This window comes from Nomascus leucogenys, chromosome 2, assembly GCF_006542625.1.
Source record: "Nomascus leucogenys isolate Asia chromosome 2, Asia_NLE_v1, whole genome shotgun sequence".
Taxonomy (NCBI): domain Eukaryota; kingdom Metazoa; phylum Chordata; class Mammalia; order Primates; family Hylobatidae; genus Nomascus; species Nomascus leucogenys.
The window spans coordinates 44,263,065-44,516,086 of NC_044382.1; the positions used below are offsets into that span (position 1 = coordinate 44,263,065).

The 253,022-nt window shown below is 42.4% G+C and overlaps 4 protein-coding genes and 1 pseudogene across 12 annotated transcripts; 3 read left to right on the forward strand and 2 right to left on the reverse strand.

The window, feature by feature from the left end:
- Positions 1-7,658: 7,658 nt before the first annotated feature.
- LOC100600594 lies at positions 7,659-8,155 on the reverse strand (annotated as a pseudogene).
- Positions 8,156-21,076: 12,921 nt separating this feature from the next.
- CDKN2AIPNL (CDKN2A interacting protein N-terminal like) lies at positions 21,077-33,677 on the forward strand. Of its 2 annotated transcripts, XR_004033609.1 has the most exons (4): positions 21,086-21,361; positions 22,978-23,077; positions 29,726-29,931; positions 33,640-33,677. XR_004033609.1 is itself a non-coding variant. In XM_003266387.2 (3 exons), exons 1-3 carry the CDS (start codon positions 21,123-21,125, stop codon positions 29,735-29,737), a joined length of 351 nt encoding a protein of 116 aa, XP_003266435.1. In that variant the 5' UTR covers positions 21,077-21,122; the 3' UTR covers positions 29,738-30,545. The 2 variants fall into 2 exon arrangements, 1 of the variants encoding a protein (XP_003266435.1); XM_003266387.2 differs by lacking the exon at positions 33,640-33,677 and having other exon boundaries at positions 21,077-21,361; positions 29,726-30,545.
- A 7,697-nt stretch (positions 33,678-41,374) lies between these two features.
- On the reverse strand, positions 41,375-61,471 carry UBE2B (ubiquitin conjugating enzyme E2 B). Its single transcript, XM_003266384.3, has 6 exons — positions 61,005-61,471; positions 58,181-58,261; positions 56,216-56,241; positions 52,103-52,192; positions 44,515-44,603; positions 41,375-42,683 (listed from the first exon to the last, which is right to left on the reverse strand). The coding sequence occupies exons 1-6, from the start codon at positions 61,046-61,048 to the stop codon at positions 42,555-42,557; spliced, it is 459 nt and encodes a 152-aa protein (XP_003266432.1). The 5' UTR covers positions 61,049-61,471; the 3' UTR covers positions 41,375-42,554.
- Positions 61,472-61,581: 110 nt separating this feature from the next.
- CDKL3 (cyclin dependent kinase like 3) lies at positions 61,582-145,386 on the forward strand. Of its 8 annotated transcripts, none has more exons than XM_012504773.1 (13): positions 61,582-61,631; positions 68,651-68,845; positions 84,575-84,753; positions 113,984-114,096; positions 116,391-116,530; positions 123,695-123,783; positions 127,565-127,718; positions 127,826-128,154; positions 129,599-129,692; positions 131,734-131,896; positions 133,589-133,686; positions 136,518-136,612; positions 137,557-137,843. In XM_012504773.1, the coding sequence occupies exons 4-12, from the start codon at positions 114,012-114,014 to the stop codon at positions 136,569-136,571; spliced, it is 1,206 nt and encodes a 401-aa protein (XP_012360227.1). In that variant the 5' UTR covers positions 61,582-61,631; positions 68,651-68,845; positions 84,575-84,753; positions 113,984-114,011; the 3' UTR covers positions 136,572-136,612; positions 137,557-137,843. The 8 variants fall into 8 exon arrangements, with proteins under 8 accessions (XP_012360227.1, XP_030684935.1, XP_030684947.1 ...); XM_003266383.4 differs by lacking the exons at positions 61,582-61,631; positions 136,518-136,612 and adding exons at positions 65,384-65,628; positions 66,056-66,241 and having other exon boundaries at positions 137,557-137,845; XM_030829074.1 differs by lacking the exons at positions 61,582-61,631; positions 137,557-137,843 and adding an exon at positions 66,077-66,241 and having other exon boundaries at positions 136,518-136,571.
- Positions 145,387-207,407: 62,021 nt separating this feature from the next.
- On the forward strand, positions 207,408-235,503 carry PPP2CA (protein phosphatase 2 catalytic subunit alpha). Its single transcript, XM_030829115.1, has 7 exons — positions 207,408-207,728; positions 226,092-226,301; positions 230,210-230,383; positions 231,156-231,245; positions 231,732-231,893; positions 233,025-233,143; positions 234,382-235,503. The coding sequence occupies exons 1-7, from the start codon at positions 207,627-207,629 to the stop codon at positions 234,452-234,454; spliced, it is 930 nt and encodes a 309-aa protein (XP_030684975.1). The 5' UTR covers positions 207,408-207,626; the 3' UTR covers positions 234,455-235,503.
- Positions 235,504-253,022: the final 17,519 nt, after the last annotated feature.

Below are 253,022 nucleotides of genomic sequence, written 5' to 3' on the forward strand. Positions count from 1 at the left end.
AATAGCAAAAAATATTAGTCATTGATTGCTTATGTCTCTGATTTATTTCCATTCTGCTGACTTTTCTCTTTCTCTTTATCTTCTTTCTTTCTTTTTTTTTCTGAGACAGTCTCGCTCTGTTGCCCAGGCTGGGGTGCAGTGGTGTGATCTCAGCTGACTGCAACCTCCTCCTCCTGGGTTCAAGCAATTCTCCTGCTTCAGCCTCCTGAGTGGCTGGATTACAGGCATGTGCCACCACACCTGGCTAATTTTTTTTGTATTTTTAGTAAAGAGGAGGTTTCACCATGTTGTCCAGACTGGTCCTGAACTCCTGACCTCAAGTGATCTGCCCCCCTCAGCCTTCCAAAGTACTGGGATTACAGGTGTGTGCCACCATGCCTGGCCCCAAGGCTTAACTCTTGATTGGATAATATGATAGAGTTGCCAGATAAAATATATTTAAGATGTTTTCGCACTAAAAAGTTATTTATTATTTTTCTGAAATTCAAATTTTACTCGTCCTCTTGTATTTTTGTATTCTATTTGTTTGCTAAATCTGGAACCCTAAAAAGTGGACTCTGTTTTCTCTAACCACACAAGCTAGGACTGTGACCAAAGAGAGATACTGAAACCAGAAAGTTCTTCTGCAATTGATATTCACAACTAACTGACTAAACATTCTGGTCGAGGATGAGCGGTGATGTGGTATCTAGTATAGATGTGTATGGTGTGATGCCAACCAGCCCCTGGCCAGTCTCTGTGAGCCTAGAAGCATACATACTTAAGGGAGTGCAGGTCTCGCCCTGCGACCTGCAGCAGCGCACCCCACCTCCCCCACCTCTTTCCCCTCCCTCTGGTCCTCCTTTCTCCATCTGTCCCTTAGGGCTTAGGAGCTGAGCCCAAGGCTTCTGTAGGTTATCACCATCGCTGGGCTGCATTCTTTCTCCTGAGAGGGGGAAGGGCAGGATGAGAAATGACCTCAATTTAGCTAAATTCAGGAGTGAGATGACATCCATGTCACTATCTTTTGCTTTTTATGGAAAAAACTATCTCTTTAGGCAAATTTCTTACATAGTTGCTTAATCTTGTCTACAATGTGCTTTATTTAAGAGTTTCACTCTCAGAGGAGGATTTTGTTCTTCAATTGTGGAGTGATCTCTATCACCAGTGACTAAAGGTAGGAATGGGATAATTTTCTCCCTTTTATGCTTAGGAAGCTATCCTTTGGTGTTAATAGAATTAAGACTAAGGAAACAGATGAGTCCTCCTGAAAGCTAAAATCGTCTCTGGAATATATAAATATGTAATTTGGAAATACATAAATTTATACAGTAAAAGAGAAACAGCTAAAATCTGGATATGTACAAATACAGAAGAATACACATATAAAGCATTTTTATTGTTTTGACATTAATTATTCCTTTTTTTGAGCAGATATTGGAGCACAGAAAGCCATACCCCAAAATATGATGCTTCGGCATGCTGAGTGCTTTGAAAATTGAAAGGCCTCAGAAATAATCCTCATTGCCAGGGTCTTCCTCTGACCTCCCCCTACCTCCCTTTCTCTCTGATCCTGTCTCTCCCAAAGCACAGAATGGAGCTGTTCTCTGAAGTTCCCTTATCTACCTAGAAACTGGACCCCCAAAGAGGAACACAATTTGCCTTTGATCCCTTCGCTGAAATTTCATTAACCAGAGAAAATTAAAACTTCTATCACAAAGGAAGAGACTGAACATTAAACACCATAGCTACAGCCCAGACAAACTTCTTCCCAAACCATCGTTTGTTCTCCCACCCGTTAAATTGCCAGAGAATCATTCACAAGATAAAGTCTGCCCTCTGGGTCCATTCATTCCCCACTAAAAATCTTTTACTCGTACACCCTCATGTCTCCTTCCTCCATGAAGAAGGGTCTATAAACCTCTAGGCCTTATTGGGTTATGGGGTAATCATTCTCATGCAGTTCCCCTGTGCTCTGCATGTTAAATAAATTTGTATGCCTTTTTCTCCTACCTGCCTTTTGTCATTTTCAGTGAACCTTCAGAAGGTAAAGGCGGAAGCTTTCCTTCTTTGCCCCTACAGTGTCAACAACAGCCAGCCAGGCAAAGGGTTTCAGAAACCCAAGTGGGATTAAGGTGATTAGCCACATGGCTCTATTCTACAAACTAGTGATCAGAATAACAAGAGTTTGCTTATTAGGAGGCCGAGGTGGGAGAATTGCTTGAGTTCAGGAGTTTTGAGACCAGTCTAGGCAACACAGTGAGACCCTGTCTCTATTTAATAAAAATAAAATAAAATAAAAATATTTAAGTTTGCTTAAACATTTTCAAAGCTTTCTAAAAACAAATGGCTGTATCATATATATATTTAATTATAAAATAATCATGTAAAATATTTAATCATGTTCAATCATGCATGTATTGTAGACCTGTGAGATGGCCATTCTTTTGAATTCTCCCAATGACTTAGGAGCTCAGTTCAATCCCAGAAAGTTTTTGTATCTTTCAGACAGCTCTAATTGTTTAAAGGTCTTCCATTTAAAGATGAAATCTAGCTTTATATAGCTCTCACTCTTTGGCCCTATGCTTGCCTTGAAAATTAAGGAAGAACAAGCCATCTTCTACAAAACAGCCTTCAAAGGTCTGAAGACATTACAGGGCTGCTGGAACTGCATCCTTTGCTCCTCCAGTAACCTGGTCTGCAGTTCTCCATCTTCCTGTGAGCACTTTAGTTCACCGATGCTAGGCTTAAAATAAGATACTCACACTGAAATTCTCCTGGTATGGCCTGAGGCTAGCAAAATAGTGAAGGACTGACTTTCTGTGATCTGAAAGCTGAACATCCATCCAGTAAAGTAAAAGCAGCTAGTAGAGTACTGTTTTAAGAATACCAGTTTTCTGGCAGAGGAAAGACTTGTCTGATTCAACAGAAACAAATAAGCTTATATTTACAAAAGGTTAAAAGATTCACGCATTTTGATATAGAAATGCCATTTTATATGAACACAGGTAATGGATTAACAGACAACCTTTGCAGGACAGAAGCTAACCAACCTGACTTTAATCATCACTACCTTTGCAGTCAGGAGCTGGGTAACTTCCTGCAGTAAAAAGCCTTAGGGGAATGCAATTTCCATTGCTTTGTGATGTTAATTTAAGGCAATTATCGTAAGTAGACTCCCAAAAAGTTTTGCATATTATTTGTCCTTGTGAAAGCCCAGTGCTGTTGGAGAGTCGGGATGCTGGAGAAGCCCTAGGAAAGGAATAGTCAGAATTTATGTTTTGTTTTGTTTTTGTTTTTGTTGAGACAGAGTCTCACTCTGTTGCCCAGGCTGGAATGCAGTGGCATGATCTCTGCTCACTGCAGCTCCCCGCCCCCAAGGTTAAAGTGATTCTCCCACCTTAGCCTCCTAAGTAGCTGGGATTATAGGCACGCACCACCACGTCTGGCTAATTTTTGTATTTTTAGTAGAGAGGGGGTTTACCATGTTGGCCAGGTTGGTCTCGAACCCCTGACCTCAAGTGATCTACCTGCCTTGGTCTTCCAAAGTGCTGGGATTACAGGCGTGAGCCACCGCACCCAACCTAGAATTTACTTTTTTTTTTTTTTTTTTTTAGAGACAAGTCTTGCCACATTGCCTAGGCTGGCCTTGGACTTCTGGGCTCAAGGGGTCCTCCCAAGTAGCTGGGATTACAGGTGTGCACCACCACACCTGACTTAGATACTTCTGTAAGAGCTGAAGATCTCAAAGTTTGAAAACTTCTAGAGTTTTCCAACTTTCCTATGAAAGGCTGGAAACCCTGCTCCAAGAGCACTCTCTACTTAGATTTTTTTTTTTTTGAGACAGTCTTGCTCTGTCACCCAGGCTGAAGTGCAATGGCACAATCTCGGCTCACTGCAACCTCCGCCTCCCAGGTTCAAGCGATTCTCCTGCCTCAGCCTCCCAAGTAGCTGGGATTACAGGCACCTGCCACCACGCCTGGCTAATTTTGTATTTTTAATAGAGATGGGGTTTCAACACGTTGGCTAGGCTAGTCTCGAACTCCTGACCTCAGGCGATCCACCCACCTTGGCCTCTCAAAGTCCTAGGAATACAGGCGTGAGCCACCGCCTCCGGCCTCCATTTAGTATTTTCACGGCACCTGCATTTTCAGTTTTTCCTGGGCAGGAAGGGCAAGAATAAAACTGCTTCTCCAGTTCATTTGGCTGTATTAGAACAGTTTTGTTGTGTATGGAGGGAAAAAAATGGGCATTCTTTTCTCCTTGACACTTTCGGGACCACTATGCATTTAAGTTATGTGCTGAGCTTGACTGTGGTGGGAAGAAAGGTGACCCTGGGGTCCACGGCTCAGTGGTCCCATAACCCACTAGGAGGTCTCCTTGAGCCATTTCTGGGGGTGGGAGAGGATTCACCTGTTGGATTGTCCGCCCACCCCCTGCGTTGCATGGATCAAAATGGGAACAGAACAGCTGAAAGTGCTGGAGGATAAATAAGGACCAGCTGGAAGGCTGGGCGCGGTGGCTCACGCCTGTAATCTCAGCACTTTGGGAGGCCCAGGCAGGTGTATTGCCTGAGATCAGGAGTTCAAGACAAGCCTGGCCAACATGGTGAAACCCCATCTCTATTAAAAATACAAAAAGATTAGCTGGCCATGGTGGCATGTGCCTGTAATCCCAGCTACTCAGGAGGCTGAGGCAGGGGAATTGCTTGAACCAGGGAGGTGAAGGTTGCAGTGAGCCGAGATCACGCCACTGCACTCCAGCCTGGGCAACAGAGCGAAAATCCATCTCAAAAAAAAAGGGACCAGCTGTTTTTCCAGCCCCGCGTTTCAGTGCCAGGGCCTCTGGGCCAGGCACTTCTATTGAACGTCAGCCACAGAGTTGGGGGGCTGCACAAAGAGGAAAGAGGCTGCTCAAAAGAGTCTGGAAATTCAAGAATGTGAGAGTAATGATTGCTGTAGCTGTTCACCAGCTTTAAAGAGTAAGCCTGCAAGTGGTAGGTATGGAAACTTAGGTATAAACCTGGATTTGGCAAAACATAGTAAAAACTTTAAAAGTGTGCATGAGGGCTGGGCACGGTGGCTCACACCTGTGATCCCCAAACTTGGGGAGGCTAAGGCAGAAGAATTGCTTGAACCCAGGAATTCAAGAGCAGCCTGAGCAACACGACAAAACCCTGTCTCTATGAAAAATTTAAATAAAATTAGCTGGGCGTGGTGGCGCACCTGTAGTCCCAGCTACCCAGGAGGCTGAGGTAGGAGGATTGCTTGAGTCCAGGAGGTCAAAGCTGCTGTGAACTTCCACCAAAGGCTGTGTGTCCCCAGATTAAAAAAAAAAAAAAAAAAAAGCCAAGTGCAGTGGCTCACACCTGTAATCCCAGCACTTTGGGAGGCTGAGGTGGGTGGATCAAGAGGTCAGGGGTTCGAGACCAGCCTGGCCAACATAGCAAAACCCTGACTATACTAAAAAAAATACAAAAATATTATCCGGGCGTGGTGGCAGGCACCTGTAGTCTCAGCTACTCTGGAGGCTGAGGCAGAATTGCTTGAACATGGGAGGCAGAGGCTGCCATGAGCTGAGATCATACCACTGCACTCCAGCCTGGGCAACAGAGGAAAAAAAAAAAAAAAGGAAAAACCCTAGATGTCCGTAGAAGTTCAGTTTTCAGAGGTGAAGGGGGAAAACTTCCCCCTTCACCCTCTGAAGATTCACTGAAAATGAACTGACAAAACGCGCAGATTAAGAGGAGAAAAAGGCATACAAATTTATTGATGGGAGGGGGAAATTGGGGATCACAAAGTGATTACCCAAATAATCCTATGGTGCCCAGATGCCCCCAGATGCTTATATAACTTTATTCACAGAGGAGGCGAAATGTAGGTCATTCTTTTGAGGGGCAATAAATGATTATTAGGGAGAATGAATGGACCTTGGAGAACAGAAATTAAGCTGTAAATGATCCTCTTTGCAGTTGAGTGAGCCTTAGAAACAGACATGATCTTGTGAAAAGGTCAGTCCAGGTAGGGTTATATTCCTCAATCTTCTTTTTTGCAGTAGATAATGAGATACATGGGAGGTGATGGAAAACAGTTGTTTTCTTTGGTGGATCCAGTTTTATTTTGTTTTGTATTTTTTTTTTTTTTGAGACAGAGTCTCCACTCTGCAAACTCCGCCTCCCGAGTTTGAGCGATTCTCGTGCCTCAGCCTTCCAAGTAGCTGAGATTACAGGTGCTCACCATCATGCCTGGCTAATTTTTGTATTTTTTGTTTGTTTGTTTGTTTTTGAGACGGAGTCTCGCTCTGTCGCCCAGGCTGGAGTGCAGTGGCTCACTCCGCTCACTGCAAGCTCCACCTCCCGGGTTCACACCATTCTCCTGCCTCAGCCTCCCGAGTAGCTGGGACTACAGGCACCTGCCACCATGCCTGGCTAATTTTTTTTTTTTTTTTTTGTATTTTTAGTAGAGACAGGGTTTCACTGTGTTAGCCAGGATGGTCTCGATCTCCTGCCCTCATGATCCACCCGCCTCAGCCTCCCAAAGTGCTGGCATTACAGGCGTGAGCCACCGCGCTCTGCCTAATTTTTGTATTTTTAATAGAGACGGGATTTCACCATGTTGGCCAGGCTGGTCTCCATCTCCTGACCTCAGGTGATCCGCCTGCCTTGGCCTCCCAAAGTGCTGGGATTACAGGCGTGAGCCACTGCACCCAGCCCACAAATTTATATAAGTTTTACATGACACAGTAGTCTTCAGAAATGAGGACTCAAAAAGCAGGTAAAATTGTGTATTTTTATGCTTAAGATTTTTTGTTTTGTTTTGTATTTTTGAGATGGAGTCTCTCTTAGTTGCCCAGGCTGGAGTACAGTGGTGCCATCTAAGCTCACTGCAACCTCCACCTCCCTGGTTCAAGTGATTTTCCTCCTTCAGCCTCCTAAGTAGCTGGGACTACAGGTGTGCACCACCTCCCCCAGCTAATTTTTTTTTGTGTATTTTTAGTAGAGATGGGGTTTGGCCATTTTGGCCAGGCTGGTCTTGAACTCCTGGCCTCAGATAATCTGCCTGCCTTGTATGCTTAGGTTTGTCGAAACAAGGACAGTTGTGGAGTAATGTGATTGGAGGACAAAAGGGTTATGCTCAGCAGGGCACAGTGGCTCATGCCTGTAATCCCAGCAATTTTGGAGGCTGAGGTAGGAGGATCACTTGAGCCCAGGAGTTCCAGACCAGCCTGGGCAACATAGCAAGACGCCATCTCTACAAAAAGTAAAAAATTAGCTAGGCGTGGTGGCACGGCCTGTAGTCCCAGCTACTGGGAGACTTAGGTGGGAGGATTGCTTGAGCCTGGGAGATGGAGGCTGCAGTGAGCTGTGATTGCCATTACACTTCAGTCTGGGTGACAGAGCGAGACCCTATTTAAACAAAAAAAAGGTATGATCTAATGATAATAAACTCAGTGAAACCTAGTAAGGCCTGTTTGTTTAGATTCTTTTTCTCTTCAGGAATAAGGATGTTCCTGTCTTCTGGCTACAGGAAGAGTACCTCTTGATTGAGGGCCTTATGACCTGCTTCAGGGGAGAAGGTCAGAGAGTAACTCTCTAGGTTTTTGTTTTTTTCTTTAAGTTTTCTTAATTTTTTTTTTTTTTGGCTGTAAGTTTATTCAATGCAAAATAACCCTCTCCAATTTTACTGAGGTGGCTGACCACATCCACCGTCAAATCGGCCTCTAAACTGGAATTCGGTTGCTGACCCAGCCCCAGCCTCGGCTTTCTTGTCGGCACCAGGGGGCACAACACTCCGTCTGTGGGTATCTTTGTCGGCTTCCCCTCTTGTGAGTCTTGCAGGTCACTTACCCTCCAGACCTTTAGGCTGAAGCTTGCCAGTCTCTGGATGGCTGTAGCATAGGGTGGCAGGCACAATTTCCAGGAGCAGATGAAGGTAATCATGGAGATACTGGATACCCTCATTGGTAAGGTACCAGTAGTAATGTCTCCAGGCAAACTGTTCCTTCACGTGCCTCGGGACTTGGGAGACTGCATGGCCTTCGTGACATGAAGGTTGGGCACATTCTTGTCTGCCAGCTCCGGGTGCTTAGGCATGTAGACCTCCTTCTTGGCCACCATGACTCCCTCCTTAAAAAGGAGTTCATAAATGGCAATCTGGTTCTTCTTAGCCATCAACATCTTTGCAGCTGTAGGCAGCTCGGGCCAGCTGGAAAGTCCTTCCTAGGTTGTATGACCTGTTTCGGGGGGGAAGGGAGAGGAGAAGGGATGGTGAGAGTGACCTTCCTGTTGCCGCTTTCTCAAATGCCAAGGTGCCATGTTTTAGGGTAGCATGTTCTGACTCCATCAATACCAAAATATAATAATAATTCTTATAATAATAAAGAAAAAAATAGACCAATCTAATTCATAAATATTTAAAAATCACAAATAAAATTATAGCAAACAAAATCCAAAAACACACTGAAAGCATAATATACTATGTCCAAATGGAGTTTAATCTAGGAATAGAAATAAGGTTTGAGATAAGAAAATCTACTAATGTAAGTCATTATATTAATAATTCTACATAGGAAACATGGTTATCTATAAATACTGAAAATGCAAAATTAAATATTTGTTCTATTTCTTTCTTTTTCTTTTCTTTTTTTTTTTTTTGAGATAGGGTCTTGCTCTGTCACCCAGGCTGGAGTGCAGTAATGTAATTATAGGTCTCTGCAGCATGAATTCCTGGGTTCAGGTGATGCTCCTGCCTTAGCCACCCAAGTAGCTAAGGCTACAGGTGTACATCACCACTCATGGCTAGAATATCTATAATTAGCTTAGGGTTTCTAGCTCCATAATAAAAATAATTAGTGGGGAATATTCTGTAAGGTAATCTTAGAAGGAGGAAGAAGAGGGAAAAGAGGAGGAAGAATAAGAATAAGGAGGAGGAGGAGAAAAGAGAAGGAGGGAGAAACAGGAGGAGGAAGAAGAAGAGGAGAAAGAGGAAGGAGAAGAAAAAAAGAAGAAGAGGAGCAGGAGGAGGAGGAGAAAAGAAGAAGAAAAGAAAAGAAGAGGCCGGGCGCAGTGGCTCACTCCTGTAATCCCAGCACTTTGGGAGGCCGAGGAGGGCAGATCACGAGGTCAGGAGATCGAGACCATCCTGGCTAACACGGTGAAACCCCGTCTCTACTAAAAATACAAAAAATTAGCCAGGAGTGGTGGCGGGCGCCCTACTCGGGAGGCTGAGGCAGGAGAATGGTGTGAACCCGGGAGGCGGAGCTTGCAGTGAACCGAGATCACACCACTGCACTCCAGCCTGGGTGACAGAGCGGTACTCTGTCTCAAAAAAAAAAGAAAAGAAGAAAAAAGGTGGTCTCGGTGGCTCATGCCTGTAATCCTAGCACTTTGGGAGGCTGAGCACTTTGGGAGGATTGCTTAAGCACAGGAGTTGGAGACTAGCATGGGCAACATAGTGAGACCTTGCCTCTATGATATGGTTTCTCTGTGTCCCCACCCAAATCTCAACTTGAATTGTATCTCCCAGAATTCCCATGTGTTGTGGGAGGGACCCAGGAGAAGGTAATTGAATCACGGGGGCCGGTCTTTCCCATGCTATTCTTGTGATAGTGAATAAGTCTCACGAGATCTGATGGGCTTATCAGGGGTTCCTGCTTTTGCTTCTTCCTTATTTTTCTCTTGACACCACCACGTAAGTAGTGCCTTTCGCCGCCATGATTCTGAGGCCTCCCCAGTCGTGTGGAACTGTAAGTCCAATTAAACCTCTTTTTCTTCCCAGTCTCAGGTATGTCTTTATCAGCAGTGTGAAAATGGACTAATACACTCTACAAAAAAATTTTTGTTTTTTTTTTGAGACAGAGTCTCACTCTGTCACTAGGCTGGAGTGTGGTGGCACAATCTCGACTCACTGCAAACTCCACCTCCTGGGTTCAAGAGATTCTCCTGCTCAGCCTCCCGAGTAGCTGGGACTACAGGCTCACACCACCACGCCTAGCTAATTTTTGTATTTTTAATAGAGACGTGGTTTCACCTTGGCCAGGATGGTCTCAATCTCTTGACCTTGTGATTTGCCCACCTTGGCCTCCCAAAGTGCTGGGATTACAGCTGTGAGCCACCACGCCCAGCCAAAATTTTTAAAAATCAGCTGGACATGGTGGTGTGCACCAGCTACTTGGGAGGCTGAGGTGGGAGGATCACTTAAGTCTAGCAGGTTGAGGTTGCAGTGAGCCTTGAATGTGCCATTGCACTCCAGCCTGGGCAACAGAGTGAGACTCAGTCTCAAAAGAAAAAAAAAATGGAAAAGAAAATGTGGAGGCTAATTTCCCTACTTGTGAATGTGTACTGGACTTAGTGACTCACTTTCAATGAATACAGTAAGTAAAAAATGATGGCATGTGACCTATGACCCCAAGTCACAAAAGATAGCATGGCTTCTTCCTTGCTTTTTCTTGGTTCACTTACTCTGAAGGAAGACCCCTTGCCATGTGAGGGCACTCAAGCAGTCTTGTGGAGAGAGCCATGTAGTCATGAACTGAGATCTGCTGCAAACAGCCATGTAAATGAGCCATCTCGGAGGTAGATCCTCCAGCGCCAGACAAACCTTCACATAACTGAAACACCGGAAAACAAATTAAGACAGTCTTGAATTCCTGATTCACAGAAACTGTGAGATAATGTTTATATTTTAAGTCACTACATTTTGGAGCAATTTGCTATACAGTCATATGACTAATACAGAAGGCAAAATAAAGACATTTTCAGGTAGACAACAGGTGAATGAACTTGGCCCCAGCAGACTTGTACTATAGAATTTTTTTTTTTTCTTGAGACAGGATCTTGCTTAGCCTCCTGAGTAGCTGGGACCACAGACACATGCCATGACACCTGGCTACTTTTTGTTTGTTTGTTTTTGAGATGGAGTCTTGCTCTGCGGCCCAAGCTGGAGTGCAGTGGCGATCTCAGCTCACTGAAACCTCTACCCACTGGGTTCAAGCGATTCTCGTGCTTCAGCCTCCCAAGTAGCTGGGATTACAGGCACAGGCCACCAAAATTAGCCCAGCTAATTTTTGTATTATTATTATCATTATTTGAGACAGAGTTTCCCTCTGCTGCCTAGGCTGGAGTGCAGTGGTGCAATCTCGGCTCACTACAGCCTCCGCCTCCTGGGTTCAAGCAATTCTCCTGCCTCAGCCTCCCGAGTAGCTGGGATTACAGGCATGCACAACCACACCTGGCTAATTTTTTGTATTTTTAGTAGAAACAGGGTTTCACCATGTTGGCCAGGCTGGTCTTGAACTCCGGACCTCAGGTGATCTGCCCACCTCACCCTCCCAAAGTGCTGGAATTACAGGCATGAGCCACCATTTTTGTATTTTTAGTAGAGATAGGGTTTCACCATTTTGGCCAGGCTGGTCTCCAACTCCTGACCTCAGGGGATCTGCCCACTTTGGCCTCCCAAAGTGCTGGGATTACAGGCATGAGCCACCATGCCCAGCCTTAATTAATTTTTTTTATAGGGACAGAGTCTCACCATGTTGCCTAGGTTGGTCTTGAACTCCTTGGCTCAAGCAATTCTTGCACCTTGTCCTCCTCAAGTGCTGGAATTACAGGCATGAGCCATCTTGCCCGGCCTAAGGATTTCTAATGTAAAATTTTCAGGTAGAAGGAAAATGAAACCAGATGGAGGGTAAGAGTTAGCTAAGGAATGGATAACAAATAAAGTGGTAAATATATGTAAGATCTAATGTTTCATTGGATTTAAAAATATACCACAACAATAAGAAGGCCTAAACAAATGGAGAGATACACCATGTTCATGGATTGGGGGATTCGATATAATGATGTTAATTCTCCCCGAGTTGATCTATGGACTAAATATAATCCCAATTAAAATACCAGCATTTATTTCTAGAAATTGATGCTAAAATTTATATCAAAAAGCAAAAGCTAAAACACCCAAAACAGTTTTGTAAAAGAAGAACACATTTGGAGAACTCATACAACCTGATTTTAAGACTTACCATAAATCTATAGAAGGGTTGGCAAACTGGCCCACAGGTTAGCCTGCAGCCTGTTTTTGCAGGGCTTAAAAGCTAAAACTGCTTTTTCCAGTTTTAAATGGTTGAAAAAGGAAACAATAAAAATGTATGTAGCAGGAATTATATGTAGCCCACCCTTTACATTTGCAAACTCATAAGCTATAGTAATCAACACAGTATGGGTTGGGTGTGGTGGCTCATGCCTGAAATCCCAGCACTTTGGGAGGTTGAGGTAGGTAAATCACTTGAGGTCAGAAGTTCGAGACCAGCCTGACCAACATAGAGAAACCCCATCTCTACCAAAAAAAAAGAAAAAAAAATTAGCCAGGTGTGGTTGTGCATGTCTATAATCCCAGCTACTTGAGGCAGGAGAATTGCTTGAATTTGGGAGGCAGAGGTTGCAGTGAGCCAAGATCGTGCCACTGCACTCCAACTTGGGTGACAGAGTAAGACTCTGTCTCAAAAACAAAAACAGGCTGGGCGCAGTGGCTCATGCCTGTAATCCTAGCACTTTGGGAGGCCAAGGCAGGTGGATCACTTGAGGTCGGGAGTTCAAGACCAGCCTGACCAAAATGGTGAAACCATGTTTCTACTAAAAATACAAAATTAGCCGGGCATGGTGGCGCATGCCTGTAATCCCAGCTACTCGGGAGGCTGAGGCAGGAGAATTGCTTGAACCCGGGAGGTGGAGGTTGCAGTGAGCCGAGATCGCGCCATTGCACTCCAACCTGGGCAAGAAGAGTGAAACTCCGCCTCAAAAACAACAACAACAAATGCCACAATATGATATTAGCAAAAGGATGGACACATAGATCAGTGGAACAGAATACAGAGTCCAGAAATAGACTCACACATATATATGGTTAATTGATTTTTGACAAAGTTACCAAGGCAATTGAGTGAAAGAATAGTCTTTTCAACAAACTCTGCTGGAGCAATTAGATACTTACATGAAAGAAAAAGAAAAAGAAAAAAGAATCTCAACCTATGTGGAGAGACAATTCTCCATGGGCCTTTCATATATTCACACTATTTTTTTTTTGAGATGGAGTCTTGCTCTGTCGCCCTGGCTGGAGTGCAGTGGTATGATCTCAGCTCACTGCAATCTCTGCCTCCCAGGTTCAAGCGATTCTCCTGCCTCAGCCTCCGGAGTAGCTGTGATTCCTGGTGTCTGCCACCATGCCTGGCTAATTTTTGTATTTTTAGTAGAGACGGGGTTTCGCCATGTTGGCCAGGCTGGTCTCAAACTCCTGACCTCAGGTGATCTGCCCTCCTCGGCCTCCCCATGTGCTTGGATTACAGGTGTGAGTCACCATGCCGGGCCTTTTTTGTTTTGTTTTTGAGACAGGTTCTCGCTTTGTCACCCTGGCTGAAGTGCAGTGGCACAATCATGGCTCACCACAGCCTCAACCTCCCAGTCTCAAGCAATCCTCCCACCTCAGGTTCCTGAGTAGCTGGGACTATAGGCATGTAACACTACACCTGGCTAATTTTTTATTTTTTGTAGAGACAGGGTCTCACTATGTTGCCCAAGCTGGTCTTGAACTACTGGACTCAAGCAATCATCTCACTTCGGCTTCCCAAAATGCTGAGATTGGCCGGGCACTGTGGCTCATGCCTTTAATCCCAGCACTTTGGGAGACCGAGGTGGGTGGAACACCTGATGTCAGGAGTTCGAGACCAGCCTGGCCAACATAGCAAAACCCCGATTAGCCAGGTGTGTTGGCATGCACCTGTAATCCCAGCTACTTGGGAGGCTGAGGCAGGAGAATCACTTGAACCCGAGAGGTGGAGGTTGCCGTGAGCCAAGATTGCGCCATTGTATTCCAGCCTGGGTGACAAGAGCAAAACTCCATCTCAAAAAACAAAACAAACAAAAAAAACAAAGTGCTGAGATTACAGGTGTGAGCCACTGTGCCCAGCCTATTTGCACATCTTAAGCGTTAGACCAGATCCAGAATCTACAATGAACTCAAACATATTTACAAGAAAAAAACAAACAACCCCATCAAAAAGTGGGCAAAGGACATGAACAGCCACTTCTCAAAAGAAGACATTTATGCAGCCAAAAAACACATGAAGAAATGCTCATCATCACTGGCCATCAGAGAAATGCAAATCAAAACCACAGTGAGATACCATCTCACACCACTTAGAATGGCCATCATTACAAAATCAGGAAACAACAGGTGCTGGAGAGGATGTGGAGAAATAGGAACACTTTTACACTGTTGGTGGGGCTGTAAACTAGTTCAACCATTGTGGAAGTCAGTGTGGCAATTCCTCAGGGATCTAGAACTAGAAATACCATTTGACCCAGCCATCCCATTACTGGGTATATACCCAAAGGACTATAAATCATGCTGCTATAAAGACACATGCACACGTATGTTTATTGCGGCACTATTCACAATAGCAAAGAGTTGGAACCAACCCAAATGTCCAACAATGATAGACTGGATTAAGAAAATGTGGCACATATACACCATGGAATACTATGCAGCCATAAAAAAGGATGAGTTCATATCCTTTGTAGGGACATGGATGAAACTGGAAAACATCATTCTCAGTAAACTATCGCAAGGACAAAAAACCAAACACCGCATGTTCTCACTCATAGGTGGGAATTGAACAATGAGAACTCATGGACACAGGAAGGGGAACATCACACTCCGGGGACTGTTGTGGGGTTGGGGGAGGGGGGAGGGACAGCATTAGGAGATATACCTAATGCTAAATGACGAGTTAATGGGTGCAGGAAATCAACATGGCACATGGATACATATGTAACAAACCTGCACATTGTGCACATGTACCCTAAAACCTAAAGTATAATAAAAAAAAATAAAATAAAAAGAGTTAGACAAAGGCCAACACGTTGGCTCATGCCTGTAATCCCAACACCTTGGGAGGCTGAGGCAGGAGGATTGCCTGAGGTCAGAAGTTTGAGAGCAGCCTGGGCAAAACAGTGAGACCCTGTGCCTATGTTTTAAAGATACTAAAAAAAAAAAAAAAGTTATATCTTTTTAAGGATGTTTGTCCTTGAAACAGCCTGGAGATAGTGTCTATCTCCAGAGCAAAGGGCGGTTTATTTACTGTCCAGATAAAAGTAATTGCTCTGGAGAAAAGGTTGGGCAAATATGCTTGTAGTTCTTCTTTATTAATTATTGATGTTCTTTCAATTTAGAGTTCCTCAGCTGTGATACAAACCCCCTTTGTATGCCTCATCTAACTAGGCCCCTTGGCATAGCCCCTGTGGGACTTGGGGCACAAGGGGAACCAGGGCAAACATGAAGCTCATGTTGCTTGTTGTGCTGTAATAAAGATCTTTCTCTTTGTCTCTGGATCTGTGTCTTTTGCCAGTATCCTTTGAAATTGTTGTACAGATACTTGTTAGGTTGAAAGTAGGAGTAAAATCTTACATCCTTTAGTGTTCTTTTTTAATCACAGCTCACTGTAGCCTTGAACTCCTGGGCTCAAGCAATCCTCTTGCCTCAGCCTCCTGAATAGCTGGGACTACCGGCAAGTGCCATTACTCCCAGCTAATTATTGCAGTTTTTGTAGAGATGGGGTTTCGCCATGGTGGCCAGGCTGGTCATGAACTCCTGGGCTCAAGCAATCCTCCTGCCTTGGCCCCTCAAAGTGCTGTGATTACAGGCATGAGCTATGCGCCTGGCACCTTTATTGTTTTGCTTTGAACCTAAAACTGCTCTAAAAAAAAAAAGTCTATTAAATAGCAACAACAACACCTCAAAGCAAATATGGGAAAGGTTCATGTTGTTGGAGCAGGTAATGTGGTGTCTGTTACATTATTCTCCATAATTTTCCATGTTTGAAATATATATATATTTTTTCTTTTCTTTTCTTTTCTTTTGAGATGGAGTCTTGCTCTGTCGCCCAGACTGGAGTGCAGTGGCGTGATCTCGGCTCACTGCAAGCTCTGCCTCCCGGGTTCACGCCATTCTCCTGCATCAGCCTCCAGACTAGCTGGGACTACAGGCACCCGCCACCACACCCGGCTAATTTTTTGTATTTTTAATAGAAACGGGGTTTCACCATATTAGCCAGGATGGTCTCGATCTCCAGACCTCGTGATCCGCCCTCATTGGTCTCCCAAAGTGCTGAGATTACAGGCGTGAGCCACCGCGCCTGGCCTGAAATATTTCATAAGCAAAACATTAACTCTAACAAAGGGAAAAAAGAAAGGGGAAAAAAAGGGGCAAGCGATCTGAATAGACATGTCCCCCAAAAGATATACACACGGCTAATAAGCACAAGAAAGATGCTCAGGATCATTACTTATTATGAAAATGCAAATCAAAACAACAATGAGGTATCACTTTGTCCCCTCTAGGATGGCTATAATTTAAAAATTTAAAAAGGGAAAATACTAAGTGTTGGCAAGAATGTGGGGAAGTTGGAACCCTCACCCATTATCAGTAGCACTGTGGAGAGTAGTTCAGACACTGTGGAAAACAGTTTGTCCAAAAAGTTAAACACAGCTGGGCACGGTGGCTCACACCTATAATCCCAGCACTTTGGGAGGCTGAGGTGGGCAGATCACCCGAGATCAGGAATTCAAGACCAGTCTGGCTAACACGGTGAAACCCCCGTCTCTACTAAAAATACAAAAATTAGCCAGGCGTGGTGGCAAGTCCCTGTAGTCCCAGCTACTTGGGATGCTGAGGCAGGGGAATCGCTTGAACCTGGGAGGCGGAGGTTGCAATGAGCTGAGATCACGCCACTGCACTACAGCCTGGGCAACAGAGTGAGAATCTGTCTCAAAAAAAAAAAAGTCTGAATCATGAAAAAAAGTTAGAAACAATAAACTGGTCAATAATTGGACTTGCCACATTGTTCTGTGAAGTGTTAATTATTAACTTATTTTTTTTTTTTTTTGAGACAAGGTCTTGCTCTGTCTCCCAGGCTGAAATGCAGTGTTGCTATTATAGCTCACTGCAGCTTTGAACTCCTGGGCTCAAGCGATCATCCTGTTTCAGCCTCCCAAGCAGCTGGAACTATAGGTGTCTACCACCATGCCCAGCTAATTTTGTAATTGTTTGTAGAGATGAGGGTCTCACTGTGTGTGGCCATTAACAATTTTTTTTTTTTTTTGAGACAGTCTTGCTCTGTTGCCCAGGCTACAGTGCAATCGTGCAATATCAGCTCACTGGAACCTCTGCCTCTCAGGTTCAAGCGTTTCTTCTGCCTCAGCCTCCTGAGTAGCTGGGATTACAGGTATGTGCCACCACACCTGGCTAATTTTGTATTTTTAGTAGAGACGGGGTTTCGCTATGTTGCCCAGGCTGGTCTCAAACTCCTGACCTCAGGTGATCTGCCTGCCTCAGCCTCCCAAAGTGCTGGGATTACAGGTGTGAGCCACCATGTCTGGCCTGTGAGCCACTGTGCCTGGCCAATATTTTATACTGCTTAACATTTTGAAAGTATAATGTTAACAACATCACATTGTTTTTAAAAAAAGAATACCTGGCCAGGTGTAGTGGCTCATGCCTGTAATCCTAGCACCTTGGGAGGCTGAGGCAAGAGGACCACTTGAGCCCGGGAGTTTGAGACCAGCCTGGATAACATAGCAAGATTCCATCTCTATGAAAAACTTAAAAATTAGCCGGGCATTGTGGCACACACCTGTAGTCCCAGCTACTCATGGAGGCTGAGGTGGGAGGATTTCTTGAACCTGGGAGGTCAAGGCTGCAGTGAGCCATGATGTGGCACTGCACTCCAGCCTGTATGGCAGAGCAAGATTCTGTATTAAAAAAAAAAAAAAAAATACCTATTTGTGCACTTTTGGGTTTACAATTGTATGCATGTCTGAATATGTTTGTCTGTATGTTATGTATATGCATATGCTCCATAATTGTCACAGATATGCTAAATAAGGTAGTTGCTGCATGACCTTTAGCTTTTCACACCCCATAGGCAGGATTGGCTGTGTAACTGCAGCTGCTGTTTGCAGAGCCTGGGTTCCTATTTCTGAGCTAACCTCTGTACTATACAATCAGGTGACCAAGACTTTCTGAGCTAACCTCTGTACTATACAATCAGGTGACCAAGACTTTAGCTCAGAGAACCCTCAACAACTTTGAGTTTTTCTTTTTTTGAGACGGAGTCTCACTCTGTCACCCAGGCTGGAGTGCATTGGCGCGATCTCGGCTCACTGCCACCTCTGCCTCCTTGGGTTCACGCCATTCTCCTGCCTCAGCCTGCCAAGCAGCTGGGATTATAGGCGCCCACCAACACGCCTGGTTATTTTTTGTATTTTTAGTAGAGACGGGGTTTTACCGTGTTAGCCAGGATGGTCTCGATCTCCTGACCTCGTGATCTGCCCGCCTCAGCCTCCCAAAGTGCTGGGATTACAGGCCTGAGCCACCACTCCCAGTCTAACTTTGAGTTTTTCTAAGTTTGGTCAGCGGCAGGTGGAAGCAGAATTACCTGGGGCCTTGATTCTGAACATCCAATGGTGAGCCTGGGGGAGTCTGTCATTTTAATGAGCCTCTCAGGACGTGTGATCTGCACTCACTTTTGGGACTTTTAGGTCTGTGCACCAATTCCTGATTGCTGGGAGTAGCTGACTCTGTCTTTGGTCTCACAGGCCTGTTGACACTTTGCTTGCCCACATGAGCATGAACATCATGCCTCCCTGTTGCTAACCATTATGCCATATCACTGAGCTTGGTGCTGGGTCTTCAGGCTCATTCTAGGCGGGCTGCCCCGCATTTCCATGCTTTGTTGAGTCTCTGATTTCTGGGAACCCTGATGTCCCAAAAGAAGCTGCAGAAGCAGCAGACAGGACGTAATCAGCTCTCCCCGCAGGCCACACTCACAATACAGGACCTGCACTGGAGTCCTAGATCGTGGATTCTAGGCTCACCTCTGTATCCCAAACTCACATTTGATTGGGGGCAATGGGGAAGCCTATTAGGTCAATAATCTCTCAAAGCTGGTGAAGGCTCAAGTGACTCCTTGTGCGAAGGGAAAACTTTCCTTTGCTCTCTGAAGGTTCTCGAAAATCAATTGACAAAAGGCAGATTAAGAGAAGAAAAGGCAGCCAGGCGCTGTGGCTCATGCCTATAATCCCATCACTTTGGGTAGGCCAAGGAGGGCGGACCACCTGAGATCAGGGGTTCGTAGACCAGCCTGGTCAACTGGTGAAACCCCGTTTCTACTAAAGATACAAAATTAGCTGGGCATGATGTCAGGTGCCTGTAATCCCAGCTACTGAGGAGGCTGAGGCAGGAGAATCGCTTGAACCTGGGAGGCAGAGGTTGCGGTGAGCAGAGATCACACCATTGCACTCCAGCCTGGGCAAAAAGAGTGAAATTTGCTCTCAAAAAAAAAAAGAGGAGAAAAGACATACAAGTTTATTAATGTGCATAGTTAATCACAGAGTGATTACCCCATCATCCAGAGTGTGGATATTTCAGATGGGTAGTAAATGATTTTTAGGGTAATTCAGTGGGCTTGAACATGCAATGGCCTGGGACAAAGTCTGTTGGGCCTGCAGAGGAGACAAGGGTTTGTGACAAAAGTCTGTCCTGGTGTGTTGACCATACTTCAGTCTTTCCTCCTGCAAAACGAGTTCAGTTAATGAAAACTCAGGGAGGGAACCAGAGGTAATTGTTTCCTTTGGCGTTCTGGACTAAATTTAGGCAGATAAGGGAACAACTTCATCTTGTGCTTTGGGAGGAACAAAGAATTGACAGACAGGAGCGTGTGTTGGTGGGGGAGGTCACAGAGACCTTGAGGCTTCTTCATCAGTTCAGCATGTCAAAATACATTTTGGGGTATTGGTTTCTGAGCCCCAACACCCAGTTACTGTAGTTGAATGCTTCCAGGGATGGCAAATTCACCACTTAAAAGGAAGCTCTTTTTTCTCTCAGGTGTCTGCTACCTGAGCCTCGAACAGACAGCAGAGTCATGCCAGCTAAATAAAAACTTTCAGGCCCAGCCAGTCATGATGGCTCACACCTGTAATCCCAGCATTTTGGGAGGCTGAGGGAGACGGATCACTTGAGCTCAGGAGTTAGAGACCAGCCTGGGCAACATGGCGAAACCCTGTCTCTATTTAAAACCAAGTCCAAACTTGCTGATTTCTCTGGACACATTCTTTCTGGCTCTTTCCAGCATCTTTTGTAAACACAGGTGTCACTGTTCTGGTTAAAATCCTTCAGCGGCTCCCCATCCTTGGATCCAGCCAGGATCCCTGTCTGGCCTACTAGCCTTGCTGACCTCTGCAACTTCATCTTCTCCATTCTCTACCTGCCCTGCCCCGCCCCCCAACCCCTCCTACCCCCTATCTTGCAATTCTCTTACCGGGCCATGCTCTCTCTCGCTTTGACCGACTCCCCTTTACTCAGAAAACTGCTCATTCTTCACTTCTCCAGGATCACTTCCCTGACCCCAAGACTAGATTGGGTCCCTTGCTTATTCATGGTTGTAGCACGCTGGGCTTCTCTTTACTAATACTTGTCAACGTTGAAATTCTCCATTTACTTGAGCAATTATGTCACTAATGTCCGCTCCTCCACTCCATGGTTAAAGTTCAGGCGAGCAGGGCTCCGAGTGTGCTCTCATTGCCTCTCCAGCACCTAGCAATGTGCCTGGCAAGTATTCACGGCATGGATAGATTACTCGCTCCAGGAAGGCGGGCCCCAACCTTCGTGGCTGTGGAGACCCCTGGAAGTCGACCGTGACCCGGGGCCCCGATGTCGCTCAGCATGAGGCGGTGCCCGGGAAACTCTCAGGGCAAGGACACAGCGTAGCTGTGGCTGGCATCCAGCTGCCAACTGGAAGAGGGCGCTCCGACTCTGTGTTTAGGCACCTCAGTTTTCTCACCGGTTCCCCGCAGGGTCGACCGCAAAGGGCCCTTGTAGCCCTGGGTAGACCCAGGGCAGGCGCCACGGGCTGCGGCGGTCTGAGGAGCCAGGAGTCGCTCTGTGCCCCCTCAGGCCGCCGCTCCGGGCGAGGGCGCTCCAGGTTGGTCTTCTGGAGCAGTCGTGCGCTGACCGGGCCCCTCTGGCCGGCAGGCGGTGGCGCGGTGCGCGTCGGGAAGGCGGCGGGCTATCCGGTCTTCTGCTGCGGCGGGCACCATGGTCGGTGGCGAGGCGGCTGCCGCAGTGGAGGAGCTGGTTTCGGGGGTGCGGCAGGCGGCCGACTTCGCGGAGCAGTTCCGCTCCTACTCGGAGAGCGAGAAGCAATGGAAGGCCCGCATGGAATTCATCCTGCGCCACCTGCCCGACTACCGCGACCCGCCAGACGGCGGTGGCCGCCTGGACCAGCTGCTCTCCCTCTCCATGGTCTGGGCCAACCATCTCTTCCTAGGCTGCAGGTGCGGACCCCTGCCGGCCGGCTGATCCTGTCCCCTATCTTCCGACCCTCAAGCCCTCTCCCAGGGCTCACCCCTGACCCGAACCTCTGCCCCAGACTGAACCCGCGCCCAACCTCCATCCGCATTGGTCGGCCCGAAGACTGATTCCCACCCTGGAGGCCTCTTGGAAAGATCCTTATCTTTGAGCCTCAGTTTTCTCTTCTGGTAAAAGGGTGGTTATGATGACTGTAATAATTAAAGGGTGAAGAGCTAAATACATGGCAGGTACAAAAGTTGCTATTTTTATTTGTATTACTACTATTATTAGCTCAAACCATCACCTTTGCAGTATGCATTCGAAGTCCGTTAGCCCCTGTCACCTACATGGCAAACGTGCAGAGACAGAAACGGAGATCCCCATTTTACAGATGAAAAAGCTTAGAGAGAGAAGTGATATACCTGGGGCCATGCAGCTTCTGGCAGGATTGATGGATTTTAACCACTGATGAGAGGATGTAATCTGTATCCTATGGCTTTTTCTCTTCACTCCACAGCCCACGGGGTCCTAAGTAGGAACCAGCTTCACCTCTCTGCTTTCCCTCTTATGAAAATGGCCGATGGCTTTTTATGAAGGTCTCAAAGCCCACTTCATCCTGGCTGCAGCATCAAAAGAACAAAGGCCCGCTTTTGAAGTGCCTGATAAGGCATTCCCTTCACCCCTCCATGAGGAAGGTGGCAAATCATGAGACTCCCTATTAGAGCCTCGATTTTCCTGAAATTGTGTTAAGAAAATAGGGTGACTTGGTTTGATCTTGGTTTCTATACCTATTATGGCTGCCTGACTGGTCGTTTGGCCCCTCCAGGCCTAAGCCACTTGGTTTTGCTTCACATATTGGGGTTTATTAGAACAGTACGTAGGGAAGCAATGCCAGAGGCAGCCATCCCTTTTCCCTGCCTTCTAGGTGCTCTTGGGAAATCCTGGTTTTCCATGGTTAGGCAAATGTCAGAGAATTGGGGAAATAAATAATGTTTTTGTTGGACTAACATTCCATGTATTTAAAAAATAAAAATATTTTGGTCCTCATCCTGTATCTGAGGATATCTATTGCTGGATGTACAGTGCCTCTGTTCTTCTAAATCTTGAAACATCTGCTGTACTGGTATTTCTGAAGTCCACTTCTGTATCTACAAGCAAGAAGTGTTCACAGGGCCAGGCATGGTGTCTCACGCCAGTAATCCTAGCACTTTGGGAGGAGGATCACTTGAGGTCAGGAGTTCGAGACCAGCCTGGCCAACATAGTGAAACCCTGTCTCTGCTAAAAATACAAAAATTAGCCAGGCATGGTGGCACATGCCTGTAATTAATCCCAGCTACTCGGGAGGCTGAGGCAGAAGAATTGCTTGAACCCAGGAGGTGGAGGTTGCAGTGAGCCGCGATCACACCACTGCACTCCAACCCGGGGGGGACAGAGCAAGACTCCATCTCAAAATCTTGTGCTGAACATGTATAGGTTTGCCCTGCAGTATCAGGTCAGTTCTCTGAGAGCTGATTTTATGGTTGAGCAACCTGCAGTTTCTTATTAATCTACAGTAACAATTCTTCCAAGGTTTTTACCTTACTACTTTTTGTTGTGCAGTTACAATAAAGACCTTTTAGACAAGGTGATGGAAATGGCCGATGGGATTGAAGTGGAAGACCTGCCACAATTTACTACCAGAAGTGAATTAATGAAAAAGGTAAATAGGATTTCCAAGTGCATGTGATGAAATGGTGTAGAGTTAACAGTCCCTGCCTTGATGACACTATATTAGAGTATATTGTTTTTGAATGCTCTTGTTTACTGCCCCAAAGACCTATACCCTTTCATTTTTATTTCCCCATAATTGGTATAAGCCTTTTCATAAGTAGTTGACAACTCGTTGTGGTAAGTTATGCATTGTTGATGAGGTAACACATAAGCTTAACCTCTTCCAGTTGTTTAGGAACATTGTTTTGAGATTTTTGCTTGATGTTTAAAAAAATGTTGGCTAGAATACTTAAGTTTCCTACTTGTTAAAAAATCTTGGTAAGAGAGTAACTAACTCATCCTTACCCCGGGTGTGAGTGCCGGGTGTGAGTGCCGACCTGACTTGTTTGGCTTCTCTGATTTGCTGATAAGAACGTGCCTGGAGCAATGTCGATACCATAGCTGTTCTCTATCCTGTGGGGTCTGATCTCAGGCGACGGGCTTTTACAGTGAGTCTTGCCTAGAGTCTTGAATCTGGACGCTGGAGCTGGGGCTACAGAGTGTGGCAGAAAGAACCTCAGAATATGGAGCTGAGCATCCCAGCTATTAATACTTTTCAGAATCACCCCCAAAACATGCTTGTTTCACATTTGTCTGCTCAGGCAGCAGAATTAATTGCTCGCTTATCTTCCAAAGTTCCTTTGGCACTTTATTCAGGCCTCTTTTAAAGCAGTTGTGACCTTAGAGATGGTGTCTAAAGTTTTATTTAGTCTTTACAACTCCCAAACCTAGTATACTTACACCCCAGAGAAGGTACTCCAAAAATACTTACAAAATCGACTGAAACAGTAGAGTAAAAAGTTGCTGGCCCCTTTTTAGGTCTGCCCTTAGAAACATAGGTAAGCCCATTCCTCCACATTTAGGTCTTGTCTTGGAAGTGGGGCACATATAGAGGTCCTCTTCCATATGGGTGTCAAGGAACTAATCAAATCCTCAGTTGCTCATAAAGTATTTCAGTCCCAAATAGTACACCCCACTTGATTTTCAGGATGGTTTGTTTTTCTTAAAAAAGTATTCTTTTAGTTTTAATCTGAACCTGGGGAAAAGCTTCAGGTTGGTTTTCAAGATGCTATTGTGTTTTTAAAATCAGCTGTTACCTCAACACAGTACTACTGACAAAAAATAAATAAGTAAAATCAGCTGGTTTTTTTTTTTTTTCTTTTTTTTGAGAGGGAGTCTCCCTCTGTCACCCAAGCTGGAGTGCAGTGGCGCGATCTTGGCTCACTGCAAGCTCCACCTCCCAGGTTCATGCCATTCTCCTGCCTCAGCCTCCTGAGTAGCTGGGACTACAGGCACCCGCCACCACGCCCAGCTAATTTTTTTTTTATTTTTTATTTTTAGTAGAGACGGGGTTTCACCGTGTTAGCCAGGATGGTCTCGATCTCCTGACCTCGTGATCTGCCCGCCTCGGCCTCCCAAAGTGCTGGGATTACAGGTGTGAGCCACTGCACCTGGCCTAAAATCAGCTGTTAAAAAGGGGCTAGCTACTGTTTTTAGCCAGGGAGCAATGTGAATTGGGAGTGTGTGGCTTTTTGGATCTTCTCATGTAATACTTAAAAAAATACTGGGCAGTCTTTGGGTGTTCTATAGTGAGATTCTTGGGGCCCAGCCAGGGAGGAGCTAGATAGTTTCTGGCTGCTGGAGTATACCTTATGGGGCAGGGGCAGGGGCAGAGGTAGGCAGGGAATGAGGTGAGCCTTTATTTTTAATTTATTTTTTAGATAGAGTCTCACTTCGTCACCCAGGCTGGAGTGCAGTGGCATGATCTCAGCTCACTGCAACCTCTGCCTCCCAGGCTCAAGTGATTCTAGCACCTCAGCCTCCCCAGTAGCTGGGATTACAGCTGGGTGCCACCACACCCAGCTAATTTTTGTATTTTTAGTAGAGACAGGGTTTTGCCATGTTGTCCGGGCTGGTCTTGAACTCCTGGCCTCAAGTGATCTGCCCAGCTTCCCAAAGTGTTAGGATTACAGGCGTGAGCCACTGCACCTGGTCGAGCCTTTATTTTTTAACTGCTTGTGGTAGATTCTTCCCTTTTTGTTTTTAAGAGGTTTTCTGATTTTCCTTTTCTTTTTTTTTTTTTTTTTTTTTTGAGACAGAGTTTTGCTCTTGTTGCCCAGGCTGGAGTGCAATGGTTCAGCTCACTGCAACCTCTGCCTCGCGAGTTTAAGCGGTGCCTTGCCTCAGCCTCCCAAGAAGCTGGGATTACAGGCGCCTGCCACCACGCCCGGCTATTTTTTGTATTTTTAGTAGAGATGAGGTTTCACCATGTTAGCCAAGCTGTTCTCGAACTCCTGACCTCAGGTGATCCACCCACCTCAGCTTCCCAAAGTGCTGGGATTACACGTTAGCCACTGTGCCCGGCAAGGTTTTCTGATTTTTTATATCAGTTCTCCATTATACTTCTCTGTCTTGTATGTTTTCTGAAAGGTATCTGAACTCTTTCCAGTCACGTTGGGTATTAGAGATCAGAACACCTAACGACATTAGGCTGCAGACCCCAGTAGGAGACTAAGGAGGTTTGGCACGTTCCAAACATTATCTATAGACCAGTGTGAAGTGTGTGTGTGTGTGTGTATTAGGAAGGGTCTTTCTGAAACATCCTAAAGAGGTCTTATACCTAAAAAATGTACAGAGCCCCTGCCCTGGGATGTTCATTCTTGACACTGTCATTGCACAGCATGAGTCTACAGAGAAGAGTCCTCAGGCATGAAATTATCATCTTGAAACCAGTGCCGCCATCTTACTGATCATTAGCAGTTAGCTATGTGGAAGAAGCCTATACAGAGGCCATACTTCCATAGCATTTTTGAATTGTGTGTTGCAACTTCCTTCAAATAAAACTTATGTTTTTCTAAGTAGCCAGGTTTAACTTTAGTCTGTTGATGCCACTGTAAGTGAAATTCAGCTGATCCTGAAAAGTGAGATACTTAGAGGGTGCATAGAGTTTTGCCAGTTTTGTTTTGAGACAGGGGTCTCTCTCTGTGGCTCAGGCTGGAGTGCAGTGGCTTGCTCACAGCTACCCGCACTTGCCAGGCTCAAGTGATCCTTGCACCTCAGCCTCCCCAGTAGCTGGGACTACAGGTGTGTACCACCATACTTGGCTAATTTTTGTAGAGTCTGGGTTTCGCCGTGTTCCCCAGGCTGGTCTCAAATGATCCACCCGCCTCAGCCTCCCAAAGTGCTGGTGTGAGTCACTGTGCCTGGTGAGTCTTTAAGACTCTTCTAGATAAGCCCATTCTGAGAATGAGTCATCTGATGTATGTACCATGACAAATTTGTGTGGTATTGAAGGCTGTCCCCTCTCCATTGAATGCCACTGGAAAGAGAGCCATGAGGACTTTGCAGCAGTTTTGTCCTTTGCCTGCAGTTTTTGCACACATGATAGAGGATGCTGAAAAACATTAGGCAACATTGCCAGCCCATAGGCAAAATACTCCTGATGTCCAGCCATACACCTGAAAACGTCTGTTGTTGTTCTGCCCAGAATTGATACTTTAGCTAAAAAATTAGAGTTTAGTTGGCTTTTAAAGCTAGCTACCAAGTGGAAATAAATTGCCTGGCATTGTTGGTATCTCAAGACAGACAGTGATGATGATTTGGAGACATAAGCTCTTTAAGATTTTAAAAATACTTTATGGCTGTTCTGCAGCTTTGAGGCAAGTAGATCTCTGCAATCTGTCCAGCTCTTTTTTTAAGTCTGAGAAAAGAAATGAGCATTGGTTTCTGACAGGTGGAGTTTGTTGGACAGTTGCAGTATATGATTTTTTTTCTTTTGAAAGGGGATTCAAACACACATACATCGAGTAAACAATCTTGATTATCTAACTGCCATCCTAGGTTCCTGCTGGCAGCCTTTGTGGTTGCTCACCTTACCAATTAATGAGCGATAATTAACAAAGAGCAGCAGCTGACTCAGGAAAGGTGTCATTGCTATGACTGTCAGAATTAATATTTCCAAGGTAATGTCTTAAGGAGAAAGGAGTGATTGACTAGGAAGCTATCATCATTGACTCAAAGAAAGAAGCTATCAACCTAATTACGTGGTCCATTTTTTTCTGAGAACATTTTTATCCCAAGAGGGAAAATGGCAGTATGAAAAATGACTATGAAGCCCGGGTGTGGTGGCTCATGCCTGTAATCCTAACACTTTGGAAGGCTGAGGCAAGCAGGTCACGAGGTCAGGAGTTCGAGACCAGCTGACCAACATGGTGAAACCCCGTCTCTACCAAAAATACAAAAATTAGCTGGGTGTGGTGGTGCGTGTCTGTAATCCCAGCTACTCAAGAGGCTGAGGCAGGAGAATCACTTGAACCTGGGAGGCGGAGGTTGCAGTGAGCCGAGATCGTGTCACTGCACTCCAGCCGGGGCGACAGAGCGAGACTCTGTCTCAAAAAATAATAATAATAATAAAAAAGAAAAGCGACTATGAAATTTGAAAGGCCAGGTGCAGTGGCTCATGCCTATAATCCAAGCACTTTCGGAGGCTGAGGTGGGCGGATCATTTGAGGTTGAGAGTTTGAGACCAGCCTGGCCAACATGGCAAAATCCCGTCAACTAAAAATACAGAAATTAGCTGGGCGTGGTAGTACATGCTTGTAATCCCAGTTACTCTCGAGGCTGAGGCAAGAGAATTGCTTGAGCCTGGAAGGCGGAGGTTGCAGTGAGCTGAGATTGCAGCACTGTACTCTAGCCTGGGCGACAGAGTGAGACTGTTTCAAAAAATAGAAAGAAAAAGAAATTTGAAAGAAAAGTTAGAAAAACAAGTATGCCTGCTTTTGTGCATTGTGTCATCTTGGCAAGCTCTGAGGTACTAGAGCTGCCGCTCCCTTCGTGGAAGCAGCCATGATTCTAAGATGGTGCAAATGTTGGTGAGTATTAAAAAAAAAAAAAAAAAAATCAGCTTGGCCCAGTGGCTCTGCCTGTAATCCCAGCACTTTGGGAAGCCGAGGTGGGAGAATTGCTTGAGCCCAGGAGTTCCAGACCAGCCTGGGCAGCATAGTGAGACTTTCATTGCAACAAAAAATATAAAAACTACCTGGGCATGGTTGCGCATGCCTGTGGTCCCAGCTACTCGAGAGGCTGAGGTGGGAGGATCACTTGAGCCTGGGAGGTTGAGGCTGCAGTCAGCCATGATCGTACCACCGCACTCCAGCTTGGGTGACGGAGTCTCACCCTGTCTCAAAAGTTAAAAAAAAATCAGCCTGTCAGATTAGTTAAATCAGAGGTCTTGTTGTACCTCAAGATAAATGCTCATTGGAGCTACTTGTCTTTTACTCTTTATCCACTAGAAATAGAAGCCAGAAAAGGTGTGTCTGATCCCACAGACCAGCCTTGTCTGGAGCTCATGAGTCAGTAGTGGATCATCTGCAAACACCTGTGGAAAAGACGGTATACAAAGCAGCCCAAACCGGCGGCAGCTGTATGTTTCCATAGCCTTGGTCTGTCCTGTCATTTGAGAGATGGCTTAGGGGATTTTCTTCTCTTTGGACTTAAGATGGTTTCTTTAGGTAATACCGCATTCTCCTAAATGGTGAAAGTCTTCTTATAATTTGCTTTTGCTGAGGAATTTTGTTTTTTCATCTCAAAAAGACTGACTGGGGCCGAGCGCAGTGGCTCACGCCTCTAATCCCAGCACTTTGGGAGGTTGAGGTGGGTGGATCATGAGGTCATGAGTTCAAGACCAGCCTGGCCAAAATGGTGAAACCCAATCTCTACTAAAAACTGCAAAAATTAGCCGGGCACAGTGGCAGGCACCTGTAATCCCAGCTACTCGGGAAGCTGAGGCAGGAGAATTGCTTGAACCCAGGCGGCAGAGGTTGGCAGTGAGCCAAGATGTTGCCACTGCACTCCAGCCTGGGTGACAGAGTGAGACTCTGTCTCAAAAAAAAAAAAAAGCCTTGACTGGCCTAACTAGGAAATAGGTCATACCTTGAAATCTCTGATTACTAAAAAGACTGTCAGATTGATTCACTTGCACTGCTAAATGTTAAGGAAATTCATTCAAATACAAGGTGACAGCCAAAGTGATTTTTTCACACCCTGCTTAAAAGTTGTCTAAAGCCAAGTTTAAATTTACCAAAGGTGCTAGAGAGTACCCAGAAAGAATAGCTCTGCTTCATTTCACCACTATTTGAAGACAAGCTTTTACAGTTTCTAATAGTGTGAAATCCAGAAATATATAACCTTCACATCTAAATATCCTGACTCAATGTGAAATGTTGTGAATTACTACCTGAACTGACTGCTTTTAATTTAGAACAATAAGTGTTTGTGTGACTCTGCTTTTAGAACCTTTCACTGCAAAGCATGCCAGAAAAAGTTGTATTTTAAGCATTTCCATTATCACTTTAAATTGTGAACATTTATAGATTACAAGTGACAAGACAGGAAAATCAAGTTCTGGCTTCCAAATGGATGGTGTGGTCAATGTTTTGCTGAATTTTCTGTATGTTGTAAAATATTAATAATTTCTGAGTATACTTACTGTCTGGATAGTACATAAATATTACATCACTGCTATATTTTAATTTATGAAGATGAATTTGATTCACTGGACTACATGGTTATGTAACCTTTTCTTTTCTTTTTTTCCCAGCATCAAAGCTAAGCCAGAAGATTTATCACATTTTCATCATCAGCTACAGGATTAGAAAGGAGGCTGGGATGAATGTGACATAGACCACAGCAGCTCTCTTAAGACTCCTGGTATTACCAACATAAAGAGGCAGGTGGAATGAGAAGGACTCTGTCTAGATTGGCTTTTTTAACATTCTCATTTTTCCAGGAGTTATCACTGTAAAGGTATGCATGGATATTTATGTATTTATAAATCATGCACTCTAAGATGAGTTCATCAACATTGTAAAAGCCCTCTTTTCTGTTTTCAGTTTTGTTTTGTTTTTTTTCTTACCGCCAAGGTCTCACTCTGTCACCCAGGTGGGAGCACAAAGGTGCAGTATTGGCTTATTGCAGCCTCGAACTCCTGGGGTCATATTTTCAGGGTTTTTTGTTTTGTTTTTTTGAGACAGAGTCCTGCTCTGTTGCCCAGGCAGGAGTGCAGTGGTGTGATATATTTTCAGTTTTTAAACGTCAGAATTTTTGTTTAAAATGCCTTTTTGGGCTGGGCACAGTGGCTCATGCCTGTAATAATCCCAGCACTTTGGGAGGCCGAGGTGAGCAGATCACCTGAGGTTACGAGTTTGAGACCAGCCTGGCCAACACGATGAAACCCCGTCTCTACTAAAAATACAAAAAAAATTAGCTGGGCGTGGTGGCGGACATCTGTAATCCCAGCTACTCAGGAGGCTGAAGCAGAAGAACTGCTTGAACCTGGGAGGTGGAGGTTGCAGTGAGCCAAGATCGCACCACTGCACTCCATCCTGGGCGACAAAAGTGAAACACTGTCTCAAAAAAAATAAAAATAATAAAATAAAATGCCTTTTTGTTGTTGATGTAATAATGGCAGGTAATTAATTTTATAGCTTAGATTTTTCAACAATGTACCTTTAAGTGCGATTCTCTTTTATGGCCTTTTTCTTCCCCCACCAAGGCAAATCAGATCCTTTAATTCCTATTTCCACCTGAAATTTATACCGTACTTATGCCATACCAAACTACCACACATACTCATCCTTTTTTAAGAAATAAGAATCAAATCATAGACTTGAAGTACCCACCAGCTCATGGGAAGAGGCGGCCTACCAAAAAGCATCTGGCCTTAGTTTAAAACGCATTGACAAAGGATTCCCGGGCTTTGTCCGGTGAGCCAGTTAATTTGTAAATTCTGTGTCTCCCAGACTGCTTTTCTGGAGGAAGCCTGAGGCTTGAGTCTTCTAGACTTGAGGAACCACCTTGCACATAGCCTCTTAAGAAATACTTGCTGCAGTCCTGCTTCGCTCTGAAATTTTGGTCTTAATGTTCCTCAACTAAGTGTCTGTTCTGTACCCCATCTCTGCTTCTCTTTCTTGTTTAGTCCGCGCCATTAAGGAAATAGGTCTAGGCATAAATACTGGGAGAGGGGCTTCATTTGGGAGGCAGTAGTGTAAGTTTATCACAGGAGGGGTCACTCAACAGTGGTAGGCACTGTGCTTGGTACTAGTGATAGTGGTAAATAAGACATTGGACCCTGCAGGCCGGGCGTAGTGGCTCATGCCTGTAATCCCAGCACTTTGGGAGTCCAAGGTGGTCAGATCACAAGGTCAGGAGTTTGAGACCAGCCCAGCCAACATGGTGAAACTCCATCTCTACTAAAAATACAAAAATTAGCTGGGTGTGGTGGCGTGTGCCTGTAATCCCAGCTATCCAGGAGGCTGGGGCAGGAGACTCGCTGGAACCCAGGAGACAGAGGCTGCAGTGAGCCGAGATTGCACCACTGTACTCCAGCCTGGGCTATAGAGCAAGACTCTGTCTTTTTTTTTTTTTTTTTTTAAAAAAAGAGGCCGGGCGTGGTGGCTCATGCCTGTAATCCCAGCACTTTGGGAGGCCGAGGCAGGCAGATCACCTGATGTCGGGAGTTTGAGACCAGCCTGACCAACATGGAGAAACCCCGTCTCTACTAAAAATACAAAATTAGCTGGGTGTGGTGGCACATGCCTGTAATCCCAGCTACCAGCGGGGCTGAGGCAGGAGAATGGCTTGAACCTGGGAGGCGGAGGTTGCGGTGAGCCGAGATCACTCCCTTGCACTCCAGCCTGGGCAACAAAAGTGAAACTCCATCTCAAAAAAAAAAAGAAAACGCATTTTCCTACAGTCTGAGTAAGAAGCTATGAAAAAAAGAGAAGAAAATGCATTTCCATAGGTTTTTCATCATGAATTCCATTTCTTTATATGATATGAAGCCCTTATAAAATAATAATAGCCTTTCAGGAATACATCCGCCGCATAAAGCAAGTTTAAATTGTGGAATGATTTCCCTTCAATTGCTTTTATTTACTTTTGTTTTTTCAGAGCCAGGGTCTCTCACTCTGTCACCCAGGTTGGAGTGCAGTGGTGCAATCATAGCTCACTGCAGCCTCAAACTCCTGGTCTCAAGTGATCCTGCCTCAGCCTCCCAAAGTGCTAAGAATACAGGCAGGAGCTACTAAACCCGGCCTCCTTTAGTTTGTTTTTGAAGACTTCTCTAGTTAATCAAGTTTTGTTTCAATTTTCTTATAGGTTTTCTCTCATTATTTCCTCACTTAAACTGCTTTTCTCGTCTTTTACAATTTCTGTGGCTATCTCACATATAAAATTAACCAGTATTTTAGAATTTCATCCTTAATTTCTGGAATAGAAAGTGGCAAAGAAATCTAAATGTTTGCATTTCAGCAATACTTATGGTATAGGTAAAATGGCCCACTTGCGGTATAGATAAAATGGCCCACTGTCAGCCTTGAAACAGTACCTCGTATCAAATAGTTCACATACAGAGTCTTGCTGAAGACTTGGGGTGAAGATAGAGTGAGATGATAGGAAGGGACAAGTAATAAATAGGAGGAGAATTTTTTTTTTTTTTTTTAAGACAGAGTCTCTCTCTGTCACCCGGGCTGAAGTACAGTGGCGCTATTTCGGCTCACTGCAACCTCTGCCTCCCAGGTTCAAGCAATTCTCCTGCCTCAGCCTCCTGAGTAGCTGGGACTACAGGCATGCGCCACTACGCCCAGTTAATTTTTGTATTTTTAGTAGAGACAGGGTTTCACCATTTTGGTTGGCCATTATGGTCTCGATATCTTGACCTTGTGATCCGCCCGCCTTGGCCTCCCAAAGTGCTGGGATTACAGGCGTGAGCCACCATGCCTGGCCTGGAGAACTTTTTTTTTTTTTTTTAATCCAAACTACACCTAGAAAACTGCTTTCTGAAACATTCCTTAGTCTGTGGCTCACCTGATAATCCTCACTCAACCTTATCAGGAGCTAAGGATTCTGTCTGAACTCAGGATCCATTTGGATCAGTGGCCTACCTATGGGCAATGAGAGGAATCATGTTAACTGTCACCGTCCATCCTCTGATGCTTTGTAGTCTGTAGTAAAATACGTACTGTGCCCTATAAAAAATGAGAATTGTGTTACCCTAAATGTCAGATAATTTGGTGTTTCCCAGCTCTCCAGCTCTAAAGAATCTCTGCTGGGTATCCCTTTATGTCTGGAAGGAGACTGTCAGCTTCTGGTATCTGAGACCTGTGTGCCCTATAACATGTAGTTATGGCTATCATTCTTAACTAGTTTAGGGATAACTTTCTGTAGGAATAAGAGTAAACACAGATCTTCAGAGGCAAGAATTTTAGAACTTATTGAAGACTTTTGGTCATATTGGAAACTTCATTCAACAAAGAGTGCACCCTTAAAAATCTCTACTGTCATTAGGTATGTGTATCTGCGTGTGTGTGTGTGTATGTATATACATACATACATACATACATACATACATACATACATATATATATGTAATGAAAAGCAAGCCAGGTAAGATTGTTTCTTCCCCAAAGTTCACTCTGCCTGTTCTTTTTTTTCTTTTTTTTTTTTTTAATTTAGAGACAAGATCTTGGTATGTTGCCCAGGCTAGAGTACAGTGGCTGTTCACAGGTGCAGTCACAGTACACTACAGCCTTGACCTTCTGGCCTCAAACCATCTTACCACCTCAGCCTCCGGAGTGGCTGGGATTACAGATGCATGCTGCGCACAGCTCACTCTGCCGTTTCTAAAGTTAGGACTCCTGGGGCTAGGTGATGGTGGTGTTGGCTACCCTTCTTATTTTGGTTTGGAAGGTTTTCACAATGACTGCAGTAGGGTCAGAGTCCTCTGCATGTGGTCCTATCAGTGATGGATGTGGGTCTGAAGCCCTGCTCATCAACACACACTGGACCAAATGAGGAGGTGGGGTAAAAAGACTATCATCTGAACGGATTTCTTGGAAATCAAAGAACAGAAAATAAAAATTGAGGCTGGGTGCAAGGGCTCCATGCCTGTAATCCCAGCACTTTGGGAGGTGGGAAGATCGCTTGCCAGGAGTTCAAGACCAGCCTAGGTAACATAGTAAGACCCCATCTCTACAAAACAATTTAAAAAAATAGGCATGGTGGTGCACACCTGTATGTAGTTCCAGCTACTTGGGAGGCTGAGGTGGGAGGATTGCTTGAGGCCAGAAGGTTGAGGTTGCAGTGAGCCATGACAGAGCCGCTGTACTTCCAGCCTGGCCACTGAGTGAGACCTTGTCTCCAAAAAGAAAGATGGGGAGAGGAAAAAAAATTGAGTGACATCGACACTATTTAGCCCCTACTCTTACCTACACTAGAGCGAGAGCTTTTTTCCTTGATGTTGTGTCAAACAGGGATGCCTCTTTAGAATATAAACCAGTGGTCCTAACCCAAGTCCTTTCTTTCCCAGCCTCATAATGAACCAGTGAACCCAAAGTATCCTTGAATGTGGCCCCCTCCAGCCTCATTTGCCTTGGAGAATGCTGCTGTTAGGGGTCTGAGGCAGGTCTTGGTCCTCACCTAATATGACAGAGAGGCAATGAACAGTAAAGAGGTCAACCCTGAGCTGTGTGGGCCTAGTGACTAAAGTTCTTGCTTTGCTATGAAAGTTGGCACCAAAATCTCATCCTTCTAGGGCTGCATTTGCCATTCCCTCTGACACTCTCATAGTAAGAATGTTGAATTGTCCCTAGTAGATGTGAGCTAGTAGATATTCCTTTAAATTGAGTGTTACTTTACTTCAGTGTAGGCATTTGCAAAGTGGGGGTGATTCTTACTTCAAACTTTATTGGAGGATTCAGTGGAAAAATGAATGTCTATGAGTACCTGGCACTTAGTAGGCTCTCACTGCTTCATTCCTGCCCTAGTTTCCCTCTAAGCCCAAGGAGGGAAGATAGGAAAGCTTTTCAACTAACTGAGATTTACACAAAACAGGTGCCCACAATCATCCCACGCAACCAGGCTCCATCCCTGCAAAAGTGCTGCAGAAGTGGACCTTTTCGGTTTAATTTGTGGTGCAGAGCCCAACATGCAATCTGGCACCCATTAGATGCTAGATAAATGGGGTTGACTGATGAGTGGTGGCAGGCACTGAACAATGCAGCACCAACCAAAATGTCAGGCTGTTCTGTAGGGGGAAGTAGCAAAATCTCCAGGCGAAAGGGTTACCAGGTGGCAAACCTTGGCCAGAGCTCATGTCACCACTGCACCCTGCCCCCATGCAACCGCACCTCAATACTAGGTGCCTTGTCACCCCTGTACCGCTGGATCTAGGCGGCCTGGAGCTTGTGCAGCCTGTGGGTGTGCGCCTTTCATTGTGGGCATGGCCTTTGCTCCAGCACTTGCTATGTGGCAGGAGGCTTATCCTGGAGTTGTTTTGTTCTGGTTTTTTGGATGGGAGTTTTGCTGTTGGTGCCCAGGCTGGAGTTCAGTGGTGCGATCTTGGCTCACTGCAACCTCTGCTTCCTGGTTTCAAGTGATTCCCCTGCCTCAGCCTCCTGATTAGCTGGAATTACAGGCAGGTGCCACCACGCCCAGCTAATTTTTTGTGTTTTTAGTAGAGATGGGGTTTCATCGTGTTGGCCAGGCTGGTCTCAAACTCCTGACCTCAGGTAATCCACCAGCCTCATCCTCCCAAAGTGCAGGGATTATAGGCGTGAGCCACCATGCGCTGTCCTGCAGTTTTGTCCTACAAAGTGACTAGATTCTTTATCACTCTGGCTGTGAATTTTGGGCCCCAGCTCACTACAGAACCCAATTCCCCTTAAACCAGCTGTTTTCAACATCTCAGGTGGTAAGACCGTGACTCAGATTCCTGCTTTTTGTATTCACCAAATTATCTTTTATGATGATTTTCTACTTTTTCAACAAAGAACTGCTATGTAAGCCAGGAGTGGTGGCCCATGCCTGTAATCCTAGCTACTCAGGAGGCTGAGGCACGAGGATTGCTTGAGCCCAGCAATTTGAGTCCAGCCTGGTCAACATACGAGACCTTGTCTCTAAAAAATAAATAAATAAAATTAGCTGAGGTGTCACGTGCCTGTAGTCCCAACTACTCAGGAGGCTGAAGTTGGAACTGCTTGAGCCCAAGGGTTCCAGGCTGTAGTGAGCTGTGATCATGTGACTGCATTCCAGACTGGGCAATAAAGTGAGACCCATTTAAAATGTGCCCAGAAGCTCAAAGCTTGGACCCCAGAGGTCCCCTGTTATTCTGTGGGACTCCTGCTCACAGCCTATGCATGCATGGCCAGAAGCTGTCTGGAAACCAGTTCTCAATCTTTGGCTTTAATAAAATTTCTGTCTTTAGTACTTGTATTGTTATTCTTACAGCCTAATCCCTGACTTGGTTTTGAGAGGAAGCCATGGTGATTGTAGTCTCAAGCTGCCTGTGCAAAAGAAGACCCAGCCCCAGTCAAAGGAAAAAAAAAAAAAAAGAACTGTGTAAGCACTAAGACAGGAACTTTTTCCTACAGATTAGTTTATCAAACTCGCCACCTCCAAGTCTTGGTATTGCCTTGGCTGGCTTGCAGAAGGTTCCTTGTCTTTATTCTAAAGGCAACTTTCCAGCTGATGTTCCAGGGAGTTTCCACCTCAAACCACAACCTTATGGCCCATGCAGGAATACTATGACCAAAGATCTCTGCTACACAGCAAGGTTACCAGTTTAGCTTTTCTTTGCAGTGCTACTTCTTACCTGTAGCTGAAACTAGTAACACGGGCTGAAGTCTCTGGATTTCACCCTGATCTCTGCCCAGTATGGCCTTTTTCTATAGGAGGGGAAAATATCCCTCAGATTTAAAATGAGGTTAACATCTAAGCAACTTCCTGTTGTTTTCTTTGTACTAACATCAACACAAAAACATAAAATTTCCAATTCAGTCTTATGCAATGACTTTATACAGGGGCCAGCCAAAGAACTTCAAACCTTTCTGTTTGATATTCTCTTGTTCAGGAGTGCTGCTAGTCCAGCACTCCTGTACTGGTGGGTTATGCCATTGGCAAAAGATCTTGTTTGTAAAGGTGGAAAGGAAGAGGGCAATATATCCCTTGGGCTTCAGAAATAAAGCAGCATAACCAACCCTTTGCTCTTTTTTTGAGATGGCATCTTGCTCTGTCACCCAGGCTAGAGTGCAGTGGCGCAATCTCAGCTCACTGCAACCTCCGCCTCCAGAGTTCAAGCAATTCTCCCCTCAGCCTCCTGAGTAGCTGGAATTACAGGCATCCTCCACCACGCCTGGCTAATTTTTTATTTTAGTAGGGACGGGGTTTCGCCATGTTGGCCAGGCTGGTCTCCAACTCCTGACCTCAGGTGATCCACCCGCCTCAGCCTCCCAAAGTGCTGGGATTACAGGCGTGAGCCAATGCACCCAGCCCCCTTTGCTCTTAACGGGATCTGCCTCAAGTGCTTTTATGTTTGCATTTTGGCAGTCTTAAAGACACAGTAGAGGACAACTCCTGCATTTCAGAAGAATGACTAAATTGTTCAGGTTGATGGAACCTCAGGGGATCTTTTCAGAGACAGGCTTCGATTCCCTTTACAGGAGTTCCCAGCCCAGTGGCACTTTATGAATCTGTCTTCCAAGTCAGACTTCAGAGGAGCCAACCTCCCCTAAAAGACTACAGAAGTATCATACTTGTAACCAAGACTGTTACTATTATATAAAGACTTTCTCTAATTGGCTAAAAGGTTACTTTGCTTTCTCTAGGCAGAGCCCACTCTATTATATATTAGAGTCTTCCTAAATATATTAATCCAGAAGTCACTGATGAACAAAACAACATGTGGCCAAGCTTTAGCATTTACTTCCTGAGAGTCATTTCATATGCAAGTTTCTCACACAAGTCTGAATCTTCCATATGCCAAAGAGAACTCTGGAGCCCAAGTTCTTCCAGAGTTCTTGATTTCAGCCATCAAGGAACTAATGTTGAGCTGTGGAGCAGTCAGATAACCAACAAGGTTTGTAATGGGCACAGCTCATTCATCTTTCTGGCACAACTAAAAATTCCTAGGCCATCCTGTGACACATGAAGCCCTGAAAGCTCAAGATATTTCTGACAAAATTATTTTTAAAAAAAGCTGTAGTGATGGTGAGAATTCATTGAAGGAAGAATGGCACACATTTAATTGTGTCTTCTTTGCTCAAATGATAAAGAAAAAGTCCTTTCAATAGTAAAATTTAGTTTCTTTTTTTTTTTTTTTGATACGGAGTCTCGCTCTGTCGCCCAGGCTGGAGTGCAGTGGTGCAATCTTGGCTCACTGCAAGCTCTGCCTCCCGGGTTCACGCCATTCTCCTGCCTCAGCCTCTCCTAGTAGCTGGGACTACAGGCACCCGCCACCACACCCGGCTAATTTTTTTTGTATTTTTAGTAGAGACAGGGTTTCACCATGGTCTCGATCTCCTGACCTCGTGATCCGCCCACCTCGGCCTCCCAAAGTGCTGGGATTACAAGCGTGAGCCACCGCACCCGGCATAAAATTTAGTTTCTAATATCTTTGCTGTCATATACCAGAATGACTGATGATAAATAATCTTTCCCCCATCTGGTAACAGTTCATTCCCCCCTAACTAGATGGGAACTAAAGTAATAGAGCTACCATCTTGGCATAAGGCCTCTGTCCTATAGATAATTTCATTTACTGTGAACAGCTTTCCAACTATTCACTTTTCTATTTAAATACATGATTCTCACATAACTCAGATTCCACTTGGACTCTACACTGTTGAATGCAATGGAAAAGAACTGTCATAAACACCATCAAGACTCCAAAATTTGATCCCTGCCTCTTAAAACCTGGGAGAATTGAAATATGAAACACCTTAGACATAACTCTGAAGTGTACTATGATCCTCAGGGTCCTCAAAGAATACTAAATGAATAAACTAAGTAGGCAGTTAACTTTGTTTAATGAGCATTAAACAGACTGTTACTAATACCACACCTTTAATAACTTCTCCGCTATCTTCCACCTACGTGAGTGTGAATTTAGAGCTGTGGAGCAGTCAGATAACCAACAAGGTTTGTAATGGGCACAGCTCATTCATCTTTTTGGCTCAACTAAAAATTCCTAGGCCATTCTGTGAACACAAGCACGGAAAGTTATTCATATTAATGAAACTTGGAGGAGAGAAATCCTACAGACTCAAGGATATTTCCAGGAAGGGGAAAAATGTGGCTTATTGATAAGTCAGTCCTTTATATAGAAACCAGAAAATGTTCCTAAAGTCAGTGGAAAACGCAGTCAAGAAAACCTTTTCAGCTGAGTGCAGTGGCTCATGCCTGTAATCCCAGTGCTTTGGGAGGCCCAGACAGGATGATCAGTTGAGCCCAGGACTTTGAGACTAGCCTGGCCAACATAGTGAGACATTGTCTCTACAAAAGTAAAAAAATTAGCTGGGCATGGTGGCATGCACCTGTAGTCTCAGCTACTCAGGAGGTTGAGGTGGTAGGACCGCTTAAGCCTGGGAGGTTGAGACTGCAGTGAGCCGCCTGGAGCCACTGGACTCCAGCCTGGGAAACAGAGCAAGACCTTGTCTCGGAAAAAAAAAAAAAAAAAAAAAAGGAAACTTTTTCACTGGAGTAGACACAAGTCTGTATAAAACTAAGTCAGTTAAAGTATTTCCACAAATTTGGATGAATATTGAAGTTCTGCAGAATTTCTAAAACCAATCTCAACCTCTTAAAAGATAGCACATTTCTGGATAAGACCACATAGGGTTCAAATCCCAGTTCTGTGACTTACTGGCTGGTTGATCTTGAGCAAGTCACTTCATCTATCCGTGGCTAGTTTCATCATCATCATTTTTTTTTTGACCCGGAGCCTCGCTCTGTTGCCTAGGCTGGAGTGCAGTGGTGAGGTCTCGGCTCACTGCAACCTCTGCCTCCCTGGTTCAAGTGATTCTCCTGCCTCAGCCTCCCGAGTAGCTGGGATTACAGGCACATGCCACCATGCCCGGCTAATTTTTGTATTATTAGTAGAGATGGGGTTTCACCATGTTGGCCAGGCTGGTCTTGAACTGCTGAACTCAGGTGATCCGTCCGCCTCAGCCTGCCAAAGTGCTGGGATTACAGGCGTGAGCCACCGTATTTGTGAATTTGAAATGAAATAATGTATGTTAAAAGTCCTTAGAATAGTGCCTTTCACAGATTATTCTGTGCTAGGTGTGTTGTTACAGGGAATTGCATCACACATGCATTTAAACTTTTTAACATGAATCCATCAATGTAACTTTGTACCAACATAAATATTTTAGTTCTAGCTTCTTGCCCTACCATACATTTAATGAAACTGACCTAGAGTTTAAAGTAAACATTTTTTGTACGACTCAACCTTGTAAATCGAAGGTTTATATCTGGTACTTAACCAAAGAAATAGGAATCTGTTCCAAGGCTGCAGAAAAAAGTGAGGAGTTATGTATAGATTGAACCTTCTTAAGGATTTTCTCGAAAAGGAATGTGGATGCTATGAGTTTTATGCATATGTTGAATTTTGGAGTTAGAACTCACTGACCTCCCTGTAAAGTAACATGTAACTTCTTTATAATTATCTACCAATACTTGAAATGTTCCTGTTTTAAACTGGGAAAGGCAAAAACAGGTCAAGGATAAAAATGGATGTTGAAGTAGTAACCAAATAGCATTTAATGAAATAAGAGGGCAGACCCTCACAGCTACTGTATATTTAATCTAGGAGTTACTGGAGTGAATGTCTATAGTTTGTTTTGGAGCTAAACTATAAAAGCACCACACAATTAAAGCATCTTTTTGGGAGCCACGATTCCAGTGAGTGAATTCCCATTTGTATCAAAGTTCTCTAAGGTCATACACTTACCTCAGAATTTGCCAAGTAATAGCTTTTATTTTTAAAGACAGGGTATTGCTCTGCCACCCAGGCTGGAGTGCAATGGCATAATCACAGCTCACTGCAGCCTCAACCTCCTAGGCAGAAACTATTCTGCCACCTCAGCCTCCTAAGTAGCTGGGACTACAGGCAAGCACCACTATGCCCAACTAACTTTTTAAATTTATAGCAGAGAAAAGTCTTATTATGTTGCCCTGGCTGGTCTCGAAGTCCTGGCCTCAAGTGATCCTCCCACCTTTGTCTCCCAAAGTGCTGGGACTACAGGTGGGAGCCACCTGGCCCAGCCTATAAGCATTTATCCAATCAATGTTAAACGTTGCACAATGAATAGAAGCTGTAGATACTGCCATACTGTAACCCAATCTTATGGATATGACAAGAAACTCTTGGGGTTACTGAAATAGCTGTTTTAACTACTAGAGAGACTACACAGGTGGTTCAACAGAATTTACTTGTATATTTTCCATTTTCTATACTATATGAAGGCATAGGATAGTTTTGTATTAGCTTTCTACAATACTGTGTTTTAAATTTATCCAGTAAACTAAGATGCAGTACAACTTTTATACAACTCAGGAGATTAAAAAAAAAAATCTCCACAAGAAGAAGCAACTCAGCAGGCCCTGGCATTAAAACATTTCCCAGAATAAACAGATATGCATTGCATTAAAGGTAATTTTCAACTATTTAAGTTACACCAAGATTTCCCTCCAATATGTGCCTTTCTCAAACCAATGCAACTAATTCATTGCTAATACTGGGGCATGAATTTTTGGCAAATGTTTATGGTTTTACTTTCTTCATTAATCAAAAAATTTTTAAAGTGCTACCAAGCAGCAAAACAAGTCGCATCAGTTCTCTGCTCGTGGCAGAAGTGCCAACTGTGAAATCGCGAAACGTACAGTTTTAACAGTAAGTAATGCATGAAGAAACTGTAACAAATGGCCTAAATACAGAGTTGGATAGAATCAAACCAGTTATGTCTAGAATTACTCAATTGAAACTAATAGAGGTACATTCAAAATAAAGTTGGAGATTAAAATCGCTATTTAGAATCAAATTTGAAGACTTCCTTGATAAAATATAAGAATGTTCTTTTGAAACTGTAAATGAAACTATCAATAGATGGAGAGCTAGAGACTTATTAACCCCTCCTACACACATAAGGAAATAAGTGACAAAGTCTCTTGCACTGAAGTTATGTATTTTAACAGCTTTACATGTAATATTCATATATAAAAAACTTTAAGTGCTTTTCTCCAATTTAAAAATCTAAAGAATTCAAAAATAAGGCATTCAATATTTGAAAAAAGTACAGATTTACAAAATGTGTATATTCTGTCATGAAAACTCCACACCAACATTATACACTTGGAAAAAAATACAAACAGGATATATTACAAATTTATGCAGCAATAACTTAGTTCACACCATGCAATAAAAAGTACATTAATCAAGATACACAAGCTTTTGTAGGTTCTAAACTGAAGGACTTTTTTCTTTTTTTCTGCAGAATCCTTAAAACCTGTGGCACTTAAAATTTGTTAGCCTTTCTATTGAGAGGTAAATTATACACAACAATGATGAAAAAGATTAACAGACCAGTTGTCTATTATGAATCATTCCAGCTTTGTTCAACAATGGCCGAAACTCTTTTCTCGTATTCTCGTTTGTTTTCCTGATAAAGCTGTGCTGCCTGGCTATTGGCTGGACTGTTAGGATTCGGTTCATCCAGCAGAGACTAGGAGGAAAGAAAAGAAAAAACAGATTTGCATAGTTATTCTTTATACTAACAGGGGTCAGATATGGAATATATTACAGAAAAGTTATAGAAAACAACAAATTACTTCAGAGATTAACATGTCATATAATTTTGGGTCTAAATACTTTTAGAAATGATTTGATAAATACTACGGAGTTTCCTGCTGCTAAAGAACTTAAGCTTCTGAAATAAAGTTCTCAATTGTCTTAAGACCTGTAATTTCAGCTGGGTACAGTGGCTTGCACCTGTAATCCTAACACTTTGGGAGGCCGAGGCAGGAAGATCCCTTGAGCCCACCAGTTCAAGACCAGCCTGGGCAACATAGGGAGACCCTGTTTCTATTAAAAAAGAAAAAGAGGTCGGGTGTGGTGGCTCATGCCTGTAGTCCCAGCACTGTGGGAGGCCGAGGCAGGCAGATCACCTGAGGTAGGGAGTTCGAGACCAGCCTGACCAACATGGAGAAAACCCCGTAATTTCTAAAAATACAAAATTAGCTGGGTGTGGCGGTGCATGCCTGTAATCCCAGCTACTCGGAAGGCTGAGGCAGGAGAATTGCTTGAACCCGGGAGGCAGAGGTTGCGGTGAGCTGAGATCGCGCCACTGCACTTCAGCAAGGGCAACAAGGGTGAAATTCCATCTCAAAAAAAAAAAAAAAAGAAAAGAAAAAGAAGAAAAACCTATAATTTCAAAGAAATCAGAAAAGAAAAGAATATTCTTAAGCATATTGAGACATTCTCATTAAACCAAGGAAATGAACAGCTTAATTTGGTTAAGATATAATATCAATAATTCTCTCAGTAACCAACATTTTCCAAGGTTAAACTCTATTACTGCAGTTACTTTGCAAATGTCTGACAGTAAATTTGGGAGATAAGTCTTGTTTCCTTTAATCAACAAAACATATACATTCAGCAGGAAGAGAATGAGATAGGAAGGTTGAAAAACGACGCTTGTAAGATGACCAGAACTGGCCTGGTGCAGTAGATCTCGCCTGTAATCCCAACACTTTGGGAGGCTGAGGCGGGCGGATCATGAGGTCAGATCGAGACCATCCTGGCTAACACTGTGAAACCCCATCTCTACTAAAAATACAAAAACTTAGCCAGACGTGGTAGCATGTGCCTGTAGTCCTAGCTACTCAGGAGGCTGAGGCAGAAGAATCACTTGAACCCGGGAGGCAGAGGTTGCAGTGAGCCAAGATTGTGCCACTGCACTCCAGCCTGGGCAACAGAGCAAGACTCTGTCTCAAACCAAACAAACAAACAAACAAAAAACCAGAATTAAAGATGTGTGAGAGAAAAAACTTTAAAAAGAACATCACAAACCAACATATTATTTCTGCTCCTCTCAAATCCACAAAACCGAAACACCCCTCACTCCACCCCTCCTAAATTTTCATTCAAAGATCTATTCTGAAATATTCTGCCAGACTGCTTTGACAAATGGTTACATTATTTTTCCTTTCTTTTTTTAAAATAGAATTTCTTGGAAGGGGTAACATACTCAATGCTTATCTGCACTTGGCAGTTCCTTTAGGTTCCTATGGTTTTTCCAAGCCATTTTTTCTTTTCCACAACCCTTGGCTATGCTTCATGGACACAAATTAGATGTGACCTGTGAGAACATGTAACTTACACAATCAGGAAAGGGACTGCAGACTGGATCCCAAGTAGGCACTACTGAAAGAGAAAAGTTAGCTGAAAAGCATGGATTCTTGTCCAAGCTCTGCCATTGGTTACCTGTGTGCTAAGGAGCTGACTATATCCTACAGAATACTGACAAATTATAATACATCCTAACACACACTTACCTGAATTGATGTTAAGATAGAAGATACATCGTATGTTGGACTCCATCGATTCTGAAGGATATCTAAACATATGCTACCATCAGCATACACTGCAAAGACAATACTAAAATTAGTTACACATTCACTCTGCCATATCTAACAGTTAAGAGAAATCTTTACCACAAACAGAATGCTTGGCTTAGAAGTTTTAAATATTAGGTAATACTAAATTCTTCTGTATCACAGGATAACCTGTCTTAAAACTAAGGTCTCTTATTTTGCACCTGCTATGTTTTGAATGTTCCCTCCAAATCTCATGCTGAAATGTAATTGCTGGAGGCTGGGCACGGTGGCTCACGCCGGTCCTGAACACTTTGGGAGGCCGAGGCAGGCGGGATTGCTTGAGGTCAGGAGTCTGAGACCAGTCGGGCCAACATGGTGAAACCCCATCTCTACTAAAAATATAAAAATTAGCCGAGCCTGGTGGCACATGCCTGTAATCCCAGCTACTTGGGTGGCTGAGGCAGGAGAATCGCTTGAACCCAGGAGGCAGAGGTTGCAGTGAGCTGAGATCACACCACTGCACTCCAGGCTGGATGACAGGGTAAGACTCTGTCTCAAAAAAATAAAAATAAAAAAATTAAATTAAAAAAAATTGCCATTGTAACACTGTTGAGAAGTGGGACCTTTAAGAAGTGCTTAGGTCATGAGTGCTTAGGGCAGGAGTGTACTGCAGATAAAAGGATGAGTTTGGCACCATTTCTTATGTCTTGTGTGCTCACTTGTCATTCTGCCTTCCACCATGGGATGTCACAGCACCAAGGACCTTGCTTAGGTGCCGGCGCCATGCTCTTGGACTTCCCAGTCTCCAGAACCATGAGCCAAACAAACTACTACTATTTACAAATTTACAAATTATCAGTCCCTGCTATTCTGTTGTAGCAGAAAATGAACTAAGACAGCACGTTATGATTAGGAGGCTTTGAGTTAAATTTCTTCAACACACATCATTTAGCAATCTGTTTAAATTCTGTATTTCTAAATATTCTTAAAGCTTTTAAAAAACTGCTTATTTTTGACATAGCAATTACACTCCTAGAAATTAAGGAAATAAATGTGGACATGCACAAGGATTTACTTACAGGATGTTCACTATACTACTACTTATAAGAGTAGAAGGCCAGGCGCAGTGGCTCACGCCTGTAATCCCAGCACTTTGGGAGGCCGAGGCGGGCGGATCACGAGGTCGTGAGTTCGAGACCAGCCTGGCCAGCATGGTGAAACCCCATCTCTACTAAAAATACAAAAATTAGCCAGGCATGGTGGTGCACGTGTGTAGTCCCAGCTACTCAGGAGGCTGAGGCAGGAGAATTGCTTGAACCCAGGCGGCGGAGGTTGCAGTGAGCTCAGATCGCACCACTGCACTCCAGCCTGGGCGACAGAGCGAGACTCTATCTCAAAAAAAAAAAAAAAAAAAAGTGAAAAACTAAAACTACCTTGTGGTCCATAAAAGAGGCAACTGGCTAAACGATTGATACATTCATATAAACAATAGCAACACAATCACCAGAAATGATACATATCTACTGTTTATAGAGTAAGACATCCACAGACTATTATCTTAAAAATAAGTTTTTAATTATTTACAATTCCCTATTTTGATTAAAAAGTTTTATATAAATTCATTTAAAGTATATGTAATCAAAAAAATTTGTAAGACCGAATGTCAAAATGTAAGTAGTGGATATTTGTAAATAGTAGGGTTATGGATGATCTTATTTTCTTTTTTTTTTTTTTTGAGACAGATTTTCACTCCTGTTGCCCAAGATGGAGTGCAATGGTGCAATCTCAACTCACTGTAAGCTCCACCTCCCAGGTTCAAGGGATTCTCCTACCTCAGCCTCCCATGTAGCTGGGATTACAGGTGCCCACCACTACGCCCAGCTAATTTTTGCATTTTTAGTAGAGATGGGGTTTTGCCATGTTGGCCAGGCTGGTCTCGAACTCCTGACCTCAGGTGATCCACCTGCCTCGGCCTCCCAAAGTGCTGGGATTACAGGCATGAGCCACTGTGCCCGGCCTTTTTTTTTTTTTTTTTTTGAGATGGATTCTCGGTCTGTTGTCCAGGCTCGAGTGCAGTGGTGAGAACTTGGCTCACTGCAACCTCTACCTCCTGGGTTCAAGCAATTCTCCTGCCTCAGCCTCCTCAGTAGCTGGGATCACAGGCATGTACAACCACGACCCAGCTAATTTCTGTATTTTTAGTAGAGATGGGGTTTTACCATGTTGGCCAGGTTAGTCTCGAATTCCTGACCTCAGGTGATCTGCCCACCTCAGTCTCCCAAAGTGCTGGGATTACAGGCATGAGCCACCGCGCCCCCAGCGGATGATCCTCTTTTCTTTTCTTTTTTTTTTTTTTTTTGAGATGGAGTCTCGCTCTGTCACCCAGGCTGGAGTGCAGTGGTGTGATCTCGGCTCACTGCAACCTCCGCCTCCTGGGTTCAAGCAATTCTCCTGCCTCAGCTTCCCAAGTAGCTGGGATTACAGGCACACGTCACCATGCCTGGATAATTTTTTATATTTTTAGTAGAGACGGCGTTTCACTATGCTGGCCAGGCTGGCCTTGAACTCCTGACCTCGTGATCCGCCTGCCTCAGCCTCCCAAAGTGCTGGGACTACAGGCGTGAGCCACCGTGCCTGGCCTATCTTCTTTATCCTTCCTTGTGTTTATGATTTATTTGTGCAATAAGTATACATATTCCTTTCATTAAAAAAAAAAATCAAGTGACTAACAGGTATCAAAAGTCCTGAACATCTGGGAGGGTTCTTCCCTTTTTAGACTGATTCTGTGAAAATACAAGCAATGAACGTTAAGTATTTGCCCAAATTGTGAGACTATCTGTAGAAAAAATTTCTAGAAGTGAACTGCTATGTAAAACAAAGGGTAAGTGTATTTAAATGTTACAGATACCACTTCATGGAGCAAACCATAACAGGGAGTGGGGAGCAAATCACACTTAAACACTGTGATTCTTCCAGACTCTATCCTACGCCCTTTTCCTTCTTACCCTTTACACACACACTGGGCAATCCTATTGACTCCTGTGGCCTCAGTTACCATCCATGTGCTCAGTACTCCCAATCATTGGCCTTAGCCTAGATCTATCTCTCAGCTTCAAAGCCAACTTACTGTCCATCCCACAGAAACATCAAACTTAGCTGCCCAAAGCAAAAATTAGTAACTCTGTAAAACCCATAAAAGTGTAAAACAATTTTAAAGTTCTGAGTAACTATTTCTGAGAATCCAAAAGTAAATCAGAACTCAAACATCTTATCAACTGATGAACAAAATACAGAATATCCATACAATGGAATATTATTCAACAATAAAAAATGAATCACAGATACTATCATATCACAACATAGATGAGCCTCGAAAACTTTATGCTGCGTGACAGAAGTCAGTCACAAAGGACCACATATTATAAGATTCCATTGATATGAAATGTCCAGAATAGTCAAATCTAGAGGGAAAACAGATTAGGGGTTACCTAGGACTGAAGCGGGGAGGGTTAGGACAAACAGAGTTGACTGCTAAGATAACAGTTATAGGGCTTTTTGTTGTTTTTAAAGTGGTCATGGTGATGGCTGTGATTATGCTAAAAACCATTTGAGCTGTACAGTTTAAGTGGGTGAACAGCTTGGTGTGTAAATTATATTTCAATACATGTTTTTAACAAAATAAACCAGAAAGTTGAATTATAAAAAAGTACTCATAGCAGAAAAAAAGGGAAACCATGCTATAAATATGAAGAGATGTGAAAACCAAATACAATGTGTTTTCTTAAAAATTTGCTTAAGTTGATAACTCTATATTTATATCCCTTATTCATTTTACAGTCTTTCCCACCTTGATTTAAAGACCCCCTTATCATAATTGGTTTGGTTTGACTCAATAACAAGTCTAAGCAATGTAAAGCTACAGTGGAATAAATGGTAAATGACTTGGGAACTTCCCCAAAAAGAGAAACAGAAAATAAAATTAAACCTGTCTTGGACAAAAAAAAAAAGCAAAAAAGGCAGCTAGAAGGGAAAAGCAACTTCACAGCAATGAAGCGCCAAAGGTAGTATCTATTACTGGAAAGTCACCTTGATTCCAGACACAAACAAAACACATCTCTCCTCTGGGTAGGGAGCTCTATAATGTATTCTGCAGTACTAGAGACATGACCAAGAGGACCTCTGAAAATGTTCTTCCTGAAAGTGAGTTGGCTGATGGGGAACACCACATTTAAATGAGCAAAGGCTGTAAGACTGAAGAGGAGCTTCAAGAATTTGGAGAAGTCTTTCACATGGTAATTTATAATCCAGAAATATAAATGTAATAGATGTAAACAGCAAGATGTCAAGGAAGACCAAATTTATTACAAAGGAATTAGCCATCGTTTAGTGAAGAATAGTAACAAACTACTCTACCAAGTGAAAATGAGAACAATTCCACTGAAGGAAAAAAATGGAAAATGACATTAAAAGCTTTAAAAACACACAAGCCTCTGACCCAGTAATCCCCACGTTTAAAAAACTTAGTCTAGTTGTTATGCAGCAATTAAAAAAACAAACAAAAAACTCAGTCAAAATAATAATTAGTATCTGAAAAGATTTATTTTGAGGCCAGGCACGGTGGCTCACACCTGTAATCCCAACACTTGGGAGGCCAAGGCGGGCGGATCATCTGAGGTCAGGAGTTCAAGACCAGCCTGGCCAACATGGTGAAACCCCGTCTCTACTAAAAATGTAAAAATTAGCTGGGTATGCAGCTACTTGGGAGGCTGAGGCAAGAGAATCACTTGAACCCGGCAGGCAGAGGTTGCAGTGAGCCGAGATCATGCCACTGCACTCCAGCCTGGCCAATAGAGCAAGACTATGTCTCAAAAAAAAAAAAAAAAAAATTAGCTGGGTATGGTGGCACACATCTGCAGTCCCAGCTACTCAGTAGGCTGAGGCAAGAGAATCACTTGAACCCGGGAGGTAATGGTTGCAATAAGTCGAGATCACATGACTATACTCCAGCCTGTGTGACACAGTGAGTCTTTTTCTCAACAACAACAACAAAATTTTTAAGATTTTTAAGAATGTTCAAAGTGCTATTTAAAATTGTAAACAATTGAAAACTATCAACACTTGGACACTGGTTAAAAATATGATAAAATCTATGTAACAGAACATTTTGCCATTAAAAATGATGTATCAGAATACTTATTTATTTTTTTGAGATGGAGTCTTGCTCTGTCGCCAGGCTGGAGTGCAGTGGCGCGATCTCGGCTCACTGAAACCTCTGCCTTCTGGGTTCAAGCAATTCTCCTGCCTCAGCCTCCCGAGTAGCTGGGACTACAGGCACGCGCCACCATGCCCAGCTAATTTTTGTATTTTTGGTAGAGATGAGGTTTCAGCATGTTGGCCAGGATGGTCTTGATCTCTTGACCTCATGATCCACCTGCCTTGGCCTCCCAAAGTGCTGGGATTACAGGCGTGAGCCACTGTGCTCAGCCCAGAATATTTAATAAGGAAAATGTTCACAGTATATTAAAAAAACAAAAACCAACCAACCAACCAAAAAAAAAAAAAACCACCTCATTTTATATATAACATCCCAATTTTCATTTTTTTTTGAGACAGGGTCTTGCTTTGTTACCCAGGGTGGAGTGCAGTAGCGCAATCATGGCTCGCTACAGCCTCAACCTCCCACGCTCCAGCAATTCTCCCACCTCGGCCTCCCTAGTAGCTGGGAATACAGGTACGCACCACTGTGCCCAGCTAATTTTTGTATTTTTTGTAGAGACAGGGTTTCACCATGTTGCCTAAGCTGGTCTTGAACTCCTGGGCTCAAGCAATCCACTCGCCTCAGCCTTCCAAAGTGCTGGAATTAATAGGCATGAACCACTGTGTGTGGTCACTGACTCCAACTTTGTATATGCAAAATTGTACTTTTGAGATAGGATCTTGCTCTGTTGCCCAGGCTAGAGTGCAGTGGCACAGTCATGGCTCACTGCAGCCTTGAGCTCCTGGGCTCAAGTGATCCTCTCACCTCAGCCTCCCTAAGTAGCTGAGACTACAGGTGTGCGCCACCATGCCCTGATATTTTTTTTGTTTTTTATAGGGATGGGACCTCGCTATGTTGCCCAGGCTGGTCTCTGACTCCTGATCTCAAGCAACCTTCCCACCTTGGCCTCCCAAAGTGCTGGGATTACAGGTATGAACCACCACGCCTGGCCAAAATTGTATTTTTGAAAAGCTTAATTTTAGCCAACAGATTTTTCTTGTTATTTTTCACAATTCCACAAATAAATAGATAATACTTTTGTCTATTTATTTTAGTAGAGACAAGATCTTACTATGTTACCTAGGCTGGCCTCAAGCCACCCTCCTGCCTTAGCCTCTGGAGTAGCTGCGACTACAGGCGTGCACCACTGTGACTGGCTTACATATTACCTTTGTTTTTTTGGAGACAGAGTCTTGGTTTGTCACCCAGGCTGAAGTGCAGTGTTGTGATCTCAGGTCATTGCAACCTCCGTCTCCCAGGTTCAAGTGATTCTCCTGTCTCAGCCTCCTGAGTAGCTGAGATTACAGGTGCCCACCACCATGCCTGGCTAATTTTTGTATTTTCAGTAGTGATGGGGTTTCACCATGTGGGCCGGGCTGGTCTCAAACTCCTGACCTCAGGTGATCCGCCCACCTTGGCCTCCCAAAGTGCTGAGATTACAGGTATGAGCCACCATGCCCGACCACGTATTACTTTTAATTCAGGAGTTATTAAAACAACTTGACCTCAAATTTGGAAGCTTCGTAAGAGTCTAGCTACAGAAACATAGCTAAAGGCTGGAAAAGGTGGCCCATTCCTGTAATCACAGTGCTTTGGGAGGTCGAAGTGGGAGGACTGCTTGAGGCTAGGAGTTCAAGGACCAGCCTGGGCAACACACAGAAACTTTGTGTCTACAAAAACGAAAAAGAAAACAAAAAAATTAGCTGGGCATGGTGGTCCACGCCTGTCGTCCCAGCTACTTAGGAGTCTGAGGCAGGATTACTTGAACCCAGGAGTTTGAGGTAACAGTGAACTGTGATTGTACCACTGCACTCCACCAGGGGTGACAGAGTATAACCTTGTCTCTGAAGAAATAAGAAACAAACCAAAAATCCACAACAAACCCAGCACTTTGGGAGGCCAAGGTGGGCAGATCACAAGGTCAGGAGATCGAGACCATCCTGGCTAACATGGTGAAACCCCTTCTCTACTAAAAATACAAAAAATAAGCTGGGCATGGTGGTGGACGCCTGTAGTCCCAGCTACTCGGGAGGCTGAGGCAGGAGAATGGCTTGAACTCGGGAGGCAGAGCTTGCAGCAAACTGAGATCACGCCACTGCACTCCAGCCTGGGCGACAGAGCCAGACTCTGTCTCAAAAAAAAACAACAACAAAATACATGGCTCACATGGACATGGAAGCAACACCTACAAGTGAGCGCTAACAGTAAAAAGTAAGGTGAAAGAGCTAAAAGGAGGGAAACAACTCTTTTCCCCACTATCATCTGCAAAATCTATAAAATGCTACTTACCATTTGGATGAAACATTTTGGATAAAAACCTAACAGTTGGTGGTTTATTTGGATATTCTTCAGAAAATTCTATTACTAGTTTAAAAGTACCTAGAGAGAAAACAAAATAATTATAGTAAAGACAAGCACGACTTTTTAATTTCTTCATCAATTCTCAACTGCATACTGGTTTTCGTACAACCACATAAAAGTTAGTATGTCAACTTTGGTTCGGCACACAAAACATACTAAATATACTCTATTTATGTTAGAATGATAACACGCAGCATTGGCAAGCGGTTGGGGAACAAGCACATTCATGTTGCTATTGGTGGGAGTGTTAACTGTCATATTTTTGGAAGGCAACTAGGCCCTAGCTACCAAGATTTAAAATGCATATTTGAAGAACTACAAATAGTTTATTATAGCTTAGAATGAGGGTTGGTCAAAGGATTTTGAGAGGGGCTGACTACCACATGGCAAAGGACCCTCCCAGGAGGTGGAGGTTGCAGTGAGCCCAGATCATGGCACTATGCTCTGGCATGGGTGACAAAGCAAGACTCTGTCTCAAAAAAAAAAAAAAAAAAAAAATTTAACTCAGAAAATCTTCATTAAAAATAACCGTAGCCAGGTGCGGTGGCTCACGCCTGTAATCCCCGCACTTTGGGAGGCTAAGGTGGGCGGATCACCTGAGGTCAGTTGAGACTAGCCTGGCCAACATGGTGAAACCCCGCCTCTACTAAAAGTACAAAAATGAGCTGGGTATGGGGGTGCCTGTAATCGCAGCTACTCAGGAGGGTGAGGCAAGAGAATCGCTTGAACCTGGGAGGCGGAGGTTGCAGTGAGCAGAGATCGCGCCACTGCACTCCAGTCTGGGTGACAAAAGCGAGACTCTGTCTCCAAAAAAAAAAAAAAAAAAAAAAAAGGTAGGTTAAACTGCAAACCCATTACACAGAATATAAATTAAAATTATATTTCTCCCCAAGTTGGTGGTAAGTGTAAGCATTGTTTTACATATTTGCAACTGTCTCTTTAATGATTGGCTTAATGGAAGACAGCTGGATTCTCTTACCTGCTTCTGCACTCCATCTATTACAATATCCTGTTTAGTTTAAGTACATGAAGAAAATCTGGCCTCACACAAATATGTACTTGAAAAGAGGAGTACTTTCTTTCTTTCTTCCTTTTTTTTTTTTTTTTTTTTTTTGAGACAGAGTCTCACTGTCGCCCAGGCTGGAGTGCAATGGCACCATCTCGGCTCACTGCAACCTCGGTCTCCTGGGTTCAAGCAATTCTCCTGACTCAGCCTCTGGGATAGCTGAGATTACATGCACGCGCCATCCCACCTGGCTCATATTTGTATTTTTAGTACAGACAAGGTTTCACCATGTTGGCCACGCTGGTCTTGAACTCCTGACCTCAGGTGATCTGCCCACCTTGGCCTCCCAAAGTGCTGGGATTACAGGCATGAGCCACTGCGCCCAGCAAAAAAAGTAGTATTTTAATAGCTTTTTCAGGTAACTGCAGCTATTCTATTTTGATATTACACCAAAGAAGAAATGGTAGTTCTTTTAAAGGTTTGCTGCAATATAGAATCTGAAATTATTAGTCAACTTTTTGTACTCAGTTACATTAAAATTTGTTCACATACATGTTTTACCTATTCATGGTTTTGTATTATTACTCATGGGACACCTGCAAAATATTGGGTGACTCGAGTTTACAGATCTTCCAAATGTTGCCATATTCCATTATATACTATCAAAAAAATCCCAACAGGTAACACTACCCACTAATCTCATCAAAAAGTAAGTATCGGGAAGCTGTTATTTTATCAACAGCAACAAATATCTTCAGTTGCTATCCTTAACCTAACAACCCACTTAGATCCCCCCACTTTTTTTTTTTTTTGAGATGGAGTCTTGCTCTGTTGTCCAGGCTAGGGTGCAATGGTGCGATCTCAGCGCACTGCAACCTCTGCCTCCCAGGTTCAAGCAATTCTCCTGCCTCAGTCTCCCGAGTAGCTGGGATTACAGGTGCCCGCCACCACACCGAGCTTATTACATCACTTCTGAGAATATGTCTGCCATATATTCAAACCTGAATAACCACAACTTGTCTGTATTTTCAAGTAAAAATGTTCCATGAAAAAAAGTCATTCAAATTGCAACTCAAACAACTGTAGAAGTATTTTTCTTCCAGACAACTATCATACTATGACATGCAGAAGTGCTTTGTTCATACATCCTACTTCATATCATACAGAATATCAAAAAGACAGACACTCAGCTGGGCATGGCTCATGCCTGTAATCCCAGCACTTCGGGTGGCCAAGGCGGACAGATCACCTGAGGTCAGGAGTTTAAGGCCCCAGACTGGCCAACATGGTGAAACCCCATCTCTACTAAAAATACAAAAATTAGCCGGGCATGGTAGTGCACGTCTGTAATCCCAGCTACTTGGAAGGCACGAGAATCACTTGAACTTGGGAGTCAGAGGCTTCAGTGAGCCAAGATTGCGCCTCTGCACTCCAGCCTGGGTGAGAGAGCGCGACAAAAAAACAAAAAAACACATAGATACTCAAGGGTCCAGAGCTTCCTAATACTAATAAAAATGTCTTTAAATGAATAAATTAAGAAAAATTGGTAATTTTTTTAAAGACAGGGTCTTACTCTGTTACCCAGGCTAGAGTGCAGTGGCTCCATCAGGGCTCACTGCAGCCTTGACTCTCGGACTCAGGTAATCCTCCCAAGTAGCTGGGACTAAAGGCATGTACCACCATGCCTGGCTAATTTTTTGTAGAGAAGGGCTACCCCAGGCTGGTCTCAAACTCCTGGGCTCAAGTGATCCATGATCCACATGCCTAAGCCTCCCAAAGTGCTGGCTATACAGGTGTGAGCCACTGTCCCTGGCCAACTGGCATCTTTTAAAATGCAAAGAATATAATCACTATTAGTATGGTTTGGTGCCACTGTCTAATGCCTTGATTTGTTCTAAGATATGAAACTGCTTAGGTGTAGTTATAGCCACCACTGGTTTTGTACCATCAATGCAAAGGTCAACAGTCTTAGTATGATGAGATTTGATCGTATAGGTCCCCCGAGAGGGTCTCCAAGACCCCAAGGGGTTTATGGATCACACACTTGAGAACCCTTGATGTAGAGAAAAAAGGTGAAGTCCTTAAGTACCTCCTTCAACTTCTTACCCCGACCTACAGATAATCACTGATAACAGTTTGATATGTAACCCTTTAACATAGACACACATGTATTATGTATTTACTAAAAATGTGATGCTACAACAAACATTATCCTGCAGTTTTTCTGTCCTCTTAAGACAGTATGTCCAAATCTACCTTATTCTTTAACAGGTACATATTCCAGAATCCAGATACATCATAATTTGCTTAACCATTTCTCCTACTGGACATTCAGGTTACATCCTTACAAACAGTGCTGCAGTCAGTATTCTCGGATAAATATTTTTGATGGATTAATTCTGAAGTTATTTTGTTAATGATAACAAAGATGTTTAACAATTTCTTAAAATCCAACACTACAATTAGGAAAAGTCTAAGTTCCTGGTTAAAATCAATTTGATAAGTTCAATTATAAATTCGTTATTAGAACTAGTTTCCCATTTTCCTAGCCCCTGATGAAAATCCCCAACTTGAGATGCCCAAGATTATGCAAAATGTTAACTACTTATGGGTGTTAAATGCTAGTAGTACTTGAAACTACTGGCAGCTATGTATGTTTATGAAAAATTTCAGCTCAATACCCTGTCAAATATCAAAGATAACAAAGTAAAAAAGCATGATATACTCTTCTGGTGTTCACCTCAGAGATATCTTTAAGGCCACCTAAATTTAAACTATTCTCAACATAAACACTGCCATCCAGGCTTACAGTTCTACGGGAAAATATTAAAGTAATCTTTAATATTGGTTACCAATGGAGGTGACCAAGCTGCTGTGGGAAGAAGTCCCTTATAAAGTATAAATTTTCCATAGCTTTACTTTTAACTTGGCCTATTAACCATAGAAAATGGCTTCAAGTAGATAGGTCGGTGTTACAATTTTCTACTAAAAAGTAACCTCGTAACACTATAGAAAACACGATGAGTATGACTTACCATCTTCAAAAGGTGTCCCTTCTGGTCTGAAAACAAGAAGATTTCTGATTAAAGAAGTTTCTCATTCTGCTTTTTCTTGATTTTCAAGAATGGAAAGGATAAACTCCAACCGAAAAAGAGGAACTCATTCTGATGATTTGTGAAGTTTTAAGATATAGTAACACTTTAGCCCTGGATTTTCGTAGACCCAGGCATAAAGTATTAACTTTCATTCTAAGCTTTCTTTTTAGGGTGGTTTTACCAAACCAAACAAAAAAACTTGCCCATAATTTTAGCACAAAAAAACTTTCATTAATACTCACCAGTCATTTTGTACATATGTATATTCTTTTTTTTTTTTTGATACCGAGTTTTGCTCGTCCCCCAGGCTGGAGTGCAATGGCATGATCTCGGCTTACTGCAACCTCCTTCTCCTGGATTCAAGCGATTCTCCTGCCTCAACCTCCCGAGTAGGTGGGATTATAGACGCCTGGCTAATTTTTGTATTTTTAGTAGAGACAGGGTTTCACCATATTGGCCAGGCTGGTTTCAAACTCCTGACCTCAGGTGATCCACTCATCACAGCCTCCCAAAGTGCTGGGATTACAGGCGTGAGCCACTGCACCTGGCCCATATGTATATTCTTCAGAGGAAAAGTCATCTTTTCATTTTACAGCAATAAGATGTAAAGTAATACTCTAAGTTATGAGGCTAAACCCAAGTGTCCTGCTTTCCAATGGAGCCATAACTCTTGTTCAAATAGGCTAAGCATAGTTGTCACCAAAAAGCCAGATTTGTTTGCTCAGATCCTTGCCTCCACATCCCAATTTCATCTTTCCTAAGCAGCAGCATAAAGTTTAATTATTACTTGCAAGGCATATTCAGGATCTCAAAGCAGCAGGATAATATCCTGAAGGTGCCATGTATTCAACTCAGATTCAGAAGTACTTTATGAGGATGAACTTCACTCATTTTCCACTAGTTTTTAAATGTAGACTCTTGTAGCTGATTCTGTAGTGTTAGAATTCTGTTTATCAAAATATTCCTTTTACTTTTTAATGCAAAACTCTAGTTTCAAAGGAATGAAAGAAAAAATAGATCAAGTCTAGAAAAACCAAAGAAAAAGCATAAGGAAATTTTAAATTAAAAAGCATGTATGCAATATATATAGTAGGTAAAATTTACGACTGCTTCTCAAATGGCTGCATTCTGTTATTTCACACTGGACTGTGAATAATTTTCGCTTAAATTCTTGCCACAGTGGAAGTTCTTAATATTTTTGGTTCCAAACCTTTTAAGAGCTCCAATAGAATGACAGCATTTGCATGACATGTTTTATACAAAGTAACTTATTGTTTCTCCTTTATTATTCTATTCCATTTAGTTTTGAATAGTATTTTAAAAGTAAAACCCCAAGTGATATAAAACCATATGTAATAACATCAAAGAGCAAATAAACTTTGTATAACTGCTGAAACTTTTTCCTTTTTTTTTTTTTTTTTTGATACAGGCTCTTGGCTCTGCTGGCTGCTCATGTTGGAGTGCAGTGGCACAATCATGCCACACTGCAGCCTCAAACTTCTGGGCTCAAGTGATCCTCCTGCCTCAGCCTTCCAAGTAGCTGGGACCACATGTATGCACCACCATGCCCCGATAGTTTTATACTTTTTGTAGAGGCAAGGTCTCACTATGTTGCCCAGACTGGGCCAAAACTCTTTTTTCGGTGGGGAGGGGACAGAGTCTAACTGTCTCACTATATCGCCCAGGCTGGTGAACTCCTGGGCTCCAGCGATCCTCCCAGGTGTTGAGCTACTGTGCTGGGCCAAAACTCTAATTGAAAAAAATTTTTTTTTCTAATTTATCTTGCAGTTTTAGTCCTTAAGATCTCTCATTCCACCTCAGTTTCTTTTCCTAGACAGTTGTTATATGTTCACTTTTCTTAAAGATTCAGCACACAACTATTATTTGTTAAACCTTTCAACTCACCCAAATATAACTGCATTCCACTGCATAATGTTGTTTTCAGATGGTGCGCCACTGACACCCACAGGTGGGTCCTCTTGTAACCTGGAAATCCAGCGTGGTAATTTAAAAAGTTGAACATTAAGGCCACTAAGGAGGCCACATAAACACCAACAGACACTATACCATCTATTTGGAGACACAGACTAACTCCATTTCCATTATTGTGAACTAAAATGAACCATATGACTTAAATATATTAACCAGGTATATATACTTATTAAATACCTCTCCAAATTATCTAAAAATCGAAAGGGCTTGAGAATCATCCCTCTTTCAATATTATCAAGATTATCTCTTCAAGAATTGATGTATAGGAACACTTTTACACTGTTGGTGGGACTGTAAACTAGTTAAACCATTGTGGAAGACAGTGTGGCGATTCCTCAGGGATCTAGAACTAGAAATACCATTTGACCCAGCCATCCCATTACTGGGTATATACCCAAAGGAATACAAATCATGCTGCTATAAAGATACACGCACACGTATGTTTATTGCGGCACTGCCCACAATAGCAAAGACTTGGAACCAACCCAAATGTCCAACAATGATAGACTGGATTAAGAAAATGTGGCACATATACACCATGAATACTATGCAGCCATAAAAAAGGATGAGTTCATGTCCTTTGTAGGGACATGGATGAAGCTGGAAACCATCATTCTCAGCAAACTATCGCAAGGACAAAAAACCAAACACCGCGTGTTCTCACTCATAGGTGGGAATTGAACAATGAGAACACTTGGACATAGGAAGGGGAACATCACACACCTGGGCCTGTTGTGGGGCGGGGGGAGAGGGGAGGGATAGCATTAGGAGATATACCTAATGCTAAATGACGAGTTAATGGGTGCAGCACACCAACATGGCTCATGTGTACATATGTAACAAACCTGCACGTTGTGCACCTGTACCCTAGAACTTAAAGTATAATTAAAAAATATATATTAAAAAAAGAATTGATGTATATAGACTGTCCTCTTATACCAAAAAAAGTTTAAAACCTCAAAAGCAAGTAATATTTTTACAGAACCATTGATTTTGCTGCTCTTAACATGCAAAGACTGTGTATCCTAACCAGGCTACTTCTACAAAATGGCTACAAGAAAAAAGAAAAGCAAACCTCAGTGTCAACACGAAATGACTGAAAACACATTAAATTTAACTAGTAAACTAGTATTAGGCAGCAGATTTACTCTATTTCTTTTGCTTCAAACAGCAATGGCTTTAAAAAGCAATCAGTAGGTTTTCCGCCAGTCCCTATTTTAAAGGCTCTGCATTAACACCAAATCTACCTCTCAGATCAGGAGACTCAATACAAGGCTTTCCAACATTCGTCATAGTCAAATTCTTGTAACCTGCAGATCTCTGGAAACTACAAAAGGTGCCATGCATTCAACTCAGAATTAAGCAGAACATTACAGTAAGGAGCCAGGGCGACAATGACGTGAACTAGATTACTATCTGAATTTTAGTCATGAGTGCTAATCAAATACACTGATTTCAAGCTTTAGAAAGATGACTTTTGCACCAAAAAGGGCATCTCCTTTCAGAGACTGTAACCTCAATTAAAAATGCTACATTATATACACACACAAATACATATGCAGTTGCTTTTCATGGGGCATCATAATTTGCAACTAGTCCACATAAAAAATTGGTTTTTAGTCAATCTCAAGCAAATTAGGCCACCAGGAACAGAAGCCTTAGAAGAACTGCACTGCTTGACACCTACCTTTAAACAGCTAAGAGAAGCTACGAATGAATTAAATAAGTTGGCCAAATCCAAGTGCCTCACATAGGCTTTATAATAGCTGAGAGGTGACTTCCTGAGCGACAAATCTAAGTTTTTACGCCAGATATTTTGTTCAATTAGGGCAGGTGTCCCCAGAAAAAATTTAAAGAAAAATGTGCAGAGTATCAAAATGATGTTTTCTCACTTATTTTTTCTATGTCTCTAAGTATCCAATAAAAGGTAAACAACGGAATAATCATTTTCTATCTCACAAGCCCAATACCTCCTAACAAAACCCTATTTTATTTACCAAAGGAGGCCCAGGGAGTATCAGATTAGCGCCAGTCTAAGAAGGCATTTTTCCAGACTCGGGAGGCTATAGATAGGGCTTTCTTCACCAGCCAGAGCTGAGTTCCAGAAAGCACTGGCAGCCGGGGTGGCCAGCTCTAAGGTCCCAGATCTCTAAGCCAGTTCCCAAGGTCCTTTCAGGCGGGCGGGGACAGAGTCGGGTTTCGGGGGATGGGTTAACCTCCGGGCCTCACGCACTGGACCCCACCCTCACGGCAGAAATGGAAAGGATTGGCAGGGGTCTGGGAAGGGTTCGCCCCAACACGGCTCCTCGGAGAAGCGGCGGGGCCGTGAAACAAAGCTGACTGGTGCTGCTGGAGAGGAACAAGCTCCCGCCGGAGCTCACTTTGAGGGGATAAGAAGGGGGCGCCGCAGGGTGCAGGGGCTAGCGGATGATGTCTGATCGTCTGGGCGAGACGCCGGGCAGCTGGCCGAAATGGGCAGCAGGGAACCCTAGACCAGTCGATCGACACCGTTTTACTTTTTGGGGGGAGGGGAAGCAGTATCGAAATTTCTTCGGGCGCCAGAACGAGCGGCAAAGCTTATGGGAGTAGGGTCCAAGGCTAGGACCCGGCTTCCGCCAGTCCCGCTGGGCCCACAGCCGGCCCTCTGAGGGTCACAAGGGGAAGGTGTCTGGGATCCACGCCCTGCAGCCCCGCAGCTTTGAGGGGCCGTCATCTAGGCGAAGGTGAAGGCCCTTACCGCTTGAAATCCCGCATGAGCCTCCTCCGGGCCGGGGTCGACATGCTCCGCAGCTGCCCCACGGTCAGTCTGAAAAAAAAAGAGTCCCGCGCAGCCCCCCCACCCCCCGGCGCGGCGGCCGAATCACTGTGGATCGCCGCCGCCGCCGCCGAGACTGACAAACAACCCTGCAATGACGTCTCCCTCCGCCGCCTCCGGATCCCTCCGCCCTCCGCCGCTACCACAGTGTGAGTGCTGGGGGAGCAGGGGGCGGGACGCGGGAGCGCGCGTTCCCCGAGCCCTTCAGCGGGGCGCGGTTCCGCCTGGACTTCCTGAAGTAATCGACAAATTTGTGTTCTCTGTGTTCAGACTAGGGGTTGTGGATTCAGAGACCACGAAACCGAAACACTATCCTGTCTCCCTCCCCGTCACTAGTTTAGGCTCGGCGGGGTGGAGAAAGAGGGACGCATCCGGGCCAGAGATTTCAGGGAAAGGAGGTGGGATGATGTAAGATCACGTGACTGCCCGCGGTCTTGTCAACAATCCACCCCTGAGGGGGAGGGGGAGAAGTATCTAGAACCACGTGACCCTATGACGCGTTTAGAACGGGTCACGTGAGCGCCTCGCCTGGATGTGAGTTTCAGCCAGGTCTGTGAAGGGGGTTTAAGGTGAGGGCGGGATAAACCTTTATTAGTTGTTTTCTGTTTATCACAGGTATAGAGACAACATTACCCAAGAGGTCATGGTAGAATCAACAGCTTGTTTTGTTTTCTTTAAACCGGGACCAAAAATAATTCCCCTCTGGTTGGTTCAGTGGCTCATCAACTCTGGTACTTGGGGCAAGAAGAGTGAGAGGATCGCACGATCTTCTAAGGCAGCCTTGAATACTGTGGCCCACATAACAATCTCCTGAAATGGTTCCTTGAAGCTACCAAATAGTCTTTCTGCTTTGCAGTGGGGTTTCTAGTATTGGAAATTCTGGGCAAACATTAAAGGATGGTATATTATGCAGTTTTTCCTTTCTGGGTCTGCTTTCAATTAAAGATATGTGTCAGAGTCCGGGGACTTGCCTATGGTGGGGGAGTACCATTGTATTTTTAAGGAATGTGGGGGTGCAGTCTTCCAAGCATATCAATGAGTGGTTGGTTGTCAAAGAAACCTACAAATATGATTCATATCTGGGGGAGAACTCCGGCAGACATGAGTGAGGGTTATATATCTAGCCTGAGATAACTTCAGGTTTTCTACACCAGCAAGAAAGGTGCAAATGGGCCAGAAGTGCCCCCCACCACCAGGGGGTTCAGAGGTGTTGACCTCCCACAGACCTTGAATATTTTCTGTGGTCACTGTCCTTCCCTCTATTGCTTCCAATTCCTACCTTCAGGACTTTGTTATACTAAGGACTCAGTACTTTTGTATCCATTTGGGGAATTGTTCAGTTCAACAGGTAAAGGGAGGGTGGAATGAGGACCTTAGCATTGCCTCAGCCTTGCCCCTAGTTCCATGGAAGCAGAGTTAACTTTTCCGACTTTCCTTGTACCTCTTTCTTCAAACCCTGAATTCCCTCTCTGCTTCCAGTGACTGCCTTGGTGATCAGGTTAGCCAGGCCTAACTCTTGATAGGTCCTGTTAGACATTCACAATGTGTTTTCCAAGTTAAAAGCTGAATATTCTTAATTTTTTTGCCTTTCTGCCATTGCAGTCCTAACCCTTCCAATAGCAAAGGAGGAAGACACACAGGTAGGGTTACATGGAGAAAAATGGTAAAGAGAAACTGTATCTTAAAAATACCCCTCATGAGCTGGGGCATTAGCTCATGCCTGTAATCCTAATATTTTGGGAGGCCAGGAGTTGAAGACCAGCCTGGGCAACATAGGAGATCCTGTCTCTACAAAAAGTAAAATTAGCCAGGCATGGTGGCACACACCAGTAGTCCCAGCAACTCAGGAGGCTGAGGCAGAAGAATCGCTTGAGCCGAGGAAGTTGAAGCTGCAGTTAGCCATCATCATGCCACTGAGACCCTGTCTCAAACCCTGCAACAACCAAAAAAACCCTTGTAATTTATCAGTCAAGGCAGTCACTGAAAGCAGAGACAGAATTCAGGGTTTGAAGAAAGGGAGGTACAAGGAAAGTGGGAAAAGTTAACCCTTTCTGGTTCCATGGAACTATGGGCAAGATTAGGGCAATGCTGAGGTCCTCCTCCTACCCCCTCTTTCCCTGTTGAGCTGAAGAATAGATACAAAAGTGCTCAGAGTCCTCTTGACCCACCAACGAAGTCCTGAAGATGGGAACTGGAGGCAATAGAGGTAAGGAATTCAGTGACTACAGGGATTTATAACTGTTTTGGAAACAGTTTATTATTTTCCAAAATGATACAACACTTTCAACTGATTCAGTGAATGTGCATCATAAAGTCTTACAGCTGTGTATTAGCAAGAATCACTGGCTGTCCTGGTTAACCAGGCCTGCCATAACCTACTTGTAGAAGGAATAATTTTAAAGCTATTAATTGTATGCTGTTATCAGTTCTATAGCTCTGGATTATGAGTTCACTGAGGGCAGGGACTCAGTTTGGTTCATCTTTGTCCTGGGCAAATTTTTTTATTTTTTGAGACAGAGTCTTGCTCTGTCACCCAGGCTGGAGTGCAGTGGTGTGAACAGGGCTCACTGCAGCCTTGACCTTCCAGGCTCAAGTAATTCTCCTTCAGACGCCCAAGTAGCTGGGACCACAGGTGTGCACCACCATGCCCAGCTAATTTTTTGTAGAGATGGGGTTTTGCCCTGTTGCCCAGGCTGGTCTGGAACTCCTGGGCTCAAGTGATCTGCCCACCTTGGCCTCCCTGGGATTATAGGTGTGAGCCACTGTGCGCAGCCTCCTTGCAAATATTTAGCCTACAACAAATAATATGCTTACACCAAGTTTGAGCCCACTATAAGATATACTATGACATTCTTATTTATAGAAGGTATTTTATATTGTGGTTGAATAACTTTTTTTTTTTTTTTTTTGAGATGGAGTCTCGCTCTGCTACCCAGGCTGGAGTGCAGTGGTGCGATCTCCGCTCACTGCAAGCTCTGCCTCCTGGATTCACGCCATTCTCCTGCCTCAGCCTCCCGAGTAGCTGGGACTACAGGCGCCCGCCACCACGCCCAGCTAATTTTTTCTACTTTTTAGTAGAGATGGGGTTTCACCGTGTTAGCCAGGATGGTCTCGACCTCCTGACCTCGTGATCCGCCCGCCTGGGCCTCCCAAAGTGCTGGGATTACAGGCATTAGCCACCGCGCCCAGATGAATAACTTTCAAAGAAAAGACAATTCTGAATATTTTAGGTGATCAATGAAAACGATGACCACTTCTCCGTTCTCTCAGTATAAACCCTAGCAGCATAGAAAAAACTTGAGAAGCTTCAAAAATACTAATTTATTTACCCTATCCCAATTAAATTAGGTGCTCTGGCATTGGGGCAGGGGTGTGGAGGTGGGGGTTGGGAGTTGCTTTCTAAAAGCTCTCCAGGTGTGATTTAAATACGCATGCTGGGGTGGGACCCACCAGACTAGATTTATTAAATAATGCCTTTCCTCTTATTTAGCGGAAGCATAGCGAGATTTCGCTTTTTACATTTAACTCATTTTATAGAAAAAAGCAAAGAAAGCCCTATTCGATAAAGCATTCCCTAGGCACTTGCTCTAGTGATATGGTGGCTATTCATTAGGGACTGTCATTCCAGCTGAACTCTATGTCTACTTAAGCAGTTAGACACTGGCCTCTTTATTTCTGTGCTCTTGTACATCATTTCGTATATGGTGGAACCCTTCGAATTACTTGCTTTCCTAGAGTTTGACGCGTGGTGAGGGAGGTTTTTTCCTTTAAAAAAGATTACTGGCAGTTGGAAAAAATTAAAAGGCTTATGGCAGGTGTTCAACAAGTTTTTGATTTAAGAACCATCTTGACCGGGCGCGGTGGCTTACGCCTGTAATCCCAGCACTTTGGAAGCCTGAGGTGGGCGGATCACCTGAGGTCAGGAGTTCGAGACCAGCCTGGCCAACATGGTAGAAAGCCCGTCTCTACTAAAAATACAAAATTAGCCGGGCGTGGTGGCACACGCCTGTAATCCCAGCTACTCGGGAGGCTGAGGCAGGAAAATCACTTAAACCTGGGAGGAGAAGGTTGCAGTGAGCCGAGATCGGCGCCACTGCACTCCAGCCTGGGCGACAGAGCTAGACTATCTCAAAAAAAAAAAAAAAAAAAAAAAAATGCGGATCCTCCCTATCCCCATTCAAAAGCAACCTTGTGAGGAGGCTCAGCTGTGACAGCAATCTGTACTCCCCTCCCCCATTCCCAAGCACAGCACTCTTCCACCTTGCGCCTACTCAGAGCAGGTTTCCGTTTCTTCTCACTTCCCCTTCCGGGTCGGGACCCTGCCCATGTTCCGGTCTTGCGCACGAGGGTTAGAACGCAGGAACTCCGCCGGCGTTTCTATGGTAGCGGGTGGCCGGTTCATTGCGGGGCTAGGCAACAAAGTAGTATCAGTGTTCGGTGGCTCCACTGGAACTACGCAGAGCCAGGCCAGCGGGACCACAGAATGGGCTGAGGTGGCGGTGGCTGTTTGGATAAAGTCGACAGCGGGACGTGGGGCGTGACGCCGGTCCGGCATCCTAAGACGTCTGGTTTGAGTTGCGGGCGAGACCAGGCTTTTTTTAGGACCTTGGGTCTGATAAGTGGGCGACTGCAATAGTGAGGGAACTTACTATTTGACAGGAACATGACAGGAAGTGTGGAGACCCCATGCTTGATGGATGGTGACTTATAGTGTGGTAGTCTCAGTGTTGATGGGCATGACCGAGACAGCAGGAGTACCCCTAAGTTCTGGTGAGAGGTGGAGCCTCAGAAGGACACCTTACTCAAGCTGTCTTTAGTTCCCAAAGACAAAAAGGCTTAGTGGAAAAAATTCCCTTTTTTTTTAAATGTCTCTATATTTGAAACTAGGGGTTTATTGTGGATATGCATTGTCTAGTTTGAATAAATAAAAGTATAAACGTTTAACATTTTCCATTTTCTTTATTTCTATAAAGTAGTAAAAGCCCAGCTTGAAAATGGAGATGTATGAAACCCTTGGAAAAGTGGGAGAGGGAAGTTACGGAACAGTCATGAAATGTAAACATAAGAAGACTGGGCAGATAGTGGCCATTAAGATATTTTATGAGAGACCAGAACGATCTGTCAACAAAATTGCGATGAGAGAAATAAAGTTTCTAAAGGTTTGCTCCTTTTGCCTTAATCATCTAAGTCAAAAGAAAAATTGTTATGGAATAAAAAATTGCATAAAATATTTTAGTTCACACATGTACTGATTCATATTACGTAGAAACAAGTGTAATACTCTATCTTGTCTACATTTTGTAATTTTATAGTGATACAAGATATATGTGTTCTGGGGTATGTAACAAAAGCTATGCCAATATTGTTTAATAATTATTCAGAAATATTCAAGTATAATAGTAAAAATTTGTGCTATGTGCAAGGCACGGTGCTAGGTACTGAGACTATAAGGAGGTAAAAGATAGTTCCTGCCCTGAAAGACTTCCATCATTTAATCAGAAAGGAGAGTATATAAAAATCATACTGAATAAAAGTGGCTCATAATAAATGCCAAGGAATCAACACAAAGTCCTTTCCCTGGTAGGGAAAGGTTTTTGAGGAAATGGGACGTGAATTTGGCTTTGAAGGATGTGGAGGGTTTAGATAAGAGGGAGAAACTGTTGTGTTCTAGGTTAGAGGAACAACATAAACTCAAAAGAGACTAAAGAAGGACAAAGGATAAAGAGCAAAGTGGAAAGGACAAAGAGCAAAGACATTTGCCTGTAGAGTTTTCTGAGCAGAATTGGAAAGAGGTATATTAGAACAGTAAATTGGAGGTAGATTTTAAAGTCTTTTGGGCTAAGGAGTCAAAACTTGATTTTGTAAGAGGTGGAAAGTCGTGAAGGTTTTGAATTCAGTGTAAAGAAATGTTGTAAATTTTCATCTACCACTATTGTGCAGAATAGATTGGAGGACTAAGAGTAAAAATAGGTCTGTTAGGAGTTCAATTCAGGAATTTTGGAAAATGTCTGAGGACCCTTGCTAAAATGCAGCAATGTGAATGGAAAGTAAAGTTAGAACATGCTATATTGTAAAAAAAAAAAAAGACATGAGGCCGGGTGCGGTGGCTCATGCCTGTAATCCCAGCACTTTGAGAGGCCGAGGCAGGTGGATCACCTGAGGTCAGGGGTTCAAGACCATCCTGGACAACATAGTGAAACCCCTTGTCTACTAAAAATTAAAAAAAAAAAAATTAAAGCCAGGTGCAGTGGCTCACGCCTGTAATCCCAGCGCTTTGGGAGGCCTAGGCGGGTGGATCACGAGGTCAGGAGATCGAGACCATCCTGGCTAACATGGTGAAACCCCGTCTTTACTAAAAAATACAAAAAATTAGCCGGGTGAGGTGGCGGGCGCCTGTGGTCCCAGCTACTGCGGAGGCTGAGGCAAGAGAATGGCGTGAACCTGGGAGGTGGAGCTTGCAGTGGGCCGAGATTGCGCCACTGCACTCCAGCCTAGGCCACAGAGCAAGACTCCGTCTCAAAAGAAAAGAAAAAAAAAATTAGCCAGGCATAGTGTCGTGCCCCTGTAATCCCAGCTACTTAGGAGGCTGAGGCACGACAATCGCTCAAACCCAGAAGGTGGAGGTTGCAGTGAGCTGAACGCCACTGCACTCTAGCCTGGGCGACAGACATGCAGACATGGTTTGGGAACTACTTGGTTATAAATTGGTAGTTCACATATCTGAAAATTTTGCACGTATTTTGGTGTTCTTTTGTTATATAGTCTAATGAATTTATGATGCTCCCTAGAACTTATGGTTTACTTTCTAGAGTTTAGGATTAAAATTAGAGAATAATTAATTTATATAAATTCAGATCACATACTTAATCGTGTTGAAATCCATGCTCATTTGAAAACATAAGGGCCTTTTAAATTTTGCATGTTAAATTTAACCACAAACCAAGTTTAAAAATAGCAGGATATCTTTCAACAGAATACTAAGTTATAGTACATTAAATTATTTTAATAAGCAACCAAATGCCAACTTGAGATAAAGTAATATATCTCACTTTGTCCTATAAATATTGATTATAAAATGGATTAAATTTTCTTAAAATAGGAATGGAAGCACATTGGTTGAGAAATTTCAGTTGAAATGCATGGAACATAGGCTGGGCATGATGGCGCACACCTACAATTCCAGGAGTTGGGGAGGCCGAGGGAGGAGGATCACCCAAGGTCAGGAGTTCGAGACCAGCCTGGCCAACATGGTGAAACCCTGTTTCTACTAAAAGTACAAAAATGAGCTGGGCATGGTGGTGCACACTTGTAATCCCAGCTGTTTGGGAGGCTGAGGCAGGAGGATTGATTGAAGTGGGGTGGTGGAGGTTGCATTGAGCCAAGATTGTGCCACTGCACTCCAGCCTGGTGACGGAGCAAGACTCCATCTCAAAAAAAAAAAAGAAAAAAGAAATGCATGGAACAAAGCTAAGAATATGACTGTTTCTTTTCAAAATTTATACATGTTGTATGTACAAATTGTTAGGCTTGAAATAATTAAAAATTTGTGTTGTTTCTTTTGTCAATAGCAATTTCATCACGAAAACCTGGTCAATCTGATTGAAGTTTTTAGACAGAAAAAGAAAATTCATTTGGTATTTGAATTTATTGACCACACAGTATTAGATGAGTTACAACATTATTGTCATGGACTAGAGAGTAAACGACTTAGAAAATACCTCTTCCAGATCCTTCGAGCAATTGACTATCTTCACAGTAATAATGTAAGTGCTTCAGAATAAGCCAATTTGTAGGATGAATATGAATCATAAGTGCTCCTTATACATTGTTTTATCTTTATGAAGGTGGCTAACATTCTTTTTCTATACAATAATAATAGACATCCTGAAAATGGGGATAGGGAATAGGGGGCACTACCTTTTAGTTGCAGAACCAAAAAATATTGAGTACTCAGTAATTCCAACTATAAGGCAGACCAAGTATGGGATGGTAAAGGCAGTATCAATAATTTTGTTTAGTAGAATCAGTAGTCAGCTGGAGCACTATTATTAGAGAAAGTATATTAAAACATTGAAAGTCAGGTCTGTGGCGTAATGGAGAGTTGCTCATGTAAAGGGAGGTTTAGCGAGACTCCGCCTCAAAAAAAAAAAGGGAATAGTAAGTAAATGTGGATGCCTTTAGGCATATAAAGTGGCGGAGCGGTTTGAGGCCTTGTCATTTAACCTATGAAAAATCAAGGAAGAGGAAAGATAACAGTTATTCTGATTTTTAGTGTTGACTTTAGCATTGGCTTGTAAGCGTTTAGCTCAGCAGGTTTTTTGTTTGTTTTGTTTTTGAGATGGAGTTTCGCCCACGCTGGAGTACAATGGCATGATCTCGGCTCACTGCAACCTCTGCCTCCTGGGTTCAAGCAATTCTCCTGCCTCTCCTTAAAACATCTTGGTGTTTGTCCGAGATGACGGTGCTCCTCCTCTATCAACCACCACACCTGGCTAATTTTTTGTAGAGATCGGGTTTCCCCATGTTACCCAGGCTGGTCTCAAACTCCTGGGCTTAAGTGATCTGCCCGCCTCAGCCTCCCGAAATGCTGGATTACAGGTGTGAGCTACTGCACCTGGCACAGATTTTTTAAAAGATCAAATTAGGTACTAGGTATAAAGCATTTAAACTGTCAGGCACATTTTAAGTGCTCAATAGATAGTGCTAGTAGGCTGGCTATAGTAGCTCACACCTCTAATCTCAGCATTTTGAGAGGCTGAGGCAGGAGGATCACTTGAGCTCAAAAGTTCAAGCCCAGCCTGGGCAACATAGCAAGACCTTGTCTCTACTAAAAATAAAAAATAAATTAGCTGGGCATCAGGCATCGTGCACGATCCTGTACTCCCAGCTACTTGTGAGGCCGAGGTGGGAGGATTGTTTGAGCCTGGGAGGTCAAGGCTGCAGTGAGCTATGATTGCACCACTCCATCCTGGTTGACAGAGCAAGATCCTGTAAGAAAGTAAATTAAATAAATAAATAAATAAATAAATAAATATAGCAAGCTGGTTTGGAGTCAGGAATATTAATAGTTGTGTTAAGGAAAGAAAAGAAAAAAAAAAGAAAAGAAAGCCGGTAGGGAGTCAAGAATAGTGGTGTTATCTTTGTATCTGTTTAGAGCCTTGTCTATATTAGACTCTAAAAACATTTCTTGAATAAAAGGAGATCTCAGTCTGGGCAAAACTGACAGTAGAAGACTTCCAAGATGAGGTAAAACTAAAGTAAGTAGAATTTTGAACCGTAGCTAGGATTTTGTTGGAGTAGAGGAGAAAATGCATTCAGGTAGAGTACCATTGTGAAAACAGAAGTAGACCGGAGCAGGGGACTTCAGAGAGTGCTGTTAAGTCAGGTTACAGGGAACAACATATAGAGGAAGATAAGATTACACAGGTTCCCAGGGGAGAGATTTTCCAGAACCTTGAAATTTATCCACAGGAGGGTGGACTCTTTCCTGAGGATCCTGGGAAACTACTGAAGATTTTGTTGTTTTTTTATTTTTGTTTTTCTTGAGACAGGATCTTGCTTTGTTGCCCAGACAGGAGTGCAGTAGCGTGATCATAGCTCACTGCAGCCTCCAACTTCTGGGCTCAAGCGATCCTCCTGCCTCAGCCTCCCAAGTTGCTAGGACTACAGGCACATGCCACCACACCCAGCCCATTGAAGGTTCTTGAGCATTGCTGTGACTGGATGAAAACAAAATCTAATTTTATTTTAACATGAGTAGAAGATATGAGTAGATAGAGACCCAGAGAGATCAGACAGGAAGCTGTTGTGACAGTCTAGATGTGTAGGTGGTAACGGTTTGGACTAAGTAGCAATGGGAAGGAGAGGAAGGATGGCAGAGGGATAGGATGGAAATATTTCAAAAGGAAAATCACAGGACTTGGGAACTAATTAGATATGAGAGGGATGAAAACAAAGGGTGAAGTCAGAGGTTATTACAGTATTTATTTTTGAGACGGAGTCTCTCTCTGTCACCCAGGCTGGAGTACAATGGCAGGATCTCGGCTCACTGCAACTTCCGCCTTCTGGGTTCAAGCAATTCTTCCTGCTTCACCCTCCCGAGTAGCTGGGATTACAGGCTCCTGCCACCAGGCCCAGCTAATTTTTGTATTTTTATTTTATTTTATTTTATTTTGAGACAGAGTCTTTCCCTGTTGCCCAGGCTGGAGTGCAATGGCGTGATCTCACTGTAACCTCCTTCTCCGGGGTTCAAGCGATTCTCCTGCCTCAGCCTCCCGAGTAACTGGGTTTACAGGTGTGTGCCACCATGCCCGGCTAATTTTGTATTTTTAGTAGAGACGGGGTTTCACCATGTTGGTCAGGCTGACATCAAACTCTTGACCTCATGATCTGCCCACCTTAGCCCTCCAAAGTGCTGGGATTACCGGCATGAGCCACCATGCCCTGACAATTTTTGTATTTTTAGTAGTATTACCGTATTTTTAACTGCAGAGCAGGAGAAGTGCCATTGTCAATAACTGAATTTAGAAGTGGGAATTACTTTAAGATACATTGATGTATTTTAAGGGATAGTGAGAATTTCTAAGTAAAAATAGTGGTTAACCAATTATATCATGGCTTTGGAAGTTTTCAGAACTGGATATACAGATTTGAGAATCTTCCTCTTAGAGAATATGGTTGAAGAGGTAAAAATAGATCATTCTCCCAGAAATGGAAGGAAAAAATAAGAGGTAGTTCTCATCACCAAGCATGGAAGAGTATCTATGGAGTGTTGGAGAACAGCAGAGAAGGAGGCCTAGACAGAAGCACCCACATTCTTTTATTCTCTTGTTCTTATCTAGAACCTGGAGTAAAATTATCCCTGTCCCTTACCTCACAGAATGTTGTAAGACTAATTACCTTTGAGAATTAAGGCAGCCATGAGTGAAATGGCTCTTTAGACTAGATATTATTTACTTTTATTTTATTTTATTTTTTGAGATGGAGTCTCACTCTGTCACCCAGACTGGAGTGCAGTGGCACGATGTCGGCTCACTGCAACCTTCACCTCCCGGCTTCAAGCAATTCTCCTACCTCAGCCTCCCGAGTAGCTGCGACTATAGGCGTGTGCCACCACGTCCGGCTAATTTTTGTATTTTTAGTAGAGATGGGGTTTCACCATTTTGGCCAGGCTGGTCTTGAACTCCTGATCTCAAGTGATCCTCCCGCCTCGGCCTCCCAAACTGCTGGGATTACAGGCATGAGCCCATGCCTGGCCTATATAGATATTTTTTAAGAGATGAGGTTTCAGTCTGTTGCCCAGGCTGGAGTATAGTAATGCGATCATAGCTCACTGCAGCCTTGAACTCTTGGGTTCAAGTGATCCTCCCAATTAAGGCTCCCGAGTAACTGGGACTACTGGTGCATGCCCCATGCCCTGCTAAAACTTTCTTAGTATTTCCAAATTTCAGATGATGATTTTTTTTTTTTTTTTTTTGAGACGGAGTTTCGCTCTTGTTGCCCAGGCTAGAGTGCAATGGGGCAATCTCGGCTCACCGCAACCTCCGCCTCCTGGGTTCAAGCGATTCTCCTGCCTCAGCTCCCGAATAGCTGAGATTACAGGCATGCGCCACCACGGCCCAGCTTATTTCGTAGTTTTAGTAGAGATAGGGTTTCTCCATGTTGGTCAGGCTGGCCTCGAACTCCCGACCTCAGGTGATCTGCCTGCCTCAGCCTCCCAAAGTGCTGGGATTACAGGCATGAGCCACTGCGCCCGGTGACATTTTTTAATGAAAAATTTTTTTGCAGTTTTCATTTTGTACGCTGGAGAAAGACCTTTTTTTTTTTTGGGACGGAGTCTCCTTCTGTCGCCCAGGCCGGAGTGCAGTGGTGTGATCTCGGCTCACTGCAGCCTCTGCCTCCCAGGTTCACGCAGTTCTCCTGTCTCAGCCTCCCGAGTAATTGAGATTACAGACGCCCACCACGCCTGGCTAATATTTGTATTTTTAGTACAGGTGGGGTTTCGCCATGTTGGTCAGGCTGGTCTTGAACTCCTGACCTCAGGTGATCTGCCCGCCTTGGGCTATCGAAAGTGCAGGGATTACAGGCGTGAGCCATGCACCCGGCCGAGAAAGACTTTTTTTTATATGACTAAAGTGAGATACTGTCTACTATCATATCCTATCCCATGGCCTTTTTTTTTTTTTTTTTTTTTTTTTGAGACAGAGTCTCACTCTGTCGCCCAGGCTGGAGTGTAGTGGCACAATCTCGGCTCACTGCAAGCCCCACCTCCCAGGTTCATGCCATTCTCCTGCCTCAGCCTCCCAAGTAGCTGGGACTACAGGTGCCTGCCACCACGCCCGGCTAAGTTTTTATTTTTATTTTTTGTAGAGACAGGTTTTCACCCTGTCAGCCAGGATGGGCTCGATCTCCTGACCCCATGATCCACGGCCCCGGCCTCCCAAAGTGCTGGGATTACAGGCGCGAGCTACCGCGCCCAGCCTTTTTTTGTTTGTTTGTTTGAGACAGTGTTTTGCTCTGCCGCCAAGGCTGGAGTGGAGTGGAATGATAGCCTCCCAAAGTGCTAGGATCACAGGCGTGAGCCACGGCACCCGGCCTTCTGGTCTTGTCATTGTATCCATAATCTGCCATTGTTGCTGACATCACTTCCTTGATTCTTTATCATACTGCCTTCACAAATCGTAATTCTTTTGTTTGTTTAGTTGTTTACTTGCTTATAATCTGCCTTCTTTATCAGACTGTAGACTCCATGAGGGCCCGAACCCCCATGCTTTATTCATTGCCTACAACAGTATTTTCTATAGAATAGGCTCTTAATAAATATTTATTAGAAAATGAATTGAATTAATAGGCAATAACAAAAGCCAGAGATGTTACTGAGTACCTACTATGTATAGGTAATTACATGGAAAAGAAACATTTTCTTTTGTTGTTACTTCTCTTTTCTTTTTTTTTTTTTTTTTTTGAGATGGAGTCTTGCACTCTCACCCAGGCTGGAGTGCAGTGGCACGATCTCGGCTCACTGCAAGCTCCACCTCCCGGGTTCACGCCATTCTCCTGCCTCAGCCTCCCGAGTAGCTGGGACTACAGGCGCCCGCCACCAGGCCCGGCTAATATTTTTGTATTTTTAGTAGAGACAGGGTTTCACCGTATTAGCCAGGATGGTCTCGATCTCCTGACCTTGTGATCCACCGCCTCAGCCTCCCAAAGTGCTGGGATTACAGGCACGAGCCACCGTGCCCGGCCTACATTTTCTTAACACAATAATCAGTGTGTTTGGATAGACCCATACTAAATAATATTGGGGATACAAAATAAGTAGATATTTTGCCTTCAAAGACTATAGTTGAGAAAATAGGCTTAGACAGATGGTACAGTAAGTATAAAAGTGTAGATGATGAAGTGCCAAGTTTTGTGGCACAAATGATATAGTAGTACAGCATAGGATGGGCAAGAAAGTCAATAGGATAATTTCCGACTAAATACCAGTAATACGACATTCCCAAGGATGGCCTGCTGTTGCCCTCATCCACGTGGAGCTAAGTTCTTTTGATGTAAAACAAAACTAACCATTTGATTGTGAGATAAGAGTTTTTATTTTATTTATATTTTATTTATTTATTTTTGAGATAGAGTTTCACTCTGTCACTCAGGCTGGAGTGCAGTGGCATGATCTCGGTTCACTGCAACCTCCACCTCCCAGGTTCAAGCAATTTTCCTGCCTCAGCCTCCTGAGTAGCGGGGAATATAGGTGCCCACCACCACACCCAGCTAATTTTTGTATTTTTAGTAGAGTCGGGGTTTCACCACATTAGCCAGGCTAACTTTGGTCTCGAAATGCTGACCTCAACTGATCCACCTGCCTTGGACTCCAAAGTACTGGGATTACAGGCATGAGCCACCGATGAGAGTTTTTAAATAGTAACCAGATGAACAAATTCACAGGTTAATAAGTGAATTTCCCAATGCCATACAGCAGGGGTCCCCAATCCCTGGGCCACAACCAATACCATTCTGCGGCCTGTTAGGAATCAGGCCACACAGTAGGTGAGTGCTGGGCGAGCAGGCAAAGCTTCATCTGTATTTACAGCCACTTTCCATTGCTCTCATTACCACCTGAGCTCTGCCTCCTATCAGATCAGCGGAGGCATTAAATTCTTATAGGAGTGTGAACCCTACTGTGAACTGTGCATGCAAGGGATCTAGGTTGTGCACTCCTTGTGAGAATCTAATGCCTGATAATCTGTCAGTGTCTCTCATAACCCCCAGTTAGGACCATCTAGTTGCAGGAAAACAAGCTCAGGGCTCCCACTGATTCTACATTATGGTAAGTCGTATAATGATTTCACTGTATAGTATAATGTAATAATAATAGAAGTAAAGTGCACTATACATGTAATGCACTTGAAGCATCCTGAAACCATCCCCCAACCTAGTCCGTAGAAAAACTGTCTTCCATAAAACCAGTTCCTGGTGCCAAAAAGGTTGGAGACTGCTGTAATACAGTTAATGAGTGATGGAAGAGGGGACTAGATTCCTTCCACGGTCCATGCTCTTTCCTTTCTACCATGCCATGTCTCCACAGCAGCTTAGTATGGAGCGGCTTAGCTTTAATTCTTAAAGCCTGTGCTTAGGAAATACTGCAGAATGAGAAAAGTGTTACTGTGTTTGGGAAGCAGTCAGGTAACATATATTTATGGATATGTATACATGTGTGTATATGCATGCATAATACATTTGTTAAATGGAATTAGGGGATCAGAAGAGGAAAATGGAAAATGACAGAGAAAGATGATCAAAACTTTAACTGCTGTTTATAAAAGAGAAATTTATAATCAAAGTTCATCTTAAATCATCTCAGAATTGCGATATAACTTTTCAATAAATACCTTTCTTACCGTACTTCCTCTTAACACAATACCTTTGCACATACTATTCTCTCTTCCTGGATTTATCTTTCTTCCACTTTTTCCTAGTTTACCTCTGCTCATCCCTCAGATCTTAGTAAAAGTGGAATTTTCCCCAGGGATGTCTCCATTCAAGTTATAATGCTATGTTCCTTTCCTTTGTAGCACTTGTGTTATTTTATATATATGTGATTATATGAAGTAAGGTGTTTCTCGTACAATTGACTGTGAGTTCTGTGATGGTAAAGAACTATATCTGTTTTTTTTGTTTTGTTTTGTTTTTTTTGAGACAGAGTCTTGCTCTGTCACCCAGGCTGGAATGCAGTGGCACCTTCTCAGCTCACTGCAACCTCCACCTCCTGGGTTCCAGCCATTCTCCTGTCTCAGCCTTCCGAGTAGCTGGGATTGTAGGCGTGCACCATGCCCAGCAAATTTTTGTATTTTTAGTAGAGACAGCATTTCGCTGTGTTGACCAGGCTGGTCTCGAGCTCCTGACCTCGTGATCTGTCCGCTTTGGACTCCCAAAGTGCTGGGATTACAGGCTTGACCCATTGAGCCTGACCCCAGCCTTGTTTTTTTTTTTTAAATGTATTTATTTTTCACTCAACACATATATGTCCAAACTATTTTTCTTTAACAGCTTTATTGAGGTACAGTTTTTTTATTTTATTTCATTTTATTTTATTTTATTTTATTTTATTTATTTTTTTGAGATAGGGTCTCACTCTGTTGCCCAGGCTGGAGTGCAGTGGCGTGATCTCGTCTCACTGCAACCTTTGCCTCATTTCAAGCGATTCTCCTGCCTCAGCCTCCCGAGTAGCTGGTGTTACAGGCATGTGCCACCACGCCCAGCTAATTTTTTGTATTTTTAGTAGAGACGGGGTTTCACCATTGTTGGCCAGCCTGATCTCAAACTCCTGACTTCAAGTGATCCACCTGCCTCGGCCTCCCAAAGTGCTGGTATTACAGGAGTGAGCCACCACACCCAGCCAAGATACAGTTTGTTTTTATTTTTATTGTTTTGTTTTTTTTTTTGAGATGGAGTTTCACTCTTGTGCAGGCTGAAGTGCAATGGCACTATCTTGGCTCACTGCAGCCTCCGCCTCCTGGGATCAAGCGATTCTCCTGCCTCAGCCTTTCAAGTAGCTGGGATTACAGGCATGCACCACCATGCCCAGCTAATTTTGTATTTTTTTAGTAGAGATGGAGTTTCACCATGCTGGTCAGGCTGGTCTTGAACTCCTGACCTCAAGTGATTCACCTGCCTTGGCCTCCCAAAGTGCTGGGATTACAGGCGTGAGCCACTGCGCCCGGCCTGAAGTACAATTTAAATACCATAAAATTCACCTGTTTAAAGTGTACAGTTCATTGATTTTTAAAGTTACTTTACAGAGTTCTGCAGCTATCATTACAATCCAGTTATAGAACATTTCATCACTCCAAAAAGATTCCCCTTGCTTATTTTCACACAATCCCAATTTCTAACCCCAGTTCCAGGCAACCAATAATCTGCTTTCTGTCTATACAGATATACCTTTTCTGGATATTTCATATAAATGGAATTATACAATATATAGCCTTTTGCATCTGCCTTCCTTCACTTACCATGTTTTTCTGTGTTGTAGTTTATCTGTATTGCAGTATGTATCAGTACTTCATTCCTTCTTTTTTTTTTGAGACAGAGTCTTACTCTGTTGCCCAGGCTGCAGTGGAGTGCACTGGCATGATCTCGGCTCACTGCAACCTCTACTCCCGGGGTTCAAGCGATTCTCCTGCCTCAGCCTCCTAAGTTACTGGGACTACAGGCGCCTACCACTGTGTCCAGCTAATTTTTGTACTTTTGGTAGAGACGGGGTTTTACCATCTTGGCCAGGCTGGTCTTGAACTCCTGACTTCGTGATCCACACGCTTCAGCCTCCCAAAGTGCTGGGATTATAGGCGTGAGCCACCACGCCCGGCTCCTTCTTTTTTCAAAACACTTTTTGTGGAGGTGGGGTCTCCCTATATTGCCCAGGTTAGTCTTGAACTCCTGGGCTCAAGTGATCCTCCCACCTCAGCCTCCCAAAGTGCAAAAATTACAGGTGTGAGCCACCGCATTTGGACTTCATTCTTTTTTGTTGCTGAATAATATTCCATTGTATGGCTAGACCACATTTTGTTTATCCATTCACATTTGATGGAATTGTTTCTAAATTTTGGCTATTATGAATAATACTGCTATGTACAGCCTTTGTGTGGACATACGTTTTTAATTCTCTTGGATAGATGCCTGGCAGAGTTTCTGGGTCACATGGTTAGGGTTAGTTATGTTTTTTTAAAGGAAACTGCCAAACTTTTTTCCACAGTGGCTGTATTATTTTATTTTATTTTATTTTATTTTATTGTTTTTTTTTATTTTTTTTGAGACGGAGTCTTGCTCCGTCGCCCAGACTGGAGTGCAGTGGCGCAATCTTGGCTCACTGCAAGCTCTGCCTCCCAGGTTCACGCCATTCTCCTGCCTCAGCCTCCCGAGTAGCTGGGACTACAGGCGCCTGCCACCACACCCGGCTAATTTTTTGTATTTTTAGTAGAGATGGGGTTTCTCTGCGTTAGCCAGGATGGTCTCGATCTCCTGACCTCGTGATCTGCCTGCCTCGGCCTCCCAAAGTGCTGGGATTACAGGCGTGAGCCACTGCGCCCGGCCGTGGCTGTATCATTTTAAATCCCCACCAGCAATGGGTTTCTTTCTTTTTTTTTTTTCACATCCTTTCCAACATTTGTTATTATCTTTCTTATTGTAGTTATTCTAGTGGGTATGAAGTGATACCTTTTTTTTTTTCCTTGAGGAGTAAACTGTCTTTAATCACAGATGACATAATCATCTATATAAAAAATCCTATGGAATGTACAACAAAGTTAATAGAACTAATAAGTTTATGAAAGTTGTGGGATACAAGATCAATACCAAAGTCAATTGTATTTTCATATATTATTGACAAACAATCTCAATTTAAAAATACCACTTATAGTAGCACCAAAGAATATAAAATATTTTAGGAATATTGAGGAAAATCTGACAAAAGATATACAAGACCTATGCACTGAAAACTACTAAACATTGATGAGAAATATTAAAGAAGACCTAAACAAATGGAGAGAATTGTTTTTGTTGGAGGTCTCAATATGATGATGGAAGACCAAAGAGGATGTCATCAAAACATAGAATTTTAAATGTTGGAACTCAGAGAGTACTTGGTTTTCAAGAATAAGAAAATTCTAAATGTAGTCTTGATGTTAGTTTCTAAAAAGAGAGAATGAGCCGGGTTAGGTGGTTCATGCCTGTAATCTACCCAGCACTTTGGGAGGCCGAGGCAGGAGGATTGCTTGAGCCCAGGAGTTTGAGACCCGCCTGAGCAACATAGTGAGACTTCGTCTCTACAAAAAAATTTTTTAAATGTTCTGGGTGTGTGGTGGCTCATGCCTGTGGTCCCAGCTATTCTGGAGGGTGAGGTGGGAGGATTGCTTGAACCCAGAGGTCAAGGCTGCAGTGAGCCATGATCACACCACTGCACTCTAGCCTGGGTGACACAGCAAGAAACTATCTCAAAAAAAAAAAAAAAAAAGTGAGACTGTCAGGGTATTAAGTGGGTGGATCTGTAGATCTTCCTGCCCCATGTTTAGAACACTGAGGAGGAGGTCAGTGGGTGTGTAGTGGGCAGAGTGTGTGAAATGATATCTTTTTTTTTTTTTTTTTTTTTTTTGAGATAGAGTCTCACTCTGTCGCCCAGGCTGGAGTGCAGTGGCATAATCCTGGCTCACTGGCGCCTTGACCTTCTCGGCTCAAGCCATCCTCCCACCTCCATCTCCTGAGTAGCTGGGACTACAGGTGCACGCCATCATGCTGGGCTAATTTTTTTTTTTTTTTTTTTAGTAGTGCCAAGGTCTCACCATGTTGCCCAGGCTTGTCTCAAACTCCTGAGCTCAAGTGATCCTCCTGCCTCCGTTTTCCAAAGTGCTAGGAAAATAGGCATGAGCTATCATGCCCAGCCTGAAGTGGTATCTTTTTTTTTTTTTTTTTTTTTTTGAGATGGAGTCTCGCTCTGTCTCCAGGCTGGAGTGCGGTGGCACGATCTCAGCTCACTGCAACCTCCGCCTCCCGGGTTCAAGTGATTCTCCTGCCTCAGCCTCCTGAGTAGCTGGGACTACAGGCACATGCCACCATGTGTGGCTAATTTTTGTATTTTTAGTAGAGACGGGGTTTCACCATGTTAGCCAGGATGGTCTCAATCTCCTGACCTCATGATCCACCTGCCTTGGCCTTCCAAAGTGCTAGGATTACAGGCATGAGCCACCGCGCCCAGCCCCTGAAGCGGTATCTTAATGTGCTTTTTAATGTCTATTTTTTTTCACATTATATCCTTAGGTCTTGGAATAGTGCCTGGCATATAGTAGGCCCTCAATTAAAATTGTGGTAGTTAAAAAGGATTTATATATTTTGACAGATGGCAACTTTAAAGTGGCTCAATTAGAAAGGCTTACCCTAAATTAATTTTTTGGCTATTAATGGAGGGAGACTGAGTCAAAACAAGACCCAGTCTCAAAGATTTATGGTAGTAAGTTGTATAAACAAGGAAAGATCCCAGATTTCTGTCACTGAGACATTTCTACTTGTGCTGTGATACTTTACGGGTGATGAGTATGTGCTTCTATAATTCATTTGATAAGATTTTTAAATACCTTCTTTGTTCTAGGCACTGTACTGAGCATGGGATATTAATTGAACAAGACAGATGTGCATATTGCCCTCACGGAGCTTATGGTTTAGTGGGGGTTTCAGACAAATAAACAGACAATTAACAGTACTGCATGACAGATGCTAGGAAGGGGGAATGCAGATTGATGTGAACATATAGAAGGAGCATCTAAGGCTAACATATAAGCTGAGTCCTGAGGAAATAGCTGGCTTGGCCAGGCAGTTGGAGCAGCATCAACAAATGCATAGAGATTAGACAAACCCTGGCAAATCGGGAAACTAATATTCTATAGGCTAGGGAAAGGAGGTTAATAGGATAAGTAGGGGCCGAATCTCACAAGGCCTTATAAGCCATTTTAGGGAGTTTAAAATTTATCCTGCAGGATGAGGAATCCTTGAAGCAAAGAAGTGACATGATCAGGCTAGGCACAGTGGCTCATGCCTGTAATCCCAGCACTTTGGGAGGCCGAGGTGGGTGGATCACAAGGTCAAGAGATTGAGACCATCCTGGCCAACATGGTGAAACCCCATCTCTACTAAAAATACAAAAATTTGCTGGGCATGGTGGTGCGTGTCTGTAGTCCTGTAGTCCTGGCTACTCAGGAGACTGAGGCAGGAGAATAGCTTGAACCCGGGAGCTGGAGGTTGCAGTGAGCCGAGATCACGCCACTGCCCTCCAGCCTGGTGACAAAGCGAGACTCTGTCTCAAAAAAAAAAAAAAAAAAAGAAGTGACACGATCACACATCTGATTTTAAAATAGTACTATAACTTCATTGTGGAGACTGAATTGGAGAACACGAATGTGAATTCAGGAAGACCAGTTGATAGACTTGTGTATTAATTTTGTGAGACAGCTGAGGAGACCTGAACTAGGAAGAGCAGTAGATAGGTTAAGGGAGTGTGGGGAGGGAGAAAAATGCCCTTGGTTTCTGGCCTGCGTTATGGAGTAAGTGGTGGTTCCATTCACTGGGATAGAAGATTGTTGAGTAGGTTTGGGGGAGAAGAAGATGCGTTTAGTTTTAGATTTGCTGAATTTAAAGGGCCTGTACTTAGTTTTGTGGGATTTATTGTGGACTTTCACTTCTTGTGGAAACCAGGAGAAATATCTGTTAGACATAGAAATGTTGAAATTATCAGTAGTATATGGACAGTTACTAAAGCTATAAGAATAGATGAATCATATACAAAAATCAACTAAAAATAAAGATTTAATTGTAAGATCTGAAACTGTAAAACTACTAGAAAAAAACATGGGAAAAGTTCTATGACATTGGATCTGGGCAATGATTTTTTGGATATGAACCCAAAAGCACAGGCAACAGAAGCAAACATAGACAAATGCGATTACATTAAACAAAAAAACTTCTGCATATCCAAGGAAACAATAGAAAGAAGAGAGAACCCACAGAATTAGAGAAAATACTTGCAAACCATACATCTAATAAGAGGTTAATATCTAGAATATATAAGGAACTCAAATAAATCAGTAGTAAGAAAACAAATAACCTGATTAAAAATTGGGCAAAGGACCAGGTACAGTGGCTGATGCCTGCAATCCCAGCACTTTGGGAGGCCAAGGTGGGAGGATAGCTTGAGTCCAGGAGTTCAAGACCAGCCAGGCAACATGGCAAAACCATGTGTCTTTAGAAAAAAAAAAAAAAATAAATAATGGACAAAAGAGGCTGGGTGCAGTGGCTCACACATGTAATCCCAGCATTTTGGGAGGCTGAGGCAGGTGAATCACTTGAGGTCAGGAGTTTGAGACCAGCCTGGACAACCTGGTGAAACCCCATCTCCACTAAAAATACAAAAATTAGCCGGGTGTGGTGGCGTGTCCCTGTAATCCCAGCTACTCAAGAGGCTGAGGCAGGAGAATTGCTTGAATCCAGGAGTCAGAGGTTGCAGTGAGCCGAGATCATGCCACTGCACTCTAGCCTGGGCGACAGAGCAAGACTCTGTCTCAAAAAAAAAAAAAAAAAAATCAACCTAAGTGTCCATTAAGGATGAATGCGTAAAGAAAATGCAGTATGTATACACAATGGAGCACTATTCAGCCATAGAAATAGAAGGAAATCCTGTCATTTGTGATGATGTGGATAAACCTGGAGGACATTATGGTAAGTGAAATAAGTCACACAGAGGACAAATACCGCATGATCTCACTTACATACAGAATCTATAAAAGTGCAACTCATAGAAGTAGAACGTAGAATGGTAGTTACCAGGGGCTAGAGTGGGGGTTGTTGGGGAGATGTTGGTCAAGGGATAGGAAAATTCAGTTAGAAAGAAGGAATAAGTTCAAGAGATCTATTATACAAAATGGTAACTAGTTAATAACAATGATTGTATTCTTGAAAATTGCTGAGAGTAGAATTTAAGTGTTCTCACCACAAAAAAAAGTATGTGAGGTAATGTTAATTAGCTTGATTTAGCTAATTTTACAATGTATACATATTTTAAAACAACATGTACAAAATATATACAATTTTAATTTATCAATTAAAATTAACAATGTTAAAAAATAATTTAGGCCGGGTGTGGTGGCTCACACCTATAATCCTAGCGCATTGGAAGGCTGAGGCGGGAAGATCACTTGAGCCCAGCACTCATGATCAGCCTGGGCAACATAACCAGACCCTGTCTCTACAAAAAAAAAATTTTTAATTAGCCAGTAGTCCTAATACTGTAGGCTGTAGGACTACAGGCACGTGCTTGTAGTTCTAGCTACTCAGGAGTTTGAGGTGGTAGGATTGTCTCAGGTGGTAGCCTCCTTGCTTGAGCCCAGGAGTTTGAGGCTGCAGTGAGCTTTGATTGTGCCTTTGCACTCTGGTCTGGGCAATGGAGCAAGACCCTATCTCTTTAAAAAATAATTTCTTAAAAAGAGTTGATCAGATTAAGATGGAGCAGCCAGTAGGTGGGGAGAAGCCCAAGAGTGTTGTCCCTATAACCAAGTGACAAAAGTGGCTCCCCCACCCCCCAAAAAAGAGAGTACGTGAGATTGACCAGGAAACTTGATACATATGAAGAGAGGAAAGCCTAAGACAAGGATCCTATGTTTTAGGAACAGACAGAGAAAGAGGAGCTTCCAGGTAGATAGGAGGAGATTGGGAACATTTTAGGTCCCAGAAACCAGGAATGGAGGAATAGTTGGCATTTTTTTTATGCTACGAAATCAAGTACGATGTGGGTGGAGAGGTGGCTATTGGATGTAAGAAAAATGTAGATGACTTTGGCTAGAGAAGTTTAATGCAATGTAGGAACAAAAGAGAAGGTTACATTATCTTGAGTGACTGGGTCAGAAAGTGAAGACTATGAGTACAGATAATGTCTCAAGAGGTTTAGCTGTGAAGGACATGAAAGGGCAGGAACTGGAGTGAGGCATAGGGTTAAAGGAAAGTAAAATTTCAGTAAGTTATTTTTCTTTCTTTCTTTTTTCTTTTCTTTCTTTTTTTCTTTTTTTTCTTTTTTAGAGACAGGGTTCACTCTGTTACCCAGGCTGGTCTCAAACTCCTGGCCTCAAGTGATCCTCCTGCCTTGGCCTCCCAAAGTACTAGGTTTACATAAATGAGCCACCACTCCCAGCCTCATTAAGTTCTTTTGGTTTTTCTTACAGGAATGTTATTTGCCTTTTTAGTATTATGTCTTTTTCTTAGCTTCATTTTATTTTGAGGTGATGGATGGGGCAAGAATTGAAAACATATAACTATATTTGCATTGTGTAATTAATCCTTTGCATGTGGTAAGGAAACAGCTTTACTATCTTAATTAGCTAGATTTTCTCAGTATAATTTTTGAGAGATTCTGGATAATGAAATCTCATTTTAATGTATTTTGTATTCTATTTGTTTTTTAGATCATTCATCGAGATATAAAACCTGAGAATATTTTAGTATCCCAGTCAGGAATTACTAAGCTCTGTGATTTTGGTTTTGCACGAACACTAGCAGCTCCTGGGGACATTTATACGGACTATGTGGCCACACGCTGGTATAGAGCTCCAGAATTAGTATTAAAAGATACTTCTTATGGAAAGTATGTATATTTTGGGATCCTGTCAGCCTTTCCTAGGTATCTCTCTTTTTGTTTGTTTTTTTGAGACGGAGTGTTGCTCTGTCACCCAGGCTGGAGCGCAGTGGTGCAATCTCGGCTCACTGCAACCTCCACCTCCCAGGTTCAAGCAATTCTCCTGTTTCGGCCTCCCAAGTAGCTGGGACTACAGGTGCACACCACCACTCCTGGCTAATTTTTGTATTTTTAGTAGAGACGGGGTTTCACAATATTGGTCAGGCTGGTTTCGAACTCCTGACCTCAGGTGATCTACCTGCCTCGGCCTCCCAAAGTGCTAGGATTACAGGCGTGAGTCACTGCGCCTAGCCTCCTAGGTATCTCTTTTATCCTTTAGTATATGCTTGTGTATCTGTCACCCCTAATACTGACACATTCTGCCCTCTGCATCTAGGTTGGGGCTAAGAAGAGGCATACCTTTAAAGGTAACATAACAGATCCTTTAGGTACCTGCATTGCTGGCTACTGCTACTGCTACGCTCACTCAGCTCTCACGGGTTGAATGGACACAGCTCCAGAAGACCTATGCAGGCATCCCTCAGAGTGTATCTATATTTGCTTTAAGCTGTGCCATGCCCTCGGCAGAGTTCCCTTTTCTGTTTATCTTTAACCTCTACATTCTGCAAAGATTTGAAATCATCTACCTTACTCTGCTAGTGTTGCAGTAGGAAGTGCCGAGTTTCCCCTTTCCTGGAAAAATGGTACCCTCTTTGTGAAGACTGGCAAATAATTTTAAATTGTACTATTTTAGGTGCAAAATTTAGCCAGGCGTGGTGGCGTGCACCTGTAGTCCCAGCTACTCGGGAGGCTGAAACAGGAGAATTCCTTCAAAAGTAGCATGATCTCAGTCTAACATAAAACAGCAGCCTAAAATATAAATAATCTTGAGCATAAAGAGATAAAAGTATGTAATTTAATACCTATTTAATAGACTACGTGGAGGAGGATAATTCTCTTGTGCTTTTCCTAGAAATTATTATTGTGTTATTATAATAATATGTAATATTAATGAGTACTTATTTTCTGCCAGAAACTGTTCTAAATGCTTTATATACATCAAATAATTTAATCCTTACAACAACCCTATGATGAAGTTGCTACTATTAGCATTCTCATTTTAAACAGTAGAACACTAAGACACAGAGGTAAAGTAATTTGCCTGAAGTCACATAGCTGCTTAATAGCAGAACTGAACCAGGATTCTAACCTAGGTGGTCTGGATTCACAATCCATTCCCCCGGGTACCTTTTCAACTGTACCTACTGTTGATACCTTGTACAGACTATCTCTGTACCTCAATTACTTCATCTATAAAATGGAAATAATAATAGGACTCACTTCATAGATTTGTGGTGAGGATTAAATGATTTGATATATGCTCAATAAATATTATCTACTCTTACTCAAAGTCCTCAAAAATTTTTTCTTCATTTCTTTTTTGCCTCTGGACATAATGTAGCCTGCATAAGATCTCTCTGTCTCAGTTTTACCCTCTTTTAATGATGTAGCTTAAATTCCTTTTCTGATATACTCCCTAGCCCCCCAATCCTATTCTACATCTTTTAGTACATTATCTGTAAATTTTGTGTCAGTTAATATTTAACATGGGCTAGTTCTTTCTCTAGCTCTTTTTTTTTAACCTCCCACGAAAAGTTAAGTTCCTTGAGGATAGGCATAATCTCTTGTATTCTGCATAACCAAACTTGGTGCCTGGCCCATAGTAAGGTTGGATTCTAGGAGACTTCACATTGTGTTTGAAACAAATTCACTAGTGAGTCCATTTTGAAAACTTTTTTATTGTAAAAGAAAACACAGACACAGAATATCTCACATAACAAATGGATAGCTCCACCACCTGATCAAAAAATAGGATTTTGCCCGCCACCCCAGAAAACCCTTTGTGTGCCTACAGTTGTAACATGCTCCCTTCCCTACAAAGCAACCATGATACTGATTTTTATTGTAACCATTTCCTTGCATTTTTTAAAATAACAGAGACAGGTCCCACTATGTTGCCCAGGCTGGTCTCGAACTCCTGCCCTCAAGCAGTCCTCTTGCCTCAGCCTCCCAAAGTGCTGGGATTACAGGTGTGAGCCACCAGGCCTGGCCATTTTCTTGCATTTTAAAGATATTTTAAAGATTTATCACCCAAATGTGCATCCATTTAGTTTAATCTAGCCTTTTTTGAGATATGATTCATATATCATACAAGTCACCCATTTAAAATGTACAATTAAGTGGTTTACAGTATATTCAGAGTTGTACAACCATAACCATAGTCAATTTTAGAACATATTTATCACCCCAAAACGAAACCCTGTACCCATTGTAACTCTCCATTTCCTCCCAACCCTTCCAGGCCTAGACAAACTCCTATCTGCTTTCATTCACTATGGATTTGCCTATTCTGGACATTTCATATAAGTACAATTATATAATACATGGTCCTTTGGGACTAGCTTTTTTCTCTTAACATAGCATGTATTAGTACTTCATTTTTTTTTTTTTTTTTTTTTTTAGCAGAGATGGGGTTTTGCCATTTGGTCTTGAACTCCTGACCTCAAGCGATCTGCTAGCCCCGGCCTCTCAAAATGCTGGGATTACAGGCATAAGCCACCGTGCCCAGCCAGCACTTTATGGCTGAATAATATTCCACTGAATGGATAGAGCTCTTTTTATTTACCCATTCATCAACTGATGGACATTTGGGTTATTTTTACTTTTTAGCTATTATGGGTAATGCTGCTATGAGTGTTCGTGTACTTGTTTTTGTATGGACATATGTTTTCATTTCTTTTGGGTATATACTTAGGAGTTAGAATTGTGGGTCATATGGTAACTCTATGTTTAGTCTTTGAAGAACTGCCAGACTGTTTTCCAAAGTGTTTGTACCATTTTACATTCCCACTAGCTGAGTGTGAGGGTTTCAGTGTCTCCATGTCTTTGCTAGCACTTACTATTATGTTCTTTTGTTTAATAGCCATCCTAGCCTTTTTTTTTTAAGTAAACTTTATTTTGGGATAATTTTAGATTTACAGAAAAGTTGCAAAGATAGTATAGAGAGTTTCCCCATAGTCCTCACCCAGTTTCTGTTTACCCTAATATTATCATATTTCATTACTATGGAGGTTTAACTTTATCATCTCTTTTTAATTTATTACTAGAATACTTTTATAAATGGACATTTCCCCTTATTTGGTTACCTAATGGTATAGTTCATATAGAGAAACTGGGTAAATGCTTGATTTATTTATCAATTTTAAAGATGAATTGTCTCCCAACAGGTGACCTCCAAAAGCAACTAATTAATTTTTTTAGAAATATCATTATGAACTCATGGACTTAAACATATTTAATGGGTCTCAATGCATTGCAGTTATCGGGGCAAAAAGATAATACCTTTTCCCAGCTGGGCACGGTGGCTCATGCCTGTAATCCCAGCACTTTGGGAGGCTGAGGTGGGCGGATCACCTGAGGTCAGGAGTTCAAGACCAGCCTGACCAACATGGAGAAACCCCATCTCTACTAAAAATACAAAAATAGCCGGTTGTGGTGGTGCATGCCTGTAATCCCAGCTACTCGAGAGACTGAGGCAGGAAAATCGCTTGAACCCAGGAGGCGGAGGTTGCGGTGAGCCGAGATCACGCCACAGCACCCCAGCCTGGGCAACAAGAGCAAAACTCCGTCTCAAAAAAAAAAAAAAAAAAAAAAAGGTAATACCTTTTCCCTACCTGTAACAAGAGTCACAGCCAATACCCTTATAACAAAATATAGTTTAACAAGAGAAAAGCATGACAAATTTAACAAAGTTCTATGTGACATAGAAGCCTTCATAAATGAAAACCCAAAGACCTGGGGAGAACACTGTCTGATTTTATGCTGTTTGCTGAAAGGAGTGGATAGGTGTAGAGAAACATGATTGGGCAAAAGGTGTATGATCTAATGGTAATAAACCCAGCAAGGCCTGTTTGTTCAGATTCTTCTTGGCCTCTCTGTTTTGCATTCCTTCCTTCCAGGTATGGGCAGGACCTCTCTGGAATGAAGGTCTTATGACTTACTTTTAAGGGAGGTGGATCAGAGAGTGACCATTCTATGTTTTATGGCTTGCTTTGGGGAAGAGGAATTCTAATCGCTCTGGAGGTGGGCAGGCAGAAGAGGAATCCTGGTTTCTGTGATACAGCTTGGGGGAGAAAGCAGAGCAGGAGAAGGTCAGAGAGATTTTGTTTCTGAGGCCCTTCTAATCTCCTTCAGTTCAAAGTATGTATCATGCCAAAGCACCATACTTTCGGGTATCATAGTCTAAGCCCGGACACAATTATTATTATTATTGAAGTTCAAAATCAGTGGGTGCTGTCAGGCCTCTGAGCCCAACCTAAGCACTCATATCCCCTGTGACCTGCACGTATACATCCAGATGGCCTGAAGTAATTGAAGAATCACAAAAGAAGTGAAAATGGCCTGTTCCTGCCTTAACTGATGACATTACCTTGTGAAATTCCTTCTCCTGGCTCATCCTGGCTCAAAAGCTCTCCCACTGAGCACCTTGTGTCCCCTGCCCCTGCCCACCAGAGAACAACCCCCTTTGACTGTAATTTTCCACTACCTACCCAAATCGTATAAAACAGCCCCACTCCCGTCTCCCTTCGCTGACTCTCTTTTTGGACTCAGCCCGCCTGCACCCAGGTGAAATAGCCTTGTTCCTCACACAAAACGTGTTTGGTGGTCTCTTCACACGGACACGAGTGAAAGGTGCCTTTTCAAGGTGGCTTCCCAGGTCCTTTTAACAGGACCTAGTGTGTAGTCTGTGATACTTTCCTTGTGACCTGACTGACAAGATAGCAATCCAGGCTCATTTTTTACATGTTTTTGCCCCAGACCTGGTATCAGCCATATTATGTCTTTTTTAAAAACAGCATTATTGATATATTTTTATATAATACGATTCATCCATTTGAAGTACATTTCAGTGGTTTTTAGTGTATTCACAGATATGTACAACCATCACCACGGTCAATTTTCATCACCTCAGTAAAAACCCCATACCCTTTATCTATGACACCCCTACACCTCTGAACTCCCTCCCTAACCCTAAGCAATCACTACTCTCTTCTCTATCTTTATAGATTTTTATTTATTTTATTTTTTTTGAGACAGAGTCTCTCTCTGTCGCCCAGGCTGGAGTGCAGTGGCGTGATCTTGGCTCACTGCAACATCTGCCTCCCGGGTTCAAGCAATACTCCTGCCTCAGCCTCCTGAGTAGCTGGGACTACAGGCGCATGGCACCACACCCGGCTAATTTTTTTTGTATTTTTGTAGAGATGGGGTTTCACCATGTTGGTCAGGCTGGTCTCGAACTCCTGGCCTCGTGATTGACCTGCCTCTGCCTCCCAAAGTGCTGAGATTACAGATGCGAGCCACTGCACCCAGCCTATGGCTGGCTTTTTTATTTTGTAGAGACAGGGTCTCGCTATGTTGACTAGGCTGATTTTGAATTCCTGGGCTTAAGCGATCCTCCCGCCTCAGCCTCCCAAAGTGTTAGGATGATAGGTGTGAGCCACCACGCTGAAGCCTGACTTTTTTATTCTAGCTACTCTAATGGGTGTGAAGTGGTATCTCATTGTGGGTTTGATTCACATTTCCCTAATGTCTAATGAGGTTGAATGTCTTTTTGTGTGTGTGTGTGCTTATTGGCCATTTGTATATTGTCCTTGGAGAAATGTCTGTTCAGATCCTTTGCCTATTTTTAAAATGAGTTGTTGGCCAGGCGCGGTGGCTCATGCTTGTAATCCCAGCACTTTGGGAGGCCGAGGCGGGCGGATCACGAGGTCAGGAGACCTCGTCTCTACTAAAAATACAAAAAAATTAGCCAGGCATGGTGGCGGGCGCCTGTAGTCCCAGCTACTCAGAGAGGCTGAGGTAGGAGAATGGCGTGAACCCGGGAGGCGGAGCTTGCAGTGAGCCCAGATTGCGCCACTGCACTCCAGCCTGGGCGACAGAGCGAGATTCCGTCTCAAAAAAAAAAAAAAAAAATGAATTGCCTTTTTATTATTGAGTTGTAAGAATTTTCTGCATATCCTAGATACAAATTCCTTATCAGATATGTGATTTACAAGTATGTTCTTCCATTTTATGGGTTGTGTCTTCACTTTCTTGATTCTGTCTTTTGATTTTCAAATGTTTTTAATTTTGAGAAGTCCAATTTATCTGTTTCTTTTGTTGCCTACGCTTTTGGTGTCATATTTCAAAATTGTTTGCCAAATCCAGGGTTATGAAGATTTACAGTTACATTTTCTTCTGAGAGTTATGACTTTAGCTCTTACATTTAAGTCTGATCCATTTGAGTTAATTTTTGTATATGCTATAAGGTAAAAGTCCAAGTGCGTTCTTTTGCATTTGGCTATCCAGTTGTTGTCCCAGCACCATTTGTTGAAAATATTGTTCTTTCCCCATTATGGTGTTGGGCCCTTTTTGAAATTCAGTTGACTATAGATGTAAGTGTGACTGCTCAAGGGGTTCACCTTGCCTGCTGCCTAGACAGAGCCGATTCATCAAGATGGGAATTGCAATAGAGATAGAATAACTCATGCAGAGCTGGATGTGCAGGAGACTGGAGTTTTATTATTACTCAAATCAGTCTCCTTGGGCATTCAGGGAGGAGAGTTTTTAAGGACAACTTGGTGGGTAGAGGGAGGCCAGTGAGCTGGGAGTTCTGATTGGTCAGGTTTGAAATCACAGGAAGTGGAAGCTGTCTTCTTGCACTGAATCAGTTCCTGGGTCGGGGGTGGCCATGAGATCAGATGAGCCAGTTTAGCAATCTGGGTGGTGCCAGCTGATCCATCAAGTGCAGGGCTTGCAAAATATCTCAAGCACTGATCTTAGGAGCAGTTTATGGAAGGTCAGAATCTTGTAGCCTTCAGCTGCATGACTTCTAAACCATAATTTCTAATCTTGTGGCTAATGTTAGTCCTACAAAGGCAATCTGGTCCCCAGGCAAGAAGGAAGTCTGCTTTGGGAAAGGGTTGTTACTGTCTTTGTCTTAAACTATAAACTGTAAACGAAGTTTCTCCCGAAGTTAGTCCAGCCTACGCCCAGGAATGAACAAGGACAGCTTGGAGGTTAGAAGCAAGATGGAGTCAATTAAGTTAGATCTCCTTCACTGTCTCAGTCGTAATTTTGCAAAGGTGGTTTCATGAGGGCTTATTTCTAGAATCTCAATTCTGTTCCATTGATCTGTAAGGCTGTCCTTTTTCCAGCAACGCACTTTCTTTCCTTTTCTTTTCCTTTTCTTTTTTTTTTTTTTTGACAAGATCTCACTCCCTTGCCCAGGCTGGAGTGCAGTGGCATGATCTCGGCCCATAGCAACCTCACCTTCCTGGCTCAAACAATCCTCCCACCTCAGCCTCCTGAGTGGTTGGGACTACAGGGGTGCACCACCAAGCCTGGCTAATTTTTAAATTTTTTGTAGAGACAGGAGTTCACCACGTTGCCCCGGCTGGTCTTGAATGGCTGGGCTCAAGCAATCTGCCTGCCTTGGACTCCCAAAGCGTTGGGATTATGGGCAGGAGCCACCGCACGCAGCCGACACACTGTCTTAATGACTATTGCTTTGTAGTAAGTTTGAAATCAGGAAGTGTGAGTCTTTCTACTTTATTTACTTTTCCAAGATTGTTTTGGCTATTCTAGGTCCCTTCCAATTCCATATGAATTTTAAGATCAGCTTCTCAATTTTTGCAAAAAAGACATCTGAGATTCTGATATGGATTACATTGTATCTGTGGATTAGTTTGGAGGTTATTGCTGTCTTAAAAATGTTAACTCTTACTCTAATCTGTGAATTTAGAATATTTTGCCATTTATTTAGATCTTCTATAATTTTTTCAACAATGTTTTGTAGTTTTCAAAGCATACATTTTGCACTTGTTTTGTAAAATTTATTCTTAAGTATCTTATTCTTTTTGATGCTATCATGAATGGAGTTTTCTTAATTTCATTTCAAATTGTTCATTGCACGGGCATAAAAATACAACTTATTTTTGTATATTGAGTTCATATTGAAGTGGTGTTATTGTCTGGGGTAACTACCCAGGGTTCGTCATCTCATGCCAAGGAGGTGAAGGACACGGACATGCACGAGGAGTGAGTTTAGGAGCAGAGGTTTGATAGGCAAAAGAAAGAGAAAGGAGAACAGCTCTCTCCCTGGTGAGAAAGAGGGGCCTCCTAAAGGAAAATCTGGCCCACAGCAGACTGCATTAGATTTTATAGGCAGGCTTGAGGAGATGGTGTCTGATTTACGTAGGGCCCACAGATTGGTTTGACCAGGAGTGACAGTTACATACCGCAAGGGGAAGGCTGGTTGCCCCACTCTAATCTTATTATGCAAATTGGATCTTTGCCTGGCTGGGGCCATATTGTCTTCTTAGTGTACATGTGGTTTGGCAAAGAGAAGGGAAGATGGAGCCACCATTTTGAACATGCTTAGTCTCAGGTAGCCTTTTCCTATTGGCACAACTGCTGGCATTCACCTGTGCAAGCTTCCAGCTTGTGTGTCTGTGTCTGCAGCACAATTTTACAGGCTGCTTTTTGTTAGAAAAGAAAATGATTTGGGGCTGCTTTTCATTAAACGGAAAACCTTACTGAGGATCCCATACCCTCACTGCCTGCCTAAATAATTTATTCTTAACTCATATCATTATCATGCAACCTTGCTGAACTTGTTTATTGGTTCTTATAGTTGTTTAGTGGATTCCTTAGGATTTTCTACATAGAAGGTCATGTCATCTGTGAATAGATATAGTTTTACCTTTTTGCTGGTCTGGATGCCTTTTATTTCTTTTTCCTGTCTAATTGTGCTGACTAGAATCTGCAGTACAATATTGAATAGAAGTGGCAAAAGCTGACATCCTTGTCTTGTTCCTAATCTTATCGAGAAATCATTCAGTCTAAGTATGATATTAAATGTGGATTTTTCATAGATGCTTTTTATCAGGTTGGGGAAGTTTCCTTTTATTCTTAGTTTGTTGAGTGCTTTTATCATGACGTGGTGTTGGATTTTACCAAATGTTTTTTCTTTGTCTATTGAAATGATCAAAATGAGAATTTTTGGGGGTTTTTATTCTATTGATATATTATATTACATTTATTGGTTTTTGGATATTGAACCAACCTTGTGTTCCTGGAATAAATCCCAGTTGGTGACAGTGCATAATTCCTTTTATATGATGCTGGATTCAGTTTGCTAGTATTTTGTTGAGAATTTTGTGTTCACATTCATAAAAGATATTTGTAGTTTTCTTTTTTACTGGTTTGGGTATCAGGGAAATACTGGTTTTAAAAAATGAGATGGGGCCAGGCGCGGTGGCTCACACTTGTAATCCCAGCACTTTGGGAGGCCGAGGCGGGCGGATCACGAGGTCAGGAGATTGAGACCACAGTGAAACCCTGCCTCTACTAAAAATACAAAAAATTAGCTGGGCGTGGTGGCGAGCGCCTGTAGTCCCAGCTACTCGGAGAGGCTGAGGCAGGAGAATGGCGTGAACCCGGGAGGCGGAGCTTGCAGTGAGCCGAGATCGCGCCACTGCACTCCAGCCTGGGCGACAGAGCGAGACTCCGTCTCAAAAAAAAAAAAAAAAAAAAAATGAGATGGGATGTGTTCCTTCTGTTTTTTGAAAGAGTTTGTGAAGACTTGGTATTAATTCTTCTTTGAATGATAGAATTCAGTAGTGACATCATCTAGGCCTGGGCTTTTCTTTGCGGGTAGTTTTTTTAAAAAAATCATGAATTCAGTCTCTTCACTTGTTAAAAGTTTATTGGGATTGTCTATTTTTTATTGAGCCAGTTTCAGTAGTTTGTGTTTTTCTGGGAAACTATTGATTTAATCTAAGTTATCTAATCTGTTGGCAAACAATTATTTATTCCTTTATAATCCTTTTAATTTCTGTAAAGTCAGTAGTAATGTCACCTCTTTCATTTCTGATTCTAATAATTTGAGTTTTCTCTCTTTTGTTATTGGTCATTCTAACTAAATGTTTTTCAATTTTGTTGATTTACAAAAAAATAGCTTTTGGTTTCATTGATTTTCTCTGTTTTCTTATTCTGTATTTAATGAACTTTTGCTTTTTAAATATTTCCTTCTTTTTGTTTGCTTGGTTTAGTTTGCCCTTCTTTTTCCAGTGTCTTAAGGTGGAAGGTTAGGTTACTGATTTGATATCTTTCTTCATATAGGCATTACAGCTATACATTTCCCTCTCTGCTTTACTGCATCCCACAAATGCTGGTATGTTGTGTCTTCATTTTCATTAGTCTCAAAGGATTTTCTTTTTCTTTTTTTTTTTTTTGAGACAGGATCTTGCTCTGTTGCTCAGGCTGGAATGCAGTGGTGTGATCTCGGATCACTGCAGCCTTGACTTCCCCAGCTTAAGTGATCCTCCCACCTCAGCCTCCCAAGTGGCTGAGACTACAGGTGTGTGCCCTCATGCTTGGCTAATTTTGTTCATTTTTTTGCAGAGACGAGGTCTCACTGTGTTACCCAGGCTGGTCGCAAACTCCTGTACTCAAGTGATCCTCCTACCTCTGCTTCCCATAGTTTTGAGATTAAAGGCATGAGCTACTGTGCCCAGCCTCAAAGTATTTTCTGATTTCCCTTTTGATTTCACCTTGTACCCATTGGTTATTTCATTGAATGTAGTTTAATATCCATATATTTGTAAATTTCCAAAATTTTTCCTGCAATTAATATCTATTTTATTCCATTGTAATAAGAGAATATACTTTGTGTAATTTCTGCCCTTTTAAATTTACTGAGGTTTATTTATGGTCCAGCACATGGGCTATCCTGGAGAATGTTCCATGTGACTTGAGAACAATATATAAATGTATATTCTATTGTTGTTCTGTAAAGTGTTCTAAAGATATTAGGTCTAATTTGTTTATCATGTTGTTCATATTTTCTCTTCTTGATTTTCTAATTGGTTTAGACATGCTTATCATTATTATAGTTTTCTGATAAATTTCCCCCTTTATCATTATGAAATTTCCCTCTTCATCTCTAGTAGCATTTTTTTGTTAAAAGTCTATTTTGTCTTATATTAGGGCAGTCTTTTTAGTTTTCTTGTGATTGTTATTTGCATAATATATCTTTTTCACAACCTTTACTTATAATGTTTGTATATTGAATATAAAGTATATCTTGCCTAAACAACATATAGTTAGATCATGAGGTTTTTTTTTTTCCCCCTCCAGGCTGACAGTCTCTGCCTTTTGCTGGATTGGTTAATCTGTTAACGTTTAATGCCATTATTATTATTTTTTATTTATTTATTTTTTGTGAGACAGAGTCTCACTCTGTCACCCAGGCTGGAGTGCGGTGGCACGATCTTGGCTCACTACAACTTCTGCCTCCGGGTTCAAGCAGTTCTTCCTTCCTCAGCCTCCAGAGCAGCTGGGATTACAGGCATCCACCACCATGCCCGGCTAATTTTTGTATTTTTAGTAGAGATGGTGTTTCACCATGTTGGCCAGGCTGGTCTCAAATTTCTGACCTCAAGTGATCCACCCACCTAGGCCTACCAAAGCTCTGGGATTACAGGTGTGAGCCACCATGCCCGCCCACATTTAATGTTATTATTGACATAGTTGTAATTACATCTGCCATTTTAGTTTTTTGTGTTTGTCTCACGTTGTTTTCTTGTTCCTCTTTTGCTGCATTATTTTGCATTAAATGATTATTTCCTAATTATTTTAATTTCTTTAATAATTTTTTTTACTATCTTTGTGTGTGTGTGTGTGTGTGTGTGTGTGTTTGTGTGTGTGTGTTTTGAGACAGAGTCTCGCTCTGTCACCCAGGCTGGAGTGCAGCAGGGCAATCTTGGCTCACTGAAACCTCTGCCTCCTGGGTTCAGGTGATTCTCCTGCCTCAGCCTCCTGAGTAGCTGAGATTTCAGGTGTGTGCCACCAAGCCTGGCTAATTTTTGTATTTTTTTTTTTAGCAGAGATGGAGTTTCACCATATTGGCCAGGCTGGTCTCAAACTCCTGGCCTCAAGTGATTCTCCTGCCTTGGCCTCCCAAAATGCTGGGATTACAGGTGTGAGCCACTCCACCTGTCCTTTACTATATTTTTGAGGGTTGTTCCTTTTTTCCTTTTTAGTGGTTGCTCTAAGGTTTACACCTTATCAGAATCAACTGATAAGTTCCTATTTATATTAGTTTAATTCCAGTGATACAGGTATAGAAAAGTTATTCTTATGTCATTTTATTCCCTTTTCCATCTTTGTGTGGTATATTTGTTGTACATATTACATCTAATAATGTTACAAACCATTATTACTTTTTCTTTATAGTAATTTCTCTAAACTCAATGTAGTTTTGCTCCCTCTCACTTCCTTTTTGATGTCATTGGCAAATATATTACACATACTACATTTGTAATGTTATAGGCCCAACAATGTATTGCATGCATATTATCTTTTCCCTAGGTAGAGGCAGCTCTAATGGCTTGCATATTATTTTGTATGAGGGGTCTTCAAAAAGTTCATGGAAATGCATATTATGAAAAAACTGTGCATGGCTTTAACTTTTTTTTGCACCAAAATAAACTCACACTAACTTGTTATAACATGTCTGAATAGGGTCTAGTTTGAGGCATTAGGAGGGATAATACATCAGTTGGAAAAGAGCCTCTATCAAAACAATATGAATTCTGCTAAAATTGAAGCAAGAACAAGCATCAAATTCATGATGAAGCTTGCGTGGAAGAATGGTGAAAGCATTGATGCTTTATGAAAAGTTCTTTTTTTTCCCAATTTTTAAAACTTTTTTTAAAAATTTTAATATAGAAACAAGGTCTCGCAGTGTTGGTAAAGCTAGTCTCAAATTCCTGGGCTCAAGCAATCCTACTGCAACAGCCTCCCAAAGTGCTGGGATTACAGGCTTGGCTTTATGAAAAGTTTATGGAGACAACGCCCCCAAAGAAACTAGCAGCTTACAAATGGATAACTTGTTTGTTTGTTTGTTTGTTTGTTTGTTTGTTTGTTTTTTGAGACAGAGTCTGGCTCTGTCCCCCAGGCTGGAGTGCAGTGGCACTATCTCGGCTCACTGCAAGCTCCGCCTCCTGGGTTCACGCCATTCTCCTGCCTCAGCTTCTGGAGTAGCTGGGACTACAGGCGCCTGCCACCATGCCCTGCTAATTTTTTTAGATTTTTAGTAGAGACAGGGTTTCACTATGTTGGCCAGGATGGTCTTGAACTCCTGACCTTGTGATCCGCCCACCTCTGCCTCCCAAAGTGCTAGGATTACAGGCTTGAGCCACCGCGCCTGGCTGGATAACTTGTTTTAAGAAAGGAGGAAATGGTGAGAAAACACCAAGAAGGGTGCATAGGAATATCTCCGGTCTACAGCTCCCAGCAAGATTGACGCAGAAGATGGGTGATTTCTGCATTTCCAACTGAGGTACCTGGTTCATCTCACTGGGACTGGTTGGACAGTGGGTGCAGCCCACAGAGGGCAAGCGGAAGCAGGGAGGGGCGTCGCCTCACCCAGGAAGTGCAAGGGGTCAGGGATTTCCCTTTCCTAGCCAAGGGAAGCCATGAGTGACTGTACCTGGAGGAACATTACACTCCTACCCAAATACTGTGCTTTCTCCATGGTCTTCGCAACTGTCAGACCAGGAGATTCTCTCCCGTGCCTGGCTTGGCAGGTCCCATGCCCATGGAGCCTTGCTTGCTGCTAGTGCAGTAGTCTGAGATCAACCTGGGACACTGGAGCTTGGTGGGGGGAGGGGCGTCCACCATTTCTGAGGCTTGAGTAGGTGGTTCTATGCTCACAGAGTAAACAAAGTGGCAGGGAAACTCTAACTGGGCAGAGCTCATCGCGGCTCAGCAAGGGCTACTGCCTCTCTGGATTCCACCTCCAGAGGCAGGGCATATCTGAATAAAAGGCAGCAGACAGCTTCTGCAGACTTAAACGTCCCTGCCTGACAGCTCTGAAGAGAGCAGTGGTTCTGCCAGCACGGCGTCTGAGCTCCGATATCAGACAGACTGCCTCCTCAAGTGGGTCCCTGACCCCTGTGTAGCCTGACTGGGTGACACCTCCCAGTAGGGGCCTTCAGACACTTCATACAGGCAGGTGCCCCTCTGGGACAAAACTTCCAGAGGAAGGATCAGGCAGCAATAATTGCTGTTCTGCAGCCTCTGCTGGTGATACCCAGGCAAGTAGGGTTTGGAGTGGACCTCCAGCAAACTCCAACACACCTGCAGCTGAGGGGCTCTCTGTTAGAAGGAAAACTAACAAACAGAAAGGAATAGCATTGACATCAACAAAAGGACATCCACACCAAACCGCATCCATAGGTCACCAACATCAAAGACCAAAGGTAGATAAAACCATAAAGATGGGGAGAAACCAGAGCAGAAAGGCTGAAAATTCCAAAAACCAGAATGCCTCTTCTCCTCCAAAGGAACACAACTCCTCACCAGCAAGGGAACAAAACTGGATGGAGAATGAGTTTGACAAGTTGACAGAAGTAGGCTTCAGAAGGGCGGTAATAACAAACTTCTCTGAGCTAAAGGAGCATGTTCTAACCCATCACAAGGAAGCTAAAAACCTTGAAAAAAGGTTAGACGAATGGCTAACTAGAATAACCAGTATAGAGAGGAGCTTAAATGACCTGATGGAGCTGAAAACCACAGTACGAGAACTTCATGAAGCATACACAAGCTTCAGTAGCTGATTTGATCAAGTGGAAGAAAGGATATCAGCGATTGAAGATCAAATTAATGAGATAAAGCGAGAAGACAAGATTAGAGAAAAAAGAGTGAAAAGAAATGAACAAAGCCTCCAAGAAATATGGGACTATGTGAAAAGACCAAATCTACGTTTGATTGGTGTACCTGAAAATGACAGGGAGAATGGAACCAAGTTAGAAAACACTCTTCAGGATATTATCCAGGAAAACTTCCCCAACCTAGCAAGGCAGGTCAACATTCAAATTTGGAAATACAGAGAACACCACAAAGATACCCCTTGAGAAGAGCAACCCCAAGACACATAATTGTCAGATTCACCAAGGTTGAAATGAAGGAAAAAATGTTAAGGGCAGCCAGAGAGAAAGGTCGGGTTACCTACAAAGGGAAGCCTATCAGACTAACAGTGGATCTCTTGGCAGAAACCCTACAAGCCAGAAGAGAGTGGGGGCCAATATTCAACATTCTTAAAGAAAAGAATTTTCAACTCAGAATTTCATATCCAGCCAAACTAAGCTTTGTAAGAGAAGGAGAAATAAAATCCTTTACAGACAAGCAAATGCTGAGAGATTTTGTCACTCAGGACTGACTTACAAGAGCTCCTGAAGGAAGCACTAAACATGGAAAGGAAGAACTGGTACCAGCCACTGCAAAAACATGCCAAATTGTAAAGACCATCGATGCTATGAAGAAACTGCATCAATTAACAGGCAAAATAACCCGCTAGCATCATAATGACAGGATCAAATTCGCACATAATAATATTAACCTTAAATGTAAATGGGCTAAATGCCCCAGTTAAAAGACACAGACTGGCAAATTGGGTAAAGAGTCAAGACCCATCAGTGTGCTGTATTCAGGGGACCCATCTCACATGCAAAGACAAATACAGGCTCAAAATAAAGGGATGGAGGAAGATCTACCAAGCAAATGGAAAGCAAAAAAAAAAACAAAAGCAGGGGTTGAAATCCTGGTCTCTGATAAAACAGACTTTAAACTAACAAAGATCAAAAGAGACAAGAAGGCCGTTACATAATGGTAAAGGGATCAATTCAACAAGAAGAGCTAACTATCCTAAATATATATGCACCCAACACAGAACCACCCAGATTCTTAAAGCAAGTTCTTAGAGACCTACAAAGAGACTTAGACTCCTACACAATAATAATGGGAGAATTTAACACCCCACGGTCAATATCAGACAGATCAACAAGACAGAAAATTAACAAGGATATCCAGGACTTGAACTCAGCTCTGGACCAAGTGGACCTAATAGACATCTACAGAACTCTCCACCCCAAATCAACAGAATATACATTCTTCTCAGCACCACATCACACTTATTCTAAAATTGACCACATAATTGGAAGTAAAACACTCCTCAGCAAATGTAAAAGAACAGAAATCACAACATACCGTCTCTCTGACCACAGTGCAATCAAATTAGAACTCAGGATTAAGAAACGCACTCAAAACTGCACAACTATATGGAAACTGAACAACCTGTTCCTGAATGACTACTGGGTAAATTACGAAATGAAGGCAGAAATAAAGATGTTCTTTGAAACCAAGGAGAACAAAGACACAACATGCCAGAATCTCTGGGGCACAGCAAAAGCAGTGTATATAGGGAAATTTATAGCACTAAGTGCCCATAAGAGAAAACAGGAAAGATCTAAAATTGACACCCTAACATAACAATTAAAAGAACTAGAGAAACAAGAGCAAACAAATTCAAATTCAAAAGCTAGCAGAAGGCAAGAAATAACTAAGATCAGAGCAGAACTGAAGGAGACAGAGACACAAAAAACCCTTCAAAAAAAAATCAGTGATTCCAGGAGCTGGTTTTTTTTAAAAGATTGACAAAATAGACTGCTAGCAAGACTAATAAAGAAGAGAGAAGAATCAAATAGACGCAATAAAAAATGATAAAGAAGATATCACCACTGATCCCACAGAAATAAAAACTGCCATCAGAGAATATTACAAACACCTCTACACAAATAAACTAGAAAATGTAGAAGAAATGGATAAATTCCTGGACGCATACACTCTCCCAAGACTAAACCAGGAAGATGTTGAATCTCTGAATAGACCAATAACAGGTTCTGAAATTGAGCCAATAATTAATAGCCTACCAACCGAAAAAAGTCCAGGACCAAATGGATTCACAGCCAAATTCTACCAGAGGTATAAAGAGGAGCTGGTACCATTCCTTCTGAAACTATTCCAATCAATAGAAAAAGAGGGAATCCTCCCTAATTCATTTTATGAGGCCAGCATCATCATGATACAAAAGCCTGGCAGAAACACAACAAAACAGAATTTTAGGCCAATATCAATGATGAACATTGATGCAAAAATCCTCAATAAAATACTGGCAAACCAAATCCAGCCGCACATTAAAAAGCTTATCCACCATGATCAAGTCGGCTTCATCCCTGGGATGCAAGGCTGGTTCAACATACACAAATCAAGAAACGTAATCCATCACATAAACAGAACCAACGACAAAAACCACATGATTATCTCAATAGATGCAGAAAAGGCCTTCGACAAAATTCAACAGCATTTCATGCTAAAAACTCTGAATAAACTAGGTATTGATGGAATGTATCTCAAAATAATAAAAGCTATTTATGACAAACCCACAGCCAATATCATACTGAATGGGCAAAAACTGGAAGCATTCCCTTTGAAAACTGGCGCAAGACAAGGATGTCCTCTCTCACCACTCCTATTCAACACAGTATTGGAAGTTCTGGCCAGGGCAATCAGGCAAGAGAAAGAAATAAAGGGTATTCAATTAGGAAAAGAGGGAGTCAAATTGTCTCTGTTTGCAGATGACATGATTGTATATTTAGAAAACCCTATCGTCTCAGCCCAGAATCTCCTTAAGCTATAAGCAACTGCAGCAAAGTCTCAGGATACAAAATCAATGGGCACAAGTCACAAGCATTTCTGCGAAAATCACAAGCATTTCTATACACCAAGAACAGACAAACAGAGAGCCAAATCATGAGTGAACTCCCATTCACAAGTACTACAAACAGAATAAAATACCTAGGAATCCAACTTACAAGGGATGTGAAGGACCTCTTCAAGGAGAACTACAAACCACTGCTCAAGGGAATAAGAGAGGACACAAACAAATGGAAGAACATTCCATGCCCATGGATAGGAAAAATCAATATCGTGAAAATGGCCATACTGGCCAAGGTAATTTATAGATTCAATGCTATCCCCAAAAAGCTACCACTGGCTTTCTTCACAGAATTGGAAAAAACTACTTTAAAGTTCATATGGAACCAAAAAAGAGCCCACATAGCCAAGACAATCCTAAGCAAAAAGAACAAAGCTGGAGGCATCACACTACCTGACTTCAAACCATACTACAAGGCTACAGTAATCAAAACAGCATGGTACTGGTACCAAAACAGATATATAGACCAATGGAACAGAACAGAGGCCTCAGAAATAACAGCACACATCTACAACCACCTGATCTTTGACAAACCTGAGAAAAGCAAGGAATGGGGAAAGGATTCCCTATTTAATAAATGGTGCTGGGAAAACTGGTTAGCCATATGTGGAAAGCTGAAACTGGATCCCTTCCTTTCACCTTACATAAAAATTAACTCAAGATGGATTAAAGACTTAAATGTAAGACCTAAAACCATAAAAACCCTAAAAGAAAACCTAGGCAATACCATTCAGGACATAGGCATGGGCAAAGACTTCATGACTAAAACACCAAAAGCAATGGCAACAAAAGCCAAAATAGACAAATGAGATCTAATTAAACTAGAGAGCTTCTGCACAGCAAAAGAAACTATCGTCAGAGTGAACAGGCAACCTACAGAATGTGAGAAAATTTTTGCAATCTATCTGACAAAGGGCTAATACCCAGAATCTACAAAGAACTTAAACAAATTTGCAAGAAAAAAACAACTGCATCAAAAAGTGGGCAAAGGATATAAACAGACACTTCTCAAAAGAAGACATTTATGCAGCCAACAGACATATTTAAAAATGCTCATCATCACTGGTCATCAGAGAAATGCAAATCAAAACCACAATGAGACACCATCTCATGCCAGTTCGAATGGCAATCATTAAAAAGTCAGGAAACAACAGATGCTGGAGAGGATGTGGAGAAATAGGGACACTTTTACACTGGAAGTGTAAATTAGTTCAACCTTTGTGGAAGACAGTGTGGCAATTCCTCAAGGATTGAGAACTAGAAATACCATTTGACCCAGCAATCCCATTACTGGGTATATACCCAAAGGATTATAAGTCATGTTACTATAAAGACACATGCACACGTATGTTTATTGCCACACTATTCACAATAGCAAAGACTTGGAACCAATCCAAATGTCCATCAATAATAGACTGGATAAAGAAAATGTGGCACATATACACCATGGAATATTATCTAACCATAAAAAAAGGACGAATTCATGTCCTTTGCAGGGACATGAATGAAGCTGGAAACCATCATTCTCAGCAAAATATCACAAGGACAGAAAACCAAACACCACATGTTCTCGTAAGTGGGAGTTGAACAATGAGAACCCATGGACACAGGGAGGGGAACATGGCACACTGGGGCCTGTTGGGGGGTGGGGGTCCAGGGGAGGGATAGCATTAGGAGAAATACCTAATGCAAATGACGAGTTGATGGGTACAGCAAACCAACATGGCACACGTATACCTATGTAACAAACCTGCACGTTGTGCACATGTACCCTAGAACTTAAAGTATAGTAATTAAAAAAATAAATAAAATTGAAAAAAGAAAGGAGGAAATGATGTTAAAAATGAAGCCTGCAGCAGCAGACCATTCACATCAATTTGTGAGGAAAACATTTATCTTGTTCATGCCCTAATTGAAGGGGATGATTGCCCTAACTGAAGGATGATTAATAGTAGAAACAGTAGCCAACAGTATAGACATCTCAGTTGGTTCAGCTTACACAATTCTGACTGCAAAATTAAAATTGAGAAAACTTTCCACTTGATGGGTGCCAAAACTGTTGCACCCAGATCAGCTGCAGATGAGAACAGAACTTTCTTCTTTTTTTTTTTTTGAGACGGAGTCTTGCTCTGTCACCCAGGCTGGAGTGCAGTGGCGTGATCTCAGCTCACTACAAGCTCCGCCTCCCGGGTTCACGCCATTCTCCTGCCTCAGCCTCTCCGAGTAGCTGGGACTACAGGCGCCCGCCACCACCCCTGGCTAATTTTTTGTATTTTTAGTAGAGACGGGGTTTCACCGTGGTCTCGATCTCCTGACCTCATGATCCGCCCGCCTCGGCCTCCCAAAGTGCTGGGATTACAAGCGTGAGCCACCGCGCCCGGCCTGAGAGCAGAACTTTCAATGGAAATTTTAAACAGGTGGCATCAAGATCCTGAAGCATTTCTTTGAAAAATTGTGACAGATGATGAAACCTGGCTTTACTAATATTATCCTGAAGACAAAGCACTGGCTACCAAGAGGTAAAAGTGGGCTGGTCAAAGCAAAAGAGACCGGGCAAGACCAAAGGTCATGGCAACATTTTTTTGGGATGCTCAAGGCATTTTGCTTGTTGACTTTCTGGATGGCCAGAGAATGATAGTATCTGCTTCTTGTGAGAGTGTTTCGAGAAAGTTAGCCAAAGCTTTTTTTTTTTTTTCTTTCAGACAGGGTCTGGCTCTGTCACCCAGACTGGAGTGCAGTTGTGGGAACTTGGCTCACTGCAACCTCTGTTTCCTGGGCTCAAGCAATCCTCCCACCTCAGCCTCCCGAGTAGCTGGGACTACAGGTATGTGTCACCATGCCCAGCTACATTTTGTATTTTTTGTAGAGATGGGGTTTCACCACGTTGTCCAGGCTGGTCTCGAACTCCTGAGCTCAAGCACTCTGCCTGCCTTTGTCTACCAAAGTGTTGAGATTACAGGCATGAGCCACTGCACCTGGCCGAAAGTGAGCCAAAGATTTAGCAAAATAAACGTCTGGGAAAGCTTCACCAGACTGTCCTTCTCCACCATGACCATGCTCCAGCTCATTCCTCTCATCAAACAAGGGCAATTTTACAAACATTTTGGTGGGAAATTATTAGGCATCTGCCTTAAAGTCCTGATTTAGTTCCTCCTCATTCTTTTTTTTTCCTAATCTTAAAAAATCTATAAAGGGCACCCCATTTTTCTTCAGTTAATAATGTAAAAAGGACTACATTGACGTGGTTAAATTCCCAAGACACTCAGTTCTTCAGGGACATAGTAAATGGCTCGTATCACTGCTTACAAAAGTATCTTGAACCTTATGGATCTCACACTGAGAATAAAATTTATGTTTTTATTTTTTCTTAAGAGTATCATTATTATTATTATTAATTTTTTTTTTTGAGACAGGGTCTCACTCTGTTGCTCAGACTGGAGTGCAGTGGCACGATCTCACCTCACTGCAATCTCCACCTTCCAGACTCAAGTGATTCTCCTGCCTCAGCCTCCCAAATAGCTGGGATTACAGGTGTGTGCCACCATGCCCAGCTAATGAGAATAAAGCTTATATTTTAATTTTTATCTTTTAATTCCATTATCATGAACTTTTTGAAGTCCCCTCATATAATTGCTTTTTAAAATTAATTAACAGCATGGTGGCTGACGCCTGTAATCCCAGCACTTTGGGAGGCCGAGGTGGGCAGATCACGAGGTCAGGAGATCAAGACCATCCTGGCTAACATGGTGAAACCCTGTCTCTACTAAAAATACAAAAAATTAGCCGGGCGTAGTGGCGGACGCCTATAATCCCAGCTACTCTGGAGGCTGAGGCAGGAGAATGGCGTGAACCCAGGAGGCGGAGCTTTCAGTGAGCTGAGATTGCGCCACTGCACTCCAGCCTAGGTGACAGAGCTTGACTCCATCTCAAAAAGAAAATAAAAAAAAAATAAAAATTAATTAACAGAAGAGAAAATTATGCATTTGTATTGCCTTTTGTAATTACATAATTACCTTTACCAGTGCTGTTTGTTTTTTCATGTGAATTTTTCATTTTTTTGAGACAGGATCTCACTCTGTCACCCAGGCTGGAGTGCAGTGGAGTGATCGTGACTCACTGCAGCCTCAACCTTCTGGACTCAATCAATCCTCCTGCTTCAGCCTCCCAAATAGTTGGGACTACAGGCATGTGCCACCACACCCAGCTAATTTATTTTTTTGTAGACAAAGTCTCACTATATTGCCTAGGCTGGTCTCGAACTCCTGGTCTCAAGCAATCTTCCCACCTCAGCCCTCAAATGTGCTGGGATTACAGGTATGAGGAACTGTACCTGCCCTTCCTGTGGATTTGAATTACTGTCTGGGGTCACTTGCTTTCAGTCTTAAGAACTTCCTTCAGTATTTCTTGTGAGGTGGATTGGTTAGCAGCATATTCTCTCAGTTTTTGTTTATTTTGGAAAGTCTTGCTTTCACCTTCATTTTTGAAGGATATCTTTGCTAGATATAGGCGTTTTTGTTGAGAGGTCTTTTTTGAGCACTTTTAATTGTTGTACCACTATCTGCTGGTCTTCATTGTTTCTATTAAGAAGTCTGTTGTTAATCTTACCAAAGTTCTCTTGTAAGTGATGATTTGTTTTTCTCATGCTGCTTTCAAGATTTTCGTTTTGTATGATGTGTTAGTTTGTGGATCTCTTTGTGCTTATTGTTCTTGGAGTTTGTTGAGCTTCCCATATTTGTGGATTATTGTTTTGCAATAAATGTGGGCAGTTTTCCTCCATTATTTTATAAAATATTTTTCTATTCTCCCCACTCATTTTTATATTCCCAGTATACATATTTTGGTGTTTCACATTTCTCTGAGGCTCTGTTATTTTTTTCATTCGTTTTACCTTCTATCCTTCGGCTTACATAATTTCTATTGATCTTGTCTTCAAGTTCATGAATTATTTTTTCTGCCTGTTTAAATCTACTGTTGATTTCCTCTTGTGAATTTTTAAATTTCAGTTATTGTACTTTTCAACTCCAGAGTTTCCACTTGGTTCTTCTTTATACATACATACATATAATTTATATCTCTTGATTGATATTCTCTATTAATATTTGATGTGACACTGTCATTATACCTTTCTTTACTTCTTTAATCATGCTTTCTTCTAGTTCTGTGAATATATTCATAATTGTTATTTTGAAATATTTTTCTGCCAAATCCAACATGTAGTTACTCTTATAGGTGGTTTGGGTTGCCTGCGGTTTTTCTGATGTGTGGGTCATCTCTCATAGATTTCTTTGCATGCTGTGTAATTTTTTTTGGAACTTGAACATTTTAGATAACATATTGTGAGAACTCTGGGTATGGGACCCCTCCTTCTGGGACTTGTTACTGTTATTTGCTTGTTTGTATCATGGCAACTGGCTAAATTATTTTCATGGAGCCAATACCCCCAACCCCGCCACCCACACACACAATATTAAACCTCTTTAGTTGCTCCTCAGGGAGGCACAGCTTTGGGTAGGCCCACAGTCACTCTGAGATGACAGTAGTATCGATAGAGTTATCTTCCTTTCTTTCCCTGGCTACTCCTAGCTGTTAAACTCCACTCATTGATAGCTTTTTGCTCTATTATTTTCAACATTGCCTTGGGGCTTAAATAGCTCTGCAAACTGTTCCAATCAAATTGTGGCTCCTTTGAAGGAGTAGTTTCTGTGCTCAATATTTAATATTTGTCCTGGCCCCAGGAAAGCATCTCCTAACTGTGTTATTCCATGGTTCTTTCCCACAAGCTAGCTGGCCTATACTCTAGACTGCAGGTTCATTAAATTGATCAATCTCCACTCAGTTGTCTTTCACCACATTCTGTACTGTGGTTGAGAATACCTTTAGGCTGGAACTTCTCTGCACTCTGTTGCAAATGATGTCAATTCCTTTGAAAGGGATTAGGAGCCATCTAATTTATGGCTTGCTTCTTCCCCCAGGCAAAATCTCTTGAGCCCAGTTTCTGGATCTGGGTTGAGTTCATGGCAATTTTCTCTCTAAGTTATACTGTTGCTCTTAAGAGCTGACTACTTAGTGAGATATGGAGAGCAGCAACCTGAGGTCCCCTCAGCTTGCTTCTCCTGGCATGAAACCTCTGCCTTATGGGTGAGGCAAGTGCAATTTGGGCCCCAGTATTCTCTGCACTGCATTCAAGGTAGAACCATTGTTCCATGAACAGGGGCTGGTTGGAAGAGTGTCTCCCTCCTCTTGACACTAATCACCCAGAACTTAGCCTCAGCAACAGGCAGCTGGGAGAATCATGAGAAATGGTGAAGTTCCACTCCTCCTGGGAAGAAAGCTCTTCAACTGGGAGTTGGAGGAAGAGGGAGCCCTAGAGTAGAGTCTTTGCCTCACCAGGCAGAGAGTGGGGAAGGAAAAAGTTGTCTTGGTTCAAGTACCACAGACTTATCTTTCTTATACTGAATTGCATAGTTTTTAGAGGATAAATAAATCTTCATTTTATGCTTAGCCTCAGGACTATAAGGACTATGTGTATGTGTGTGTATATATATACACACACACACACACACACACACACACACGCTTTAAGTATTTGTGTTTAAAAAAATAATTCTGAGGTAGGAGAATCGCTTGAACCCAGGAGGCGGAGGTTGCAGTGAGCTGAGACTGCGCCATTGCACTCCAGCCTGGGCAACAAGAGTGAAACTCCATCTTAAAAAAAAAAAAAATTTACTAGTTTCAGTGATAAACTAATAAGAGAGTAGGTCAGCTCATCTCTTCACTCTGTCATGCTAGAAGTTCATACCTCTGTTTGTTTTTTTTAATCCTCCCTTACCCCTACATGTTAGACCTAAGCTTTTTTGGATCTACTTTTCCTGATCAAGGCTTGAGTCTAATACTTTTACTTTCCTTAGTAGGTTAATTTTGTTTTCGTTTTTTCTATTGGACAGCTCTTTTTCTGCAAAATGTTGTGGTTGAAGAGGAGAGGTTTTCTGTATAGCTAACTAGGACTTGCTCGTATTTCAGAAAATAGGGGATCCCTTTAAGATTACTGCTGCAATGATAATTAACTAGACATGGTCTGTCTTCTATTGCTCTTTGAAAGGCCTGCCTAGATAATGCTTTAAATTTCTGCAGATAATGGCTTGCCTTACTAAATTGTACCGTGAAATTTCAGGTCAAGCTGAGGAAAAGTGAACTGCTTTGTGTAGGAATGTTTTTAGTGTCTCTTTTGGTAGTGGAGGAGGTGCATAGAAATTGCATTCTGTGGAGAGAGTACTTAAAAATAATTACCTTTGGCTGGGCGCGGTGGCTCACACCTGTAATCCCAGCACTTTGGGAGGCCGAGGTGGGCGGATCATGAGGTCAGGAGATCAAGACCATCCTGGCTAACACAGTGAAACCCCGTCTCTGCTAAAAATACGAAAAAAAAGCCGGGCGTGGTGGCGGGCGCCTGTAGTCCCAGCTACTCGGGAGGCTGAGGCAGGAGAATGGCATGAACCCAGGAGGCGGAGTTTGCAGTGAGCCGAGATTGTGCCACTGCACTGCAGCCTGGGCAACAGAGCGAGACTCCATCTCAAAAATGATAATAATAATAAATAATAATAATAACAATTAACTTAAAGCTTGAGAGTTTTTTTTTAAATGTGAAAGGTCACACCTTTATTAGTCATCAGAAAGATGCAAACTTATATCACAAGGTAGTACCACTATATAACCACCAGAATGGTTAAATTGAAAAAAAGACAGTAAATACCAATGTAAGTGGAGCAGTTAGAACTCACATAACAATGATGGGGAAATGTAAACTTGTACAATATCTCTGGAAAACCGTTATTAAATAACAATTAAAGCTGAACATACACATATGGGTATTCACCAAAAGATCCAAAACTTGGTCTTAATTTTATTTATTCTCACTAAAACTTACTAATATTCATTAAATTCTTAAAACTTGTGAAATAAGCAAGCTTATAAGTTACTATTATATCATCAATGGTTATAATGTAGATCTGAAAAACTGTATGTACTATAATTAACTTCTTTATTTCTTAGGTCATTATCTAGCAATATACACACATACATACACATACTTCTCCATCTCCTTCCTTTTGAACAGAAATAGGAGCATACTATATACATAGTATAGAATCTTGGTTTCCCTCCCCACTCTTCCTTATTTACTTAGGAGACAGTGTCTCACTCTGTCTCACAGGTGTAGATGAGTACAGTGGTATACTCATGGCTCACTGCAGCCTTGATTTCCCAGGCTCAAGTGATCCTCCTGTCTCAGCCTCCAAAGTAGCTGGGACTACAGGCATGAGCCACCAAGCCCTGCCACTTTTTATTTGTTTATATTCAGAGACTTTAATTTTTAGACCAGTTTTAGGCTCCAGAAGAATTGAACAGAAAGTGTAGTTTCCTTATGTCCCTTCCACCCTACTCCACACATTTCTCTATTACTAACATCTTGTATTAGTGTGGTACATTTGTTACAATTGATGTACCAATATTGATACATTATTAACTAAATTCCATAGTTTAGAGTTTACTCTGTGTTATATTTCCTGGGTTTTGATAAATGTATAATGTCATGCATCCATCATTATAGTATCATACAGAATAATTTTATGGTCCTAAAAATCTTCTGTGTTTCATTTTTATTCTTCCGTCCCTCTCCCGGAACTCCTGGCAGTCATTGGTCTTTTTACTGTTACTATACTTTAGGCTTTTCCAGAATATCATATAGTTGGAATCACATAGTATGTAGCCTTTTCAGACTGGCTTCTTTGACCTAGCAATATATATTTAAGGTTCCTCCTTTTTTTGGGGTGTCTTGACAGCTCACTTCTCTTTTATTGCTAAATAATATTTCATTGTATGTATGTACCAGTTTGTTTATCCACTCACCTGTTGAAGGACATCTTTATTGCTTCCATGTGTTGGCAATTATGAAGCAAGCTGTTATAAGCGTTCGTGTCCAGGTTTTTGTGTGGACAGAAGTGTCCTATTCACTTGGGTAAATCCCAAGGAGAGCAATTGCTGGGTCGTATGGTAAGACTATGTTTAGCTTTGTAAGAAGCTGTCAAATTGTCCTCCAAAGTGACTGTATAATTTTGTGTTTCTACCAGCAGTGAATGAGAGTACCTGTTGTTTGCCATCCTCACCTGCATTTGATGTTGTCAATATTTTGGATTTTAGGCATTCTAATAGGTGTGTAGTGGTATCTCATTGTTGTTTTAATTTGCAATTATCTGATGACATATGATATTGGGCATCTGTTAATATGCCTATTTGCCATCTGTATATTTTCTTTGGTGAAATGTGTATCCATATATTTTGCCCATTTTTTAATTGGGTTATTTTCCTATTGTTGAATTTTAAGAGTTTTATGTATTTTGGATACAAGTTCTTTATTATTTTGCAAATATTTTCTCCCAGTTTGTGGCTTGTCTTTTCATTTGCTTAACAGTATCTCATGGAGCAGAAATTTTTAGTTTTAGTGAAGTTCTACCTATCAATTTTTTCTTTTGTGAATTATACTTTTGGTGTTGCATCTAAAAATTCATTACCAAACCTAAGGCCATCTAGATTTTTTCCTATGTGATTGTCTAGAGGTTTTACAGTTTTGCATTTTATATTTAGGTCTATCATCCATCTTGAGTTAATTTTTGTGAAAGGGATAAGGTCTGTGTCTAGATTCAGTTTTTCGTATGTTCCAGCACTATTTGTTGAAAAGACCGTCTTTTTTTTATTATTATTATTCAATTGCCTCTGTTCCTTTGTCAAAAATCAGTTGAGCATATTTGTGCAAGTCTATTTCTGGGTTCTTTATTCTGTTCCCTTGATCTATTTATCTATTCTTTCACCAATACCATACTATCTTGCTTATTGTATAAAACATCTTGAAGTCAAGTAGTGTCAGTCTTTGTTCTTTTTCAAATTGTGTTGGCTATTCTGGGTCTATTGCCTCTCCATATAAACTTTGCAATCAACTGTCAATATCTACAAAACAGTTTCCTAGGATTTTTAAAAATTTACAGATTAAATTGTATGTATTTATTGTGTGCAGCATGATGTTTTGAGATATATATACCTTGTAAAATGACTAAATTTGGCTAATTTACATATGTGTGTTACCTCACATAATTATCGATTTTTAATTTACTGGGATTTTGATTGGGATTGTATTGACTCTACATAAAGCTTGGAAGAACTGACATCTTGACAATATTGAGTCTTCCTATCAATGAACATGGAATGTCTCTCCATTTATTTAGATCTTTGATTTCTTTCATGAATGTTGCTTTTTTCACTCGACAATGTATCTTGGAGATCATTCCATTTCAGCACATATAGATAGACCTACCTCATCAATTTTTTTTTTTTTTTTTTTTTTGAGACAGAGTTTTGTTCTTGTTGCCCAGGCTAGAGTGCAATGGCATGATCTCGGCTCACCACAACGTCCACCTCCTGGGTTCAAGTGATTTTCCTGCCTCAGCCTCCCGAGTAGCTGGGATTACAGGCATGTGCCACCACGCCCGGCTAATTTTGTATTTTTAGTAGAGATGGGGTTTCTCCATGTTGGTCAGGCTGGTCTTGAACTCCTGATCTTGTGATCTGCCTGCCTCGGCCTCCCAAAGTGCTGGGATTACAGGCGTGAGCCACCATGCCCGGCCAGACCTCATCATTTTTAACAGAGGAATAATATTTTATTGTGGGGTTGTACAAAAATGTTCTTAGCCGTTCCCTTATAGGTGGATGTCTAGGTTGTTTCCAATCTTTTTCTTCTACGAACAGTGCTGCAGTGAAATTCTCATATAATTTATATTTGTGCACACATGTGAGTATATCTTAGGATAAATTCCTAGGAATAAAATTGTACTATCAAAAATATACACAATTTAAATTTTGGTGGCTTTTGCCAATTTTTCCTCCAAAGAAGTCATATAAGTTTACACTCCCAGAAGAGTACTTGGGACTATTCCTTTCCTATAGCCTCATCAATATAGCAATTACCAATTCTTATAAAGTTGGTATATGATCTACAATAAAAACTTACAAATGGGCCAGGCGCGGTGGCTCACACCTGTAATCCCAGCACTTTGGGAGGCTGAGGCGGGTAGATCACAAGGTCAGGAGTTTGAGATCAGCCTGGCCAACATGGTGAAACCCCATCTCTACTAAAAATACAAAAATTAGCCAGATATGGTGGCACACGCCTCTAATCCCAGCTACTTGGGAGGCTGAGGCAGGGGAATTGCTTGAACCCGGGAGACGGATGTTGCAGTGAGCTGAGATTGCAGCACTGCACTCCAGCCTGGGTGACAGAGCAAGACTCTGTCTCGAAAAAAAAAAACAAAACAAAACTTACAAATGATACCACTTGTTTCTTTGGCCTTGGCCTTCTTTAAACATATTTTTAAGAATATATTTATAAATTTCTACATGAAAAAGTGATTTTTTTTCCCTGATCTGTTTCAGACCTGTGGATATCTGGGCTTTGGGCTGTATGATCATTGAGATGGCCACTGGAAATCCCTATCTTCCTAGTAGTTCTGATTTGGATTTACTCCATAAAATTGTTTTGAAAGTGGGTAGGTATTACTGAAATAGCATGAGTTACATGTATAAAATAAATATTGCCAGATCAATTCTGCTTGATTTTCAAATTTAGCTTTTCTGTGTAAGTACAGGGAAGCATATTGTTTTGATAGATGGCAGCAGATGGGTTCCTTGGGCTGATAAAGAAGGCAGAAGATTCTCTGCTTTTGCAAATAATATTTTCTTTGCTAGGATGCAAATAGCTAAGCCATATGTTGATGGTTGATGCTAAGAAAAATAGTACAATAGGAATGTACTTTAATTTGTCTAAAAGTTGTTTTTAAATTAGGCTTCTACAAATATCTGTACCTCTATATAAGGACTTTAAATACTAGAGTTGAGTCAGATGCTTTTTTAAAGCACTTGGAAATAGAAAAGTAATTATTTACTCAGAAACCACCCTTCTTTTTAAAGAAAACAGTAATAGACAGCCAGATAGCTAAATAACTTATTCAAGAACATATTTGATGAAGGCTAGGCATGGTGGCTCACGCCTGTAATCCCTGCACTTTGGGAGGTCAAGGCAGGCGGAGCACCTGAGATCAGGAGTTGGAGACCAACCTGACCAACATAGTGAAACCCCATCTCTACTAAAAATACAAAAAAAATTAGCCAGGTGTGGTGGCGAGTGCCTGTAATCCCAGTTACTCAGGAGGCTGAGGCATGAGAATCGCTTGAACCCAGGAGGCAGAGGTTGCAGTGAGCCAAGATCACACCACTGCACTCCAGCCTGGGCAACAGAATGACTTTGCCTCAAAAAAAAAAAAAAAGGAAGAATATATTTGATGAGAGTTTAATTATTTGATGATCTGCTTTGGCCACCAAAACATTATGATGGTTAGCCTTGAATGTGCTATTTCAAGATTTGTGGGTTTTTTTAAATTTTAAATTTAATTTTTTTTTTTTTTTTGAGAGGGAGTCTCGCTGTATCACCCAGGCTGGAGTGCAGGGGCGCAATCTCAGCTTGCTGCAAGCTCTGCCTCCCAGGTTCACGCCATTCTCCTGCCTCAGCCTCCCGAGTAGCTGGGACTACAGGTGCCTGCCACCACGCCTGGCTTTTTTTTTTTTTGTATTTTTAGCAGAGACGGGGTTTCACTGTGTTAGCCAGGATGGTCTCGATTCCCTGACCTCGTGATCCACCTGCCTGGGCCTCAGAAAGTGTTGGGAATACAGGCATGAGCCACCATGACCGGCTAAATTTTAATTTTTTTGAGACAGGGTCTCACTTTGTCACCTGGGCTGGAGTGCAGTGGTGCAATCATGGCTCACTGTAGCCTTGACTTCCTGGGCTCAGGTGATTCTCCCACCTCAGCCTCCTGAGTAGCTGGGACTACAGGCACGTGACATCATGCCCGGCTAATTTTTGCATTTTTAGTGCAGCCGCGGTTTTGCCATGTTGCCCGCCTCGGCCTCCCAAAGTGCTGGGATTACAGGCGTGAGCCACCGTGGCTGGCCAAGATTTGTTTTTTATTATTCCTGAATGAGGAGCTTGGGAAGCTCTTTGTGTGGTGGGGAAGATATGCATAAATTTGTAATTACAGGATTATGAGGAAGATACTATGAACAATTCTAAAAACAGTGAAATCTGGATAATTACTGATTTAAGAAATAGTTTAGAGCCTTAAGACACCTCACTTTTTTGTGTCTTTTAAGAAGTTCTGGTTAAGAGATTAATATCAGAAGGAACCTTAGATGGTGGGGTTTAATCTTATCATTTCACAGATGAGAAAACCAAGCCCAAGAAAGGAAGAGATTTACCCAAGGTCACCGAACTAGTTACAGCAAAACTGCTAGAACTTAGTTCCCTCCACTCATATTTATAGTTCTTTCCATTCTGCTACACTCTCTAGCCTTGTTTCTTTTTTTGCAATATTTTGATTTCTACATACCTTTAATATTTTAGCTGTTTTGAGTAAGGTTCCAATGTATTTTGCTGATGAACACTTAATAGTAAAATCATTTGGATATGGAAATGCATAAAAGTTGGAATGTGCATTTTCTGATAGCATTACATATTATGTCTTATAGTTTGGGAAAAGCAAATAAACCTGGTGGTTTTACATCTTCCGTTGCCTGTGGGCTCTCAGCAGATAACTGACGAAACCTCAATTTTTTATGACATATTCAGATAGTTTTTATTCAACTTCAAAAAATTAAAAGACATAACTGACATTCTTCCTTGTATCAGCTTTTAGTAATCTAATGTAGATCACATAGCAATTTGATTATTTTGATTATAGACTAATTTCTCTGTTTTTCAAATATACATTTTTTTTTCTCTTTTCAGGCAATTTGTCACCTCACTTGCAGAATATCTTTTCCAAGAGCCCCATTTTCGCTGGGGTAGTTCTTCCTCAAGTTCAACACCCCAAAAATGCAAGAAAAAAATATCCAAAGCTTAATGGATTGTTGGCAGATATAGTTCATGTATGTTCTTTTTTTTTTTTTCCTCCCCCCGAAGACAGAGTCTTGCTCTGTTGCCCAGGCTGGAGTGCAGTGGAGTGATCTCGGCTCACTGCAACCTCTGCTTCCCAGGTCAAGAGATTCTCCTGCCTCAGCCTCCCGAGTAGTTGGGATTACAGGTGCCTACCACCATACCCAGCTAATTTTTGTATTTTTAGTAGAGAAGGGGTTTCACCATGTTGGCTATGGTTGGCCCGGCTGGTCTTGAACTCCTGAGCTTAGGTGATCCACCCACCTCGGCCTCCCAGAGTGCTGGGATTACAGGCGTGAGTCACCGTGCCCAGGCCGTTCATGTATGTTGAGAAATTAAGAATTCATATTTGAGAAATTTGCATAAATTATAATACAGTTTTTAATTATTACTTAAATGAAATTCCAAAAGGATTCCTAAAGTAATGTAACCTGTAGAAAGTTATGTCTTTAGTACAGAGAAATTAAAATTCATAGACTGTCAGAGCTGAATGCCCCCTAAGATAATTATGTTCATTATATTTAATTTATCTCTATTTTAATGATAATTAGGTATAAACTGGAGAAATGGGCCAGGCACGGTGGCTCATGTGTGTAATCCCAGCACTTTGGGAGGCCGAGGTGGGCGGATCACCTGACGTCAGGAGTTCGAGACCAGCCTCAACATGGAGAAACCCCGTCTCTACTAAAAATACAAAATTAGCCGGGCGTGGTGGTACATGCCTGTAATCCCAGCTACTCAGGAGGCTGAGGTAGGAGAATTGCTTGAACCTGGGAGGCGGAGGTTGCAGTGAGCCAAGATCACGCCATTGCACTCCAGCCTGGGCAACAAGAGCGAAACTCTGTCTCCAAAAAAAAAAAAAAGACCATCCTGGCTAACATGGTGAAACCCTGACTCTACTAAAAATAAAAAAAATTAGCCGGGCATAGTGGCACGTGCCGGTAGTCCCAGCTACCCAGGGGGCTGAGGCAGGAGAATTACTTGAACCTGGGAGGCCGAGGTTGCAGTGAGCCAAAATCGGGCCATTGTACTCCAGCATGGGTGGCAGAGAGAGACTCTGTCTCAAAAAACAAAACAAAACAAAACAAAACTGGAGAAATTCTAAGGACTTACTATGTTTATCAGTACCTTTTAACATTTAGTTTAGCCCAGTTAGGGACCTATTTTTTGTACGAAAATACCTACAGGACCTCAGCAGCTGTAGTTTTAATGTTTGAAAATACACCAAGGCCAAAATCCGTCTTGAACTGGAGAAAATAAAAACATTATATAGCTCCTTTTTATTATTTTAAAATTTAAATTTTTATTTATTATTTATTATTTTTGCTTTTGTTTTTGTTTTTTTTTTTTTTTGAGACAGAGTTTTGCTCTTGTTGCCCAGGCTGGAGTGCAATGGCGCGATCTCAGCTCACCACATCCTCCACTTCCCGGATTCAAGCGATTCTCCTGCCTCAGCCTCCCGAGTAGCTGGGATTACATGCATGTGCCACCACGCCCAGCTAATTTTGTATTTTTAGTAGAGACAAGGTTTCTCCATGTTGGTCAGGCTGGTCTCAAACTCCTGACCTCAGGTGATCCTCCCACCTCGGCCTCCCAAAGTGCTGGGATTACAGGTGTGACCCACTGTGCCTGGCCTTTATTTGTTTTTGTTTTGTTTTGTTTTTTTAAACGGGATCTCACTCTTTTGCCCAGGTCAGAATGCAGTGGTGTCACCTCGGCTCACTGCAGTTCTGACTTCCTGAGCTCAACTGATCCTCCCAACTCAGCCTCCCAAGTAGCCTGGACTACATGTACATGCCAACACGCCCAGATAAGTTTTGTATTTTTTGTAGAGATGGAGTTTCTCCATGTTGCTCAGGCTGGTCTCAAACTCCTGGGCACAAAATATTGACTTGCCTCAGCCTCCCAAAGTGTTGGGATTACACACATGTGCCACAGTGCCAGTTTCTGTTTTTAAAAAATTAGTTAATTATTTTTTACAGTCTCATTCTGTTGCCCAGGCTGGAGTGCAATGGTGTGATCGTTGCTCACTGCAACCTCGAACTCCTGTCCTCTAGTGATCCTTCCTCCTTGGCCTCTGAAAGTATTGGGATCACAGGCATAAGCAACTGTGCCTGGTCAAAATTTAAATTTTATTTAAAATGGCTGGGTGCAGTGGCTCGTGCCTATAATCCCAGCACTTTGGGAGGCTGAGGCGGGTGGATCACCTGAGGTCAGGAGTTCAAGATGAGCCAGACCAACATGATGAAACCCTGTCTCTACTAAAAATACAAAAATTAGCCAGGCGTGGTGGCATGCACCTGTAGTCCCAGCTACTTGGGAGGCTGAGACAGGAGAATCGCTTGAGTCCGGGAGGCGGAGGTTGCAATGAGCTGAGATCACACCACTGCACTCCAGCCTGGGTGACAGAGCGAAACTCTATCTCAAAAATAAATAAAAATAAAAGCATAAATTTTATTTAAACTAGATAATACATACACCAACATATGTAGTACAAAATTTATTTTTATTTTGAAAGTAATGGCAAGAACCACAATTACTTTTGCACCTACCTAATACAAGAAATACATAATAATTATAGAAAAAATATAAAATACACGTTAAACAAAAAGGAGAGGTTCAGATTTTCCCAATTCACATGATCCAGAAAAAAAATTACTATTATCAATTTGGTTTACAAACTTCTAAAGTTTTCCCAACCAAATAGATGCATAGAAATTTATGCTTTTAAAAAGTTGTCTTACTTTACATATTGCTATGTAACCTGTTAATTTTTACTTACCAGTATATTTAAAGATACTATAATGTTGATAAATATGGAACTACATGATAGTTTTCAGTGATTGCATAGTATTTCGTTGTATGACTATACAATTAGTTTATTTAACTGATTTTGCATTTTTGGACATTTGAATTATTTTCAATTTTCCCCCCACTATTGGTAAAGATGTGACAATGAAATTTTTTTTTTTTTTTGAGATGGAGTCTCGCTCTGTCACCCAGGCTGCAGTGCAGTGGCACGATCTCGGCTCACTGCAACCTCCGCTTCCAGGGTTCAAGCAATTCTCTGTCTCAGCCTCCCAAGTAGCTCAGATTACAGGCGCATGCCGCCATGCCTGGCTAATTTTTGTATTTTTAGTAGAGACGGGGTTTCACCATCTTGGCCAGGCTGATCTTGAACTCCTGGCCTTGTGATCCACCTGCCTTGGCCTCCCAAAGCACTGGGATTACACGCGTGAGCCACTGCATCCAGCCGAAAATTCTTTAGTATTTGTCTATATGCATTTGTTTTATTTTTTTTTAGGAGAAATTACTAGAAGTGGTCTGGGGGCAGGGGCTCGTGCCTATAATCTTAGCACTTTGGAAGGCTGAGGTGGGAGGATCACTTGAGCCCAGGAATTCAAGACCCACTTGGGAAATATAGGGAGACCCTGTCTTTACAAAAAATAAAAAACTAGCCAGGCACAGTGGCATGTGCCTATAGTCCCTGCTACTTTGGAGGCTGAGGTGGCAGGATCACTTGAGCCTGGGAGGTTGAGGCTGCAGTGAGTTGTTATTGTGCCACTGTACTCCAGCCTGGGCAACAGAGTGAGACCCTGTCTTAAAAAATATATATATTAGAAGTGAATTTAGTAAGCCAAAGGATTTATACTTTTTAGAATTTTTGATATTTTGCTGTTTTTTTCACAGAAATATTTTTCTTATTTATATCCTCACTCTCGCTCTAGCACTGGATATTGTTATTTGAGATGAGGTCTTGCTATGTTGCCCAGGCTAGTCTTGAACTCCTGAGCTCAACCAATCCTCCCGCCTCAGCCTCTTGAGTAGCTGGGAAGTATCTTTTTTAAAATTGTATTTATATCATTATAGGAGAGAGAAACATTATGCTAATAGTCATTGTCTATTTGTATTTCTTTTTTTAAAGAATCAGGCCAGGCGTGGTGGCTTATGCATGTAATCCCAAAACTTCGGGAGGCCAAGGCATGAAGATGGCTTGAGGCCAGGTGTTCCAGACCCAGCCTTGGCAACATAGTGAGACCCTGTCTCTAAACAAAAGCATAGGGTGTCGTGATACCCACTTGTAGTCCTAGCCATTTGGGAGGCTGAGGCAGGAGGATCCTTTGAACCCAGGAATTTGAGACTGCAGTGATTTATGCTTGCACCACCGCACTCTACTCTGGGTGACAGAGCAAGACCCTGTATAAAAAAAGAAAAAAAGAATCCTTAACCTATTTGTCAACTAAAATATTTATCTTATTGATTTGTGAAAAAAAGCACATTAATCTTTTGTCGTAAGTTTTGCAATATGTTTGCAAAACTTGCAACATGCTTTTTTTTTTAACAACTAGTATCATCCAATGATTTGGAATGCTACATTTATCATAGACAAAATGCTTATACATGTGTGGGTTTGTTTCTGTTCCACTGATTTTTCTCTTTATTCTAGAAGTAGTACAACTTTGATTTATTATGGTAACTTTAAAATACACTTTGATATCTGATGTAGGGCACATATTTTTCCTAGATATAAATTTTCTAAACAATGTTATTGGGGTATAATTTATGGGCAGTAAACTACACATACTTAAAATGTACAATTTGAAGAGTTTTGATACACATACACACACATGAAACCACCACCACAATCAGGATACCTAATACACACACACACAAACACACACACGACACCTAACATTTCCATCACCAAAATTTCATTGTATCCTTTTACAATTCATCTTTTCTTCCATTTCTGTCCCCAGATAACCACTGATTTGCTTTCTATTCCCATAGATTAGTTTGAATTTTCTAGAATCTTATATAAATAGAATCATACAGTAGGCACTCTTTCATGTCTGGCTTCTTCCACTCAGCGTAATGGTTTAGAGATTCATTCACGTTTTTGTATGTATCAGCAATTTGTTCCTTTTTTGCAGAGTAGTAGTTCATTATATGACTATACCACATTTTAAAAAATCCTTTCCCTGTTGATGGACATTTGGGTTATTTCCTATTTTTTGCTATTACAAATAAAGTTGCCATGAGAACATTCATGTTCGTGTTTGTGTGGAACACACAGTGTATTTTCATTCCTCCTGCAGAAATATCTAAGAACAGAATGGCTGGGTCATAGGTAGGCATATGTTTAATTTTTAAAGAAACTGCCAATCTGTTTCCCAAAGTGTCATGTTTTACATTTTCCAAAGTAGGGCATATATTTAAATTTACTGAATTATATTCACAGAAGGACTGCCTCTAATTGTCTGCCTCTATGATTTGGTCAGACCTTTTAGCATTTTTCTTATTAAGTTTTAGTGATAGATTACCATTATATTCTAAAATGAGCACATATTTTTAACTAGTTGCAGTTTTTTTTGTTTGTTTGTTTTGTTTTGTTTTGTTTTTGAGATAGAGCTTTGCTCTTGTTGCCCAGGCTGGAGTGCAATGGCGCGATCTTGGCTCACCACAACCTCCTGCCTCCCGGGTTCAAGCGATTCTCCCGCCTTAGCCTCCCGAGTAGCTGGGATTACAGGCATGTGCCACCATGCCCGGCTAATTTTGTATTTTTTTTTTTAGTGGGGACGGGGTTTCTCCATGTTGGTCAGGCTGGTCTCTAACTCCCAACCTCAGGTGATCCATCCCCTGTGGCCTCCCAAAGTGCTGGGATTACAGGCATGAACCACCACGCCTGGCCAACTAGTTGCAGTCTTAAAGACCTAGGTATTGCTACATCATTAAGTAGGTAATAGACTTAAATAATTTCTCTTTGTGAATCAATGTTTTTTATTTTGGTAAAAAAAAAACCCCACATAACATGGACTCTACCTTCTTACAAAATTATTAAGTGTACAGTATGGCATTTTTAACTATATGCACATTATATACAGCAGATCTCTAGATTTTTTTCTGTGAATCAGTTTAAATATGCATTTTGAAATAAACAGAAACATAATATTATATACAATTATCTTGGATTTGCTGGATTTTAATTGTGGCTCCTCTACTTATGAGATCTTAGACAAATTACCTGATCTCTCTGGGCCTCAGTCTCCTCATCTGCATAATGAGGATAATAGTAATACTTACTTTGTAGGATTGTTGTTGGGATGGAAGGAAGAAAAAGCTGGAGCATTGTCTGGTATGTAGTAAGCATCAATAAAAGTTACTGGTCAGGCTTGGTGGCATGTGTCTGCAGTCTGAGCTACTCAAGAGGCTAAGGAAGGAGGATATCTTGAGCCAAGGAGTTCAAGGCTCCAGTGAGCTATAATTGCACCACTGCACTCCAGCCTGGGCGACAGAGTAAGAACCTGTCTCTAAAAAAATTTTAAAGGCCAAGCACAGTGGCTGTCTTCCATAATTCCAGCACTTTGGGAGACTGAGGCAGGAGAATCACTTGAACTCAAGAGTTCATCAGGCTTACAACATAACAAGACTCCCATCTCTACAAAAAAGTTAACTATTATTGTTTTACCTCCTTTCACAGGAGGAATGAAAATTATAAAGCAGATGCTTTTTATTCAAAACCTGTCTTCAATATTTTGATTAAAGAAATGTGTTCCATTTATAATTATTGTTATTTAACTACATATAGATTTATTATGTACAACTTAACATTCAAAACTACCTTCCATATTTTTTTGTTTGTTTCTATACCAAGAAAGGGAAACAGAAAAGAGCTGATTTAATAATGGGTTATTGAAAGATTTAGGGACTTGAATATTTGCAAAATGGTATGATATAGAAAGAGTGCTGGATTAGGAGTCAGACAACATGGGTTAAAACTCATGTTTGGCAAACTACTAATCATGCTTCTAGATCTGTAAAATGCAAATGATTATCCATGAACTTTCCACCTCTTGGGGCAGGAAAGAGGATCAAAATGAGCTAATTAATTTTTGCTAATTTCAGCAGAAACAGACTGACCTCTGTTTTGGCTAGAATCATGGGACATTTAACCTGTAAGGTTTTGCAACTGCAAATTCCTTAGGGAAATAAACAGAACTTACTACCAGAAATTCCTGAGGTCTAATTCCATCTTTTCAAGAATGCTTTTTGATCTGGATAATTAATTACTCCTTAATTTGTCAAATAAATTTAATTTTTACCATATGGACCCTGTTGAGAGCTCACTTATCATTAAAATCTTTTTCCTTTCCTAGGCTTGTTTACAAATTGATCCTGCTGACAGGATATCATCTAGTGATCTTTTGCATCATGAGTATTTTACTAGAGATGGATTTATTGAAAAGTAAGCATTTTGAGTGAATGTGGGTTTTTTAAAAGCATTTTGTATTGGGAAATGTTACTAGCAGGAAAATTGCTGTACAGATTACTTTTACATAACAAATATTCAGTTTAACAAAAATTTATTGAGTTATTGTATCAGGTATTAACTAGGAAGATAGACTTAACAAGTGTCATGAATGAAAAGCCTAATAATAGAATGGGCACAGTGGCTCACACCTGTAATCCCAGCACTTTGGGAAGCTGAGGCAGGCAGATTGCTTGAGCCCTGGAGTTCGCGACCAGCCTGGGCAACATAGGGGGACCCCCGTCTCTACAAAAAATAAAAAAATTAGCAAGGTGTGGTGGCACACGCTTGTAGTCCCAGCTACTCGGGAGGCTCAGATGGGAGGAGGGCTTAAACCCCAGAGGTGGAGGTTGCAGTGAGCTGAGATTGCACCACTGCACTCCAGCCTGGGTGACAGGTTGAGACCCTATCTCAAAAAAAGAAAAAGTCTAATAATAAAAAGTAATTGCAGATAACATTCATTACACAGTTACCATGTCCTAGGCAGTGTGCTCTGCTCTTTGCATACTACAGTTTCATTGTCATCATAGACCAGAGATAACATTAAATAAGCAATCAATACTTCTTAGCTTTATTCCTGTTTGGACGTCTGACTCAGAATAGTCTGGTTTTTCCTCTTCTGATGACATTCATTTATCATCATTAGCATGCAATTCCCAAATGATTATTTTTCTACTTATTCTCTGTTGTAGTGCCTGTTGTCTTTTTTTTTTGAGACGAAGTCTCGCTCTGTTGCCCAGGCTGGGAGTGCAGTGGCACAATCTCGGCTCACTACAAACCTCCATCTCCCAGGTTCAAGCAATTCTCCTGCCTCAGCCTCCAGAGTAGCTAGGATTAGAGGCACATGCCACCACGCCCGGCTAATTTTTGTATTTTTAGTAGAGATGGGGGTTTTGCCATTTTGGCCAGGCTGGTCTCAAACTCCTGACCTCAGGTGATCCACCCGCCTTGCCCTCCCAAAGTGTTGGGATTACAGGCGTGAGCCACTGCGCCCGGCTGCAGTGCCTGTTGCTGTATCCTACCCATGAAATTGGAAGTTCCCTGAAGACAGATGCCATGCTTCTTATGGCCCTTCTGTGCCCCACATTGCCTATGACATGCCCAGCATATAATCTGCATTACAGATTATCTAAATTACAATTTAGATTCATGAATCAGCCATATTTCTAAAAAAGCACCTTTTCTATTTGGGCTTTGAAAGAAACAGGAAAAGTTTCTCATTAACTGTAAAACCATTCAGCTTGTCTTTGGACATGACATTAGAAAGATGGACATCCATTAAAAATGTGATGGAGCTAAGGTCAGATATGGAAAAGTCCAGGAACTGCTATCGGAGATAGACTAAATAGAAAAAAGGAAAGAGAATCCTTGAGAGTGACTAGAACTTCGAGCATTTCAGGAATGTTACTGTAAAACGAAAAATAAGATGATGTATTTAAAGTGCCATTGGCAGGGTGCTGTGGCTCATGTCTGTAATCCCAGCATTTTGGGAGGCCAAGGTGGGCAGATCAACTGAGGTCAGGAGTTCAAGACCAGCCTGGCCAACATGGTGAAACCCCATCTCTACTAAAAATGCAAAAACTTAGTTGGGCGTGGGCATGTGCCTGTAGTCCCAGCTACTCAGGAGGCTGGGACAGAAGAGTCATTTGAACCCGGGAGGCTGAGGCTGCAGTGAGCCGAGATCACGCCACTGCACTCCAGTCTGGGTGACAGAGCGAGACTCCGTCTCAAAAAATAAAAGAATAGGCTGGGCGCGGTGGCTCACGCCTGTAATCCCAGCACTTTGGGAGACCGAGGTGGGCAGATCATGAGGTCAGGAGATCAAGACCATCCTGACTAACGCGGTGAAACCCCGTCTCTACTAAAAATACAACAACAAAATTAGCCAGATGTGGTGGCGGGCACCTGTAATCCCAGCTACTCAGGAAGCTGAGGCAGGAGAATGGTGTGAACATGGGAGGCAGAGCTTGCAGCAAGCGGAGATCGTGCCACTGCACCCCAGCCTGGGCGACAGAGCGAGACTCCGTCTAAAAAAATAATAAAAAATAAATAAATAAATAAAATAATAAAAAGTAAAAAAATGAAGTGCCATTGACAAAAAGTGGCAGTTATTGGCCGGGCATGGTAGCTCATGCCTGTAATCCCAGCACTTTGGAAGGCCGAAGCAGGCGGATTGCTTGAACGTAGGAGTTTGAGACCAGCCTGGGCAACGTGGCAAAACCCTGTCTCTACAAAAAATACAAAAATTATCTGGGTGTGTTGGTGTATACTTGTAGTCCCAGCTACTAGGGAGGCTGAGGTAGGGGATTGCTTGAGCCCAGGAGGTCAAGGTTGCAGTGAGCCATGAGTGGGTCACTGCACTGCAGCCTGGGCAACAGAGAGAGACCCTGTCTCAAAAGAAAAGATGCCAGTTATTGAATTAAAAAGTTGCTTCATATCACTTCTACACAGACTAAGTTTATTTTTCTTGGACATTTAGATATTAGGCTTTTATTATTGTGGGGTGAAAGTACCTTGAGTTCAATTTATAGAATCCTTAGAAAATATTTGGGTCAGTCCTTTCCCTTTGATAAGATGCCTCTTTATTTCATGGACCTTCTGCAGTTCAAGGGAGATTTAACAGAAGTGTGACATTTTCTCATCTAACCAAACTAATCACACTGATTCTTTATTTTTTTCATCTCTTCACATTACTTATCATTAGGCCTGTGCCCTGCACAGCACTGGCAAGAGTGGGCTGGACTAGGGAAGAATTCATTCATGGGCTGATGTTTTAAAACCTTCCCAAATTGATAGCTGTAGCTGCTTCAAGGAAGGGACTTGTGCAGTTCAGGGAAGGGGTGAGAAGGAAACTTTTCAGTATGGACTTTTGAACTTTGAACCACATGAATGGACTTTCTAATCAAAAATAACTTTTAAAAAGAAAGAAATCAAACTAAAACCAAAATAATCTCTCTCCAATATGAATGTATTTCTCTAGAGTAAGATTTTAGAAGCTAGTTAGTTCATTTTTAAAGTTCTATTACTTTAAAGAACCACAGCTGGGTGCAGTGGCTCACGCTTGTAATCCCAGCAACTTAGGGAGGCCGAGGCAGGTGGATCACCTGAGGTTGGGAGTTGGAGACCAGCCTGACCAACATGGAGAAACCCCATCTCTACTAAAAATACAAAATTAGCTGGGTGTGGTGGCACATGCCTGTAATCCCAGCTACTTGGGAGGCTGAGGCAGGAGAATTGCTTGAACCCAGGAGGTGGAGGTTGTGGCAAGACGAGATTGTGCCATTGCAGTCATGCCTGGGCAACAAGAGCAAAACTCTGTCTCAAAAAAAAAAAAAAAAAAAAAAAAGAAGAAGAACCACAGAAAAGGTCAAAGTGGTCTGAGTCTTCCTTAAAAATAACAGTATCTTTATCAAAATTAAAAGCAATATTTTTCTGAGTAAAGTTTGCATCGCAAAAGGAATCTAATTAGTATAAATCTATTTTGTAAAAGTTTTATATAGTAGGTTCCCATAGCATAATTTTCGAAAGATGTATCTTTAGAAGAAAGCAATTTTTATTAGGTAAATGTTGGGCCATCTCTTGGCATGCATTATAATTAGACAGCATTATTTATGCTGTAGCTGAAATATAAATTAATTGATGAAATGGTTTATTCAAGATAAAATACTCCATCTGCATATATAAAAAGATTACTCGTTGATATTTCTTGTTTTACCAGATTCATGCCAGAACTGAAAGCTAAATTACTGCAGGAAGCAAAAGTCAATTTATTAATGAAGCCAAAAGAGAGTTCTAAAGAAAATGAACTCAGGAAAGATGAAAGAAAAACAGTTTATACCAATACACTGCTAAGTAGTTCAGTTTTGGGAAAGGTAAGAACTTCGGTTTTTGTTTCAGCTGGTATAATTATATTATAGTTAGACTCTAATGACAAAAATAACTGTTACCATGACTCAGATTTTGGATCTATCTATTCCAGGAAATAGAAAAAGAGAAAAAGCCCAAGGAGATCAAAGTCACAGTTATTAAAGTCAAAGGAGGAAGAGGAGATATCTCAGAACCAAAAAAGAAAGAGTATGAAGGTGGACTTGGTCAACAGGATGCAAATGAAAATGTTCATCCTATGTCTCCAGATACAAAACTTGTAACCATTGAACCACCAAACCCTATCAATCCCAGCACTAACTGTAATGGCTTGAAAGAAAATTCACATTGCGGAGGTTCTATGACAATGCCACCCATCAATCTAACCAACAGTAATTTGATGGCTGCAAATCTCAATTCAAATCTCTTTCACCCCAGTGTGAGGTGAGCTGTAACAGAGAAGAAACCTAAATAATACAATATTCCTGTATAATGGTATTTCAAAGAATCATGTTCATAGTGTCTGTATGTAAACTGAACTTGAAGAAAATATATTGAAAGTAAAGCTGTATAATGGGCCATTTACTAAGTGTTTCTTATGGATGCTGTAGAAGAAATTAACTTTTCTTGGCCATATAGATGTTTAAATTTTCACTAATGTCTTTTGGAAAAACCTCATTAAAAAAAAAAAAAAGACCCTTCGAAAAATGTTTTTATTTTTGAAGAGAAAAAAAGTTGATATGTCCTAAGTTCTGGTATCAATGTGCCTTGGTATAACAATATTTATTTCTGTATCATAGCAAATTCTCTAAGTGGAGAAAGGATAGTAAAAAAATAATCTTTTATAAGTCAAATAGCCTTTCAAGGTGAAATATTTTGGGAGAAAAATAGCTTATTAGACCAGTTTTAGATTCAACCTCTGATACAGATTGAGAGACTGGTCCATGAGTCTGGTTAATCAAGGGCAGTGTGATGGATGGTGAGGGTCTGTCCAACAAGGCAGTAGGGCCACTTCAAAATTTAGGGAGACTACTGTCATTCTAGGGGAGAAGGAGACTGGATTCATTAGCCCAAGAGGATTCTAGCAGACTGGTTTGGGCTACAGGTTGTGAAGCCCAGTGGTCTGCAGAGGTGAGCAAGTGGACATGTCCATGTCCGTCCAAAGGTACAGCAGGCTACAGACTGCAAGAGCCCAGTTGTTCTTGAGGTGATCTCAAAACCATGGTACCAGTAACAATGGTTGTAAGCCAGTCAGTCTTGGACATTAAGTTCATAAATTGAGAAAGCTGGTAGTTAAGAGATCCAAATTCAGAACAGCTAGAAGGGAGGAAGTAGGCCAGCAGGAGTAACCCCACAACATGCCTGTCATCAATGGTGACTGATGTTAACATGCACTAATTGTTCTCTGCCCTGTTACCACCTCTCTCCTTAGGGCAATTGGTAGGTAAGGACTCACTATTGCATTTTAGTACTCAGTGTTCAAACAGTAGACTTCCATGCCATAATTTATTCATTCTTGAAGCTAAAACAAAGGCATTTCGGCCAGGCATGGTGGCTCGTGCCTGTAATCCCAGCAATTTGGGAGGCCAAGGCGAGTGTATCACTTTAGCTGAAGAGTTCGAGACCAGCCTGGCCAACATGGCAAAACCCTGTCTCTACAAAAAATACAAAAATCAGTTGGGCATGTTGGAGCGCACCAGTAATCCAGCTACTTGGGAGGCTGTGGCAAGAGAATCACTTGAACCCAGGAGACAGAGGTTACAGTGAGCCAAGATCATGACACTGCACTCCAGCCTGGGTGACAGAGTGAGATTCTGTCAAAAAAAAAAAAAAAAAAAAGGCATTTCTGGGGAGTTCTAATAACTTCTCATTCATTTTTAAATAATAGGTTAACTGAAAGAGCAAAAAAGAGACGCACTTCTTCACAATCTATTGGGCAAGTTATGCCTAATAGCAGGCAAGAGGATCCAGGTCCTATTCAAGTAAGGCAAGAAGCTACACATTAAAATATGGCCTCTTTTAACATTACTTCTTTTTTCCTTTTCTCTATCTGTAGGGCTCTAATAGGTTTTTGGTTGTTTGTTTGTTTTGTTTTTTTGAGACAGGATCTCTCTCTGTTGCCCAGACTGGAGTGTAGTGGTATGATCTCAGCTCACTGCAGCCTCGACCTCCTAGGCTCAAACAATCCTCCCACCTCAGCCTCCCAAGTAGCTGAGACTTCAGGCATGTGCCACCATACCCAGCTAATTTTGTTCATTTTTTGTAGCGACAAAGTCTCACTATGTTGCCCAGGCTGGTCTCAAACTCCTGGGCTCAAGGGATCCTCCCGCCTCAGCTTCCTAAAGTGCTAGGATTACAGGTGTGAGCCAACGCACTCAGCCTCTAACACTTTTAAAAATGTGCTCTAAGTTTCTTTTTTTCTTCCTGAGATGAAAATAGGCCATTATTTTCTAAGTGTTTTCACAATTAATTAAGTTCATATATCTTAATTTATCACAATTAATTAAGTTCATATATCTTAATTTATGTATTTAATATGTGACTTAGGCAGAGTAAGTTAAGATTTCCACCTTTGAAAGTCACAAGAGTTTTTTTTTCACTTCCAAAAAATGTTTTTAATATCTTTATGGATTAAAAACAATTGCCAAATAAACACAACTTATTTTCACTGGAAAAAATAATGAATGTAGTTCATACCCCTCCCAACTTTTGTTTTGTTTTGTTTTTGGCTTATTTTGCATTATTCATCTCTAATGGGACCTCATAACTTTTTACACAGAAAGTGATTTATTCAAAATTGAAGCACAATGTTAATTATAATAACAAAAAACTGAAAACAATACAAACCTGTCTAAGAGCAGGTGACTAATTAAGTACATTAGGGTACATTAATACAGTGGAATACTACACATTACATTGTGGAAGAGTGTTCATTGACCTAGACACGATTTTATGATCTGTTTTCAAATGAACAAAAATCTGGTAACACAGAACGTTTCCCAGATGCTGGATGTGCAATTAATTTTTTTCCTTTGGGTTTTCCCAGTGTTTACAAAGCATATCATTTTCTAGGTAGATAAATAAGTTATTAAGAAAACGAACTGAAGCAATTTGTTCAAAGTCAGAGTGCAGTGAATAGTATTAAAAATGAAAAGTTAAGTTTGTGGTTCTGGCCAGGCACAGTGGCTCTCACCTGTAATCCTAGCATTTTGGGAGACTGAGCTGGGAGGATTGCTTGAGCCCAGGAATTTAAGATCAGCCTGGGCAACATAGCGAGACCCTGTCTGTACAAAAAATGAAATAAAATAAATTAGTCGTGTGTGGTGGCATGTGGCTGTGGTTTCAGACTGGGGGGCTGAGGTGGGACTATGGATTAAGTCCAAGAGGTTGAGGCTGCAGCCATAATGGCGCCACTGTATTTCAGCCTGGACAACAAAGCAAGACTCTGTCTTAATAATAATAATAATAATAAGGCCAGGTGCAGTGGCTCATGCTTGTAATCCCAGCACTTTGGGAGCCCAAGGCAGAAGGATCACTTGAGCCCAGGAGTTTGAGATCAGCCTAGTCAACATAACAAGACCCCATCTCTACAAAAAATTTAAAAATTAACCAGGCATGGTGGTGTGTGCCTGTAGTCCCAGTTACTTAGGAGACTGAGGTGGGAAGATCACTTGAGCCCAGGGGGTTGACGCTGCAATGAGTCATGATCATGCCAATGCTCTCCAGCTGGGCGACAGCAAGACCCTGTCTCAAAATAATAATAATAATAATATTATTATTATTGTTGTGGTTCTCATGACCAAGACTATTATGCTCAGAATATTAAATATGCTAAAAATGTTTGCTTTATGAAACTTTTATTGGAATTTGATCTGTTGATATGTTCAATAGTATTCTAAATCTTCTTAATTATTAAATTAATTGTTACGTCTATCTTATACCATCCAAATGACTAGCAATTCTAGGATTGTCATTCTACAAATAGACACATTTCTTCAAGCTAACTCTTGTTTGTTTGTTTAGAGCCAAATGGAGAAGGGTATATTTAATGAGCGAACAGGTCACAGTGACCAAATGGCAAATGAGAACAAAAGGAAGCTGAATTTTTCCAGATCTGACAGGAAAGAATTCCATTTTCCAGAATTGCCTGTCACAATGCAGTCAAAAGATACAAAAGGAATGGAAGGTACATATTTGTTGCATAGCTTTACAATTACAATATCATTTATAAGATTTTTTCATAATATAACTTACATTTTATAGTGTGATTTAGGTAGAAAACAGTAAATTGGTGAGGAAAACATTTCAGCTGATGAGATTTTCTCCCCATTATCAAATAAGGGGTATGATTTTAAGGAGATAATTTTAAAGACGCTTAGGCTTGTAATCCCAGCATTTTGGGAGGCCAGTGCAGGAGGATTGCTTGAGCCCAGGAGTTTGAGACCAGCCTGGGCAACATAGCAAAATCCTGTCTCTACAAAAAATAAAATAGCTTGGTGTGGTGGTGTGTGCCTGTGGTCCCAGCTACTTGGGAGGCTGAGGTAGGAGGATTACTTGACCCAGGAGGTTGAGACTGCAGTGAGCCGTGATCACGCCACTGTACTCCACTCCAGGATGACATAATGAGACCCTGTCTCTAAGAAAAAAATTTTTTTTAATTAAAAAGAAAAATAAAGAGAGGTTAAGACAGCTTTAAAGGGTAAATTTTTAAATTTTATTTATTTATTTATTTATTTATTTATTTATTTATTTATTTATGACAGAGTCTCACTCTGCTGCCCAGGCTGGACTGCAGTGTTGCAATCACGGCTCAGTGCAACCACCACCTTCCAAGTTCAAGTGATTCTCGTGCCTAGCCTGCTGAGTAGCTGGGACTACAGGTGCCCACCATCACGCCTGACTAATTTTTGTATTTTTAGTAGAGATGAGGGTTTCACCATTTTGGCCAGGCTGGTCTCGAACTCCTGACCTCAGGTTATCCACCCGCCTCGACCTCCCAGAGTGCTGGGATTACAGGCATGAGCCATTGCAGCTGGCTGCAAAGGATAAATTTTTTATTAGCTCCATGTTGTTGAAATGTTAGAGCAGTATTTGAGAAATTTTGTTTAGTATATGACCTGGAGTAAATTGCCTTTCTATGTTTCTTCATGATCATTTACCCATATAGTAGCAGAAATTTTATATGTATTTTGGGCATCCAAGGATTAAATATATAAGATTTATAGGCTGGGCACGGTGGCTCACGCCTGTAATCCCAGCACTTTGGGAGGCCAAGGTGGGCAGATAACCTGAGGTCAGGAATTTGAGACCACCCTGGCCAATGGTGGCTCATGCCTGTAATCCTGGCTACTTGGGAGGCTGAGGCAGGAAAATCGCTTGAAACCGGGAGGCAGAGGTTGCAGTGAGCCAAGATCACGCCACTGCACTCCAGCCTGGGTGACAGAGTGAGATTCCATCTCAAAAAAAAAAAAAAAAGATTTATAAACTTAAGATTTATATCAGAATGAAACTCACTTTTGTCTTGAATAAATGTTGTTTTTTTGAAGAACAGTGACACCTTGTGAAAAGTTAATATAATAGCAAGAATATCGTCCTTGTACAGTTCAAGAGGAATTATCTGATCCACTTAACAGTTACACTGAGAATAATAAAATAAAATAAATGTCTTATTTTAATACTTAGACTATTTGTAATGTTATAAAACAAATAATTTACCGTATTTTACCATTACAACTCATAATTTATTTTGTTCCTTTGTAATAAACTAAGAAACTGACTTAGTGGATATCAGAATTTCTATTTGAAATTCTTGGAAAGGAAAGTAAAATTTCAAAGTAGGAATAACAAATATTCATTGTTTTGTATATTTTTGCAAAAGTTAAACAGATAAAAATGCCGAAGAGGGAGTCAAAGAAAACAGATTCATCTAAGATATCAACTTTACTTAACGTGGATCAAAATCAAGAAAAACAAGAGGTAACTCTTTTTGTATATAGCTTTTACTAAGGCATGTTGTTTAGAGGACTTGACTCAGTGTATAAATTTAGTTATTACTATTGGAAAGCTATATAAAAATTCAAAATTTTATAATCTTTGAACTCAAGAAACAGATCTATATTTTTCTAGAATAAGCCATTAATAAAAGTTTCTAAAAGTTATTTTTTGGTGGGTAATGTTGAATGATTAGAATGCATGGCACCCAGGGAAAATAGTATCTGTATGGTGTGTAGTGTCAGATATCAGGCAGGTAAGTCAGACTGGTGAAAATGAATAATGGTATAAATATAAGGTTATATGGCCACAAGCACGTGTGTCTTTTTCTTTAAGCCTCTTCCTTCCTTCTTGTTTTCTCTCCAGTTTATTCCCCTATCTATCTCTGCTGTCTGCCTACTGCCCTATTTTCACAAATATTTGCTCTCAGCTAACTATCAGGTAATCTTGTTGAAATATTCCCAGTTCCTACCCACCAGAGAGATTCTCAAATTTTATTTGAAAATCTTGAAGCCTGTAATATCCAAATGAATGCTCTATAAAGACAGTCTTTTAAGAGAAAGAGATTGTACTGAGCACCCACTGAATTAAATCATATTGATGGCCTCCTATTCTGCACTTGTGAGGTCATCTCTGTATGTGATTTATCAACTTCTGTTTTTGTTTTTGTTTTTTGGTTTTTTTTTGAGACGGAGTCCCGCTCTGTCGCCCAGGCTGGAGTGCAGTGGCGCAATCTCAGCTCACTGCAACCTCTGCCTCCCGGATTCACGCCATTCTCCTGCCTCAACCTCCCGAGTAGCTGGGACTACAGGCACACGCCACCATGCCTGGCTAATTTTTTAAAAAAATATTTTTAGTAGAGACGGGGTTTCACTGTGTTAGCCAGGAAGGTCTTGATCTCCTGACCTCGTGATCCTCCCGCCTGGGTCTCCCAAAGTGCTGGGATTATAGGCGTGAGCCACCACACCCGGCCCAACTTCTGTTTTTTTAAAAAATAAAATTTATTACAGTTTTACTCATGATAAAATTAGTAAATACTTATTTGAAGAAATTAAAAATATTTTTAAAAATCTGAAACTCTGTAAGAAGGCATTTTAACAAGGCTACTTGATCTCTATAATATTTGGATAAGAGGGTTATCAGACACTATTAGATGTATTCTCACTGTGACATTTAGGGCTATCTCTTTAGTCTTGGCCTAGAGATTAAGAACTCCACAGTCCACTTTGCAGAGAAGAAATGTAGAACAAGGACGCCATTAGGCCGGGCACAGTGGCTCACACCTGTAATCCCAGCATTTTGGGAGGCTGAAGAGGGTGGATCACCTGAAGTCAGGAGTTCAAGACCAGCCTGGCCAATGTGGTGAAACCCCATCTCTACTAAAAATATAAAAATTAGCTTGGTGTGGGGGCTCATGCCTGTAATTCCAGCTACTCGGGAGGCTGAGGCAGGAGAATTGCTTGAACCTGGGAGGCAGAGGTTGCGCGGTGAGCCGAGATCAAACCATTGCACTCCAGCCTAGACAACAAGAGTGCAACTCCGTCACAAAAAAAAAAAAAAAAAGAAAGCCATTAATAGTCATCTTTCAGTTCATTATAAAAAGTAATAAGGTGGCTTTAAACTTTTAAATTTGGGTGACATACTCATGTCACAGCATGTTGCACAGCATACCATTTGTACATTTTTTCAATCATTGGGTGAGTTAGGGCTCCTGAGGTAGGCAGACTATTAATGTGCCTCATGTGTTTATCCCATTGTCCTATGAGAGTCCCCAGGAACTAAAATTACTTTCTAGTCCAGGAAAAAAGGAACTCTGCAGGAAAAAAGACCCTTCTGTGATTTTTAGGATAAATAATAAATTAAGAAGGGAAAACATCTTCTTGTTCATGTGATATAGAACTCCAGAAAAAATGAAGTCATCAGTGTTGGTTATAGTTTATTTGTACTGCTTATTCAAATGCAGCTCTGACAAGTGACTGAAATTGCATATAAGGCTAGTACAACTGGTTTTGATAAATGTCAGAATTAAGAAAATTTCTTAAATTTTGAGTCTGTAGTTTATTTTAGAGCATGAGAGAATATGACATATTTTTAAAAACATAAGATAGGGAATTCCTAGTTATTTTTTCTATTCTTGGCTCTGTATTGACTTGGTTTTTGAACTATACAGTCAGATCCAAGCACTTCTCAGGTTTACTTTATTTTTTATTATTATTTATTTATTTATTGGGACAGAGTCTCACTCTGCCACGCAGGCTGGAGTACAGTGGTGTGATCTTAGCTCATCACAACCTCCGCCTCCTGGGTTCAAGCAATTTTCCTGTCTCAGCCTCCTGAGTAGCTGGGATTACAGGTGCCCGCCACCATGCCTGGCTAATTTTTGTATTTTTAGTATAGACGGGGTTTCACCATGTTGTCCAGGCTGGTCTCGAACTCCTGACCTCAGGTAATCTGCCTGCCTCGGCCTCCCAAAGTGCTGGGATTACAGGTGTGAGCCGCCACGCCCTGCCAGGTTTACTTTAAACTCTTTCAGGCATCTTAAATGTGCATGCATGCATTGAATAGTTTCTATAACCAGAGAGAGACTCTAAATTACTGCGAATGAGTGAGTTAGGCAAGAGAGAAAAGAGTCCATACAAAGGCCACCTTTTGTTTTGTTGGATGATAATAATAAGGAATACATTGCTAAATAGTTTCCCTGTACCTTATGAAACAACCCGTAGGGGCAAAGTACAAGTATTTATCTCTGGCTCTATTTCCTTAGCCAAAGACTCACCATGTCCTCAATTAAAGACCTGTTTCTATTTACTTTTTAGAATACAGGAAATGCACAAACTGAAAGGAAGAAGAACTTGCCAGATGTAGAGTAGAAAATGCAGCAGCTGAAAATTCAGGGAATCCCAGAATCACTGTATGGTTTTTAAAAAATCTTTTTTATTAATGTTACATATACAAAAATGCTAACTAGAGAATTTTACAGGTATATCATAAATCCTGTTAGTTATATGTACATTCACCTAAATTTGTTTTTAAATTTATTAAGCTTTAAATTATTCATGTTTTCTTAATTTGAACATGAATTTATAAAAACTACCTGACTGGTACATCCTGATAAAATTGCAGCTTACATTTAGTCATATAATTTTATTTGATCACCTATTCTTTCAATCATACTTGATTAGTGGTCATTCTTAGCATTGGTTTAGGGCTTTATAATTACAGAAGGAAAAGTTTCTAAATGTGTGATAAAGTAAGATCCTGATGTCTGGGAACACCAAACATTTCTGAGCAAACAAATATACTTGATAAGCATGTAACAGGGGTTTGGCTTCACACTGAACTTTCTGAGGCAGCATTTAAACATATGAAGATGGTTTAAAAGGATGGAAATTGGTTGGGCACGGTGGCTCACGCCTGTAATCCCAGCACTTTGGGTGGCTGAGGCAGGTGGATCATGAGGCCAGGAGTTCGAGACCAGTCTGGCCAGCATGGTGAAACCCCGTCTCTACTAAAAATGCAAAAAATTAGCCGGGCATGGTGGCGTGCACCTGTAATCCCAGCTACTCAGAGGCGGAGGCAAGAGAATTGCTTGAACCCGGGAGGCAGAGATTGTAGTGAGCCAAGATCACGCTACTGCACTCCAGCCTGAGCAACAGAGTGAGACTCCATCCCACCGCCCCCCGCAAAAAAAAAAAAGATGGAAGTTGAGCAAGGCATTGAAGCAAATCTTTTGGTTTGACTAGCATGTTTATAATTTAGTAATTTACATATAATTTAGCATTAATAAAGTCAGAGTTTTGGTAGCGTATATTTACATTCCAGTTCCTGATTCTTACTAGCTTGGTTTCTAATTAGGGTGGAGATGGCCATTGTGAGGGGAAGAATTTGAAGAGAAACAGGTTTTTTTTCTGGTAGTGTCTTTTCTTTTAAATAGTCCTAAAAATACAAGATGACAACTCTTCCCGTTTTGTTTATCTACAATAGAAATGTGATGTGAGTTGTTGTTAAGACAGCCATCCATGTGCATGAGCATCATCCAACTTTTTTTGTTAGCAAAACATTTACTGTTTTCTTCTCCCTTTTAAGACTCTGTTGGTGTGGTAATTTGATTTGAAATTATAAAGTCATCTCTTCTCTGCCTACTTCTTTTTTTTTTTGCCATGATTACTGAGTGGATAACACAAGCCGTGACATGATACAAACTGTACTTATACTTAGTGATCTCTGCCTTCTCGTAGCCACATAACCTCGAGTCAGTTATCTCCTATGACACATAGGCCTCTTTAAATGAGTTCTTAATAAAATATTTGAGCCATTGTTTTAAAAGCTATTCATGGCTGGGTGCGATGGCTCATGCCTGTAATCCCAGCACTTTGGGAGGCTGAGGCAGGCGGATCACTTGAGGTCAGGAGTTCGAAACCAGCGTGACCAACACAGTGAAACCCCATCTCTACTAAAAATGCAAAACTTAGCTGGGCGTGGTGGTGCACGCCTGTAATCCCAGCTACTCAGGAGGCTGAGACAGGAGAATCGCTTGAATCCGGGAGGCCAAGGTTGCAGAGAGCCAAGATCATGCCATTGCACTCCAGCCTGGGTGACAAGAGCGAGACTCTGTCTCAAAACACACACACACACACACACACACACGCACACACACACACAAGCTATTCATGGTCAGGCACAGTGGCTCATGCCTATAATCCCAGCACTTTGGGAGGCTGAGGTGGGCAGATCACCTGAGGTCGGGAGTTTGAGACCAGCCTGACCAACATGGAGAAACCCCGTCTTTACTAATAATACAAAAATTAGCTGGGCGTGGTGGCACATGCCTGTAATCCCAGCTACTCGGGAGGCTGAAGCACAAGAATCACTTGAATCCGGGAGGCGGAGGTTGTGGTGAGCCAAGATCATGCCATTGCACTCCAGCCTGGGCAACAAGAGCGAAACTCCGTCTCAGAAAAAAAAAAAAGAAAGAAAGAAAAAAAGAAAAAAAAAGCTATTCGTTACATTACGTGGTTAAAAATATGTTCTGTTGGTCAGCAATGAAAGCACTTATTTATAATTTAGCAGCGTCTCTGGTCTAAAAATAAAGAAAATATATAATGTTTATAAAATATTTAAAATAATATGGTATTCAAATGTTAAATTTTTTTATCTGTGATCTGAGGGACCAAAATAGACGCCCCTTAATCAACTAAGATGGACCCTAATGTTAAGGAAACAAAAATTACCTCTGGGTTGAGGGTTCAGGGCTCAGCTTGCATGACAACTTTCTAAATTCCTAGGCTGTAAGAAAAATCACACTCTTGCGGGGCACGGTGGCTCACGCTTATAATCCCAGCACTTTGGGAGGCCAACGCAGGCGGATCACCTGAGGTCAGGACTTCAAAACCAGCCTGACCAACATGGCAAAATGCTGTCTCTAGTAAAAATACAAAAATTAGCCGGGTGTGATGGTGCACGCCTGTAATCCCAGCTACTTGGGAGCCTGAGGCAGGAGAATCCCTTGAACCTGGCAGGCAGAGGTTGCAGTGAGCCGGAGGGGGCCACTGCACTCCAGCCTGGAAGACAAGAGTGAGACCACGTCTCAAAAAAAAAAAAAAAAAAAAAGAAAGAAAAGAAAAAGAAAAAGAAAAACCACACTCTTGCTAAACTCCCTAACAACAGGAGCTGTCAGGCAAATTCCTAATCCTGATTTACAACCTAGACTACTACACCTCTGATTGAATAGAGATCTGTGTGTGTGTGTGTGTGTGTGCATGCGTGTCTGTGTGTGTGTGTGTGTGTGTGTGTGTGTGTGTGTGTAGAGACAGGGTCTTGTTCTGCTGCCCAGGCTGGTCTGGAACTCCTGACCTCAAGCAATCCTCTCACCTTGGCCTCCCAAAGTGTTGGGGTTACAGGCATGAGCCAGCACGCCTGGACACAAACATTCTTTCCTGGTAAGCAACTATAGACCTTAAGTAAGTTTCAGCCAGTTTATAGAGACTGCACAAACTGTCTTTATGTCTTATAGTTCACCTTTTGATGTAAAGAGACAAATTCTACTCATCTTAATGCTTAAAGTCCCATTCCAAAGTGAACATGGGATGTATATTATATTTATATGTGTTTGCCCATTGCACATGTGCTCTGTTCCTCTCATATATAACTTTCCCCGCAAACCTGCTGAATATGTATGACTCTCTTGTGTTGTACAGGCCCTGTAAGGCATTATTTATTTTGGATTTAATTTGCTCTTCTTTTCCTAGCTTCTGAAGGTGGAGGCTGAGGTCATTGATTTGAAACCTTTCTTTTCTAATATGAACATTTAAAACTTTAAATTTCCTTTTATAGCTGCTTCCTACAAATTTAAATGTTATTATCCTATCATCAGTGAAAATATTTCCCAACTTCCTTTTTTATTTTTTCTTTGATCCATTTATTTAGAAATCTGTTTTTAATTACTGTCTATTTGGAGGTGTTCCAAATATCTTTCTGTCACTGATTTTTAATTCAATTTCAATGTGGTCAGAGAATATACTCTATATTATTTTAATCCTTCTAAATCCATTGATTCTTGTTCAATATCCTAGCATAAGGTCTATCTTAGTGAATATTTGTACTTGAGAAGAATGTATATTCTGCTGAAAATTGGTGTAGTGTTCCATAAATGTCAATTAGGTCAAGTTGGTTGATGGTGCATTTAAATCTCATATCTTTACTGATTTTCAGTTTACTTTTTGAATCAATTACTGAGGGAAGACTGTTGAAATCCTCAGTTATAATCGTGGATTTGTCTGTTGCTCTTTTCATCAGTTGCTTTATGTATTTTGAAGCTCCATTATTAGCTGCATATATATTTAGAGCTATAATATTTCTGATAAAATTGACCTTTACCTGTTATCACATGCCTGAAAACAGTTGTTTTATATATTTCGTACAGTTTTATTATTATTTAAGGTAAAGCCAATACCTATTACTCCAATATGGCTATCACCAGAAGTTCAGTTAAAGAGTTTTTTGTTGTTTTTTTTTTTTTGAGACAGAGTCTCACTCTGTCACCAGGCTGTAGTACAGTGGCGCCATCTTGGCGCACTGCAACTTCCCGACTCCCTGGTTCAGGCGATTCTCCTGCCTCAGCCTCCTGAGTAGCTGGGATTACAGGCATGTGCCACCATGCCCAGCTAATTTTTGTATTTTAAGTAGAGACGGGGTTTCACCATGTTGGCCAGGCTGATCTCAATCTCTTGACCTCATGATCCGCCCGCCTCGGCCTCCCAAAGTGCTGGGATTACCGGCATGAGCCACTGCACCCAGCCCAAACAAAGTCTTCAATGTTCTTTATTCATTTACAAAGCCTCCCCTACCACCCTGCTTAAAATCATAACTCTCCCCATTTCTGTTCCCTTTTTCTGTTTTGTTGTTTTTGTTTCAGATAGCATTTCCCTATCTGGCAAGCTATACATGTTGCTTTTGAATCTTTCTTATCAATTGTGTCCCTCCACTAAAATGACTCCCGAAGGTAAGGTTTTCTTTTTTTTTTTTTTTCTGGACGGAGGCTTGCTCTGTCGCAAGGCTGGAGTACAGTAGCGCAATCTCGGCTCACTGCAATCTCCACCTCCCAGGGTCAAGCGATTATCCTGCCTCAGCCTCTGGGACTACAGCCTCTGGGACTGCTGTAGCTGGGACTACAGGCACGCGCCACTACGCCCAGCTAATTTTTGTATTTTTAGTAGAGACGGGGTTTCACCATGTTGGCCAGGAGGGTCTTGATCTCTTGACCTTGTGATTTGCCTGTCTCAGCCTCCCAAAGTGCTGGGATTACAGGCGTGAGCCACCGCGCCTGGCCAAGGCAAAGTTTTAACGTCTTGTTCACTGCTGTATTCTCCATGCTTATAACAATGCATAACATATATTGGCACACAATAACATTTGCTTTGTGACGAATGAATGGATTTATTAAGCACTCCACATAGTAAGTCACTTGAGGAAAAAAACCCAGAAGAATGAAATATAAGATAATTTTACCAGTGGGGTAGAATATGCCCTCTGTATCATGTTAGTATTAGCTTCATTTTCTGGATAACAGTACTTTGTATTGATTGTTTCCAGTAGCTGTTACATGGTCTGTATGCCCCTCTTGCTCAAGAGAGTAAGGATGATCCTGAAATTCTCTTCGAAGTCAGATTATCATAGTCTCCTCCAGAGGGAGCCCACAGTCCAGCATTTTCAACAGCTGGAGTCACCCTCTGACCCTAACAGAGGACAAGCCATTTGGTCTCCTGTTGGACTGAACTAATGTATGAAGATGGGGTGCTAATACAGCTGTGCTTTTTGGTCTAAATCCCCTAGATGAGAGATGCAACAAAAGTGCAAGCTAGGAATTTGTTTTCCTCAGGTGAATGACTCCAAAGTCTTAGGACATTTCAAACCAAGACCTAGATTATACACATTTCAGGCAACATTTACTCTTGGGCAACTCTGAGTAATTTCTTTGTGGCTACTAATTATTACATTGAATAGTATTATTATAATGTTAAAAGAATCTGATGCCTCATGAAATTACTTTAACAACAGGATTTATTATATAATAATTCTGCCATCAATATTGTTGGATTCCTCAGATTGTTGTTGAGTTTGGAAAATTGGTTTCTTTAATTTCTCTCTATTCTTCAAATAGAAAATGTGATGGTATCAGAATATTTATTGAAACTGTACCTACAAACTCCTGGGGATTTTTTCTTTTCTTTTTCTTTCCTTTTTTTTTTTTTTTTTTTTTTGAGACAGGGTCTTGCTCTGTTGTCTAGGCTGAACTACAGCGACATGATCATAACTCACTGCAGCCTCAAATTCCTGGGCTCAAGCAATCCTCTTGCCTCAGCCTCCTGAATAGCTGGGAGTACAGCTGTTCACCACCATGCTGGGCTCATTTTTAAATTTTTTGTACAGACAGGGCCTCACAATATTGGCCAGGCTGGTTCTTTAAAAAAAAAAAAGTTTATTGAACAAACATTCCATTTTTATTTAAAGTCACATATTATGAGAGTCCAGATTAGTATCAGATTACCTGAGTTAGAAGGCAGATGCTCTTATCACCTCTTCATTGGAAACCTGTTTGGTGCTTTGCTGCCTCCGTTTTCCCAGCTGGATAATGGGGACAAAATAGCTTATCTTAGAGATATTGTGAGGACTCAAGGTTTAACACACACAGGACACACTGGGTTTGTAGTGATGAAATTTAATAGTTCACTGGGTCTCTGTGTCTTCTTCAAGGATGAAGAATTATGGTCTTTAAGTCTTGTTGTGCAAGTTATCTGAGTTTATCCTGACTTAATTCCCTTTGGGAATAAATTAGGTCTGAAAGTGTCCTCTACTCTTGTTGCATACTGCCTGTGAAACTACTAGGGTATCTGTGCACTGGTCACCATTTATTTAGACATAAAGTTGGCATGAGTTATCTGTTCTGCATACATAAAGTGTTTCATTAAATACAAGAAAAAACATGGCATTTACAGTTTTAAAAGAGAACTGTATAATGTATCCGCTATTGTAGTTGGGAAGAAAACTAATCTCTGGAGACCCAGTTAGAGTTGTACCATGTCAAAAGAGAGATACTAGTACTGTAATTCTTTTCCATCCTGAGAAAAGCAAGTTTTAGCTCAACACTTTCCAACTTTTATCATGTGGGGTTACATTGGATTTTCTCAGAGTTTTTGTGTGTTAGTGGAGTTTTAAAAGTAAAGTTACAGGCCAGGCTCAGTGGCTCATGCCTGTAATCCCAGCACTTTGGGAGGCCGAGGCGGGCAGATCACCTGAGGTCAGGAGTTCGAGACCACCCTGACCAACATAGAGAAACCCTGTCTCTACTAAAAATACAAAATTAGCCGGGTGTGGTGGCACATGCCTGTAATCCCAGCTACTCGGGAGGCTGAGGCAGGAGAATCACTTGAACCCGGGAGGCAGAGGTTGTGGTGAGCCGAGATCGCACCATTGCACTCCAGCCTGGGCAACAAGAGTGAAACGCTGTCTCAAAAAAAAAAAAAAAAAAAAAAAAAAGTAAAGTTACAAACATAGCTGTGGTAAGGTGTTGAGAAGATGAGTTACTGGTTAATTTAGGCAGATCCAGGTTTTATGGAAGCTGTTACTTTTAAATGAGGGCGCTTTTTGAGGAGAAAACACAAAATTTCAAAGGCAAAATTGGAAGGGCTGTTTCCATGGCTTTGGGTGCAGCCTGTGCAAGTGAGGGGCTACACTGGCTTTCAACAAATATGCCTCTGCTGATACGATTGCTCCTACTTGGGTCTCCGTGGCCACCAAAATTCATGCAAACAAGTAGGTTATGGCAATGGCAGTGGCAGGGGCAGCTGAATTGGCAATCAATTGTCCAGGTCTTGAAATCTGTTGGGTAGCATCCATGTGATGATTGGGAGTCTTGACTCTAAGTCCTTTGACCACGTGAAGTTGTCATAAGTGAAAGGGGATACAACTGGTTGCTCAGTGGGTTGCTGCTGTGTGGCACTCATTACCTTTCCTTTGGAAGAAGGAACACAGAATATAGTCACAAGGATAGGGAACACTCTCCTTTGTTTAACACCCCTTGAAGAATAAAATTAAAATTTGATCCATTAAATAATTGAGTCAGGGCTCTGTTTTCACCAGAGTAATAAAAACTTGCTTTTGATGGGCACCAGTTATCACCTAATTGTCAAATTCAGTGACTTTTTAAAAATCCTTATTTTTCCTGGTCTTTGTGTCACATTTCACACTATGAATCATCTTTTCCTTCTCAAAGCACTCCATCTTTTTTGTCACATGTCATCATTTTCTTAATTCTAAGTGCTTTTCTGTTCTACTGATAATTTATCTTCCTACCTGTTTCCCTGGCAGTTTTTAAGGCCTCCACTCTTCCCTATTCCTTGAGAGAAGTAAGTTACTTTTATAGCTTGGCTACTACCTCTGAGGGTATTACTCCAAAATTTGTAGTTCTTCCACAGACATTTACCTGAAGCTACAGTCTCTATATGTTTGCTAAATGTTTCCACTTTATCATTTTGCTGTTTCTTCAGCCTTACTGATAGGGTTTGGCTGTGTCCCCACACAAATCTCATCTTGAATTCCCACATGTTGTAGGAGGGACCTGGTGGGAGGTAATTGAATCATGGGGGCAAGTCTTTCCTGTGCTGTTCTCATAATAGTAAGTCTCATGAGATCTGATGGTTATTATAAGGGGGAGTTTTCCTGCACAAGCTCTCTCTCTTTTTGCATGCTGCCATCCATGTAAGACATGACTTGCTGTTCCTTGCCTTCCACCATGATTGTGAAGCCTCCCCAGCCATGTGGAACTGTAAGTCCAATAAACCTCTTTCTTTTGTAAATTGTCCAGTCTCAGGTATGTCTTTATCAGCAGCATGAAGACAGACTAATACAGTGAATTGGTACCAGTAGAGTGGGGCATTGCTGAAAAGATATGGAAATGTGGAAGCAACTTTGGAACTGGGTAACAGGCAGAAGTTGGAACAGTTTGGAGAGCTCACAAGAAGACAGGAAAATGTGGGAAAGTTTGGAACTTCCTAGAGACTTGTTGAATGGCTTTGACCAGAAGCTTGATCATGATATGGACAATAAAGTCCAAGCTGAGGTGGTCTCAGATAGAGATGAGGAACTTGTTGGGAACTGGAGCAAAGGTGACTCTTGTTATGTTTTAGCAAAGAGACTGGCAGCATTTTGCCCCTGCACTAGAGATTGTGGAACTTTGAACTTGAGAGAGGTGATTTAGAGTAACTGGTGGAAGAAATTTCTTTTTGTTGGTGTTGTTTTCTTTTCTTTTTTGAGACAGTCTCACTCTATAACCAGTCTGGAGTGCAGTGGCATGATCTTGGCTCACTGCAACCTGTGCCTACTGGGTTCAAGTGATTCTCCTGCCTCAGCCTCCTGAGTAGCTGGGACTACAGGCGTGTGCCACCACACCCAGCTAATTTTTGTATTTTTAGTGGAGACAGGGTTTCACCATGTTGGCCAGGATGGTCTCGATCTCTTGACCTCGTGATCCACCTGCCTCGGCCTCCCAAAGTGCTGGGATTACAGGCATGAGCCACCACACCCGGCTGGTGGAAGAAATTTCTAAGCAGCAAAGCATTCAAGAGGTGACTTGGATGCTGTTAAAAGCATTCAGTTTTATAAGGGAAGCAGAGCATAAAAGTTCAGAAATTTTGCAGCCTGACAATGCAATAGATAATAAAATCCCATTTTCTGAGGAGAAATTCAAGCCAGCTGCAGAAATTTGCAAAAGCAATGAGGAGCTGACTGTTAATCCCCAAGACAATGGGGAAAATGTCTCCAGGACATGTCACAGACCTTTGTGGCAGCCCCTCCCATTACAGACCCAGAGGCCTAGGAGGAAAGGCCCAGGGTCCCCATGCTGTGTGCAGCCTAGGGACTTGGTGCCCTGTGTCCCAGCTGCTCCAGCCATGGCTGAAAGGGGCCAATGTAGAGCTTGGGCTGTGGCTTCAGAGAAGCAAGCCCCAGGCCTTGGCAGCTTCCCTGTAGTGTTGAGCCTGTGAGTGCACAGAAGTCAGGAAGTGGGATTTGGGAACCTCCGCCAAGATTTCAGAGGATGTATGGAAATGCCTGGATGTCCAGGAAGAAGTTTGCTGCAGGGGTGGGGCCCTCATGGAGAACATCTGCTAGGGTAGTGCAAAAGGGAAATGTGGGGTTGGAGCCCCCACACAGAGTCCCTACTGGGGCACCACCTAGTGGAGCTGTGAGAAGTGGGCCACTGTCCTCCAGACCCCAGAATGGTAGACTCACTTGTTACGGGAAGTCAGGGGCCCTGAACAGAGGGGCCGGCTGAAGCCATGGCAGAAGAACATAAATTGTGAAGATTTCATGGACATTTATCACTTCCCCAATCAATACTCTTATAATTTCCTATGCCTGTCTTTAATCTCTTAATCCCGTCATCTTTGTAAGCTGAGGACATATGTTGCCTTGGGACCCTGTGATGATTGCGTTAACTGCACAAATTTTTTGTAAAATGTGTGTTTGAATGATATGAAATCTAGGCATCCTAAAAAAGAATAGGATAACAGCGATTTTCAGGGAACAAGGGAGATAACCATAAGGTCTGACTGCCTATGGGGCCAGGCAGAACAGAGTCATATTTCTTTTCTTGCAGAAAGCGAATAGGAGAAATATCGCTGAATTCTTTTCCCAGCAAGGAATAACCCTGGGAAAGGAATGCATTCCCAGGGGGAGGTCTTTAAAATGGCTGCTCTGGGAGTATCTGTCTTATGTGATTGAAGATAAGGGATGAAATACTCCCTGGTCTCCTGCAGTGCCCTCAGGCTTGCTAGGATAAGGAAATTCCAGCCTGGCGAATTCTAGTCAGACTGGTTGTCTGCTCTTGAACCCCGTTTCCTGTTAAGATGTTTATCAATGATAATGTGTGCCCAGCAGGACATGGAACCTCATCAGTAGTTCTAATTTCACCCTGGCCTTGTAATCTTGCTCTGCCTCTCTGCCCTTGTGATCTTTTATTGCCCTTTCAAGCATGTGATCTTTGTGACTTACTCCCTATTCGTATCCCCCTCCCCTTTTGAAATCCCTAATAAAAGCTTGCTGGTTTTGTGGCTCAAGGGGCATCACGGAACCTACCAATAGGTGATGTCACCCCTGGAGGCCCAGCTGTAAAATTTCTCTCTTTTGTACTCTTTCTCTATTTCTCAGACAGGCCAACACTTAGGGAAAATAGGAAAGAACCTACGTTGAAATATTCGGGGCTGGTTCCCCTGCTATTCACTGACCGCTTGCACTGTGTGCCTGGAAAAGCTGCAGACACTCAATGCCAGTCCATAAAAGCAACCAGGAGGGAGGCTGTACCCTGCAAAGCCATAGAGGTGGAGCTTCCCATGACCATGGGAACCCACCTCTTGCATTAGTGTGACCTGGATGTGAGACATGAAGTCAAAGGAGATCATTTTGGAGCTTTAATAATTGACAGCCCCACTGGATTTTGGATTTGCATGGGGCCTGTAGCCCCTTTGTTTTTGCCAATGTCTCCCATTTGGAATGGCTGTATTTATCCAATGCCTGTACCTGCATTGTATCTAGGAAGTAAGTAACTTGCTTTTGATTTTACAGGCTCATAGGTGGAAGGGACTTGCCTTATCTCAGATAAGACTTTGGACTGTGGACTTTTGAGTTAATGCTGAAATGAGTTAAGACTTTGGGGGACTGTTGGGAGGGCATGATTGATTTTGAAATGTGAGGATATGAGATTTGGGAGGGGCCAGGGGCAGAATGATACGGTTTGGCTCTGTACCCACACAAATCTCATCTTGAATTCCCACGTGTTGTGGGAAGGACTTGGTGGGAGGTAATTGAATCTTGGAGGCAGGTTTTTCCCATGCTGTTCTTGTGATAGTAAGTCTCATGAGATCTGATGGTTATTACAAGGGGGAGTTATCCTGCACAAGCTCTCTCTTTGCATGCTGCCATCCACATAAGATGTGACTTGCTGTTCCTTGCCTTCCACCATGTTTGTGAAGCCTCCCCAGGCATGTGGAACTGTAAGTCCAATAAACCTCTTTATTTTGTAAATTGTCCAGTCTCAGGTATGTCTTTATCAGCAGCGAGAAAACAGACTAAAACACTTACCATATCTAAACTGTATTAGTTTCTCCCCAAACCATCTTTCTCTCTTAGCTTTTCTTGTTTTTAAAAGTAATACTATGGTTTTCCTTGGCTTGAAACTTGGCATTAACTTAATTTTTTCAGCTTCCATGTATCTGATAGCCATTCAGTCATCAGGTCTACTTGACTTACTCTAACAAATTTTGATCCTCCCAAATTGTATTAATTTTTCATGTTTAAGCTTATGTAGTCTTCCTTGCATGACCTGGACTCTTCCTATGAAAGGCAATCTCCTTTTTTTCTAGGTTCCTGTATTCTATTGTTTATACTATGTTTTACATCCTGCTTTGTGATGCTAGTTACCTCTTAATTTATGTGTGTCATCAACAAAACTATTAGTTCTTGGAAGTTAGAGTTGTCAAACCGTTATCACCCAACCCCCAGTGCCTTTATATGATTATGTACCTTAATATGTATGGAACAAATAATTTAAATTCAAAATGACCTTGGTAGTTTGGAGACTTATTGAAGAATTAAGGAATGATGTTAAAAATGATCAGTAATACTGAACCCAGGAGGCAGAGGTTGCAGTGAGCTGAGATCGTGCCACTGTACTCCAGCCTGGGTGACAGAGTGAGACTCCATCTCAAAAAAAAAAAAAAGAAAGAAAGAAAGAAAGGAAGGAAGAAAAAGCAAATCTACTTTTTCATTTCTGGAAATAGTGTGGTGGGTATCTGATTAAATGTATACTGCATATCCTGAAAAACTCCAATTGTAAAACCTCTCATCAAAGGCCCAAAGTTACTGGTGGTTTAGAGCACTGGTTTGAACAGGTCACCGAGGTGGAAGGAGATAAACCTAGAGCCTAAGCAAGTTTGGAAGTTATGTTGGAGACTGCACATGAAGTCGAGTCTGTAAAAAGTGTTACCCTAAGTAAAGAGTGAATTAGAAAAAAAACCTACTCCTCAAAAAGAGGAGGCAGAAGAATTTCTTGAACCCGGGAGGCTGAGGTTGCAGTGAGCTGTGGAACCACTGTACTCCAGTCTGGGCGACAGAGCGAGACTCCACCTCAAAAAATATATATATACATTAGGACACAGAAATAGTGAAAATATATGTTAGAAAAGATATAACAGGCAAACACTCAGGGAAAAAAGTTAGTGTGGCTCTATATTATCAGGAAAAACAAATTATAAAGCAAAACACTTACTGTACATAAAGAGGGACACTCCATATGATTATTTAATTCACTGAGAAGGCATAAAAGCCAAGAAGTTTTTGCACCAAAATATATAAAGCATAAATTTAGTGAACATGAGAACTTGAAGAATTCATTATCATAGCATGATATTCTTAATACTTCTCTTTCAGTAACTGACAAGGAAACAAAGAGAAAGTATGGATACGGATTTGAGTAACACAATATTTAAGTTTGATTTAATAGATATATAAGAAAACATTTTGCCCCAAAATGAAAAATAACCCATATAAACCCATCTATATGATTTTTTTTTTTTGAGACAGAGTTTTGCTGTGTTGCCCAGGCTGGAGTGCAGTGGCATGATCTTGGCTCACTGCAACCTCTGCCTCCTGGGTTCAAGTGATTCTCCTGCTTCAGCCTCCCAAGTAGCTGGGATAACAGGCATGCACCATGATGCCTGGCTAATTTTTGTATTTTTAATAGAGACAGGGGTTAGTCATGTTGATGAGGCTGGTCTCGAACTCCTGACCTCAGGTGCACCCACCTCAGCCTCCCAAAGTGCTGGGATTACAGGTGTGAGCCACTGCGCCCGGCCCCATATATACTAAATTTTAAAAAATACTTTCTGAAGGTGTCAAAGAAGAAATAATAATGGAAATTAGATAATTTCCATATAATAATACATAGAAAATGATAATAAAAATGCAGTCTCAAAACATATGGCGTAAGATACTTATGCTTCTAGATATGATAGTTTGCAACAAAACTAAACATCCACTGAGAATCACTAAAGCCAGGTGAAATGCAAGAAATTTCTGTTTAAAGGCAGAGAGCTGATGATGCAATAGTGATTTGAGGGGATAATTCCAGAGAGTTGAGCTGATGGTTTACAGTGGCTTTTCCCTGGGGAATATAGACTGATTCTTGAAACAAGAAAAAAACTGAGAATTCAGACTTAGCTCTGAAAGAGGGCCCCTACAGTACAGAGAAACTAACAGAGCTTTCTAGTAGTTTCATACAGCTAGAGTGAAACATCAGAGACATGAACAGTCTCAACACATAGTTTGTTTCCCCTTCAAGACAGAGTGGAAAGATCTAACCTAAGTATAATTAGGTTCCCATAAGAAGAGGAGAGAGAAAATAAGGCAGAAGCACTGGCACGGTGGCTCATGCCTGTGATCCCAGAACTTTGGGAGGCTGAGGCGGGTGGATCACAAGGTCAGGAGTTCGAGACCAGCCTGGCCAATATGGTGAAACCCCCATCTCTACTAAAAATACAAAAATTAGCCAGGCATGGTGGCACGTGTCTGTAGTCCCAGCTACTTGGGAGGCTAAGGCAGAAGAATCGCTTGAACTCGGGAGGTGGAGGTTGCAGTGAGCCAAGATTGTGCCACTGCACTCCAGCCTAGGTGACAGAGCAAGACTCTATCTCAAAAATAAATAAATAAATAAATAAATAAGGCAGAAGAAATATTTGAAGAGAATGTCCAAAAATACTACCAAACTGATGAAAGACAAAAAATTATGTATTTAAGAAGCTCTGTGAACCCCAAGCAGGAAAAATACAAAGAAAACCCCACCTAGGCTGGGCACAGTGGCTCACACCTAGAACCCCAGCACTTTGGGAGGCGAGGCGGGCAGATCACTTGAGGCCAGGTGAGACCAGCCTGGCCAAGATGGTGAGACCCCATCTCTACTAAAAATGCAAAAAATTAGCTGGGCGTGCTGGCGTGCACCTGTAATCCCAGCTACTTGGGAGGCTGAGGTGGGAGAATTGCTTGAACCTGGGAGGCAGAAGTTGCAGTGAGCCGAAACAGCACCACCGCACTCTAGCCTGGGCGACTGAGTGAGCCTCTCAAAAAAAAAAAAAAAAAAAAAAGGAAAGAAAACCCCACCTAAGCACATCATAATGAAACTGCTTAATTCAAATATAAAAAGAAAATCTAAAAGGCAAGAAGTCATGTTTCCTTTAAAGGAGCTGATGTCAACAAAAATGATGAAATCCAGAAGACAATGAAATGACACCTTTGAAGTACTGAAAGAAAATAGCTGCCAAGCTAGAATCGTATACTCTGTGACAAAAATGAGGGCAAAATACAGACTTTTCTTCTTTTTGAGACAGTTTTACCCTTGTTGCCTGGGCTGGAGTGCAATGGCATGATCTCGGCTCACTGCAACCTCCCCCTAAGCAAACATATAAGCAGAAAGAATTTATTGCCAGAAGATCTGCCTTAAGATAAAAGCTGAACAGAGGGTTTTTTTTTGTTTGTTTTGTTTTGTTTTTGAGACGCTCTGTTGCCCAGGCTACAGTGGCGCAATCTCAGCTCACTGCAACCTCCGTCCCCTGGGTTCAAGTGATTCTCATGCCTCAGCCTCCCAAGTAGCTGGAATTACAGGCACCTGCCACCACGCCCAGCAATTTTTTTTTTTTTTTTTTTTTTTTTGCTACAGATGGGGTTTCACAATGTTGACCAGGCTGGTCTCGAACCCCTGACCTCAAGTGATCCTCCCACCTCAGCTTTCCAAAGTGCTGGGATTACAGGTGTGAGCTATTGTGCCTGGCCTGAAGAGAGTTCTTAAGGCAGAAGGAAAATAGTCCCAAATGGAAACAGGAAATTTGAAGGGAATGAAGAACAACAAAAGGGGGAAATGTGTGAGTAAATATAAATAAATATTGACTGTAAAGATCAATCATAGTAATATGAGGGCTTAAAATATATGTAGAATTAAAACTCATGACTCCAATAAAGCAAGAAGGAGAAGGTAAATAGAGATAAAGTGTTCTAAGATTTTAGCATTATCAGGGAAATATCAAAATAGTAATTTGTGTTAAACTCAAGTCAAAGATGGTAAGTATAATTCCAACTGTATTAGTAATTACATTAAAACAACTAGAGTAAATACTCCAAATAGAAGATGAATATTATCAGATTGGATTAAAAATTATCTAACTATAAACTGGGTATGGTGGCATGTGCCTATAATTCCAGCTACTCAGAAGGCTGAGGCAGGAGGATTGCTTGAGGCTAGGGGTCAAGGCCAGCCTGGCCAACATAGTAAGACTCCAATCTAAAAAGAAAAGTTAAAAAAAACCCAGCTATATGCTGCATATAAAAAATATCTTAAGTATAAGACACTGAAATGCTCAAAGTAAAAGCTGGAAAAAATATAGTGTGCAAACGATAATTGAAAGAAAGCTGGAGCTGGGTGCAATGACTTACCCCTGTAATCCCAGCATCTTGAGAGGCCAAGGTGGGGAGATCACCTGAGATAGGGAGTTGGAGACCAACCTGGCCAATATGGTGAAACCCCATCTCTACTAAAAATACAAAAATTAGCTGGGTATGGTGGCGCATGCCTGTAATCCCAGCTATTTGAGAGGCTGAGGCAAGAGAATCACTTGAACCCAGGGGGCGGAGGTTGCAGTGAGCTGAGATCGCACCACTGCACTCAAGTGGTGTCGCTCTTTATTATCAGAGAGAATAGCTCTTAAGGCAAGAAGAATAACTAGAGATAGAAAGGGACATTTTCTAATGATAGAGTCCAGTTCACAAGAAGATATAACAATTCTAGATATATATGCACTGAATAACATAGTTTCAAAATATATAAGGCAAAAATGGACAGAACTAAAAGGAGAATGTAGACAAATCAACATTAATAAGGTAGATTTAACACAACCTTTCAATAGTTGATAAAACAAGCACATGATAAATCAGTAATGACGTAAAAATCAAAATAACACAATAAACTTGACTCTGTTGACGTAATAGAACACTGCACTGAGGATAAGAATATATATTTAAAAAAAATTTTTTTTTGAGATGGAGTTTTATTCTTACTGCCCAGGCTGGAGTGCAATGGCGTGACCTCGGCTCACTGTAACCTCCACCTCCCAGGTTCAAGTGATTCTCCTGCCTCAGTCTCCTGAGTAGCTGGGATTACAGGCATGCACCATTATACCTGTATAATTTTTTGTATTTTTAGTAGAGACAGGGTTTCACCATGTTGGCCAGGCTGGTCTCAAACTCCTGACCTCATGTAATCCACCCACCTCGGCCTCCCAAAGTGCTGGGATTACAGGCATGAGCCACTGCACCCGGCCTTAAAATATTTTTTATAGAGACAGGGTCTTACTTTGATGCCCAGACTGGAGTGCAATGGCATGATCATACCTCACTGTAGCCTTGAATTCCTGGGCTCAAGCAATCCTTCCACTTCAGCCTCCCAAGTAGTTAGGACTACAAGCACACACCACCAATGCCCAGTTATTGTTTTAAAAATTTTTTGTAGAGACAGGGTCTTATTATGTTGCCCAGGCTGGTCTTGAACTCCTCACCTCAAGTGATCCTCTTGTTACAGCCTCTCAAAGTGCTGGGATTACAGGCATGAGGCACAATGCCCAGCTAGAATATACATTGTTTTTAAGCATACAGGTGAATTTATAAAATTTGACAGTAAAGCCAGCTTCAACAAAGTTTCAGAAGATTGGAAGCACTCAGAATGTACTCTCTGATCACAATAGTCTTAAGGTAGAAATGAATTATAAAAACTAATTAGAAAATGGAAATTAAGCAGTACACTTCTAAGTAATCCATTAATCAAAAAAAGATCACAGTAGAAATTAGAAAGTATGTGAAACTGAATAATAATGAAAATATGGCATATCAAAACATCTGAGATATAGTTAAAACAGTGGTTGGATGGAAATGTGTAAAATGCATATGCTAGAAAAGAAGGAAGGTTAATATCAGTGATCCAAGCTTGTATCTCAAGAAGTGAGTAAAAGAACAGCAAATTAAACCCAGAGAGAAATAAATAAGATAAAAGTAAAAAATAATGAAATTTAAAACAAACACCACAGAAAACGGAGGAGCTTTTACTTCTGTCCATGATGGAGCAACTGGCATGATACTTACTCTTCCTTTGTAAAAGCTAGGATAATGGAAAAAAGTATCTGAAACAATGCATTAGACATTGGGCAACAGCCAACCCAGGAACATAGTCCCTTATAGATGGAAAATGAATGAGATGAGCACTATGATCACATAGGCTTTTTCTTAGAGGCAATTTCTGGACCACAGCACAGGATGGCATAACCCAAGGAGAGCCTGGCAGCTTTGCTGAGTTGATGAAGTAGGGATAGAAGCTTGGGGAGGCCAAGGTGGCTAGAATTTGCAAGGCAGAGTACTAGAGAAGAGAAAAGCTATGTAGAGAAGGTGCTCAAAAGTCTGCATGGGTTACCTTCCAGTCTTTGGTTGAATACTAATCTGTGCAATTGTGGCAGCCATGAAAATAGACCTCTCAGACCTCCAACTGCAGGGAATGTAATTTTGACCTATGGTCCCTGTTGCTGCATTTTGAAATTCATCACCGTGTTCATACTAAGGAATCTTCCCATGGCTGCTGCTTACAGTCAGTGACTAGGCACAGGGATACTGAGGACGGCCCATTCTTGGAAGATGAGAAACTCAAAATTTTGGCCTAAGGATTCTTCATTGGCATTGCCAAACTTCCTTAGAACTGCACTGCAGTGTAAGTTGCTTCCACTCAACATTTCTTTCCTTCACAAAGGTCAGACATACATTACAGTCTGATGCCTTTCCTAGATTCCCCTGGCTCCTTTCCCAGTTTTCTCACAGGTATTTCTCCCAGTAAATCTCTTGCATATCTAATCTCTTGCCATCTGTTTCTCAGGGGACTTGAGCTAACACAAGTGGTACCAAGAGTGGTCCAAGAAAATAGGCAGCAAGATGGGATCTGGGACTGGCTCACTCACCTCCTGGCAGGCAAAGAGAACATCATTCTGACTGGTACGTGGGACATGGATAGACACTAGCATAAACCGGAGCTCAGCAACTCAAGATTTCACAGGTGGCAACCTGGAAAATGATGTGGTAGAGGGAAGTTCTGTGTAAGGTGTGATGATGCAGGCAGAGAAAGATTTTGGAGGAGGAAGGAGATTACCTCCAAAGATGGGTGAATTGGTTACTGCTGAGTTGTATTGATGCCTTGCAGTGGGATAATCAGAAACTGAAAGCTCTTGAGCGGTTAATGGCTAAGCCAGATGGTTTCGTGGTATCATCTTACAAAGAGCTCCTTATGTACTGCAGTGGAAGAGCAGACATGTGAGCAGTAGGATGAAGATCTAATTGTTAGAGTTGCAGAGCTTCAGAGCCATGAGACATTTGAATGCCCAGTAGCCCTATTATACAAAGGTCAGGACCTAGTGGGGATAACCTGGGATCCTGAAACATGGAATGGGGACATCTCATCGAATGCCCCTAAGAATGCTGGCACTGCAGCCCTTGCACTCCCTGCGCTTGCTCATTTTTCCCTTGTAAGAACTAACACTTATATTTTGCTGTGTGATGCTGCAGGTGCTCATCTCAGTAGCTGCCCCAACTTTTGGCTGCCAAGTCAATAACTTAGGCTAAATCCTAGCATAACTTTGTTGAAAACATGCTGGGCCTGATAAGGGAAGAAAAGAGACTTATATCAAAAGAATTGCAGGAATTAGCTAGCATACTAGCAGGAGCCAGGGATGTATCCTTGGAATTAGATTTTTAGGGTGTTTGATCAAGGGGACTAGAATGTAAGCATAGATAAGCAAGAATTCATTTACTCAGGAGTACTATCTCAGGACATGGGATTTAACACCCTTGCAAGGACCATAGGGGATAAGGCAAATTCACTGCTGTGATGGCTTTTAGAAGCTTGGAAAATGCTGTGGCTAACACTCAGGGAAATGGAAAGGCCTGAGTTGCCCTTACAAATGGCACAGGAAAGGATAAAGAGGCTGAGGGAAGTAGGCATGCTGGAATAGATGTGTAATGTAAGACCAGAAGTCTAACCAGAGAATCATGGGAGGACCCAGAGGGTACATCATTCACCAAGGCCTGGTGAAATGAGGTTGAAGATTTGGACACTGAAAACTACAGCAACAGAGACTAATGTTGAACCCCTGACATAGCACTGTTCTCTGAAGAGACCAACCAGCTAGTTGGTGCCAAGTCAAGTATATCAGACTTCTTTCAACTCAAAAGAGAAAGACTTTCATCTTCACCAGGTATAGATACTTATTCTGAGTATGGTCTTACACTTCCTGCCTAAAGATTCTCAGCTTCTCTGGGGCTTACAGAATAATTCATAGACATGGAATTCCACACAACATAGCATCCAACCACTTTACAGTGAAGAGGGTGTGGAGTAGTTTCATGACCATGGGATTCACTGGCAATATCACATGTACCATCCTAAAGCAGCCAGCCTTGTAGAACACTGGATCAGCCTTTGTAAGTACAGATGAAGTGCTAGCTCAGAGGAAATATTGCCAATCTTCCAGATGCAGGATATATATGCAGAGACTTTTTTAGAATATTATATCCCCAGGGGGAAAAACACATGGGTCTGGGAGTCAGGGCATGGAAGCAGGAGTGGCTCCTTTTATTATCACTCCCAAAATGGGGATTCATGTCCCAACTGGGAGATTTTGTACTTCTCATCCCTGCAACCCTGGGCTTTGACAGAATTGGAGTTCTTGGTTTCGAAAAGGGGCATAATCTTGCTAGAGGTCACACACAGCAAGAGTTCCATTTAACGTAAAGTTACAATTTCCACAATGGCATTTTAAATTCTTTGTGTCCAAGGTCTAGCAGGCAAGAAAAGAAGTCACCATACTGGGAAGGGTAATTGGCCTTGATCAGCAGGAGGAAGTAGGACTACTGTTACATGAAGGGGGAAGGGTGGCAAATGTGTCCAACCCATTATCCATTTGAGTGCCTTGAACCACTGTAACTGTGAATGAACACATGTGGCAACCTGAGACTGAAAAGGGTATGATTACTAAGCGTTCAGATTTCCCAGAAATGGAGGTTTGGATCACACCACTAGGTAAGGCACCAAGACCTGCTGAAATGATGGCTGTGAGTGAGGAAATTCAGAATGAATCACTTGAGGAGGGAGAGGGTGAAGACCAGGTGCAGGGCTTAGATCAACTGCAGTGATGAGGACTGTAGTTTGTCTCATTATTCTCTCTATTCTTAGTTTCCCCCCAGGAAGAAAGGATAATAGGCATCATGGAGGAGGCTGCCTCTGAATTTTGAGGAGATGTATATCTGTTTGATGCAAGGGGTGAATATTTGGTGGCCTAAAAAATGGGTCTCTAATGTGTCTAACTATGAAGAGCATAATCGACTAATGGGCCCAGCTGCTGCACTCTGAAATCCATCTCCACATTTGCAGTAAGGCCATGCTTCCCATGTGTTAACTCCCAGCTAATGACTTTCTCAGGCATATGAAGGCAGGCCTATTCCTGAGAAATGCAGAATGCCTCTGATGGGAGACTTTGGCTTGAGGATTCCCCATCAGATTTCCAAACTTCCTTAGAACTGCAGTGCAGTCTAAATGTCTTCCACTCAACTTTCCTTTCTTTTCTCTTTCAAAAGGGTCAGACCTGCATTGCAATTGTATGATTCTCCTAGCTTCCCCGGCTCCCTTCCCATTTTTCCTTACAACATTATAATCTCTTGGAACCCTCTTCTTGGTATTTGTTTTTTGGAGTACTCAAACTGATAAGCCACATATAGGATGAAATTTACAAGGCCAGTCAAAGAATATCTCCCAGGGATCTATAAGTAAAATAATTGTCAGAGATCCCACAGGGCTAGGAGCAACTCAAGTTTCTGCCATCTAATGTGTAGAGATATTTTTGAACAGCCAGGGCATTTAGTAGAGACATCATATCATATCTTTGTAGTAGGGCTAAACTATCTTACAATAAAAGGCCTTTTAGATATGCTCTTACACAGCTTAAAAACAAGACTCTTGGCTGGGCATGGTGGCTCATGCCTGTAATCCCAGCACTTTGGGAGGCCAAGGCAGGGGGATCACGAGGTCAGGAGTTCAACACCAGCCTGGCCAACATGGTGAAACCCAGTCTCTACTAAAAATACAAAAATTAGCTGGGCTTGGTGGCACGTGCCTGTAGTCCCAGCTACTTGAGAGGCTGAGGCAGGAGAATTGTTTGAATCTGGGAGGCAGAGGTTTCAGTGAGCTGAGATTGCGCCACTGCACTCCAGCCTGGGCAACAGAGTGAGACTCTGTCTCAAAAAAAAAAAAAAAAAAAAAAAAGACTCTTAGGGACCAAGGTGATTTGCAAGTAACTCAATGGCTTGTCAAAACAAATTCTAACTTCTTTAAAGGAAATTTAAAAAATTCTAACAATCATGTAAGTGTTATAAGCCTGCCACCCAATGAAAAAATTACTATACTTGGCCGGGCGTGGTGGCTCATGCCTGTAATCCCAGCACTTTGCGAGGCGGAGGCAGGCAGATCACTTGAGGTCAGGAGTTTGAGACCAGCCTGGCCAATATTGTGAAACACTGTCTCTACTAGAAATACAAAAATTAGGCAGGCATGGTGGCAGGCACCTGTAGTCCCCGCTACTTGGGAGGCTGAGGTAGGAGAATTGCTTGAACCAGGGAGGCGGAGGTTGCAGTGAGCCAAGATTGCACCACTGCACTCCAGCCTGTGCAACAGAGCAAGGCTCCATATAAAACAAACAAACAAAAAAATCAAAAAACAAACAAACAAACAAAAAAACAGCCAAGCACGGTGGCTCACGCCTGTAATCCCAGTACTTTGGGAGGTCGACATGGGTGGATCACCTGAGGTCAAGAGTTCAAGATCAACTTGGCCAACATAGTGAAACCCCATCTCTACTAAAAATACAAAAATTAGTTGGGCGTGGTGGCAGGCGCCTGTAATCCCAGCTGCTTGGGAGGCTGAGGCAGGGGAATTGCTTGAACCCAGGAGGTGGAGGTTGCAGTAAGCCAAGATCACACCATTGCCTCCATCCTGGGCAACAAGAGCAAGACTCCATCTCAAAAAAAAAATCACTAGACTTTAAAACAACCCAGCAGCCAGATGCAGTGGCTCACTCCTATAATCCCAGTACTTTGGGAGGCTGAGGCACGCGGATCGCTTGACCAACCTGGGCAATATGGCGAAATCCTGTCCCCACACGAAATACAAAAATTAGCTGGGCATGTGGTGCACGCCTGTAGTACCAGCTACTTGAGAGGCTGATATGGGAGGATTAAGCCTGGGAGTGGAGGTTGCAGTGAGCCAAGATTGCTCCACTGCACTCCAGCCTGGGTAGCACAGTGAAACTCTATCTCAAAATAAATAAATAAAATTAAATTAAAATAAAACTACCCAGAAAAAATGTGATCCACAATGACAATTTTAAATGATTCAATAGAAGGAGATAAAGAAATGATAATGGAATTAGCAGGCAAGGGCTTTACAACAACTTTAGAACAAGAATTTAAAGGACAACATTAACATAATGGGGAAAGAAATGGAATATTTAAAAAAAAGTCCAAATGGGGCCGGGTGTGGTGGCTCACACCTGTAATCCCAGCACTTTGGGAGGTTGAGGCAGGGAATCGCTTGGGTCCAGGAGTTTGAGACAAGCCTGGCCAACATGGCAAAACCCCTTCTCTACTAAAAATACAAAAGTTAGCTGGGCATGGTGGGACACACCTGTGTCCCAGCTACCTGGGAGGCTGAGACACAAGAATCACTTGAACCCAGGAGGTGGAGGTTGCAGTGAGCAGAGATCATGCCACTGCACTCCAGCCAGGGCAACAGAGCAAGACTCTGTCAAAAAAACAAAACAAAACAAAAGACATAAAGCAAAAGGGGTATAAATAATGAACCAACAGTAGAGACAGAATGGTACTCTATCCATAGGGAAGCAGCACATGAAAGGGAAGAGAAAACAGATGCTATAGCCCAATTACATGGATAATTACATTAAATATAAATGGTTCAAATACTCCAATGACAAGGACAAAGATTGTCTAACTGGGGAAAAAAAGCAATATCCAACTATATGCTACAGGAAACACACTATAAATATGAATACACAGGTTAAAAGGATAGAAAAAAGATGCCAACAGTGATAATAAGAGAGCTGGAGTGGCTACATTCTTACATGAAGTAGATTTCTAAACAAGGTATACCAGGGATAAAGATAAATTTCATAATGATAAAAGGGTCAATGCACTAAGAAAATATAACAGTTTTAAATGTGTATGCATTTAATACCAGAGCTTTAAAATACATAAAGCAACTACTGATAGACAATCCACAAATATAGTTGAGATTTCAATACTCTTCTCTCAATAACTGATAGAACAAGTAAACAGAAAATTAGTAAAGACATAGGTGGCTGGGTGCAGTGGCTCACGCCTGTAATCCCAGCACTTTGGGTGGCTGAGGCAGGCAGATCACCTGAGGTCAAGAATTTGAGACCAGCCTGGCCAACATGGTGAAACCCCATCTCTACTAAAAAATACAAAAATTAGCCAGGCGTGGTGGCTCACGCCTGTAATCCCAGCACTTTGGGAGGCAGAGGCGGGTGGATCACAAGGTCAGGAGATCGAGACCATCCTGGCTAACACAGTGAAACCCCATCTCTACTAAAAATACAAAAAATTAGCCGGGCGTGGCGGCGGGTGCCTGTAGTCCCAGCTACTCGGGAGGCTGAGGCAGGAGAATGGTGTGAACCCGGGAGGCAGAGCTTGCAGTGAGCCGAGATTGTGCCACTGCACTCCAGCCTGGGTGACAGAGCGAGACTCCGTCTCAAAAAAAAAAAAGAAAGAAAAAAACAAAAATTAGCCAGGTGTGGTGGCATGTGCCTGTAGTCCCAGCTACTTGGGAGGCTGAGGCAGGAGACTCACTTGAACCTGGGAGGCAGAGGTTGCAGTGAGCCAAGATTGCGCCATTGCACTCCAGCCTGGGTGACAGAGTGAGACTCCATCTAAAAAATAAAAAGACATAGGTTATCTGGCTGGGTGCGGTGGCTCATGCCTATTAATCCTAGCACTTTGGGAGGCCAAATGGGTGGATCCTTTGAGACCAGGAGTTCGAGACCAGCCTGGCCAACATGGTGAAGCCCTGTTTTTACTAAAAATACAAAAAATTAGCAGGGTGTGGTGGCATGCACCTGTAATCCCAGCTACTCAGGAGGCTGAGGCACAAGAATCACTTGAACCCCAGAGGCAGAGGTTGCAGTGAGCTGAGATTGTACCACTACAATCCAGCCTTTGGGACAGAGTGAGACTATCTCAAAAAAATAAAAAAATAAATAATAAATAAAAAAACATAGATGAGCTGAACAATACTTTCGACCAACTTTGATTAACTGGCATTTATAGAACATGATACCCGACAATGGCACAATACACATTTTTTCCAAGTGCAAATGTTACTAAGATAGACTATATTCTGAGCCATAAAACAAGTCTCAATAAATTTACGACGATTGAAATCATACAGAATATGTTCTCTGACCACAATGGCATCAAATTAGAATTAATAACAGTACAATGTTTAGAAAATCCCCAAATATTTGGAAACTAAACAATCAATTCTAAATAATCTATGCATTACAGAAAAAACACCAGGAATAATGGCTGGGCATAGTGGCTCACGCCTGTAATCCCAGCACTTTGGGAGGCCAAGGAGGGTGGATCACGAGGTCAGAAGATCGAGACCATCCTGGCTAACACGGTGAAACCCCGTCTGTACTAAAAATACAAAAAAATTAGCTGGGCGTTGTGGTACACGCCTGTAGTCCCCACCACTCAGGAGACTGAGGAGGAGAATTGCTTGAACCCAGGAGGCAGAGGTTGCAGTGAGCTGAGATTGCGCCATTGCACTCCAGGCTGGGTGACAGAGGGAGACTCCATCTTCAAAAAAAAAAAAAAAAGAAAGAAAGAAAAGAAGAAAGATCTAAATTTAATGACCTAAGCTTTAACTTTAAAATGTTAAAAAAAAAAAAAGGCTAGAAAAGAACAAATGAAACCTATAGTAAGTAGAAAGAAAGAAATAATAAAGGAAATAATTCAATGAGATATAAAACACTAACTAGAGAAAAATCAACACAACCAAAAGTTGGATGATTGAAAAGAATAAAAAAAAATGATAAACTTAGGGGCTGGGCACTGTGGCTCACGCCTGTAATCCCAGCACTTTGGGAGGCTGAGGCGGGCAGATCACCTGAGGTCGGGAGTTGGAGACCAGCCTGACCAATATGGAGAAGCCCCATCTCTACTAAAAAAAATACAAAGTTAGCCAGGCATGGTGGCACATGCCTGTAGTCCCAGCTACTCAGGAGGCTGAGGCAGGAGAATTGCTTGAACCCGGGAGGTGGAGGTTGCGGTGAGCTGAGATCACACTCCAGCCTGGGTGACAGAGCGAAACTCCGTCACAAGAAGAAAAAAAAAAAGATAAACTTACTAAACTGGTCAAGAAATAGAGAAACACAGTTTAACAATATCAGGAATAAATGAGAGATGTAACTACGTAATCTACAGACATTTCACTTAAAATTGAAAATTTATCAGTATATAGTTGTTTTTGACACCCTCTTACTATTTTGTAAAAGTTGATAAGATTCTAGTGAAGCTCTTCCCCCACTTCCTGCTCTGTCACCCAGGCTAGAGTGCATTGGCAGTATCATAGCTCACTGCAGCCTCAAACTCCTGGGCTCAAGTGATCCTCCTGCCTCAGCCTCCCAAGTAGCTGGGACTACAGGCACATGTTACCATGCCCAGATTTTTTTTCTTATTTCTTTTAGATATGGGTTTCACTATGTTGCCCAGGCTGGTCTTAAGCTCCTGGTCTCAAGCTATCATCCCGTCTGAGCCTTCTGCCTGAGCCTCCCTAGTAGCTGCGATTACAGGCACGAGCCAGCATCCTTAGCCCTTTTTCATTCTTGAACTTAGTAACTTGTGTTTTTTCTAATTTTTTATACCAATAATTTATTAAATTGCCTTTTCAATGAAGTGATTTTCTCTAGTGTATATTTGTTTGCTATGGTATTAATGTCTGTTCCTATCTTTTTTTTCTTCTAATGTCCTTAGATTCTGTTTATTTTCCAATTTAAATCATTGATTATCAACCATTGTTCTTTTCTCAGAAGCATTTTATTTCTTAATTTGTTTTTAGTTAAACAATCATTTTACTGCTTGAGTACATAGACAAATTTATGCGAGCAGGGCAGAGGCTGTTTGTTGATGATTCATATTTCCAATTGGGAGGGAGTATTCACTTGGTCTTATAATATCTAGCCAAATGGTGAATCCGGCTCTCTATCAGAATCAGACATAATTTAGCATCCTCATCCTTTCTGTTTTGTTCGAGATGCTTTCAAACAGCAACTGCTTTCTTAATTAAATGGTACAGATCATCAGGGAGATCAAGAGCAAGTCCCTTGGACTTAAGAATTCTTAAGATTTCATTGCCTGTCACAAAGCGTACTTGTGCAACACACGTGCGTCTCTCAGGATCACACTGATTTGTGAGGGAGTCAGGCCCTTTTTGGCCAGTTTGTAAATCTGCTCCTTCATGTCATCAGATACCAACTTCAGCTGAGTGGGGATGCTGCGGCGATAGGGCAGAGCCCCTCCAGGGAGCATGCATGTGACCCCTGATGGCGGCGGTCAGGCAGCAAAAGGCGAAGCATTTTAAATGCATAAATTTACTTCTAAGCACAGCTTTAGCTGTATCACATGTTTTTGTATGTAGTATTATTTAGTGTTATTTAATAAGTTTTTTTTCCAATTTCCAATATGATATCTACTTTATTCCATGAGTTATTTAGAAATGTAATTCTCAGTTTCCAAGCACATGGGAAATTTTGAAATTAATATTTAGCTTAATTAGAGTGTGGTCAGAGAATCCCTCTGTATTATTTCATTCCTTTGAAATTTATTGATTTGTTTTATGTGCCAACATATAGTAAATTTTTGAACTTAAAAATAATTCTGTAATTATTGGGTGCAATGTTCTACAGGTGTCAGTTCAAGAGTGTTAATTGTGTTGTTTAAATCTTTATACTGTATCTGATTCTTTGGCATGTGTCCTGTTTATTTGTTATTGAGGGTTATGTGTTAAAATCTTCAAGTATCATTGTGGATTTATCTACTTCTTCGTTTAATTCTATCAGTTTTTAATATACATTTAAGGCTATGTTATTAGGTGCATTCAGTTTAGGTTTGTTGCATTTTTCTGGTGAATCGTACTTTTTTCATTATGAAATATGTCTCATTTCTAATAATGCTTCTCACATTACAGTCTACTTTATGTGTTATTAATATAGCTACCTGTTTTGTTTAGAGTTTGTATAGTAACTATTTTTCTTTTCTTTTACTTTGAATATTCCTACATATTTATATTTCATATAAATGCTTATTTTATAAGCAATATATGGTTAGGTTTTAAATTTTCTATCCAGTGTGACCATCTGTTTCTTTTTTTGGAGCATCTTATTTGGAACCTTTTTTATTTAATATGGTTACTTTTATGTTTGGTTTTATATCTACCACCTCGCTATTTACTTCCTATTTGTTCCATGTATTCTGTTTTCCTTTCTCTCTCTGTTACTGCTTTTTTAAAAAAATTATTGAGTATTTTTATTATTCAATATTTCCCTTTATCAGTTTGTTATGACATATATATATTTGACAATTATCTGCAGATTTTTGTCGCATGCATCTGTGACTTACCAGAGTTTAATGAAATTAGTATTTTATTCCTTCTAGATAATGAAAAGACCTTAGAATACTTCAACTCTATTTGCTTCTCTCCCTACTTATGTGCTAATGATGTCATTTTTAAATTTTACATATATTAATCCTACAATACATTGTTATTGTTTTAGACAGTTAACATTTACTCTTTTGTTACTATTTATTCCTTCCTGCACTTCCAAGCTTACACTGGGGTCATTTTTCTCTGTCTAAAAAGTACCCTTTAGTATTTCCTTTAATGCAGACTATATGATGACAAATCCAGTCATTTGTATTTTCCCGTACATGTCTTTATTTTACCTTCATTTTAAAGAATTTTTAAATTGATCTGAAGTGTTCAGTTGAATGAGTTGTGACAATTGTATTCACCCACATAACACCACATAAATAAGGTATAGAACATTTCCATTTCCCCAGTGCTGGTTGCCAGTCAATTTTCTGTTTACCCACAATGCAACCATTTTCTGATTTCTGACATCATAGATTAGTTTTTCTTGTTCTTGGACTTCATGTACCTTGAATCCTATAAATGAAATATAATACATATAGTTTTGTGTAATGTTTTCAAAATGCATCCATGGTTTGCAGTTAACACTTACTTGTTAATTTCCTCTTTAAAAATTTTTTTGTTAAAGTTTTTTGAGACAGGGTCTTGCTGCATCACCCACACTGGAGTGCAGTGGCATGAACACAGCTTGCTGCAGCTTCCACCTCCTGGGCTCAAGCAATCCTCCCACCTCAGCCTGTCAAGTAGCTGGGACCATAAGTGCATCCCATCATGCCTCACCAACTTTTTTATTTTTTGTAGAGATGGGGTCTCGCCGTATTACCCATGCTGTTCTCAAACTCCTGGGCTCAAGTGATCATCCTGCCTCAGTTTACCAAAGTGCTGGGATTACTGCCATTTGTTAACTTCTTATAGCTATGTCATGTTCTAGTGCATGACTATAATACAATTTCTTTATCCAGTCTCTAGCTGATGCACATTTGAGTTGTTCCAATTATTATGATTAAGGCTGCCATGAACTTTCTTGCACACGTCTTTTTGTGGATCTATGCCTTCGTTATCCTTGGAAAAAAACTTAGAAGTAGAATTGTGTGGCCATAGGGAAAATGTATGTTTAAATTTATGGGAAATTACCAAACAGTTCTCTAAGACGAGATAATTGTTTACACTCTCACCAGCAAAGATTGAGAGTTCCAGATGCTCCATAGCTTTATAAACATCTGGTATTATCACTTTATCCAATCTAGTGGGTGTATGATGGTACCCCACTGAAGCTTTTTTTTAAATTGAATTCTAATTTGCATTTTCCTAATGAATAATGATGTTGAGCACGCTTTCACATGCTTATTGGCCATTCTTATGTCTTTTTTGTTTGTTCAAATACTTTGTACATTTTAAATTGGATTTTTGTTGTTGTTAATTGTTAGCAGTTCCTGATACATTCAGGACACAAGTCTTTTGTCACACATACGCACTGCAAATATTATCTCACAATTCGTGGTATGTCTGTCTATTCATTTTCTTAACAATATTTTTTCTTTTAAAGTCATAAACTTATATAAAATAAAATGCAAGGGCCCTAACTGTTTAGCTTTACGAATTGTGGCAATTAAATATACCCATGTAACCACCACCCAAAGCAAGATATAAAATAATTACATCACTCCTTATCCTCCTTTCAGTCAATGCCTCCCATCAAAGGAAACCAGTATCTGACATCTATCCGTAAAGGTTAGGTTTTTTTTTTGTTGTTGTTGTTGTTGTTTTTATTTTGTTTGTTTTTTGAGATGGAGTATCACTCTTGTCGCCCAGGCTAGAGTGCAATGGCGTAATCTTGGCTCACCGCAACCTCCGCCTCCTGGGTTCAAGCAATTCTCCTGCCTCAGCCTCCCCAGTAGCTGGGATTATAGGCATGTGCCACCACACCTGGATAATTTTGTATTTTTAGTAGAGATGGGGTTTCTTCATGTTGGTCAGGCTGGTCTCAAACTTCCAACCTCGGGTGATCTGCCCACCTTGGCTTCCCAAAGTGCTGGGATTACAGGCGTGAGCCACCGCGCCTGTCCCTGTTTACATATTTACTGTATGTTTCCAGTTAGATAAAGTTCAAATACAAATAAAACTAACCTCTGGGCTCTTTCAAACTCCTGACCTCGGGTAATCTGCTGGCCTCGGCCTTCCAAAGTGCTGGGATTACAGGCATGAGCCACTGTGCCCGGCCAAAGATATCCTTCTAAAGGTCTTAAAGTTTTCCGTTTGCATTTAAGTGCATAATACATATGAAATTATTGTTTCTGTTTGGTATGAGGCAAGAATTCAGTTCCTCTTTTTCTGTATGGATCACCAATTGTCCCAGTCTCATTTATTTAAGAGTCTATCCTTTCCCCACTTATTGTCAATACCATTTCTATCATATATTGTTTCTGTACATGTGTGGGTTTTTTAGGCTCTTTATTCAGTTCTACTGGTCTTTTACCCTTACACCAATTCAGTGGTATCTTAATTACAACTTTAACATGAATCATGATGTCTGGTTAGACACATGCTTCTACTTTGTAATTACAACTTTAACATGAATCTTGACGTCTTGTTAGACACGTGCTTCTACTTTGTTCTTCCTTTTTTTTTTTTTTGAGACAGAGTGTTGTTCTGTCGCCCAGGCTGGAGTGCAGTGGCACAATCGCAGCTCACTGCAACCTCCACCTCACGGGTTCAAACAATTCTCCTGCCTCAGCCTCCCAAGCACCTGGGACTACAGGTGCCCACCACCATGCCCAGCTAATTTTTGTATTTTTAGTAGAGATGGGGTTTCACCATATTAGTCAGGCTGATCTCGAACTCCTGACCTGTTGCAGGAAGTCAGGGACTCTGAACTGCCTAGTGGAGCTGTGAGAAGAGGGCCACCATCCTCCAGACCCCAGAATGGTAGATTCACTTGTTACAGGAAGTCAGGGACCCTGAATGGAGGGGCCAGCTGAAGCCATGGCAGAAGAACATAAATTGTGAAGATTTCATGGATATTTATCACTTCCCCAATCAATGCTCTTATAATTTCCTATGCCTGTCTTTACTTTAATCTCTTAATCCCGTCATCTTCGTAAACTGAGGATATATGTCACCTCGGGACCCTGTGATGATTGCGTTAACTGCACAAATTGTTGTAAAACATGTGTGTTTGAACGATATGAAATCTAGGCATCCTAAAAAAGAAGAGGATAACAGCGATTTTCAGGGAACAAGGGAGATAACCATAAGGTCTGACTGCCTGTGGGGCCAGGCAGAACAGAGTCATATTTCTCTTCTTGAAGAAAGCAAATAGGAGAAATATCGCTGAATTCTTTTCCCAGCAAGGAATAACCCTGGGAAAGGAATGCATTCCCAGGGGGAGGTCTCTAAAATGGCCACTCTGGGAGTGTCTCTCTTATGTGGTTGAAGATAAGGGATGAAATACTCCCTGGTCTCCTGCAGTGCCTTCAGGCTTGCTAGGATTAGGAAATTCCAGCCTGGCGAATTCTAGTCAGACCGGTTGTCTGCTCTCAAACCCTGTTTCCTGTTAAGATGTTTATCAATGACAATGCGTGCCCAGCAGGACATGGAACCTCATCAGTAATTCTAATTTCGCCCTGGCCTTGTGATCTTGCTCTGCCCTTTGCCTTGTGATCTTTTATTGCCTTTTGAAGCATGTGATCTCTGTGACCCACTCCCTATTCGTACACTTCCTCCCCTTCTAAAATCCCTAATAAAAACTTGCTGATTTTGCGGCTCGAGGTTGCCATCACAGTCCTACCAATATGTGATGGCACCCCCGGAGGCCCAGTTGTAAAATTTCTCTTTGTACTCTTTCTCTTTATTTCTCAGACCAGCCAACACTTAGGGAAAATAGAAAAGAACCTACTTTGAAATATTGGGGGCTGGTTCTCCCAATACTGACCTTGTGATCCACCTGCCTTGGCCTCCCAAAGTGCTGAGATTACAGGTGTGAGCCACCACACCCAGCCTCATATCTCTTTTCTTTTCTTTTTTTTTTTTTGAGACAGAGAGTCTAGCTCTGTAGCCCAGGCTGGAGTGCAGTGGTGTGATCTCAGCTCACTGCAGCCTCCGCCTCCTGGGTTCAAGTGATTCTCCTGCCTCAGCCTCCTGAGTAGCTGGGATTACAGGCATGTGCCACCACACTCGGCTAATTTTGTATTTTTAGTAGACACGGGGTTTCTCCACATTGGTCAGGCTGGTTTCAAACTCCCAACCTCAGGTGATCTGCCCGCCTTGGCCTCCCAAAGTGCTGGGATTACAGGTATGAGCCACCGTGCCCAGCCCATCTTTCTTAAATAAGACACAAAAAGCAAGAGCAAAATGGAAAAACTGGTGACCAAATTTAACTGTACTTGGGCCCAGTGGTGCACATCTATAGTCCTAGCTCCTCCAGTGCCTGAGGTGGGAAGATAGCTTGAGCTCAGGAAGGTCAAGGCTGTAGTGAGCTGAGATCGCACCACAGCACTCCAGACTGGGGAATGGAGGGTGACTCTATCTCAAAAAGAAAAAAAAATAACTATATTAAAATTTAGGACTACTACTCATACCAGAAGAGTTAAAAAGTGAAAAAGCAAGTCACAACTGGAAACTTAGAGAACTTACATAACTTATATAATTATACCTCAAACACATGGTGAATTCCTAAAAATCCACAAAGAAAAAAGACAACATACCCCAAAGAAAAGTGAGCAAAAGATAGATATGTCACAAAAGCAAGAAAGTGAATGGCCAAAAATATGAAAAAAAAAAAGCCTCAGCTTTATTAGTAATCAGGGAAATGGAAATTAAAACCACAAATTCTAGTTTTCGTTCTCACCCAGTTGGCAAAAGCTCATTGTCAACACCAAGTGTTGGTGAGGACATGGGGCGGTGGAAATGTTCACACTCCGCTGGTGGGAGTGTAAATTGGGAAGACAACCTGGCATTATCTAGTAAATTGTAGATGGGCACATCCCGTGACCAACCATTCCACCCCTTGGTTTTTATTCTGGAGAAAGTCTCGCACATGGACTTCAAGAGGCTTGTAAGGATGTTCCCAGCAGTGTTGTTTGTTACAGAAAAATCTGGAAACAGCCCAAAATCCATCAACAACAGACTGGATAAATAAACTGTCATGTATTATTAATATATATATACACACAGACACGAACATGAATGAATTATACACATCAACATGAATAAATCGCAAACAGTTTTCATAAGAAGAGCAAGTCACATTATGTTTCCACATATGTACATTAAACACATACAAAGCTAAATATATTTTAAAATACACAATATATGATTCGATTATAAAGAAAGCCAAGGAATAACAAATACAAAATTCAGCATAGCAGCCCTGTCTGTTGGGAATGTGATCAGAGAGAGCATACCTGGAACCTCAGTGTTACTGGTAATGTCATGTTTCTTGAGTCAAGAGTGCAAGGGAAGGCTGGGCACGGTGGCTCATGTGTGTAATCCCAGCACTTTGTGAGGCCGAGGAAGGTGGATCATTTGAGGTCAGGAGTTCCAGACCATCCTGGCCAACATGGCTAAACCCCGTCTCTACTAAAAATACAAAAATTAGGCATGGTGGCACGTACCTGTAGTCCCACTACTCAGGAGGCTGAGGCACGAGAATCACTTGAACCCGGGTGGCAGAGGTTGCAGTGAGCTGAGATTGTTCCACTGCACTCCAGCCTGGGCAACACAGTGAGACTCCATCTCAAAAAAAAAAAATGCAAGGGAACTTGTTTTATTATTAGTCTTTAAATATGTTAATTGTATTTTTGTCGATGTTATTTTTCACAATAGTATCTTAACAAAAACAAATCTTACAAGCTACAGGGATTGTGGGGCAGGCAGTGGGAAGAGATGGGCAAAGTTAGTAGTCAATACAAGAAATGCAAGAATCTGTTAACTCATTCCTCTAGGTGATTAGTAACCTTCTGTTTCACTTTTTAATTTAAAATTTTAGTTGTGTATTTTTCTGATGAACTATTTCATAAATACAGAAAGGTATAGAATATCATAATCATCTATGTGTCCATGACCCAGTTTAAGATGTAAGGCTTGGCCAAGTGCAGTGGCTCACGCCTGAAATCCCAGCACTTTGGGAAACCTGAGATGGGAGGATCACTTGAGGTGAGGAGTTCGAGACCAGCCTGGGCAACATGGTGAAACCTGGTCGCTACTAAAAATACAAAAATTAGCCAGTTTTAGTGGGCACTGTGCGACCCAGCTACTTCAGGAACTAAGGATGCTTGAACCCAGGAGTTGGAGGTTACAGTGAGCTATGATCACAGCCTGCACTCCAGCCTGAGCCATAAGATGGAGACTCTGTCCAAAACAACAACAACAAAAAGGTCTAAGACTTTACAAAAATAGTGGAAGCCCTTTGTGTAACCCTCCCTCATTGTATTCCCCTTCCTGCATCCCCAGTAATCACATTTCTGAAATTTGTACCACTCCTTTCTATGCTGGTCTTCCTACTTTTACCGACATATGCATGTACCCTTAAAAGTTCGTATTGTATTGTTAGGCATGCTTGGCATTTTATATACATGGAATTATGGCATCATTTGGTACCTATCCTTCTGCAACTCTTTTTCCCAATGTTATTTTTAAATTTTTATTTAGAGACAGGGTCTCACTTTGTCACCCAGGCTGGAGTGCAGTGGCATGCTTACAGCTCATTGCGGCCTGTAACTCCTAGGCGCAAACGATCCTCCTCCAGAGCAGCTAGGACTACAGGCACGTGCTACTATGTCCAGATAATGGCTGGATAATTTTTCTTTACTTTCTTTTTTTTTCTTTTCTTTTCTTTTTTTTTTTTTTTGTAGAGACAGGGTCTTGTTGTGTTGCCTAGCCTGGTCTCAAACTCGTGGGCTCAAGCCATCCTCTTGCCTGTGCTTCCCAAAGAGCTGGAATTATAGGTGTGAGCCACCATGCCTGGCCCCCAGTATTTTTCTTAATGTTTGTCCATGTTGACGTGGCAGGATTCTTTGTATCCACTTTTAATTTATGTTTCCAATCCTCCAACATTTTACAAACTTTTTGTTATGGGAAATTTCAAACATATACACGAGTAAACAGAATCTCATAATAAGATTCTCGTAATTCCTCCTGTTACTCATCACCTAGCTTTAACAGTTATCAACACGTGGTCAATTTTGTTTCATCTATTACCCCACTCGTTGCCCACCCTCTTGTATTATTTTGAAGTAAATCCCAGATATCATATAATTCTTTCCTAAATATTTCAATATGTGTTTCTAAAAGCTTAGTGTTCTTTTCATAAAGATATAATCACTTATCACACCTACAAATAATTAACAGTTTCTTTTTTTGAGACAAAGTCTTGCTCTGTGGCCCAGGTTGGAGTACAGTATCCTGATCTCGGCTCACTGTAACTTCTGCCTCCTGGGTTCAAGAGATTCTCTTGCCTCAGCCTCCGGAGTAGCTGTGATTCCAGGCGTCTGCCACCACGCCCAGCTAATTTTTTGTATTTTTAGTAGAGACGGGGTTTCGCCATGTTGGCCAGGCTGGTCTCAAACTCCTGATCTCAAGTGATCCGCCCACCTCAGCATCCAAAGGGCTGGAATTATAGGCGTGAGCCACCATGCCCAGCCAATTAACAGTTTCTTTTTTTTTTTTTTTGAGGCGGAGTCTCACCCTGTCGCCCAGGCTGGAGTGCCATGGCACAATCTTGGCTCACTGCAACTGGGTTCAAATGATTCTCCTGGGTTCAAGTGCCTCCCGGGTTCAAATGATTCTCCTGCCTCAGCCTCCTGAGTAGCTGGGATTACAGGCGCCTGCCACCACGCCCAGCTATTTTTTGTAGTTTTAGAAGAGACAGGGTTTCACCATGTTGGCCAGGCTGATCTCGAACTCCTGACCTCGTGATCCGCCTGCCTTGGCCTCCCAAAGTGCTGGGAATACAGGTGTGAGCCACCGCGTCCGGCCAACAGTTTCTTTTTCTTTTTCTTTTTTCTTTTCTTTTTTTTTTGAGACAGAGTCTCACTCTGTCACCCAGGCTGGAGTGCAGTGGCAGAATCTCAGCTCACTGCAACCTCCACCTCCCAGGTTCAAGCAGTTCTCTGCCTCAGCCTCCTGAGTAGCTGGGATTATAGGCAAGCACCACCACGCCCAGCTAATTTTTGTATATTTAGTAGAAACAGGGTTTTACCATCTTGGCCAGGCTGGTCTTGAGCTCCTGACCTCGTGATCCACCCACCTCAGCCTCCCAAAGTGCTGGGATTACAGGCGTGAGCCACCGCACCTGGCCAACGGTTTCTTAATATCGTCAAATATCCAGTGTTCAAATTCCAAAATTTCTCATCTGTCATTTTTCACATTCTGTTTGAATCAAGTCTTTATTTTTGTTTTGTTATTTTTGTGGGGTTTTTTTGTTTGTTTGTTTGTTTTTTTGGTGAGACAGTCTCGTTCTGTCACCCAGGCTAGAGTGCAGCAGCACAATCTCAGCTCACTGCAACCTTTGCCTCCCTGCAACCTTCACCTCCTGGGTTTAAGTGATTCTTGTGCCTCAGCCTCCCAAGTAGCTGGGACTACAGGCACACGCTACCATGCCTGGCTAATTTTTTGTATTTTAGTAGAGATGGGTCTCTACTAAAGTCTAAAGTTCTGGTCTCGAACTCCTGACCCCAGCAGTCTGCCCACCTCAGCCTCCCAAAGTTCTGAGATTACAGGCGTGAGCCACTGTGCCTGGCCAAGTCTTTGTTTTATTTTTTTATTTTATTTTTTTAACTTGCTGATATGCTACCCCATGCTGAAGATCTCACACTGAGTGAAGTGCAGTTTCCTCACTCCATTGATGGGTTAAGAATATAGACTTCTTCAGGTGGCTTGTAGGACCCAAGAGCATTTTCCACAGATGCCTGGTTTGTACATCATTGATTTTTTTTTTTTTTTTTGAGACAGAGTTTCGCTCCTGTCACCTAGGCTAGAGTGCAATGGCGCGATCTCGGCTCACTGCAACCTCTGCCTCCTGGGTTCAAGCGATTCTCCTCCCTCAGCCTCCTGAGTAGCTGGGATTACAGGCACCTGCCACCGTGCCCAGCTAATTTTTGTATTTTTAGTAGAGATGGGCTTTCACCATGTTGGCCAGGCTGGTCTCAAACTCCTGACCTCAGGTGATCCTCCCACCTCAGCCTCCCAAAGTGCTGGGATTACAGGCGTGAGCCACTGTGCCCGGCCTCATCACTGATATTTATTAACTCTTTAATGTTGTTGGTTTTTTATGCTTCCTGTGGTCCTTGTGTAAAGAGCTCCTTTAAAGTCTTTCTTCTTAACATCTCATTAGATGGTTATGCAGTTACTCAGTATTTACCATATTGAGTAAAATAAATACTTGTTTACTAATAATTCATGCTAAGCAAATACTGATTTCCATAATCTTACCATCATTGCTCTTCCTTGAAAGTGAAGGGTGTGGGGTGAGACGAAAGAGTGAGGAAATAACCAAATGAGATAATGTCCGGGTAAGTAGACTGTGACCTGAATGGTACTATACAGCGCTGACAGCTTCTTAGCCTAGTCTTACATTCAGGCTGTCATCCACCATTTAGGCTGCTGCAGCGTGGCATTAGACAATGCATGTCTAATGCATGCAGTCTTGCCAGTTGCTCTCAGTGTTGTTGGCACAGTGGTGTTTCAATGACAATTTCATTATTTTCCTTTTTTTTTTTTTTTGAGACAGAGTCTCGCTCTGCCACCAGGCTGGAGTGCAGTGGCGTGATCTCGGCTCACTGCAACCTCTGCCTCCTGGGTTCAAGCGATTCTCGTGCCTCAGCCTCCCAAGTAGCTGGGATTACAGGCACACGCCACCACACCCAGTTAATTTTTTTTGTATTTTTAGTAGAGATGGGGTTTCACCATGTTGGCCAGGATGGTCTTGATCTCCTGACCTCATGATCTGTCTGCCTTGGCCTCCCAAAGTGCTGGGATTACAGGCATGAGCCACCACGCCTGGCCTATTTTCCTCTTTTTAGTAAGAATAAAAATGAGTAGAATTGGGAAAAAAAATGAGGCTGCTGATGCTAGTGATTGGAAGCATTGCTCTCATAAGTGTGCTGAAAGAAGACAAAGACAAGCTCCACAGAGGCACCGAGAGCAATGAATCTTTAGCCTCATCTGAACTCTTAGTCACGTGCCAGCTGACATATATTCAGTTGTTAAGAATAAAAAGGGGCTGGGTGCCATGGCTCATGCCTGTAATCCCAGCACTTTGTGGGGCTGAGGCGGGCGGATCACTTGAGCCCAGGAGTTCAAGACCAGGCTGGCAACATGGCAAAACCCCATCTCTACTGAAAATATAACAAATTAGCTGGGCATGGTGGTGTGCACCTGTAGTCCCAGCTCCCTGGGAGGCTGAGGTGGTAGGATGACCTGAGCCCAAGGAGGCTGAGGCTGCATGGAGCTGTGATGACACCACTGCACTCCAGCCTGGGCAACAGAGCAAGACCCTGTCTCCAAAAAAAAAAAGAAAAAGAAAAAATATCTACAGATTCTAAAAATATATTGTTCAATGCGGTGATTAAAATGTGAAATATAATTGGGCATTTTATAATATTTTTAGCTTTCTGGGAATGAACTGCCCTTAACACATTTAAGCCTATTGTTTGACTTTCATACATTTGTCTTTTCGATATGTTTCAGAAATACATTATGTTCAGAAACATGGAAGGGCCCATATGTGAGTAAAGCTTCCTCTCTCATAGTTACCCGCAGAATTACAACTCTGGAGATAGAATGAGGAAACCAGCCTAGACCTATCACAAGGTTGTCATGCTCAGCCAGCCTGGAGAGAAGGGCAGAGAAGAAAGGGGGTGGATATCTTGCCCAGGAGAACAAGCCACTTTTTCTCTGGCAGCCCAGGGCAGTCATTTCATGAGAGGCCAACCCGATGACATGTGCCCTGTTCACATGGTTAAAATATGCTGTCCAGCTGCTCTGTTTCCTCATGTGGTAGGCACTACAGGTGTAATCTTTTGGTATTTGTGTGATGCAGGAGACTGAACAGCCTCATTTGAAGTCTTGATGACATTCAGAACCTGGCAGTGACTTAAAGTGTCATTTAGTACAAGACAGAGGACTCCTTCAGCAGTTAGGATTGGAAGCCCAAGGGGGCTGTTTACCTCATGGCCTTGAGCATCTGCAGACAGGATCGGATGATGCAGTATGGGCATGCAGCCTTCACCATCTGCTCTGCCTTGAATTACAAGTATACCAAGAATGCTCATCACAACTACCTCCTCGGAAAAAGGAGGCTAGAAGTGATTCATAGCCCTGTGCAATATTTTAGGTCCAACACTTTGTGTATTTATTTTGGCAAAAGCTTTGGGAGCAGAGGAAGTCATAGTACAATGGTATCACTTGACCCTGACATCGCCAATATTAGTTTTCCCTTGATAGGACACTAAACTCAGCTATGTTAAATTATATTTCACTGTAGTTGCCCTCAAGAAATAAATTCTGCTTAATAGTAGGGAAATGGCCCTGGTCCTAAAATCTAGCTTACACTTTGAGATTCTTCTGTAAAAGAGAACCTCAGAGGAATAGAAACCTGTAATGATGATCATGAGCCTCAACTTTACTCAACAAACATTGGTGAATTGTATTTGAATTGCCCTGTTTGCTAACTAGAATGTGAACAGTTGTACAGCAAAGAACCAAGTTTTCTTCATCTTTTATTCCCCATGGAACTTACGGCACTTAGCACATAGCAGGGATTCACTAAAGCAGAGCGGAAAAGATGTGCATATAAATAATTAGAGTACAAGAAAGTAGTTAGGGCTGAGAAAGAGACTATGCATGAGCTGTGGGATCCCAGAAGAGGAGAGATGACTTTCAGCTGGAGGAACTGGAAAGGCTTCACAGGGTGGTATCAGCTAAGCTAGGTCTTGACAAATAGCTGGACCTTAACAGATTGAAATGTAGAGGATAAGAGTTATCATATATTGAACTGTGCCAGGCATTGTGCTAAGCATTTGACATGTCTAATCCAACTGAATCCTCCCAGCAACTCCATGAGAAATATACCCTTATCACATTTTATTTATTTAGTTTTCCATAAAATTTAACAAATTAGAGATGGGTGGTCTTGCTATGTTGCCCAGGCTGGTCTTGAACTCTGGGGCTCAAGCAGTCTTCCTGCCTCAGCCTCCCAAAGTGCTGGGATTACAGGCATGAGCCAATGTGCTCAGCCTCATTATCCTATTTTAGAACTGAAGAAACCTGTGGCTCAGGCAAATTAAGTGATTTTCTCAAAGTCACACAGCTGGTAAGTGATAGAGCCAGGATTCTACCCAGTCTGAAATAAACGGTAGTTCTTTTTTTTTTTGAGACAGAGTTTTGCTCTTGTTGCCCAGGCTGGAATGCAATGGCACAATCTTGCTCACTGCAACCTCTGCCTCCTGGGTTCAAGTGATTCTCCTGCCTCAGCCTCCTGAGCGGCTGGGATTACAGGCATGCACCACCACGCCTGGCGAATTTTGTATTTTTAGTAGAGACAGGGTTTCTCCATGATAGTCAGGCTGGACTCGAACTCCCAACCTCAGGTGATCCACCTGCCTTGGCTCCCAAAGTGTTGGGATTACAGGTGTGAGCTACCGCGCCTGGCCTAGGGTAGCTCTTAAACACTGCGCTATACTGGCCCTAGTTCTAGAAATGAATTCAGTGGTTCAGTGTTTGGAAAAATATGGACTACGTTCTAAAAGCATTTACTAGTGATATGGCTGGAGGATGGAGTATGTGGAGGGTGTAGAGCAGAGGGAAATAAAGTTGTTTGGTAAGTCAGGGACAGGTCACAGAGAACCTTGCATGCTATGCTAAGGAACTGGGAGATTTTTGGAAGGTGATGGAAACATTAAATGCCTATTAGTGAAGTGGCAGGACTAGATATGTACTTTAGGAAGACAACTCAGTATGACGGGGCGGGATAAGAGGCATAAAAACCAGTTGGATGGCTATTGCAGTAGTGGCGCAGGAGTGAAAAGGCATGCATAGCCCCAGGAATATGTAATCCTGCAAACCTAGTTGAGATTGTTTCATTTTAAGGGAAAAAAAAAAAAAGCTGTGTTCAAAAATCTAGACTCCAAACAACATAAATTAGAGAATAATTCTTAGTTTTTTATGTGCTCTATATTAAAGCTTTTAAAATAAGATTTGGTTTATAAAATTTTTTGCACATGAATCTTTAGGAACTGCATAAATTGACCTCTGTTTATATAACATTCTTTACTATTTATTTATTTGAGACAGAGTCTTGCTCTGTCATCCAGGCTGGAATCCAGTGGTGCCATCTCGGCTCACTGCAACCTCTGCCTCCCAGGTTCAAGTGGTTCTCCAGCCTCAGCCTCCCAAGTAGCTGGGATTACAGGCGCATGCCACCACGCCCAGCTAAGTTTTGCATTTTTTAGTAGAGATGGGGTTTCGCCATGTTGGCTAGGCTGGTCTTGAACTCTTGACCTCGGGTGATCCTCCTGCCTCAGCCTCCCAGAGTGCTGGGACTACAGGTGTGAGCCACCACGCCCAGCCTATATAACATTCTTTAAAGGAACATTGTCAATCAATTGTTACACAGGAATATGGCAAATTTCCATATATCCCTTATAACTAAAACTCTTTTGAAACTTAGACGGGTGAGAGGGTGAGAGGGGAGTGAGGGATGAAAAATTACTTAATGAGCCTGATGTGCACTATTCAGGTGATGGTTACATGAAATAACCCAGACTTCGCCACTATGCACTATATCCATGTAACATAACAACACTTATACCCCTAAATCTATAAAAACAAAACAACAAACCTTTTTTTACATGACTCCATGTTTTCTTCTAACCCTTGTGAATGGCACTAAATAGGTTAAATAAACCTATAAATAAAAAAGTCAAATTCTTAAAATATTTCCAACAAAACAGAAACCAGCAGCATCAGGCCTGGGGAAACTCCCGTAGACTGTTGCTTCTGGACTGTGCTCTGGATGTACAAGTACTTCCCTTGTCCACTGTGCTCACTCACATTCCTGAGCTATGTGTGTAGCTCTGACACAACGTGTGACACCATGGCATTGGCTCATGACATGGAATCTGTACTTCTCCAAAGGGGAATTGAGTTGTTCATGAGGAGGTAGGTTCTCTAATCTTCCTTTCATGGAGAGTTCATTCTCATGATTTCCCACTTGAACCCGGGAGGCAGAGATTGCAGAACAAACAAAGAATAAAAAATTAGGTTTGCTGTGAAATCTCATCGCCCACTTTATGGGGTCTTATCAGCGAAGCTAGAAACATGTCCCATTTGACTGTAGAGCCTGTGAGAGTGACAGTACTTCACATCTCTCCAGTGGCCAACGTTTTTCATTTGCTGCCTAAAACATTATCATCTGGATATTATAGCATTATTATTTTAAGTGTTGGAGTGATTTCATTAAAATGAGTTTTTATCTTTTAGAGATAAATATTAAAGATTTAAAGTTGAAATTATGATGCCTGAGATTTGCTTCAAAACAACACAGGATGGAGGAAGTCAGTTGGAGTGCAGATAAAATAATAATGGCTATGAGTTGATGACGGTTGAAGCTGGATGATGGGTACATGGGGGATTATTATACTATTCACTATATAAATTAGTGAATGGCTGGGTGCAGTGGCTCACGCCTGTAATCCCAACACGTTGGGAGGCCGAGGCAGGTGGATCACGAGATCAGGAGTTCAAGACCAGCCTAGCCAACATGGTGAAACCCGATCTCTACTAAAAGTACAAAAAATTAGCTGGGCGTGGTGGCAGGCACCTGTAATCCTAGCTACTTGGGAGGCTGGGGCAGGAGAATCACTTGAACCTGGGAGGCGGAGATTGCAGTGAGCCGAGATTGTGCCACTGCACTCCAGCCTGGGTGACAGACTAAGAGTCCATCTCAAAAAATAAATAAATAATAAAAAAAATTAGTGAATAATTATTAGCTTTACAAAAGGTCTGCTGTTGTCGATGTTTGAAATTATAAATAACTTAAAAATGATCACTCTTTAGGTATAGAACAGAATTAGCAATGTTTAGATTTGGGGGTGAAATACTAATGAATTGTTTCTTGAAATATGTGCATGCCCAGTCATTTCTCTTCTTTTTTTTTTTTTTGGAGACGGAGTCTCACTGTGTCGCCAGGCTGGAGTGCAGTGGCACAATCTCTGCTCACTGCAACTTCGGACTCCCTAGTTCAAGCTGTTCTCCTGCTTCAGCCTCCTGAGTAGCTGGGATTACAGGCACGTGCCACCACATCCAGCTAATTTTTTTGTATTTTTACCAGAGATGGGGTTTCACCATGTTGGCCAGGTTGGTCTTGAACTCCTGACCTCAGGTGATCCACCCACCTCGGCCTCCCAAAGTGCTGGAATGACAGACATGAGCCACTGCGCCTGGCCAGTAATTTCTCTTCTTAATACCTAGTACACTATTCAATCCACCTACTGTCTCCAAGCCTACACTAACTCTGTACAGCTGTGATTAGTTGCAGATGCATTTGTCTGTGCCTTTTATCTGTGTTCTTAGAGCTTTTTTACCTCTGACTTCCCTTTCATTAGATTAGTAACCTCATCGCAGCAGGACTTTCTATTTAACTGGCCCCTCACCCTATGGCTCTAAGTACTATGATGTCTCAAGTATGAGAAAATAAATTGTTAAAGACAAGATATGAGATCAAACAGTGTAAGTCAACATTTTTCAAAAGGCTGGCAAAGGGATGTAATGTATGTAAATGTTGGTATATGTGTCAGAAACATCTGAGTTCAATTCAGTCACTGACAGTGATTCCCTCTGAAACTCGGGAGAATGTATCACACTTTTTCTTCCTGTAAAATAGAAATAATCTAGTCTCAGGGTAGAGAAGTGAGAGGAGAGAAATAGGAGAGAAACAGGGTTGGGGATGATAGCCATGTTTTCCAGTGACCCAGTCATTCCCAAGTGGTGGGGACCATGGACCTATTCTCAGGTGGCTGTGCCTACCATTGTTGGTCTGTCTCTTATTGGTGTGCGTCTTCTGAGTAGGTGAACTTGCCACCATAAGTCTTCTGAAGCAGCTGTAGCCCATTTTCCTCTTTTAGCATAGAGTTGTAGAAAATTTTATTGTTGGCCAAGTGTGGTGGCTCACGCCTGTAATCCCAATGCTTTGGGAGGCCTAGGTGGGAGTATTGCTTGAGGCCAGGAGTTCAGGATCAACCTGGGCAACATAGTGAGACCACCCTCACATCTCTATAAGAAATTTTAGGCTGGGTGTGGTGGCTCACAACTGTAATCTCAGCACTTTGGGAGGCTGAGGCAGGTGGCTCACTTGAGGTCAGGAGCTCGAGACCAGCCTTATCAACATGGTGAAACCCTGTCTCTACTAATAATACAAAAATTAACCGAGTGTGGTGGCACACGCCTGTAATCCGAGCTACTCGGGAGGCTGAGGCAAGAGAATCGCTTGAACATAGGAGGCGGAGGTTGCAGTGAGCCAAGATTGCACCACTGCACTCCAGCCTGAGCGACAGAGCGAGACTCTGTGTCAAAATAAATAAATAAATAAATAAACAAGTAAAATTTAAAAAGAAAGAAGGAAAATGTTATTGTTGAGAAAGATCATAGCATTATTTTAAAGGTGATCCAAAGGCTCTGAGTGTGCAGGGACTTGCTCAAGGTCATAGTTATGCACTGAGGCTCAGACTAGAAGCCAGGTCTCCTCAACAGTTCAGTATATGAGACAACTCTCCACCTCCACCCAAGTCCTAGAGACATTCCTTGGGGGCTTATTTTGAGGATCTTAGGCTGATAGGAATCAAGGGATAGGTTAACAGCTGCCCTATATTGAGAACTATAATCTCTAGTTTTGGCTTTCAAAAAGAAGTATAGAGAGGGTGACTTATCTCTTAAGCAACCTGCTAAGATGACTGAGCAAATCACTGTGGGGGAAGGGTGATGTCATGTTGTCCTTTCTGGCCTCCACACTGAAACTGGGAACTACTCTCTTGGTAAGGAAATAAAGGAGGAAGTGAAGAAGATTCATCATTGCTTAAGGAACCTGGTATGTGAGCTAGGATTCCCTAGCTTTTGGCTGAGGCAACAGGGCGAAACTTTCTCACTCACGTGTTCTCAGGCCCCAGCTGAGAAGGGATGGAGCACTGCTGGTTGTTGGGACTGGCCTGTTCACCTGCGCAGTCTGAGCAGCTCATGGGAATTCTAGAGATGTCGGATCTTCATGGCTGGGCGCAGTGGCTCACGCCTGTAATTCCAGCACTTTGGGAGGCCGAGGCAGGCAGATCACCTGAGGTTGGGAGTTCGAGACCAGCCTGACCAACATGGAGAAACCCCGTCTCTACTAATAATGCAAAAATTAGCCAGGCGTGGTGATGCATGCCTGTAATCTCAGCTACTCAGGAGGCTGAGGCAGGAGACTTGCTTGAACCTGGGAGGCGGAGGTTGCAGTGAGCTGAGATCACGCCATTGCACTCCAGCCTGGGCAACAAGAGCGAAACTCCGTCTCAAAAAAAAAAAAAAAAAAAAAAAAGGAATAAAAGAAATGTCAGATCTTCTCTGTTTGCATTGTTCAATATTTCTGGAAAGTTTTCTTTAGTAAAAACCTTGTATAGTAGTTGGGAGTGGATAACTGGCAAGTGTGGCTTGTATATAACAGGTAAGATTTGATTATTTGGAAGTTTTTTTCAACTAAATGGACATTAGCACTAAAGATTCCACTTCCCTTGGCCCTATAGAGGTGGCTAAGAGGCCGAGCACAGTGGCTCATGCCTGTAATCCCAGAACTTTGGGAGGCTGAGGCGGGCAGGTCACGAGGTCAGGAGATTGAGACCATCCTGGCTTACATGGTGAAACCTCATCTCTACTAAAAATACAAAAAATTCGCCAGGCATGGTGGCACGCATCTGTAGTCCTAGCTACTCAGGAGGCTGAGGCAGGAGAATCACCTGAACCCGGGAGGCAGAGGTTGCAGTGAGCCGAGATCGCACCACTGCACTCCAGCCTGAGCGACAGAGCGAGACTCCGTCTCAAAAAAAAAAAAGAAAAAAAATGAGTAGTGAACAGGCCCACACTCCAGGGGCCCAGAAGGCCAGACACGTCCTGTCATTTGAGCTCTTGGAATCCTAGGCAGGCTCTCAGTCCTAATTATTACTCTAGAAATAGGTGTTTTTCAATCATTAAGAATACAGAATTATAGCTTGAAAGTAAACACCTAGCCACCCTTCTGAAGTGTTCCCCGACAGAAAAGGAGCCCTGGCTTTTCCCTGCTTGCAGGCAGGCAATCCTCGAGTCTAGACTATGTGAGATCCCCTGCTCTGTCTCTTCCTTGAAGGACTCCAGGATGAGATGAAGTTCCCATCAAGTCCTGTGCCCATAGCCTAGTCCAACCTTGTTTCCTCTTTTGTCAAATACTTCCTCAGGAGCCAACTCAAATCTTCCTTGCCTTAATTTGGGCCTATTTCTGGATTAGTCATATGGTGGCATAACTTCTTAATCAGTATTAAGTAGCCGCTCCTTGAAAAATTTGTATGAGCTTTGAGCCTCTCAGGAGAAAGATATTTTAAATCCAATAAATAAATACACAAATAAACAAACATGGCACACCTTAGGCTTGGAATCAAGTAGAAGGGGGGATAGTAAAGGTAGCCTGAGAATCCAAACCCAAACTGAGACCTTGCAATGAGCTACAGGAGCTGATTCTTCATGATAAAAGAGCAGGGCCTGGGCTGACACAACAGGGAAAGATGCTGACTCTGGCTTCACATGGAGTAGAAGCCAATGCTGACCTTTTTAAATGGAACATCAAGAGCCCAAAGATGTGAGTTAGTTAATGATTCCGAGGATATAGGGATGGGGATCTAACCAAGAGACACTGCAGGAACAGGTAGGCTCTAGGACCCTGAGGGGGTGATGCATTTCTGGGGCAAGGGATAGAAGGGAATAAAGCCATGCTGAGCCCTTCAAAAAGGATAAGTCAGGCACCACTGGATGGTGGATGTCTTTGTCTTAGGGGAACCATCCAGGCCATTTGTGAATCTCTGTCTGTCTTGTCACATAGCAGCCGTCTCCAGGTTTTAACCTGTGATCATCTTTCTGAATGCCAAGCTTATGTTATGGTTTTTATGTTTAGGCCCCCTCCGTAGTAAATATCTTCTGGATTCTGATTGTTTGTTTATGCACATACTGGTGTATACCTTTCTCCCTCTGTTCCTTTGTACTGTTTTACAAAGCCCACCTCCTTGCTTACTTATAATTGCCCATAATAATGGTCATAGCTGTGGTATTCAGAGTGATTCACATCCTTGCATAATGGGCTGTTACCCAGGCTTATTGTTAAGTCCTGAGGTGTAATTCTAAGTTCACAAGCACAGGAAAGATAGTCATTGTTTGACTTCTGGGGTCCTCTTTCAGAAATCGCCTGAAAAATTCATTGATTCCTTCCCAAAACATCATGAATTGTGTCTTCTGTCTTATAGAAGTTCTCATTGTGATTATCCTCATTTGACATGAGAAAACATCAACATGAAAATGAGTAACAGCTTTCTTTATAATTTAGGTGCTTCATTTACCTCCATACATGGTTGTTTTAAGAGAGCTTAAATGTATCTGAATGGAATTCAGATCAATTCAAGAATTCTAAGAATTTCTGATGGGTTTTAAACTTTACCAGTTTAATAGAACTGTCCTGGATGGATGAATCTATGCCTGTCCTGGCATCCTTCAGTGGGAACTGTCAGTCCCTATTTGTGTCTGGCACGGGTTGCTCACCAAAGGGCAAAGGCAGGATGGCTCAGGACCAGAGCTCCACCACTTGTAGCAGAGCCACTCAGAGCTGCTGACCTGGGTATATGAGGGCAGTCACATTGCCTGTGTCCTACACATGAGAAGACAGTAGTGTTAAGGGAAAAGATGTTTCTCTGTCATCTCCAAGACAAAGTGGGCGAGTGCAGTACCTTGGCCTCAGGCAGGCACATCTGCTCTACCACCAGTGTGCTGCAGCCATACCTGACTTTCCAGTTCCTGTGGAACGCACATAAACTGTGTTGTCTGCTCGTGTATAAAGTGCTCTTGCAATATGGCACTGGTTGGTCAAATTAAGTATATGCATATTCTATGATGAGATTTCTGTGTCGATTGACACCCTCCCCTTTCCTATACCAACCAGGACAGATATTGCAAACAGAAACCTGGTGGAAGTGAGAATGAGGGGATGTTTGCTTGCAGGGCCACGTCCCACAGTTTTACAGACTATATTCTCAACTAGGCTCCACCTGAGGGAGTGAGTAGGAGCTGAAACCAAACCTGAGCTCCACATTGCTGAACCTTCAGCTTCACTGTTGGGGCTGCATCCTCCAGGAGGAAAAGGTGCCTTTTTTTTTTTCTTTTTTGAGAAGAAGTCTCGCTCTGTTGCCCAAGCTGGAGTGCAGTGGCACAATCTCGGCTCACTGCAACCTCCGCCTCCTGGGTTCAAGTGATTGTCCTGCCTCAGCCTCCCGCGTAGCTGGGACTGCAGGCACACGCCACCATGCCTGGCTAATTTTTGTATTTTTTTTTTTAATAGAGATGGTGTTTCACTACGTTGGCCAGGCTGGTCTCCAACTCCTGACCTTGTGATCCACCTGCCTCGGCCTCCCAAAGTGCTGGGATTACAGGTGTGAGCCACCATGCCTGGCTGAAAAGGTGCCTTTTCTGAGGCACATAAAGACACCATGTAAGTGAGAGACTGCCTAAAGATTCCCACATGGGCCCAAAATGAATCACACATGTGGCTGCTTATGGCAGCATTGTCTTGGCGGTGGGAAGTTGGAGGCACTTGGGGGTGCCCAGTACTGGGGAAGCAGAGGGGACAAATGTGGTGGGTGCACACTATGGAGTACTCTGCAGCAGTGAGAATCATGGACTAGATGTGTACATAGCAACATGTATAGGGGTTTTTTTTGTTTTTGTTTTTGTTTTTTGAGACAGGATCTCACTCTGTTGCCCAGGCTAGAGTGCAGTGACATGATCTCAGCTCACCGCAGCTTCGACCTCCTGGTCCTCCCACCTCAGCCTCCCAAGTAGTTGGGACTACAGGCAGGCACCACATGCCTGGCAAACTTTTGTATTTTTTGTAGAGACAGGGTCTCACCATGTTACCCAGGCTGGTCTTCAACTCCTGAGCTCAAGTGATCCTGCTGCCTTAGCCTCCCAAAGTGCTGGGATTACAGGCATGAGCCACCATGCCTGGCCTAACATATATAGGTCTTAAAAACAAAGTGAGAAGTGAAAAAAAGGAAGACAGAATGAGATCTATAACACAATAATACTAATGTAAATTAAAATACATGCAAACCAAACAACATACTTGTAAGGTACATGGATGTGCTTTGGTCAAGGATAGACCAAGGAAAACATCCTGCATGACTTAGTGGGATTGGCACGCCGGTGCATAACTCCATTTGTAATATAATCACAGCTATGTAGCCATAACATGGGAAGGCTCACCACCTAGCTCGGAGCCACTATTGTTCGTAAAAGGTATAACTGCCTTGCTGACACTGTGCATACAGCACACACCCAGAGAAAGAAAGAGAGCCAAAGCTGTCCATCTAGTAGATGGACAGAGGGGAGCCAGGGCTTGGCTTGGCTTGTGCCCAGAGAGAGAAAGAGTTAAGCTGCTGACCCTGTAGGGAGAGCTGGCTGTGCAGCTGTGTGTGGGAGCGTCAGGAGCCGCAGAGCCAGAGCAAGCAGCTGAGACAGAGGCAGACGGTGTAAGAGAGCTGCTGAATAAAACCATACTTCATCTGCCTGCAGCCCCCTAAGTGTTCTTTCAGCTATCTGCCACCTATCCACCCACTGCCTTCGGACCTCAGCATGGAACAGAACCTGACCCTGGGCATGAGAACACTTCACATGAACACATACATACAAACAAACAAACAAACAAACAAACAAAAAAATATATATATATATATAATTAAATATATGAGAATGGTTGCCTATGGGGAAGGACAGGAGGGAGGTCTGAGGACAGGAAGATATCCATCCATCCATCCATCCATCCATCCATCCATCCATCCATCCATTAAATAGGAGCCTTGGAGCTGGGCATGGTGGCTCAAACTTGTAATCCCAGCACTTTGGGAGGCTGAGGCGGATGGGTCACCTGAGGTCAGGAGTTTGAGACCAGCGTGACCAACATGGTGAAACACTGTCTATACTAAAAATACAAAAAATTAGCCGGGCGTAGTGGTGGGCGCTTGTAATTCCAGCTATTTGGGAGGCTGAGGCAGGACAATCATCTGAACCCAGGAGGTGGAGGTTGCAATGAGCCAAGATTGCGCCATTGCACTCCAACCTTGGCAACAAAAGCAAAACTCCGTCTCAAAAAAAAATAAAAGAAAAGTAAGGGGACTTGGATGGACTGATCATAGTATAATGAGCCATGAACTGAAAAGTGCGATTAACTTAATACTCTATACCTGAGCCCTAATAATTTTTTTTTTTCTTAAGTGCTCTGGGCCTTGCAATTTGAGATTTTCCTGGACCCAGCTGTTGACCACCTACATGGCTTTAACAGCATGATCATAGCTTTTTAATAATCTTATTGACAGAAATTTATACCTGGATTCTGTGAGCTGTCTTATAACATGCTGACTTTAATCAAACTCAGGGATATATGATGCTATCTTGCTCTTTTGCTTTCTTGCTCTTTTTTTGTTGTTGTTGTTTAAGAGACACAGGTTGGCCAGGCTCGGTGGCTCATGCCTGTAATCCCAGCACTCTGGGAGGCCGAGGTGGGTGGATCACAAGGTCAGGAGATCGAGACCATCCTGGCTAACACGGTGAAACCCCGTCTCTACTAAAAATACAAAAAGTTAGCCAGGCATGGTGGTGGGCGCCCATGGTCCCAGCTACTTGGGAGGCTGAGGCAGGAGAATGGCATGAACCCAGGAGGTGGAGGTTGCAGTGAGCCGAGATTGTGCCATTGCACTCCAGCCTGGGCGACAGAGCAAGATTCTGTCTCAAAAAAAAAAAAAAAAAAAAGCGACACAGATCTCACTATGTTGCCCAAGCTGGAATGCAGTGGCTATTCACAGGCACAATCATTGCACACTACAGTCTCAAACTCCTGGGCTCAAGTGATCCCCCCACTTCAGCCTCCTGAGTAGCTAGCACTACTAGCTGAACGCCACTGTGCTGGCTTTTCCAGCTCTTTAAAATATTTGACAGTTACCTCGTTTTATCTGTAGTTTTTTTAAGTTTCCTGATTCCCATAAACAGAAATGAAAGCATGTACTTTCTTGGGGTCTAGAACATTCTAGACCAATGCAATCAAAAAGTACCTGGTGGAGCCAGGCGTGATGGCTTAAGCCTGTAATCCCAGCACTTTGGGAGGCTGAGGAAGGAGGATTGCTTGAGCTCAGGAGTTCAAGACCAGCCTGGGCAACACAATGAGACCCTGTCACTACAAAAAATTTTAAAATTAGCCCGGCATGGTGGCACACACCTGTAGTCCTCACCACTTGGGAGGCTGAGGTGGGAAGAGCACTTGAGCCCAGGAGTTCAAGGCTGCAGTGAGCTATGATTGTGCCACTACACACCAGCCTGGGTGATGGAGTGAGACCCTAACTCTTAAACAAAATAAATAAAAAGTACCTGGTGCTAAAAATTACACCGTTTTAGGGACAGGCACGGTGGCTTATGCCTGTAATCCCAGCACATTGGGAGTCCGAGGCGGGTGGATCACCTGAGGTCAGGAGTTGGAGACCAGTCTGACCAAAAAGGTGAAACCCCATCTCTACTAAAAATACAAAAATTAGCTGGGTGTGATGGCAGGCACCTGTAGTCCCAGCTACTTGGGAGGCTGAGACAGGAGAATCACTTGAACCTGGGAGGCGGAGGTTGCAGTGAGCCAAGATCATGCCACTGCACTCCAGCCTGGGCAATGGAGCAAGACTCCATCTCAAAAAAGAAAAAAAAAGTTACACAATTTTAAAACAACATTTGAGTAAACCCAGCATGATTTTTGAGATACTCTAAGATATTTCTTGGCCTACTTGTGTGTGCCTCTTAAACTGAAACAAGCCCTAGTATTCTCCAAAGTAGCATGTGTTCCATAGATACCCAATAATTTCAAGTTAGGTTGAATGACCTTTTACCATCCACGTGGGGTCTCCTCTTGCCTATATGGTATCTATGCATATTAGAAAAGGTGCTTCTTCATCCTGGAGATGTGGTCCCACAGTAAGGCACAGGTGTGGCAAGTGGAGCTGGATTCATCTCAGCTCATCTCTTTGGCTGTTCATGGCACAGTATGTACAACTGTAGGATATGGCCCTGCAAACAAACTCCACCCTTTCTCTCTTCCACCAGGCTTCCATCGTTTGCAACATCTTTCCTGGCTGGTGGAGGAAAGGCAGGCTCAATTGATGGTCCTAATCTCCAATGGGGGCAATAATATTGCCCACCCCACGTGCTCTTTTGGAACTTTGCTACTCTAAAGATAGAGTCTGATTCCACTCTCTTTGAGTCTGGGGAAGCTTGTGACTTGTACCCAACAGAAGACAGCAAAACTAACACTCTGTGATTTCTGAGGTTCGGTTATAAAAAGTGATACAGCAGCCGGGCACGGTGGCTCACACCTGTAATCCCAGCACTTTGGGAGGTCGAGGTGGGTGGATCACCTGAGGCCAGGAGTTCAAGACCAGCCTGGCCGACATGGTGAAACCCTGTCTCTACTAAAAATACAAAAACTTAGCTGGGCATGGTGGCGCATGCCTGTAATCCTAGCTACTCGGGAGGCTGAGGCAGGAGAATCGCTTGAACCTGGGAGGTGGAGGTTGCAGTTAGCCGAGATGGTGCCACTGCACTCCAGCCCGGGTGACAGAGTGAGACTCCATCTCAAAAAGAAAAGTGATACAGCATCCACCTTATGGCTGAAACACTTGCATTTGTAGCCCTAAGCTGCTATGTAAGAAGTTTAACTTGCCATTCTGTGAGAAAGCCAAGGCACAGAGAGAGGCCATGTGTAGGCGCTGTGGTCAGCAGTCCTAGTTTTTTAATGCATCAGGCCCAGCCACTGACACGTGAGTAAACAAGCCTTCAGCTGCTTCTAGCTCCCAGTTGTGAAGTCATCCTCAGGCTGAATCTTCCCAGCTGAGTCCCCAGACAGCTTGGAGCTGAGAGAAGCCATCCCCAACTGTGTCCTTTCTGAATTCCTGACCCATAGACTCTGTAAACACAATAAATGGGTTGTTATTTTATGCCACTAAGTTTGGGGTGGCTTGTTACACAGCAATAATAACTAAAAGACCCATTATCTTCAACAACACCAAAAAGTAGGGCTATAAAAAAAAAAGGAGGAATTGTTATAAATTAAGGCTGGGCACAGTGGTTCACGCCTGTAATCTCTAGAACTTTGGGAGGCCAAGGTGGGAGGATCACTTGAAATCAAGAGTTCAAGGCCAGCCTGGACAACACAGTAAGATCCTGTCTCCAGAAAAAATAAAATAAAAAATACCTGGGCATGGGAGTATGTGCCTGTAGTCCCAAGCTACTAGAGAAGCCAAGATGGGAGGATCACTTGAGCCCAGGAGTTTGAGGCTACAGTGAGCTATAATTGTGCCACTATACTTTAGCCTGGGCAACAGGGAGAGATCCTGTCTCAAACAAAAACAAAACAAACAACAAGAAAAACAATACACACACACACATATATACATGCCCACATATATATATACACACACACATATATATACACATATGTATCTTATAAACTAAAAAAGACATAAGAGATATAACAAATACAAATGACATTGTTTTGCTCCTGATTAGAATAAACTATTACAGAATGACATTTAGGAAAGTCAGGGCAATTTGATTTCTGGCTGGATACCAGTTGACATTAGGAATTATTTTTAATTGTTTTATATGTGACATAGTGGTTATTGAAAAAAGTCCTTATTTGTTATAGAATTTATAGTATTTAAATATGAAGATAACCATGATTTGCTTTAAAATTTGCTTTAAAATGATGGTGAGGGAGGGGTGGGGTATAGATAAAACAAGACTGCCATATATTGTTAATCGTTGAGGCCAAGCAACAGGTAATGGGTGTTTACTATATTATTATCTCTACTTTTGTGAGTATTGGAAACTTCCCATAAGAAAAACTGAACATGCCTCTAATGCATGCCTGGGGGCTTCTAAGACCCAGGATTCTACCCCAATATGGGGGATTTCATGCATGGAGACAGACTAGCAGAGGAAGTCATATTCTTAGGAAAAATGTTTTGGGCACTCCTCAAATCTTTGGTGACTAGAAATCCACTTGAAAACAGAATTCCCTTCCCTGACAGTACCTATGCCAGTGTTAGGTACACAGGGTGGGGAGAGGGGGAAATTGATTGGAATTAAGAAACCTGATTAATTCAGAATTAATGCACCAGTTTCCTCTGAAGATTAGGTAGTATTCAATTTTCAGCCTTTCAGAAATATATTCGTCAGCATAAAGACAGGCGAATGGGCTGCATGTTGCTATGCAGACGACACAGTTTGGAAGGGCCTTCTGTTTGCTTATGGATTCGCTCTCCCTTGAAGAAAAACTATTAACTCATGCTGCAGCCTGCTGCTCTCTGCTTGGTGTTGGCTATGTCACCGAGCCCAAAATAGAAAGTTCTTTTACTGCAGAGAGGGAAGGAGGTTTAAATTTATCAATTCAAATAACAAAGGGTAGAATTATACTGGCTTTTCTCGGGTGGGGAGTAAGGGGAGATAATGCCTATTTCATTAGGAGAAAAAGTGATCTGACACTGGCAGGGGCTGGGACCAGAAGACAAGCCTGCACTGTGGTGATTGGGCTTGTTTCCCATCCTGGCCCCCCTCACTCCCTCCTTCCAACAGTGTCACCTCTTTCAGGACATGGGAAAGCATCTGAGCCACTGGGTAATCAGGTCCAGAAATATCACTGAAATTATCAGACTGGGAACGATTCTCTGAACCAAATCCCTTCTCACTCAGCTTTTGAAACAGTCAGTACCTTACCACAAAGTTAAACAGCAGGGAGATGTTATCTTTCTCCTATCAAATGGTCAAAAATCTTTTAAAGATTCCTAGTGCTGGAAGGAGTTTGGGGAAATGGGCATTCTCCTACACTGCTGGAGGAGAGGCAAACTGATCTAACCACCTGGAAAGCAACCCAACAACATAGATCCCAAACCATGGAAACATCAATACCAGAGGATATGGATCCAGGGGCTCTCTCATCCATGGCTGGGGGAAGCGTCAATTGATTTTCTAGAGAAATGCTTGCACGGATACAACAGGAGACATTGACAATAATGTTCATAATAGCAGCGTGTGCAAGAACAAAATCCTAGAAACAATGCAGTTGCCCATCAGTAAGAGAGTAGATTATAAACTGTGGTATATTTATGTATTGGATTATTTTACATCAGTCAAAATGAACTACAGTGAAATGCAATGATATAGACGGATTTTAGCAAAATAATATCAAGTGAAAAATAAAATAAATCCTGAAAGATTACATACAACATAATATCCTTTTTTATGAAACTCAGAACAATTTAAAAACTATTCTTTAGGAATATGTACAGATATTGGCCAGGCGCAGTGGCTCACGCCTGTAATCCCAGCACTTTGGGAGGCCGAGGCGGGGCAGATCACTTGAGGTCAGGAGTTGGAGACCAGCCTAGGCAATATGGTGAAACTCTGTCTCTACTAAAAATACAAAAGTTGTCAGGCGCAGTGGCTCACGCCTGTAATCCCAGCACTTTGGGTGACCGAGGCGGGCAGATCACGAGGCCAGGAGTTCGAGACCAGCCTGGCCAATATGGTGAAATCCCATCTCTACTGAAAATACAAAAATTAGCCGGATGTGTTGGTGTGTGCCTGTAGTCCCAGCTACTCAGGAGGCTGGGGTGGGAGAATCGCTTGAACTGGGAGGTGGAGTTTGCAGTGAGCTGAGATCGTGCCACTGCACACACTCCAGCCTGGGCGACAGAGCGAGACTCTGTCTCAAAAAAATAAATAAATAAAAATAAAAATACAAAAGTTAGCCAGGTGTTGTGGGACATGGCTATAATCCTGGCTACTGGGAAGGCTGAGGCAGGAACCCAGGAGGCAGAGGTTGCAGTGAGCTGAGATCATGCCATTGCACTCCAGCCTGGACAACAGAGTGAGACTTTTTCTCAAAAAAAAAAAAAAGGAATATATACAGATATAATAAAACTATATAAAAAGGAAAGCAAGGAAATGAGCACAGGATTCGGAATGATTGTCTGGGGTGGGGAGCAAGGAGATGGGGCAGTGGGGGCAGGAGGAACTATGGTTGGATATTAGTTTTGTCAAGGTCCTAGCTTTTGTTTGGGGTTATAAATTCACAGGTACTGATTACATTATTAAATTAATGAATTTACCACCTAAATTAACAAAACCAGGCCATCCATATACCAGTTATGAGAGTGAACCATTAACCAAGCATTCTGGTTAATCTAAGTCTGTATACCTGACATTAAAAAAACAAAAACAGGGTACAGTTTTTTTGTGTAGTCAGTCAATTCACTTCTAAGCATTTATCTTAAGGAAATAAGCAGAGATGCATACAAAAATTTATGAACATTTACCACAGTATTTATAAATATAAAAATAGGAAATAATCTAAATAATCTAATACCAAACTAATAGATTAGTTATATAAATTGGGTTATATCAATGTGCTAGAAAACTAGGTAGTCTCTAAAAATATTATTTTCTAATAGTATCTGAGTATATGGGAAAATGCTCATGATATGTCAGTTGAATAACATAGTACACAATATGAACCCAGTTTTTTATTTTCCCTAAGTATATATATGCACCAAAAAAGCTGGGAAGGAAGGGCTGGGCACAGTGGCTCACATCTGTAATCTTAGCATTTTGGGAGGCTGAGGTGGAGGATCGCTTGAGCCCAGGAGTTTGAGACCAGCCTGGATAACATAGTGAGACCTCGTCTCTACAAAAAATACAAAAATTAGCCAGGTGCAGTGGCAAGCGCCTGTGGTCCCAGCTACTCAGGAGGCAGAGGTGGGAGGATCACTTGAGCCCAGGAGGTCAAGGCTGCAGTGAGCTGTGAACATGCCATTGCACTCCAGCCTGGGTGACAGAGCAAGACCATGTCTCAAAACAAACAAACAAAAAACAAAAACAAAAACAAAAAAACAGCCAGGAGCGGTAGCTCACGCCTGTAATCCCAGCCCTTTGGGAGGCTGAGGCGGGTGGATCACCAGAGGTCAGGAGTTTGACACTAGCCTGGCCAACATGATGAAGCCCCATTTCTACCACAAATAAAAAAATTAGCCAGGCATGGTGGCCTCTGCCTGTAATCTCAGCTATTTGGGAGGCTGAGGCAGGAGAATCACTTGAAACCCAGAGGCAGAGGCTGCAGTGAGCTGAGATTGCGCCACTGCACTCCAGCCTGGGCGACAGAGCAAGACTCCATCTCAAAAAAAAAAAGCAAGAAAAAATTAAGCTGAGAATACTGTACGTCAAAATGATAATAGCACTTACTGGATGTTATGATTGTTTCTTCCTTAAACTTGTAATAGTTCACAAATTTGCTATAGTGAAGATTAATTTTTTTTTCTTTTTTCTTCTTTTTTTTTTTTTTTTTGAGACGGAGTCTCGCTCTGTCACCCAGGCTGGAGTGCAGTGGCGCGATCTCGGCTCACTGCAAGCTCTGCCTCCTGGGTTCATGCCATTCTCCTGCCTCAGCCTCTCCAAGTAGCTGGGACTACAGGCGCCCGCCACCACGCCCGGCTAATTTTTTTGTATTTTTAGTAGAGACGGGGTTTCACCGTGGTCTCGATCTCCTGACCTCGTGATCCGCCCGCCTCGGCTTCCCAAAGTGCTGGGATTACAAGCGTGAGCCACCGCACCCGGCCAATTTCTTTTTTTTCTTGTTGAAGATTTTTTGTTGTTGTTGTTTTCATATTTTTTTTAGTAGAGACGGGGTTTCACCGTGTTGGCCAGGCTGGTCTCAAACTCCTGACCTCAAGTGATCCGCCCACCTAGGCCTCCCAAAGTGCTGGGATTACAGGCGTGAGCCACCACGTCCAGCTGTGAAGGTTTTTTTAATAACCAAAAATAATCATATTATAAAAATAGATGTTAGTAATAACTAATGTAGATAGAGTACTTATATGCTAAGAATTTTACAGAGATTAATTTAAAGGTTAAAATCCTATGAGGATAGTACTATTATGATCTCTATGTTACAGATGAAGATACTAAGATTTAAGGGAATAAACAGCTTGCATGAGGGCACAAATGATAAGAAATGGTGCGGAAATGGTACCCTCTAGAATCGGGCTTCTAGAGGGTTCTTCAAAGGGTACCCAATGGTAGAGTCTTGGTCTCCCAAACCCAGAAATGGCTACACTCAGATGATTTCTCTGAGAACAGTACTGGGAACTGAATGGCCTGATGAGGGACCTGAAATTCACACAGAGAAAGAGGCCCCCTTGGGGTGTCTGAGCCAGAGCTGACACAAGGCAGCTAACCAGCGAATATAGAGAGGACAGACATGGAGAAACCCCAGTGCCCAAGCCCCTGAGGGTTTCTTTTTTTTTTCTTGAGACAGAGTCTTGCTCTGTTGCCCAGGCTGGAGTGCAGTGGCGCCATCTCTGCTCACTGCAACCTCCATGTCCCGGGCTCAAGCAATCCTCTCACCTCAACCTCCCAAGTAGCTGGGACAACAGTTGCCCACCACCATGCCTGCCTAAATTTTGGATTTTTGGTAGAGACGAGGTTTTGCCATGTTGCTTAGGCTTGTCTCAAACTCCTGAGCTCAAGCGATCTGCTCACCTTGACCTCCCAAAGTGCTGAGGTTACAGGCAGGAGCCACTGCGCCTGGCCCCCCCACAAGGTTTTCTTTTCTTTTTTTTTTTTTTTTTTTGAGACAGAGTCTCCCTCTTTCGCCCAGGCCGGCCTGCAGTGGCGCTATCTAGGCTGACTGCAAGCTACACCTCCCAGGTTCACGCCATTCTCCTGCCGCAGCCTCTCGAGTAGCTGAGACTACAGGCGCCCACCGCCACGCCCGGCTAATTTTTTGTATTTTTAGTAGAGACGGAGTTTCACCGTGTTAGCGAGGATGGTCTCGATCTCCTGACCTCGTGATCCGCCCGCCTCGGCCTCCCAAAGTGCTGGAATTACAGACGTGAGCCACCGCGCCCGGCCTCTTTTCTTTTTTTAAATGTTTATTTCTTGTCCCCCTGAGGATTTCTGATGAGCCCTTGAGAGAATAGGAGATCCCAGTGACTGGAGAGTCAACTGGAGGGCAGAGATGTTTTACTCATGGATCTGACCAGCTCTGGCTCCCACTAGGCAATGCAGGACTGGCTTCTATAGCCTTCGATGCAGAGGAGGAGAGAGCTCTATGGATGGGACAGAGCCAAAGTCTTAGCTTTGGTCCCTTCTCATCACTCATGCTTTAAATATAAGCTCTAATGTCATCAAGGCACCAGAGATAAAATGCCTTTCTCAAGCTAAGCAGACAGGATCTGGTATCCAATTTGGACAAGATAGTGGAAAACAGACTCAGGGGGAAAAAATCTCTTGGCCTCAGCACCAGCACATGGGAGTTGAATCTGACACCTTAACATTGTACAATAAACAAATGTAGGCATGGTTTCCTATGTTTTCTTCAAAACATCTAGAATAGATCTGATTAGAGGGAATGCTTTTAACAATTAATTCTTCTCTCCTCAGCTGAAAAATTCTGGATTATCCTCCAAGATGTAACTAAACCATCAGCTTCTGTGGAAATACTTCCCCAGCTTCCCCAAGCAACAAGGCCATCTCTCTTCTGTGCATGTTTAATAAATAATTTGTTTGCCTGTTGGACTGTGTGTCTCCCCTGAGCATAAGCTCGGTGGACAGTGTAGTATGCAACTTTGGGCTTGCCCTCCTTTCCCAGCACCCCTCTCTACCACCTCTCCTTCACATGCATTCCTATGCCTGCCGTGGGGTAATTGCTAATTAAATGTTGATTGCTGAAATAGAGAGGTATGGAGGTTCAGGAATGGTCTTCTAGATTTCCCAGAGCTAGGACTCAAACCCCTTTTTGGATCTCTGATGCTTGAGAGAATCTGATGAAAGCTAAGAACCTTTCCCCAGAAAAAAAAAAGCACATGCAAAAGAAAATTCCCAATTGTATAGCACTAAATACCCATACTAACACACACACAATTATGTGCTTGTAAAACTGGGGAAATCTGAATAAGATAGGTGAATTGAATCAATATCAATTTCCAAGTTGTGATATGGTACTATAATACTACAAGATGTTACCACTGAGAAACTGGGATCTCTCTGTATTACTTCTTATAGATGCATGTGAATCTAAAATTATCTCAATAAGGCCGGGCGTGGTGGCTCACGCCTGTAATATCAGTACTTTGGGAGGCCGAGGTGGGCAGATCACCTGAGGTCAGGAGTTTGAGACCAGCCTGGACAAGATGGTAAAACCCTGTCTCTACTAGAAATACAAAAATTAGCCAGGTATGGTGGTATGCACCTGTAATCCCAGCTACTCGGGAGGCTGAGGTGGAGGAATTGCTTGAATCCAGGAGGCAGACGTTAACAGTGAGCCAAGATTGTGCAACTGCACTCCAGCCTGGGTGACAAGAGCAAAACTCTGTCTCAAATAAATAAACAAATAAAAATAATCTCGGCCAGGCCTGGTGGCTCACGCCTGTAATCCCAGCACTTTGGGAGGCCAAGGCAGGTGGATCACCTGAGGTCAGGAGTTCAAGACCAGCCTGGCCAACATGGTGAAACTCTGTCTCCACTAAAAATTAAAAAATTAGCAGGGTGTGGTGGTGGGTGCCTATAATCTCGGCTACTTGGGAGGCTGAGGTGGGAGAATCGCTTCAACCCACAAGGCGGAGTTTGCAGTGAGCTGAGATCACACCAATGCATTCCAGCCCGGGCAACAAGAGCAAGACTCTGTCTCAAAAATAAATAAATAAATAAATAAATAAATAATACGAATTTCAATTAAAAAACACAAAACTCCCATACATTATTTTTTGAGAGTTGATGGACCCCCCAGCTGAACCTACCCATGAATCCTAAATTGAGAACTCTCTAATATAGTCCAATTCTTGCATTGTTGGGTGGGGAAACTGATGGGAGAGGATGTATTCAAAGTCATTCAGATTGATGGTGAATAAGGAGATTGAACCCAGCTCTCCTTATTCTACAACGGGTTGCTAAAAGGAAGAGAGTGCTGTCCACATTGTGTTGTTTACTTGATTTAAAAAGGCAAGACAAACTAGTGTAACAGGGCAACTGATATTCCCTGATGTGCACAGAGAACACTGAGTCTAGATAGCGCAATTTGGGTTTTTTTTTTTTTTTTTTTTTGAGATGAAGTCTCACTCTTGTTCAAGCTGGAGTGGAGTGGCACGATCTCGGCCCACTGCAACCTCCACCTCCAAGGTTCAAGCGATTCTCCTGCCTCCGCCTCCCAAGTAGCTGGGACTACAGGCATGCACCACCATGCCCAGCTAATTTTTTTGTATTTTTAGTAGAGATGGGGGTTTCACTATGTTGGCCAAGCTGGTCTTGAACTCCTGACCTCGTGATCTACCTGTCTCAGCCTCCCAAAGTGCTGGGATTACAGACATGAGCCACCGCGCCGGCTGGCAATTTGTTTTTAGGATTTTTTTTCATTTCTTCCTAAGCTGTCTGTGCTCAGCCTGTGGTGGACTGTGGATGATCTCATTCACAAAAAGGTGGCTTAGAAAGGTGTAGGTCAGGGACCAGCAGCCCTTTTGATTCTGAGTACCAAAAGAGGAACCAAATAGTGCCTATGAGTTATCCCAGAAAGCTGGACATGTTGGGGAATAGGAGGGAAAGAAGGAGAGGAAAAAGAAAGGGGGCACATCAGAAGAGGGCAAATGAGGATGGTATGGGGAGAAGAGAATGGAAGAGAGAACGAGTGTATTTAGGGAGTAGAGAGGGCTTATGTGGTGGGGCTGGGCCACAGGCTGCTCCCCAAGTCAGAACCTGTAAGGACATGAGTTACGTGCTCTATCCTTGGAGATTACTAGGCATTGGAATTGTCAGATGGTCAAAGGTCAAGATCTTTCTTTCATGAAAATCACTGTGATCTGATGCTAAAGCCTCGCCAGTAGTTAAGAGTTTGGTGCTTCTCCTAAGCTAAAGCCAGACTAAGTTTGTATCCCAGCTCCTTTGTTTACTATTTTACCTTAGACAAGTTACTTAATCCCTCTGTGCCTCAGTTCCATCATCTGTAAAAGGAGGATAATAATAGTACCTACCTCATAAGTTGTGAGGTGTAAATGTATTAATACATGGGAAACATGACCAGGTGGGGTGGCTCATGCCTGTAATTCCAGCATACTGGGAGGCCGAGGTGGGCGGATCACTTGAGGTCAGGAGTTCCAGACAAGCCTGGCCAAGATGGTGAAACCCTGTCTCTACTAAAAATGCAAAAATTAGCCAGGCATGGTGATGCACTCCTGTAGTCCCGGTTACTCAGGAGGCTGAGGCACGAGAATCACTTGAACTCAGAAGGCAGAGGTTGCAGTGAGCTGAGATCACACCACTGCACTCCAGCCTGGGCAATAAGAGTGAGATTCCGTCTAAAAAAAACAAAAAAAAAAAAGGAAGAATACATGGAAAACACTTAGAAGAGTTTTGACATGTAGTAAGTGCTTAATAAATGCTGGCCCTTATTATTGTTACTCCTTGACAGAGGCTCATTTCCTCTTGCCTGTTCCTGCAAAGACAGAGACAACTGATTAGCAATCCTTCCTCTAAGAACCAACCATCAACTTGTAGACACTAAATCACCCATCAGTTTCTCTTTTTCGCATATACTATCTGTTTCTTCTTTTGTCTGGGGACCCAACTCCATTATCATCTTCCAGAATCACAATTTAAACATGAGCATAGAAGTACTTAGTAACGGAGGGGTCTTCCTGTTTGGTGTTCCCTCTATTGGCCAGAGAACAAACACTCCTATGAGGGGAGAGTTTCTTTTTCTTCCATGAGACAGGAGAGCAGTATGGACCTATGTTTCTATCTTTGCAAATGAATTTCATAGCACCATTTAGATACCTCTGTGCTTGGAAATTCACCTGCTTTGGTGAATCTAATTTTTAAATTTTGTCAGGAATCAAGGTAGAACACTGGTAAACTGCTTAATCTGGAAAATAAAGAACAAAATATCAACAGATTTCCCCTCTGGCTCCCTGCAAAGCATCTCTCTCCTCCACAGTGTTTCTGTAAGTCTCTAGGGAACATCTCATATGGGCTCACCAACAAGTCCTCCTTCATTCACACCCCTCTGCCCTGACAGATACCAGGTCTCTGTGCTGTCCCACCAGTCTCTAAAAGTCTCCTGCTAATCTACTAAGTACTCTTGATCAAGAGAGACGTAGAGTCACCAGAGAAGACTTTTCAGAGTCTTCTCTGAAAAGTGGGGCCTCAACTGACCTTAAATGACAGGTAAGGTTAATATAGATACCAGTGGGGAATCCAGGGATCCAGGACAGGATAAGCAAAGGGTGAAAGAAGGAATGGAGTTGGATGAGTACAGAATTGGTTTGGGGAGGTGGCCAGCTAAGCTGAGGAGGAGAGCTTATAGTGAGAGAGAAGGCAGGAAAAGAGGCCATGTGAGAGGGCCATAGGAGAGCTCAGACTTCTTTCCATAAGAAAGTGAGGGCCCTTGAGTAACACTGCAGGGTATAGTGGAATACTTGGCAGAACTATTGGCTATACTGGCTACATGTTCTTTGGTTCTTAGGGCCTGTGATTCTCCCAAGATATGCCTTGTCATGTTTATTCACATATCCAGCATTTTATTTTTCTTTTTCCTTTTTTTTTTTTTTTTTTTTTTTGAGCGGGAATCTTGCTCTGTCACCCAGGCTGGAGTGCAGTGGTGCAATCTTGGCTCACTGCAACGTTTGCCACCTGGATCCAAGCAATTCTCCTGCCTCAGCCTCTTGAGTAGTTGGGATTACAGGCATGCACCACCACGCCCGACTAATTTTTCTATTTTTAGTAGAGACGAGGTTTCACCATGTTGGTCAGGCTGGTCTTGAACTCCTGACCTCGTGATCCACCTGCCTTAGCCTCCCAAAGTGCTGGGATTTTTATTTATTTATTTTTGAGTCGGAGTCTCACTCTGTTGCCTAGGCTGGAGTACAATGGCGCGATCTTGGCTCACTGCAACCTCCGCATCCTGGGTTCAAGTCATTTTCCTGCCTCAGCCTCCTGAGTAGCTGGGATTACAGGCGCGTGCCACTGTGTCCAGCTGATTTTTGTATTTTCAGTAGAGATGGGTTTTCACCATATTGGCCAGGCTGGTCTCGAAATCCTGACCTCGTCGTGATCTGCCTGCCTCGGCCTCCCAAAGTGCTGGGATTACAGGTGTGAACCACGACACGTGGTCCCCCTCCCGCCTTTTTTCTTTTTTTTTTTTTTTTTTTTTTTTTTGAGATGGAGTCTAGCTCTGTCACCCAGGCTGGAGTGCAGTGGCATGATTTTGGCTCACTGCAACCTCTGCCTCCTAGGTTCAAGCGATTCTCCTGCCTCAGCCTCCTGAGTAGCTGGGGTTACAGGTGCCCACCACCAAGCCCAGCTAATTTTTGTATTATTAACAGAGATGAGATTTCACCATGTTGGCCAGGCTGGTCTCAAACTCCTGACCTCAGGTGATCTGCCTGCCTTGGCCTCCCAAAGTGTTGGGATTGCAAGTGTGAGCCACTGCACCCAGCCAGTTTCTTTCATAATTATAAAAGCATTATGTATTCACTACAGAAAAATCAAGTTAACAAAAAGAAGAAACTAAAAAATAATCCTACTCACTGGAAGTAACCACTATTAATACTTCACTGCGTGGCTTTCTAAAGTTTCTTATAAACATATATTTACAATATATGTTAATGAAATTGGGGTTATATCATGCATACTGTTTTATAAGGTTTGTTTTTTTTTTGAGACGGAGTGTCACTGTATCACCCAGGCTGGAGTGCAGTGGCGCGATCTCGGCTCACTGAAACCTCTGCCTGCTGGGTTCAAGCAATTCTCCTGCCTCAGCCTCCTGAGTAGCTGGGACTACAGGTACGCGCCACCATGCCTGGCTAATTTTTTGTATTTTTGGTAGAGACAGGGTTTCACCATGCTGGCCAGGCTGGTCTCGAACTCCTGACCTTGTGATCTTCCTGCCTCAGCCTCCCAAAGTGCTGGGATTATAGACGTGAGCCACTGCGCCCGGCCTTTATAAGGTATTTTTAACACTTAATATGTTATGAATAATATTATATATCAAACATACTTGTATGATAGGATTTTTCATAGCTACAGAGTTGGTGACTATTATTAAGGTATTCCCAGCCTTCTGGAGTGATGAACTTTGCCTTCCATTTCAGAGTTTTTTTTTCCTGTAACAGAAAAATGTCTCCTTTTGTAACTGAGAATACTATCCAGACATCAGGGGCATCACCAGGGGACATGGTCATTTCTCTCTTTTTTCTTTAGCCAGACTGTAGAAGCTGGGGGAAAAGGCAGTATAACTGTGGCAAAGTTCCTGGCCACAAAATTTTGGCTACATTTATAAAATTCTAATTCCAGGTGAAAGGGGAATATAAACTTAATTTTTCTTAAAACTACAAAGAACAGAGACAGATACCAATGAGCTGCAGGCATCATTGTGTAAGCTGAGTGCAGAAATCGTCTGGTAGCTGGGCAGGCATCGTTGGCCAGAGCATGGCAGGCTTTCCATGGCCAAAGCCACTAAGATTTTGACTGCTCAGGACTTCATTTTGGGGCTTCTGGGGCATAAAAGGCCTTGGTACAAAGAGCATGTTATCCTTTTCAACTATGGCACCCTTTTCAGATGTAAGATTCTGAGCTGATAGGAGCATGAGACCAATTGTATTAATTCTTGGATTTAGTCCTAAGTAACTTTTTCTCTATATAACAAGTCTGAATGGATGGCAAGGCAAGAGAGGAGTTGTTTTGTTTATTACATCTCTACCTCTCCTTGAATTTCCTCCTTCATCCCCACTTCATCCCATGGCTTTGTGTTTACATGATGTTTTTATTTTATTTATTTATTTTGAGACAGAGTCTCACTCTGTCACCCAGGCTGAAGTGCAGTGACGTGATCTCAGCTCACTGCAACCTCTGCCTCCCAGGTTCAAACAATTCTCCTGCCTCAGCCTCCCGAGTAGCTGGGATTACAGGCACCCACCAGGACACCTGGCTAATTTTTGTATTTTTAGTAGAGACGGGGTTTCACCATGTTGGCCGGGCTAGTCTCGAACTCCTGACCTTCAGTAATCCACCCACCTCGGCCTCCCAAAGTGCTGGGATTACAGGCCACTGTGCCCGGCCTACATATTTTTAATACCTCTATTTCTGTTTCCAAACACCACTATGTATTTCACTGCAGATATGAAGGACTCCAACTGGCATTAGAGGGTATGTATTTAAAATCCAAGCCCACTTAGAAATTATAATAATAAAAATAACAACATCTAGCACTTATTATACATTAATTAATACTATTTTGGTGTTATTTATTTATTTTTGAGACAGAGTCCTGCTCTTTCGCCCAGGCTGGAGAGCAGTGGCACGATCTTGGCTCATTGCAGCCTCTGCCTCCCAGGTTCAAGCTATTCTCTTGTCTCAGCCTCCTGAGTAACTGGGATTACAGGCACACACCACCATACCTGGCTAATTTTTTTGTAGTTTTAGTAGAGATGGTGGTTTGCCAGGTTGGCCAGGCTGGTCTCGAACTCCTGACCTCAGGTGATCCACCTGCCTCAGCCTCCCAAAGTGCTGGGATTACAGAAGTGAGCCACTGTGCCCAGCCTGGTTTTATTTATTTATAATTTCATTTAATTCTTAGAATAACCTTATTATTTGTCTATTATAATTATTCCCACTTTATAGATGAGAAAACCAAGACTCAGAAAAGTTAGGTAACTTGCCAAAGTTCACACATCTAGGCGGTTGCAGAACCAGAATTCAAACCCAGTTCCATCTGACTCCAGAGTCGTTTCTGACACCGGTCTACTTTCTCTCTCAGTAAGTTTAGAAGTCAGGGAACTGGAAGGAACAACAACAACAAAATAAACCTAACTTAATGCCAAGAGAATTGCTGACAAGATATATCTCATTCCCATCCATGCTTAATGTCAATTTTTGTATCTTGGGTAAGTGTGCCTATTATAAAGCTATTTGCTCAAGGTTATCCTCCTCCTACCCCGCCCCCATCATCAGATGATTTTTATTTATAGCTATGTTTAAACATCATGGGCAACACTCAGACTTGCTGTATAATGATTTTGCCATCTGAGCAAAGATTCTTTCTCAAAGCATATTTGCTTTATTTACTCTCTGGTGTTTGCCATTAAATTAAAAAGACAATTCTTTTTGGTTTGCTTTAAATTTTTTGTTCCAAATATTCTTCAGCTCTAGAATTGAGTCAGTGAGGTCAAATTAGTGAAAACCAGATAAGTGAAACTGAATTTTCATTTTCATGTCCATTAGATATTTTGTTCTACAGGATACACAAACATTCTGAATTTCTTCTAAAGAAAAATATATCCTGATTAATTCAGTTCTGTATTGTTTATGATCACGTATGCTTTACTTCACTGTCAGATGCTAAGAGCTTCCTAGAATTCATTCCTTAAGAAGTTAAGTCATGGCATTTAATTATTTGGCAGGATGTTTTAAGTACATATAATTATTATATCTTTCCTCCATTTTGTGATGGTGGTGAGCCAAGTAACCTGCATCAAGAGAAAATAAATAACACCTACATTAATGCTACCAACAAGGAGCTCACAGTACTTTGGAAAAACTCGTTATAATTTTAGCATAGTGGGTGTTCAATACTTCATCATCTACCAAACTAACATCACCACACCCTTTCCAGGTAAGAGAATCTAGGCAGGCCGGGTGCGGTGGCTCGCGCCTGTAATCCCAGCACTTTGGGAGGCTGAAGCGGGCGGATCACCTGAGGTCAGGAGTTTGACACCAGCCTGGCCAACATGGCGAAACCCGTCTCTATTAAAGATACAAAAATTAGCCGGGCATGGTGGCAGGCGCCTGTAATCCCAGCTACTTGGGAGGCTGAGGCAGGAGATTTGCTTGAAGCTGGGAGGCAGAGGTTGCAGTGAACCGAGATTGCACCACTGCACTCCAGCCTGGGCAACAGAGTGAGACTCCGGCTCAAAAAAAAAGAGAGAGAGAGAATCTAGGCAAAGAGAAATAATGTTGATGCTGTTACATATGTCCATATGTCAGACCTTGGAAGGTCAACTGCATGACTGTGGCTGAGACTTTGTACTTGGGAGTATGCAGTTTTAAATCCTGACCACTATCTTGGGCAAGTCTCTTCTCTTTTCTGAGTGCCCGTCTGCTTCTTGCCTCATCAGACAGTTCTCACATAGGTTCATGGCAACGGTAAAGAATAAGATTAGACAGCACACTGGGTATGGTTTTATAATCATGGGCACTAAGGGATGATTTTTTCCTTATTCATTCCACTTGGTCTTAACTCTTACCCTTCTATTGTTTGGGGATGTTAACTGCAAAACAGGGACAGAATTTGGGCTAAAGGGTCTTTTTCCCAGTCTGGTAAATTAAGTATGTGATAAGACTTCTAGAAGAGTAGATCTGAGGTACTTTCTTTTGTGCACACTAATGGGAGGTGTGAAGGGAAAGCAAAATTGCAATTTCCAGCCTAGGGTGGCCAAGCCAGCCGGCCTCGCCAAACAGGTTGTCTTGGATAAAGGAGGATTTTCAGTCCTGCTATTTGCTGATGGGGCCTCCAGTGCCTTCTTCAGCCTGTTGGTGGGGATGATGCCCTCAGAGCTACAGAGTGAGCACTCTCCTCCCAAGCATCGCTGAGCACTAGGGTGTGGAAGGGTTGCCTGATACTGAGGGTGGGGCGCCTGGAAGACAGGCGATCAGGTTCAGCTCTTGCCTTGCCCTTTATAGTTAAATGTTCTTTGGAAAGCTTCTATATCTCTCAAATCCTGGGGACATTATGATCTCTCTTCTGCCTATCCCAAACCATATTCAGCCAGTACTGTTGGGAGAATACAAGCTCCAGGACATGGTCCCTGGTCCGTCTGGATGACCCCTCCGGATCTGGCACAATAGTTGGCGCTCTATGGAACCAGATATTTATGTAAAAGCAGGGACAATGGAATGTGAAAACGTTTCGCAAACTCCAAAGCGATTCATAACCAGACAGAGGTCCAATCCTAGGGTATACGAGCTCTCTTTTAAGCACGTATCACAGCTGCTTCTCACGCCACCGAGACGCGGTCAGGACAGGTGCATCCATCTTCTCTGGGCTTCCCCTCCTGAAAGTAGGCCAGGGCGCGCAGGGGTTGAGGGTCTCTCATTTCCACGGGGAATCAAACTTGGAGGAAAGCAACCACGGGCGAGGAGCGGGGCGCGTGGAAGCGAGCAGCGGTCCGAGGCTCAAAGAAAAGCCCAAGCCTCGCCCCCGCTATCGCGCCCGACGAGACACCTAGGTCCGGGGACGGGTGTGTGCCGGGGAAGTCAGGTGCACTGCGCGGCACTCCCCCGATAGGTACACGCTCCTCCACCTACGAGTGACCTAATTCCAAGGTGCCAGCCGCGCCCAGAGGTGGGGGTGGTTAATCCAAGCGGCCACTCGCTGCCCGTTCCTGCCCCCAAAGATGAGGGAAACCCACACGATTACAGAGCCGCTGCACCCCGGATGAGCCACGGGGTCGCAATTCTCGTTTCCGTGATCGGGCTGCCAGGCCCCAGGTGAGGAGCTGAGTTCATCACCAGAGCGGCCTTCCCAGGGGAACCAGTTCCAGGTTGCCAGTAGCCCCGGCTTCCATCTGGTCTGCGCCTGCGCGCGGCCCAAGCCCTCGCCTCTCCTGGCATAGTGCTAAGGGATTAGTCCGGGTCGCCGCTGTGCGCACTGCGCATGCTCCAGCTCCATCCTTCCCTTCCCCCCCCCACCCCGCCCACCAGGAGCCACGCCCAAAAAGCCGAGGCGCTTCAGTTACCAGCCGGTTACGTCGCGCCTGCGCTTTGACCCCCAGTTTGCGCCCCAACTCCGGTCGTGCGGCCGCCCCGGGTGGGCTCTGCAGTTGCGCAGCTTGCTCCCCGGCCCTTTTCCCCTCCGCTCCCTGCCGCCTCCTGACGCCGGGCGTGACGTCACCACGCCCGGCGGCCGCCATTACAGAGAGCCGAGCTCTGGAGCCTCAGCGAGCGGAGGAGGAGGCGCAGCGGCTGACGGCCGAGTACTGCGGTGAGAGCCAGCGGGCCAGCGCCAGCCTCAACAGCCGCCAGAAGTACACGAGGAACCGGCGGCGGCGTGTGCGTGTGGCCCGTGTGCGGGCGGCGGCGCGGGAGCAGCGCGGAGCGGCAGCCGGCTGGGGCGGGTGGCATCATGGACGAGAAGGTGTTCACCAAGGAGCTGGACCAGTGGATCGAGCAGCTGAACGAGTGCAAGCAGCTGTCCGAGTCCCAGGTCAAGAGCCTCTGCGAGAAGGTGAGTTGTAGTACGGCTGCGGACAGCCGCCGCGGGGCCGAGCCCGCCGAGGAAAAGGCGGCCGTGAGGAGGGTGCAACATGGCGGAGGCCGCCGGCCCGGGCCCCCCGAGTCTCCGAGACCGGCGCCCATCCCGGCCGGCGGCGGCTTCCGAACGACCCGGCGCCCCCTGCCTCCCGCGCAGGGATTGGTTGTCGCCGCCACCGCCGCCTAAAATGGCGCCGTTCACCCGACTCCTGTGCTTCTGAGTGTGCCGGCTTTGGCGCCAGACGAGGTGGCAGGGGGAGCAGAGACCCTGTGGGTCATCGTCAGGGACGGTTTTGAGGGTGAGCCGGCTTCGATTCTGCGGCTTAGGAATGGAGCCTGGGCCTCTGCGGTGGGCTGAGTAAGAGTCTTTTCGCTTGTACCCAGGCCTAGTTAGGTCCAGAGCTGCCCAGAGGATCCCCCAAAGGCAGTCTTGTTAGGCCATATCCCAGAACATATCTAAAAGTCACACAGTTTTAGTACCTCTTGGTGGTTTGTATTAAACTCACCAAGCGATCTTTTCCAGAAATGAAGGTAAGGGGTGTCTTTAAGAATTTTAAAATTATTCTCTTAACCTAATTTTTACGAAGGTCATGGTGGTAGCTATAAGGGAGGAGTGTAACTTATTTTTCATAGTTGGAAGAAATCGGGAATTTGGTGAGTCATACTACATAAGGAGCTTTTGATTGGAAATCAAGTGTCGGTTGAATATGATTTATATGCTGACTCAAAGCCTTCTCTATGCTTAACACACTTGGCATTTTGCCGTTTATTTTTAAAACGGACAACATAAAATGGAAGCGCGGTAAATTTTGTATATTTGTTGCAAAAGTTACTTGATAGTATTTTGTGGCTGCAAGTAGTAGTAGTAATAATAACTGTCGACTGAGATTGTATTACAGACATTGTGCTTAGTGTTTAAATAATGTCTCACATACACTGAAAATAGGATGTTGTAGTCCACTTAGTAACACTAAACTTTATATTAGCTAATTCCGTTTTGTTTTCCCCTGGGGGTTGGGGAAACAGGTAGCTAATTTAGCTATTAGCCGTGTGTTGTATTTTTAAATTTTTGTAACTCAGTTTTCTAAAGTACACAAAATGCTGATCTCTACTGTGAACATTTTAACTTCCCTTTTCAAAATTAACTTTGCAGCATGTCACTTTAGTACAGAATAGTGGAGTATCATATTAGCATTTTGTATTCGTGAAAAGAATTAATGGAGAACTATTATCCTGATTTGTTTGTGGTTTGATGTGAAAATTAGGTTCATGAGTTTGATGTATATGTTTCCAAGACAGGCGTTTTTAGAAACCATGTTGTGAACAATTGGAATTTAAGTAAGTCAGATTTAGATTTATTTCTCCCAAGCCTGAACAAAACTACTACTAGTGGATGAGGTGGCACATCATCTGTTGGAGATGCCTTTTAATGGTAGCATGTATTGAATCTCCTGTTTCTTTACCCTCTCACATCAAATGAGGTTGGTATTTATTTTAAAGGTTTAAAATTGGCCTTTAAAAATGAATGTATATTGCCAGGTCTTAATTTCTAGGTACTATACATGATGATCTTACAGATTTTTGGAATTCAGTGCATTATATGAAAGACTTTTAAGTCAATAGTTGGCTAGTTGACTAGTCTTTTGAAGAAAACATGGAAAGGAGGGAGGTAATGACGTAACTGGAAGACTGGACTGCGAGTTAGATTTGGACATGAGTCCTCCTTCCGCTCCTACTTGAGTAATTGAAGTGGGACAACCACTTCACTTAGTCTTTGTTTTCCTGTCTATAAATTAAAATGTGTTCTGAGATTATACAGTCAATTCCGTTTTAAATTAGTAGTGTGTTTAATATTGAACATTATTGAATATCTAAGATTGCGTACTCTTTTGAGGGAAATGAAAAGCAATGAAGAATAAGTATGCTTATTGTCGAGGAGCTATGAATCTAGTTGGAAAGAAAAGCATGGTATGAAAAGGTGTGGGAGATGGAGCATGGAAGTAGAGGGTTTGTGTTGGAAACTGTTGTAGAAGATAAGATAATACTGGATGCTAGAGTGGGGTGGGTGAAGCTGATGCATCTAATATTGCTTTCCACGTCTTTGTAAAACTAAGGTGTACTGAGGTAAATCTCCATTGCTTGCGCTGCTTACGCAAATTTTAGTTCTGAGTGCCAAAAGAGATGGAAATAATATTTGAGAGTAGGTGTTACATAAAAGTTTCCGTGGAATGGATCCGTTTTGGTGGATATCATTGTACAACCTTCATGCTGTTTATAACTGGTAAGTATTTCAACTTTCAGGATGATATTAAACTTCCAAACTAAATTAATTTGAAGACAGTTTTTTGGGCATGTAGAATCCATGAACTGATATTTTTTGTACAAGTCTTTTAGTAAAACAAAAGCTGTCTTTCACTGTTAATATTTGTGTGCCAATGGCATCTCTGGGTGAGAGCTACATGTATGCTCTTTGGTGTGATTGCCTTCTAAAGAGTAATTTTGAAAATTTGAGGGCTAATTTTTTTCATTAGTGTATAATAATAGTATTTTTTGAAGAAAAGATACTTGTTTGATAATAGTTGATAATTTCTTCAATCATAAGGAATGATAATGTAAAAGCCTTCCTTCTACCCACCTAAATGCCTGATTTGAAGGGGAAATACTTAAATAGTAAAGATAGATGTATACCATAAGAGGTCATTGTTATTAAAAAATCCTGAGGCCATTATTTTGTTATCCCATCAACAATTAACAGTGTTACATGTTCCGAACTGAGAGAATCTAAGTATGCATTTATAGACAAGAGTGAACATGGTTTTTATGTTACTGACTAGCTAAAAAGAATTTTAAGATGTGATTAAGGTTTATGTAAAAGCCAAGGTTGTTAGTGTATGGTATACTTTGTCATCTTGAGAATCATAATTTGTTGATAATTTAATAATTTGGTGTGCAGTTTTGTCTCAGGCTCAGTTCTGTAGTCAGCATTACATCAGTATAACTGGCCTGGTATGTTTCAATCTACAGATTGAAAGGAGTAAATAGTATCAACTTGCTTTTGCGTTGACTACAGTAAACAATCTTTTATTATGTGACTTCAGCTTTGGTTTAGCTTGGGTATGATTCTTGGCTTTGTGCTTACCAAACATGTGGAGAACGTTGTTTGACAGCCAGATTTTTTTTTTTTTTTTTCAAAGAAGTTCTTTACCTAGGTATGCTGTTTTCCATTGCTCTGCAAGCACTATAAATAAAGTGCAGTCAGTCATTAAAATGTTAGTTTTAACATTTATTACATGAGTATGGAAAAAAACTGCTTCCTTCTAATTAGATGAGCTGAAAAATATTTGACCAAGATGACATTCTTATATGAAGTGGGTAATATGTTGCTGTATGTGTGTACATTTCATTTTAAAGGCTGTTTGGCTCATTTCTCTAGAAGTGATTTGAATATTGAGGACAAGCAGGTGGGGGAAGCATGTTACAGAACATTATTTTTATCATACTTTTGTAAGATAGTTATTCTCAGTTACAGATACAAACCAAAGACTCAGAAAGGTAAAGTGACTTGACTAAAGGGGCTGAAAGTGAGATTGCAAAGGCTTGTGGATTCTAAGCCTAATGTTCTGGTGTTGCTTCACAGATCCCCTTCTCTTTTCAGAGGTAGTGTTAATAGTGAAAGATGTAGGTAAATTGGGGCCAAGCTAAATTGGGAAGTCAACACTTTCGTAAAATGAAACTTTTTTTTTTTTTTTTTTTTTTTTTTTTTTTTGAGAAAAGGTCTTAACTCTTTCGCCCAGTCTGGAGTGCAGTGGTGCAATCTCGGCCCACTGCAACCTCCACCTCCCAGGTTCAAGCAGTTCTCCTGCATCAGCCTCTCTAGTAGCTGGGATTACAGGCGCCCACCACCGTGCCCAGCTGTTTTGTATTTTTAGTAGAGATGGGATTTCACCATGTTGGCCAGGCTAGCCTCGAACTCCTAACCTTCAGTGATCCACCCGCCTCAGCCTCCCAAAGTGCCGGGATTACAGGCTTGAGCCAGCGCGCCTGGCCAAAACATTATTTTTATTTTCATTGCTTGAAAGCTTCCTATTCATGTTACATACTGTCGTCCCACTTTGTCCTGTAATTATTATTCAGTTTTGGATGTAGCTGACAACATTTGCCCCTCAAATAAGATTGGTGAGATGAAAACCCTAGATAATTTCCCTTGTATTCTCAGTATAAATCATGATCCAGAGACTGAGCTCTAAAGTATTCTAATAAAGTATAACTGACTTTTTATATTGTTTATTGCAACTTATAAAATGCCTCTTTTCAGCAGGGCGAGGTGGCTCACATGCCTGTAATCCCAGCACTTTGGGAGGCCACGGCAGGCAGATCACGAGGTCAGGAGACCAAGACCAATCCTGGCTAACACGGTGAAACCCCGTCTCTACTTAAAAATACAAAAAATTAGCCGGGCGTAGTGGCACGCACCTGTAGTCTCAGCTACTGGGGAGGCTGCGGCAGGAGAATTGCTTGAACCTGGGAGGCGGAGGTTACAGTGAGTCGAGATCGCGCCACTGCACTCCAGCCTGGGTGACAGAGGGAGACCCTACCCCCCCTGCCCCCAAAAAAGCCTCTTTTCATCCTCTTAGCTTCCACAGTCAGATGTCATGCATGTGTGTATTTGTTTCATGGTCTTCTTGGCAGGAAGCTGTAATGCAGTTAGTTTGGAGTTGACTTCATGAGGAAACAGAAAAGGTGAACATTCCCACTATTCAGAAACACAGGTTCCCCAACCCTCCCTACGTTCTCCATTGGGGCCAGAATTGTATGTTTTCAGAAAATTGGCAATAAGGCTAAGTTGAAGCTCATGTACTGTAGAAAGAATGAAGGTATGTGGGATAACATTTGTATTACCAGTCTGGTGTGGCCCTGTTTTATGGCAGCAAATATGTTCCGTATCTCATGGTAAGTCAGGTTTGTCAGAGTTACCTGTGAGATATCCTTTGCTTAGTTTGGAAGGGGTAAGTTAGGAAAACTAAGAGACTGGGTTTGGTGGGGTCTTTTATCAGGATACTGAGGAGAGAGGCAAAGTTATATATAGCAGGGAGACACTATTTACTCTTTCTACTTTGACCCATTTCTCTTACTTCATTATCATCCTTGCCTGAGAGAGCTGTCAACCTCCACTCATACACAAGCAGATCTGAATTGGATGAGAACTATGAAGGAGGAAGATTTTTGTTTTTGTGGGCTTTTTTTTTTTTTTGAGATAGAGTCTCACGGTCGCCCAGGCTGGAGTGCAGTGGCGTGATCTCGGCTCACTGCACCCTCTGCCTCCCAAGTTCAAGCAGTTCTCCTGCCTTAGCCTCCCAAATAGTTGGGATTATAGGTGTGTGCCACCACACCCAGCTAATTTTTGTATTTTTAGTAGAGACAGGGTTTCACCATGTTGGCCAGGCTGGTCTTGAACTCCTTACGTCAAGTGATCCACCCGTCTCAGCCTCCCAAAGTGCTGGGATTACAGGCATGAGCCACTGGCACCTGGCCTGTTTTTGTTTTAAGTAGGTTCTCTTTTGGCTTCTGGGGCAGAAGTGGTAGACCAGGCTGAAGAAGGGAGAGGTGTCTGTTGTCAGTAAATGGCTGAGAGGTGGGGTTTGAAAGAATGGTAAAGAACAACCTGAGATTAACTGCTCTTATTTTTTTTTTTTTTTTTTTTTTTTTTTGAGACGGAACCTCACTCTGTTGCCCAGGCCAGAGTACAGTTGCATGGTCTCGGCTCACTGCAACCTCTGTCTCCCGGGTTCAAGGGGTTCTCCTGCCTCAGCCTCCTGAGTAGCTGGGATTACAGGCACGTGCCACCATGCCTAGCTAATTTTTGTATTTTTAGTAGAGATGGGGTTTCATCATGTTGGCCAGGCTGGTTTTGAACTGCTGACCTCAAGTGATCCACCCACCTCAGCCTCCCAAAGTGTTGGGATTGCAGGTGTGAGCCACTGTGCCCAGCTAACTGCTTAATTTCTTCACAGTGCAGTATTATTGCCTGTTTATTGGTCTGTTGTGGATTGTGGTTTAGAATGGATGAACAAGGCAGTGACACAGATAGGTGTATATCTGAATCTGGTTATTTTTTAAACTAAATGTGACCAGTTGGCCAGTCCCTCTTGCACCCTGTGTTGCTACTTCTGCCTTAGTTTAGTCATTTAGTTGCTACTACAGATGGGGATTTTTACCCTGCTGGTGTTGGGGCTGGAAGAAGGTTGCAAACCTTTGTCCTAGATGAGGACAAGGAGTAGAATGGGAGACAAGCAGTAGCATGTGTTTACCTGGCCAAAGGCATGCAAAGTGTAGTTCCCAGAGGTTATGGAGTGTCAGTGATGCGTCGTGTGACAGTGTACATTTGTTTTTGGAACCAGTATTTAATAAACCCTCATTGTATGCGTTATTGTCACTGCTGAGCTTTGTCTAAAAAGCACTACCTTTTTCTCGTGTATAAGGATTTCTTAGTTTGGTTTTGCTCTAATTAGTAGCACAGTTCTGGATTAGTCAGGAGGTTGACTTTATAGTTAATTCTAGGTAGGGAATGTTTTAGAATGCTTGTGCCGGTGGTGATCAAGTAACTTATTTTTCTGCCACTCATCTGTAAATGAGCAATAATGCCCACTATCTATTTCTTTTGGCTGGCTTTACTTAATAAAATAGGCTTAAGACATGCTTTAGGATGGAGTAGAATTCTAGTAATGAAATCAACCTTAAAGACCATCTAGGCTGGCGGGACGCAGTGGTTCACGCCTGTAATCCCAGCACTTTAGGAGGCTGGCGGGCGGATCACGAGGTCAGGAGATGGAGCCCATCCTGGCTAACACGGTGAAACCCCGTCTCTACTGAAAATACAAAAAATTTAGCTGGGCATGGTGGTGGGCGCCTGTAGTCCCAGCTACTCGGGAGGCTGAGGCAGGAGAATTGCTTGAACCTAGGAGGCGGAGGTTGCAGTGAGCCGAGATCGTGCCCCTGCACTCCAGCCTGAGCGACAGCAAGACTCCGTCTCAAAAAAAAAAAAGAAAAGACAACCATCTGGGCTAATTAATCTTATACAGATGAGGGAGGAAACTGAGACCCAGAGTGGTTGAATCTTGTTCATGGTGTATTATTGTGACAATTTTTTAATAACTACATATATAGCAACATTTCTCAGTTGTGTAGTAGATTCAAACTTCTTTTTCTGTGCAGGAATGATTGGGAACGTTTAATTCATTCACATATGTAGGTTAGTTGGTAAAGATTGAGTTTAGTCTGTTGTGCATATGAGACATAGGGCTTTAAGCATCTTTCCTTTTGGTCGGAGGCAAAGGTGATATTGCAGAAACAGACGGGAAAACTCACAAATTTTATATTTTCTTTTATTACACTTTTAGAATTATCCCTCATTCCCAACATTTTTCTTTTATTTAGCTCCTAAGCCTTAGAGCCAAACAGAAAATACTAGTTACTAGAATATTACCTGGAGGGTTAAACTTAAAATGTAACCATACTGATTTTAATCAAAGAAGATTGAAATGTTTCATGAAATATTAGTGGTATTTGTTCAGTATAGTTAATGAAAGACAAGTAGTCATGCACCGCATAATGACATTTTGGTCAGTGGTGGACTGCATGTGATGGTGGTCCTATGAAATTATAATGGAGCTGAAAAATTCCTATCACCTGGTAACCTTGTAATGTCATAGTGTTAACACTTTATATTGTTTATGTTTAGTTATACAAATGCTTAACATTATGTTAACAGTTGCCTACAGCATTCAGTACAGTAAATGCTGTACAAGTTTGTAGCCTAGGAGCAATAGACCATCCAATAGCTTAGGTTCGTAGTAGTCTATACTATCTAGATTTGTGTAAAACCACTCTGTGATGTTCACACGACAGCTAAATCATTTGATGTATCCCTGTGGTTAAGCAACACATGATTAGTGTGAAGAATGGTTTGATAGTTGAAATTAACTCAAAACTCATTTGCTTCCAGGGCTAGTAATATGTTCTACATCATGTATCACCCCACACCTCAAACTCTAGCCCTGTACACTAACTTATCACAAACCTTGGATTTTTTTGCACAGTTATCAAAATGACATATCAAACCAACCGTTCATCTTGACATAGAAACAGTATGAGACAAAATGAAATTCTCTTGGAATATTGAAAAAATTTTTTTTGCCTGTGAATTTAGTAATTTTACGTATTAAGAGTTTTCAAATGATTTCAGTTCTTAAACTGAAAAATAAAATTCAAAAATTAATTGCATTTTTTCCAGTGTTTCTTCTATGTCTTTATATTGGTAGAACTGTCCAACTATATGGTAAGGATGTGAAATGTTAAATTTACTTGAACTAGAGTTACAGTGAACATTAGAATTAATAATCAGACTTTTTTTTTTTTTCTTTTTTTTTGAGAAGGAGTTTCGCTCTTGTTGCCCAGGCTGGAGTGCAATGGCAACCTTAAAAATAGTGCTTGGGTGTTTTCCCTGGAGTGTAGTGGCAAGAGTACTCTGTTGTCCATCAGAGCCACTTGCTGCTCTCAGATGGCCTTGCTGTTGAATGGCATAATCTGATTTCATTGGAGTACCCAAGTCCTAAGACTTGAAGAATAAAGGTTATTATCTCAGTCTCATCTTTTCTCTGAGATAGCATTTGTTCAGGAAATGTCATCTGTTTTCAATGGTGAAGGGAGTGAGAGTCTGCTTAGGAGTTACTGTATACATTAAACATTGGTGACTGGCTTTTAAAGAATTAGAGGCTAGGCCTGGTGACTTACACCTATAATCCCAGCACATTGGGAGGCCAAGGCAGGAGGATATCTTGAGCCCGGGAGTTCAAGACCAGCCTAGGCAGCATAGTGAGACCCTGTCTCTACAACAAACTTTTTACTTTTTTATTTTTATTTTTTGAGATGGTGTTTTGCTCTGTCACCCAGGCTGGAGTGCAGTGGCATGATCTTGGCTCACTGCAACCTCCACCTCCTGGGTTCAAGCGATTCTCCTGCCTCAGCCTCCTGAGTATCTGGGACCGCAGGCGAGGGCTACCATGCCCAGAATATTTTTGTATTTTTTTTGGTAGAAATGGGGTTTCACCACTTTGGCCAGGCTGGTCTCGAGCTCCTGACCTCAAGTGATCCACCTGCCTCAGCCTCCCAAAGTGCTGGGATTACAGGCATGAGCCACTGCACCTAGCCCTACAAATAATTTTTAAAAATAAATTAGTTGGGTGTGGTGGCACGCCTGTGGTTCCAGCTACTCTGAGGCTGAGGCAAGAGGATTGCTTGGGTCCAGGAGATCTAGACTGCAATGAGCTGTGATCATGCTACAGCACTCCAAGCCTGGGGAACAGAGCAAGAACTTGTCTCAAAAAAAAAAAGTAAATAAATAAATATTAGACACTTCTCAAGCCCTAGGTCCCAATTCGTTTATTTTTTATTTTTTTTGGATGCAGGATTCCAAAATACTTCAAGGTCATTATTAAACATTTAAAGTTAATGTCATAATATTAACGATGCAGGTTTAAGATGCTGATATAAAAAGAAGCTTGAGTAGTTGTTGTGTAATCCTAGGATTACAGATTTTAAAATGAAAAACTCTTAGAAAATGGCGAGATGTGGTAACTTTTCTTAATAATTGTAGGATAAAATTGCAACGCAAAAATGGGCATAGAAAATTTCTGGCTGTATATTTAAAAAATAAGAGAAACAAAATGCCAAAAAGTTACTTAAAATAAGTTTAAAATAGTTTATACAAATACTTAAGAACACCATCTAGCTCTTGATTAGATGTTCAAAAATATGCATGGACAACTTGTATAAGAGGAGAAATAACTGATGGTAAATAAACATGGAATAAAAAGTTTGTACTCAGAAATGAAAAATGCCAGTTAAGTTAGTGAGATCACATTGTATATCTGAAATAGCTGAGAATGAGTATATTTCATTTATTATTGTATAACAAATTGGCATAATTGAGTTTTATAGTACGTATGAAACAAAAAAAGTTAATGCTATTTTGCCCCATAATCCCACAATTAAAGCTTCTTGAAAGGAAATAATTCAAATGAGCAATAATACTGTACATGTATAGGTCTATTTAGAAGGGCATTATGTAGTTTTAAAAAATCACTATAATGTAGAAACGAGTTAGTGAGTATGAAACTTTAGGACACAAAATGAGATGCCAATCAATTATAAATAAGAGGTCTGTGTGGGTAAAAACTGAAAAGTAATAGAAATGAGAAGAATTCTGGTTGGTAAGAATAAGATAGTTATATATCTTAAAGCTTTCATTGAAATCTTAACCTTTTAATGTTTCTTTTTTTAGCCTTTTTTTGTTAGTTTGTTTTGAGAGAGAGTCTTACTGTGTTGCATAGGCTGGAGTGCAGTGACGCGATCTCAGCTCACTGCAACCTCTGCCTCCTAGGTTCCAGCAATTCTCACGCCACAGCCTCCCAAGTAGCTGGGATTACAGGCCTGTGCCATCTTACCTGGCTGATTTTTGTATTTTTGGTAGAGATGGGGTTTTACTGTGTTGGCCAGGCTGGTCCCAAACTCTTGACCTAAAGTCATCCACCTGCCTTGGCTCCCAAAGTGATAGAATTACAGGCGTGAGCCACTGTGCCTGGGCTTTTCAGCCTTTTTTTAATGCAAAGAATTGTGACATGGTTGTAATCATTTTGTGCTTTTATTTATTTGTTTTGAGATGGTGGTGTTGCCCAGGCTGAAGTACAGTGACATCATCATAGTTCACTGGAACCTTGAACTCCTGGGCTCAAGCAATTCTTCTGCCTCAGCCTCCCTAGCAGCTGGGACCACAGAGTGCACCACCAGGCCTAGCTAATTTTTATTTTTTGTAGAGACAGGGTCTCACCACATTGCCCAGGCTGATCTTGAACTCTTGAGCTCAAGCAATCCTCCTGCCACAGCCTTCCAAGTAGCTGGCACTACAGGTGTGTACCACTATGCCCAGCTAATATTTTAATTTTTTTGTAGAGATGGGGTTTTGGTATGTTGCCCAGGCTGAGCAGTAATATTTTGAAAGGAATCTTTTTTTTTTTTTTTCCTGAGCAATAGGTCTCAATAATGCACTTAAAATACTCAGTATACCATGCTGTAAGCAGATGTGCTGTCATCCAGGCTTTGTTGTTCCATTTCTAGAGCACAGGCATAGTAGATTTAGCATAATTCTTAAGTGCTAAAGAATGGCTTAAGTGCTTTCAGAATGGTGAATGAGCATTGGCTTCAACTGAAAGTCACCAGCTACATTAGCCTCTAACAAGAGTCAGCCTGTCCGTTGAAGGTTTGAGGGCAGGCATTGACTTCTCTAGGTAGTAAAGTCCTAGGTGGCATCTTCTTCCACTAGAAGGCTATTTCGTCTACATTGAAAACCTGTTGTTTAGTGCAGCCACCTTCATCACTTATCTTAGGTAGATCGTCTGGGAAACTTGTTGTAGTTTCTATATCAGTACTTGATGCTTCATCTTGCCCTTTTATGTTATGGAAATGGGTTCTTAAATCTCATGAACCAGTCTGCTAGCTTCAAGCTTAACTACTGCAGCTTCCTCACCTCTATTAGCCTTTATAGAATTGAAGAATTAGGACCTACCTCTGAATTAGGCTTTGGCTTTTAAGTGAATGTTGTGGCTGATTTGATCTATCCAGACCACTAAAACTTTGTCCATATCAGCAATAAGACTGTTTGGCTTATTTACTATTTGTGTGTTCACTGAAGTAGCATTTCTAATTTCCTTAAAGAACTTTTCCTTTCCATTTATACCTTGGCAGTTTGGTGCAAGAAGCCTACCTTTAGGCCTGTCTCGAGTTTCCATATGCCCTCTCCTAAGTTTAATAATTTCTAACTTTTCATTTAAAGTGAGAGATATGCAACTCTTCCTTTCACCTGAACATTTGGAGGCCATTGTAGGGTTATTAATTGGCCTAATTTCAATATTGTGTCTCAGGTTAGGGAGGCCCAAGGAGAGGGAGAGACAGAATGGCTGGTCAGCAGCAGTAAGAATATATATGACATTTATTAAGTTCATTGTCTTATGGGCACGGTTGGTAGTGCCCCAAAGCAATTACAATAGTAACATCAAAGATCACTGATGACATATCACCATAACAGATACAATACTAATGAAAAAGTTTGAAATAATTTTAGAAGTACCAAGATGTGACAAAGAGACAAGAAGTGAGCACATGCTGGTGGGAAAATGGTGCTGATAGACTTGCTCCACCCAGGGTTGCCATGAAGCTTTGATTGATAAAAAAATGCAACATATGCAAAGTGCAATAAAGAGAAGCACAGTAAAATGAGGCATGCCTGTAGTTATTGTGTGCTCTTAAGGAAATTACTGTTACTATTTTTGAGGTGGAGTCGCGCTCTGTCACCCAGGCTGGAGTGCAGTGGTGCGGTCTCCGCTCACTGCAACCTCGCCTCCCAGGTTCAAGTGATTCCCTACCTCAGCCTCCCAAGTAGCTGGGATTACAGGCACCTGCCACCATGCCTGACTAATTTTTTTGTATTTTTAGTACAGATGGGGTTTCACCACGTTGGCCAGGCTGGTTTCGAACTCCTGACCTCAAGTGATTCATCCGCCTTGGCCTCCCATAGTGCCAGGATTACAGGCGTGAGCCACTGCGCTCAGCCAAAAATGATAAATAAGTGGTTAGTGAATCCGTTGTTGGGTCATGTACTTTTAAAAATTGTCTTCTGCTGGGCGCAGTGGCTCATGCCTGTAATCCCAGCCTTTGGGAGGCCAAGGCGGGTGGATCACCTGAGGTCAAGAGTTCGAGACCAGCCTGGGCAAAATGGTGAAATCCTGTCTCTACTATAAAAAAAAAAAATTAGCTGGGCGTGGTTTGCACCTGTAATCCCAGCTACTCAGGAGGCAGAGGTTGCGCGCCATTGCACCCCAGCCCGGGCAACAAGAGCGAAACTCTGTCTCCAAAACAAAACAAAAAAAAATTGTTTTCCATGAAAAACAGCATGGATGATTTATGAAGTTTAGTTTAAGCCTGCTTTGTTTGTAATTTCATGTTACTACAGTGGTTATGATGGCCTGTATTCAAGAATGTTGAATCTGTGGGTCATTTATCTTATAGCTGATTGTTTTATAGTGGGTTGGAAATAAGGTTGTGGGATTTCTGAATCCAAACCAGAATACTGAGAGGACATTGGTAATAAGATAGTGTCCTCAGTGGTGCATGCCTGCAGTCCCAGCTACTCGGAAGACTAAGGTGGGGGGATTACTTGAGCTTGGGAGATAAGGCTGCAGTGCGCAGACAACAGAACAAGACCTTGTCTCAAAAAAAAAAAAAAAAGATTTTGAAAAGCATCCTCAAAGATTGCTTTCCTTCAAGTTAATCTGCAAATTTTTGGATTCTAGGACAGTATGAGATGTTAACTTCCCACAGTTACTTCTGATAAAGTCTTATTAAGAGAATAGTCTCATTCCAGTTTTAACCTTGTTCTTGGAAGTTTATACCAAATTTTTGTTGGCTTGAAATTCATTCATTTCAGTCTATACCATTTGACTGAATTTCAGAAGGGTTCTGATAAAACCAGCATGGTACTAATTACATTCTTTTTTTTCTTTTTTGAGATGGAGTCTCGCTTTGTCACCCAGGCTGTAGTGCAGTGGCATGATCTTGGCCCACTGGGTTCAAGTGATGCCCCTGCCTCAGCCTCCTGAGTAGCTAGGATTACAAGTGTGTGCCACCATTCCTGGCTTTTTAGTAGAGCTGGGGTTTCACTATGTTGGTCAGGCTGGTCTCGAGCTCTTGACCTCAAATGATCCGCCTGCCTTGGCCTCCCAAAGTGCTGGGATTACAGGCATGAGCCACTGTGCTCGGCCCTAATTACGTTCTTTTAAAAACTTTATCTTAATTTTTTTCCCAGATGTTGACCATATTAGCTAAGAAATTTGAGGTCCTGGAAAAATGTTTTAGGGGAAGCAAAAGGTTTGGTATGCGTGTTTTGCTTTTGCTTGTCCTTCACCTTAATTCAGGTGATATGAGACTTTATTAGAAGTCAAAATGCCAGAGTAAAAAGGTGATTATTAAAAATAAAAAACCTCAAATGTCAAAATTAAGTTACTTAAAGTCTGGTTCTACCATTTACTTTGAGTATTAAACTAGACAGTTGAGATTGTATAACCATCTTTGAAAATGATGGTTGCTAAAGGTCTGGAGGCTCTGGAGGTGATCCATAAAGCCGCTCTTATTAGGTGCTTTCAGGATTTGCAAGGCCTAAGTCCTTGTGATAGCACAGCTTATCTTTATTTTTAGTTGTTTATTTTTTTTTTTGAGATGGCTGTCTACCAGGCTGGAGTGCAGTGGTATGATTACGGCTCACGGCTTCCTTGACCCTCCTGGGGCCAAGTGATCATGGCTGACTGCATCCTTGAACTCCTGGGCTCAAGTGATTCTCCCAGCTCAGCCTTTTGGGTACCTAAAACTGCAGGTGTGTGCCATCACAGATGGCTAATTTTTTATTTTATTTTCTGTAGAGAGGGGTCTCAATATGTTGTTGCCCAGGCTGGTCTCTGAACTCCTGAGCATCCTCCCGCTTTTACCTTCCAAAGTGTTGGGATTACAGGCATGAGCCGCTGCACTCACCAAAATGATCTTTTATTTTTTTTGAGACAGAGTCTTGCTCTGTCACTCTGGCTGTAGGGCAGTGGAGTGATCTTGGCTCACTGCAACCTCCGCCTCCCAGATTCAAGCTATTCTCGTGCCTCAGCTTCCCAAGTAGCTGAGATTACAGGCATGCACCACAACACCCAGCTGTTTTGTGTTTTTAGTAGAGACGGGGTTTTACCACGTTGACCAGGCTGGTCTGGAGCTCCTGACCTCAAGTGATCCACTCGCCTCAGCCTCGCAAAGTATTGGGATTTGGGATTACAGGTGTGAGCCATCGCACCCAGCCCAAAATGATCTTTTATATGAACATCTGTAGCTTTTATTGTTCTAGTGTTCTGGTGTAGTCTGTTTTATTGTAGTAACTATCTGAGAGCTGGTAAGTTGAGACCAAAAAAAAAAAAAACAACAACAACAAAACAACCAAAATCATGCTTAAAACTGGTTCTTTCCAAGGTTGCGTTTTTGTTAAGATCTACTTAATAGTTGATTGGGTGATTTTTTTTTCTTTTCTTTTTTTGTCTTTCTCTGGTCGAGGGATGGTTGCTTCTACTGTATACCACTGTTATCGCCAGTATTTAATTATACTTGTTCTGGTCTGTGAAGTTTGGTAGGAAGGGAAGAAAGAGCTTTGGTTGGCTTTTCTAGATTCACAAGTTAGAAATTTCACTTAAGAGTTAACTGTTCTTTTTATTTTAAAGGACAATTTGATAGTGTCAACATTTAAAAATCAAACTACTAGATACACTAGTTAAGTTCACTTCATAGTATCTTCTCTCAGGAAATGTGCCCGCATATGTATACAGAAGAGAAAATACGAGGATATATATTGCTGTAGTTTCACACCTCTCTGCCGTTGTAATTGGTCAGGGGAATACTCTGCCTCCGCTATGAGAAATTAACCAGCTGTCTCAATAAATGTTATGTATTATTATATATTGTTAGAAAAGCAGGCTGCTGAACAATATTGTTTCTCATTTAAAAATGCAAAGGAAAACTATTGTTTCTGTAGACATACAGTATGTGTGTAAACTTTGTAAACAAAGTTTTAAAGGATATACAGACAGTCCCCGATTTTTTGACTTAATAATGGTGTGAAAATGATAGACATTCAATATACCCCTCAGTTTATGATGGGACTACAGCTAGATAAATGTATCATAACTTGAAAACATTGTAAGCTGAAAACACACTTTTGACTCGATTATATTTACGATAGGATTATCTAGATGCAGCTGTGTTACAAATTGAGGAGCATCTGTACATCAAAATTTTATTGGTAACTTTGCCCAGAGGGGGTGGGATTGTGTAGGGTGCTCAAAGGGAACATTTCATTTTATCTGTGCCAAAATTTTTTACAAGAATGTATTACTAATTTGTGTAGTTTAAAAAATAGATAACACTGTTTATCGGTGTGATTTGCCTAAATCGAAATAAAAGCAACAAATAGCATTTAGACTTCATTTTCCTTCATGATTTGAATAGAAATTTTGAGTCATTTGTAGTAAGGAACTTCAGGCAGTTCTGAAAGTCAACTTTTTATTATTAATACAGAGAATAGCCTTGTAGATAAACAGATATTCACAGATGTATATTAACATTTAACTTCTGATAGATTTAAATGTGAAAATTACATTATGGCAAGATTTACATGGTGTATAACCATCTGTTTTCTTATGTTATGCCCTTTTAAAACTTCTGAATAACTTTTGCAAGTTTCTTCTCAGTGTAGGACTTACTTCATTTAGTTATTTTCATTAATATATGATAGGTGTTAAAAAAACACTAGATGTGGTATTAATGCCAGACAATCTTGGTTAATGGAATGTGCCTAGTGAATTTGTGTTTTTTAGTGATAGTAAATGGGAAGTTGGAATTATCCTGCAGAGAAAAATATCAAAATGAAGTAGGATTTGATAATAATGGGTTGTACATATTTAATAGATATCTCAGGCCGGTATAGTGGCTAACGCCTATAATCCAGCACTTTGGGAGGCAGAGGTGGGCAAATCATTTAAGCTCAGGAGTTTGAGGCCAGCCTGGACAACATGGTGAAACCTCACCTCTCCAAAAAATACAAAATAGGCATAGTGGTGCACACCTGTGGTCCCAATTGTTCATGGAGACTGAGGCAGGAAGATCGTTTGAACCTGGGAGGTAGAGGTTATAGTGAGCTGAGATCACGCCACTGTACTCCAGGCTGGTCTCGAACTCCTGGGCTCAAGCCATCCACCCGCCTTAGCGTCCCAAAGTGCGGTGGTTCTTAAACTCGATTGCACACTGGGAAAAGGAGGAGTGGGGATGCTTAAAAATTATTGATGGCTTGATTCCACTCTCCAAAATTCTGACTTTTTTAGGGGAAGGGATGGGCATTGGTGTTTTTGTTTTTGTTTTGAGACAGAGTCTTGGTCTGTCACCCAGGCTGGAGTGCAGTGATGCGATCTTGGCTCACGGCAACCTCCACCTCCCAGGTTTAAGCAATTCTCCTGCCTTAGCCTCCCAAGTAACTGGTACTACAGTCATGCACCACCATGCCTAGCTAAATTTTTTGTGTTTTGAGTGGAGACGGGGTTTCGTCATGGTGGCCAGGCTGGCCTCAAACTCCTGACCTCAAGTGATCCCCCCGCCTTGGCCTCACGAATTTCTGGGATTACAGGTGTGAGCCACTGCGCCTGGCTGGGCATTGGGATTTTTAATGTGCAGCTAAGATTGCATACCAATGCTTTGAACCCAGTCCTTGTCATCTGTGGTTGTCATGGCTCATTAGCAACAATTCTCTGGTAATTTGTTTTGGTATCTTATGTAAAGTGGTCTCTCCCAGTTTCCCTCTCCCTTTCCTTTGTGACACTTAACACAGTGTACTTTTGGCTTGGTTACTTGTTTGTGGTCCTTCTCCCCTCTACGGTAGTGGGAATGAGCCATCTCGTTCACCACTATATGTCCAGTTGCTAGCATGGGGCCTGGTACATAGTAGTCACTCAGATGGTTGAGCAAATGATTTTCTCACAGGTATGAGCCACGGTGCCTGGCCAAAAACATGTTTTTAAAAAGTCAAACAGGGCTGAGGTGAGGTGGCTTATGCATGTAATCCCAGCCCTTGGGAGGATGAGGCTGGAGGATCACATGAGACCCCATCTCTACAAAAAAGTTTGTGAAAATTAGCCAGCCATGGTGGCATGTGCCTGTGGCCTCCACTACTGAGGTGGGAAGATTCCCTGAACCAAGAAGATCCAGGCTACAGTGAGCTGTGATCATACCACTGCACTCCAGCCTGGGTGACAAAATGAGACCCTGTCTCAAAAAAAGAATTAAAAAGGAATCTTTGAGTGCTGCATTGTAGTTAGAACTCTGAAGGTAAGGAAGTAGGTACCTGAATGTCCTGTTGCATTTTCGTTGATTTTATGTGACAGCTAACAATTAGTATTTAGATAGATGGCTATTTGATAGGTTTTTTTAAAACTCCTGGTATTGATGATAGGAATGCACATTTTTTTCCTAGGTAACAGGGTGAGATAGCCAATGGATTATAATCATCTTGCTTATTTTAATGGGATCATAAATGCCTGCAATTTTATCTTAGACTGAGTCTGCCCCTTAAGCTACATTAAGTGTAAGTAAACAAATCTTTGTTAATATTGTTTAATGCCAAATGTGTTGCCTTATTTTTGTCTCCCATCTGTAGGCTAAAGAAATCCTGACAAAAGAATCCAACGTGCAAGAGGTTCGATGTCCAGTTACTGTCTGTGGAGATGTGCATGGGCAATTTCATGATCTCATGGAACTGTTTAGAATTGGTGGCAAATCACCAGATACAAATTACTTGTTTATGGGAGATTACGTTGACAGAGGATATTATTCAGTTGAAACAGTTACACTGCTTGTAGCTCTTAAGGTAATTTCAATTTTATGTTGGGGCATGTTGAAATGGGTAAGACAGTCCTCTTGAAAGTTTTTTTTCCCAATTATTTTCTCTATCTGAATGTTAAAACAAAATTCCACATTTAGGAATGCATATGTTCAGGTTTCGGACTTACAAATCATAGGCATCTGCGTTCTGAGTAAGGGGATGGTACAGAATCAAAACAAAAGGAAGAGAATGAATGCCTCAGTCAGATTGTTTGAAAAAATAGGCTGGGTGTGGTGGCTTACGCCTGTAATCCCAGCACTTTGGGACGCTGAGGTAGGCAGATCATCTGAGGTCAGGAGTTTGAGACCAGCCTGGAGAACATGGTGAAGCCCCATCTCTACTAAAAGTACAAAAAACTAGCCAGGGGTGGTGGCGGGTGCCTGTAATCCCAGCTACTCTGGAGCCTGAGGCAGGAGAATTGCTTGAACCTGGGAGGCAGAGGTTGCAGTGAGCTGAGATTGCGCCACTGCATGCCAGCCTGGACAACAGCGAGACTGTCTCAAAAAAAAAAAAAAAAAAAGAAAAGAAAAATGTTAGAGGGCTGGTCAAATAGATATTTTAGTTCAGTAAATTGGTGTATGGAGAGGTAATATAATTAGGTTTGTGTTTTTAGATACTTTTGAAGTATTATAAATGTATAAACATACCAAATGTCAAAATGTTTAAATCAGCTGGTCATGGTGGCTTGTGGCTATAATCCCAGCACTTTGGGAGGATAGGACAAGGTGGGCATATTGCTTAAGTCCAAGAGTTTGAGAGCAGCCTGGGCAACATAGTGAGACCTCTTCTACAGAAAAATAATAATAATAATTAACCAAGTGTGGTGGCACAGGCCTGTAGTCCCAGCTACTCAGGCTGAGGTGGGGAGAGTGCTTGAGCCCAGGAGGTCATGGCTGCAATGAGACTTGATTTTGCCACCCTACAACTCTAGCTTGGGGAGCAGTGAGGCCCTGTCTCAAAAAAAAAAAATACTGAGGAAGAAGTTCAAGAAAAAAAAGAATTTTTCTGAGAAAGAAATTCAAGGAAACATTTGCTGTAAATATTTAACAGTGAATATTATGTACATTACATACATTATGTATGTACATATGGTTTATCTCAGTTGAATAGTTTCCAGCCATTAACCATGACAGTAATAATCTAGAATAGGCTGGGTGCAGTGGTTCACGCCTGTTATCTCAACACTTTGGGAGGCTGGGGAAGGCGGGAAGGATCACTTGAGTCCAGGAGTTTAAGAACAGCCTGGTCAATATAAACCCCATCTCTACAAAAAGTTTAAAAAAACAGCCAGGTGCAGTGGTGCATGCTTGTAGTCGCAGCTACTCAGGAAGCTGAGGTGGGAGGATCACTTGAACCTGGGAGGTCAAGGCTACAGTGAGCCATGATGCACCACTGCACTGCAGCTGTGTGACAGAGCAAGACCCCTGTGTCTTTAAAAAACGAAAATCTATAACGGTAGAAATGATAACCGAAAAAAGCAAGTTCCAAAATTACATGCATTACATGCCAGTTGTAGCTTTGCAAAGTGTACCGATGATGATATGAACATGAAGCAAAAGATGGTAAATAGCTGTTAGGGTGGCAGGCTTCCGCCTTTCCCTTTAAATAAATTGTTTGACTTTACCTTTACCCAAAAATCTTGGGGAGACTTTTTTTTTCCTAGGCAACAGACTCATTTTTATTAAAGAATATTCAAAATGATAAATGGCTGTCACAGACTTTCCTAATATTAGAGAAGCAGTGAGATGTGGTTTTAGCGTGAGCTGAATTTTCTTGATTAATATCTGAATTGTGTAAAGTGCTACAAAATATTTTTGGAGATCGTTATTTTCTGCATCTGTAAAATGAAGGAGTTGGACTAGATGGTGGAAGGTTTCTGCAGTGACTCCAAATACTATGAAAAGAGCTAACCTGTGCTAAAAACCCAGAATGAATCCCAGTGCTCAAAGAGGAACGAATGTGCTACCTTTAAGAGTTTATGCAAGCAGCCTGGGCAACCTAGTGAGACTCCATCTCTTCAGAAAACAATTTTAGCCAGACATGGTGACATGTGCTGTAGTCCTAGCCACTCTGGAGGCTAAGGTGGGAGGATTGCATGAGCCTAGGAATTTGAGGCTGCGGTGAGCTACATCATTGCATTTGAGCCTGGGCGACAGAGTGAGACCCTATCTGGGGGGAAAGAAACTTACTCATGGAGGTTAATGGGCTGAATTGTAGCCCCCAAAATTCATTTGTCTAAGTCCTAACCCACAGCACCTCAGAATGTGACTGTATTTGGACAGGTAATTAAAGTAAAGTGGGGTCACATGGTTGGACCCTAATCCAGTGTAAGTGGTATCCTTATTGGAGATTAGGACACAGATGGGGAGAAGATAAGACAGATGGAGAAGATGAGCATCCATAAATCAAGGAGAGAGGCCATCAGAAGAAACCAACTCTGCTGACACCTTGATCTTGGACTTCTGCCTCTGGAACTGTGAGGAAGTAAATTTCTGTTGTTTAAGCCACCTATTCTCTGATGCTTTGTTGTGGCAGCCTTAGCAAAAGAATACCGGGGGGAAAGGATGTTTCTTTCAGTAAATGGTGCTGAAGCAAATGGATCAGAATGTATTGTAGAACTAAATGTAAGAGCTAAAGGTACAAAACTTCCAGAATAAATCAGAAAATCTTTGTCAGGTTAGGTAAAGATTCTTAGATATAACAAAAGCACAATCCATAAAAAATTGAAAAATTGGACTTTATCAAAATTAAGATTATGTTTCTTCAAAAGATGACACCAGAAAAAAAGTACTTGTATTCAGATATTAAAAAAAAAAACAAACCTTTTACAGCTCAATAACAAGACAGATAATTGTTAAATGGGCAAAATATTTGAATAGATAGTTAACCCAAGAAGATGATACATGAGTGGTCAGTGAGCACATGAAAAGATGCTTGATATCAGTTGTAATCAGGGAAATGCAAATTAAAGTAACTGAGATACTACTTCACATCTATTAGAATGGCTGTAATCAGTAAGGTTGATAATACCAAGTGTTGGTTAATACCGGAGATTAAACTCTTCATGCGTTGCTGGTGGGAATATAACATGGTCTAGGTACTTTGAAAAACAGTTTGACTGTTTCTTAAAAAGTTAATTACCAGGTGATCCAACAATTATATTCTTAGGAATCTTCCTAAAAGAAATGAAAGCATATGTCCACAGAAAAACTTCCATGCGTATGATTATAGCAACATTATTCATAGTAGCCAAAAACCTCAGTAACATAATTGCCAGTTCATCTTACCTGTGAGTAGAGAAACAAAAAATGGTATAGCCATACAGTGAAGGACTGTGCAACTATGAAAAGGAACAAACCACTGATCTATGCCAGAACATGGGTGAGCCTCAAAAATATCCTAAGTGATATTTAGCCAAAAGACTACATTTTGTATTCCATTTATATGACATTTCTAGAAAAGACAAACTCAAGACAGAAAGTAAATCAGTGGTTGCCAGGAGCTAGAGTGGGAGTGGAGAGTGACTGCAGGAGGGATCTTTTTGGGATATTGGAAAGGTACTAAAACTGGATTGTGGTGATTGTTGCATAACTATAAATTTGTGAAAAATTACTGAACTGTAAAGTAATTTATGGGGTTTTATAGCCCATTGATTATGTTTGGTATAAAGTTGGTGGTAGAGGGAGTTTGATTTTAGTTGAGATGAGGTGGGCAAACACCCCATGGGCATTTAAAAATTTTGTAGAGCTGTGGTTTTGGTTCAGTATGATATGAGGATGTGTGCTGTTTTTTAAACAAAATTGTAACTGCTTTTTTTTCTATAGAAAGTTTCTTGAATTTTCATTGGTTTTTGAAAGAGCTAGTTGTTTATGTTTTGCATTTTATCGTTTTAGGTTCGTTACCGTGAACGCATCACCATTCTTCGAGGGAATCATGAGAGCAGACAGATCACACAAGTTTATGGTTTCTATGATGAGTGTTTAAGAAAATACGGAAATGCAAATGTTTGGAAATATTTTACAGATCTTTTTGACTATCTTCCTCTCACTGCCTTGGTGGATGGGCAGGTATGTGGATCTAAAACTCATTGCTGATTATTTCAGAGAATCTGCTTTCTTTAGTGTTCAGATGCTCATGACTCTTTCCACTCTTACACCCCTTTGGGGATATTTTTTAGTAGATATTGATAGCATTCATTCAAACTTAAAAAAAATTTAATTTGACAAATGTGTCCAACTTTTTTAAGTGCATTATTCTTTATATCAGGCACTGAACTATATGGTGGGATCACAGGGGTGGGTGATGTAGCCCATTTACCCTCTCAGACTGTTTTTGGACAAGTTTGGGAGATGTAAGGAGCTAATTATTGGCTTAGGTAGATGTGCATACAAAAGAACTTACAATAAAATTTTATGAGTATGAAGATACTAGTCTCTGGCAGGGGGGAGGAGTGATATCCAAGAAGTTTTCTCAAAGGAGCTGTTTGAGGTGGAGTCTGGGTGTGACAGCGATGGTCTATTACGAAGAACGGGAGTGTACTCAATAGTTTAGAGTGGGCTGGAGCAAAGATGAACCCTGCAAAGTCAAGTCTCATTCAGGCAGAGCACAGAAACACCAGAGGGGCCAAGTGATGGGGGTGCCCAGCTCATTTTTAAAAATTTTTATAGCGACACAGGGTCTTGCTCTGTTGCTCAGGTTGGTCTCAAACTCCTGGCCTCAAGCAATCCTCCTGCCTCAGCTTCCCAAAGTGCTGGGGTTACAGGCATGAGCCACTGTGCCCAGCCAAGAATGTTTACAAATTCTTTAGGTAAGGTTAACCTTTTAAACCACTCTTTTCAGATCTTTTGTCTACATGGTGGTCTCTCGCCATCTATAGATACACTGGATCATATCAGAGCCCTTGATCGCCTACAAGAAGTTCCCCATGAGGTATGACTTGTATTTGATAAAATATTTTCAGAAAACTTACTAGGGAGTGGAGAAGTTTAATTGTAAGTTCATTAGATATATTCTCATATAATTCTCAAAAACAACTTGAGGTGTGAGCACTCTTGTCTGCCCTGTTGTTCAAAAGAAGCTGACATTAAGAAACCTGCCAAGATCACAACAGCTGTGGAGCTGGGCTTATTAGGACCTAGGTTGTCTGTCTTAGACTCTGAAATTTGCATAATGTAGGCAGATTAATTAGGGCATGTTGCTGCTGGGTCCCATGGATGTCAACTGTGTCTCATAAAGTCTGCTGGAAAATACATCTTACTTGATGCAGATGTTTGACTTCAACTGCACAGTCTATTAGCATTGTCCACAAACATCACTCAAAAAGGGTGACTTAGGGTGCTGCTTCTGATGAATTACTTAAATAATGTGTTAACCATGTTTGTAAAAGGCATTTTATAACTTGAAGTTATTTTTTAGGGTCCAATGTGTGACTTGCTGTGGTCAGATCCAGATGACCGTGGTGGTTGGGGTATATCTCCTCGAGGAGCTGGTTACACCTTTGGGCAAGATATTTCTGAGACATTTAATCATGCCAATGGCCTCACGTTGGTGTCTAGAGCTCACCAGCTAGTGATGGAGGTATGCTGTGTTCTCTGAAATAGTTTTGTTTTTTTAGTAAACTTAAGGAAAGAAGATATTAGGGAGTTTTAAATTAATGACATTTGTGAGAAATTCCATCTATTCCTTCTGATGAGTTTACCATAGCCTAAGCCTTTTCAGTAGATGCATACTACTAGAATTAAAAGCTCAAGCTTTTGGTTACAATGAATCCATTAACATGTTTTCAGAGAAATCTGAATGACTAGGAAGTATTTGGGATTTAAGAGTGGGAAAGTAAGATATAGGAAGTTGGAGTGCGTGTATAATATTTTATGATCCCAGTGTTATTTCATATATTTAACATGTATGTATGTAGGAGAGACTGGAAAGAAATGCACGAAAATGTTTTAAGTGGTCCTTTGGATGGTACGATTACAGGTGATTTGAAAGAAGGGAAGGAGGCAAAAGTTCTTGACATGGCGCACTGATTAGCATATTTTTAAAATAAGGTCCTAATTAGATTAATACTAGTACAGCTCTGTGGTTATCAATAAAATCTGACTTTGCTAAAGATAAAGAAATTTGTGAACAATACTAAACAAAAAGTAACAAAAGTAGCTCATGCATTCAGATGGATGGATTTTGAGGAAATGAGGCTAGAGATCCTAGAGGCATATTGCATTTGTTCCTGAGCAGTGAACAACTTACAGGCCTTTACCTGTGACTGACAAAATTGGTAAGGTTCTGGTCTCCAGAATTAAGTATCTACTTCTCTAGGGAATGGCCACTTAAATACTCATTCTTAAATCATGTTTTAAGGCCACTGCAATAGAAGAGGCTAATGAGACACTATCATTTACAGCAAGGCAGATACATGAGAAGCATTTCATTCTTTGGTGGTTGCTGCTGTTTGTTAAAAGCCTTTTTCTTTTTTTTTTTTTGTACTAAAAAAAAAAGTTTCGTAATTAGGGGGAAAATAAATACATGTGTATCTTACAGGTTGTATGAAGTACAGCAAATTATTAAGTCATCCAGAAAAAAAGCATTAACATTTCTTAAGCCCCTTTGGCAGGGTTGGGAATGAGTAGAGATTTTTTTCTCTCTTGAGTGAAGTAACATTTAGTTGAATTGAAGGAGTAAAGTAAGATTTTTGTCTCCTTTTCCTTGTAGGGATATAACTGGTGCCATGACCGGAATGTAGTAACGATTTTCAGTGCTCCAAACTATTGTTATCGTTGTGGTAACCAAGCTGCAATCATGGAACTTGACGATACTCTAAAATACTCTTTGTAAGTATTTCTACCTGAACATTTTATTGCATTACTGCATATGTAGGTTTTTGGTTTATTTATTTTGAGAGAGAGGGTGTCACTATATTGCCCAGTCTTATCTCCAACTCCTAGGCTGAAGTGATCCTTTCACCTTGGCCTCCTAGAGTGTTGGGGTTACAAGTATAAGATACAGTGCCCCGCCTGAATACACAGTTTAAATGTGAGCTTTAAGAGTTTAAGGGGGCCAGGCGCGGTTGCTCACGCCTGTAATCCCAGCACTTTGGAAGTCTCAGGCGGGCGGATCACCTGAGGTCAGGAGTTCGAGACAAGCCTGACCAACATGGGAAACCCCTTCTCTACTAAAACTACAAAAATTAGCCCAGTGTGGTGGCACCTGCCTGTAATCCCAGCTACTCAGGAGGCTGAGGCAGGAGAATCGCTTGAATCTGAGAGGCAGAGGTTGCAGTGAGCCAAGATTGCGCCACTGCACTCCAGCCTGGGCAACAGAGCGAGACTTCGTCTCCAAAAAGTGTTTATTAAAGGATTATGCTATGTTAGATTCCAACTTTTATTTTTAAGTTTTGTTTTTTTTTTTAATGGATCTACATTGAAACACACCAACAGGAACTTATTATATATAGATCTTCGTATGAATTACTAGGTTTTTCACTTTTAAAACCATGTTTTGTGTTTTTTTGTTGTTTGTTTGTTTTTTTGAGACGGAATCTCACTCTGTCGCCCAGGCTGGAGTGCAGTGGTGCGATCTTGGCTCACTGCAAGCTCCGCCTCTTGGGTTCACGCCATTCTCCTGCCTCAGCCTCCCGAGTAGCTGGGACTACAGGCGCCCGCCACCACGCCCGGCTAATTTTTTGTATTTTTAGTAGAGATGGGGTTTCACCATGTTAGCCAGGATGGTCTCGATCTCCTGACCTCGTGTTCCGCCTGCCTCAGCCTCCCAAAGTGCTGGGATTACAGGCACGAGCCACTGCGCCTGGCCAACCATGTTTTGTTTTGTTTGAAATTTCAGTCAAGGTAAAAACCATGTTTTTATAAAAGCATAGTCTCTGTGGCTGAAGTTGCCTTGGCTCTTTCAAGGGGAGTACAGTTAACAGACCATTATCATTAAGGTTCTGTTACATTAAGACAAGCCGAAATTGAAGAGGAAGTGTAAAGTTTGGAAGACTCATGTTCTTGATTTTGATTGTCAGTACATGGAGGTCTTGGAACATAAACCATGAATCTGTCTTGTTTTTCAGCTTGCAGTTTGACCCAGCACCTCGTAGAGGCGAGCCACATGTTACTCGTCGTACCCCAGACTACTTCCTGTAATGAAATTTTAAACTTGTACAGTATTGCCATGAACCATATATCGACCTAATGGAAATGGGAAGAGCAACAGTAACTCCAAAGTGTCAGAAAATAGTTAACATTCAAAAAACTTGTTTTCACATGGACCAAAAGATGTGCCATATAAACATACAAAGCCTCTTGTCATCAACAGCCGTGACCACTTTAGAATGAAACAGTTCATTGCATGCTGAAGCGACATTGTTGGTCAAGAAACCAGTTTCTGGCATAGCGCTATTTGTAGTTACTTTTGCTTTCTCTGAGAGACTGCAGATAATAAGATGTAAACATTAACACCTCGTGAATACAATTTAACTTCCATTTAGCTATAGCTTTACTCAGCATGACTGTAGATAAGGATAGCAGCAAACAATCATTGGAGCTTAATGAACATTTTTAAAAATAAGTACCAAGGCCTCCCTTCTACTTGTGAGTTTTGAAATCATTCTTTTTATTTTCAGGGATACCGTTTAATTTAATTATATGATTTGTCTGCACTCAGTTTATTCCCTACTCAAATCTCAGCCCCATGTTGTTCTTTGTTCTTGTCAGAACCTGGTGAGTTGTTTTGAACAGAACTGTTTTTTCCCCTTCCTGTAAGACGATGTGACTGCACAAGAGCACTGCAGTGTTTTTCATAATAAACTTGTGAACTAAGAACTGAGAAGGTCAAATTTTAATTGTATCAATGGGCAAGACTGGTGCTGTTTATTAAAAAAGTTAAATCGAGTAAATTTTAGAATTTGTAGACATGTAGATAAAATAAAAATCAAGGGCACTACATAACCTCTCTGGTAACTCCTTGACATTCTTCAGATTAACTTCAGGATTTATTTGTATTTCACATATTACAATTTGTCACATTGTTGGTGTGCACCTTGTGGGTTCTTCCTGCATATTAACTTGTTCGTGAGAAAGGAAATCTGTGCTGCTTCAGTAAGACTTAATTGTAAAACCATATAACTTGAGATTTAAGTCTTTGGGTTTTGTTTTAATAAAACAGCATGTTTTCAGGTAGAGCTTAAACTAAATGATGTGTTTACTTAGTGCAGTTTCTGGTTATGAATATTATATTGCTATGTGTATATTATATGGACTCTTTAAAATGATTGACAGATTGGCAAATTCTTAAATCTTTGTACATTGTTGAGTCATATGTTCTTAGAGTTAAATTTGTCTCAGATAAGAAAGTGTTAAAGCATTAGCCTGTGTCAAGTTCTTTGAGTGATACTAGTGAAACCAAATAGAAAACTGTTGTTGGATCATGATTTAGTCTTATGTACATTCACCCGAAGACAAAAATGGTACTTAAAGTGGCAGTGTTCAACATTTAATGAGTTTTTCCCCCTTTTATCCTTCGAATAGGATTAGATGTTTAAAAAAAGTTCTTCTGTGGGAACTAATATTTGATATTTTAACCTACCAGAGTAAACAGGAACACTTAATCATACTTGTGAGTGTAGTAAATAAAAGTTTTCTTGCTTTGTGCTGTGTTGAATCTGGAACCAACAGGGAAATTATAGCATATCCCCTTTCTCAAATGTTTGAGGAACACATACATACCAAATGTCTTTTCTGATCTAATTGATAGTATTTTTAGTAGCTTGTGGAGTTAATTTTCTAAAGCAAAAGGCCGTTAGGGTTTCTTCATTTCATTTCATTCTTTTCTTTCACAAGAAATACATTCTCTGTGTGTCTTTTTGTTGCTCTGTCACTCTATGCCCTTTCTCTCCGACTGAACAAATAGCTTATCCATGTGCAGTGGTTTTAATACCCAAGTAATCTAGACACCAAGCAGCTATTTTTCAGGTCCTGTGATACCAGAATTGACCAAGGAATACGTATATTGTAATTGACACGTGGTGTTATCTTCCAGGTACAAATTCTCTAAATATTGTGGTTAGCAGAATGGGACTTGTGACAAGAATAGCTTGGTTTTAGCATAACTAGGGTTTAAAAGAATTGTTTAATTATAGAGACTGACTGGGCTTTGGCCATCTAAATTGGAAAGTGTTAGTACCCTACCTTCTTTTGAAAATGGCTATGGTAAGGAAAATGTGTTAGTAAATTATGTATTTTCTTTAAGAAGACATAATTATGGTTGGATGGGAATCACTAAGTTGGGTGTTAACTGTTGTCTCAATTAGTAACATTAGGATTTTCATTAATAAACTTAAAAAGCTTGCCCTAAGAACAGGCCTGGCACGGTGGCTCATGCCTGTAATCCCAACACTTTGGGAGACGGGCGGATCACTTGAGGTCAGGAGTTGAAGAGCAGCCTGGCCAACATGGCAAAACCCCATCTCTACAAAAAATACAAAAATCAGCTGGGCTTGGTGGCATACCATAGTCCCAGCTACTTGGGAGGCTGAGGTGAGAGGATCGCCTGAGCCCAGGAGGCGGAGGTTGCAGTGGGCTGAGATTGTGCCACTATACTCCAGTCTGGGTGACAGAGCCAGACCCTGTCTCAAAAATAAAGAGGATTCTGAGTTTGTATAGTGAGGGCCTGCAGAAATTTTGAAACTTACTTTGTAAGGTTACAATGAATTTGTACATGATGTGCTCATGTCTTGGGTTGAGTATCCTAGACATGATTTTTTCATTTGTTGCATATTAAACATTTGTTGGTTGTAGTAGGTATTTCTTAAATAGAAGTTTGTCAATATTAGATTAGTTTCAAGAAGGACCTAGCTCAGGAAAAGGATAGTTATTTCTGTGGTTCTCAGCTTTGATGCCTACAGAGATTCTGATTTACATTGCTGGAGGAGGGCCCAGGCATACATTTTTAAGTTTCCCAAGTGATTCTAATTTACATATAGGGTTAAAAACAGCCAGGCGCAGTGGCTCACGCCTGTAATCCCAGCACTTGGGGAGGCCGGGGTGGGTGGATCACCTGAGGTCAGGAGTTCGAGACCAGCCTGGCCAGCGTGGTGAAACCCCATCTCTGTTAAAAATACAAAACTAACCGGTGTGGTGGCAGGAGCCTGTAATCCCAGCTACTCGGGAGGCTGAGGCAGGAGAATCACTTGAACTCAGGAGGAGGAGGTTACAGTGAGCCAAGATCGTGCCATTGCAATCCAGCCTGGGCAAAAAGAGCAAAACTCCGTCTCAAAAAACAAAAACACCTCACTGCTCTGTTTCCTAAGTACATACTTAAGAAAATTGGGATACATGGTGGTGGTTCATGGACGTTGATAAGGAATTAAAATGTGCCATGCGACTCTGCTTCAGTGGTGACTTTTACCTGTTTAGTATAAATATTCCTTTACTTCCAACCGTAAATGTGTTCTTAGAAATGGGCCTATAGTTTAGTAACCTATAGTTTGGTAATAGGCTTGTTTGTTTTGAGATGGATTTTGGTTCCGTGAGCTAAAGCTATTTTTCATTAAAGCCTTAGTCCTCACACATTGTTTTGACATATTTCTAGTCTTCATAAACTTTTTTAATTTAGATTTTTTTCCCTTCACAAGTATACATCTGTTTTAGCAAATAGCCTTATGAAGGTTGTAGATGTATTATTTTAGGCATGCCTGGTGATCTCTATATTTTTTCCAATTACGGTTTAAGCTTTATGTTTTAGGAATATAAGTACATTTTATTTCTACTTTTTATTATATATATTTAATTGCACAAGTACTACTGTCTAGAAAAAAATGGGATGTTGCTAACAGCATTGTTGGCTTGTAGGCAGTGCTGTTCTGTAAATAGATTGAAATGTATTTTTATCAGCTGGTATATAAATTTGAGGGAAGAAAAATGTGGACTGTGTTTGAATTGTTTAAAAGTTGAACATAACAAAGATCAGTGGTAACCAAGTAAGTGATATAGGCAACAGACCCCAGTTTGTTTTGTATTTGCTGTCATGCCTGGACCAGAATTCCTCATTCCCAAGAGTGAAAGAGGAAATAATTATAGCTAATGAGTGAATGCTGGAAAAAGTCACACTTTTTTGTTTTTTAAGGAAAAGCACAAACCCTCATGTCTGAGGTTGAATTTAATTAAGTACAGTCGGGACATCCATAGTCAAGGGTTCCACATCTGAGGATTCAGCCAACCATGGGCTGAAAATATTTTTGGGAAAAGGAACCAATAAAAACCAATGCAGTGGCCAGGCGCAATGCCTCACGCCCATAATCCCAGCGCTTTAGGAGGCGGAGGCAGGGGTGGGGGGGATCACCGGAGTTCGGGAGTTAAAGACCAGCCTGGCCAACATGGTGAAACCCCATCTCTACTAAAAATACAAGAATTAGCTGGGCATGGTGGTGTGCGCCTATAATCCCCACTACTCGGGAGGCTGAGGCAGGAGAATCCCTTGAATCTGGGAGGTGGAGATTGCAGTGAGCCAAGATAGAGCCACTGCACTTCAGCCTGGCCAACAGTGCAAGACTCCATCTAAAAAAAAAAAAACAACAATGTAACTATTTACATAGCAATTTCATTGTTTAGGTATTATGAGTAATCCATAATTTAAAGTATAGTCATCTGGTCAGTATCCACAGAGTTTGCATCAAATGAGTCAATGGAGTCAACCAACCTGGGATTGAAAATGCAGTGTTCTTTTTTCTTCCCCCTGAGACAGAGTCTCGCTCTGTCACCCAGGTTGGGGTGCAGTGGCACGATCTTGGCTCACTGAAACCTGTGCCTCCCGGGTTCAAGTGAGTCTCCTGCCTCAGCCTCCCAAGTAGCTGGGATTACAGGCGCGCCTCACTGTGCCCAGCTAATTTTGTATTTTTAGTAGAGACGGTTTCACCATGTTGGCCAGACTGGTCTGAAACTCCCAACCTCAGGCGATCCACCTGCCTCGGCCTCCCAACATGCTGGGATTACAGGCATGAGCCACCGCGCCTGGCCAAGAAATGCAGTATTCTTGAATGCAGAACCCACTGGTAAAGGGGACTGAGTTCCAGACTTGACTATCCAAGGGAGGTGTCCTGGATCCAGTCTCCCAAGGTTACTGAGGGATGACTAGTTTGTATCCTCAACAGGCTTGTGAGAAGTAGCCAGGATTTTGTCTACTCTGCGTACGATGCTGCTAATGCAGCAAACCACTGCTCTTATTTTACTACTTGGGTCCCTTTGGAATCTATTTTGAGATAGCCTCAGTCATGGTGTGCAATCTTCTCAACCATTCAGTGTTTTGTTAGTGGGAAGGATTTTAATGTGTTCTTCCTGCCGGGCGCAGTGCTTATGCCTGTAATCCTGTCGCTATGGGAGTCCGAAGTGGGTGGATCACTTGAGGCCTGGAGTTGAAGATGAGCCTGGCCAACATGGTGAAATCCTGTCTCCACTAAAAATACAAAAACTAGCTGGGTGTGATGGTACTTACCTGTAATACCAGCTAGTTGGGAGACTGAGACTAAATCGCTTGAAACCGGGAAGCAGAGGTTGCAGTGAGCCGAGATCGCGCCATTGCACTCCAGCCTGGGAGACTCTGTCTTGAAAAAAATATATTTTTAAAATAATTTAGCTGTTCTTTCTTAGTGCGGTGGTAGGCTGTAGCCACCTGCAAGCGAGATTACTGATGGTGGAAGTCAAAGGCCAGAATCGTGATAGGAAAGGAAATTAAGAGTGCTTCTTGCTCCATAGAACACTAGGAAGACCACAAGGGAATGTCATTAAAACTATTAGAAATGCCCAAAGCTGTTGAGTGCCTCTACCTCAAGGCTTAGCATACTTTCTGATCTGCAAGGAGACTAATCATTAGGCTTTTTGCAGTTCTAGAACTGCTCTGAGTATGGCATTGGAACCTGGGGGTAGGAGCAAGAGCTAGTAATTGGGTTTGGCAGGCCTGGTCAAAGGAGAGCTTTAAGGTCAGGTATGTCCAAACGTATCAGGAAGTAGGTTACATGGTGTGGTGAAATATACCGGATGTAAAATCTGTAGAATGTACTCTTGCTGTTGAGTCCAACTTGCGATGTAAGTCCCTTTGTAGTGAAGGTCTTGAGTATGTGTTGCATGCAGCAGGCAGAGGAGCGGGAGGAGAAACTGTATAATGTATTTGGTCTTGAACATTCTTTTCCAAAACCACATTCATCTCTACCTTGGTTGAAATGTATAAAACTACCATTTTAATTTTCATCTTTTCATTGATCTGTGACTAAAATTAAGATGCAAAGACAAACCCAAGGCTTAGCCCACTGCTTCCTCCTCAGAGCTACACTGGAACTGGTTGTAGGGTAAAGGGATATAGGCAATTTAAATATGAGTCGAGATTTTTGGAATGGCAGTATGGCTCTCATGGCCTCTGGAAGGATCCAGGTGATGTGCGACCTGGTATGGCCTCTTGGCCTGTTGCCACCGCACCAGGTTTTGCCCTTAATTTTAGTCTTGGCTCTGGATTTCTTTAGGGTATTAGTGATAGCTTTGTTGGTCTTTGGGTTTTTCTAGCTTCACCACAGGTCCTAGGAAAAATAACCATACTCTAGAAATGAGAAGCCAGGATCTTTAAAGTAGGGCTGGGAATATGAGTAGACATCTTTTGGATTTTCAAAATGTATTTGCTTAAACCACCTTTTGGCAGCAGTTGGACATCTCTGCTATCAACTTGAGTGGCAGATGGCCTACAGCATTTGGTATGTTGAGTATAGAGTAAGTGATTCATGGCTTCTGAAATACATCAATTTGACGTTGCAGTCTTGAAAAGGCAATAGCTAACATAACCCGAACCAGCTTGGGTTTCCAGCGCGCTCAGTGCTGAAATAATTGCTGTGAAGGGTTGAGTTGAATTCAGAATGACTTAGGAGAGTAGTAGCTACTGAGTGTTCAATCTTTGAAATGACAGAATTAGCTTATAGTGAATGTTGTCTAGCACTGAGCATTTCCATGTGCCAAGCATGTTACATGGATTATTGAGTTTTCTCAACTCTGTTGAGAAGAGGAGAGAAGGTTCTGCTATTCAGGCATTCTGACTGCAGAGTTCCTGATTTTCAGGAAGCATTAGGTTTCGCTTGCCTTTGCTGAAATTCTTATTAGTGGTGTTTGAAGGGTGGGCAAGAGCCTACACAGCTTTAGGGTTTAGATGTGTTGCTCAGCCCCATTCAGGAAGCTAGGTGTGTGATGGGCCCTTTGGGAAGTGTGGTGAGGAAGGCTTGCATGCTGGGCCTTTTGAGTGTTGGCCCAAGTCAAGTAGCCTGGTTACAGCATTCTCAAGAGTTCATGGACTGCCGAGCACAGTGGCTCACACCTGTAATCCCAGCACTTTGGGATTTGGAACTTCCTCTTCCTCTTCCACCGAGGCGGGTGGATCACAAGGTCAGGAGTTCAAGACCAGCCTGGCCAAGATTGTGAAACCCTGCCTCTACTTACAATACAAAAAAAAAAAAAAAATTAGCCAGATGTGGTGGTGGGCACCTGTAATCCCAGCCACTCGGGAGGCTGAGGCAGAGAATTGCTTGAACGTGGGAGGCGGAGGTTGCAGTGAGCTGAGATCGTGCCACTGCACTCCAGCCTGGGTGACACAGTGAGACTCGTCTCAAAAAAAAAAAAAAGTTCATGGACTGACCTTTGTGTCTCAAGGGCATTTATTCAAGCCAGAGTTTGAAGGGGAGTTAGGTGAGGTTCAGCTGAACCACCACAGCCTAACAATTGCTCTTGAAGATAAAAGAATTTTCACAGTGGACCCGGATTAACAAATACTAAAGGAAAACCAGAAGGTATATATGGAGTGGAGCACCCCATCCCTAACTTTTACAAATTCATCTAAGTGGCACAGTTCCTCAATTTTTTATCTGAATTCCTGACTGAATTCTGGGTTTTCTTGTAGCTGAGGAATGACCTAAGTTTTTTAGACTCTTTTATAAACTTCTGGGATTCTGTACAAGACTGCTGGAAACTAGTCAGCTCTTTAGGCTGACAGTTGTAGTAATGAATGAAATCTCATGCTAGCCTGTCATCACCAGACCATCTTCCCCTCCTTTTGAAGACCCTTACCTTCTAATCTGAGAGGAGCCAGAAGCCAAGACCAACTTACTTTCTTGTCTGGTGTCCCGATGGCCAGTTAATAAATTCTGATACGGAGGACTTGACCCTATGAACAGTGCCCATCTCTAATCTGTATGAGTGCACATTCTTTTTAAAAAATGGATCTTTTCTACTCTAATGAGTATAAAATACATACTTGTAGTAAAGGAATAGAGATGAATACAAAAAAAGTTTCCCCTCCAGCCTTATTGGTCTGAGTTGGTTACTACTAATGGTTGTGGATGTTTTCACAGTCTTATCAGCAAGTGTGCTGTGTGTAGGGTGGTTGGGCTCTAGTCTTCCTTCATGATGATGTGTATTAAATTGCTTCTCTGGGAGCAATACTCCTCGCCCTTTTAAAACAAGTGGTAACAGACACCATTCCGCACATTGCATATTTTCATTTAGCATCTTGGGTATTAACCAATGTGAGCTTTTATTTTACAAGTAACAGTAGTGAGTTGGTGGAAGTATGATGGGTTCCTGAAGTACTTAAACATGGAGGCAAAACTAAGTAAACTCAGCAGCTTATTAATGTGTGGCCACAGTTGGGCACAGCTCCAATATAGGGTGACCAGTTGACCCGGTTGCTTAGGACTTGAAGGTTTTCCAGGAAGCCGCCTTCTTCTTCTTCTTCTTCTTCTTCTTCTTCTTCCTCTTCCTCTTCCTCTTCCTCCTCCTCCTCCTCTTCCTCCTCCTCTTCCTCCTCCTCCTCCTCCTCCTCTTCTCCTCCTCCTCCTCCTCCTCCTCTTCTCCTCCTCCTCCTCCTCCTCCTCTTCCTTCCTCTTCCTTCCTCTTTCCTTCCTCTTCTTCTTTTCTTCCTCCCCTCCTCCTCCTCCTCCCCCTCCTCCTCCCCTCCCCTCCCCCTCCCCTCCCTCTCCCCTCCCCTCCCCCTCCCTCCCCTCCCCCTCCCCCTCCCTCTCTCTCTCCCCCCTCCCTCCTTCTCCTCCTCCTCCTCCCTCCTCCTCCTCCTCTCTTCTTTCTTTTCTTCCTCTTCTTCTACCTCCTCTTCTTCTTCCTCCTCCTCCTTCTCCCTCTTCCTCTTCTTCCTCCTCTTCCTCTTCTTCTTCTTCCTTCTTTCTTGTACTACGAAGAAAAAGCAAGACAGGAGGCCAGAGGGTAAAAGGAGGTAGGTACCCTTTTAGCCAAAACTTGCACATACTGTTGTGCACATTGCTTACTGCCCAACTCAAGTTTGTGAATTTTGACAATTTTTTTGGCTGATGGCAATAGTATGTCTTGATGTGATGGCTGTTAAATTTTTAAAGTAAGTTTTAATGTAAATGTAATGTACCATTTAGGCTGGTGGTCTCTGAGGAGGTGACACTGAGCTGAGACCTAAAGGATGAGAAGGAGCTATTCCTTCTCACCAATCTGCATTAGATGCTGTTTATCACAAGGTGACAAATCACTTGTTTTGAAAGAGAATGCTGAAGTGTAGTTTGTAGAAAAGCACTGACCATGACCTGATAACATCCCTAGAAATTTCTGCCATCTGCAGCAGTGGGGAAGCTGCTGGTTGGGAGACTGCTGTAGTCCAGGCTGCGTTGTTCTGACCAGAGCCGTCTGCCTACAGCTGAGTGGCAGGATGTGGCTAGAGGAATGGACACAGCTGTACTGGTGGGACTCACACAAATGTCAGATGGACCATAGTTACTGCTGGATAGTCCTCTATACTTCCTTAGATTCTTGGGCTTCAAAAGGACCGATTAACACAGTCTCTTCTCAAATTGCCACCTCCTCTCTGTACTCTATAACACTTAATAACCTTGCCAATATTAATACTTCAGGGCACAGTCGATAGTGTCTCTCTCTTCCTCCTGCCATCACATCCAGCAATCTTTTTTTTGAGACGGAGTTTCCCACTTGTTGCCAGGCTCAAGTGTAGTGGACGGTCTTGGCTTACTGCAACCTCCGCCTCCCGGATTTGAGTGATTCTCCTGCCTCAGCCTCCCGAATAGCTGGGACTACAAGGCGTGCGCCACTACGCCCGGCTAATTTTTTGTATTTTTAGTAGAGAGGTGTTTTCACCATATTGGCCAGGCTGGTCTCGAACTCCTGACCTCAGGGGATCCGCCCGTCTCAGCCTCCCAAAGTGCTGGGATTACAGGCGTTAGCCACCCCTCCCAGCCGACATCCAGCAATCTTTCTGCAGCTGTACCTCTATCCTTGGCCTCCTCAGTTGGATTATTCCTATCAGCATACAACATGGCTCTGTATCTTCAATCCTAAAAACAGACTCCTTTGACTTCACAGTCCCTTTAAGTGCCTGCCCTTTTTCTATACTGCTGTTAGCAAAGCTCTTTGAAAGAACTGTGTCCTCTGTCCACCTTCTCATATCACACTTTTCTCAACACACCAACCCACTGAAATTACAGCTTTATCAAGGTGATTTTCCCATTGCCAAGTATAGTAGATGTTTTTTCTGACTTTAATTTTGTTTTTAGCATTTGAAATGATTGACCAAAACAATTTCCCAGATATAGTTTCTCTCCTTGTCTACCATTACACTACATTTGCTTGTTTTCCTACTTTTGTTTTTTTTTTGAGACAGGTTCTTCCAGGCTGGAGTGTAGAGGCATGATTATATCTCACTGCAACCTCAACCTCCTGGACTCGGGCGATCTTCCCACTTCAGCGTCCAGAATAGCTGGGACTATAGGTTTGTGCGACCATGCCCAGCTAATTTTTAAATTTTTTATAGAGACTGGATCTCACTGTGTTGCCCAGGCTGGTCGTGAAATCTAGAGCTCAAGCGATCCTCCTGCCTCGGCCTCCCAAAGTAGGCATGAGCCACGGTGCCTAGCCCCTCCTACCTTTTTGACTGCTGCTTTCCAGACTGCTTTGCCAGTTCTTCCCATCCTCTAAATATGGAAATGACCCAAGGCTTAGTACTCACACCACTTTTTCTCTCCTCTTCCAGGTGATCTCATCTAGCCCTGTCTATATGCTGAAGAGTCCCAATTTGTATCCTTAGCCCAACTTCTCTCCTAAACTCCTGTTAAATATTCAACTGCCGGCCGGGCGCGGTGGCTCACGCTTGTAATCCCAGCACTTTGGGAGGCCGAGGCGGGCGGATCACGAGGTCAGGAGATGGAGACCACGGTGAAACCCCATCTCTACTAAAAATACAAAAAAATTAGCCGGGCGTGGTGGCGGGCGCCTGTAGTCCCAGCTACTCGGAGAGGCTGAGGCAGGAGAATAGCGTGAACCCGGGAGGCAGAGCTTGCAGTGAGCCAAGATTGCGCCACTGCACTCCAGCCTGGGCGACAGAGCGAGACTCCGTCTCAAAACAAACAAACAAACAAAAAAAAGCATTCAACTGCCTACTTGACATGACTCAGATGTCTAATGTGCATCTCAAACAATTCCTGATCTCCCGAACACCTTCCTCCCCAAATCCTGGTGTTTCCTATCTTAGTAAATATTACCACCATTCATGCAGTTATCCTTGACACCTGTTTCTTTCATCCGCCACTTGTGGTTCATCAGCTGTGCCTCCAAATACATCTTTCTCTTTTATCTCTATTGACCCTGTCCTGGTCCAAGCCTTCTGAAAGGTCTTGCTGCTTCTCTTCTTCCACCCACTACAATCCATTCACACAATCACAAGAGTGCTCTTTCTATACCGTAAAGCAGATCCTGCCACATGCTGCTTACCCTCCATCACCTGAGGCTACTTAATGAAAATGGGATGAAGTGGCCAGCGGTGGCTCACGCCTGTAATCCTAGCACTTTGGGAGGCTGAGGTGGGTGGATCGCTTGAGGTCAGGAGTTTGAGACCAGCCTGGCCAACGTGGTGAAACCCCGTCTCTACTAAGAATACAAAAATTAGCCGGGCATGGTGATGGGCGCCTGTCATCCCAGCTACTTGGGAGTCTGAGGCAGGAGAATCGCTTGAACCCCGGAGCCGGAGGTTGCAGTGAGCCGAGACACCACTGCACTCCAGCCTGGGCAAGAGAATGAGACTCCATCTTAAAAAAAAAAAAAAGAAAAGAAAAAAAGAAAATGGGATGAAATTCCACTTTCTTCACAGAGCTTTTCATGATTTGGTCCTTACCTGCTCTTCTGCCCTCATTTGTTTTCACTCTCCCCCATTCATTAATCTCTAACCATATTAGCCATACTGTTCCTGGGACATATCAAGCTCATTTTTAGAAACACTTTTTCCATCTCTTTCTGTGGCTGGGGCCTTCTTATGCAGGTTTCTGCTTAAATGTATTGCCCTCCTCTCCCTTTATAATCCCACTTTGTTTTCTTCTCAGTATTTATCCACCTAACATTCTCCTATTTGTGCTTATCACATCGAACGCACTAGATGGTAAGTTCCCTGAAGGCAAAAATCCTTCTCTTGTTTACCACTGTCTACAACATGATGGGGAGAGGGTGGTAAACAAATACTCATTGAATGACTGACTGGCATAGTCTATACCAGCAGCTTGCTGGGCCTAGACTCAGAGATTTTCCTGGAGAAATCCCTGCCACGCAGTAGTCCCTTGGCAGACAGGCCTTCCTGACTGGGCAGTGAACAGTCAGGCACTTGGCTTGCAAGACATACCCATGTCATACTTGACTACCTCATTGATGATCCCAGTCTAGCTCCTGGGACGTTCAGCAACTCAGCCTGCCTAGAGCTCCATGGGTTGCTGACTGGCTGGGCTTTGCAGAGTTTTTAAATTGCCCTTTCTCTCTGGTAGTCTTTGCCCCAGTGTGCTGGCTCCAGATGACATATTGGTGCTGGGGTCCTCTGGGCTGAGGGGTAGGGAGACTTAGCCGGTGATGATAGGTGATGCCTGTCATTGTTTTCTCATCTGTGAAGGAGGCCTCGCTGCATTGTACTGCACTGCTCGGCTCCTAACTGAGTCTTCCTGACCCTGCTACCAGGTCCTGCATTTCACAGGTCTCTGTCAAACTCTCCATTTCACAGAGGGACACTGTGACCCAGATGGCTGGGGGCTACTTCCATGGTCACACTGTGGACATGGGATTAAGTTGCACTGGCATTCAGCCTCTGGTGGCCAGACTGGGTTTCTGGACAGGAGTCTGCATCCTGGAGGGGAGAGAGGGCAAACTTTGGAGGGGCCAGAGGGCAAGCCTCGAAGAGGGCAGGCTCAGTGAAGATGCACCCTTGGGACAGCCACCTGGCTCTCTGGTGCCATCTGTTGGTCAGAGCCAGTCAGTACTGGTAGTTCTTGGGGGTTGACCTGGACCAGACGGACTCTAGAGCACTTAGCTTGGGCCTAGCATGGCAACTCTGAGCACATGGGGGGCACTGTGCACCCCTATAGTCTTCTCTCCTTGGAGAGAGGTGGGTGTAGCCCATGCTGTTCCGCAAAGTCAGACTCATCTGTGGTGAGTTAGCCAGACCTAGGTTCAAATCACACCTCCCCACTTTCCTGCCCTATGGCCTGGGGCTGGTTATTTAACCCATCTCAGCCTTGGCATCTCTCCTGTAAAATGCAGATTATAATAGTAACCACCTCCTAGGGTTGCTGTGAGATTAAAACATTATAAAGAAAGAGCTCAGCTTGGTAATCTGGCAGGCCCATGCTCCAGGAATGTTAGTGGCTGTGCTCACAGGCTTGCTGATTTGGGCAGGATTGCCATTCAGTCCCTCCTTCATGGGTAGGCCCACTTTGGCTTGCCAAGACTCTCCAACCTACCCCAGGCCCAAGGCAGTCTGGGGTTCCTGAAATCTGATGGTGCGGGGTACAGATGTGGGTCAAGAAATGTTTTCCTCTACCACTTAGATGTAGATGTCACTTCTGCCTAGAGATTCCACAGCAGCTTCCCAAGGGCAGGTCCATAGTCCACCAGGGAAGGTATTGCACTGGCTGGCTCAGATAGAGGAAAGGAAGCTGTAACTTTCTGTAGCTTTGTCCAAGGTCTTAGTTGAACTCCTGGGCCATGGGCAGGTAAGTCCTCCCTGTGGTCTTGCAGAAATTCCTCACCTTCCCTCCCAACATCTCCTGTATTCCTCCAGCCTTGGCTGTGAAGGGTTGGGAAGCCATGTGAAGGAAAGCCTCCAGGGGCTCAGACTTCCTTCAGGAATTGACACTGGTATCATGTTAAGAATGTTACATGCATTCACACATTGTCACTCCCTCCTTGCTTTTTTTTTTTTTTTTTTTGAAACAGACTCTTGCTCTGTCGCCCAGGCTAGAGTGCAATGGTGCAATGTTGGCTCACTGCAACCTCTGTCTCCCAGGTTCAAGCGATTCTCCTGCCTTAGCCTCCTGAGTAGCTGGGATTACAAGTACCTGCCATCATACCCAGCTAATTTTTTTTTGTATTTTTGTAGAGACGGGGGTTTCACCATGTTGGCCAGGCTGGTCTCGAACTCCTGACCTCAGGTGATCTGCTGGCCTTGGCCTCCCAAACTGCTGGGATTACAGGCGTGAGCCACCACGCCCGACCTTTCTCCCCCTTTTCTGCTGAGTTATGATTTACATGCAGTAAAGTATACAAACATAATTGTAGTTCAGTGAATTGTTGTATGTACATACACTCATGAAACCACCATCTGGACCAAGATACAAAATGTTGGCCGGGCATGGTGGCTCACTTCTGTAATCCCAGCATTGGGAGACCAAGGTGGAAGGATTGCTTGAGCCCGGAAGTTTGAGACCAACCTGGGCAACGTGGCAAGACTCCCATCTTTACAAAAAAAAAAAATAGGCTGGGTGCGGTGGCTCATGCCTGTAATCCCAACACTTTGGGAGGCCAAGGCGGGTGGATCACCTGAGGTCTGGAGTTTGAGACCAGCCTGGCCAATAGGGTGAAACCCTGTCTCTACTAAAAATACAAAAATTAGCTGGGCATGGTAGCAGGCGCCTGTAATCTCAGCTACTCAGGAGGCTGAGGCAGGATAATTGCTTGAACCCAGGAGGTGGAGAGGTTGCGGTGAGCTGAGATCATGCCACTGCACTCCAGCCTGGGCAACAAGAGTGAAACTGTCTCAAAAAAAAAAAAATAGCACAAATATACTACAGTGGCGTGCACCTGTAGTCCCAGCTACTCAGGAGGCTGAGGTGGGAGGATTGCTTGAGCCCAGGAGGTCAAGTACAGTGATTGTGTCACTGCACTCCAGGCTGGGCAACAGAGCAAAACCCTGTCTCAAAAAAAAAAAAAAAAAAAAAAAAGAAACAGAAAAAGAAAAAAAACATTTAGCATCCCAAAAACTTCCCTCATCAATACTTGTCACCTGCCAAAGGTAACCATTCTTCTCTCACCACAGATTCGTTATTGCCTAGGGCTTTTTTGGTCTTTATTTAAATGGACTTAATCAATATTCTTGGGTTTAGCTTCTTTTGTTCAACATTGTCCATGAGATCCATCCACATTGTGTATATCAGTAGGTTCTTTTTCATTACTGTTTAATATTCCATTAAGTGAATATACTACAGTTTTTTTTTTCATTTTATAGTTGATAGATTTGTTCTTTCTTGACTCTTATGACTAAAGCTGCTATGAACATTCTTAAACATATCTTTGGTGGACATAAGTGCTTATTTCTCCTGAGTATATATCCAGAATTGGAGTTGCTGGGCCACTGGGTACATGTATGTTTAGTTTTAGTAGATACTGCCAGTTTTCTGAAGTGTGCCAATTTGTACTCCCACCAGCAATGTATGAGAGCTCCGATTGTTCCACATCCTTACTAACACTTGGTATTGTCATTCTTTTAAGTTTAGCCATTCTGGTGACTAAACTCATTGATTTTCACAAAAATCCTGTGATGTGTTGGTATTGTTATAATCCCCACTTTACAGACAAGGGGGCTGGGGCTCAGCGAGGAGAAGCCACTTATCCCAGATCACGCGGGATGTTAGCAGCAAGTGGGTAACAGCAGGTCTGTGTGATTCCTCTGCATCTGTGGCTGCATGATTTTTTTTTTTTTTACTTTTTTTTTTTTTTTTTGAGATAGAGTTTCACTCTGACACCCAGGCTGAGGTGCAGTGGTTCTATCTCGGCTCACTGCAACCTCCACCTCCTGGACTCAGGTGATCTTCCCACCTCAGCCTCCTGAGTAGCTGGGACTACAGGCGCACACCACTACGCCTGGCTAATTTTTGTATTTTTTGTAGAGGCGGGGTTTCGCCATGTTGCCCAGGCTGGTCTCCAACTCCTGGGCTCAAGTGATCTGCCTGCCTTGGCCTCCCAAAGTGCTGAGATTACAGGCATGAGCCACAGCGCCCGGCCTGCATGAAATTTTAAAGTCAGAATATTTGAGTGTGTCAAATAATCTCTTATTTTCCTAGTTACTTTCTACAGTACTTATTTCCATTTGACAGCAGAAATATAATCTGGTCACTTCCTGGCAAATTCAGTCAAGTAAGTGCATGATCACCCAGTCATTCTAGGGAATACTCAGTCGAGTGTTCTGTCCCTCCACTCCTATCCAGGGGCATGGCTACATTCTGTGGAGGTTATGTGGTCATGGCATGGAGTGGGAAGTGAGGGGGTTAAGGTTGTCTGGTCCTTGGTCATCATCATCTTCCTCTACTGCTCAGGGAGGCAGGCAGACTTCACCCCTGCCAATTGTGGGTTGTCGTCTCTGGTTTCTACTGTGCCCACAGATGTCTGCATTCGTGCCATGGTCTCTGGCTTGGACTGTGGCTTTAGTGCTCCCTTTATTATGTTTATTATCCCAGAAGTTCTTTCCTGGTTATCTGCCCCCTCTCAGCAGCTTCATGCTGTTCTAGGGCCTCACGACACATGCTAATGCTTCCTGGGATTCTCACACATTAGGCATGGGCCTGAGATGCTCCCAGTGCTCCCTGCTTAGGCATACCCAGCTGCCGTTTCTACTTGACTGCTACCATACTTTCTCATCATGGAAGATTATTTAGACCTTATCCACAGACAGATTCTCCCCTCTCTCAGAACCTCCAAACCTATCTGGAGTCCTAATCCCTCCCTATCCCTGGGTTGAGGGGACGGGAGAATGAGAGAGAGTCCCTTCTCAGAGACCCACACTAGAAGCTAACAGCATGCAGTGTTCTCCTCCCCACTCCAAGCCTGGCATCATACCTTCTTTCCAACTCTTTCAGCAGAGGAAGGTGAGGCCCAGAGAGGTGAAGTAAGTTACCCAAGATCACGTAACAGAGGCAGGTGGCCTGACTTCAGAGTGGCTATGCTTACCCCTGTATTAGAGGACCAAGACTGAGAGAGTTGACACACAGCAGGATGCAGCCAGGGGACCCTTCACCATGTGGACTGAATACTTCTAGCTTACATGCTGTCCTATGAGATGGAACACATATCTAAGTCCACAGTCTGTCCCATGGATGGGTGCATAAGAAATGGAATGAGAACTGAATTCTGGGCTGCAGAGTCCTGTTTGTTTGTTTGTTTACTTTGAGATGGACTCTTGCTCTGCTGCCCAGGCTGGAGTGTAGTGGCGCAATCTCCGCTCACTGCAGCCTCCACCTCCTGGGTTCAAGCAATTCTTCTGCCTCAGCCTCCTGAGTAGCTGGAATTACAGGCGCCCACCACCATGCCCGGCTAATTTTTTTGTTTTGTTTTGTATTTTTAGTAGAGATGGGGTTTCACCATGTTGGCCAGGCTGGTCTCAAACTCCTGACCTCAAATGATCCTCCTGCCTTGGTCTCCCAAAGTGCTGGGATTACAGGTGTGAGCCACTGCGCCCGGACCAGGGTCCCGTTTTAGATGCACTGACAGGGTTGCTCCTCATAGGAATCCTCCTGTGAATCCTTTACAGCAACGAAGACTCCAATGAAGACTTAAAAAGGGAGATCATTTCTGGAAATGAAATCATCATAAAAACTGGATTTTCCCATCTGGAATATTTGAATCCAAGGCCTTTAGTTTCCCTGGAGGTAGTATGCTGGGAACAGTTGTAAATCAGAAAATGTTCCTGCATTTGAGGAATGGGGCTAAGATTCACTGCCTGGGCTGTGACGGCAGATATGTAGCTGGGGCTGGAGTGATGGCTGGGAAAGTCTCTTTGGTTTTGTTTCCTTCTTCTGTAGGACAAAGGGTTTTGATTGCCCCTTGCTGTGGAGCATGTGGAGTGATTGGATTAAGGGTGGAGCCTCAGCTTCCTCAGGGCCAGCTCTGGAAACATAGGTACCCCTGCTCCTCACACCCACACATGTATCCACACGTACCAAGGGGACTCTGTGGGGGCCAGTCCTTTCTGACCTGGGGTGATCACGATGGATAAATGAATGGAGAAGAGTCACTCCCAACCTGTCCCACAGTGCTACAGCTACCTTGGCCCTCCCAAGTGGAGGTTTGAGAGAAGGTAGGGTTGATCCAGAAAGTATGGCACTAAACTAGTCACCTCTGACGAACACTCTTGGCTCCTTCCTGGCAGTGCTTCACCACTGATACCCTACTACACAGGTTTATGCACTTACTCTGGGCTTGAGGATCAGCTGGAGAACTGGTTTAAAGGGCAGAAAAACCTGCCCCCAGGGAGTTATTAGATTGAAAGTGGACCCAGGAATCTGCATTTTTCTTGAGCCAATTTATTTTTAAAGTTAAAAAATTTGAATATGTAATACATTCATGTGAATTGATACCCAAAAGGTAGAAAGGGCTATAAGGTGAAAGATTATTCTAA

What these genes read in the sequence shown, in the direction of transcription:
- CDKN2AIPNL (XM_003266387.2), top strand. Translation starts at nt 21,123, where the DNA reads ATGGTCGGTGGCGAGGCGGCTGCCGCAGTGGAGGAGCTGGTTTCGGGG. An exon ending in CATCTCTTCCTAGGCTGCAG is followed by an intron (nt 21,362 to 22,977) that starts GTGCGGACCCCT and finishes TTTGTTGTGCAG; the next exon opens with TTACAATAAAGACCTTTTAG.
- UBE2B (XM_003266384.3), bottom strand. Translation starts at nt 61,048, where the DNA reads ATGTCGACCCCGGCCCGGAGGAGGCTCATGCGGGATTTCAAGCG. An exon ending in CTCATGCGGGATTTCAAGCG is followed by an intron (nt 58,262 to 61,004) that starts GTAAGGGCCTTC and finishes CTGGATTTCCAG; the next exon opens with GTTACAAGAGGACCCACCTG. An exon ending in CAAAATGTTTCATCCAAATG is followed by an intron (nt 44,604 to 52,102) that starts GTAAGTAGCATT and finishes TTGTCTTTGCAG; the next exon opens with TGTATGCTGATGGTAGCATA.
- CDKL3 (XM_003266383.4), top strand. Translation starts at nt 66,077, where the DNA reads ATGGAGATGTATGAAACCCTTGGAAAAGTGGGAGAGGGAAGTTACGGA. An exon ending in TGTTGGCAGATATAGTTCAT is followed by an intron (nt 116,531 to 123,694) that starts GTATGTTCTTTT and finishes TTCCTTTCCTAG; the next exon opens with GCTTGTTTACAAATTGATCC. An exon ending in GTAGTTCAGTTTTGGGAAAG is followed by an intron (nt 127,719 to 127,825) that starts GTAAGAACTTCG and finishes TATCTATTCCAG; the next exon opens with GAAATAGAAAAAGAGAAAAA.
- PPP2CA (XM_030829115.1), top strand. Translation starts at nt 207,627, where the DNA reads ATGGACGAGAAGGTGTTCACCAAGGAGCTGGACCAGTGGATCGAGCAG. An exon ending in TCAAGAGCCTCTGCGAGAAG is followed by an intron (nt 207,729 to 226,091) that starts GTGAGTTGTAGT and finishes TCCCATCTGTAG; the next exon opens with GCTAAAGAAATCCTGACAAA. An exon ending in CACTGCTTGTAGCTCTTAAG is followed by an intron (nt 226,302 to 230,209) that starts GTAATTTCAATT and finishes TTATCGTTTTAG; the next exon opens with GTTCGTTACCGTGAACGCAT.